General features: G+C 39.7%; 17 protein-coding genes and 2 long non-coding RNA genes across 38 annotated transcripts in view; 9 read left to right on the top strand and 10 right to left on the bottom strand.

Annotated features, from left to right (window-relative positions):
* slit2 (slit homolog 2 (Drosophila)) overlaps positions 1 to 14,677 on the top strand; it is a 105,404-nt gene extending 90,727 nt beyond the window's left edge. For 6 of the 11 annotated variants that reach the window (XM_081608592.1, XM_008412970.3, XM_017306450.2 and 3 more), the window contains 12 exons: positions 800 to 924; positions 1,130 to 1,227; positions 3,993 to 4,132; positions 5,257 to 5,280; positions 7,398 to 7,491; positions 7,678 to 7,815; positions 8,532 to 8,772; positions 9,739 to 9,869; positions 9,952 to 10,106; positions 10,600 to 10,951; positions 11,037 to 11,251; positions 12,666 to 14,677. In XM_081608592.1, coding sequence (XP_081464718.1) covers positions 800 to 924; positions 1,130 to 1,227; positions 3,993 to 4,132; positions 5,257 to 5,280; positions 7,398 to 7,491; positions 7,678 to 7,815; positions 8,532 to 8,772; positions 9,739 to 9,869; positions 9,952 to 10,106; positions 10,600 to 10,951; positions 11,037 to 11,251; positions 12,666 to 12,922 — 1,970 coding nt within the window. In that variant the 3' untranslated portion in view covers positions 12,923 to 14,677. Of the gene's footprint in view, positions 1 to 799; positions 925 to 1,129; positions 1,228 to 3,992; positions 4,133 to 5,256; positions 5,281 to 7,397; positions 7,492 to 7,677; positions 7,816 to 8,531; positions 8,773 to 9,738; positions 9,870 to 9,951; positions 10,107 to 10,599; positions 10,952 to 11,036; positions 11,252 to 11,475; positions 11,520 to 12,665 lie in introns of all 11 variants that reach the window. The other 5 variants (XM_008413002.3, XM_008413029.3, XM_008413020.3 and 2 more) reach the window with 2 other exon arrangements.
* A 496-nt stretch (positions 14,678 to 15,173) lies between these two features.
* Positions 15,174 to 19,929, bottom strand: LOC103466931 (intelectin-like). Its single transcript, XM_008412858.3, has 7 exons — positions 17,669 to 19,929; positions 17,437 to 17,589; positions 17,023 to 17,270; positions 16,396 to 16,554; positions 16,198 to 16,315; positions 16,006 to 16,109; positions 15,174 to 15,922 (listed from the first exon to the last, which is right to left on the bottom strand). The coding sequence occupies exons 1-7, from the start codon at positions 17,748 to 17,750 to the stop codon at positions 15,779 to 15,781; spliced, it is 1,008 nt and encodes a 335-aa protein (XP_008411080.1). The 5' UTR covers positions 17,751 to 19,929; the 3' UTR covers positions 15,174 to 15,778.
* Positions 19,930 to 26,088: 6,159 nt separating this feature from the next.
* Positions 26,089 to 30,776, bottom strand: LOC103466923 (D(1) dopamine receptor-like). The gene has a single exon (XM_008412846.3). The coding sequence runs from the start codon at positions 30,774 to 30,776 to the stop codon at positions 29,412 to 29,414; it is 1,365 nt and encodes a 454-aa protein (XP_008411068.1). The 3' UTR covers positions 26,089 to 29,411.
* Positions 30,777 to 32,165: 1,389 nt separating this feature from the next.
* On the bottom strand, positions 32,166 to 35,297 carry LOC103466918 (uncharacterized). The gene is made up of 2 exons (XM_008412836.2): positions 34,706 to 35,297; positions 32,166 to 34,632 (listed from the first exon to the last, which is right to left on the bottom strand). The coding sequence occupies exons 1-2, from the start codon at positions 34,800 to 34,802 to the stop codon at positions 33,056 to 33,058; spliced, it is 1,674 nt and encodes a 557-aa protein (XP_008411058.2). The 5' UTR covers positions 34,803 to 35,297; the 3' UTR covers positions 32,166 to 33,055.
* Positions 35,298 to 38,499: 3,202 nt separating this feature from the next.
* Positions 38,500 to 48,235, bottom strand: chrna9a (cholinergic receptor, nicotinic, alpha 9a). Of its 2 annotated transcripts, XM_008412778.2 has the most exons (8): positions 48,145 to 48,235; positions 43,394 to 43,803; positions 43,135 to 43,280; positions 41,752 to 41,906; positions 41,466 to 41,646; positions 40,975 to 41,326; positions 39,221 to 39,822; positions 38,500 to 39,138 (listed from the first exon to the last, which is right to left on the bottom strand). In XM_008412778.2, exons 2-8 carry the CDS (start codon positions 43,437 to 43,439, stop codon positions 38,968 to 38,970), a joined length of 1,653 nt encoding a protein of 550 aa, XP_008411000.1. In that variant the 5' UTR covers positions 43,440 to 43,803; positions 48,145 to 48,235; the 3' UTR covers positions 38,500 to 38,967. The 2 variants fall into 2 exon arrangements, with proteins under 2 accessions (XP_008411000.1, XP_081464743.1); XM_081608617.1 differs by lacking the exon at positions 43,394 to 43,803 and having other exon boundaries at positions 48,145 to 48,229.
* LOC103466903 (uncharacterized) lies at positions 47,914 to 62,887 on the top strand. The gene is made up of 4 exons (XR_014088116.1): positions 47,914 to 48,055; positions 48,767 to 48,923; positions 55,752 to 55,829; positions 62,798 to 62,887. It is a non-coding gene; the product is annotated as an uncharacterized LOC103466903 (long non-coding RNA).
* rhoh (ras homolog family member H) lies at positions 48,873 to 53,908 on the bottom strand. Its single transcript, XM_008412799.3, has 2 exons — positions 53,165 to 53,908; positions 48,873 to 52,275 (listed from the first exon to the last, which is right to left on the bottom strand). Exon 2 carries the CDS (start codon positions 51,861 to 51,863, stop codon positions 51,276 to 51,278), a length of 588 nt encoding a protein of 195 aa, XP_008411021.1. The 5' UTR covers positions 51,864 to 52,275; positions 53,165 to 53,908; the 3' UTR covers positions 48,873 to 51,275.
* Positions 57,696 to 72,223, bottom strand: n4bp2 (NEDD4 binding protein 2). Its single transcript, XM_008412822.2, has 16 exons — positions 71,790 to 72,223; positions 69,133 to 70,156; positions 67,964 to 68,088; positions 67,728 to 67,816; positions 67,473 to 67,549; positions 66,947 to 67,087; positions 62,653 to 65,045; positions 61,170 to 61,255; positions 61,025 to 61,070; positions 60,704 to 60,879; positions 60,487 to 60,611; positions 60,066 to 60,195; positions 59,654 to 59,830; positions 59,366 to 59,534; positions 58,851 to 58,974; positions 57,696 to 58,731 (listed from the first exon to the last, which is right to left on the bottom strand). The coding sequence occupies exons 1-16, from the start codon at positions 72,001 to 72,003 to the stop codon at positions 58,686 to 58,688; spliced, it is 5,142 nt and encodes a 1,713-aa protein (XP_008411044.1). The 5' UTR covers positions 72,004 to 72,223; the 3' UTR covers positions 57,696 to 58,685.
* Positions 72,224 to 73,226: 1,003 nt separating this feature from the next.
* Positions 73,227 to 98,022, top strand: pds5a (PDS5 cohesin associated factor A). 3 transcript variants are annotated; one of them, XM_008412732.2, is made up of 33 exons: positions 73,227 to 73,359; positions 74,208 to 74,360; positions 81,226 to 81,429; positions 81,712 to 81,798; positions 81,940 to 82,037; positions 82,665 to 82,791; positions 83,202 to 83,282; positions 83,422 to 83,562; positions 84,363 to 84,478; positions 84,703 to 84,797; positions 84,913 to 85,058; positions 85,355 to 85,506; positions 86,513 to 86,626; positions 86,796 to 86,877; positions 86,967 to 87,015; positions 87,559 to 87,698; positions 87,931 to 88,046; positions 88,534 to 88,639; positions 88,747 to 88,907; positions 89,639 to 89,762; positions 89,866 to 90,024; positions 90,494 to 90,562; positions 90,715 to 90,851; positions 91,035 to 91,158; positions 91,270 to 91,474; positions 91,674 to 91,788; positions 91,870 to 92,002; positions 92,182 to 92,301; positions 92,760 to 92,825; positions 92,984 to 93,132; positions 93,230 to 93,305; positions 93,386 to 93,645; positions 95,389 to 98,022. In XM_008412732.2, exons 2-33 carry the CDS (start codon positions 74,247 to 74,249, stop codon positions 95,390 to 95,392), a joined length of 3,870 nt encoding a protein of 1,289 aa, XP_008410954.1. In that variant the 5' UTR covers positions 73,227 to 73,359; positions 74,208 to 74,246; the 3' UTR covers positions 95,393 to 98,022. The 3 variants fall into 3 exon arrangements, with proteins under 3 accessions (XP_008410954.1, XP_008410969.1, XP_008410962.1); XM_008412747.2 differs by having other exon boundaries at positions 92,763 to 92,825; XM_008412740.3 differs by lacking the exon at positions 73,227 to 73,359 and adding an exon at positions 73,437 to 73,583.
* On the bottom strand, positions 95,680 to 103,389 carry ube2kb (ubiquitin-conjugating enzyme E2Kb (UBC1 homolog, yeast)). Of its 2 annotated transcripts, XM_008412766.3 has the most exons (8): positions 103,006 to 103,389; positions 102,147 to 102,240; positions 101,977 to 102,035; positions 100,302 to 100,384; positions 100,121 to 100,220; positions 99,837 to 99,965; positions 98,874 to 98,959; positions 95,680 to 96,884 (listed from the first exon to the last, which is right to left on the bottom strand). In XM_008412766.3, exons 1-7 carry the CDS (start codon positions 103,066 to 103,068, stop codon positions 98,885 to 98,887), a joined length of 603 nt encoding a protein of 200 aa, XP_008410988.1. In that variant the 5' UTR covers positions 103,069 to 103,389; the 3' UTR covers positions 95,680 to 96,884; positions 98,874 to 98,884. The 2 variants fall into 2 exon arrangements, with proteins under 2 accessions (XP_008410988.1, XP_008410982.1); XM_008412760.3 differs by lacking the exon at positions 95,680 to 96,884 and having other exon boundaries at positions 97,647 to 98,959; positions 103,006 to 103,388.
* Positions 103,390 to 105,841: 2,452 nt separating this feature from the next.
* smim14 (small integral membrane protein 14) lies at positions 105,842 to 113,117 on the top strand. The gene is made up of 5 exons (XM_008412721.3): positions 105,842 to 105,996; positions 109,309 to 109,404; positions 110,056 to 110,104; positions 110,201 to 110,355; positions 111,425 to 113,117. The coding sequence occupies exons 2-5, from the start codon at positions 109,330 to 109,332 to the stop codon at positions 111,461 to 111,463; spliced, it is 318 nt and encodes a 105-aa protein (XP_008410943.1). The 5' UTR covers positions 105,842 to 105,996; positions 109,309 to 109,329; the 3' UTR covers positions 111,464 to 113,117.
* A 658-nt stretch (positions 113,118 to 113,775) lies between these two features.
* On the top strand, positions 113,776 to 118,279 carry map9 (microtubule-associated protein 9). 2 transcript variants are annotated; one of them, XM_008412707.3, is made up of 13 exons: positions 113,777 to 114,127; positions 114,210 to 114,300; positions 115,132 to 115,650; positions 115,726 to 115,898; positions 116,146 to 116,254; positions 116,337 to 116,401; positions 116,490 to 116,551; positions 116,639 to 116,801; positions 117,023 to 117,109; positions 117,203 to 117,364; positions 117,446 to 117,591; positions 117,884 to 118,019; positions 118,094 to 118,279. In XM_008412707.3, exons 1-13 carry the CDS (start codon positions 114,053 to 114,055, stop codon positions 118,211 to 118,213), a joined length of 1,908 nt encoding a protein of 635 aa, XP_008410929.1. In that variant the 5' UTR covers positions 113,777 to 114,052; the 3' UTR covers positions 118,214 to 118,279. The 2 variants fall into 2 exon arrangements, with proteins under 2 accessions (XP_081464775.1, XP_008410929.1); XM_081608649.1 differs by having other exon boundaries at positions 113,776 to 114,127; positions 115,132 to 115,898.
* Positions 118,280 to 120,124: 1,845 nt separating this feature from the next.
* On the top strand, positions 120,125 to 128,086 carry ugdh (UDP-glucose 6-dehydrogenase). Its single transcript, XM_008412683.3, has 12 exons — positions 120,125 to 120,383; positions 122,012 to 122,173; positions 122,626 to 122,727; positions 122,806 to 123,006; positions 123,079 to 123,276; positions 124,237 to 124,384; positions 124,545 to 124,639; positions 124,723 to 124,853; positions 125,095 to 125,234; positions 126,304 to 126,395; positions 126,484 to 126,594; positions 127,454 to 128,086. Exons 2-12 carry the CDS (start codon positions 122,012 to 122,014, stop codon positions 127,562 to 127,564), a joined length of 1,491 nt encoding a protein of 496 aa, XP_008410905.1. The 5' UTR covers positions 120,125 to 120,383; the 3' UTR covers positions 127,565 to 128,086.
* On the bottom strand, positions 127,802 to 133,364 carry lias (lipoic acid synthetase). Its single transcript, XM_008412694.3, has 11 exons — positions 133,207 to 133,364; positions 132,783 to 132,958; positions 132,165 to 132,258; positions 131,837 to 131,917; positions 131,517 to 131,673; positions 131,087 to 131,144; positions 130,840 to 130,968; positions 130,082 to 130,227; positions 129,935 to 130,005; positions 129,735 to 129,846; positions 127,802 to 128,539 (listed from the first exon to the last, which is right to left on the bottom strand). Exons 1-11 carry the CDS (start codon positions 133,288 to 133,290, stop codon positions 128,469 to 128,471), a joined length of 1,179 nt encoding a protein of 392 aa, XP_008410916.2. The 5' UTR covers positions 133,291 to 133,364; the 3' UTR covers positions 127,802 to 128,468.
* A 1,021-nt stretch (positions 133,365 to 134,385) lies between these two features.
* Positions 134,386 to 137,794, top strand: rpl9 (ribosomal protein L9). 2 transcript variants are annotated; one of them, XM_008412673.3, is made up of 7 exons: positions 134,386 to 134,541; positions 134,622 to 134,737; positions 135,001 to 135,096; positions 135,203 to 135,335; positions 136,545 to 136,625; positions 136,875 to 137,004; positions 137,597 to 137,794. In XM_008412673.3, exons 1-6 carry the CDS (start codon positions 134,496 to 134,498, stop codon positions 136,979 to 136,981), a joined length of 579 nt encoding a protein of 192 aa, XP_008410895.1. In that variant the 5' UTR covers positions 134,386 to 134,495; the 3' UTR covers positions 136,982 to 137,004; positions 137,597 to 137,794. The 2 variants fall into 2 exon arrangements, with proteins under 2 accessions (XP_008410895.1, XP_008410892.1); XM_008412670.3 differs by having other exon boundaries at positions 137,641 to 137,794.
* A 757-nt stretch (positions 137,795 to 138,551) lies between these two features.
* On the top strand, positions 138,552 to 149,864 carry rfc1 (replication factor C (activator 1) 1). Of its 2 annotated transcripts, none has more exons than XM_008412650.3 (23): positions 138,552 to 138,707; positions 139,140 to 139,271; positions 139,366 to 139,441; positions 140,337 to 140,453; positions 140,543 to 140,844; positions 140,948 to 141,022; positions 141,673 to 141,750; positions 141,832 to 142,173; positions 142,261 to 142,374; positions 142,465 to 142,644; positions 143,312 to 143,416; positions 143,883 to 144,303; positions 144,384 to 144,499; positions 144,587 to 144,701; positions 145,212 to 145,300; positions 145,454 to 145,591; positions 145,726 to 145,821; positions 145,897 to 146,150; positions 146,231 to 146,348; positions 147,221 to 147,366; positions 147,438 to 147,651; positions 149,159 to 149,341; positions 149,417 to 149,864. In XM_008412650.3, exons 1-23 carry the CDS (start codon positions 138,567 to 138,569, stop codon positions 149,510 to 149,512), a joined length of 3,648 nt encoding a protein of 1,215 aa, XP_008410872.2. In that variant the 5' UTR covers positions 138,552 to 138,566; the 3' UTR covers positions 149,513 to 149,864. The 2 variants fall into 2 exon arrangements, with proteins under 2 accessions (XP_008410872.2, XP_008410881.2); XM_008412659.3 differs by having other exon boundaries at positions 149,420 to 149,864.
* Positions 149,865 to 150,056: 192 nt separating this feature from the next.
* On the bottom strand, positions 150,057 to 165,323 carry wdr19 (WD repeat domain 19). 3 transcript variants are annotated; one of them, XM_081608692.1, is made up of 36 exons: positions 165,193 to 165,323; positions 161,814 to 161,905; positions 161,672 to 161,737; positions 161,462 to 161,587; positions 161,257 to 161,375; positions 161,044 to 161,159; positions 160,801 to 160,881; positions 160,011 to 160,123; positions 159,759 to 159,932; positions 159,614 to 159,684; positions 159,356 to 159,528; positions 158,566 to 158,665; positions 158,376 to 158,482; positions 158,182 to 158,298; positions 157,921 to 158,076; positions 157,005 to 157,152; positions 156,708 to 156,921; positions 156,213 to 156,372; positions 156,026 to 156,136; positions 155,795 to 155,904; positions 155,596 to 155,653; positions 154,742 to 154,888; positions 153,811 to 153,893; positions 153,646 to 153,729; positions 153,412 to 153,558; positions 152,954 to 153,078; positions 152,727 to 152,836; positions 152,578 to 152,646; positions 152,399 to 152,476; positions 152,107 to 152,203; positions 151,897 to 152,021; positions 151,707 to 151,788; positions 151,057 to 151,207; positions 150,832 to 150,955; positions 150,680 to 150,756; positions 150,057 to 150,535 (listed from the first exon to the last, which is right to left on the bottom strand). In XM_081608692.1, the coding sequence occupies exons 4-36, from the start codon at positions 161,572 to 161,574 to the stop codon at positions 150,421 to 150,423; spliced, it is 3,855 nt and encodes a 1,284-aa protein (XP_081464818.1). In that variant the 5' UTR covers positions 161,575 to 161,587; positions 161,672 to 161,737; positions 161,814 to 161,905; positions 165,193 to 165,323; the 3' UTR covers positions 150,057 to 150,420. The 3 variants fall into 3 exon arrangements, with proteins under 3 accessions (XP_081464818.1, XP_008410859.1, XP_081464823.1); XM_008412637.3 differs by lacking the exon at positions 165,193 to 165,323 and adding an exon at positions 162,994 to 163,135; XM_081608697.1 differs by lacking the exons at positions 150,057 to 150,535; positions 150,680 to 150,756; positions 150,832 to 150,955; ... (3 more) ...; positions 152,107 to 152,203; positions 165,193 to 165,323 and adding exons at positions 152,204 to 152,293; positions 162,994 to 163,135.
* A 20-nt stretch (positions 165,324 to 165,343) lies between these two features.
* On the top strand, positions 165,344 to 175,329 carry LOC145552174 (uncharacterized). Its single transcript, XR_014088126.1, has 2 exons — positions 165,344 to 165,529; positions 167,342 to 175,329. It is a non-coding gene; the product is annotated as an uncharacterized LOC145552174 (long non-coding RNA).
* Positions 175,330 to 178,595: 3,266 nt separating this feature from the next.
* On the bottom strand, positions 178,596 to 205,448 carry klhl5 (kelch-like family member 5). Its single transcript, XM_008412623.3, has 13 exons — positions 204,654 to 205,448; positions 200,110 to 200,298; positions 196,034 to 196,170; positions 195,054 to 195,250; positions 194,310 to 194,522; positions 188,995 to 189,181; positions 187,921 to 188,145; positions 186,870 to 186,945; positions 186,668 to 186,754; positions 185,512 to 185,586; positions 185,159 to 185,296; positions 183,403 to 183,574; positions 178,596 to 180,856 (listed from the first exon to the last, which is right to left on the bottom strand). Exons 1-13 carry the CDS (start codon positions 205,250 to 205,252, stop codon positions 180,800 to 180,802), a joined length of 2,352 nt encoding a protein of 783 aa, XP_008410845.2. The 5' UTR covers positions 205,253 to 205,448; the 3' UTR covers positions 178,596 to 180,799.
* Between the last annotated feature and the right edge of the window lie 11,436 nt (positions 205,449 to 216,884).

The raw sequence follows: 216,884 nt of genomic DNA on the forward strand, positions 1-216,884 counted from the left end.
ACTGTAGAAGTCCCTGGGCCTTGTGGTTTTCTAGTGCCAGGTAAAGTAGCCAATCCCCAGTATTTTCCCTCCAAACCCCGGTTCCTGATTTGAGATTGTCCAAGCCCCATTTTCCTCAATCTTACAACCCGACCCAAACTGAACCACTTTGTTTTCCCTCTTAACCCTGATGTTGTTCCGACCCCTGTGACCTCTAGCTGTTAAATGTTGATATTCTGTCATTAGAGTTAGGGATACATGTCACCCGTTTCAGAAATGGTCCTGCACAGAAAATACCAGCTTTTTTTTGTTTTTCTCTTTATTGCGAAAAGGATTCGCTCGCCTCTTCAAATCATTAAATTCAGAAGTGCATTAAACCCAACAAGCACACATGCAGACTGCTGTAGCAAGCATCCATGAAGGAACGGTTTGCTTGTAGGAGTTCAGGTTGACATCTTATCAGGAAATCTGCTTCTAGCAGCTGAATCTTTTTTTCTTTTTCTCTTTTACAATGTTGGGTTTAAAGGCATTTTTTATTTCACTTTAATTGATTAACATATGCTTTATTTGCAAAACTATTCTTTAAGCAGCATCTGTTGCACCAAGTTTATTACTGAAATCATAACAGCATTAAAAATCCTTTGAAGGAAGAATGACAAACCTTCATTTTGTCTGTGCAAGGCCATAAAAATGTCCAGCGACGAAAGTGTGTGTAAATTTCTGTATTCCCACCAACTCCACATGCCTAAGACCGAAATGTTTTTTTTAATAATGTTTGTTGTGTGTGTGTGTTGTGTTTGTGGGTTGGTGCCTCACGCAGGCCCGGTGGATTTGAGTATCCAGGCCAAGTGTGACCCCTGTCTGTCCAACCCTTGTAAAAATGACGGCACATGCTCCGGTGACCCTGTGCACTACTACCGCTGCACTTGCCCCTATGGATTTAAGGTACTCACATTTTTGAAGTTATAATGTATGTTACACAGAACCAGAACCATTTGTCTTTAATTAAGTAAACAATACATGCACAAATAGTTTTTGGAAGAGAGAAGATAATAAAATTGTATTCTTAACACTTCACATTCAAAACTTGTTTACTCGAAGGTCTGATGTTCGTTGAAGCCACAGATTTAATCACTGTGCATGTCTGTAGGGACAAAACTGTGAGGAGCCTATTCATGCCTGCATCAGTAATCCCTGCCAGAACAGTGGGACCTGCAATCTGAAGGAAGGAGATGGAAGCCACTTTTGGTGAGATACTTTCAAAATTCTCTTCTTTTTTCCATATTTAGTTTTTTTTTTTTTTGCTGGAGCCACTTAATTTTAAAGTTGAGCTGAGTTGGTAGCACTGCTGCCTTGAGGCAAGAAGGCCCTGGACTTTAATCCCGACAGGAGCCTATCTGCATAGCTCGCATGTTCTCTCCATGCTAACATCGGTCTTCCAGTTTCTTCCCTCCAATCGCCCAAAGACATTTATGTTAGTTTAATTATTCTCTCTAAATTGGCCTTAGGTCTGACTGTATGTGTGCATGGTTGTGTGTCCCTGTGATTGCCTGGTGACCGATCCAGGTGTATCTGCCTCTCGCCCACCGAGTGCCAGAAACAGGCATCAGCGTGACCCTGTAAGGATTAAGATGGGACATAACATGGAGGATTACGGAGCAACTGCTCATGCAACAAACATGAAATCACCATTTCTCAAAGACCATTAATTCAGTGCTTGCAGCAGTAGAGCATTAGGTGGCTTCATATGAATATTAATTGCAAGATGCATTTTTAAAACATTACAAGTAATGAAAGAAAAGTGTAAATCCTTCACCAAATAAATGCAAAGGCTACATATGATTGATTTCCTGTAAGAAGTCTTGGAGCTAAACCTCTGTAGAAATATTGGAAATCAAAATCTGACACTCTTTTTTTATCAGGTGGAATTACAGAGAAATCAAATCAAAAATCTGTCTCATCATTTTATTCATATGTCTATGAACTAGCTGATCCTCACAACTGCCTGATAACGCTCTGGTGTCTCACAAAGTGTGGTGTGACATAAAACTACTTCCCCTTTCCACAAAGCTAAGTGAACCAGTCAGTCAGACCCAGAGCAGGCATTTAGCAGGGTAAGTTAGGGTCAGAAAAGCTACATGTATTTTTACGAATTGGTACAACGTCAGTATAACTTGTGGAATATTACTTTTGTAGTAAAGTTAAAATGACTTTGACGATGTTTCCCATCCCCATGCATAGCACTAAACAATGTTAAAGTTCGCTTTACTGACAGGTTGTGGGATCCTCCATCCATCCATCCATTTTCTTGACACCCTTGTCCCTCAGTGGGGTCGGGAGGGTTGCTGGTGCCCATCTCCAGCTAATGTTCCGGGCAAGAGACGGGGTTCACCCTGGACAGGTCACCAGTCTGTCGCAGGGCAACACAGAGACACAGAGGACAAACAACCATGCTCACACACACTCACACCTAGGGGCAATTTATACAGACCAATTAACCGGACAGTCATGTTTTTTTTTGGACTGTGGGAGGAAACCAGAGTACCCGGAGAAAACCCACGCATGCACAGGGAGAACATGCAAACTCCATGCAGAAAGACTGGGGCCGGGAATCGAACCCAGAACCCTCTTGCTGCAAGGCAACAGCTCTACCAACTGCTCCACTGTGCAGCCCCTGTGGGATCCTAGAAGCACAAATTTTTGTCCATATTTCCATATTTCCGTATCAACTTTAGTTTTCTATTTATTTTTACATTCTTTGATATTAATATGATTGTTTGTTTGTGATGACCAAAATGACAGCAGCTCAAGACAATTTTACACATCATAAAACATTAAATGTCCGCTAAATTTAAGCGAAACTAAAACAAGTCCAACGGTTTTCGTCAGTACATTCAGATGTTCAACTGTTTAAAATGCTTAACTTTATAGTTAAAACTCATTAAATTTAACAAATGAACTCAAATGTAGCTGATTTTGGAGAGGATTTCAGCCATGATATGAAGAAAATTTTAATGCTTTCTAATAGAATAGAATAGAATAGAAATGGACTGTACTGTCCCTTAGTGGGGACATCCAGGTGTACCAGCTGTAAACTGACAGGCAATTCAAAGCATGTACATTAACACAGAAAGACAAAAGCTGCTATAATAGTTTTGTGTCTGAACACAAATGTGGACATTCATTGGATATAAAACACAGTGAGATCCTCAGTCATTGTCTCTCCACTAGAAACAGGAGCTACTAACTCATTCTGCTATTTCTTAGTACCTTTAAAATTAAAGCTCACTAAGACCCAATGAAGAAATCTGATTATCAAGTGATAAAGTGCCATCAGGAGGCATGCTAACAAAATAGATATTAACAATTAGACAAACCATAAAATCGCTTCTCTTCTTGTCTCCTCTTTGTCTCTTCCTCTTAAACATTTCTCTTTGTTTGATTTATTTATTTTTTTTAAATAGTAATTTGAATATATTCGTTCTGAAGTGCTATCGCTGGCTATAATAAGATATCATCCAACAGAGCATGTAATGCATAAAGAGCTCTTGATTAAGCCCATAATATAGCACTCTCTGTGTGTGCATGTGTGTGTGTGTGTGCGTGTTCGTGTGTGTGCCTAAACTGAGACGTAGTTACTTAGCGGAGAGACATTACCATTTGTGACACAGATCTCTGGAGGAAAGGTGGCTGTCTTACTTTAATATAAGTAAGCTAGGTGCTCTTGTCACATGACACCAAAATGAAAGTTTCTGACGTGTCCACATACCCTGTTGTACAGTTGAACTCATCTCAATGGAGAAACAATACATCAGATCTTATGGTAATAATGTGACAAAATGAGTTGTATGAATAAATTACAGGTACGCAGCCGTCAGTCACTTTGGACTTTCATAGAAAATAACTCAACTGTTATGAATCACAAATGTATTTTCATCTGTACGTTGTTGTGTGTGTAATTTACTTTTTTTACTCATGATTGATTGATTGTCTGACTTGATGTGTAACTTCAGGTGTGTGTGTCCGGAGGGCTTCGAAGGCGACACGTGTGAGATCAACATTGACGACTGTGAGGACAACGACTGTGAGAACAACTCCACCTGCGTGGACGGAATCAACAACTACACCTGCATGTGCTCACCAGAATACACAGGTAACACGTTGCTTTCAGAGACCTTCCTCCCTCAATGGATCTCCATTTATGTTTTTATTTTTTAGCTGCATTTAATTAGTTAAATGATCTCAAACACAAAAACACTGGAGATATTTTCAGATTATGCAACAGTCTCGCAAATTCTTCTAGATTCTACTTTCTAAATTATAAAAGTTTTTTTTTATATAGATTATCTGCTTCAAGGTAATATTATATATTGCACGTGCCTCTTATGTAAATCACCCATAGAAGTTAAATATTAAAACCAACAAACCTTATTCATACACTTCTATTTAGAAGTTCCTACATAACCATCAATGTCTTAGAATTCTGAGCTTTTAATGATGCATTTTCAGAAGTGAAATGATTTTAAAACATACAGTTTTGAATAAAAAAAATATATATATAAGAAGCATCTTGTAGTTTTTGACTCAAAATATGTACTCAACTACAAGAAAACTGTTTCAAGGTGAAAACATCATATGAAATCACTGCATCGTATTACCTCAGCATAGTATTATGCTGAGGTATTGTTTTTCCAGAGCATGACTAAGTGGATGGGATAATTAAGAAGGAGAACTAGACTGACTTTCTTCATGTTCACCTCCAAACAGCAGCTAGTTGATTGAAACTTGTGGAAAAGCTCAGATTAAGCTTTTAGTCGAGTCAGGTCGTGCTTTTTGCACAGGAGCATTCAGACAAATATTTGTGAGGAAATCTGTGCAGGTTTTATCCTACGTGTTTTATCTGAAGGGATTAGACAAAGTTTACAGCAATCCAAACTTCTTTGCCCAGTTATTGCTTTTTTAAAGATCTGTGAAATTGTATTTTCTGCTCACCTCAATAAAGAATATTTTTAAAAGATCGATAAAAGTCCCCAAATATTCTGAAACCTGTACAAATGATGAGACAATAAAAACCTCTGGTGAGAGCTTATGTAACTGTCTTTATTTTATTTCTGGTCTGTTGCAACATGTCTGTCTGCTTTTGCAATGTGCTGATCATCTCTGACTGCTAACCTTTGTGGCGCTGTTCTCTCTCTGTCTTTGGATGTTTGTTTGCCGTCTTCTCTCTCCTGTCTTGCTTTTCTTTTTTTCATCTGTCATCTTTCTTTGTGGTTGCAGCTGCTACCAATGAGGTGGAGAGAGGTTAGTCTGTTCTTCTCTGTGTCCTTCTTGTCCCTCTCTTCTTCTTTACTTCCTACCATCCCTAACTTCAACCGTCCCCTGTGCTTTATGTCCACAACCCACAGAAATGTCATCCACAGCAGAACAGATTGCTCAATGTGTGCAAAGCTGCCTGTTGGCAGCAGTAAAGCAGTGCATTTGTGTGCTTTTCAGATCCTTTTTTTTTTTTTAGGGTGGAACAATAGAGACGTGTGTCACAATTGGTTGGTTGCTAGCTTTGGTTTGTTTTATCTTTTTTTATTTAAGTATTTGGTATTTAGCACTGAAAGAAAGACAAGTTTCATAAAAGCTCTGAATTTTCTCTCTTCTATTCAGACTTACAGGCTGATTGATTGTACGACTTGATGTCGTACAATCAAGTCGTACAACAGAAATAAATAAGAGAAATAAACCTGAAATGATTTCAAGATGTATTTCCTCACTTTGCCCTGTTACAGCCTCTGAGCATAATTGTGAATTAGGAAAACAACGAATATTCGGTTTTCCAATTATTTTTAAATAAAAATCTGAAAAGTGGGGACCTCCACCCCGGTCTCCAGATTCTCCAACCTGTAGAAAATCGTCCCTACGGTAAGATGCTGCCACCACATTTTATAATGTTATTGGTTGTGTTTGTGGTGATTTGCAGTATTACTTTTCTAACAGAAATAGTGTTGTTTATTTTTTTCGTAGCCCAATTTGTACATTAAATAAATTTTGTTCTTCATGTTTACTGTGTCTCCTTCTTGCCTTGTTGGCTTTTTCTGGATTTTTCATTACCTTTTGTAGCAATGGCTTTTCTATTTTTTAGTCCATAAACGGCAGAAATGTGAAGGGCATAGTTAACATTTGTTCCGTCGACAAATTTCCCCACCTGAGGTTTTAATTTCTGCAACTCCCTCAAAGTTATTATGGGAAGAGTAATGCTCTTCTTGACCCACCAGTCAGCTTAGATTGACGGTCATTTCTTCAAGGGTCCACAATACTAATTATATTTTAAGTGATATAAAACTCTAGGCTGTTGTTTTATAACTTCTCCTAAACTTTAGTCCCGACATTCTTTCTGCTTTGCGATTATCTGCCTCTTTGTGTTTGTCTTTCACATAAAGTTTTAATAAAACACATCAAAGTTTGTGGTTGTAACATGACAAAATGTGGAAAAACTTCTCGGGGTATTTTTGGGAGACGCTGTACTCTGATTGTCTTCTACAACAAATCAAACTGATGACAACTGAACCGAAGAGCTCTGATTATTACCGTGCACGTATTGAGTCCTGGGACTTGAGAGGCTGCTACTCTGACGGAGACGTGTAGGAAAATATCCAAGTTGTTGATGTAACATCCTGACATTCAGATCAAAGTCTGATCAAGCATCTTCAGAAAAGACCCGTTTCGCATTTCCGTACTGTCTCAGCGGACCCGAGGGGATCTTGTCAATGCCTCTCCCAAATTAAAGCATGTTCTGGAAGAGCCGTGCATATACAAACGGAAAGAAAACACAGTCGGAGTTCATGCAGTGTACCAAGCATTTACCTCACAGTTGTGTGGTCATTTTTACTTAGAAATAGTATTAACTTACCAAATATTGCTTTTTCTAAATACTCTCCAGTATTTTCTGAACACTTGAGAAGCTTAAATACACATATACATGCATAGGCTCTCACAGTTCCCCACAGAGCTGGGTAATTATTCCCTCAGTGGACCCTCTGCTGCCAGGAGTATTGGATTATTCCCCGGTGCCTCATCAGGGATTCACTTGACATCTAATGATCAGGACACACTCTGGAATACCATCTGTAATATGACATTTTACACAATGAGATCATTTATCAGACCACTGTGTTGGTCCTGTCCATCATTAAAGCAAACACCCATACGACACACACACACACACACACACACACACACACACACACACACACACACACACACACACACACACACAAGACATGCCTTAATGTATGTAACGCTGATGCAAAGAATGTAATAAACACCGTAGATCAAATTGTGGGATAAGGATGTCCATCATATTATAGTTTGATTTTACCCTGGAAAATTAAGCTTGCTGATGTCATTTGTGTACATGTGTATGTTTCTAGGGGAGTTGTGTGAGGAGAAACTGAACTTCTGCACCCCAGAGCTTAACCCGTGTCAGCACGACTCAAAGTGCATTTTGACCCCTCGGGGATACAAGTGAGTGGATCGTGCAGCCGTTGATGCACATACGCAGAGTTGGTGTTTTGTTCTGCAGCTTTGGAAATGCACAGACATAAGGGGACTGAATGATGCTTTCATGCAGAAAGCTAAAACGTAGCTTGAACATTGTTTGTGGTATTGGCCATGAAATAATTGAACAGAAATCTTTCCGCTCGTTTTTAGGTGCGAGTGCACTCCCGGATATGTAGGTGAGCAGTGTGAGCTGGACTATGATGACTGTGAAGAGAACAAGTGTCAGAACGGAGGTCATTGCATTGATGCCGTGAACGGATACACCTGCATCTGCCCAGAGGGATACAGGTAAAGAATACATCTCAACAAGGACTAACACTACAAATTATCTTCACTGCCATTAACCGTATTACACTCTGTGGCTATGTTCACACTGCAAGCCTTCATGCTCAAATTTGAGTTTTTGTGAAATGTGATTTTTTTTTTTTTTTCATGGTCGTTCACATTTCTGTGGTTGCATTTGAACAGATCAGATGCATTTCTGACTTATAGCCGCATATCTGAGTGTCCTGGGTTGTATTTGTAAAAATCTGATCTGTGTTGTTTACACTGTCATGAAAAGATCAGATACAGGCTGAATCTGGTTTAGGTGACTTCAGGCTGCAGTGTGAACGTAGCTTATGATGCATATTGATTTTTGTCAACTCTTTACTGGGGTGTTTCTAAAGTTTTTCCCTACAGTGTTATCAATTTTTGTTCCGTTTTTGCAGTTTTTTACCTGCTAAATCTAAGTCTCTTGCATTATTGGTACTCTGGGCATGTTCTTTGCTCCCACTTATACCCAATTCCACTTTTTATACTTTTTAAAAGGATCCGATATTCCCTAGCCTTGTGAGTCGATACAGGCCTATGATCACCTTGCTTGGTGACTCAGGAGTGTAACAGAGGCAGGATAAGTTCATGTTTTGTGTTTTGTGAAAAGAAGCTACTTTTTACACAAAATCTGAGAGCATTTTCAAGCCGTGGTCCTACGTGTAATGTACGTGTCAACATGCATGTTTCAGTGGGCTGTTCTGCGAGTTCACTCCCCCAATGGTCCTCCCTCGAACCAGTCCCTGTGACAACCACGATTGCCTAAACGGAGCTCAGTGCGTTGTTGTGGGAACGGACCCACGCTGCCAGTGTCTCCATGGATACGAGGGCGAGCGTTGTGAAACACTCGTGAGCGTGAACTTTGTCAACCGGGAGTCCTATCTGCAACTTCCCTCCAACCTCCTCTCACCACAGACCAACATCAGCTTACAGGTAGACGCCGCTCTTTTCATTTTATTACTAATTTTTGTTCCATTTACGGATCTTTACTGTTGCTCCAAATATCCATGGGCATTTTGTCTTGGGGAGAGAGATGCATCTAAAATGTATTAAAAGATACTGAATGGAAAATGAACCAAATTATTAGTTTAACCTAAAAACTATTTCTTAACACTGCCTGGGTTTAAACAGCCTTGCAGACGTATTAATACTCCTTAGCCTGTTTAGATTTTGTCACATTACAACTGCAAACTTTCAAATATTTTATAAAACAAAGTAGTTTGTGTTTTTTAAGTTTAAAAAGATTACGTAGATTTTAAGTTTTTGACAACAAAAAAAATTAAATGCAGCTAATTTATTTACTGTAGGGAAAAACTTATAGACACATTTTAACCAGGGTGAGGTTATGAGACAATATCCCAAGCTTTGAACATTTAGAGGTACACAGTTTAACCCACGAAGAGGGTTTGGCGCAGCTGCAAATCTTCCAAAAAATGGTTAGCAAACTGGGTGACAAGAGCCTTAATTGGGATAAAATACTTTTGAGTGGTAAAAAAAACAACCTTACAAGGCACTTACTTCAATTACATACTAACTATGAAGAAGCTGCAGAAATCCAAGTCACTATGGTCTTTATGCTAAGCTAACATTGAACATGATCCTGAACAAAACAGTACACACAATGAGAAATGGCGGTGTTAGCATCATGCTAGGTGGATTGTTTTCTTCAGCAGCAGCTGGGAATTTGGTCAAAGATGACCTACAGAAACGTTCAATAAAATAAATCCAATTTGTAGTTGTGACATGATTTAACATGGAAAACTTTAAGAACTATGAATATCTTTGCAATGTGCTGTAATTAATAATAATCGTGAAATTTCCAAAGTAATATAAACACAGGCTTTATGTTTTACTGCTGCAAGAAATGTCATTGACACCTACATCCACCTGTGCTTACAGATTGCTACTGATGAGGACAGCGGCGTCTTGTTGTACAAGGGTGACAATGACCACATCGCAATGGAGCTGTACAGGGGACGTCTCAGGGTCAGCTACGACACTGGGTCCTACCCGCCTTCTGCAATATACAGGTTTTTGCTCAAAAACATGTCTAACATCCAGAGACTGTAATGTGAGAGATGTTGCCTCAGTTTCTCTCTCTTTCCTTCTCAGCGTGGAGACGGTGAATGATGGTAGTTTCCATTCTGTGGAGTTAGTAGCAGCTGACCAGACGTTGTCGCTGTCCATTGATGGCGGACCCCCCAAATCCATCAGCTCCATCAGCAAACAGTCCACACTCAACCTAGATTCCCCACTTTACCTGGGAGGTAGGAACTCACACCGTCTGTCTGTGGATGTGTCAGGAAGAGTCACTGATCTACTAACAACTTACTGCAGGAATAACATCACAAGATAAGTAACAATAACTGCTGATAATAACAAGACAGTTTATTAAAACCAAGGTACAGTTGATTTTAGAATTAAAACCAACAAAAGATGTCTCTAAACTAAAAGTTTGGTTGAATTATCAATGGGCCACTGAGAGGCTTCGCTCTCCTAAACAGAGGACTAACGCCCAAACAAAGAACTTCATATCATTTTATTTACATACGCTGTTTTGCTATTCTGCATCCCCAGCTCTGTAACCTGGATTGTCCCATATTTATAACATTGGGTCACACATGGCTCGATACTTGGATGTGTGATATTGCTTTTGTATTTAGTGCCCCTTAATTTAACTCTTATTTAGCAAAAATTGCTTTCCGTTTAATGCAGATTGTAGTCAGATTTTAGATCCACCTGTGGCGATTCTCTGTACAGGAATGCCAGAGCAGGCATCGGTTTCTGGCGGCTTTTCTGCACTCCAGCTCAGCTCCGGAGGCCGTAATGGCACCAGCTTCCACGGATGCCTCCGTAACCTCTACATCAACGGAAAGCTCCAGAACTTGGGAGCCGGGCATGACCAAAGCTCTCCAGGTCCAGGGACTTTGCGGAGCTACAGACAGTGGCTGGGAAACGGGGTGGAACCAGGCTGCCAGCCGTGCCAGAGGGGTGCCTGCGTCCAAGGCGACTGCCACCCAACGGGTCACCAAGGTTTCACCTGTACCTGCCATCCCGGGTGGACAGGGGCTCTGTGTGACCAGCAAGTTAGCAATCCCTGCGATGGAAACAAGTGAGTGTGATTCAAGGTCCTGCAGCATATTGAAAATAAACTAGCAAAGTCTTATTTATACTCAATGTTATTCCCATCATTACAGGTGTATCCATGGTACCTGCCTTCCCATCAACTCCTACTCCTACTCCTGCGTCTGCCAGCCTGGTTTTGCTGGTGTTCTCTGTGATGCGCAGGACCTGGATTCAGCTAACCCCTGCAGCCTGTCTCGCTGCAAACACGGCAAATGTCGAGTGTCAGGCCTGGGTAAAGCCTACTGCGAGTGCAACAGCGGATACACAGGGGAGGCATGCGACAGAGGTCAGTAAAATAATAATAACCATTATAAAGCATATAAGTATGCATGTGATTGCTAACCAGAGATTGTTTGTCCAATAACACCCTAATGAACCCTTTTTTATTGAAGGCATTTCTTTTAACTAAACTTCTTCTAATCCAATCTTACTCAAATGTCTTAAATTGTCTCTAACATTGTTTCTTGTTTCTGTACTAACTCTGCTAACATTTGCACTTTTTAAACTTAGTGTCTTCTGAGCTTCCTCTTAATCCCACGCGGGGGGCGACTCAGGTGAGATGACGTGTAACTATATTGTCATCTTGAACTTGTTTGTTCTCAATTCACCGAGCATATAAAGTATAATATTTAGTTGCAGTAGGACAGTCAAAAACTAAAGATTAAACGTAATGTTTGAAGAACATTCATGATACAAAATGTTTTTAATTCACCAGTATTATAAACGGTGTATAAAGATTCTAAAGCATCGCTTATACACCTGAAACTTTGCAGACATAAGGATTAATTTTCTTTTCTGTTTTTGTTACAATTTTTCAGTTCTTTGTATCAAACCTTTTTCACAGCAAACACAATATTGCCAAAAACATTTAGTTACTCCTTCAAATCCTTGAGTTCAAGTGTTCCCGTTGTGTAAATCCAGTATCTACGATGACATTTGTGAAAGAATGGATAGCTTTGTGGAGCTCTGTATAGTTCAGGAACGTAATGAATGGATGGCACCCGTGCAAATCGCATATTTTTCTTGCTACCAAACATTCAGTGTTTGCGTCATTCACTCCATTTAACAAATGTCATCGTTAATTCACAAACACGTTCTGTTATTTACAACACTTACTAGACGGGTGAAAATGGAGCAGGAAGAAGAACAAATCTTGTATCAACCTGCCCTTTTCTCAGTTGTTGCAGAATCATTTTTTATGGCCATCTTTTACTTTTTTTAAGACTTAATGATTTGTTTTCTTGTAATGGGTTTTGAACTTATTTACAGTAGAGCATTTTCTCAATTTCCCATCCAAACTGTTCCTTAGTTTTACTCCGTGCACTGAAACACACATCTGTTTTAAAGTAATACACACTGTTTTACTTTTGAAATTGAAATTATACTTCCTTTTCGTTATTTATAGCACTTCATCTTAAGACAAAGAACTTTTAGAAATTAATTGGCAACAATACCTTTCTGGCTTTAAACATAACTAATAGCATTTTAAAATGATCCAACTCCCTTAGTTTCAAGATATTTGATTGAATAGACAATTTATTACTATGTTCTCTAGAATTCACTGAATATAAAATTCTCACAGCTTTCTTTTGTGTCGCATACAGAATAGTGTCGATTTAACTCTGATCCTGCAGGCGTACAATAGATAAGTGTGCTTCCTTAGAAAACTCTGGGTGACTTAATGACGTATTTTGTTGCAGAGGTGGCCTGCCGAGGGGAACGGGTCAGAGATGTCTACCAGAGACAGCAGGGCTACGCGGCGTGCCAAACCCAGGAGAAGGTCTCCCGTCTAGAGTGTCGAGGCAGCTGCCCGGGGGGAGCAGAGGGACAGGGCACCTGCTGCACCCCCCTCCGTAGCAAACGCAGGAAATACACCTTCCAGTGCACTGATGGGTCTTCTTTTGTCCAGGAAGTGGAAAAGGTTGTCAAGTGCGGCTGTACAAAGTGTTCTTCGTAAAACAAAAGAGAAGTTCTTTTTTTTTTTTTTTTTTTTTTTTTTTTGTTGACAGAGCTCCTGCCATCCTTACCTGATTGCTCATCTGTTCATGTTCCCTGTGAGGAAACTCTCCACACCCCAGGAGTATTATTCCCCAGCATCCTGATTTTTTTTTTAAAAGCCCCCAAAATAAAGTAAAAGAAAAAAAAAAGCAAAAGAAAAACACAAGAGAAACAAATAATAAAAAAATCAGCTACCTTTCCTGTCAGTGCTGGACTGATGACTGATGCTTCCTCTGGGGGGATTTTGAATTGTATTGTAAAGTACAAAAGCAGACTTATTTTTATTATGAAGTGGGGAAAAAGACAAAAAATGAAAGACATTGTTCTTCATCTACTTCTTTTTGTTGGTTGTGATAGCTCCAGTGGTGCCACAATGTTTTTATTCCCTGGAGAAGCGGCGGCTCACCACTTTACAGTAGACGTCTTGCGTCCCGTCTGTGAGTTGTGCATCTTTTGGAGTAACTGTAAATGGTAGTACTACAGACTCACCACTAGGAGGAGCTGCCTTAAAGCATGGCACGATGTGGGCAGCGCTTACCCCCCACATACACGCAAACACAACTCAGAAACCACCACAGGCTCCATCAGCAGACCTGCTGAATCCTCTCTGACTGTGTGCAAGATCGTACACACAGCTGCGTCCAATCTCCTGGCTCTTTTTGCGGCTACTGAACAACAACAACACCACACACACACACACACACAGACACACACACATGCACCTGCAGAAAAAAAACTGGTCAACCACACAGCTCTGTTTGTGTACCCCCACCCCCGAGTCATGAATGACAAGTATTTATTGTATCATAAATACCTGTACTTATTCACTAGATTCCCCATGTATCAGCCTGAGTCTTTTAATATATATTAATTTATATTTGTCCTTATTTTTGTATTAAAAAGACATACTCTGTCAAGATAGTTGACTAACAAAAATGGTGTCCTTTATTTTTGGTGTAAGAAAAGTTTTGTTTTGTTTTTGATCACTGAAACTTTTTTGTGCTTGCCAGAGACCTTAGTTACATTTTAATCTGCAAATGTGACGTGAAGACATTGTATATTTTTGTCGCGTTTCCTGAGAGTTTGTACTGTGCCATTGCCAGAAGGTTCTTTATATTAGAGTATAAATGTATAGATTTCCCTACCTATGTACTCCACACAGACTTTGTGAGTAGCATTGACCCTAGCCGATGCATAGAGAACTCTTTTTACCTTTTTAACAAATTTAAAACATACTGTGACTTTTTTCTAAATGAAACTACTTTGTTAGCCCCTTTGGTCTCAGATGTTAACATGTTGCTGCTAAGTTTTTTGTACCGTAGACTTGGATCCTGATCTGTATGTTATATAGAGCTTCCTGCTCCTTCCTGTTTGGGGCTGCCTTGTGTAACAGATGAATATGACCCCCTCACTCCTCCATCAACTCCTCTCCACATGTACATTGTGCTTTATATTCTCCCTCTCTCTTCATCCCCAGACTAATGTCAGTTTCCTGGCTGATGTTTGTTTATTAAACACAATATTTACCTCACACTTCTCATCTTTTCCCTTCTTGTTGCCAAGCTCTGCGTGAGAGATTGTCCCCGCAACTCATCGAAGACAATTATTGCAAATTGGAACCCATGGTAGGATTTTGTTATGTTTGGTTTTATTCTCACTGTACTTTTTTTCATCACCTGTTAAATATTTTGTAACATTAAAACATTTTACCCTGTTTGCCTGTTTTTAATCCCTTACAAGAGTATTGAAAAAAAAAACTGTCCGACAAAACTCTGATTTTACATTTTATAAAATTACAACCACAACCATATTAAACTGTGTTTAATATATTTTTATTATTATTATTATATGTGGTGGATAAACACAAGTAGTGCATAGCTGGGAAATCATTTGGAAAGTCTTTTGTCTGTCAAGTTGTGTCCATTATTCTGTGCAAATTAGCTCAATGTACTGGAAGCACAGTATTTGTGAAAAGCAATTTTCTGCATTTGTTAAAGTTCCTCAGTTGAATTTAGATATTTGATATTTTAATACTTGAATATGCTTTGACTCTCACACCGTAAAAATGCCACTAAGATTTGCGCAAGAGTTTGCATGTTCAAGATGATGGGGAGTAAGTTTTTCACCACAGGTAGAGTTTTTGAGTTATGTTATTTGTAATGTAACATTAGATACTTGGCAGCAATAACCTGGAATATCACTAGTAAAGATGTGTAAAGAAAAAAAAGAAAAACTTCAATTTGTTCAGCTATTTGTTGCAGTAGCATAATCTGACACAGAAGCTTTGTAAAAAAATAATCCAGCCATTGTTTTTTTTTTAAATCCTGTTTGACTTTCTTTACATTTGCATGTTTATTCCCAAAAAGGTTTCTTTTTGTTGTAGCACAAAATTGAGCAACTTCTGAGGAACTTGTTTTGCTGCTCAAGACTCATCAAAAATCTCTTTAAATACACTCAGACATCTGAAAAAAACACATGGTAACATTTTCTATTGAAAATATAGCAAGTTTTTCTACAATACATAGTTTGAAGGTACTTTACATCTCTTCCAATGAATCTGTTTAATTCTTATCAGCACAAGCTTTGTGCATGTACTTAATTATGACTTTAAGTTCTCAGGGGCCAGTCTTTACTTGGAGCATTATATATTTATTTTCATCTATAAGTCTCTAATCCTTTGTTTTCTCTTTAATTTCCTCCCTGCCACCTGTTTAAATCGGCCCAAACCTTCGTCAATATATTTTTAAATGTGCTGTGCTGTAGTGCCATCTACTGGTGAGCTGTTTAAATACAGCTCACCAATCAATGGATCCCCTCAGCGGTAAAACAGAAGGACAGCAGACTCGGTCATCTCCTTGGAGGCGCTCCAGCCTTGATCTCTTCCCAGCCTGTCCCAGTCAAAAGATGGAAAATCTCCACACTGGTCCGGGTGGAAATATCCTCCTCCTCCTATGCAGTACTGGACATACAAAAACACAGGATTGTTACATCGTGCATCATCTGAATAGCAGCAGACTCGGACAGAAAGCCGTTGAGACTCACATGTTCAGAGTTGCACCCTCTGGGTTTGACCCCAGAGCAGATAGCCATGGCTGCTTGCTCATTGTTTATAGCTCTGAATGTGATGAAGCCTGGATCAAACTCGTCTTTTTTGTGGAACAGAAATGAGAACACAATGTAAAGCTTAAGTCTTCAGTTACATGGAATCAAAAAAGTTGTTTTTATTCTATTTACTTCTTGACTTTGGTCCATATAAATTTCTGGTGGACTCCCTGTTTGCATGGTCATACACAATGGGAATCGCCGGTCCTCTGTTGGAGCATGAGCCAATGTTGTACCTTACTGGAAATTGCTGCAAGAATGTAACGAATTAATGCACATAGACTAGTAGAAACATCAGAAACAATTTCAGTTTCAGCTGTGGTGCCTTACCTTAAACAGGTGGAAGAGGTTTCCCCCATAAAGACGGAGGAAGTTGTTTTCAGTGTGGTAGCGGAGGATGGCTGCCAGGTTCCAGTGCTCCATCGGGAAGTTGTTGGGAACGTGCCACACAGACACATCTTTAGCAGCAATGTCATAGTAACCTGGATTCTGGAAACACAAGCTGCATCTGTCATTATGGCATGGGAGGATTTTATGGGATATGCAAACACAAATACTGCATAATTGTCAAGCAATAATTAAGGACTTTGTTTTTTTTTTCAAATAAGACTTAAACGTGTGGCATGTGTTGATCCACCTTTACTTTAACTAATAAAAACTGCTTTGTGTTTATATATATCACATAAAATACAAATAAAATACATATAATTCCATAATTTAAATATGACTATAGAGCACAACACTATAAATTCTGACTAAATCAACCCCATTCAGGGCTTTCAAAGCCAGTTGAATAGTGTTAATGGTTAAAAGTTTCCAATCGGTGCAGAGGAGTCCAAGTCACATGTAAGTGGGAAAAAAATCCTACTTATTGCTGCACTCTTACATAAGCAACAGGGCTGAAGGGAAATATAATGTTGGGATTGTACTGTTCTTCCTCAAGAACAACCTGTGTACCTTGTAATCATCAGATGTGGCACTCTCTACTAAACCGAAGGTGTTTCTGTTGGACCAGTTTCCATCTCCATCTGGCAGATTTGGATTGTTACCCTGCTGACTGGACCAGCGATCCCCCACAGTGCATCTCCCATAAATGCTGTTTTCATGGACACTGGCCACCAGAGTCCAGCCGCCTCCAGCAGTGTTCATGTCACAGAAAGTCTGATACTTCATCCCATTAGCTGTGGTCAGGTAGTATAGCCCATCTAGAGACATGACACCAACTTAGATCAAATGACTCATAATTTGATTTTCTTATTGCTGGCTGTTTATTCTAAACATGCTCTGGAAGTTATTACATTTTAAATTAAATAAATTTAAAAATGTTTAGGCTTGAACAGCAATATACCTCAACAGGTCAAGCATTCCTACCTTCTCGTTCACTGTGATTATCCAGAATTTCTTTACAGCTCCGTGCAGTGTATTTGAATCTGCCGCTCAATGTCCTCAACAGTTCAAAGTTTGTCCTGGTGAGGTTCTCTGTATCTTCCACAATACCTCCAGGGAAGTCAGTTGCTTCAGTTGCTGAAAATAAAGTCAGATTTTAAAATATGTAAAGGAAATAAATGTTTGAGCAAATGTTTAATCTCATGAACCACTTTACCTTCTTGAGTAAAGACATCTATAGGCGATCCACACTCCAAGATCAGAAAAATCCCCAAAAATAGCAGTGCGTGACTAAGCATGTCTGCAAAATAGAATGATTTCAAGTTGTGAAACAAACATTAATTTTAACCATTAAAATTAAAGCAATGCATAACTTTTTCTCCAAGAGGACAACAAGGCTTACATAGAGTAAAAAAATGTAAAAGTCATACCTGTTTCCTTATGCACTTTATCAGGAAAACAACTGAAACGTATTCCCCAGATTGTTGTCAGTCGTACCTCTCAGCTGTATACTGGTAACCATATATAGCTGATTAATGGTCACACATATATGACTATATATATATGTGTGTGTAAGCTAAGCTTTGTACTTTGAGTAATGAGCTTTTGGCAGTGACCTTATTAATTCCTCTGACTTCCTGGAGACAACAGTGTCCTAATTCTGTCAGAGGTCTTATCTTGCTTTGACCCAGTGTCAAACTAGTTTCAAGATACAGTGTTTCTACTGCACAGTAGTATCACTGTCTACTGCTGAACGATGGTGTTACCAGTGGCTTATCATGTTGGAACATGCTAAACTGTATCTCCACCTTGAAATGTGATCTGTTCAAACTAATGATAGAGGTCAGTATAAAATTCAGGAAAAAATAAACCCAAACAGTAAACCTCAATCCCATTGGAAACATGACATAGTATATCAAAATCCCATAGACTGGAAACAAGCATGGAGAAACATAAAAATATCTAAATCCATCATGCATATGTAGCTCCACTCAAACTCAAACAAATTGGCCCTCGGTCCTCAAAGATTTGCTGGAATGGATGTGGGCAAAAGGGGACATTACTCCATATGTTGTGGTATTGCCCAGACTTGAAACCTTTCTGGAATCAAATTGTTAAAGCTGCTTCAATAATGCTTAGTATAAACCTTATTTAGCCATATGTTTGTTAGGCAATAGAGCTGCTAAATTTCATACCTAAAATGATTATAAATTAGCCAATCTTGCATTTCTTGCAGCAAAAAGGACTATATTGTTAAAATGCAAAATCACTAAGGTAAATTGTTTTGCAATTGGAAAATTGGTATATGAATTGTATGACATCCTGTGTGTGGAAGAAGCTATACATGGCCAAACGGGTATACATAAACAAATTTGGAGGTCAGTGTCAATTAACACTGATCAATCAGATTATGGATGTATTACAAATGTTCTGTGTGTAAATTGGTCATGTGTCAGGGGACCATGGTTGTGTAGTGGTGGGTGCAGATACAATACTTGTGTTGTAGGCATAGATATACATAAAGGCATGCCCCTATTGTCTCTGGGACATGTCCTATTAATTAATAGGTCATGCATGCATAATGTCTGCAGAATGTGTTATGTATGGTATGTTAATATGTATTTAGGTTCAATGGAGCTTTTTTGCTATGTTGCAACAGTGTGGATAATGTTTCCCCATTCCTCTTATTACCATCTCATAATAATTAAAAACTCTTGACCACAAGTTGCACCTAAAGGTGAATGGGAAAGAAAATGATAATTGGATTTTAATTTAACAAAGACATCAAAATATAATATTTAGCCCCCTTTTCTCTGATATTCCTGAAACAAACTGAATGCCACCAACTTCCTTTAGAATTCACCAACTTGAAGTGCCCCACTTTTTAAAAGCAATACAACGCAGCTCTCCTATGAACGTCTGAGGTCTGTTAGACAACACAAGCTAATAAACACCATCATTAAGGTCAAGGAACAAAAAAAATATGTCACTGATAAAGTTGTGGAGAAGTTTATTAGATTATAAATTATAATTTATAATCTCACCATATAAAGCAATCTTAGTTTCATGGTTTAAAGTTTGTGTGCTGGGTGTGACGTTGCTTACCTCTGCTTCCAGTGACAGGGTGTGCCTGAGGCAGCTGTTTTCTTTAATGCTGAGAAGCAATCTGCAATGCAATGTCATAAAAATCTGAGTTCTGATCCCTGATGATACCATCAATTACACCTAACACCAATCTAATGGGATTCCCCCTTTCTGTGCCACCACCTCTCCTCAAATTGGTAAACCAGCTCCACTCATTCTCAGAACATCACCTCCATCTTCCCTTAGATGAACTCACCTTGCCCAAGTCGCACCTCCATTATTTACTTAATAAATGTCAAAACCTTAATTTGGTCTCTGTGAAGTTTCTTTAAATGGGTCCAGAAACTAACCCCAAACTTGACAATGACATGCTTTGCTAATCTCAAAACACTGTTCAATCCATTATGCAATGAAAGTTAAATCCATGGCAGAGCTGCAAGAACTCCAAGACATGGCTTTTCTCACAGGCAGGCCAAGAAGAGTATTACTTAGAGCAGCAATCAAAAGTTTCCGTAGCTGGGGAGGTATGGAGAAAATGCATCTTCATAACTAGTAGAGGCAAACCCCAAAAAAGACTTGCAGGAGTAATCTCAGTGAAAGGTGGTTTAACAAAATATCCACTCTGAAAACATACAATCCTGGGGAGGAGGTACATTAACTTAGTTATAAAATGGAAGTATGCATTTTTCTTAGCACTTCATAAAACCTGACATTTCAATTTTCCAATGTTCGTAACAATGTTAATGTTTTAGAAACCAATAAAAAAAACAGAAAACCAAAATCATACCTTGTTTCTAGAACATTCACCTTTCTAAGGATCGTCATTTCTAAACTTGTGTTCTGGATGCAGAGATGGTTTTAGAAAGGCATCCATTCCTGGTTTTAATTCAACACAAAGCTTATAAAAATATTAAATCTTTCAAGCTGTGTTCATGTTCATCAGAGCAGACAAAGTTTTGAGCCACCAGAGGTCAACAAACACCAGGAGGTTCAACTAAATAAAGACAGACAAATTAAATTTGTAAGAAGATATTTTAGAAACTAAACTCCCAAATGCTCTAAAAATGTGTTTGAAACAAGTTTTTCTTTGTGTATTTATCTTTTGAAAAACTTTCTGAGTATTGCATAAGATAATTATTTTAATTAGTGGAGCAATTACCAAGAATTCACATCTTCAAAGTTAGCCAAATAATGTTGCTAAATAAATAACAAAAAAGACAAAAATGAGACAGAAACAGCCTCAAAAGAATGTCAACTTAACCAGTTTAAAAGAAATCGCTGAAAATATGAGAATATTTAAAATAAATAACTAATATATGGCAAACAAAGACAAGACACAACATAAACACACACTCAGAACAAAAAAGATGCAGAATTATCAAAATGTTGACTAAATTAACCATCATGGTGAAAGAAGAAAATGGATGAAAAATGACTAAAACCAGCTGCTAAATCAGAATTAAAAAAAAAGAATAGAAAAGAAAAGAAAACGACACAAAAAGCCAGTTTGTCCTCATGTCAGATGAAATAATCATAAGCTTGTGTTTCTTGCATCTAAATGGCTAACAGTGGCATTGCTTCCCTAATCCCTTGTTACAACGTGTGGTGTGGTCCTCACTTGTCTGTAAGCTTTCAGTATAATCCCCCAATAAATCCAAGTTGGGAACTCACCACCCAGGCCTTCTTGTGACTTGTCTTTGAAGTAAGCAGAAGTAGGACACCCTGCTGCTCCAGAGGGGTTTCTGTGGGACCGGCGGCCATTTCCACGCAGCTGCACAGCAGTACTGGCATCCTGCTGACCTGAACCCAACCGCCTTTATCACTGATCATCTTAAAGTGTTGTTGTCTGTTAGTAAAGTTTATTGATGAGAGAATACACAGGTTGACTCAAGTGATGAGTAAAATAATATCAGTATTATGATATGACATGACATGACATGACATGACATGACATGACATGACATGACATGACATGACATGACATGACATGATATGACATGATATGATATGATATGATATGATATGATATGATATGAGATGAGATGATATGATATGATATGATATGATATGATATGATATGATATGATATGATATGATATGATATGATATGATATGATATGATATGATATATGATCATATTCTTATGATCATACTGTAAGAAAGCCATAATAGTTTGGAGCTTTTCATAATGCCTTCCTCTAAATATGAAGGATTATACAACAGCTGCAACCAATTTTTTAAATCATACATATCCATCCATCCATCCATCCATCCATCCATCCATATATATATATATATATATATATATATATATATATATATATATATATATATATATATGGATGTATACAACCTTTACAATATGTGGTTAAATGACCCTTAAAAACTTGATCATTTTATTCGGCGTAATTCTGGTTGAATATTTCTGAAGTCTACTCAGCAGGAATTGTAGAGTTCATTTAAATTAGTTGTTTTTCTGGTACCAACCTGTCCTTTAGGAACGGTTCACTTATTCTACTAGTAGGTTTGAGCTCAGGGTAATTTCAGAAATGTAATACAAGCCTGCTAGCATTAAGTTTTAGTTTGTTATATGATGATTCCACCAAAAAATAATTGTCATGTTTTAACAGTTAATTAAAAGCCCAATAATAATGACTTTTATGATCATGTCAAGTTGATGTAAAGTTGATTTGACATCAAAAACAGTCCGAACCAAAATATTTGGTGTGACTTGTCTCAGCGGAAAAAGTAGGAATCATTAGGCCACCTGTTCAGATGGCAGACCTGCCACTGGTCAATCAAGAAGCAGGAATCAGTTTTCTCTAACTGAGAGAACATTATTGTCTAAACACCAGCATCAGTGACTGTGATGGTAAAATTTTGGGTTTGCACATTTATTCATGTTGTGTGTTCTGTATTGTTTCATTAATCTTATACCCTGTACTTTTTCCGAAGTGTTTTTGCTCATAATTCTGGTACTTCTTTATCAGCCAGAACTGTTTTGTTCAACTTGAATGAATGAAAGTCTGACAGCCGCTGCCACTTCCCACTTGAATGTACTATCCATGGTTCACAAACTCTGCTCTTTCCCTCCGAGTGTGTTCCTGTGTCGGCTATTTTTAGTAAGGTAGAAGGACACTGTTAGAGTGGGATGGCAGGCTCTCTGATGCCTCGCACTAATAATTCAGCTTCCTCAGGCAGTAGTAGAAATGAGAGCCGACAGCCAGCGGCACCCAGCTGGACCACGTAGAAACCCTAATCTTAAAACCAATAAAGTGTTGTAAGCTCCTCCTGATCCTTTTATATTTTTTCCAGCTCTCTGTAGATAGAAAAAAAACCCTATGAAAGTATTTTTGACTGTATCCTTTATTTAGAGAATCACAAAACTTAACAGAGGTTTTCTCCCACACTGATGCTACTTGTATCATGTACAGAATGAGGGACTGGTGCAAAGTCAACGTCATACAATCAATAGAAATTGTAATGTAATTGACTTTGAATTTGTTTGTATGGTTGGAATGAATGGACTAAATATGTATTAACTTAAATACACAAATAAGTTTACCATTTCCTACCTCTGTGCTGTGTCTGAAACACATGAGAGCTTTAAGACCTTAAGACAGTCTTAGTAAGATTTCTCTATGAAGAAATGAAATGACGCAAGTGTTGTCTTTAACTAGGTTGTAACAATAGAAATATGTTTTTGTTTTAAGCCATTCCTCATCATTATTTCCATCTTCATTTGCACAGTACTATTTTGATAGTAGTTGCTTCCTTTCTGTAAGGATGTTGCCTCTAGGTAACCTACATGCAACATCTGCACACTTTTAAATTGCATTTGACCCTTTTTTAAAAAACTAATCCTCTTTGGTATGGTGACCATTCTTACACACAATGCAGGCCTGCAGCTGAAGGATGTAGGTTACAGGCCCATTACACAGTGAAAGCCACGTGAATAGATGTGCTCAACATTAGCGCACAGTTTTTTCTCACTCCTCTATTACACAGAACAAAAAAAATCATAATCCCTAGTGCCTGGCAGAAATAACTCTCTTTATAAAAAAATTGACTTCAGATCTCCCAACTAATTGTTGCTGCAACAGTTGAAATAGGAAGAAAGTTAAACAGAAATCCTAATAAAATTGCAGTGGTGGTTGCCACATGGTGCCAACAATCATTTCCATTGCTCTGTTTAGTCTTTGTCTTCTCAATGCTAACACCAGAGTTTCCCTCAGTGTATTATAAGCCTGGCGGACCATCAGGCTTTACTTGTGCCCCCACCAGGCTTAGCATTGTTAATTTATTTTAGTTTTTTGTTTTTATTAATGAGTGTCTTCTTTAAAGACTTTATAGTTGGTGTTTAGGCATTAATCTTTCAGTCTTCCAATAACACGTAACTATCAAAGAATGTTTTCAAATTTTGTGTCAACTGTGAACATGTTTTACCTAAAAAACATGGCAGGCAGCTGGGTGACGGCCCTAGCGACCCGAGCACCGAGCTTATCAAGTTTTCTGGGGGAAACCATGAACACATTTCAGAAAAATAAAACCTGCCCAACCGTGACCCAAAATACATCAACAGAGGTCATTTTAAACCAACTTTTATGATTTCAATCATGAAATAGTCACATTTTATTTTGAAGGATCATAGCATTGATTTGTGTCCATGAGAAATTTAGAATCTATTCTCTTAACAATTAAACCTGTAAAAATCAATCTCTGTGAACTTTGTTTTGAAAAAATCAGAGGAATTGCTTTTTCTCAATGCGTAAGCAGACGCAAATCTTTTTGCTTGGTCAGGATATTCACTTTTTTGACTGCATTTGCAGATAAAATATTGTCATGTTTGGGTAACATCCCTACAATCTTCGGGAAAGCCATAAAGTAGATTTTGTCTTTATGTAAATATAGCTTTTATTCTTTAGCTTGTGTAGTAAATTTATGAGTTTAATAAATTATTTTTGTCTATTTTGAGTTGAAACAAAAGCATTTAGTAAAAGGTAAAGTAATTTTTTTTGTCTGTCCTCGTAACATAAGAAGAAATAATAAGAAGAAGAAATACCAGAAAATCAAGAAACATTCATTTTTAAAGTCTCCGTTAATATTTCTGTCATATTTCAACTATAGCACCATCTTTCATATTTAACCAGAACAAAGAGGTCTAACAAAGAAAAATGAACCTCTGCTAATTGGTAGAGAGTTGATCTGTGGGCAGCATGAGAGAGCTGCGCTCCTTCGCTCCACTTTCTAGCAGAAGCCTCTCAGTGGCGTCACTGCTTGTGTTTATGAGTGTTGTCAGCGTAAAAGCTTCTATGTTCTCAGTGGTCAGGACAGCTTCCACAGGAACAACCTTAAGGTACAAATTATTCATGCCAGTTTCTTTCAGGGTATAGAAGGAGGGTAAACAGAGTGCACAGTGCAGGACCATAAAACGGCTCAACAGATGGGTGCCCATGTGAGTCACTTATATAATCCCATTTCTACAGATTCAGAAAAAAGAAATGACCTGTTATGCGTCCTGCTGCAGGAGTGGGACGGAAATGCAAAGGTAAGCTTTAATTCAGCGGTGAACACAAGCTGCTAAAAAGCTCATGAGTAGATGGCATCAAAAGGTTTCAGTTTTTTGCTGGGAAAGCTAAACGGACTGAATATTTTTAGCTCTTTTCTGGACACACTGACCACTCAAACTGTTTACAATGACACTCCATTCAGTCATTCCCACTCACAAACATTCATGCACCAATATGCAGATCGGTAGAGGTTGAGTTGCTTGGTACCAGGTAACAGCATGGACTCAAACCCACATTTGTCCATTTTCAAAACAACTATTCCACCCACTGAGCCACAGTCATCTCTGAGGTCTGAGCATAAAAGTGTTTTAGAGTTAAAAACATAAATTAACAATAACATTCGAGTACATCCAAATAACAGAACTTGCACGGAACTGCAATACAGAACTCATTTTTAAATCAATATCTTTCCAAATTCTTACAAACTTTGATGCTTAATCATTATAGTGAGTGGTTTATGCTTCTCTTTCAACCTTATTTTATTTTGAAAGCACTTAACAATGTTTTCTCACTTATTTAATCATATATTCAGCAACTTTTACAACACACGTCACACTCCACAGGAATTGACTTATTCTTCTCTGGATATTGTGCCTTGCAAATTCAAAAATGTTCATACAACTTGAAAATTTTTGCATTTAGTGACCAAACATCTTTGTAGTTTATTGAAATGCTACACAACAGAGCAACAAAAAGTAATGCAGGACCATAAAGTGGACATAAATTTAATAGCTCTGAAACAATTAATTCAACAATTAATCTTGTTTAACTGATTACTGAAAAGATTTTTAACTAATTTAGAGATCAAATACTCGTTAACTGGAGTATTCAGATTCAAAAGAGGCCATTTACTTACAAAAAACTAGATATTTGTAGCAGTAATTAGGCCAAACTGTACAAAAAATATATATATATATATATATATATATATATATATATATATATATATATATATATATATATATATATATTTGCATTTAAGGCAAAATCACCTTTGTCTGTAAATATGTTTTAGCTAAAACTCCCCAACTGTTTTAGCTTCACAAAGTTCAGATTTACTAAAGAAATTTTACGTTGTTGCATTTTAGGCAATCAAATGTTTATTTTCTTATTTTTAAAAAAACTATTGGGTTTTTTGTTTATTTGCATTTTGATGTATTTCTTAAATTGCATAAAAAGGCGTAAGTGGTTAAATGAAAAATCTGCAGAATGGATCATTTTTTATCAGACTAATCAATTGACAATCAGAATAATCAATAGAATTATTGTGGTGTGCATTGTGCTAGACCTAAACAAAATACAGAACCTTGAGAAATCAGACAAATATTGAAATAGATTCCTCTGAGCAGAGACAGGGGAAGTGGTCAGAGCTGATTGGTGCAATCCTGGAGGAAAACCTACTAAAGGCTGCAAAAGACTTGAGACTGGCACAGAGCACTACGTCTTGTTCACATAAAGTCACAACAAAATACATTTAACCTCCCAAATTTGATGTTCAAGATATATCATTAGTTTTTTACAGAACTGTGTCAGGGACAGTGTGGGTTTTAAGAGATGGGGAACAAACAGCCAGATAATCACTTCACTCACTAATCCACCTACACCAATGTGATGAGAGAGGATGTAGACAAAGTTAGTATTCACACTACTATCAGATTGTTTTAGGACCTGCTGGAAAAACTGGGGGGATTTCAGTTCTCGTTATGTTTTAGACGTGTCCCCTGCTCCACCTGAATCAAACACCTCAAGTATTTCTATGGCATTACAGCAGGAGCTGACAAAAGCTCTTTTCATTTGTGTGTTCGAGCAATCAAATACCTTAACACATGAATGATATTGACCCAAAAGGACCAGAATTACCAACCCCCATCTTAACGGGAAACAACTTAAATATTAATGTAGCTTAGAAAACTGCTAATTCATACATTGTACTGTTCATCCATAAAATGTCTGAAGAAAAAAAATATACACACATTACCTACAAATGAAAGTCCAAAATATATGAAATGTCAAGATTCTATATACAGTTTAAAGTTGTTGTTTTTTTTTGAAGGTTTTATTCTTAGATTTAATCAAATAAATGTGACACCCGATGGATTAAACTGGTGGATATATAGCAAGTCCTTAATTGTTGTCTATATGTGAGTTAAGCTTATTATCTCTGTCTTTCCGTATCATTACTCTTCACGGCAGAACAAAAGATTTAAGTGGTCGGTATTTCCAGTTTCTGGAAAAAGTCATGGACAAGAAGGACATAAACTTTAAGACAATGATCCAGTGTGAGCATCTGGTCCTGCTTGGTCACCAAATGTCACCTAAATAAATGCTTTTGAAAACTCCAGTCCAAATATGAAGATCACAGAACAGAAATACCACAGCCTATTTATGAAATTACATCGTGGTCAAAAGTGTGACGATGTAATAAACGATTAGCTGATTAGGTGAGTATTTATGTTATAAGGTAGATAAAAATGAAAATGAATGCAATTTGGGGAAAAAATAATTTGTAATGTTCAATGTAAGTAATAAGTTTTATGTATTGAATGGCTAATAAAATAATGTGAAATCCATTATTCATAATCTGAAGTAATTATCTATTAAAATAACATTTATTCATTACTCCTTTAATTGCTTCATGGTTACTGTGTCTGAATGCTCAGAGAAACCCTTAGAATATCCATAGTGGCCCAACTATCTGACTGGTTTAACCTGCACAGCAAGCCAATCTAAAATAAACAATGTTATCCCCTTCTCATATTGTTGTTTCATTATAAACGACAAGCCACAAACACCCCACAGGTCACTTCGTCCTTTCACATCATAACGCTCAGATCACAGGCCGTGTGAGCTTTCAGGTCATGCAGCTGGGACTGTGGAATCAAGAGGGGGTGGCTTATGACGAACAGTCTTCATCAGCAAAGGTTTTCTTTTACCAATGTGATGCATGCTGTCAAAATGCGTTTACTGCTTTGAATAAAACCAAATTTGTTGCGTACCATCCTCAGCCTGTTAGCTGCTTGAGATCCTGTTGATCAACATATTTCTCAGATTAAAAGGGCCTTGGAGGATGATGTGAGGTGGATTAGAGGAAAAATGATGGTGAGTCAACTTCAATCCTCCATTTTGTAGATCTGTTCACAGAACAATAGGAGAATTATACAATAGGTATTTGATGGTCACAGCTGATGTACAAAATGAATGAATAAACTGCGGGACATGACGATAAAATAATAAACGGAACCATCATAAAACTAATCTTAATAGCTTTTTTTAAACAGCTTTTTGTAAATATATTTTATTGCTGACATTTAATAACTTATCGTTTTGTGAATGTAGGTCACAGTTATTCAAGTCTTTTTTTTTTTTTTTTTTACTTGTTGGTTGATGATATTCTTTTTGTTTTATTCTGGTGTCTCTGTAAACTCTGCCTCCTGCTGGCCAAAAGAGATAAGTTCGGAAAAACCCGGTTGGCATTCTGAAGCTTTTGAGGTCATATATGTCCTTTAATTTGGACATAATGCATCCCTTATTATATTTAACCTACAGGTTTGACAATTACTATGGCTATTTTGTTATTTGGAAAAAGTCAAACCAGTCACTAATTCAGCAATCATAAAAATAATATTTTAAAACAAAAACACATTTTCTGATGCTGAGGATTTTCATCCTGAAAGTTAAAAAATAAGTTATACCAATGTAGGGGCTTTGTTTTAGTATTCCTTTTTCATATCCACATATTTTTGCTTGGGTTTGCATTTTACTAAAATAAATAAATAGATGTCTCTCATTTGCTTCATGTTTAGTTTCACTGTGTATTTTCACAAGATTTTTTTTCTGAAGAAGTCATCAGCAAAGAGCTGAATGTGGGATATACGGGAAACACGTAAGGTTAGTTTCTTTTTTCATAAAAGTGAACAATGTCAGAAAATGTAAAGTGTGTTGCCACACTGGTTTAGCCGCCATATTTCTTAAACTAAAAGCGTCAAAAATTGATTGAAAACAAACAAACAAAGCTTTTTGAAAGCTTCTTTTCTGCATGGTTATAACAACTCGTGCATAAAAGGTTTAGGACAGTTATTCACGTGTTTGTTTCCAGTTTTGATTAGTTAAGGAAAAGCCATTAAATTACAACTACTTATTTTTGGCTATTTGAATTGTAACACCTTTAGTCCCCCTTTCTTCTAGGCAATCAAGTGAAAAAAAAGTGATTTTCCTTTCCTTAAAGAACTTGTTTGATGGTCAAAATGACTTAATATCGACTAAAAACAAACTAAAAGAAGATCAGCGTGGCTGCAGATTCTAAAATTATCTGGGTATCTGTGTCAGTCGGTCTTTATCATATCTTTCCTCAGTGTCCGTCCCTTGCTCCATCGTGGCCCCCCCGTGATAAAACACGGCCACCGTGGTGTTTCCGCTGTCCTGACTCCCCCGCGTGTTCGTGGACACGCTCAGCTTCGCCTTCAGGGTGCTGTCCCGCCTCTGCTGCCCGGCCTCGTTGCTCGCCAGCATGGTCTCCACCGCTGTACTCACCGCGGACAGAAAGCCTCCTCCGCGGCAGCGCAACAGGCGAAGGAAAGCGTCTCTGAAGTCCGCGTTGAACGCATAAATAACTGGGTTTAGGGAGGAGTTACTCCACCCGATCCACACGAACACATCGAAGGTTTTCTCGCTGACACAGCAGGGGCCGCGGTGGGCTAAAGGGGCCCCTGGTCCGGGGCAGAAGGGCAGAGCGCAGTTCAGGATGAAGAAGGGCAGCCAGCAGCAAACGAAAACTCCCATTATGATGCTCAGAGTCTTCAGCACTTTGGTCTCTTTCCTGATGGAGACTCTGAGCTCCCGGTGTGACTGATTGGGGCACTGGGAATCAGGGTGGATGCTGATGCGGGACTGGTAGGAGCTGGCACCGATGTCTGTGCACATGTGCGGGAACAGCTCGGGCACGTGCGACCGGCAGCTCTGGGCGTGCTCCGCCGCGCGCTCCAAGGAAGATATCACCCGGATCTGCGTCTGGGCAATCCGGTAGATCCGGGTGTAGGTGACGATCATGATCACAACGGGGATGTAGAAGCTGATAAGGGAGGAAGAGATTGCGTAAGTGCGGCTCAGACTCGAGTCGCAGCTCTCCTCGGTGCTCTCCAGGCGCGGGATCACGCGCCCGCCGGGGTCACTGATTTCCGCCCGGTGCCAGTCCAGCTGCACGGGAACAAAGGAGATCACAACGGACACTGTCCACGTCACCCCGATCATCACGAAGGCCACCCTCTTGTTCATGCTCCGCTCGTAGCAAAACGGGCTGGAGATTGCCCAGTATCGGTCCACGCTGATCACGCACAGGTTGAGGATGGAGGCGGTGGAGCACATGATGTCGCAGGCCAGCCATGTCTTACAGAAGCCGCCGAACGGCCAGAAGCCGGCCACTTCAGCCGCGGCTTTCCACGGCATCACCAGCACCGCGACCAGGAGATCCGACAGAGCCAGGGACACGATGAAGATGTTGGTCACCTTGGCGCGCAGGTGACGGTAGCGATACACGGCCGCGCACACGGTCATGTTGCCCACAAGCGTCCATATGATGAGCAGCACCAGGACGCATCCAGTGAGAGCTCTGTGCGCCGGAGGGTCTTCCCGGCTGCCCGCTCCAACCAGCGCCAAGCCGGTGGTGTTATTCATTGTCCAGATCCAACCAAGACCGCATGGCAAATTGCAAGACCTATTAATAGGTTAAAAGCCGCACGCAGTTACAGAGGGAATGGCGCCGCATGCTGAGACCAGACTAATCTGTGCTGCTGCTGCTGCTGCTGCTGCTGTGAGCGCACGGCAGATCGACAGGGGGACAGCCAGGCACAACCAGCTGACCGCCCAAACAGCTCTGAGAAGGTGGTCACATGAGACAGGAAATCAGTGAGCTATTTTAGCAATGAAAGAAATAACTGCTATGTCTATTTTCCCACTCATTTGCAAATCAGAACTTCTCCCTTTGCTGCTGATTTGTGAAAAAAGATGGCAAAGAATAGAAAACATTTCTCAACTCTTACTCCTCGGATAGTTCAGGATGTCATTCGCTGCCAATCAGAATTTTGGAGGAAACTAAATATTAGAGATGTCAACCATTTGTTTTGGATTATTTGGCTATTTACCTGAAGTGGATTGTTCAAGACAGAACAATTAGTGACAAACGCATTTATTTGAGCGATTTATATAATCACAGTGTCATCTTAAAACGATATTGTTTGTAAATGGCAATTCAAACTGTTATTTATAAATAAGCAGGTCATCTTTAGGAACACATTCTTGTATGAAAGATTATATTGTATTGGTCTGATAAAATATTCTAATATGTTGTTTTTTCATTAGCTATGAGGGAAATTCATTATTATTAAAAACACCATTATGTGTGTAAATAATCTACAGTGTTTCACTGAGATTTTGAAATAAATGAACTTTTCAATGATATTCTAATTTACTGAAAAAGACTGCATGTTTTCTATAAAGTTGCTGTTTTATTAGTCTGTAATCATTCATGTAAAAAGTTTCAGGCTAAAAAATCTTTAAGCCTGTAATATCAAATTATTGATAAACAGTTTATTTTAGCGATAAACATTGAAGATGACAAAATCAAAATAATAAAGTACATTTGATTTGGCAGAGTTGACGGTGTGTTCATCTTTTCTCCAAAGCACAATGATGGAGTAAATTACAAAATTGGAAAAATATTGTTTAAAAAATGAGGTAAGAATTTAAATTTGAGGTTTTGTGGAACAACTGCTGCAAGGAAAACCATCAAAATGTGTAACATTGTCTTCATTTTCTTGTTTGTCTGATGCACTGCACAGAGAAAAAACCAAACACACTCTGCGTGTTTTATTACTTTATTGAATATGACACACTGTCTGAGTATCACACTTCCAGTCTGTACCCACAGGATCAGCAAATCAAGTGTACTTAAACACAAACACATTTTCAGACATCAAAACATATCTTGGGATGCAGTGCAGATTAAAGCTGACTTTATTTTTCCTAGAATAAACAGGCAGAAATGCCCACAGTTTGTGTAAAAAAAAAAAAAAAAAAAAAGGAGAAAAAAAAAGCATTATCAACCCAGGAGAGATGTGTGTTTTTTGAATAACAGCAACAGGGTTTGGTTTGAGTACAGATTTAAATGATGGACACGGAGAGTACAGCACACAGCCGAGGGTGGGGAGTTCATAATCAGATTATCTCCATCATTTCTGAGAGTTTGTGCATTTGCTGATTTAGGACGCACACAGGAATCACATCCATTTGTTGGAATGAAATTACTCTCACGTGGGTAGTCGTCTTCCTGACTCTGGGGTAAATGGTTCTGCCAAATACAGGAAGTTAGCTGAGTCTTGAAAAGTATTCATTAAGCTTTCTGTGCTTCATCTTTTTTCTCGTTTACACTTTGAATGTTTGTGGGAGACCAAGAAAAGTTGGGCCTGCATTTGTACAGGCCCAACTCAAAATAAAATTAAACTTAAACAAAACTCACTACATGTGGTGGAACAGTGCAGATCACACTTGGGTCACCGTCCCTATGGTGAAGCGTGGTGGTGGAACCATAATGCTGAGGGGACTCTTTTCTCTTGTAGAGACAAGGAAGCCGGTCAGAGTGTATGCGAAGAAAAATATGGGACAATCTTAACATGTTTAAGGTCACAGTGGATTGGTTTAGATCACAGTGTAAGCATGTTAGAAGAGCCTAGTCAAAGTCAAGAACCAAATCTGAGAATATTTTGCAACAAAGACTGATGATCACAGACACCTCCCATCCAGTCTGACTGAGTTTGAGCCATTATCTTTAATTAGTATCTTGATCTGCAAAAAGTCTGGCAGCAGATTTTTCACAGGCCGTACATCTTACCATCACAGCAAACAGCTACATTGAGGATGTTAAAACTCACTACATGAGTTTTAACCTCATCCTCATGTTATTGAATGCAGCACGGAGTTCCGACCTTCTCCAGAGCTGCGTTCAGACCCAGCAGTCCCATCTCCTGCACGTATCCGACCACACCGGACGCTCTGCGAGGGCTCTTTGCAGAAATCTTCTCCAGCATCTCGCTGCACTTTTGGCCACACAGCCTCTTCAGCGAGGAGATTTCCTTGTCGCACTTTTCCCTCTCCTTCAACAGGTTCTCATCCAGGAGTTTCTTCAAGCGTTCTTCGCACTCTTTCTGCTGCTCGATCTTGATCTTCAGGAACTTCAGCTCCCGTTTGAAGGCCTCGGTTCGCCGCTTCTCCACCCTCAGCTGCTCCATCTGCAGGTCCAGTTCCCTCTGACTCTCCTGCCGCTCCTGTCTGAGCAGATCCTGCATCTGCCTCTTCCTCTCCTCCTCCTTCCTGGTCAGCTCCTCCAGCCTCTGGCAGAGGTTGTCCAGCTCTCCCTCCAGGGCGTCTCTTGTCATCTCCTCTCGCTGTCTGAGCGCCTGCTCCATCTGGATGTACTGGAGCTCTCTCTCCCTCTCTTTCCTTTCATGTTCTGCTCTGTCCTTCTGAATCTTCTCCTCCATGGATCGTCTCATCTTCCTCTCCCTCTCAACTTGCTCCTCCAACATTTTGGTTACTTGATCGAGCCTCCCCTGAATATCTTCCCTCCTCTTCTTCTCCATGTCTGTCAGTCTTACGACCTCTTGCAGCTTCTTCTTCTCAATCTCCTCCCTGAGGGCCTTCTCCCGTTCTTTTGCCTGCTTCTCCTCCTTCTCTTTCTCCAGCTCCAGTTTTGTCCTCAGTTCTTCCAGCTCCTTCTTGGTTTTCTGTTGAACCATCTCCAGCTCTTTCTCGTACCACTCCTTCAGGGTGTTCTCCTGTTTCTGATTCGGCAGCTCATTCTTTTCAGTGAGCAGTTTCCTCTCCTCTTCCAGCTGATAAGACAGATCTTCTTCTGTTTTCTGAAGCATTCTGCTGTTGTAGAAACTCTCTCCGTTATTCAGCATCATGTTGTCCACCAACATCATCAGCTCGCTGACCTGCTCCTTGTTGCTAAGGTTCTGGTTATTGAAGACACAGTACCTGCCCCCGCATGCAGCCACCAGCTCAGCCAGGTCCCTAGACTGGTCTATCAGGTAATGCTTCACCGACGTGCCCTCCTCCAGACGGTCTCCGTGGGTGAAAACCACCACAGAGAAGCTCAAAGCGTGGGAGCCCATTGCCTCCTTGATGTGTCGCACTGCCTCTTTCTCCTCCTGAGTGAATCTTCCGATCTGAACAACAATCAGGAAAGCATGAGGTCCGGGGAAGAGGAGGCTGACGCTCCTCCTCAGCTCCCGCTGGACTTCCTGCTGAGTCTGATGAGTGTCCAGCACACCAGGAGTGTCTAGAATAAGCAGCTGTCGCCCACGAAACTCTCCATTGGCCCTGTGGCAGCGCTGGCCAATCAAGGGACTGCTGAGCTTTAAATCCAAGACCTTCCGACCAACGATGGAGTTAGCGGTGGAGCTTTTGCCACTTCCTGTCCTCCCCAGTAAAACCATTCTGATTGTCGTGGAGGAAGGAGTTGACTTCTTGCCTTGTGAGACAAAAAGAACAGAGTTCAACGGAGTCAACAGATTAAGAAAAAAAGAAATAAAAATATATCTTACCAGCAACGCTGACGGAAAACTGCTTAGTGAGAGACGTCATGTTGTTCCTGATCATGTCCATCCTCAAACTGAGGACAGAAAAATTCTCCACAACCATTTAGGTCCCAGCACTGTGGGTGTGTCTTAACCTTATGTCATGTGAAAGTCAGTATGAACTATGCCCGTCGTCATCATCAGCGTTTTTTGGAATCAATCTGGAGAACACGTGGCTCAATAGTCTGTCTCCGAAACACCCAACGCAGCAAGTTTCTGAGAACTCCCAAAACAGCAAGAGGTCACAGTCCAGCAAACGTCTGGTCAATACAGACAGGGTTTGGTTTGGTTATGCTTTGTTTTTTGTATGTGTCTGTATGTTGGGCTGAGTGTGAACAAAGTCCTATTGATTCTAGAGGGTGGGATCAATAGATTGCTTTATCAAAAACGTAAGGTGATTGGTGGTCTGAGAAGGAAACACTTAAATCAATGCACAGGAGGACCAGACGCCCAGAATCAGCACACATACCACTGTTGTGCAATGACTGGACATACATTAAACTGGTTGTTTTATATATTAGAAAGATAAACAACGTTAATGCAACTTCATACCACAAAATAGCAATGGCAAAAGAAAGAACAAGCAATTTTTAATCATAAAATGTTTTAAAGGACTAAAAAAAATTACTAAAATGGCTGAAAGCCAAAAAAACAAGAAAAAATGCAGCAACAGGAAGTGCAGGATGGGGGTTCAAATGATTAATTAATGTCCTGGATCATAACTTTAAACTCATGATATTAGGTAGTGACTGCTGACAAGAAGATGTTTTTCACAATGAGAGTTTTGTAAAAGAGAAGAAAGCAGTGAAACCAGGTGGCGCTTCTTACCAATTAGATGACTTCAGGAGTAAATTTTTGGCCAATTCAAAGTAAAAGTGCTCTGAATATCCACGAACGCCTCATTTTTAAATCTTTTTGAACTTGTAAAGTAACAATGAATACTGTTTAGAATGTTCTTTCCACTGCACTATTTTGTGCTACTTTATGTATGTCTGTCACAGAAAAAGTTAATAAAATACGCTAACGTCTGTAGATGCATTGTGACAATAAGACATTTAAAAAGCATGGCTGCCAAAGGCAGATTTGTCTCCACTAGATGGAGACAAAGTTTCTAAGATAGTGATTACTCACACTTTTTGTTATGATGCTTGGCTGTTAGACAGGCGGTTGTTAAAGAAGTCATTCATTTATTAACCAGATAAGAGAATTTTGTGGTTTTCATCTTTAATAATTCATATTCTCAGACATTCTCAGACTTATAGGAGAGAAATTGATATTTTAAAACATGACATAGAGAGAGATTGCAGGAAGATGCATGTTCATTCAGTCTGAAACGAGGACGCCTATTTATAGGCCTAATAATGAGCTCCAGCTTGGGCCTAAAATATTAAGTTTGTATTCCTCCGACATTAGAGATGATTGCGCTTTCTGGCTGCAATTTGCTTTTCATTACGTAAGATGAGTCTGTCTGATGTTGGATTATTATTCTCCTTTATTATGTTCTGATTTTGTTCCTCTCATTTATTGTTGGAGTTAATTTTAAAACATACAAATGACAAGTTTCTTGTGAGGCAGGACCATAATTATTTTTGTAGCAGAAACTTAAACAATTAGGTAAAGAGCCACTGGGGATGTGGAAAAAAAGTGTTTGCAAATATATTAATTCATTTACTTGACAATAAAATCTACATTAAACTATTTTAATTCTGCTGGGATTTTGGGATTTTATTGCTGTCCAAGAAGTCTCCCTTCCTCAACAGATCAGTAAATTCATGTTTGACCTTTGACATTGTTTGGTTTCTTGTAAAATTCTGTTTAAATAAATGTGCCTCCATGAATATTCTGTGAAATTGTAACTGAATCCTTTATTATAATTGTAGCATGCCTGCCCTTTACAAGCTCTCGAGGGAATTAGACAACTCAACTCCATAAAATACAGCAAACAGGCTTATTTTTTTATTTCACTGAGTTTGTAAAGTTTTATTGTTTCCCAATTTTAGGCCTCTTTATAGGCTTCCGAGAGAATACTCCTTACACGCTGCTAATATCCTTTTCAGATGGAAATTATGCCCTTGAGGTTTTCAGCCTATAGATTCTTCATAGTGACGACATCCTGGCTATGGATTCAGACTATTTCATTCTACTTCTTCTACATTCAGCAGCTGCATCCAGAACTGGATTATAATACCCTGATCTCCTGTTTATCCTTGTGGTGGTTTGGGCATTGCACTGGAGTGAGAGCTCTTTTGCATTTGTAGGTCATGCAGTGTACCTGCAGTGGACATTGCATGTCTACCTTTGAAAACCACTGCAGTTGGTCCTCAGATATTACTGTGAGGGATTTACCCCCCCCCTAACAGGTGCTGTTTTTTGCGTACTTTATATATTCTAATTTATTTGGGTAAATGTATTGTTTGGGGAAGTAACTTGATTTATTTACTTGTTTTAATCATCTTCTCATCTCTTTGAGGTCACTTGGTCATGTGTTGCCATGGAAGCGCGCCCATGAGCAGAGCTGACAAGGACCTGGTGTTTCCAATCAGCCTCATTGGGAAAATCCATATTCTGAGAGGGAGGAGAGATGTATTTTTATTTTTGATTGGATCCAGATTGTTTTTGTTTCTAGTTTTGTTTGAGGTAATTGTAACTGTGTAGACATTTTTTAGGAATAGTTTAGTACAAATGTTTGTTCTTTCTTTCTAGAAATATGAATGTCTCCACCCCTCTAATTAGTCCTGGTGGAAGCCAATCCCTTAAAAGTCAGGTGGTTCATATGAGAAGGAGATTTTCCCTCTTCTTGTTTTGACTAACATGCTATGCTGTGAACTGAACTGAACTGAACTGAACTGAACTGAACTGAACTGAACTGAACTGAACTGAACTGAACTGAACTGAACTGAACTGAACTGAACTGAACTGGAGCGTGTGAAACTGAAGATAAAAGAAAAAATATTGAGAGCTCTAAAAACTGCTGGTTCCAGTCTGGTTTCGTTTTGATCGCAAACTAACAATTACCTTCACATCTGCTGCTTGATTTCCAAGAAGAAGAAAAAAAGCGAGATCGCCATACATCTCTGTGCAGGTGGTACTCAGCTACATGTACCCCTAAACTTGAAAGATGAATGTCTCATAGAAGTGTTTCAGTCTTGAAAATATCACAGTTTTGGAAGCTGTTACATTTTAAGGAAATGACGACAGAGGGGATTGTTTTAATGTCACCAGTATTTTTTGTATCCTTTGTGCATGCGCCTGAATCCCAAGACAACCAGTAAAGCAGCATTTTATACAACAATATCAGACTTTTCTTTTTGATTGAACCCTTTAAAAGAGTTTATCCAAACATAAGTGTGTGCACTGGGAGGTAGATGTGAATTTAAAGTGACATAGTGAAAATGTTATTCCTGAGTATTGCATTTAAATATCAAAAGCTAGACTGAATTTTAAAATTCAAAAACGATAACTACGCTTCTGCTTTGTTCGGTGATTCACTAAAAAAACAAATTGCCTCAGTGACCTTGTCACCATTATTGATCATGCACACAGCTAATCCAGTGTTTGTTGAGTTGACAATACAGTCATATTCAATCAAATAAATATTCGAACGTGCTCAGAAGGGGCTTGTTTTACCTCTTGAAAATATCAACTTTAAACATACTTTCCATTAAGCCCACATTTCTGTATTAAAAATGTGTTTTTATTGGTCTGATGTAATACTTTAATCTTAAATGTGTTTTCATTGGATGTAAGCAGAAAATAAAGGCTTGAAAAATATACATTTTTATTTAGCCAATATAAGTGAATACAATTAACTGAAATAAATGGACCTTTCAGTAATCTTCTAATTTATTGGATATGACTATACACAGATCAAAGTTGGAAACAGCGTCTGATTGCTTAACGTCAGAAACACAATGCCTACAGCTGGATGTCTGACTGTTACCTCGTCAATAATGCAGAGTCCACGCATGTTCGAGGGAAGAGCTAGGATTGTCTTACCGCTCCAGTGCGTCGGGACACAAGCGAGCACACCTGACTTTAACTACCCAAGAGGGCTGGAGGAGGCTTTAGGTGAAGTAAGCTGTTAAATCTGTGTGCAGCAACGTGACGAGAGGGGAAAATTCATCTTTACAACCACACTCATTGTCTTTTTGAGAACAATACAGTTTTATAAGATGCAGACGTCGCTGAAAGTAGTAACACTGAGGACCCAGTAGCGCCGGAGGACTTTGTCAGGACGCCTTGGCAATGATGAGGATGCTCATGAGAAAGACCATGACGAAGAAGATCCACATAAAAAATCTATCCATCACCTTGGCAACTTTCTTCCACTCTGCTACCTTTGCACAGGTGGCTCTCTGCTCTCGGAAGCAGTTGGCAATGTACTGGATGTTTTTTACCACCTTGAAGAAAAACACAGAAGAGTTAAAACAAACCCTCAATAAAAAAAAAAAAAGTTGATATCCTTTAAAAAGAAATCATCACCTGTTTATGTTGGAGGCAGGGACAGCAGCAGGGGCACGATGGGAGCTGAATTTTCTCTGAAGAGTAGAGATTTTGCTCCTTAACCCCCCCGTTTAGGTGCTCAAGGTTTCGGAGGTGCAGAGGAGCCTGGATGTCCAGTTGGTCCCGTCTGATGTGGTGGAAGTGTTGAGTGGGCTCTCGTTTCATTTCGCCTCGCTCCAACATGGAAGCACGGTTGTTGTGGTTGTTGTAATAGTGATATCTACTGTTGGCGTTGCCGTTGGCGTGGCTTTTGTAATGCTTGTTGTGATGATGGCCATTGCTGTACCTGTATGGCTCGCCGTCGTGATGGTAGAGGCCGTTATGACAGCTGTCGTCATAGTAACAGCCCTTATCGCCCATAGGCTCCTCCGGGTACAGCGGGGTCCTCTCGCTCTCCGGTGTCATGCAGTTCTCCCCCACTTCGTAGACGAAAAAGATTTTCGACATGTAGTCGATGATTAGCACTTTCGCCCACTGAGGAACCGGTTTGGCTTCTGCGCCACAGAAATGGATGTTCATGATGAAGATGGTGAGGGACGTGGAAGCTGTGATCATAGTCATGGTGGCAATGTAGTACTTCCCTTCAGGACAGGACAGAGAAAACGACACATTTAGGAAGCGTAATACTCCACAATATCCAGAAGTTAAAGACTAGCTGTAAATCTCATTTATATCAATATTTCTGTCAAACACAGAGGATTTTTAAAAAAACTTTCTAAGCCACCTAGTATAAAAATGTTACATTAGTTTCAACAGTTTCAACTAAATTTTAGCATTACTGTCGATACTAGAGAGAATAACTTAACAGAAAGCTCCAAAGTGCACATTAGAGAACTTCAGCAAAGATGTCAAAAGTCTCTATAACAATCAAAACAATCTATATGTCAATGGGGTCTTTGTGAGGCCTGCTGGGAAAAACTATTTCCTGCCATAACAAACACTGTGGAGTTTGGTAAAAAGATAACTTCAGCTGGGACTGTGTGAGATGATGAAAAGGTTTTGGCAACAGTTCAGTAAGTACAGCGAAGGATTTGTCCTCCTGTTCCTTCTCAAAAAGCCTTGGGAATCTCATCAGAGTGCAAGAATTTACATATACATATCTACAGTCATACTCAAAAAATCTGAATATATTTTTAAAAATTAGCGGTGTTGAGTATTGTCAGTCAGATTAAAATTACCCTTTGAAAATAACCTTTAAGCAGATAATAAACACATTTGTGTTTGTAAATATGGTGCTTTTTATTGATCTAAAGTGATATTCTAATTTTAAATGTCATGTTCTGCAAGTGGAAAATCATCAAAATCAACATAAATAGAGGTTTTCAAATATTTGTGTGTAACTAATGTGTTTCATTTTGTGATAAGTTTCCCAATATGAATATGTATAAATACACGTGTGTCAGATTTTTCTTTTTTCTAATATTTCCTTAGTTTGAGCAGTGCTAAAATAATTTAATAACCCATATCTAAAATTTGCCAGTTAAACCCAATGGTGTTGGGTTTCACTGGCACAGAATCTATAAAGAGATTCTGCTTCATCAAAAATGAATCACAAAGAACTGAAAAAGTCTTAGGGAACTTTTTTCTTTGCTTTTCACCTAATTACCTTTTTACCTTATTTAAAATTTTCATTTGACTACGTACACATGGCAGTTCTACATTTGTAGCTAACTCTCAAATGAACAACATGTCGACCTAAAGACAGGCAAAGATGGATAAGAACTGGTTCAGACCTATGTAGGGCATGCTCTCAGCAGGAGGCATGCTCTCAGCCACCAGCAGCTGAAACACGGTGAGCGCCAGCAGCACTGTGACCCCCAGGGACACCTTCTCTCCCGAGTCGGCTGGCAAGTAGAACCCCAGCGGAGCCAGGAACGAGATGAGGAAGCAGGGCAGGAGCAGGTTGAAGATGTAGAAGGAGGAGCGGCGCTTAAGGAGCAAAGTGTAGGTGATTTCTGTGTACGGGTCCGAGCAGCAGCCGTACATCATGACATTCCTGACCGCAGGCATGCCGTGACACTCCCACTCCACGTTCTCCACAAAGTCGGACAGGTCGCCGCTGTCCATGCCCAAACTGATGTCCACCTGCGTGGAAAATTATTTCATGTGTTAGTGTGTTTCCGGAATGGACAGGGATCGTTTTAATATGTTGCTATTGCCCGATCTACAAGAACTTTGTTTTTTTTAATGTCCTCCCCTTTTTGAGTTCCCTGCTTCCACACACCTGGTTGCCATTGTAGGTCCAGGAGCCAAAGGTGAGATTGCACGACTGCCAGTCAAAGGGGAAGTAGGAGACGTCCACCACGCATGTGCTCTTCGTGATGGCCGGGGAGTCCCACACGATCTCTCCGTTATAACGAAGCTTCACATTAGTGCTGGACGACTCTGAGGACTCCTCATCTGCTCTACATTGATAGAACGAAGACAAGGGACACATTTATGGATGAGCGTTTTCTTACTTTAGTCGCTATTTAACGTCTGTTTCATCTTTTTTGCTTCAGATTACGGACTTGTTGTAGAGAACAATGTCAGGTTTCCAAACCAAATCACTGGGGATGTTGATCATTTCTAAGTCGTCGTAGTCCTCTTTGTCCCACTTCAGGTAGGCATCGTGCCAGACCTGCCTTATCCACAGGTAGGTGGTGAGCACCTGGTTCCTTTCGTCCTATAATACATGCAATTCCATTAAAAATCATCTCAATCTAGAAAGTAAACGCAACTCAGACAATAAAACCATTTACTAAATGCTTCCCAACAGACAAAGAACAGTATAATAAATATAAATGTTGCAGCTACAATCTACCATGCTGCAGACGCAACAAGTTTTATATTTAGTACATTCCAGTCTCTGCATTATTCAAAAAAGTAAATGTTCGAAGAAACTTCTGATGCACCCACATCATCAAAGAAACATATTTACGTTTCCTTTGAGAGATGTTACCAACTTTAAAGTTTTGAGGGGGTTTGAATTATGTCCTGAAGAGAAACATAAACCTTTTATCCTTTTTGATTTTGTCTGATTTTTAATTGCTATTTTATAGCAGCCACAGCCGTATGTTTTTATGTTTAACATTTATTTATTCTGCTCAGTAGTTATTATTTCATTTAAAAAAAAATTTTATTAGATTTTGACAACTCTAATTGTCAAAATTAGAGTTGCCAACTCCATCCATCCATCCATCCATCCATCCATCCATCCATCCATCCATCCATCCATCCATCCATCCATCCATCCATCCATCCATCCATCCATCCATCCATCCATCCATCCATCCATCCATCCATCCATCCCAGTTTATCCCTGGACGGTCGATGGTGCCTCTCTCCAGCAGTACACCTTGTATCTTCCAAAATAAAAATTAAAAACAAAAAATAAAGAAATCTTTCTTCTAAACACTCTTATGTTTCTCAGTAAAACAACAGACAGATGTGAAACGTTATCAATAGAGTTTACTTGCACAAGAAATGAAATATTTTGCCCAGCTGAAACAAAAACCTACAGGAAGAATTGATCCATGATACCCAGGTTAATTATTTGTATCATTAGATGTAGCTATTTCTGATCACGTAAAGTGAAAATTGCATATCACAGGGCAATGCCACTTTTCCCTCTCTTTTTTGTTATGTTTATATGAACATTTGCACATTTATAATCAAACTGAGGTTCAGTGACTTGCCTGAGGACATGCAGCAGACGGAAACTGTAATCAAACTTGAGATCTTCCAGTTACTAGAGTCTGCAACAACTCATTTAACAAGTCACAGTTTTGTCTCAAAAAATGAAGAAAATCCTGAGATGCTGTATAATCCAGCTCAAATTCTTACACTTTTGGGCTCATAGCTGTGGTTTTCTGTTTGTGGATGACGTCCTTTGGAGTGTTGTCTGTACTCACCATGTCTTTGATCTGTGACAGCGTGATCTGAAGGGAGACATTGAGGGCCTTGTCTGTGTCCTCCACAGGCCTCAGAGCGTTGGAATAGTCCTCCATCAGGTCATTCAGAAGCTTGCGGGCATAATGACCCTGAGCACCGTGGGACACTGAAACATAGAAATAAATATGTTAGAGAGGCCTTTTCATTTCTGAATCTAGAACAACAACAAAGGAGGAAAAACAAGGCAATCAATAAGACAAACCCTCCTGCAAAACTAACCTTGCACCAAAAGACTTATCCAAACCATCACTGCTGTCCTCCTCATTATTTTCTTTTGCTCCTCTCTCGCAATGTGATCAATTATTTAGCACAGCGGTCACCAAGACCTGCCGGGTCCAGACCCAGAGCGTCACTCAGTTTGGATCTCGGTTCTGCACCGGTGAGACAGAACCCTACGAGACCACAGAACGTTCCTGAAGTCTGACATCCTGTCAGAGGCTCTGAATGCTTGGCTGGCTGTTAGTCGCAGATCGCATCTGTCTCTCTCTATGTGTAATTGCTGCTGCAGAACAGGACCTGGGACATCACACACACTCACACACACACATACTTTGATATCACATTGCACAATGTCTCCAGGTGAAATGTGATGCCCGACGTCTTCTTCCACTTGTGTACATGACCACAAGCTGTACGACACAGACACACACACATGCACACACACAGAGCCGGACTGCGTTACACAGTTAGCGACATTATGTCCTGTCATTCAAAATAAACACACACACATACACACAGATATCTCTGAGGATATTTTCTTAATTAATGATCAGTTGGTCCAGTGTAATAAGACTGTTTGCAATTTGTTGAGCAATTACAAGAAGATTTTTAATTTCCTCCTGTCAGTAGATTATATAAAAAGGAAAAACTCACTGATCCTATTAGACAACTTGCAAAAACAGAATATCTAAGAATCATTCAAAATATTACTTTTGCTTATATTCTTTGTCTTCAGATTAAGATTTTATTCATTTGCTTGTTTTTGAAAAAAATAAAAAGGTTTAAGTAATATTTGCTAGATTAATTTTACAATGTGATAAAATTTTAATTTATTTCAAGAATAAATTATCTACAATTTCTAAATGTGGCCTTTTAGAATTTAACCAAATTTGAGCAGCAATAAAAACATGTAAGCTGAACAAAGAGTAAAAACCAAGAGAGGAAACGGATGAGGCTTTGTACATTCTTAGGAGGGCCAACTAGTGGTCCTCCTACAATCCGTTCTGCCAGTTTAGTTTTAAGCTAATTTTGCTTGTATAAACCTGTTTGCACTGCTGCTGTTTTAAGTTATATTTAGATAACTTAAAATGTTATCTTCAGACAATATACAATAAAATGAGTGTGGTTTGAGGGAGACTTTGAGCTTCTAACGTGCTTCATTGTTTCTTTAACTGAATGAAATTCTGCTGATTTGAAACTTTTGTTTGAAATTTCAGAAACTAAAGTAAAAACAACATTTTCTATATGAAGTCTGTCATCTTATTTATTTATTTATTTTGCTTTTTCTTCCAAATTTAAAAGTAAAAAAAAACAGTTAACTATTTGTTCTAGTTTTGTTTTTCTCCAATTTGATGTACAAGTGGTAGAAAATACACATTTTCTACCAGCTTTGAGACACAACTGTCCCAGAGCTGACTTTACATGTCCTCTATAATTAATATGTTACCACTGTAGCCTCAGCACTTTTATTTAACCTCAAATCAGTTTATTTACAAGAATAAAAGCAGAAAAATCTGCAACATTACAAAATACTGGCAAATGTTACTGACATTGTGCTCCGATTCCACAGAGAAACTGCACATTGTGATGTTACTGTGTCACTCAGTTTCTGTGGTACTGAGCTCACACAGGACAGGTGTTTCCTGTGTGCATTGAAGAGACTGTGTGCATGCGTGTGTGTGTGTGTTTGTAAGGGAAAATAAGCCATAGCGTAAGTCAGTGGCAAAAATGTATTTCTGCAAACCATAACCATTTTTTTCTTGTTTCTTTTATGATCAGAGAAGGCTTTTTGCAGATTTTTTGCATGTTTTTCTGTCTGAAACAAGATGATCTATCAAGAAAAAAAGTGTTAGGAGATGATTGGAATATAAGCTCGTGTGCTGATCGATGAGAAGCGTGATACAACAAACAGCAGAAGAAGAAGCGCTTCGAGTTTTCGCACAGCAGAAAAGGAACAAGGACTTGACTGGGTGTTGGTAGCCTTGTGAGTGTGCACACACAAGCACTGTGAAAAGAAGAATATATTAGGTAAACGTCACTTTTAGCTAGTTGGATTTGCTAATGAAAAGAAAGATTCATTAAAGATATGTTGCCAATTTGTTCAGTTAATCAAAAATCTTGTTTTTTAATGTGTTGTAATAAATTCAGCCCTGTTAAGAGGCAGGCTACAAGTTGCTTCAACAGAGTGATTCATAAAAACTTCACTCTATTCAATCTCCATGTAAACAGAAATTTAGTCTTGACAAAAAAAATGGGAGCAAATTGAACTTTAAATCTCACTAATGCTATTAGCATTTACTAATAATATGATGCATTAAAGTTTAAATGAAAGTGGCTGTGAAGCTTTTATAAACTCTCATTAATGCTGTGTCTCTGAATGTTGTCCCATTTGAATAATGAAGGTCTCACATTTTCATCTCCGATGTTTTTAGAAGAGAGCAGATATGGTTGTGACAAACTAATCCAACAGCAACATGAATATAACCAGTTGGTTTTTATTTTATTTTGTGTTTCCAGTAATAAATGCTAACAAAGCAGCAAAGTGAGAACTAAATATTAAGATTCAATTAGGCCTTACCAGCTGATAACATCAGTGGTTAAATACAATATATGATGGATATTAAGGATATCCCCTGTGTTCTAAACAACTTTGTTTAATCTGCTAAGATTGTTTCTTTTTCAGTCTGTAACAGCAGGCCATGCATCTGAGTAATGATATCCATCTTCTTCCTTAAAGCAAAGCTCTATAGACACTGGTCTTCTTACTGGTCAGAGTTTGACAGGGTTGTTTTACATTGCATATATCTGCGAGAAACCAAAAGTTTTGTCTGCTACGGAAACAGTTGCAAACATGTGACGTAAATGTCTTCATCTGAGGATGTGCAAAGCACTTCTCCACAGATGACTGTGTGCTCAGCAATTTCTTGTGATAACCAGAGCTTCTGTTTTATTTCAGGCTGTCCTCTCCCTAAATGAAGGTTGCATGATTCTGTGAGGGTTGATGTCGCCTACTCAGTAAAAACTGCTGAGTTATTTCTTGATTCCCAATAGGGAGTGTTTTAATAAAACATTAGATCACAAAATGTGAAAGAGGCTAGAAGAGGCTTTGCATAGAAACCCAGACTGTGCTGAACCTCTTCCACAGGAGGAAATAAGAAACGGATGGTAAAATTGTGATGTATAATAAAGTTAATATCGGTGGGTTAGGTTTAGTTTGCACCAGAGAACAATTGTGGTCACTCAAGCTCAAGCTAGCATTAGCTTTTTACCTAAGTAGCTAACACAAGCTACTGCTAGTCATTTTTAACATTTATCTTTTGATCAAAGCCAATAAAGACATCAAATATTTTATACAATGCATTATTTTTAGTCTGAACTTTGTTATCCCTTTTCAGATGTTTGGCACCAAGTCTTATTTGACATAATCAAGATATTTTCATTATTCAATCTGAGTATAGAATAGAAAAATCCTTTATTTTCCCACAGTGGGGAAAATTCATGTGTCAGTCCACTTGTTGTTTTGGTCACTTTCACAACTAACCAAGACATCCGTTTGTTGAATAGTCAGTTTGCACTCACTCAGTAAACAAACTGCACCAAGGTTTTCCTCTGGACAGGACTTCACTTGGTTGGCTTGAGCATCGTTCAGCTGAGCTTTCACACCTGCCCAACGAAGTGGGGACTATCTGATTAAAACCATCTTTTTAAAGCGATCCGAACAGATTTGGTGTGAAAACAACATCAGGGTAATCAGGTTGATTGGAAACTGTAAAAACAACATGTAAGTCAGCTGCTTAAAAGTCCAGTAAAATTCTGAGGTAAGTCCATTGACAGCTGGAAGCTGTGGGTCAGTCATTGGACAATTGAGACACTTGTGAGTTCAGTTCCAGCTATATTCAATAAATTAAAATATGCATTCCAATGAGGCTAATTTGTCTGATTGAAAGTACATTTTGAGAATTGACAATCTTTACGCAGGTATTAAACATACTTTTCATTAAAGCTACATTTCTGTATTAAAAATGTTTTTGAATTGAGTAGATTAAGTAAATATTCTAATTTTAAATGCCAGGTTTTCATTAATTGTAAGTGAAAAATCACCATAATTAAGTATTTTAAAAAGCCATTTGTGTGTAAATAATCTATGTGTTTCATTTAGTGACAAGGTTCCCAAAATTAATTGGCTTTTCAATATTTTCATTTATTCAATCAGTCGGTAGTGTTGCATATATTTCAGAAAATCTTGGTTAGGTGTTCAATAAAATGCTAGTTTTGTGATTTTTTTTTATGACGTTCATATGTCATAAACATATGAAATGTTTATGTACACAAATGATAAATGAAAAATTATAAAGCTTAGAAACTGTAATTTATGCTATTTAGCATGCCCAGTCACCACATGTAGATATGAAACAAGAAAATTTGTTTAAAAAAAAAAAAAGCTCAAACTTTTTACTTTACAGTTTGTTAAAGGTTTGTTTAGTTGTTAAACCACTGAAAACATATTGGCTGTGGGGGTAAAGTACCAATCAAGACAACCCACAGAGCTAAACTGATTGAGCCTCGTCACCATGGCAACGTGAGGTCTCTAGCACGACTGGCTAGCTTTCTCTAAACCAACGGCTCGGTGAGGTCTTATAGTCCTGCAGCAGCAAATGAAAGGCAAGTATTATCAAAGTTATTTGCTGCATCTGTGTTGTGGCCGCTGTTCTGTCAAAATGTCGGATCTGATGAAGAAAAGACCGACTCACCGGCCCCTCGCACAGATCCCCCCGAGGCTCCTTCAGATGTCAGCACAGGAACTACCGCTAACCGTAAAGTGGCTCGACACCCACAGTTCAGTACAATGCCTATGAGAGTGTGTACATGTGTGTATGTGTGTGAGAAAAAGACACTCAGACAGAGAGATAAAGGGATGAGGCATTGTGGTAGCTGTGGCAGAGAGAATAATGAGACATAAAAGATGTGACCACAGCAGTGAGCCAAACACACTGAACTTTAAAGTCGAGCGCTTCTCTTTTCTTTATTCAGAACGAGTTGAGGCAGAAATAATTGTGGAGCCATAATTAAAAATACTGTGGATTGAAAATAAAAATGTAAAGCTATCATTACAGTATTGAAATAGTTAGTTAGTTTTAAACGTCTCTGTTCAGATGGTCCAGGTTTTGTGCGACGGTTTTGAAGCACTTGTAAGCGGGCCTGCAGAAACAACTAAGAGAAGAAATTTGTGAGAAATGACAAAAATGAAGCTGAGGGTTGCTATATGTGTTTTTGTGTAATGTTTGTACATGAGAGTTCATGTGTAGACTGGGATGTGGTTAGGTGTTTTTAAGCATATCCTTGAAAAGTCTTGATGGTGCCTCTCATCCTCAGCGGCTCTGAACACCACATGAAGACGAAGAGGCACGCAGAGAAAGAGCGGGAGAAAACATGAGGGGGAAGGATTGGTTTCTCTGAGCCCTTTTCCTGGTCGGCTCCGTTGTTTTTTTTTTTTTGAGTGTGTTTTGTTCTGAAAACGTCACTTTTAGTAGTAAGTAACTTTCTCAAATTTTACATAAGAACATAGCAACATTTGCACGCATTTTTACACATGAAACAACCTGAATATACATTATGCCTTATTGGCAGAACCCCAGTATTTGATTTGAGCTGCATAGCTAAACCTAAAAAGATCAAACTTATCTCTAATCTAAACCTCCCTGCTTTACTTCTCCTGACTATATGTGGGTTTAAGCAAATGAAAATGTCTTTCACTGTTAATGCTGAGATGCAGTTTAATCATGTTTATGATTGCATGAATATTTTAAGATATGGAGAAAAAAGAGCTATAGTTTCATTTCTTTACCGCTGAGCTGCTGACTATCTAGACATATCAGAAAACATAATGTTAGCAACATGTTTCAATCCCCCTTTTTTTTTATAACGTTTCACTGAACTGTCATTACTTTCCTTGGGATTGGGAGAGGATTTTTTTTTTAAAGCAAGTAAATACACGAGCGCTTCTCTTTTCTTATTCAGAACGAGTTGAGGCAGAAATAATTGTGGTCACAATTGTTTCTGCCTATTTAATAGCCTGACAGGCCGCAGACATAAAAATGCCAAATTTGTAACTCTAATTCAGAACAACACAAGTTTTATTTAAAGATGATAAAACAGTTTAAAATCCCACAATGCATGTTATATTTTAATGTTAAAGACTTGCACCACAAATAAATTCATATCACAAAAAATGTTGGTGCAAGAAAAAATACTGAACCAAGTGTTTACAATAAGGATTTAAATGTAACATTTTACAGTGTCTGGTTCCTACATGTTGAAATTCAATCCAAGAACATCCAACAAAACCAAGAAAGACAGAGAGACTTCACAGAAAACCCACAAATTATTTTCTTTTCATTCTTGTACACTGGAATTATTGAAATTTATAGCAGGAACATCATTTCAGGCATTTACTCAAACCTTAGACAGTCTGCAAGCAAAAACTAAAAATTATGTTCACTGAAGCTAAGCTTTAGCTTGTCGCTTGTTTCGTCAAGACATGAAGAAATTTGAACATTAGAAAGAAAAGAAAATATATCACACACATTATGCTTCTGATTTTTAATGTCATTTTCAAAAATGACTGAATAGATAAATGTTTCTAAAAAGAAACACCTTTTTTCCCACTTTATTCTTTAGCTGGTTCAGAACTTATATAAAATTATTTTTTTTTAAAACATAATATTTTTGATTTACAGCTCAAAAATATTAGCACCTCCGACATGTTTAGATTTAAAATTATTTTCCTACAATCTGAGAAGTTTGTCAATGATCGGAAATGAGACGGACGTCTCTCGAAAGGTAACAAAACAATGGAAAGGGAGTATCGATACAAAAAATTATTCACCTGTTTAAAAATTTTTATTTAAAAATGGTGTAATGTAAATTATATATATTATTTTCAATTTTAAAAAAACTACTACATAATTGCTAACCAGCACTTTGCATCTCTAGTTTTAAGCTCCAGATCTCTGTGGCCGGAGGGCCTCTTTGCCATCACCCTAATCTTTAGCTCCCCTTCAGATTCTGAGGACAAGTCAGAACTCTGACTAGGCCGCTCCAAAACGATGTAATTGCTTCGATTCAGATGAAACATGTTCGAAATAACAAAACATTACTTTAAACCTGAGTCTGCCAGGGATATAAATAATTTTGGGCTTTGCGATGTATTTATGAAAAACATTTTATTTTTAGGCCACCTGACAAAACATTTCTCTAGAAACAAAATTATAGAATGTACTCCACAAAAGGGTTCATTTTGTTTTTTTAGGTGAAATGTATTTCCAACATAATTTAAATGATTTCTGACTGAATAAAGCACACTCTGTTGCTCACGCAATCACAAAGTAATGGTAAGGGACCTGGAATTTCATTAAACCTGATTTAGAAACATCTGGAATGACATTGTTCCGGCTTCATGAAGCCACATCCAACAAAATACTGCATTAATGTATTTGTGTTAGTAGAGAAGCATATTTCTTTAAAATTTCAATAAAAAAGTTCACTTGCTAAAGTAAATCCTAATCTGAGACGAAAACAACCTTTTCTCTTTAAATACAAAAAACAATATTCTGTTTTACATTTATAAGAACAAACATTTATGACTTGATCCCTGAAGAAAAGTGTCCACCCCATATGCTGGTTTCTCGGTCAGTGACGTCAATTTTTTTTCAGTGTTCTCAGTTGAAATATGTTTGAGTTTTTTGGGGGGTATTAGTGAAGTACAGCCTAGTATGTCAGGAAGTCATGTTTGGGTCCTTACATCTTGTCATGGCTGACTGAGTTTGAACAGCATATCTGAAAAAAAAAAAAAAAAAAACGGCAGCAAGATCAAAGTCAAAGGTCAAAACACTTTGCACTGGTTCATGCTGAACATGCGCCTCCTTTCCCGTTTCTTGTGCTTGTTAAAAACTGTCCTCACAGCGTACTCAAACACCTGCTGCACACCGCGGTTGCTCAAGGAAGAGCACTCCAGGTAGCCCTTAGCGTGCACCTCCTGGGCCACACGTTTCCCCTCCGCCGGCGAGATGCAGCTGCCCCGATGAACTCCCACCTCCCTCAGGTCCGTCTGAGTGGCCACCACCAGCACTGGCACCCTGGGCAGGTTCTCCCGGACCTCTGCAATCCACTTGCGCTGGATGCTGGCTAGGGAGTTGGGGTTGGCCACTGAGTAGCACATAAGGACGACGTCTGCCTGCTGGTACGACCTCGGCCGGATCTGCTTGAAGTTGTCGTTGCCCGCCGTGTCCCACAGCCCGAGACTGATCTGGACCCCATCCATGTACACCTCAACGCCCGTGTTTTCAAACACGGTGGGCTTGTACGAATCTGGGAACGTCTCGGAGGTGAAGCGGACCAGCAGAGCCGTCTTGCCGACCGCACAGTCCCCGACCAGAACACACTTCACAGACAGTTCGGTCAGGCCGTTCATGGTTGCCGTCGATTAACAAGCCTCTCAGGTTGTCTTGGGTTCTTCAAAGAAAAAGTCAAGGTTTTTCTGCCAGGCTAGCAGGATGTAAGGTCCTCAAGTGTGGGCTGTGCTTTCGTACACTGCTGGCGGTTTTCATCACAGGCTATGCTCAGACATTCACTGATGAAACAAGCAGAGTTGCTCTCAGTGAACTGAACTGATCAATGTTGTCTCAAAGGTCTCGTATGCAGCCCGCTCCTCTGAAGCGGATGATATACGCAACCTCTTGGTTCTTTAGGCCATCTCGGCTCATCTCACTTCCTTCCTCTTGCTCTCAGCAGCAGCATGGTCAGCTCAGGGGATTTCTCTTCGGTCCTCTCACTGACCATCAATCTGCCGGTACCGATGTTAATCGGTGAATTGGGACGGTCTCCTGGGAACAGGAGAGACATGTTAGAAACATGGAGAATTGCAACACATTCACAATAGCCTGAATGTTTTAGTGACCACTTGATGGTTTTTTGAGTTTCTCGTAACGTTAAAAACATTTGCAAACGCCCAATCTACCATGAATGTGTGATCAGCACCTCTTCCAAATTAGATTATCTGTGACAACATAAGGGATTTTTATACGGAAGTAAAGACATGTTTGCTTGGGTGTGACCCAGAATCCACCGTTTGAACCCGAAAACATACACAGGTGCCTATCTTCTGAACCTCATCGTCAAGCTCACGTGTTTCATTGTCTGCACCTATTTTGTTGCATCTCTTTTACACAAAAACCTCCCGTTGTTCATTCTGCTGTCTACGCCACATATCAGGTTGTTGCAATCTGACGTAGGGACAGAAACCATTGGCCTACGGGTTGATCACTTATGGTATTACAGGAATGTAAATTTCTTCTGATTGCTGATGATTTTTCTGAGCTGATTTTAGCATATTGGTGCACTTTTGTGAAGCAGAAAAAACAACAACCTCAAAACCACCGTCCATGTCATCGAGATGGAAAGATTTGCCATCGCGCAGATGGGACACATTAATCAGTGGATTTTCCACATTTCAGCTCAATGATTTCATGTTTGAGAACCTTTGTTTGACAAGTTTAGGATTAGAACAAACAATTTACCGTTTTAGTATAAAATCCTTTTCTTTTTTCAGTTAAATCAACAAACTAAAACAAGTTTCATTGTCAGATTTTTTTTTAAAAACACATCAAACCTGTTGCCATAAAGTTATCAAGAACATATTGTTCCATTGAGATCAAATATAAAAGACGGTAATCAAAAAAAGGCAACAAAAGAAAAGTGGATGTTTGGGCCTACCTTGTCAGCCACCCCAATCTTTAACGGGCGGATGTCGGCTGCTGCCTGTGAGACGTCACCGTGTTGAAAAGACCGACTTTAAACGCTGACAAAATTATCTGTTACAACTGAGCTACAACAAGTTGAAGCCCACAGCAACGCAGGAAAGAAAAGTGGCAGATAATTAGGCCATCACAGATGTAAAAAATACAGAAGCAGCCGCTGAAAGACAGTCGGTCATAGGTAGAGGAGGGAAGACAGAAAGTGCGAGAAAAGGCTAAGTAAAACACATCCGCTTGTTGGAGTGTGGAGGTGTGACAGATCTGCTGCTCGCCTCCCCCACAGCAGCTGTGTTTCATACAATACGGCTGCTTTTTTAATCTCTCTTCACAATTTGGATCTTTTTGGGTGTGCTTCTGACAGCTGGTGCTCACTAAAATGTTTAGACACAATAACACCAGTGCAACTGAAGCAAACATCACACCACTGACTAGCTGAGCTAATATTTTTTTACAAATATCTCATATGAAATTATCTTTTTGTCCGCATGTTTGTCAAAGACATAAGTAAAACGGATTTCTTATCATTTAATTTCAGGAGTTTACTTTTTGTTCAACATTCTGCATTTTTGGAGCGGAGAGATCGCCACTGATTGTTTCTCTGAACAGAGATCACTGTAGAAATACATTAAAGTCTCAAATTTATGGCTGCATTATTATATTTGCAAGAGCTGTAAAAAGGGCATTTTTAGAGCTTTCTTAGCATGAGTTAAGTTTGAAAAGAACTACATACGGATAAGAAATTATTCATACACCAAATTTTTGTTTTTTAAAGCAATCTTTTAATACCAACATGTTTGTTCTGACTTATTACCAAAGATAAACAATAGAAATATCAATAAAAACATGCAAAATATTTCCTAGTGATAATAAGGTTTGAATTGCTGTAATGCCAATAATGATTTTTGTATTGATTATTGAGAAAAGTTTAAGTAACCTTTGACATGTTTATTTCATTAAAATGTAAATAAAACACATATCTAGTTTCAAACTTGATTTAAAATTGATTTTATCATATTCTGAGAGACATCTATTTACTTTGCTATCAGATAAAAGCTTCTTGGTTTAAAGTATTGAAATCTAAAAGACAAGGGTATGAATAATTTTCCGTATCATCAGGTCAAACCAGGACTAAGTTACTCTCCAGCAAATTTGAACGTTTATTTTAGAAATTTCTCTACACCTAAGGGTTTTCCAAGTCTTCTAAGAGAAAAAAACAGGCCCTTTATCCATCCATTAGTTGAGATCAATGGTTCTTAAACTGTGGTACAAGTGCTGCTGTTGGTACATCAGTAGCCTTTAGTTGTACTCAAAATAAATTTTGGTAGTATTTACAAGATAAATGTGCTGTATTGCAAAACTACTAATCCCTTCCAGTATGAAGTGAAGCAGATTACAGTGAACCCAAAACAGCCAACTGTGCTACATTTATCTCCATGATTGGCACCTTAAACTGCAACTGACCTTTAACCCAGACCAGAAAGATTTGTTAATTGATGTTCTCAGTGACCAGATGAACTACTATTAGCAATTCAATGTGTCTGTGTCTGATATGCTTCACTTTGAGACACAGTAGCAACATGTTTCCTAAAGATGGTTGCATAATTTTGTGTCTGAAAAAGACTGAACACAAATCATCACAACTTCAAGGAAATATCCTGTTTTTACTGCAGCTGCCACTAAGCTGGCAGCCATATTGAATTTTGAGCCTGTGTTGGTTTGAAACCTTTAACTTTCCCAGCAAGAAGTGTCCTGTTAATGTTTTGAAATAAAAACTGACAAATAAAATTTTCTGAGACTAACTAGTTAATCGAGCTGCATCTTTCAGTGCAGTTAGACTGATTTTGTTTAACTTTTTTTTGATACAACAAAACAAACTGGAAAAACTCAAGTCAAGCTACAGAGCTGTTTGCAAATACAAAATCCGTCGTAATGGTGAAATACTTGAAAAACGTGAAAGGTACTAAAGCAATACACGTTTTAAAAAGTTTAAGAGCAGATGATTAGACATTAGATTACATTTTCACAGCTCAATAGTTTTAGTTTTTAGTGTTCCCACCAAGTCACACAATGGAAAAGGTTTTTTGCAGAATGAGTTTTGTTGGGGGCTGGCTGTGTCTTTGGTTGTGTGTGGGGCGGTGAAAGGATCAGCTCAAACTCATAGCAATAACCGCTTGAGCAGTAACTCAAACACAAACATGTATTCGTACCTGTGTTCTCATCTCATTGATCCACCTCTCTATGAAACTTAAAAAAAAAAAATCCTAACTTTGCTCTTTTTTGTCATGTAGACTAAAACATCAAACTTTCTGTGCATATCTGAAGGATAAACAAAGACGAGAGCTGACAAACTAAGCAGAAAAAAAAACTTTTCATGAACGCCTATAGTTTTGAAAGGAACAGCATTCCTTCTCTTTCTCTGGGATTTAATGTGTTGTGGTTAAAACTCCAATAAAATGTCTACATTATTCCAGCATGCAAGCATATAATAAATAAGAGAAACTTGAGGTCTTGAGTCTACAATAAAACCACCTTATTTTCCATTTCAGATGGGGATCTTCAATGAGTCACACTTTACAGGTGTTAGGAAGCCTACTTTAAGAAGATCTGATTTACCAGAGGAAAAAGCGAGTGATGAAAAGTAAAAAGAACAAATGTTTGAGTTATTGATTTCAGGCCACTTGTGTGTTTCCATGTGAGTGTTAACGGTCAAACTGTGTCTGTTAATGCCAGCGGTAAATTTTGACAGTGGAAGAAGCTGTAAACTATTGGGGGGAGGGAAGCCCTGTCATGTCAAATTATATTCTATAAATGGCATCCAACCTTTTAATGCTACATAATAAATAGTTTGTTGTTTCAGTAATATAGACTTGGTGCATCTAAGTAGCTGCGCTATGTGTAAATGGTCCAGAAAACAATCAAAACAGGAGTGAAAATGCATTTCTGGATGCCGTTTTTCCTCTCTTTGATATTGTTCGTCTCAGTTATATGTTTCAAAGAGGGAGACAAGTTGTAGTACAATTAGATTGTGAAACTGTCATTGAAGTAAAATAAAACTGATTTAAATTTGTTACTTTACTGTTTTATGTAAAGGTGAATTACTGCCATCTATTGGATTATTGAGGTATTTCACAGAGTATTGTATTTATATTAAAGCTGAATATCAAGTCCTAAAGTTAATTAACGCTTTCACTTAAAGTGTGTATGAACAGTAACAGTGAAAATTACATGTACAAGTTAAAATCACAAGGAAGTGTCATTATAGCAGTAGTCGCTATAATGCTCTTGCAGCACACAATGAGATGTCTTTGCTATCCTCAGTTTTGCCGACATCTGTCACATTTTAAATTATGTACCTCAATGTAGAACTTTAATAATGTACTTTGCAAATTGAAAGGTTTGTATTAAGCCAAGTCAAAAAATACAAAAGGATTTAAAGTGACCTGGTGACTCCATAATGTCACTCTTTTTGCTGAAGATCTCTAACTGTGACCTTGTGGAGGTATATTCGTTTTGTGCTTAACATCTTGCATGGTGCCGAGAAGATCCTCAATCAACTTTGCTTGTCACAACCTTTACAAATTTTAACTTTTGCTGTAACTTTGTAACAAGTGACTGTTTAATTGTAGCCTTTTTCAGTCCAACTTCATTGACATCTTCTCTTATCTTTTCCCATCTTAAAAAGTAGTTAAGGGAAATGGGCCTCCATTTCACCTAATATTTTTCACCCAGGGAAACTGGAAAGTATGTATTACATGTATAATAATTAGGGGTGCTAATAGTAGTGGCATGGGTTTTGTTTTGTAAACTTTTAACGTGTGATCTTCATGCCATTGGAAGTAAAACTAAGATAATATTTTTTTTAAAATCTACTTTTAGTGTGAGACTACTGTGCTGCATGTTCTCTTGCCTTTTGCATTTAAAAAAGTAGACAAATTGGCTTCGTGTTATATTTATACCAAGGGGAAACAGAAATTCAATGATTAAAATAATATATACATTATAAATGCTTCAGTGATATTTTTTGTTTGGAGTGCCAATAACAAAATGTACCCAAGCCAATAAGTCTGGCATGGGTAAATATATATATACATATATCTTACCTTGATTTTTTAAGCCTAAGTGAATTTTTATTTTATATTTTTAGTGGAATTTCACCATTGCATGTTTCCTTGTCTTTCCTGTTTTAAAGAGCAGCTTGTAGAGAGGGTCTGTGTCACATTGTACTTATAAATAATAAGTAATTTACTACATGTAGTTTAAGTGATTTGGTACCACCACCAACATCTATGGGACTAATGATTTTGCTGAAAAAAAAGGAGATATTTTTAAAGGCTATATTTTTCATCAACTTCTTTGTGTAACAAACTGCAGTAAAAGATTTCGCATCTTTACAAGGGGTACCGATAATTGTGGAAGCCCCTGTTGTTTAACAGAAACCCTCTGAAAGAAGAATACAATCGAACACATCCAGAAATGAAAACACATACAAGTACATGTAAACAAATAGATTTATTTCACAAACATCATGCTCTGTAAAATTGTATAGACACACTGGCTAAAAATACATTCTTTAGATTTAGTGTGCTCACAGTAATATATACAAACACCAAAGTGAACTGCTTTTAGAAAAATAAGAAGGCAATTTAACTTTTTAAAACTAAAAATAGCATCCTCTGGAAGACAGCTGGTATGACATTTGGCAAAAGACATTTTAAAAACTACAAGGAATGAGCTGAAAACAGCCGACACACCGGGTCACCTGAGATTGAGTGTTAGCAGCTAACCTTTCTCACAAATATAAAAACATTCTGTTAAGGAGGCAGCTGCCTTCAGAAGCAACAGCAGAGATTGCTCAATCGGTTTCGTAGAGCCGGATCTGTGAAGCGTAAAACACAGCATGTGGCGTCTGTAAGACTGTAATCAAGAGGAAAAGCTCCGTCTTCTTTAAAGCCGTCGACTTTGTAAAAACCATGTAAAAGGACATAAAGTTTAAGGCATTAACTGTGTCTCAAAAACGTGTTACATCAACACTGCAAGGGAAGCCTCCATTATGCACAAAGCATCATTGCCGATTTAAAGACGGGCAAAACATGAACAGTAGAGTTCAAACACGACTCCCCGGAGTCTCAAAACTTCAAAATCTGATTATCTAAAACATATAAGGAGGTAAAAAATACACCATAGAAAAATGTTAGAATAAAATGTAAATGGTTGCAACCATTTTACTGACAAATAATAACTTATTTCTGTTTAACAACAATGGAGTCCCTTCATGTAAGGTGACAAGGATTAAAATTATTTTCAGTAAATATATGACGTTCTGTCTTTTTAGTAGGTGCAGGACTGATGAAGAGGGGTATTTGTATCAAAGGAATACAAATATTTACTGAGCTTTTACCCACTATATAAACTGCAGCACTGAAAAAAGAGAGCGAGAGATGAAGAGAGTTCTGGTTCGCAGCAGCAGAAACCGGGTCTTTTCACTTCAAAGAGACCAACACAAGGCCTGGCTTTGGCTCGCTGAACCTGACAGAAACACACACGGGAGAAGCTATGGGTGAAGACTAACGTCTCTCTTCTTTTTGCGTGTGTGTGTGTGTGTGTGTGTGTGTGTGTGTGTGTGTGTCGTTTGAGTGTATCCGTACCTGTAGTGCTTGTTGGTGAGGTAGTCTATGACAGCGGGCCGGATGCGGGCCACTCCCCCCTGACTGTGGTTCCCTCTTCCTGTGATGACAGAGAGCTGAGGTTGACACAGACCCTGCTCGCACTCTGTTCACAAAGAGGCCAAAGAGAAACAAAACACACAAAATACAGTTAACAGGAGCACGCTCACACCACAGCGTAGTCGAAACTGTAGAGCAGGGACTTAATTTTAAGATTTAATGATTCAAAATATTTTTTTTAAAACCGTATTTTATGCAAATCCAATAAATTATTTGAATTCTCTACGTACCTTTTTGTACAGGTTGCTACTCTTGAATTCTTTGTGCTATTTTAAAGCTAAAACTTACGTGATACTTTTTCAAAAAATACACTTTTCTAAAATTGTTTTTCTTAAAGGAAAAAAAAAAGAGCAATATTTCAGATCATTCACACGCTTTCTACTCCTTCCTACTGTCAGCTGGAAACCCCGTCCAAGTTTTCAAAACACTGGTCTAACCTGCAGTTTTTTCCTGCAGGACCTGAGCCAGGTGCTCTAAGGCCTCGTTCACATGCAGCCCATGAAGGTCCAGGATGTTTCTGGGCAGCAGTGACGAGTTGACTCTTTCAAATATCTGCACCGCTGCTCTGTGATTGGCCTCACGCATCCGCTGGCCGTGCAAGTGTCCCTAAGGCAAGAGCAGATAAAAAACAGGAAGTAGATAAAAATGTTACTCTTAGGTGGATAGTTCAATGATTACCAACATTTTCATTTGTGAAATATACATATATATATATATTCGTTTACCTGCTGTGCGTAAAACGAAGCCACTTCTTTGCGGCCCTGCCTGAAAGCTTCTGCAGCCTTCGCAAAGTTCTCAAGCTGGCGCCTCCTCTGAAGGTTGGCCTCAGCCCTGAAGTCTTCGTACTCTGGATCGTCTGTATCCTGATAGTTGGAAACAGCGGACTCCAACAGCTTCTGCTTCTGTGTGGATGAAGCAAAAACAGAAGGGAAGCTTTCTATGGGATAATTTAAGGAATGAATAGATGTAAAGTAGCTTATAATGAAATTCAATAAATTAAAACAAGACAAAACTATAAATGTATATTTTGGCTTCAGGGGGTTTGTTTGTTTTCTAACAAGCCTCTAAAGAGCCAAATCAAAATAAAAAAAAGGGAAAGATGCTCATAAAAAGCTTTTGAACAGAAGGAATTTGCACCTTTTCCCTTTCCTTGCTGGCTGCTCTGTGCTGGTCCGACCGAGGAGCTTCCACTGCAACAACCGTCTTCACAGGTTCCTCCTCGTTGAGAAGAGAGCGTAGAAACAACTCAGTCTGGGTCAGGCTGTAACTGTGCAAATAAAAAAACAATAAAAAATAAACATTTTTTTAAAAAAGCACATGACTTGACAGCAGTTACAGAGCAGTCGCTTGGTGGAATACCGGAAATGCTGTTTGTCCTCTATGATTGTAAAAGTTGATTACTAAAATAATTGTCAGTTGCAGACCTACATAAGAATAAATGGCAAAGAACATAAAGAGTAAAAGCAGCTGAACAATGACTATGTCTTTTAAAGAGAAAGAGCCAACAGTTTACATGATGTTACCATTGCACAAGAGGATGATCATAGTCTTTTCATACTTGTGATCTCTGAAGATGTCCTCCAGAAAATGCTTGTCGATTGTGGGGAAAAGTTCATAAAGTTGCTTCTCTTTCAACAACGAAGCTCCATCCCGGCGGTGGAGGTCAACGCGACTCTGTCTGGTCTGAAAGAAAGGCGGCCAGAGAGAGTTAATGGAAACTAGAAGGAACAACCGTAGGGTCACATGCTGCAAACGCCTTTGTGGTGTTGTGATACCTTCTGCATGTTCGCCTGCAGAGCTTGCTCCTCTTTGATGATGTCTCTAAGAGAGACGTGTGGACGGGACACGTTCCAGTGATCCATAAACGGGATCCGAGCGCTGGCGTCTGGCTGGCCGGCCAGTGGCATGTCGCCATTTTTGCTCGTCAGGGAACTACCCGGATGTGTCCGCTCTTGTGGAACACGTAAACAATTTTAAAAATCCACATTTAAGATCCATGAAAAACTATACTAAGCCTGCAAAAGGCTAACAGGTACATTTCTTGTGTTTAGACTTTGTTTGTTGCTTTAAAATAATTACATTTTCCTGCTACTTACTTTCCTCGAGCAGCTGGAAAGACAGAGCTGCTTGTCTTTGTCTTTCCTGAAAAATAAAAGTATATTTATTAAAAAGGAAACAGATGCACAATGGTAGATCTCGACAGAAGTGCTAGTGTTTTTTTTCTGTGAGATTTAATCTAACCTGGATAGTTTCTTTCCACTTTTGGTAGAGAAGTTTAGCCAGATTGAGATCCATCAGCACAGCAAAGTCATCCGCTGAACACGTGCCTAACGGACAACCAATAAGATGCAACAGGGTTTAATGTGGCAGATACACAGAACGCTGCACATAGTTGTAGTGTACATGGTTTTCATAATTATGCAATTAAAACAAAAGTGTGCATTTGCATTCATCTTCCCTTGAGTTAAAACTTTGACAACAGTAAACTTTTACTGATTTACTGATATTCTTGACATTCATCTTTGCAAAATAGATCATGCTCAGTCAGACTGGATGAGTGTCTCTGAAAATTTCAAAGATTCTCAACAGTATTTAGATCTAGGTGTTGACTGGACTATCCCAACATGAATATGGTTTCCTCTAAACCAGGGGTGTCAAACTCCAGTCCTGAAGGGCCACTGTCCTGCAGTTTTTAGATGTGCCACAGGTACAAAACACCTGAATCAAATGGCTTAATTACCTCCTCAGTTCTCCAGAGCCTTGCTAATGACCTAATTATTCTATTCAGGTGTGGTGCAGCAGAGTCACTTCTAAAAGTTGCAGGACACCGGCCCTCGAGGACTGGAGTTTGACACCCCTGCTCTAAACCATTTAATTGCAACTCTTTTTGTTATGGTTGCTGAACCCGATAGGAAGCTAACTTCCAGTATTTTGCAGCAACTAGGTTTTATTGTCTGCAACTCCATCTGTATCCATGTTTCACTTTAGGGATGCTGTGTTCAAGGTCGACCGGTGATGAGTTCGTACAGCAACACAAGGAAAGGAGATAGACGATGATGAAAAATCAAAGATCGTAACATCAGGCCCGGATATAATCAGGAACGCATTTGTGATTATATCAGCTAGAAACAACACATATTACCCTTTTCTGTTGTTCAATCCATTTTTTGAGGTTTATCTCAGCAATGATAATTACACATCTAGTTGCTCAGTCATAAGCCACCCAAATGGAAAACTTTAGTTTTGGCGTGCAGAGTGTGAACGGATAGTACTCCACGTACAATAAGGGATTACATTTCCTTTGATACTACAGTGACAACTGCAATTTGAAATATTGTGCAGCTCTAGTTGCAGGTGCTGCACTGTGTCAGTTTCACATGTAGGTCTAAAGTTCAGTCTTGGTCTCACCTGACCAGAGAAACTTCTTCCACATGTTTAAGTAATTGCTTTCTTCTTGCCACTCTTCAATCGGGGACAAATTTGTTGAGTGTATTGATATTAGTTGTCCTGCCACCAGATTCTATTACCCGAGCTGTGGATCTCTGCACAGCTCCTACAGAGTTAATATGTTTACCAGAGTACAAATGCACACCACATTTTTTATATTTTTATTATCAACATATTTTATGGGATATGAGTGCTTTTGCATGTCACTCTTATCCTGTACTTTAGATGGTTATTTCAGCTGAGAGTAAGCTCATCGAGCTCCCTGTATGTAAATTACCTGGGTCTACTCCGACAGGACCGAACAGCTCTGTTAGCTGCAGTGCCAGCTCCGTTGAGAGTTTCAGCTCCACGGTTTGGATGTTCAGATGTTGGCTTTGCCTCTCTGCTTTCCTCTGACTTTGTTCTCTTTCCATCTCTTCCAGCTCAGCCTGCAGAAGTCGGTTGATCTCATCCATGCTCGCAATATCGTCGGTGGTTTCAGTTTCAAAGTTTAAGATGTCTTCGCTCCCGCCCCAAGCTCCGTCTTCGAAATCAGCTTCTGCGACCAGGAGGTCGGCGTCGGAGCCGCGCTCCAGTTCGACTGCTTCGGGAGGGGGCGGTTCCATCTGAGGAACTGGTTCTTGGTCAGAAGCTGGCTCTGACTGCTCATCGACTATAACTGAAACCGATTCCCCTCCAAATGGTATGTCGGTTTTTTTGTGTCCTTCGTTTGACCCCCTTTCTGTCTCATGAGTCAACTCCTGTGCTGTTTCTTTAGCCCCAGTTTGTTCTCCTTTAGACTCACCCTCCCTCACCGGTTCCAGACATTCACCAGTATCTGAAACCTCACTCAAAGCTCGGCTGGACGGTTGGATGTCATCACAATCTTCATCCCGGAAGAACCTCTCTCCAGAGTCCAGCAGGAGGTTGGTGGTCCATTCCAAGTCCTGGCTGCACTTGTCATACAGATCCTCTAACGTATCGAAACTGACGAGTTTAAAATGGCGGCTGAGGATACGCAAGCTCTCCAGCCGGTTCTGAGTCACCCCAAGCTCCTTCTCCTCCAGCTGGGTGCCCTTCTCGTGCACCACCCGGTACGGCACCTCCATGAGGCTGGATGAGTTCGCAGCAGCTGCCGTGGAGGACAGCCACGGCACAAAACGAGAAGAGTTTCCTTCCAACACCCGGATGTCGCCGGAGTGTCCGCTGGCAACCACGACGGCGCCGTCAGAGCCATGGCGACGGTTGAGACGCCAGAGAAGAGCGAAGTCCTGCGGTTCTGTCTGAGAGAAGCTGCTCATTTCTACTGAAGCGAAGGCGGTTGGTAGCTCAGGGCGGGATGGGGAGAGCAGGTCCAGATCCGGTTTCAGGTCAAAATTGATCACTTTGGCATCAGAGTTTGTGCTTTTTTTGTTGTCCGTATTTTCAGCTGCAGAGTTTGAACAGTCTGAATCATTCATGGAAGAGTTGTGAGAGAAGGTGAGGGCCAACTTGCACTGCTTCCCGGATCTCCGACCCTGTCGCTGCTTTTTCTCCTGACTGCTGCCACAACTTTCTGCTTCTGCAGATAACTCAGGCGCCGGACTTTCAGGACCCTCACCGACGTGTTTCATAATCGACTCGGCTCCCTGTGATCTGCGATTTTCTTTCAGATCTGCGTCTTTGTTTCCAACTTGATCGCTGCATACATCTGTTGACTCCAGTAGTTCCTTCCCAGTTTCTGAAGAATCAGAGATCCTTTCTGTGTTAGTATTCACTTTGTTTTCACTCTCGACTCCTTCGAAACAGCCAGTGCTGTTATGTGAGTCATTTGTCTTCCAGTCCTGGACGCAGTCAGGTAAGCCAGCTTTACTCCGATTTTGCTGCCTCTCTTCGGTTTTGTTAACTTCTTCCACCTTGCCACCTTCATCCTGTTTCTCAATCTCTTCCCCGGAGCTAGGAGAGAGTGAGCAGGATGAACACATCTGATCTGTGACCACACCGGTCTGAATAAGGTCAAGAAGCTTTTGCAACTCGGTTATATCCGGGCCTGATGTTACGATCTTTGATTTTTCATCATCTCCTATCTCCTTTCCTTGTGTTGCTGTACGCCTCTCTCCTCTCTTCACCGGTCGCTGCTGAAGAGACTCTTCAGAAGGCCAGTCTCCAACGAAATGAAGCATCTCAGAGTTCCTCTTCTCTTCTCCTTTCCCCACCACCGTCTCCTCCTCTGCTTGCTCATCTGCTGAAGTGTCCTTGTCTGATGAGTTGGTATCTTTAACGAGGTCCACAGCCTCTGCCTGGTCAAAACCAGACCTTTTTGATCTCTCCCTCTTCACTCTTTGTGCAATAGATTCAGAAAACGCCACAGGAACTTCATCAGAGTGGTCTTCATTCATCACAGATTCCACGATGCAATCTGGGATTCTCCCTTCTCTTTTACTGGGGTTCAGTTCAGAATCCACTTGACCCGAATAAATATCCTCCGCATCAAAAGCATCTGGCCTGCTGGATTGTTTTCCTAGCAGCTGGAGGTCGAGCGACTCGGTGGATTCACAGGAAGCTTCGTCAGGCATTCCAGCGTCATCGGAGCCGCTGATGGACGACACGTCAGGGAGAGAGGAATAAAGCTGAGGGTGGGAACTTTTACATTCCTCATTCAGTCTGGACCGATCTACCAGGTCTGGACAGGGCGTGTCCGCAGAGACAGGCCTACAGAAAAACAGACAAAAAATATAGGAAGGGAGGTTGTTGATGTATGAACACAAACGTACATTAATATGCTGCAAGTTTTAAAAAGATTAAATGAGATTCACAATTTATCTGCTTAAAAGAAACTGTTAGTCTTCTTACTCCTTAAAGCTGCGGTGTGTAGCTTTTATAAACTAGATATTGTTTTTTACATATTTATTAAAATCATGTCATAGTGTGAGAAAAATAATCGGTGGGAAAAAAATAAATAAATAAATCAAGCTCCTCCACCTTCTCCCAGTGCTACTATCATCGGTGCTGTCTACAGAAAGCAACCAATCAGAGTCAAGAGGAGGGTTAAGACCCTCCTCTTGCTCATCTATCTGCTGCTCAATGTGCTAAATATGGTGCGGAAACAACTTAACGTTCCAGTAAAGCTGTTTATCTGCCGTCATCGATGGCCATGCTAATAATCCTGAGCATTTGTGGCAGGCTCTGCTATCAGAAAGAAGTTGTAATGTAGCAAAGAGCAAGAGGGAGGATGTGAGCAGCATGCATGAGCATTATTGACAGCACTAAGGTCCTCCTCCTGGCTCTGAATGGTTATTTCTGACCGAGTTGTGCATTTCTGCAAATGGCAATAGGACCACAGGGGGAAGGCAGAGGAGCTCGTTTTTTTTTTTTTTTAAAGTGTCTTATGTTGTACTTTTATGACATAATGGCAAATATGTGAAAAAACATATTGTTCATAATATACATAGTGCAGCTTTAAGCTTTTTCACATTTGTTTTCAATCAATTTTATTGGGACTTTATGTAATAAACTATTTCACAGTGATTTGTGAAAAAAACTTGTGCATTTGTATTGCATCGTTTTTACTCTGGTCATCCTGGATAAATGTGTGACCAATTATCCTTATAAATCTTAGTCATTAAATAAAGTCCATATGTCTGTAATTAAATCTCAGTATAAATCCAGCGAGGGCCTGGATTTATACTGATCCATGAGGGCCTCAGGATATTTTAGAGAACACAAGTGAACAAACAGCATCATAAAGGCTGAGGAACATAGCACACAGGTCAGAGAACAGATGTGGGGAAGTTCAAAGCAGGATTTGATTCTGAAAATTACCAAAAGCTTGAACTTTCTCATAGAGCTCAGTTCCTATCTGAAAATGAAGAGGGGATGGCCCAACTATACACCTGGCAAGACATGATTGTCCTAAACTGACAGTGTGGACAAGAAGAGTCATAGTCAGAAAAGCAGCCAAGGGGTCCATGGTGACTCTGAAGATCCACAGCTCCGGTGGGAGAATTTGCCAACAGGGAAAATATTTGCCATGCATTTGAGTTTGGACTTAATGGAAGAGCTTAAAGAAAGCCATAAGAAACCCTGCCTGCAGTTTGGCTACAAGCCATTTATTGGAACAATAAATGGCTTGGAAGAATAAATGGCTTGTAGCAAACACATGGGAAACTGAAATGTTGCATCAGGCCTACATGTAAAGCGTTTGACAGAAAACTAATTCTACACTTCATTTTGAACACACCATCTCCACTCCAATGCTGGAAGACTGGAGTCGGGGCTCATCTTCCAAAAAGACATAAAACCAGAACTAAAGAGGAAGGTCTGAGCTGAATGAAATTATTTTTAAAACTATCAATTCCTTTTAACTTTGCAATGCTACATTGAATGGGCTTGTCACATAAAATGTCTTGAAATGTGTGGCTATAATGTGACATAAGTGCAAAGTGATTTTTTTCTACAGTAGATCTTAAGTCAAAATATTTGTTCCTTATTATTCTGAGGAAACAACAACTAACAAGCTATTAACTCATGTTCCGATCCACAATGAAAGAATATAACTTCAACGTCACATTTCTTTCAAGCCAAACAGTGAAGTATTTTGAATAATTACTCACAGCGAGTGGCAGTTCTCCTGCAGAAGAGCCGGTTTAAACTCAGGCATGTGTGAGCTCATAATGGACTGAACCGTGACAAAGCGCTCGTATCCATTCAGCATCCGGCGAATTGTTTCAGCAGGTACGTTATGGGTGGTACGCCTGCAAATTAACACACACAGATAGCAAAATTACAGAACATTCAGTGTTTACCCCAGAAAACTTGCTAAGCCTGGAGCTCAGGGCGTTAGGTCAGTCATCCAGCCTCCCGCCATGTTTTTGAGTTAAAAAAAATGTTTAAAGTTGACAGGAACTTTGAAAATATCATTTGATGGTTATGCATTTTAGGAAGACTTGAGGATTAATACCTAAACACCAACTAAAAAGTTTAAAAAAGGCAATCATTGAAAAAAAAAAAAAGACTTAATAAATTAACAATGCCAAGCCTGGTGGGGGCACAAGTAAAGCCTGGTGGTTATAATACACTGAAGGAAACCCTGACATTGTTCATAATAAACTAAATGACAGACGTCCTACTGTCTCTTACCTCTCCAGCTCTCTGGGCTTGGATTTCCACCAAGTGTCCGGCTCTTTGAACAACACCTTATAGCCGTGTTTCAGCGCCTAAAGTACACAGCACACTGTCGATTATCTGATGTTTATGACACAGTTGTAAGTAATCCATTATTTACAAGCTTTTTTATAATCAACTCTCCCGCCTTATGTAACCTCTTTGTCACAATGCAGTGACTGTTTGTGATTAAAAGAACAGTTTTACTAGCTTCTTTGCAAGCTAACTGACCTGAACCACGTAGGGTTTCATCTCCCATCCCTGCATGTTGGTGTTATCAATGATGATGGGGTTGATGCCACGCTCAAAACTCTCCCTGGCTGTAAAACACAATTTCCATTTGCAAAACAGAAAAAACAGAAACTTGGGTTAAAAAAAAACAAACAAAAAAATCCCAAAACTCTCACATTCAATCAAAAGACGTACAAAGTGTTGTACTTTATATTAATGTGCATGTGAATGTTGACCTCGTTTATGGTTCCACTCGTGGGCCTCCCCCAGGACCATGGGGTCAAATCGGTACCTTCCACCACGGCTGAAATAGTCATCAGTGCTAAGCACGAATCCGCCCGGGTTACGCTCCAACAAGGCCCTGCAAAGACGCACGTAGCCATGGCTGATGCAACATTCAAGTGACTCCTGCAGCAGAAATTCGCCAATTCACCAGTCCAAGTGTTTTGCTGAAAATATCAATCTTAGTCACGTCTGGGTTCAGTAAAAGTTAAAACTGTACAAAAGATATATACATTTTAAGCTTAAGATATTTGTCTGCAAATATGTTCTACCCAGAACTTCAAAGTTTCAGCTTCAGGCTTAAATTGTCTGAAAAAATCTCTTGTTAAGCAATTTTTACTGCCCAATTATTAAATCAGTTAATCCAAAAATTAAACAGATTAGCCCTATGCTGCATTGATGTTAAACCAAGCAGAAAGGACTGGGCTTTCCATATGTTGATGTGAGAAGTATTTTTTTTAGCTTAGATACAATCCTTTGCTACAGTTGAATCTGTCTTATTGCATTTTATGCAATAAAATTGTTTTTCTGTAATTATGTGCTTATTTCTGGGTCAGCAAAAAGAATGGTTAAGGTAAACACCTTCTTCTATTCCAGCTAACGTAGCCTTACATACTCAAGAAGGTATATGAGGTGAGGCCATCGAACGCTTGAGTCAGTAAATTCCTGGATTGTCTCACTTGCATTGCTCTGTCTGTAGGTTATGTCTGGCTGAATAATTGTCCCTGCTTGAACCCTGATGGTTCTAGAAGATAGTTTTCTTCTTGTCACCCGTTTTTCCACTGAGTTTTCTGAAGAACAGGTTTTGTTCCAGAAAGCCAGAAGAACAGAGGTGAAGAAAATCAGCTTTATGTCCGCTGATAGCAAGGGAACTTGTAAGTTAAAATAAATAAATCTGTCATTTTTTAAAAATTCTCATCTGAGGTGCCAAAAAAAGCAAGAAATCTACGTTTAACTGTAGTTATAATGTGAGAATCTGATTTATTGGTACAGAGCACAAGAGGCAAGACAATAAACTGTCATAGTTTTAGTTAATAGATCTGAGTCAAGAGCAGTAATAAAAAAAAATACACACACATATACAACTACGGTGACTACAGTCAGTGTATCACAGCATGTTTACCTTGCCAGGGTCGACTTGCCAGAGCCTGGGGCACCACGAAGCAGCACAAGCACCTTTCCTTGCAACTGCAGTCTGCTATGGAGAGTAGGGGACTGTGGGGCCACTGGAAGGGCCCAAGACTTGGGGACAGCAGAAGGTTTGAGAGGCGACTGACTGATGGGGCCCGTGTTCAGCCAGGGGGAGGCAAGTCTAGAAGGGTTGAGCCAACAGGAGGGTCCCTGAGCCACGGGGGTGATAAAGGCTGGCCTCTGGCTTCCTTGGACCTGACTGCAGAACGCTGGTGCACCCAAGTTCCAGGATGATGACCCAAAGCCATGTGGGTTGCTATTTAGTAAACTCGCTTTGGATCTGGCTCCGGTGGCTAATGAATCCGAGTATGTGGGTGCGGTCCATTCTGGAGCAGTCTTAGGCGTTTCCTGCTTTTTATACACCTGGAAAGCAGAGGGACGTCCCGACGCTGCTAGGTCCAACGGAGGCTTAGACTTGTCTGTAGAGCTTTCTGCTGTCAGGTGTGTAAAATCCAGCACATCCTGCTGTGTCTCCAGGACTTCATCTCCCCAGGTGCTGAGCTGGTTCAGGGGAGAGGAAACTCCAGACCGACCCTCCACCTGTCCGCCCGACAGGGACGGCTGGGTGGGAAAGCGCTCCTTGGATGCAGCTTTCATGCTGCTCTGAAGCAGCTCCGGGAGTGCCTGCTGAGGAACAGGAGAAGGAGGGAATAAAGGGAGAGACGATGACACGCTGCCAGGCGCCTCGTCCTTGACATCTCGCTGCTCGGTTAGCGTCTCCAGCTCTTGATCGATGAGCAGGTCCAGGTCCTCCGTCAGCAGGTTTGCAGACGGAGGGGAGGAGGAGTGATGTGCCGTCCCGCCGAAGGGATGTCCATCGGGATTCGGTTGGGAAAAATGATGCGGGCTGAGCAACGCTGCAGCAGTGCGCTCGAAGCCAGAGACAGGAGGAAGTTGTGGGGTCAGGCCTTCAGCTGCACCAGACAGCTCCAGCAGAGAGTCCATTGCATTTTCAACTAAGGCAGACGCGGATACAAATATTAGTGAAGGAGTAAATGTTGACTCCAGTTGCTAAATAATACAAACAATAAAACTAGTGCTCTTATTCCCAAATCTACCAAATTTATTTTGAAACACTGTACACCAAACGCAAATGCTACCAAATGAGTATGTTAGAGAATAACCTTATTGCTGCACTTTATTTCAACCAATTGCCTTCCTAAATCTTTCATCCTGAGTGCTACCGATTAAATAAAACTGCAAAGTGCAGTCACTTTGCAGTGACAAAAAAAATTACATTTGATTCTACATTGGATATAAGGATTTCCTGTTGCTTTTAATTAAAAACAAGTTGTCTTAAATGCAGGTGAACTTTGCCCTGATCGTTGCTCTTCCAATCTGTTAATTAACCTCCACCATATCAGCTCTTATTGCTCTACAGGTTTTTACTACGGTATGTTAAGCAGAATTTACTTGTAAATATTATGTCCAGGGTTTTATGGGGCCTTGGGCATCATTCTGTTTGGGATCTTCAGACCATTGACTATTCAAGTATAACAACAACACAGAACTCTGTTTTACATTGTCTATTCTTGATCGTTGTGGACTGTACATTTAAGTAGAGACAAACATCAGAATTTTGTGACAAATTTCTGTTTTCTATAAAATTTAAACACTTTGATACTGATCTGAGCCATTTAAATTTTATTTTTCTTTCTTAGGCATAGGTATTCCAGGTAAAGACAATATGGACTTGAAAATTTTTACACAATATTTTGTGACATAGCAGTCATAAGACATTATTAATACTGTAAACAGGACACTGACTCTTAATAAAGACTAAATATTGCTTTTGGCGGACTGTCAAGATGAGTTATTCATACTAGTGACGCGGTAGTATTTATGTAGCTTCTAGTGCAGTGGTTCTTAACCTGGGTTCGGTCGAACCCCAGGGATTCGGTGAGTCGGTCTCAGGGGTTCGGCGGAGCCTCTGCCGCGGAGGTAAATACGCACTTGTGTAAAGTCGTGATGACGCCCCGCTTTGCCATCACTTGCTGCAGAGGATCACGTTACATTGCTTAGCTAATCAGTGCTGCGGAGGAGCCCTAATTGAAGGAGCTCCACTCTCAGCATGGATTTGAACTTTTGTCTTTAATTACTTCACCAAAACTCACCGTTTTTACCAAATTCTGTAGTCTAAATCTGCTCCTTAGTCGCATCTTTTAGGGGTTGCTACTGCCTCTAGTGGTGTGGGGGTGGTTACACAGCTAATATAATTACATTACAAAATCAGAATACCACAAAGTATTTTTGTGTGTCGGGGGTTGGAATAAGAAGGGTTCGGTGAATGCGCATATGCAACTGGGGGGTTCGGTACCTCAAAAAAGGTTAAGAACCACTGTTTTAGTGACAACAGGTGGAAGAGAGAGATTGGGTTTATTGAACTTACTTCAGCTGGAGTTTAGGCTGCAATTTATTACATTACTGACCTTGTACTATCATGAGAAAGGTCCAGTTAATAATGCTGTGTTTGTTCGCTTCAACCTACCACTACTACTACTTAAGTCTTAGTCAGCAAGCTAACTGGTTAGCCCAGTTACAACCTCAACCAGCAGGTCGGACAGCGAAGGTTCCGTGTGTTTTAGGTACCTTTAAAGTCGCACTCAGAGAGCACGATGTGTATAACCTCTGGGTCCAGATGTGAAAACATCTCCTGCATTCTTTTAAGGATGTTCTCCTTTTCGGCGCTGCTCTGATGGAAGTCATATCTCTGAGGTGGTGGGTAGCCCGCGGGTCGTCCTCCCTCGGGTGGCCCGTTGGGCTGCCTGGCTGGGCTCTGGCCGTTTTTCTTTTTCCGAGGCATACCTTAGCCGAGCTACTGCCACCGACTGCTCTCATTAGCTGCTAAGAACAGCTAACGAGAGATCGGGGAGTCACAGGAGAGAGTCTCGAAGGTGAAAACATGCTACAGCCATATCCACTGGAGTGCAGAAATTGAAGGTTTTGGTCCCCAACAGCACTCCAAGTGGTGGAAGTAGCTACGTCGGAAATGACAACTTCTTGGCTGCATGTCTGGAATGGCTGTAAATAGTGACTTCAAAATAAAAGCTGGTCTCGCCTTTCTTTTCTTTCCTCTCGTCGCTCAGTGTGTAAGGGACCAAGAAGCCACTAAAACATTCAATAAAAACTACAGTGACAAATATGTCCGTCACTGGAAGTGGAAAAACATCGTCAGTGAACAATTGAGAACCCCTCCTAAATGGGTTCTTCTAAAACAAAGAGCATATTATCTAAAAAAGGTTATCACCACAAATGCAAAATGTGCATTCCATAAACAGCAGTACACAGCAGTTGCAAGTACATGACAAAGCACGTCACTGGATGCATTCAATAACAGTCAGCCGGGGAATAACCCGGGGGCGTTTCATTCCTTTTACCCGGAAAACAAGATTCAAGTGTCTCATTCTTCTTTAAAATAATTTAACCAAACAAAATTTCTTACAGATTACTCGTTATAAGGAATACAGAAATAAATACATAGGTTTTTATGAGTTGTGTTTTATTTTGGTTTGCAGATTTAGTTGACTTGTGTGTCATTCTATTATTGTTAAAGTTAGGCAAATATAAACTATTAAAACAATTAATCAAAATTATTTGTATACTTGAATGACGCCAACTTACCACTTAAAACATGGTTTCAACATATTTTTAATCTGAGACAGTATTTCCTTTTTCTTTTAGTTTATGGACAACTTTGTTTACGCTTCACAAGGCCGATCTTGAGGGTGGATATAAACGAGGTATGAAAATGATGCGCACCCCATAGTATTAAAAATGGCTGTCACCAGTAGATGCCGCTGTTTTCACAAAACATAATTTTAATGCCTCTTGATTCAATAGTTTTAGTAGTAGCAACACTGGTGAGAAAAAAATACCTGGAACTTGTGGTTACCCTTAGTAGTGACTGACATACGTTCATTTAGACTTTATAATTTTATATAAACAGAAAGACACATATCAAAAAAGATTCCAGACAAGCGATTATGGCGCCTGTTATTTGTTTCCGACTCCCGCCATCGGAGTTGCAGTACTGCTTTGAGACCGTGCGGGGGCGCTCTGCACCCAGTCTTCGCACATTGACTGAACACGGACGGAGAGCTTTGTGCCGAAAACTAAACCTCTGAGTCAGACTAATGAATTAAAACGGCCCGATTGGAAGGTAAATGCTAAAGAGAGGCGCTAGAGGCGTATTCCGGGTTTGGGGTCTTAGCTTTTTATCTAAAAATAGATTAATTCTGCAATAGTTGGGCTTTTCAGATCCATTCGTTGGGGCAAGTTGTTGGTGATTGAGGAGGCTCAGGGGCGACGGTAGCAGCAGCAGCCCTGTCTGTAAACTAGCGGCTGTAAGGACCGATGCTTGGAAGTTGAAAAAGATTGTAACAAGTAAAATTGCTGTATTTTTAAACTTCTCAAAGTAGTTGGATTAGTTGTAAATCCCAGAACCAATCACGAATGTTGGTATTTTGAAGAAAGATAAAGGGATACTTGACTTCCTCTGTGATTGTCTGTGGACGTAGATGTGATGGGTACCTGGATAGTTTGAGGCCTAGGCTAGTAGAGTAGGCTAACCAGTTAGCGCGGCTAACATCACTTCCTTCCCGCAAAATGCTAACTACTGTTGTATGGCAGTGGCTATACAACGACTGTCTTTTTCGTAAACGACTTTTGCACATTGGCTCTTCAGATACATACAATGTTCTTGAAATAGCAGTCAAGACTAGTTCCTATGTCTCTGTGGTGCTGTTATAAAACATTAAGGTAAAATATTCAGCTGATGTTTAGCTGTGGTATCTTAGCATTCAAGCTAATAATATGCCCAATGCCGGTTCAGTGATGGCTTTTAATTAAATAAATGTGCTAGATTGAAAAGCTCTGTGGTATACAAGCGTGGATGTATCCGGTGTAGCGAGGAAAAGTGACGATTATCGCCGGGGAATTATGCGAAAAGCGAGGTTTTGTTGGGTGCACTAGCACGGTTGTGCTGAACTTAAGTTTTCTGACCCATAGAGGCCAGTAGAAGACCGTGTGGACCGTACATCAACAAGCATGGAGTTCCCGCAACAGCAGAAGCCTGCGGGGGACGGAAAGATCGTCTATCCTCCTGGAGTGAAGGAGATTACGGACAAAATAAGCAACGATGAGGTGGTCAAACGGTTGAAGGTATGTTGATAAGGTTTCATACTGTTCAGAAACTACTTCAAACTCCAGTCAAAAGCATCTAGCCTCTGACACAGTACCAATACTTCCCTAACTTTGTAAACCTTAGTTGTTCGTCTATTACTCACTCTTCTTTTGAGATTTTCAATTGTTTGTTTTTGTTGGTGATGAGTATGCAGACCGATCAATAATCAAGTTGAATGCTAGTCAATAATACTTGACCTGATGCAAAGTTGTGATGTTTTGCATCATGAGGAGGAACTTCCAGTTCTTTATTTTACCATTGGCATTTTTAATGCAGTTGAAACCAGAAATTTACATACACAGAACAACAAAACACTTTTCCCCCCCCTCACCGTCTGAAGTTAAATCAGACCAAACTTCTCGTTTTAGATCAGTTAAAACTACCAAGAATATTTCTATTTGCTGAATGCCACAATAATGATGTCAGAGATTTATTTATAAATTTCGTTTAAATCAGAAGTTTACATACAGAATGATTACTAGCTATGAAACAATAAGGGAAAACCCACATCATGATGTCATGGTAGGTTAATAGACACTTTGAGTTTGTTGGAGTCACCCGTTTGCATGTATTTTAAGCCCACGCCTTGAACAAACTGCTTTCTTGTTTGACATGATGGGAAGGCCTAAACAAATCAAACAAGATATAGTTATTTAGCTGCACAAGTCTGGTTCATTCTTGGGAAGAATTTACCACAGCTTGAAGGTGCCAGGTTCATCTGTTCAAACAACAATTACACGCAAGTATAGACATGATGGAAATGTCCAACTATCATACCACTCTGTGTCCCGGTGATGAATGTATTTTGGTCCAAATTGTGCAGATTGGCCCCAGAACATGAAGCCATTCTGAAGATGCTGCTGAAACTGATAGTACAGTGTTATCATCCGCAGTGGAATGTGTTCTGTGTCAACATGACCTGGAAGTTCAGTCAGTGAGGAGGAAGCCATTACTCCAAAAGAAAAAACATGCGGAGGAACTAGAAACATGTCTGATAAAATGATAGTTTGGTCATAATCGTAGTCGTTATATTTGGATGAAAAAGGCTTTCTCTTGGGAACATCATCCCAACTGTAACATATGGGTGTGACAGCATCATGTTGAGGGGCTTCAGGACAATAAAGTCAATGTTTTGGCGTGGCCATCGCATAGCCACAACTTGTCTGATAGACAAGTTGTGGGCGGATCAGAAAAGGTGTGTGGAAGTGAGGCGGCCTGCAAACCTGATTCAGTTGCAGCCGTTCTGTCAGGAGGAACGGACATGAACTCCAGCAAACTATTGTGAGAAGCCTGTGGAAGTGTATGTAAATGTCTGATTTTGAGGACATGAACATACAAAACTGGTATTCTTTCTCTCATTGTTAAGGAATTTAGCTAATAAAAATAATTTGGACAATTTAACTGACCAAACAGGAGACGTTTGACTCATTCAGGACATATGCATGAAGATCATTGATTAAGCTAATCCTACATTAGTTCACATTATAAATCACTTTTAGCCTGGCTAAGCAGGAAATGTTCTGTATTGGTAGAAATTATTTACATGGGGATACTTTAGTCACTCATCAGGACATGCTAGTTTTCCACTAAAATATATATGTATATACATCCGTATTTTACTGTATTTTTTTATTTCCAATATTCCTTTAGAAAATAAATGCTGTTCTGAAGTAGGCAACAAAAGATGTTAGCATGAAAAATGCAAGTTGATTACACTTGGAATATGTTAGCCAACAATTATTGCAGTTCAAACAGTCCTGCAGTATGAGTATTGTGCACACTGATAATGCGATGTTGTGCAGGCTTAGTGTATAGATTAACATTGTGCCTGTAAATGTTTTAGCATAAAGCTCCTTCTTTATTTTAATTATTTACCTGACATTACATTTTATGGCTGGAAAGCTCATAATAAAACAAAACTACTTTGCTGTAGTACGATTAGCCTTCCTGTTATCTGCTTCAAGTCTTGCTCTCTCTCACCTGGCAACTATGAATTTGCTAGGGGACATGCAATTACAGCACTTGTTAACATAGAAGTGCTGTACATCCATGTTCTACATTCGGTCAGGTTGTTGGTTATATATCAGAATATGTTTTATATTAGGGTTTAGATGATTTGCTGAAGTTGTCAAGGAACTATATTGCTTTATAGTCAAGTTGTTTTATTGCAAAGCGGCAGCTGTGGAGAAAGGTGCAAATAGCTGAAATGGAAAGAGTTTGTTTTAATTTCTTTCTGGCATATCTAGAGACGGCTTCATAGCCGAGGTCAAGGTTTGTAGGAAGCCAAATGCAAACATCCATCACCACTGTCCGCTAAAGTACATTCCACAGCATTGTCACATTTCTTTCCCGATTGAGTTCAATACAAGCATTTAGAAAACTAAAATGTTTTTTTTTTTGTTGTTGTTGTTTTTGTTTTTTGTTGCTGTTGCTTAGAATAGCAGAAAATGTTCTGTGGGGCGTTTAGGTGTTTAAGTTGTTGATTTGTCAATTTGTGAGCTAAAGCACAGTTAATTACAAGAAGACTGTTTTTTGTTGTTGTTGTTTTTAACAGGAGTAGGTGCCTGAAAGATTTTAAGCGAATATTTTTGTACATGTTGTTTGCCAGTAGCTGGAGGTTCATACTCTGAGATCTTCAATATGCTTTAGTTTCTCACAGGAGAATAAGTCTAGTGCAACTCTTCACTAGCTGATGCAATTGAGGCTTTCATAATCCAAATAAGATATAGATTTGAAACTGCCATGTATCTGGTTCTTTTATTTTTATGTTTTATAAGGCTTTGTATCAATTTTTTTTTCCTCTTTGGGAAGCTGTGTTTCTGCAAGTTGCTGTTTTTCGATGCGGGTGAAACGGGTGAAAGTCTTTTGCTTTCGCCAAGTTCACTACTTCTTGCTGTTGTGGCAGCTGGTTGCTAAAGCATGCAGTTGTTCTACTGGGGACTGTAAGGTTACCAGCTGATGATGGTTGCTCTATTTCACTTGTAAATAAAATCTGCATATTGTCATCACATAGATTCATTTGTTCAGATCTGCATTTATACACGGTTAAAAAAGATAAAAATGGTGTCCCATATCAGCAACCTGTGCTCCAGAGAGCAGGGAACCTCTCTGGACTTAAAGTTTAAGTTGTGGTTCAGTAACAGGTATAACATTAAAACAAACCACTGGTCTGGCTAGATTAACAGCTAATATCGTTCAAAATACTAAAGTGGATGATTGTCTAGCAAATTGGGAGGATTGTTATTCTGTAAAATAAATTACTGATGTTATAATTAACAAAGTTCAACTTGGTGTAAATAATTTTTTCAGAAATTTTCCACTTAGTCCATATTTTGACAGTTTTATTTTTTTTCCTCCTTGTTAGTTATTCTTACGTCTCAGCATGTGTGTTTTTAGCCAATCAGCATTCAGTCTACGCAAAGCATCATTCCACAGTTAACTTCAAATTTGCAAACAGCTGGATGGGAAGTTAGCTGTAGAGGAAATATGCAAAGTGAGAATGTTGATACTCTGGGGTTGTGACTGACTGAGCCTCGTCAAAGGAAAGGTTCATCGGTTCGGATGGGCCATTACTGCAATTTTTTAAAACGAAACTTGATCAGATTCTTTTGTTTTAATAAATGGCCCTGACCATTGACCGTTTTTGTTCCCAGTGGGAAACAAAAAAGCTCAGACCCTTTTCCTGTCAGTGAAGTGATTATAGATGATGAAATCAGTGTAGACGTTGTGACTGAATGAAGGAAACGCATAGATGAATTTTCCAAGTTCCCAGTCAGAAATGCAGCATGTAGCATAAAGTTGGAAATTCAACCTGGAAAGGCAGAGATTGCCAAGCAGTTTGGATTTTCAAATCCAGTACTGCTGCAGTGTGTGTTGAATACAGTTAATGTTCCAAACTTTCCTTTCTTTTTTGGCTGCTTACTCCTCATTAAACCAGTGGCACAGATTGTGCTGTGAAATATCCACTTGTGAATATGTTAATATTGTGTTTAAATGCATTAAGTACAAAGAAAAACTTCATTTTGAATTCCTAATAGTAGTGGTAGTTGGAACCAAAATAAATGAGTCACCCTCTACTTGGGTGTTACGACATTCTCAGTCCAGAGCTCCAACTGCTGAGACTAATTCAAGGTAACATAACAAGAAAGCTGACCAGAGTAAAGCTGGACAGTCTGTCGTTGAACATGGTCGATTTGAAAATATTGGGAGGTTTTTCTTTTTAACCTTGCACTTTTCAAATTGTTGATTGGAGCACCTTGCCTTCAGAAGAGCCTTAACGGATGCATGAAAGTGTCAGAATTATTCCACAGAAACTTTGGACCGAATTGAGACATTTGGATCAAAGACTTGCTGCACATCTAGAGTATAAGTCAGACTCTCCACCTCCGGGAGATCTCTGTTGGATTGAGATCTAGCAACTGTGAAAGTCTGTGTCGATGAAGTCTAGCAAACTTATCGTCATGTTCAAGAAACACATTTGAGATAGTTTGAGATTTGTGCTATGGTTCATTGCCGTCAGAAGAGATGAAAATTCTCACGCTGGTTGCAGCTGAACAACTGACACGGTGCAGAACGGATCCATGCTTTTGTGTCGTTTTACAACAAATCCTGACCCTAAAATTTGAATGTTCAGTCGACTTTAAGACTAATCATTTCTGTCCAATTTTGGTGAGCTTGTGTTGAGTTTTAAGCTCAGTTTTCTGACATATGCAACACCTCAAGGTTAGACGTGTTGTCTTCTAAGCATCAGTTGTGTCAACCACACCACCTTCAAACTCATTCAGTTTGCCCTTTAGCAAGTCATGTTCACCATGACTAGATGTCTAAATCCACTCAGTGTACCTAATAAAGTGGCTAGCGAGGGTACAGTTTCAGAGGAATACACACAAGCTGTTGTTTTAGTAATTCTGCTAGCTCTAATCGCAAATTTCAGATGGTTAAAAACTCCATTATCATTTTGTCTGCTTGTTATGAACACCCAACTCTGCCCCACGCACAATAGGAACCATTATGGACGCTGTGTTTTCTTCTATTGTAGTTCTTAAAGAGAAATGCTGGCAGGTTAAAGATTGACAAGACGCAGAGATTGAAAAGTTCTTGGAAGTAACGCATCTCTTAAAGAAATTATCAGGAAAACTGTGTGCATACTTGTAGCCTAATGGTCATTAGTTGCGCAACAATGAGTAATCAGTGAGCACTAAGGGTTTACGCATTGCTTTTTTAAATTTTCTATAAGCTGACTGACGGACACCTCTGTTGTTGAGGTTGTCAAAAAAGTCCTCAAAACAAAAGTCTGATCCTGCTCACATGGAGGGGAAAGTCTTTGCGCTGGACACCTAAGGAGAAACATGAAAGTCTCGTAATTTCATGGGAAAACTGCATCGATTCTGTTTGTAAGGTTCAAATGGACCAAGCGGCACCTGCTGAGATATAAATGGGATGCCGTGTTACACTTTAACCTCATTCTTGCACTGGAAAGTGTGTTTCGTTACAGTTCCTCAGATGCTATCAGAGCTGCTTGCATGAAGTGGCTTTGTGGTTTGAATAAGGACAAACGTTTAGCTGATCTGCTCACTGAAACGTTGGTTTTCTCCTAGAACAGAGCCATGGCGTTAGGCTCCAGATGTATAAACTCTCCAGCTCAAAAGGCCCACAGGAGAGTTTCTGTTCTGAGAGCTTTACTCCCTTACGAGGACAGGAGTGTGTGTGTGGATATAATGACTGTGTAGGAGTGAGTGTGCCGCTCTGCAGTCTGTTGGAGCTGCTGGCCCATCCCCCACCAACAGGCAGTCGGGAGCTTCACAGCCATGTTTCAGCTCACACACAGAGGAAGTTGCAGCTCAAAGCATTTCTTTCTAACGATTGTATTTCAGTGGACTGGTGTGAATGAAACCTTGGTGGGCAGCGATGGGACAAACCCAAACTTAGTTTGTCTGTTTCTGTCATATCACTCAAGGTTTTTGTTTTGTTTTGTTTTTTTATGAAAAAGTCAGTTTGAAAAAGTTGCTAAATAACTCTTTCTTACAAACACAATGTGTTTGGTTTTTCCCTCCTTTGCTTTTCACTTTTGAATGTACTACAATGCACTTAAAAACTTATTATATGAATGAAGTACCAGCTACAGCCTGATGACAAGAAATAAAATTAAACCCTATATGAATATGTTTGTATAATCACAAATTAAAAAAGCAAACATTTTATTCAGAAAATCAAATATGAGATTAAACAGACATTAATTGTCTGTTTAATCAGTGCAGCACCAAAGAGGGAAATAATAATAAATAATGAGAATAACGTTGACTCCAATTATTCATGTAGAGATCACTGAAGTTGATGATCCACAGCAGCCAGACAAAAAAAAAAGAAAAGTTTTTTGTGTCAAATCATTTTGTTCAGCTTTGGTCTCTTAGTATTTATGATTTTGAACCAGCGAAGATCAAATGTAACCAAATACGGTTCAGTACTGTAAAAATGGACCTCAACCAAAGCACCAACAGGAAGCTCTGAATGAGCTGCTAACTAACAACGAGCCGGCCACAGGATTCTCTAAGTGCTTGTAAATCTGAAATATCTCGCCTGCCGCTCTGGGTTTTTGTTGTGGGTTTTTTTATATGTAAAGTACTCAATAAATCAGCTAACAAATACCTTTAAAAAATGTCATTAATAATTTGCCAGTAACAGATTGAGCTTCTACTTTACAGTTAAAAAGATGCTCATCAGTGTCATTTTCCCCCGTCTGGGTTTCGGTGGTTTTTGGCACAAATCGAATATTTCATAAATATTTTTAAAGAGTCTTGGCTAGACGGACTCTCGTGTGACCGCCCTTGTCGATGTGCTCAACAGATGGTGGTAAAGACCTACATGGACATGGATCAAGACTCTGAAGAGGAGAAGCAGCAGTATCTGGGTCTGGCGCTCCATCTTGCCTCCGAGTTCTTCCTAAGGAACCCTAATAAAGACGTCCGGCTGCTGGTGGCCTGCTGTCTGGCTGACATCTTCAGGATATACGCTCCTGAAGCTCCTTACACCTCCCACGACAAGCTGAAGGTCCTGATTATCTTCTAGGATCTTTCATTCGTCTAAATCAATCCAAGTCTGCTTGTTGCAATGACTGCTTTTTACGTGTGGTGGGGTATAATTAAAACCTGCATGCATTGTTTACTAGATAATTGAGAACATTTGCCAGATGGCCCAAGGAAAGTTCAGGTTTTACTGTGCTACAGCACATCTGTGCACCTTCTTTTAACCACGTTGTAAAGCCTTCCTGCTCCCTATAAAACCACAGGACTTAATGAGAAGCTAAAAACGCTTTTTTTTTTCCCCCTCCAGGACATTTTTCTGTTCATCACCAGACAGCTAAAAGGACTAGAAGACACCAAGAGCCCTCAGTTCAACCGATACTTTTACCTGCTGGAGGTAAATCTCTCACCTTGGCTGCACTTATGCGTTTCAGCATTCCAGTGTTTTCTTTGCGACAGATTGTGTTGAAGTGAATCTGTTTCATTTGGATTGTGAAAGTTACTATTTATCAATGCATTTGCTTGTGTTGTGCAACAGAATCTTGCGTGGGTAAAATCGTACAATATCTGCTTTGAACTGGAGGACTGCAACGAGATTTTCATCCAGCTCTTCAAAACGCTCTTCTCTGTTATAAAGTAAGTTGGTTGAATCTGTCAACTTGAAGACAAGACAGTGTATACTACTGGGTACCACAGTGTGAGATGAGGTTTATTTATTTATTTTTGAACAAAACCAAGAATCTCCCCTTTTTATGTTTTCACAAATCACTTTTTTTACCCTCTGGAATCTGCAATCGATGTAGAACAATGGTGTTAAATCTTTTTTTTGTTGTTTGTTTTTATGTAACCCAAAATCATCAAACTAGAAATACACACTGCATAATAATCTTTTTTTTTTTTTTTTTACTGAAAGAGCTAAAGATTAGGACGGTTTTTTTTTTAAATACATATTAAACTGCACATCCCGTTTCCCTTGTTAATAAAATTGCAAATTTTTCCCTGGATGATTTCAAAGCTTTAACAGCAGCTGGTTTGCACCAATTTGACCAAAAGCAGCTGCTTTGCCAGCACACACGCACAAAAGAAAAACGTTAATATTTGATGAAAGAGGTTGTCTGGAACATTTTGGCTCATCGGTGTTTGTTCTACACTTTATACTATAACATTATTAACTGATAAACTGGCCAGCTGTGATGTAGCAGGCCTTGTTGTGAGATTGATGGCATTAACGCGTCAGAGTCGGTGTCTTCCTCCGCTCATCAGCAACAGCCACAACCAGAAGGTGCAGATGCACATGATGGATCTGATGAGTTCTATCATCATGGAGGGAGACGGAGTCACACAGGAGCTGCTGGACACAATCCTGATAAACCTCATACCTGCACACAAGGCGAGTCTGCGGTCGCACCACTGCACGCTGTGACATATTGCATGATTACCTTTCTGCATTAAATTAGAAAGAATTACTTATGCAAGTCAGAATTCAAATAACATTAAAATACCCAGATATTGCCTAGAACATGAACTAATGTTAAATAGGTAAATGAGAGGCACTGATTTATTTTTAGTTTTATTTCTTTTGTAATGGTTTTAATTGTTTTCTGTTCTAACCATGAAAAATGTTTTTACCAGCTCTCTGTGCTTCTTCTCTAAAACTTCTCTTATTATACATCTTGTAATGAAAACAAAATGCAGTGCTGACATGCAGACAGAAAGCTAGAAAATCCGGTTTCAAAGTTAAAGCAAACACACTTCTTGCTATAGTCATGCCAATTATTTATCCTCTTTCTGCTGATTCAGAATCTGAACAAGCAAGCGTACGACCTCGCCAAGACACTCCTGAAGAGAACGGTCCAAACCATTGAGACGTGCATCGCAAACGTGAGGCGCTGCTTGTTTTTTTTTAGTTTTTTTCCCCTTGGTTTTCTTCTGTAATTCTCTTTTTCAAATGACGTTGAACAGTACGTTATCAAGGTATTCATCCGGTTCTCTCGCTCTGTGCCTTCATGTTCTCCCACAGTTCTTCAATCAGGTTTTAGTGATGGGAAAGTCCTCGGTCAGTGACCTATCAGAGCACGTCTTCGACCTCATCCAGGAGCTGTTTGCCATCGACCCCATGCTGCTGACCTCCGTCATGCCTCAGCTGGAGTTCAAGCTAAAGGTGAACACTGTCCAAAAAACAACAACAATCCCTCAGCTCCAACCAACATCATTTTCCCTTCTGATTTTATTTTAGTTTCTTTGAGTAATATTGATTTTTGAGTAACTGTGTTTTATATTATTACCATTTGATCCAGAACTCATTTCCTTCATTATAAGTTTTTTTTATTTTTTTATCCATCTGTGGTGGTGAAACACTCTGTTCTTATTTTATTGTTCCAGAGTAAATACTGGTCAAGTTTATTTGTGTGGAACATTTAATCAACAACTCAAAGTGATAAAAACATAATAAATAAATAACTTTATGACAAAATAAAGAGAAGTAATGAAAAGTTGCATTGCAATTGATTTATTAAAGTTGAACTTATTAATCAAAGGCAAACCAAAATAAGAATTTGAGCCGGGATTTAAAAGAACTCAGCTTTTCAGCAGATATGCAGTTTTCTGGAAGTTTGTTCCTCATTAGAAAAGCATAAAAAATACAGATATTTAAAAAAAAGAAATAAAAAAATCAGTTCATCACCCAGCTTTTTTCTGTATCATTTTGTGCCAATTGTCCCCCGAGCATAACACTGCCATCACCATACTTCACTATTGGGATTCGTTTTTTAGCCCAGCTTGTTCAGACAATTTTGATCTCATCTCACCTACTTACTAGAACTGCACAATATATAGTAAATGTATTATTTTGCAATAGCTTTTTATGCCGTTTGCAGTGGGGAACTGAAATCAAGTTTTAAAAATATGACCAAAAAAATTTTTTAAGCCCCGCTAAAGGACGGCATGTGATTTTTGTTACAGAGCAACGACGGCGAGGAGCGTCTGGCTGTCGTTCGTTTGCTAGCAAAGTTATTTGGGGCCAAAGACTCAGAGCTAGCATCACAGAACAGACCGCTTTGGCAGTGCTTCTTAGGACGGTAAGTAAACTCAGCTTTCACCATTTGTTAAAGTGATTTATGTATATGAAGTTAGATTCACAGTTAGATTCCTTGTAAGAAAGTTTTTAGAGGAATTGAGGAACTTATCTGGCATGGCACAACTTCCTGTTATTTTCCTTCCTAACAGAATAAATAAGTAATTTTTCTTTTAACTAGATCTTTTTTAGTTAGTTGAATTATATGAGCTTTAATTTCTTCTGTAGGTTCAACGACATCCACGTACCGGTCAGATTAGAGTGTGTAAAATTCGCAAGCCACTGCCTTATGAACCACCCTGACCTGGCCAAAGACCTCACAGGTGGGCGTTACTTCTGATTCATCCGGGTGGTTGTTGACGGCGCCGTCGTCTTCCTGCTGGCTGGTTCAGCTGAAAATAATGTCCTTTCTCACTCGTTTATTTATTTTTTGTCCAGAATATTTGAAAGTGCGTTCTCACGACCCAGAGGAAGCCATCAGACACGATGTCATCGTCACCATCATCAATGCTGGAAAGAAAGACCTGAACTTGGTCAATGACCAGCTGTTGGGCTTTGTGCGGGAAAGGACGCTGGACAAGAGGGTAGGACATTTAAATCACTTAATGATTCACTCATTGTAGTAGCAACACAGCTGTGACTCTTTTGGAATTTATTCGTTTAGCTCAACAATAATAATCTACATAAAATGCAGCAGTTGTTTATCCTGGAGATCTGTACAAATCATTCGCATTCTGAAATCACAACGTATTCGCGTTAATGTGCAATGTGCTAATATTTCATTGATTACCAACACAAGATTGTCTCCCTCCCTGTGATTTTCATATCCTGGTTTGATCGTTTCCCTTGTTGGTGTGTTAACGTTTCCCTCCTCCTGCAGTGGCGTGTGCGTAAAGAGGCCATGATGGGCCTGGCTCAGCTTTATAAGAAATACTGTCTGCATCACGAGGCTGGAAAGGAGTCGGCCCAGAAGATCAGCTGGATCAAAGACAAACTGTTGCACATCTACTATCAGAACAGCATCGATGACAAGTGAGAACAAACACACAGTGTACATGAATTTATTTAATACTGAACAAATGGACTAGGATTAATGTATTTATAACCAGTTTGGCACATATATGTGTTAATATGTATAAATAAAAGACACATTCGTCAATCACAAACGTTGTAATTTGATAACTTACTAAAATATCAGTAACCTGACATCTCTATAGCCCCTCTCTGTTAAAAGCTTTAAAACAAGTTCCTCTTATTTTACAGTATCATGGCTTAATTAATTGAATTTAAATGCATATATAAATTTAAATATAATGCAAATATTTCAAATGCATGACAATGAAGCCCATTACTCTTAGTTCCTCTTTGCAATGGGAAAGACTAGAGAATTTAAATAAGTCTGTGTGTGGATCTCAATTAATTTAAGACAAGGCTACTAGAACATTTGTTCTTAAATTTACAGTCAGAGGAATAATTTGAAAATGTAATCCAAATATAAATATGACAAACAAGAACACATATTTATCACTCCACTAGAAGCAGCGACTGAGAGGCTGAGGGAGGGAAAGCAATCTCACTGAGAGGCATCTTGACCTGAAGTCTACTTGACAACTAGATGCCAAAAATGTACGGCAGCACAGAGATAGTTCGTCAGATACGTCAGCGGTTCTTTGGCTAGCTCGCTCCCCAAAGTTGAATTTTATGGATAAACCTGTTTGAGCTGAAGAGAAGACAGAACTAGAGATATCGGTCGGCGGTCGAAGATCATTTTGTATCCGTGTTTCAGCCTTGTGAAATGCTACAGTAATGTTGTCCCATTGGCTGTACGAAGTAAAACAGGCGATTCATTAAAGTGGGATTTCCCCCTATAAATAGATTTGTCTCTGTGAGAAAATGCTACAGCAATAAAATATCACTGCAACTCACAGTTTTTAATGCGTCGGTGTTGCACATTTACAGATTAAATCCCTTCTCCCAAATTATTTCCTGTTTTTTATTTTCAGTGTTTAAAGAATGAATTGAAACTTTCCTCTTCCAGGTTGTTAGTGGAGAAGATTTTTGCCCAGTACATGGTGCCTCACAGCCTCGACACAGAGGAGAAGATGAAATGCCTCTACTACCTTTATTCCTGTCTGGACACTAACGCTGTCAAGTGAGTAAAGGCGCTGCATTTCCTCCTTCCATCTGGAAACTACACAAACATTGCCGCATTCAGACGTGCAAAGTATTGATATAAAATTACAAGTAAACCGTCTGGAAAATACCTATGATGAGAACTTTCTACTGATTCTCTGCTCTTTCTCGCTGGCCTTTTCTTTCAGGGCTCTAAACGAAATGTGGAAGTGTCAGAATATGCTCAGAAGTCTCGTGAAAGAGTTGCTCGACCTTCACAAGCTGCCAGTGGTGGGTAGATGCTTACTTTGTCTCTCAGTTTGTTTTTTCAGGAGGTATAAAATTAAGTGGGATAACGTTTTCTTCTTCCCTCTCACTAGTCGGAGGCCAATAACACCGCGATGCTCGGGAAGCTTATGAGTATCGCAAGTAAGTTGGAAATAAACGTACACTTGTACACCGTGCATTTACAAAACCTCCTTTTGACATTACAACCACACACTTCAGAGTATTTTATACAATTGACCAATATACAGTAATGCATAATGTGAAGTGTAATAAAAATATTTAGGGTTTTCTGAACTTTTGCAAATACAGTTTCCGAAAAGTTGGGTGTTTCTTTGTTTTCAGCCCGTTTCTAGGTGAGGAATACTTTTGCAAAGCACTGGATGTTATTATGTCACAGTTGTTGTTCACCATCGTTCTAAATAAGACATAATCCACACCAAACTTATTAGAAAAGGAAAATAAATTTTAAAAAGTATATAAAACCAGGTCTGACATTTTGAACATAATTCAACCATTTTGACCAGTGGTTTTCAAAAAGTACTCCTTGTGACCTCAGTCAAAAAGTTTTTCTTTCAATTCAAAATACTATATATAAAATCAGTCCACTCGTTTTTCGTAGGTGTTCTGTTATTAAGGTCATGACCTTTTGTAACCATAATTTTAATGTGATGCTGCTGTTTGCAGAGAACCTGCCAGATGCTGGGAAGGCCCAGGACTTCATGAAGAAATTCAACCAGGTTCTGAGTGAGGATGAGAAGCTCAGAATCCAGCTGGAGATGCTCATCAGTCCAACATGCTCCTGCAAGCAGGCGGAGATCTGTGTGGTGAGGCAGCACGAGGCTCACTTAAACCTACACACAAATTACATTTTTAACACGACTTGTAGTCGTTTACGTCAACAGGTGTGATGCAAATCGAGTGTTAGGGCTATGAATTTGTGTTTGGGGTCCAATTTAGTAATCAAAAGGCTAGCTTGTTTCATCACTGACGAACTTTTTAACTAACTAATATCTGAAAACGATAGTTTGAAGCTCACACACAAGATGCTTTGCGCAGAGGGAGATCACTCGGAAGCTGACGTTCCCCAAACAGCCGACCAATCCGTTCCTAGAGATGGTCAAGTTCCTGCTGGAGCGGATTGCCCCGGTTCACATCGACTCTGAAGCCATCAGGTCAGAAACATTCCTGAGAATGAGATTTTTTTTTCTTTTTTTGACACGTATAATGAATTTGAGCTTTCAAACATCAATAAAACGGGTGATTATAAGTAGTTTCTAATTGAAGATGTTGCATAATTGAAATGAGTTGGTAAATTGTGCCTGAAAACGTTAAAATGTGTTAATGTTTTTATAGAGAGAACGAAAATAGATGGCGTCTGTTTACCTAGTAACCAAGTGCTTCATAATGCTGTCTGTATTTGGTATTGTGTAACGCTGGTCCATTAACAGATCCGTCTCATTTACTGAGCCACCTAGTGGTGGTGATGGAAAACTGCAGGTTCCACTCTGTTTCCCCCCTCCCATTTATTTTATGGAAAAATACTATGAGACCACACACTGACTAAACAAACTATTCTGTTTTAGTCTTAACTTGATTCCCATAAAATTATGAGGCATGTTAACATAATTTAACAGTTTTATTTTGTTAATTTTCCTTCAGTGCTTTGGTAAAGCTGCTAAATAAGTCCATCGAGGGGACAGCTGATGATGAGGAGGAAGGTGTCACCCCTGATACAGCGATCCGCTCTGGTCTTGAGCTGCTAAAGGTATAAATACTAAAATCAAATTTTAAAGTTTCCCTAACTACAAAAAAAAAAACCTAAAGCAAAGTTTTATTAGTCAAAAAATGTCCAAATGTTTTTTGTCCTCGTAGGTCCTGTCATTCACACACCCCACAGCATTCCATTCAGCCGAGACCTACGAGTCTCTGCTCCAGTGTTTAAAGATGGAGGACGACAAAGTGGCAGAAGCAGCCATTCAGATCTTCCGTAACACTGGCCAGAAGATCGAGACGGAGTTGCAGCAGATAAGATCGTAAGAGATGTGCAAGAGGCACAGACTGTGATGTTTGGATGTTCATCTGGTAAAAGATAAAAGAAGTACAGAACACGTCAACGTTTTTCTTTGTGAATATATTTCTAATATTTGCCGACATGAAATTCACCCCACATGTTGGTAATGAACAGAAAGTAAAGCTGTTCCTTTTAAATCAGTAAATAAAACAAAATGACACAGGGAGTAGCTTTTAAACACAATTATATAACTTCATGATATACTTTTTTTTTTCTAGGTGGCTTTCCTTCTCTTCTTTTCATCTTCGTCTTTTCTTTTTTTCCTAACCTCCAATACTTGTGTTGGACCTTCATTCATTTTCCTTCTTTCCTGACTGTTTCTGTCTCTGTGTCCTACCCTTCTTTTTTCTATCCTTTCTTCTAGCTTCATTCTTTACTTTGCTATACATGCTGTCTCTCCTTCCTTGTGTCCTCATTTTCTATCCTTGTCTTATATCCTATCCTCCCGTCCTTCTGAATTTCTTTCTCTTCTTCTTTTTTCTCAATGTTTTCCCACGTTTTCTTTCACACTTTTCTCCCACCGTTTAAGCTTACCCACTGTAGAAATATCCTGGTCTTGGAAGTCGAGTCTGAAATCTTTGCATAGCAAACACAGCAGGCAGAAGGAAGGTTTTTGTGTTGCTTATAAAGGACTGAGTATTTTTTCAATGCTTTTGCCACTTATAATGTATTTTTTTGCGATGTTTCCTTCAGAACTCTGATTCCCATCCTGCATCAGAAAGCCAAGCGGGGCACGCCTCACCAGGCCAAGCAGGCCGTCCACTGCATTCATGCCATCTTCAACAACAAGGAAGTGCAACTGGCCCAGATTTTTGAGGCAGGCTAACACTTCTTGACGATTAATTACCATCTCCAGTGTATTATTTACTCCTCTCCTCTCTACCTGAACCTGTACTAACAGTTTCCTTTTTGACCCACAGCCTTTGTCTCGCAGTCTCAACGCAGACGTTCCCGAGCAGCTCATCACTCCGCTTGTGTCTCTGGGTCATATATCCATGCTGGCTCCAGATCAGTTCGCCTCACCAATGAAATCCATCGTGGCTAACTTCATCGTCAAGGATTTGCTGATGAACGACAGGGTTTGTGGAGCTGACATTTGAACTTTAGCATCCAGGAATTACACATGGACTTTGTTTGAGAACTGCTGCTGTATGCACTGTGTGTGTTTATCCACAGTAAGGAGGAAATGTAAACACAAGAACCTGAAGCGGTTGTTGAACTGCAGTGGATCTCAAAAGTCTATTTTTACTCTGTACAATTCAACTGAAAACAAACATATGTGTTAAACTTGGTTAACTTTTAACTCGTATGTTAAAATTTGTTTCTGACTTATACATTTATTTTAGTTTTCTCTCTAATGTGTTTTTCAGTTAAATTTCTAGCATATATCACTTTGTGTGTAAAAACATATGAAATTACTTATAGTCTAATCGATGATATTTTCTTTAAAACTCAAATTCTTTCCACCACAAAAAAATTCCTAAGAGCCACAGTTTGAACAAAGAAAACTTTAAATCAGATTTTTGTGACCATCTTTCGTGTGTTCAGTCGGTAGGGAACAAGAACGGGAAGCTGTGGTCCGCAGATGAGGAAGTCTCACCTGAAGTCTTAGCAAAGGTAAGATGAGCAAACGTGTTTTTTTCTTGATATTAATTATCGTAGAAACGGTGTGAAAGAACATTTTAGTGGTTTTGAAGTTATAGCTCGTTTTTTTTCTGGAGCATGTTGGTGGCCCGAAATGACAAACGATGTTCTTCCTGTTCCTGAAGGTTCAGGCCATCAAGCTCCTGGTACGCTGGTTACTGGGAATGAAGAACAACCAATCCAAATCGGCCAACTCCACCCTCCGCCTGCTGTCGGCCATGTTGGTTAGCGAGGGCGACCTCACAGAGCAGAAGAAGATCAGGTACCCCTGAATTATCTGTTACAGATTCGCTTTTACTCGTGTGTGTGTGTGTGTGTGTGTGTGTGTGTGTGTGTGTGTGTGTGTGTGTGTGTGTGTGTGTGTGTGTGTGTGTGTGTGTGTGTGTGTGTGTGTGTGAGAGAGAGAGAGAGACTGTTTATCCCCTCATCACTTCCTGTGTTGCAGTAAATCGGACATGTCCCGCCTGAGGCTGGCCGCCGGCTCAGCCATCATGAAGTTGGCTCAAGAGCCCTGTTACCACGAAATCATCACACCTGAGCAGTTTCAGCTCTGTGGCCTTGTCATCAATGTCAGTTTCACCTGCAGGACTTTTATTTATTTCAAATATTCTCCAATTTTAGAGAAAAAACTTTAAAGTTGCTAAGTTCACGCCTGGTGTTCGTCTGGTTTGTTCCGCCAGGACGAGTGCTACCAGGTCCGCCAGATCTTTGCGCAGAAGTTGCACTTAGCTCTCGTCAAACTGCTGCTGCCCTTGGAGTATCTGGCCGTTTTCGCTCTGTGTGCCAAGGACCCGGTGAAGGAGCGCCGCGCCCACGCCCGACAGTGCCTGCTCAAAAACATCTCCGTCCGCAGGGAATACATCAAACAGAACCCTCTCGCTCAGGGTGAGTGTTCACGCGGAAACATGGCGGCTTCCTGTAGCAGTGTCACGCGAACTGAAGATCAAAGAATTAAATCCTTTTTTAAATCAGATTGCTTTCAGCAGATGTGATTATACCACCTCATGTCTAGAAATCACAGTAGAGCTTTCTAATAAATTCCAAATTTATTCACTCCAATATAAATGCTTCTTTCTCTTGACAGAAAAACTGGTCTCTCTTCTTCCTGAGTACGTGGTTCCATTTATGATCCACTTGTTGGCCCACGACCCTGATTTCACAAAACCACATGAATATGAACAACTCAAAGACATCAAAGAGTGAGGCTGCCCTTCTAATTAAGTACATCTAAAAGTTAGTTGTTTTTAGTTCTCACCGTCTAACTTTTTTCCCTTTGCTAGGTGTCTGTGGTTCATGTTGGAAGTCCTGATGACCAAGAATGAGAACAACAGTCACGCGTTTCTTAGGAAAATGGTTGAGAACATCAAACAAACAAAAGACGCTCAGTGTCCCGAAGACGCAAAGGCCAATGAGGTACGCAGCGCTTTGCAGGAGGATTCGCTTCACTTTGTGTCGCTCTATTACATAAAAATCCTAATGAAATGCATTTACAACTGTGTCTACATGACACAGTGTAGAAAACGGCAAACCGAGAAAGGATGTGGTCGTGTTTTTGAAGCGAATCGGTGACTGTCGTGTCGTTCTGGTTGCAGAAGCTTTACATCGTGTGCGATGTGGCTCTCTTCGTCATCGCCAACAAGAGCACCGCTTGTCACCTGGACTGTCAGAAAGACCCTGTCCTTCCCTCAAAGTTCTTCCTCGTACAAGACAAGGCAATAATCCACGCATTCTCACACACATTCAGCAAATGTGGTCGGCTACATTTTTCATTTCACAATTTCCTCACTCAAACTTTCCCAGGCCTTTGTTCCGTTTTTTTCAAGTAAAAATAAAAAAGTTGTCTCGGAATTTATCTCCGATTTTTCGACAGTAGAAAAGTTTTACATATGAAACTTGAAAAATTGACTGGGTTGATAGACGGATGGTTAATCAGATGGATAATACCCAAACCTTTAAAGTACTTAAAATCAAATTCCTCACTCTACCAGGTTCCTTAACCTGTGTAGGAACCCTATATGCAGAAAAATATATATATATTTTAAACAGTTTATTTTCTTTAGTTTCATTAGACTTTTAATTCTTCTTCTGATGTTAAAATCTCTCATTTCAAAAGCAGAAACAAAATGTCCTCCTCTGGGGTCTTATTAACCTGTTGTTCTTTTTCTAACAGCAGGAGTTTAAAAACGACAAGGAGTATCTGACAGGAGAGATGAGACAAATGCTGCTAACTGGAAAGGTAAACTCACAACATGAGTGTTATTACTGCTGCAGTACAATTAAAAACATAGAGACTGGTCTGTTTGCAGTAAGAATGAAAATAACCACATGAATTGAAGCCTGATCCAGTTTTATATATATATATATATATATATATATATATATTTACTTATTTAGCCCAAACCGGCTCCAGTTTTGGCGACTGTCAACAAAACTCTGACCGTTCCGGGTCGGAGGATCATCCAGAAGACCACTATGGCTCCAGACACGACCAGTAACACCAGCACCAACTCGTCTCCACTGATCACAGCTAACAACAAAAACAGGTACACACACACACACACACACACACAGCAGGTGTTTGCTCACACTCCAAAGACAAGAGTAACACAGTGTTTCATCTGCTTGGTTTTACCACAACAGCAGCACCGACTCGACAGAAAGTCGAGCGCAGGAGAACAATGAGAACCCGGTCATCAAGAAAGAAGAGACGAAGAAGGTAAACTCACACAGGAACCTCCTCTCACCTCTCCACCCGCAGCCATGCTCCCTTTCAACTTCATCCTCGGTGCGTTTCAGGACGAGCCGAGTCAGAAGCTGGCGGCCGACGCTGGGATAGAGGCGTCGCCCGTGAGACGGCGCGGCCGTCCTACCAAAGCCGCAGCAGCCGCTGCCGCAGCAGCGCTGAAGGAAGCCGGAGCGCTACCAGCAGGAGGCGGAGGAGGCAAAGGCAGGAAGAGAGCGTCCGACACCACCACAGACTCCATCAACGTCAAAATGTCAAAGCAGTCGCAGCAGCAGAGTGACGAGGGGACAAAGAGACAGATCGACTTGCAGAGGTAAGAGAAGAACTCTCCTTCTTTTCCTGCGACTAAAGGAAAACAAAAACACACCCCATTTATTTTCTGATAGAATAACGCCTCCTGTAGTTGGTCTTTTCTGATCGATTCTTTGTAGTTTTTCAAAATGGACGAAGAAGTTTTCATGTTTGAGTATGAAAAATGAAATGCATCCAGAGAAATATAACCCACCATGTCGTCACTGGATGAGAAGCCAGTTATGATACTGGCTACTCTGGTTAGAGAGTTAGTTTTAGCAAATGTATGAAGCTGGAATGCTAAGCTAATGTCTTGAAGTTAACAGATTTACATTGGGAAAATATCAAAGTATAATAAATTTTAGTGTAGTTTGCTGTTCATATACAGCATGTTTTCCATGATAGACTATGCCACCTGCTGGCATGAATTTAAATCTGCATTTGGAGAAAATTCAGACAATAGTATGTTAAACACGCCAAAGATCCACCATGCTTGTTTTTATTTCCTTTTTTGCAAAATGGAGAAAGTTGACTAAACAATTTAAAGACTGTAGAATGACCACAAACGTCAGACTGAAATGGTGAGCTGTGTGAAACCACGTCCAGCTTCATTTATGCCGTTAAGGAGGTTTGTTTTAGGAACTTCAGTTGCTGTAAACAGATCCATAAAGATTAGCTTCCTTTTGGTACAGAGGTTGAATTGTAGTTTTCACTTTGTTACAGTTACGTAAACTTTTACTCTGTTTAGATTCTGTTTTGATATTTAGGAATAATACATTTATCTTGCTTTCCAAAATAGAACTTTGATGTTGTGGCCTTTAGGAGAATCAAACATCTAGTTTTCCTCAAAGTTTATAAGTCAGTAACTGGGGAAAAAGAGATGAACAACAAGTGGGATAATAAGGACTTAATGCAGCATCAGCTCATCTGTTTTTATATTTTAGATCCAAATAAATCGGCTCTATCCTAGCAGTCTCACAAATTTACAAAGTCTCTTATTTCTCATTGTGCACCAAAACATTTATTAAAAATAAGTGCTACATTTTCCACCAGAATTAAATAAAAGGCTTTTTAATTCTGTAATTACACAATTTTCAGTTAATATCAGGTTTTTTCTCCCACCAATAACTTAATGGAGCATTTAAGATATTTATGTTAATAAAGACTAAAGTCAGGTGACTGCAAAACTATAGCTAGGCCTGTCACAATAATCAATATATCATTTAATCGCACGATAAATTAAAACGGACTCAATAATTTTCATTTGCATGATTTGTTTTTTTCTCATTCTACCAAAACCTGGCGATAAGTTTTCTATCTGGTGTTTTGGTTTCAACTAGCCCTTTTTTTCTGTTTTTAAATTTAAGAACAATTTTGTTTACAGACTTCATAATTCATTTTGTTGTTTCTATTTTATTTATTTTGGTTATTTAAAATGTCGTCCAGTTTCAGTGTTAAATGTTTAAGTTTAACACTAAGTTTAAAGTTTATTGATCTTTGAGAATGTTTTCTGCTATTACAATATTACTGGAAAATGGTCTCAAAATACCAATAGTTCATTGCAATAATTTCTGGGGTATTTTATTGTGTAGCAAAATTTGTTAATGTGACAGGCCTAACTAACTATAACTGTAAAAATCTAATTATTGTTCTGCAGTTATTGCTGGATCCCCATTTTATTGCTTTAAATGCACAAGCCAGCATTAAAAAAAACAAAACAAAAAAAAACACTTAAATATAAAACATGATCTGCTGTTTTTTTCAGGTAAAGAGGCGAAGAAATCCAGACTGTAGAGGACGGGCCTGAATCGTCACACCTTCAACTCTACACACAAGCTCCTTTGACTCTTACAGTTTTCTTGGAGATATTATGGACCTTCGACATAAACACAATATACAAGCACGCGCGCCCACACACACACACCATCATACTAGGAGATTTTAAACACCCTGTAGTCATTGATTTGAAGCTCTGTATGTAGGTCTTACTCAGAAACATTTTTTTCCCCTTTTGTTTGTTGCTCTTTGGTTCTTTTTTGGAGCCATTTTTAAGAAGAAAAAAAAATATAAAAACCAACCGGGATGGACATTTTACAAGCGTTTTAATCTGGTAATGATTCTTGCTTATTAAATTCCCTGGGAAAACAACAAAAAAAAAATCTTCTGCTGTTTGAGTCTTGATGTCTTCCTCCTTCGTGTCTGGACTGCAGGGTTTCTTTCCAGCTCATCAGTTGAGTTTGTAAATACACACAAGTAAAAAAAAAAAAAAAACTTTGTAAATGTCAGTTACTTTGCAGGAATTTAAGGTGACATTGAATGCGTTGGACAGATTTTATAAACTGTTTAGGTGATTGGCATCAGAAGGGCGGATTAAAAAGTTGTAGTTGCTTTTTGACGGCCTTCCTGTGGGGCAAGTTCGGTTTGCTGCCACAACACTTCAGTTCATCAGGGATTTTGGTCTTTTTTTAAAAACAAAAGAAAAATCCACTTTTTGAATGCATAAATCGATATTATTTGGAGTTTTTTCTTTAGTGTTTTCCTAACAAATTAAATTTTTTTTGAACTCTTACGTTGGGCAAGTCCTACTTTTAAACATCAAGTGAACAGGAACCTTTTGTGTTGACTTATTTTGGATGTAGTTAAAAAAAATGCATTTCATTATATTTAACCTTTTTTTCCACAAAAAATAAATGCTTTTAGATGTTTGGGTGCAGTAGAGTTTGTCTTGGATCCCTGTTTTCAAGGTGCAATTTCAAAAACACAGGCAAACATTTATTTTTTTTCCCCACTTTTCTTTTTTTAATCAATAAAAACATGACACTGTCACAATAAATAACCATGCTTTTTTTATACTGCTGATGCTCGCTTCCAATATAAAAAAAAAAAAGTATTTAAATGGAGAAACTGAGATGCAACAGCCCCCCTTCTTAACGCTTTGTCGTCGTGCAACATTGTACATGGTGAGAACAGCAGGAAGACGGGGTGGATGGAGGAGGCGGCCGCTCGTCTCGTCTGTCCCTTTCTGACAAAAAATGTAGATCCAGCAGACTCTGGTGCGCTTCACAAGTCCGTCTATTTACAGGTAAAGCAGACTGTACCTTCTGCCTGCCTCTGAACTCGTCTCACCGTCAGCAGCAGAGAGCTCTGCACAACAACTCAAATTTTAATTCGTTGCTCCTCTGGAGGTCAATTGAAAAGAAACCTTTAAATAAGTGGCCCTGGTAAAACGCAAACACTTTTCTGCCAAGCTTGTCGGTGTCCCTAAAAAGAACAAAGAGTTCCACATTTATAAAACAAAAGGAATTGTTTTGTTGTTGTATAGCAAAGCACGTTGGGACATAACATTTAGCTCTGCTACAGCGTTCATATCATTTTTAATATTTTTCAGATTTCAAACACTTCTGAAATGGAAGGGAAACAATCGTTTTTAATCTTTGTGCAGACAAAAATCTTTCAAGCTATTCCATACTTTTAAGCATCTGCCTAGAGGCACATCTCTGGAGGAGCAGCAGCTCAGGTGGAAGAATTTATTCATAGGACAACTATTAAGTTAAACCACACAGAGAAAACAGCAGATATGCGAACACTGCGCCTCACACAGAGGAAAACGGTAAAATATGGGGCTGATTAAATTAAAATCTGTGGAAAAATTTCAAATTATGTTCAGACTATACAAACAAGACTTCTGCAAAGCGTAAAGGAGGGACTAAATGCTACAGCGGGGTTGCTCAAGTATTTGAGAGCTACTACTGTGCAATGCTCCTGTCTCCTTCCTTCTCGCTGCTGTAGCTTTAAGTAGTGGTTCTCCAAAGTACTGACTGCGACTGAACAGAAATGCAAAAGCCAAACTTATCTGATTAAAACAAGTTTTTCTTCCACTTCAGTCGTGCTCTACTTGTTGGAGTTTGTCGTTTTAAATGACAAATTGGATATTAATACTTTGTTTTTTTGTTGCAAGGCAGTGTACATGTGACCAACATTAAGGTTGAGTGGCTCAGAAATAAAATAACATCCCCTCAAAAATCAACTATACAATGCATTTTTAATCTGGTTGCAACAGGCGATCACTGCAGCTTTACAAACCTAAATCAACCTCAACATTCATACCCAACGGTCGCTCGCCTGCTCTAGAAAAAACAAAAAAACTGTTCAAAGAGCAGGAAGAACAAAGCTCAAATTGGCTTTACTTTGTGGTTTTTGTGATTTTTTTTTTGTTTTTGTTTTTTAAAGGAAATGTTCAAATGAACAAACTCCCACTAAACAATTTGGCCAACTGTAGTTAAAGGCAAAAACAACATGCAAGAATAAAAGACACTAGAAAATATTTGATTGTGGCATAGCAGAGGAGCTGGCGTGTTATGACTTGTACAGATTGGGATTTTGGAGGGTACGACCTCTTTTAAGAAAAAAAAAAACATTTTGTGGGACTTCTCATGGATTATAAATGCATGAAAAGTCCAACCGGAAAGTAGGCATAGTTCGTATTTAGAATAACTAGTTTTACAATGTAAGAAAAAATAATAAAAAAAAAAAAGAATATCCCCAATATAGATTTAAATTTACACACATTATTTACAGCTAACTCTTGTTTCTTGTGCATGTGTGCAAATGGTGGAGGATATGGATGTGCTGGGCTTTTCCTGGTTGAATGTACAAAATGCGTCGACCAAACTCCTGCAGCGGGTCGGAACATCAAACAGGTCAGGAAAAACCCGGCACACTGCCCAATGCTCAGCACTATCCAAGTCAAGTATTTTATATCCAGCTTTTACAGCATTGAGAGTGTAGGAGAGAATATGATGTAAAGTCCAACTCCCTACTAAATGAACATGTAGTTAGGTAGAAAACAGCATGTGTGGCTCCCCTCGTGTTTTACCCTGCAGAAATTCAACAGACAACTGTTTGAGCAAAATAACAGTGCAAATGGTGAAAACGGGCAAAGTAAATGTTTCTTTTGGGGGAGAAAGGGAAACAAAATGAGGGGCTGAGTTTGTTGGGTTTTATAAACACATTTAAGAGTAAATAAAAGGGAAATCCTTGGTGTGATGGACAGGCAACAGAGCGGTGAACATATTGGCAACTGTGGTGCTACTGGTGTTTGTAGCAAACCTCTAATGTGCTGTGCTGAATGTTTGTGTCTGCTTAGCAAAATGTGAGGTTGGCATGGTGCCCAGAGGAGCTGAGGTGCTCTGATGACGGGAGTTTTTATTTCTGTTATTTTTTTATTTTTTATTTTCTGGATCTTCACACCTGGATGGGTCCTAGTTGCTGAGGAGAAGTTCTGTCGCCGTTTCCACGTCCCAGGATTTTGAAGACAAAGCAGCTATTACTGCATTCTGAAAACGAGAGAGAGAGAGAAGGGAGGGTTGCGGGGGGGACAACAGTGAATATGCAAGTCTGTGTGCTCCAGATATAAAATTTAACTACTGTAATACTTTTATGCATATTGTTTTCAATTCACAAAAGTTTCTTGCTCCTTGTTTCAGCACTAGTTAATTCATTGTAGCTAATACACCAATCTTTTAAAACCCAACAAAACAAGGTATGCCTGTAAACTGCATGTACTAAGATCAGGATTTTTCATGATTTCTGCTGCATTAAAGTTAATTTATTTTAAGGACTATTACTAGACCTGTTCATGTCAATCTAAATATTGTTACCATTAATACCAAGGTGAGCATTGGTATTGAATTGATCCTGGTGTGATGTGATTGATTCTTTTGTTTATAGTTTCTCTTCACTATGTCCAACAAATCATTCAAATTTCCTCAGAGTTCCTGACAGCACACAAGCAGGAATTAAAATGTCAAATATCAAGAGCTTACATTTTTAATTTGAGAGCGGCATTTCATACCTTGGTAATATTTGCACTCAAAACATCTACTTTCTTTCAAATATAGTAATTGCTTAATTCTCCCTTAAGCACAGTTTAATTACCATCTGTTCAGGCAGCTGAAAAAAAATCTTACTGGAATTCAAAAATATACATCTGTAAAGATATATAGATTAAGCCTGGAAGGAAAATGGCTGAACATTAGAAAAACTATTAAACAATTGTGTGTAGTAGAATGTAATGAGGGAATTAGGTCGTTATCTCTATATTGTTTTCTACTGTAGGTAGTTGATGATAAAACAAATTTGCTTTCGCCTAAAATCGTGTCATGTGAGGATATGTTCAAACGTGGTGCTCAGAACCAGAGAGGCGTCTCTAACCTTATCGAAGCCCATGGCACAGAGTTTGTCTATTTTTCGCGTGTAGTCCGGACTGGAGACCGGAGCGCTGGCGTAGACGTGTGACCACAGCCTCGCTGTCTGTTTGAACATTTCTGGGTTCTGCTTGTACTGAGGATTCAAGACAGAAAATTCAGAAATCAATTTTTTTTAAAAAGATCCAGCTTTTCAGTTTTGTAAAAAGTTGCTCTCAAAGTAAATAAAGTTAAACTAAAGAGCAGCTTGATTTTTGCCAAAAGACAAAGAAAATAGGAAGTAATTCTCACCTGGTTTGCAACTACTGCATCTTGTGGGTCATCTGGTTCTGCTGCAGCAAGAAGAGCCTGTAGGGACAGCAGCACGGTCCGCAGGGTCATAGCAGCTGCCCTGAGTGAGACAGATTCAACACGTGAGCGCGAGTCGATCTCTGAACGCCACAGATCACAGCGTTTAGCTCTACGCACTCACCACTGGTCTTTTAAAATGTCCAGACATATTGCTCCGGTCACTGAGCTGATGTTAGGATGCCAGATCTTTGTGATGAAGCGCACCTGAAGAACGGCAGGTCAAGGAAGATGGATGAGTCATTATAAATGGTGACAGTGTATCTAGTTTCATTCCTATGAATTTTTTTTTTTTTAGAATAAGTTGTAAAATAAGACATTATTTTTGATTCATATAGCTTTCTTATATATATATATATATATATATATATATATATATATAAAATTGAGATAAGCTATGTCTTCTTCAAATTTTCTCTATTAAGCAAAGAAACATGGAAATCTACAAACATCCGACGAGGCACGTATCAACACAACCCGTCTCTCACGGCAACGGGTCGTGCAGAAGACATCTGCGTCCTACGAATTACTTTGTCCAGCCCCAGATCACAACAGCAGAGTAATTAAAAGCTTTTTACAATTAAAATTGTTGCTTTTACTTCCTATGCTTTCTCTCAATTTCAAAGTAATCAGAGCCACACATCCAACAACTTCATCTCAAAAGCAGATTAGGCCAGACCCAGTCACTAAACTAGGCTACAAAAGTAAGGACATATTCCATTCTTGCTGATGAGAACAAACACACGAAAAAAGAAACAAAACCCTAAAATTTAGGAAACTGCATGCCTTTCTATCAATAAGGCAGACCTGCAAGGCCCTTTTTATGTTTTATTTTAACAACATCAACACCCAGTCACCCCTAATTCTTAATAGAGGCTGTTCAAAGGGCGAGGTCCATAACAATAAATATTTAGGACCGTTTTTCTCATTTTTAACTGTTAAAAATGAGAATCATTTGTCATAGCCTTAGCCATCCTGAAGGACTTTTTGACACAAAATAAGAAAAAGTTGTCAATAACTGATTAAACTTTGTCATAAACAAAGATTGATAATAATACCAACGTATGCCAGTTACAGTTTCAACACTACAAATTTCTTCCATCGTGACCTTCCTGTAGTTTTAGGCCGTTTAAATGAGACGACAGAGAAAGTTCCGGAGTGACCAGAAATCTCTCCTGCTGTGTGACACAGAAAGGATGGCAACACTGACCCCATCTGTACCTGAGCACCAGCTAACCCTGAAACAGGACCACTACTCTATTTAACTTAACGTTTTTTTTAAGTTTTAATTCATCATCAAACAGGATAGCAGCACCAACCACCCCTACGAAGGTAACACAATTTTAATACTGCAGCTGACAAGTTGCAGGCAGCATTAATGTTAAACCAAGCAGGCAGTCTGACTAATGAACCGGCTAGATTTTAAAGAGCAGAGCAACTGAGAGGAATAATATTCTGCTCTACATGATTTTACAGATTTTGTTTTGAAATGCTGAGTTTATGATATTATATAATTCAAGATACTCAGACTATCAGAATCTCGTGACAGTCCATACCTTGCTAGAATAGCTATGAAAGGTATTTACATGCTTGCTGGCGATACCTAGCGACTCCAGCACGTAAAAATCAAAAACTTGTTGAACAGGATAGCCACCATGAAGCAAGAAAAAAAAAAACTCTTGGATCTTAAATCCCTAAAAGACAAATTGTTCAGCTTTTCCCTTACGATATTTAAAAATCAACTCAACAGGCAGTAAAGGCCTTACAGTTTGTTCAAATCAGAACATTCGGCTACTCACCTTTGGGGGGTTAAATGGGTAGGTTTCTGGGATTTTTATTTCAAGCTGATATCTGCCACCTTAAAAGCGAAAATAAACAAGAGAAACACCATTTTTAATCAGGACATATTGAGCCAAGTGTGTTTTCTTTACAGAAAAACAGAAAAAAAAACAGTTTTTTAAGTGTGTACCTTCATAAGGTGTATCTGGTGGTCCTGCTATTTCACCTCTCAGTTCTGTGAAGTTCTCGTCTACCAGATCAACTTTGATCTGGTTTTTACTTGTCTAGATATTGGGAGAGATAACAGAAAGAGAATGTTTTACGGGAAATAACAGATATTTTGACACAAACACTACGTCCAAAAAGTGAGGCCTCTGACAAACCTGACTCAGGTGATTCTTAGAAAAATTTAAAGTAAGCTTCCTACTTCTAAAGGATGTCTTGGTTAAACCTACTGTTTGCTAGTGGAACAAAGCAACTTAAAGTTAAAAAAAGAGGAAACAAAAACTTTACTGGAAGGGAAATACACAACATTCACCCCATAAGCCTCCCACAGTGACCACAACCAGCTGATTACAAAAATGGTAAGGGGCTGAAAGCACAACATGAAATGCTAATGCTAACTGTAGATGGGGCATCAAACCATCGCTGCCTTCAAGTAGCTCAAAGTAGCTAAAGTGAGATGACACCGGTTTATTTGTTGAGTCGTGGTAATCCATTGGACACAGGTTACAGTTGGTGTAAAACAGCTTTAATTAATTTTGAGCAATGTTTACGGGCACAGCTGATAACAGCAGGCCTGTCGTTCTGCGAATCCCCGGTGTTTCCTGAACACACCCACCTGACACGCGCCTCGCATTTTTTGAAGCTAACGCTAGCTTAAGTTCGGATGTTCGGGCCTGACTTGATGCAACACAGAACCAACACCTCGTCGGGTGATTCCCGTCCTCCACAAGCACCGTACAGTCACTTCACATGTCAACAGAGTCGAAATAAAAAGCAAAGAAGGAGCCGTGAGGAAGTGAAAGCAGTCGGCGACGTAAACAAACCTCCTCGCTTTTGAGAACTTCTTTGAACTCTCTCTTGATCCTTTGGACCGCGATGTTAGCCATGGCTGTGTGTCTGCTGAGCCGCCTCAGAGCTGCACCCGGGGCTTCTCCCGGTGTTGTCTGTGTGGGGGTCGCCTTGCCTTCTGCTAGTCACGCTTAAGGAACTCCTTCACGTGTACCATTTAGCACTTCATTTCAGCTCAGACAGAGAGAGCTCACCGTTGCCGTCGCCTGCCAACGCAGAGTCAGCGTCAGTCAGTCATTGAGTCCAGAACATGCTCACACAGAGCAGCTGCAGCGTGGAGCACAAGCTAGAAGTTTCATTAATGAGCCTCGGTGACACACAGACAGCACGGTCTCCTTTCAAACTGACTATCAGGACATTTCTCTCTCCAGTGCTGGGAGAAGGCAGCACTTTATATCTGACTGATTTTGCTTTATATGGCTGGACATTTATTGTTTTCGTTTTTTTTAACTAACGTTCAGAGTTATTATTTCTGATTACACCTATTAATTTTAAGATAATAAGAAGGCCTAACTGATTACATAAAAAAACGATGTATTTCCCAGTTGTTCTAAACAGGCCACATATATCAAACATAACCTAAAAGAAATTTTAATTTATAATTTAAGGCTTTAAAATTGGGGCTCTGTCTCTTTAAGAAACTCCTGCTCTTTCTGACACTCTGCATTTACAGGGTTTCACTGAGAAGTAGTTTGTATGATGAGCTCAGCAAATGCAGTTTCACCATGTGTTTGCTAATTGCTGATGGCTAGTCTGGAGGAGCTCTGTGAGGCAGAAGCTGCAGCTTCAAGGAGGAGCTGTGTTTAAAAGGAGGCTCTCTGTGAGACCAACCTTAAATAGTTGCCACGGGTGATTAAAAGATTTCTCAAAAATGCATGAAAGAATTGAAGCAACACTCCAGGTATATTTTTGATGAGGGAATAACATTATAGCATGACAAAAAGCTAAAATAATATACATTTTATATAATACCGCCCCTTGAACAGTGCTCATTTGGTACTTCTATTTGGAGTTTTAGCGAAAAAAAAGAAAAAAGAGGCCACTCAGAGAAGAAATAATTTCTCCAAAAGCAACATGAAACACCAGACAGTTTGCAAATGCATAAAGACCTTAAATTTTGGTGATGTGTAATTTTCTCAAATTAAATAAAAACTCAATGAAATTAAAGAGAAAATGGGAATGTTAGAAAGTCTAAGAACATCATCAACACTGTGAAATTCAGTGGTGGCAGCATCATGTTCTATTATTTTGCAACAAGAGAGAACAGCCTGTATAGTTTGGGGACAAATTGCAATTTAATTTGGAGCTTGACTAAACTGCCACATGTATCACTCCCACATGTGGAGTGTCCAAACTTGAGTTATTGCGGGGTTTACATCTCTGCCGCTATTTGCACTTTTTCTCTTTTTAAATAGCATTCCTGCTGTTATTTGCACATTTACTATTGTTTGCTGTTTTATTTTTTCTTGTAGATCGTTTGTTATTTTTTAAATGCAGAATATACATGCGTATTTTTAAAAATTATTCAGTTGCACATGTCTTTGGGTCAGACAATGCTATTTTTAATAAAGGCACAGTACTTTATATTTTAAATTTGCCTTTAGTGCACTGTATGGTATTCTTAATTATGTGCAAAATCTCCATGCTTCAATTGCCTGACACTTTGCTGTCAGATAATAGTAGATATTTCTATTCTATTCTGTCCGTTGCACGTCATTTACACTCCGCTGCACACAAAATTTGAGGAGGATTTTAACAATTGTCTCATGTGTTCCCAAAATAGTACTTTTCTCACAGACAGCAGAGGTTTAAATGGAGTGGTTCCTTTCTGTTGTTTCCTCGTGCTTGCTCTCAATGACACACTGTCAGTATTTTTAACTGGAATTTTCCAAACTGAAGACACCTAATGTCCTTAACAGGCATTAGAAAACCTGTGAATAATATTCAAAGCCAGGGATACTTCAGAGGAATCCTTTAAAAAATATTGTTGCATCACCAGCCAGCTGACTAATAAGAATGTCGGCAGCCTGTATACCTTTTATTTGACTATTTTTTAGATGAGCAGCTAAGTTTAACTCTGATAGTTCTGATATGATCACTTCTAAAACTTCATTTTGACATTAGTGCAACCTTTCATAAGTCATTTCGGCCAGTTTACTTGATACCTGTACTACGGATGGATCCATGTAGGGATCGCCAGACTGTAGATTAAGACAGAAGGGAAACTAAGGTCAGATTTTTACATACAAATTTGTCAATAACCTCTTTGCAGTCGATAAAAGGAATATGGTGTTGTAAGGAGTGCTAGGTTGGCGACTTAAGATTGAGGTGTCACTCACTGTACCAACATTTTAAATGTAACTTTTTTTCTAAGGAGTGCTCTGGAACACCTGGAGATGATGGAAATGTGTTTATGAAATAAGCATTCTTCATAAACACAAGAAAATTATAGACAACCCTGAGCATCCTCCTCATAGGACTGTTTTAAAACAACTGACTTCAGTCAGAGGCTTCTTTAAATAGATAGTAAGACAGCAACAGGAGGTTCATCAGCATCTACAACACGTAGATAGATAGATAGATAGATAGATAGATAGATAGATAGATAGATAGATAGATAGATAGATAGATAGATAGATAGATAGATAGATAGATAGATAGATAGATAGATAGATAGATAGATAGATAGATAGATAGATAGATAGATAGACTGTTTGTTTACGGTTGAGGCTGGATGATTTCGATTGGCTTAGAGACCTGGCCGTAAAATATTTGGACCAATGGCTGAGGCGCGTTTCACCACGTGCATGTATGGTCGAAAGGTTCTGAGCGTTAAAGTAAACACGGAGAAATGGTTGACATGTCGGCGGTGGTTTGACGGTGAATATCGGCATCAGCGGCGCTGCAGCAGAGCAGCACAGGCCCGACAAACGCATTCAGTCGCTCCTGAGAACCTCCAAGCTCAAGTAAGACGTTTTTCCTTCTTTGGTTTTGTTCACTTGTGTCTCTAATCGAGAGTATTCACTGGTAAAAAGAAAGGAAAAAAGAACAAGACAGGGTGTTTTCTCCTCCTCATCTGGCTAGACTCGGAAGAAGCTAGTTTGCTAAATGTTTTCCGAGAGCACATACGGTGAAACAGATTTTGAGTAGAAAGTCGAAGCTGTGGTTTGAAAAGCTCTGGTTTTAGTTGTGCTTAGATGAAGTGATTACGTTACTCTAAGCGGAGTTAGCCACCTGCGGAACTGCGCTGTTTAAATGGTAGGAGCTAAAACTTACAAGGAAATACAGGTTTCAGAGCAACTGTCTTACTTATTCCAAGACGGGTTGTGAATTTCCAGACAGAGTTTGGCCAACTCTCCATACAGTTTTAACAGCTGTGTCCAAAGATTACATTGGAAAAGCAAGCGCGGGTTTATTTAACTTCCATGCTAATCATGTTTCTTTTTAAATCCCGCTGAAGGTCTATGTCACTACATGCATTCGAGACATGGAAATCTCTGCTTTAGCACAGAGCTTTACAATAGTTTTCATACCTCTTAAACTTACATCTGAAAAGTGCGGCCTGCACTTTATTTAGTGGTGTTTGCCTCCAACACCACTAAATAAAACTGCTTTCAGTGGTAGTTTAGTTTGTAAACTGAGTGCACCTGTGATTTAATCTCGGTAAAACCACGGCTGTTCTGAACAGTCATCAGAGGTTTTTGTTAGGGAACATTAGTGAACAAATGCAGCAAGAAAGCTGTAAGATGTCACATTTTCATTTGTACTTTACACAGAAAACGTGTGGAAGAAAGCACTGGAAGATTTTGGTCTACAAGTCACTTGCTACATGTGACAACTCTCATTGCACATCACCCAAAACAGATCATAACTAGGTTGGAACATGGTGGTGGCAGCATTATGCTGTGGGGATGCTTTTCTTTAGCAGGATCAGGGAAGTAGGTAAGAGTTGTTGAGAATGAAACTAAATGCAAGTAATCCTGAAAGAGAACAAGTTAAAGGTTGTAAAAGACTTCAGATGGGGTTCAACTTCTATCAGGACGACGACTCTAAACATGCAGCCAGATAAAAGCGTGTTCAGAATGACGGAGTCAAAGTGTAGACCTGAAAGCTTTTGAGAATCTGTGGTAAAACTCCATAAAAACTGACTGAGGTTGAAATTTCAGTTTGCAGATGTGCAGAGCTAACAGAGCCATTTCCCAAAAGATTTCAGGCTATAATAGCATCGTGGGGGGATTAATATGGACTCTGCATGAACGAATGCAAATTCACACCACACTGTTCAGATTTCTTGTTTTGTTTTGTTTTTTAAGACATGTACGTTATTCATTGAGTAATGAGATATTTGCTACCTGTTGCTTGTTGTTATCTCGTCTCCCCAGGTCCGTTAATCTCATGTGTAAAAGTGAAACCACAAAGACAACAGTCACTGTTCAACTTCACAATCATCCAGATTTTATTCAAACAATCAAATGTATAGAATCACATCAACAGCTCGTCATAATCATCATAAACCAAAGCCACAAAGAATAAGAAATGAATTACCTTAGGAAAAATGCAAAGATGCGCCTTCGGAGACCACTGCGTGTGGCAGTTACGACAGTATCCCAGTGATCTGATTAACTGTTTTAGATCAATTACTTTTATATCAAGGCGTGTTTTTACTCTCTGATGCTTTCTAACGTACTGTTTAAAGGTTGTCTCTGCCTACCTACAAATGCAGGTGTTTACCAGGGCCAAGGGATGAATTCATTGTTGTCTAAGCTATCCTCCCTGCGTACTTTCCCAGGGCATGAGCAAAGATGTGTTCATTTTCATACAGAAACATTTTACTCAAGAAAGTGGGACCAAAGTTTGTCAGCTATCCTTGTTTTTCATTTCAAAGTGCCTCAAACTGGTTCCTGAACCACACAGAGCTCTCCTGACCTCTCTCTCCTCTGACCCAGTGGATCAAACAGCAGATTTGGATTGTAAAAATTGGCACACGTTTTATATAATATCTTCAAACTCTTATAAAACAGACATGAGCAGCTTCAATACCAAAACATCTGTTACACTCAATATTTTCTGATTAGTTTTCAACTTCTTTGGTTATAATATATAATTTTCAGATGAATATATGATTTATAGACTCTTAAGAATGTGATCTACTGTGAAAAAAAAACCTACTGATTAGACTAATTTTAATCAAATCGGGATCATTATATCTAAGAAAAATGTTCTACTGATTAAGTTGTATATTCATTAAACTATGAGTCTAAATCTAACCTAAACTGAGGCCTACTCAAAACAATCATGATCTGTCTAATATTTCAACATGCGCTAAAGTTAAAGCTAGCATTAAAACTAGCATAATTAAACTAATATTTCCTACAGACATCAGGGATCATTTTCCTTCCACTGTACTTTTTGTTGGTTTTCACATAAAATCTCAATAAGAAAAGTTTCAGTTTATGTTTATCCATCCATTTTCTTGCACCCTTGTCCCTCGGTGGGGTCGGGTCGGGAGGGTTGCTGGTGCCTATCTCCAGCTAACGTTCCGGGCGAGAGGCGGGGTACACCCTGGGCAGGTCGCCAGTCTGTCGCAGGGCAACAGAGAGACACACAGGACACACAACCATGCACACACACACTCACACCTAGGGGCAATTTAGACAGGCCAATTAACCTGACAGTCATGTTTTTGGACTGTGGGAGGAAACCGGAGTACCCGGAGAAAACCCACGCATGCACAAGGAGAACATGCAAACTCCATGCAGAAAGACCGGGAATCAAACCCAGAACCTTCTTGCTGCAAGGCAACAGCTCTACCAACTGTGCCACTGTGCAGCCCTAGTTTATGTTTATAATTACATAAAATGTGAAAGATTTAAACATGGATGCTGTAGTAAGGTATAATGCAACTGAAACTAAATTACTCAGTTGGTAATTTCAGCGCTGGATTATAAAAACACTTCCATCTGGTCTTACTCTTCAGAACATCTCCTAAAATTTCACAAACGATTGTCCAAAGACATTTTACATCCCTTAAATACCACTAGCATTTAAGATAAAAGATCATAGGCAACAGAAAAGTGCAGATAAAATCTCCCATCTGGCTTGAGTATAAAACAAAATAACACACACCACTGCTGACTCTCCTTAGCAGAAGAGTCTCCTCCCCCTTCTGGGTCTGTGTGTGTCCATCGAGCAACAAAACGGCACTGACAAGAGGCAGCATTGGATTTCTACCACTTGTTCATGTATGCCCTACTTACCTGAAGTGCCTCTGCTTCAAGGTGGATTCTTGCTGGTGAGAAATGGCTGAAGGAGGCTTCGACCCGTGTGAGTGCATCTGTACTCAGGAGTACGCTATGAGGCGCCTCATCAACCTGGTAAGCAGGACAACCGACAGGATTTCTCTTTGATTTATACATTGTGGCAGGTTGATCTGTAGGGCCAAGGCAGATTGACAGTCAAACCTGCTGTTAGTACGAGTTATCCGGTGAAAATGTCATAAAGTGTGTGAGTTTCTACAGCTGGTTCGTAAGTGAAAGTATTCTCAGAGGGAGTAATCGGCATACAAGGCGTCGCTGAGTGACCGGGATTACACATCCTGGTTCCTGTTGTGTGTTTGTCTTTTGCTGTCCAGTGACGTCTGTAAAGTCAAATTGATTTCATGTTTGTTAATTTAATACATTAGTGAAGGACGCATTGTCAAAGATGAGATTGGCATTTGTAATAAAAAGCTATGCCTCTAGTCATGGTTTCAGTTTCCATGTGACCTTATTTTGTTTTTTTGTTCTCAGCTGTAACTTGCATGGCAGGTTGCAGTTGGCTGAGAACTGAAAGCCACTCTCAGCTTTCTGATTTGCTTACCACAATAAGGGGTGTTACCTTAATGACGAAAATATCTCAACTAGCGTTTACTAGTCAGGCCTTGGAGGAATCATGAGTCGCTATTTTGTATAACAGAAACTTTTGTAACACTGTGTAGCACAAAAGTTATATTTAGAGTTTATAAAATGTTTCCTCTGTATTTTCAGCTCAGGCAATCCCAATCGTACTGTACTGACATCGAGTGTCCTCAGGAGTGTACGTATCCCCTCCGCCCACAGCGCTCCGTGTCAGAGTGTAAGGCACTACAGCGGAGACATGGCCGTTGACGCTTGCTGTTCTGTTTCTGCACAGTGCCTGGACCCAGCGGGTCAGTGGGTGGAGGAGGCGACCTGACCCTGCCCATGGTCCTGATGGGGTGGGTGGTGGTGGCTCTGGTCCTGTTTTTGCTGCGCCCATCCAGCCTCAGAGGAGCCCGTCCTTCTGGCAAGCCCTCTGGACCTCACAATGTTAGTATTGATCAGTTTCAACGTTTTGAGTTTTCACATTACCACAGTATGAGATGCATAAGTGTCTTTTCCACATTTTGTCACTTTACAGCTTTACAAGTACAATGTGTTTTATTAGGATTGTATGCAATAGACCAACACAAATTACTGCATAAAGTGGAAGGAAAATGATACATGGTCTTCAAGTTATTGATTTCTGTTCATGAACTCTGAATCAATATTTTATTTAAAAATAAAAAATATTATAGCTTTGAGTCTTAATTTTCAAAATAGTTACACTCCATCCAATCTGACTGAGCTTTATCTGTGAGCACATACTCAACTGAGTTTGGTTTTGAACTTTGACTGGACCGTTCTAGCACTGTCATACGGCCAATCAATGGGGATGTGGCGCCTCCTGCTGGCTGCTATGTATAAAACTTTTAAAACTGCACTACAATTTATTTATTGTAGCTTTCAGTTTCTATTGCTGATGGTAGCCTGATTACTGAGCCTAATAACAGCCAGACTTTTAAATGTATGGAATCGATTAAAGCACAATAGTAAACTTTTGACACGATTAAATGTTTCATTTAAGGTCAAAATTGAAACAAAAGCTTCTAGTTTGGTTTCATATAGTTGCATATCTGACTCCAGAGAAGTCAGTGACTTTTGAGAACCATGACTAAACCTTTCCATTCTAGTTCTGGATTTTTGTCTGGGGTTGTTGTCGTGCTGGAAGATGAAGCGTCGCCTCAGTCTCAAATCTTTTGCTGCTCTTAACAGGTTTTCTTTCAGGATTGCCTTTTATTTGGCTCTGTACATTTTAAAGGAGGCTGAATAGTTGCATTCCACATTATTAATACCTTATTTGTAAAACATATGTATTATTTTCTTTCCTTTTTGCAATTGACTGCTTTGGTGTTGGTCTGTCACGTGAAATCTTATGAAAATATATAGCGTTTGAGGTTGTGAAATGGCGAGAAATGTAAAAACAAATGTTGAAGGGGTATAAAGACTAATTTCAAATGGTTCTGCATGCCCCCTTATCATCTCCAGAAGGTTAATTGGTAACTGTCTTGGTTTGCAGAGTGAAAGAAGGGAGCCGCCTGCACCACCAGTGGACTAACACTGAGTCAGACCACCAGGAAATCATCCATCTTCTCAGACTGAACATGCTCAGTTGGCTACTACTGTGAGCAGGAAAACAGCATCTTCCTGTCGGCCTGAAATCACAGATCTTCTTCTTTTCATTACCTGGTTACAGGTTTTGTTCTTGGACCAATGTTACTAAAACTGGCCTGAATCAGTAAATTGTTGACGTGATCATGTTCTATAGAGGCTAAAACTAATTTTTGCACACATATATTAGAAAAATATAAACAGTATAATTGGTTATTCTAATCTTTCTTTGGCTTTTCTCTTTATATATATATATATATATATATATATATATATATAATTATTTTTTTTTTTTTGTTATGATTGAAATCTACATTCACCATTGCATTATGATTTATAATAATCAGCAGCCTGTCACTAACTGTAAGTAATCCAGAAAACGGACCCTTTAAGGATATTCCAGCATAAGTACCACTTATGTTCTTTTACAACTCAGGATCCTAATTACAGGATTATCAATACATTGCTTATTCACAAAGTCTTAAATCAGGATGTGTGTTTGAGGTTGAAGTTGGTCCCAGGTCTCAGTCGTGGTGTTAACACACCATTAGAGCTGGGACATTAACTCTGAATGAAGGAATGTGCTGCCTGATTAGGGTGGAGATACTGGAAATTCCCCATTAGGTAGTTTTGATTACCGTTTCCAGTCTTGCTCAGTCAGGAGTAGTGCAGATTTTCTTGATTGCTCTAAGACATTCCTCTCAGTAGGGTTTAAAATTGTTACTTTAAGCTGTGCCAGTAAAGGCATATCAGGAGTTTGTCTTTATGCAATGAAAGACTTCCCTGAAATAAATTGAATAGCTCAAATCTTAAATCGGGATTTTCTTTTTGGAGTGTTTTCTAAGTTGTGAATTAATCTTGCTTTTGTTTACAGCAAACCACTTTAGATCAGGTTCTTAAACTGTACCAACAAATTAGTCGGGGTATACTTCTTTTTCAGAAGTGTAATAATCCAAAGGCTGACTAAATATGTATGGTTAAGTGGTGCCAATGGAAATTTATTGTTCTGAAATTCATTTTAAGCACTTTTTACAAACTATTTTCCAATACAAAGCAATTTGATTAAATGGATGCAGTGAAAGGTCTGCATGCTCAAATGTTTACCATTTGAGTTATTGGGAATAATATTTAGTGAAGAAGTAGTCTATTTTTCTGTTTTACATAACAACACATTCAAACGCAATCAGCCCACAGCCACTAAACCAAGACATCCTGCTGCTTTTTTCTTGAGCTTTATCAGAGTTTGTGAACATCTTTCTTATCTGGGCTTTGGGATTCTGACACTCTTGGATTAGCTGTTGTCGGATTGAAGGGTGTTCAGCTGGAATGCCTTTGGACACGTGGCTACCTTATTTCAATACCAGCAGCAGATTTCTTTTTGTTCTGTAGCTTTCCAAAGTAGCTGTCAGGATGGCCAGGAAGAACTTTATGAATCATATTGACATTAGGTTGTGATATACAGGAAAGGATAGAAGATGGATTGCATCTCTGACTATTGTTTATCATACGACACCTCAAATGATAATGTTTAGTAAATAGACTTTAAGGGCTTGAACTATGCACTTTTCTTACAATAAAAAAAATCAATACTAAAATCTGAACTACTTGTCTTGTTTTTTTTTTTAAATAAGATCATAAATTTCTATGTAATTCAGTTAAAGGCTGACATTTCCTTGTATGACTCATTTAAATGTGACAAGTTAGTATAAATGGAAAGAAATCTGTAAGGGAGCAAATACATTTTCCTATGGTAAAATGTATGGTACCATCAAGCCTAAAATTATTCATGAAGTACAATTCACAGGATTACAAAGAGAAAAAAATCTAACTTTTTTTTTCAATGTCCCTGATTCTCTTCTGTAATTTGATTGCTCCAATGCAAACATATTTTTAAATTACTCACTCAAATCTGTATAAACCATAAGTCACTTTCTCCAAAACTATATCGTTTTATTTTTGTTTTGTTTTGTTTTTTTCTCTCCAAAGATCTTAGTCTCTGAATGTTAGACAAAAAAATTTCAATAACACTACCAGCAAACAATCCTCTGTTCGAATCCTGACATGTTTTCTCCGGGTAGTTTGGATTTCTCATGCAGTCTAAAAGCATACATGCTTGGATATTTTTTCACCCTTAATTGCGATATATTCATGTCAAAACGTTATTTAAAGTACCAAACACAGAATAAGCTACGACTATAGTCATACAGCTATAAGTTAATTAAAAAAGTTAAAATGAACTAGTTAAATCTTTCGAGCATGCGCAGTGTTGACCTGTACCTCTCGTCTCCCTTGGTTACCGTCAACAACTCCGTTAGCTCAAGCAGCAATGCTAGTTCGGCTTTACTTGGAGCCTTTTTATATAGTTCTGTGTTATTTGTAACAACATACGGTAATTTTCCACACAGAGTTACTTCATCGTCAAATGTTGAGTACTGCCGAACAGGAAGTAGCCTAGAGGCTAACTAGCGCCAGCAAAAACCGTTGATGATAGCATGCTAATGCGGATGAGAGCGCGTTGTTCTCCAGTTTGGTTTACATGATGACAGATCAGGAGGTAAGGACACTGGCGTATGCAAAAAGTCCGAAAACATCGAAAAGAACTACATTCCAGGTAAGAGCTTTAATTTATATTTGGGTTATAAACCAGTAAACCATCAGCCCTGTAAACTCCTATTCCAACAATTCTGTTGTAGGATGAACTTCAGGCTGCTGTGTCTTCCAGGGCAAGCAAAGAAAATGCACAGCAACACTTTTATTTTGATGACATTAACGACGATGAAGATGGTAAGCATACAACTGTATGTGGGGGAAAAACAGATTGGGACAGGTTGGATTTGCTAAAGTTTACCATTAAAAATCTCCAGCAATCACACCAGTAGAAACAATACACTGATGTCTGTCGCATAGAAAATTCAAACGGGAAAATACCGTTTTACATCAGTTGAACTCTGAAGATAAACAATATATGAAGACATTTGCTTTATCTTCACCATCCACAGCAACATCTGTCAGAAATTGGTCTACCATGTTGTGTACCAATGGTAACTTAACTGAGCTTAATATGGCATTCAAAACACTTTTATGCTATCAGCACATTAAGACATAAGATTTTTTATTTAATAATAATAATACATTTTATTTCAAAGGCGCCTTTCTGGCACTCAAGGACACCGTACAATAGTAAAAAAAAAACTGTGACAGAAACAAATAAAATGTAACAATTAAAAATAGATAAAAATAAATAAAACAAAACAATGTATCTATATAAAAACTATGTAAAATCAGGCAAACCAATTTTGTCATTATGTTCCTAGAATATAATACAATTGCAGTGCAAACCTCAGTGATAAATATGACAAAGCATATAAATATCTGTAAATATATTTCATGCAAACCTCACTCACACTCTAAGATCAGTTTTCAACATGGGTTTAAGTATCTTCTCATCAACATGTCTAACGACATGTCTAAAACGTTGTGAAATCCTACTGTGGGAGCACATTCTTAACTTTTAATTGTGCTTTCTTTGAAAATAAATAAGCTGCTGAGTAGTATATGTAAGATAAAACTAATTAGTCCAATGACTGACTTTGCCTTTTACTTGTTGTTTTTCAGACTTTTTGGATAAACTTCTAAAATCAAGAAAAAAGAGGATTGATGCCTTCAAAGCAGGAAGGAGTAAAGCGACATTTAATACCTTTGAGCTTTCAGACGAAGAAGACAAACCCACCAAGCCAAAGAAAGTATCATTCCTGAAATCCCACAGAAGTAGCTCCAACTCAAAAGACACATCAGGGTCGGATCCACATGAGTCCTCTAATGACGGAAATGCCCATAATGACGGAAACGTCCAGAATGAAGCCTCTCTGTACCCTCAGAATTCCACAAATGTTAGTGCTGAAAACTCTCAAATTAATCCATCTAGTGAAAAATTGACAAATGGTCCGCTCACAAAACAGACCTCAAGTCTGTCGTGTCAAACATCAGACGATGCTCTTTCTTTGCCGTTACCGTCTGACGGCAGTGTGGTGGAGTCGCCTGGTCCAGAAGAAGATAAGACGAATCCTGGCGTGAAAGAAACCTCTGAGACGCCACCAGTGTCTGCACCTCACCTCTGCAACACTGTTTCAACTGGTCTGTTGCCATTAGCTCTTTTATTCAAGGCTGTAAAAAGTTATTCTGATATTTACACTTTGTTTGACTACTCAGGCAGTGTTCCAGAGATGCCACCGAAACCCAAACCTCGGCAAAGGACGCTTGGGCTAAAGCCACTCATTTCACAGAAGAAAAGGGAGGAGGAAAGTGAATTTCAGGATTTCAGCAGACCCCAAACGTCTTCTATGTCCATTCCCTTCTCGACTGATGCATCCAGCAACATAACAGTAAGAACCAAAATTACATAATATAGATTTCCCTCTTTTTTTTTCCCACTTAATGCTAATTCTCCTAATTCATAAATATTTGTAGGATGATAATCGTTTGATAATTTTCTTCCATCAAGGGTTGAAAAAACAGAATTATATATTTGGAAAGTACATGTAAAACAGTCATTGTTGACCAACGTGCTTTTTTGTGATACAGAAGTAATTTCTAGGAAACAGCAGTTAAGTCTTGTGTTGTTAATTGCAGTGGACAGATGGAGATCAGACAGCTTCACGTAGCCCCAGCAAGTCATTTTCAAATAAGAGTGAACAGTCACAACTCGTCACCAGGTCTACGTTTGATTCTGGTTCCAGAGGTAAGTACTGACACACTCTGCGGTGTCAAATCAGTGATACAACTCACTCTTCCAACTGACATTTGATTTACTGTTTTATAAGGCTTTATATCCGACGACAGCAAGGAGCAAGGGAGACCCTATTCTTCATCATTTGAAGAATTTAATGTAAGTCAATCTGTTCTTTATCTAACATGGCTGTGATGGATCATTTTTTGTTACACATGTATTTGATTTGATTGAATTTTCTTCTTAGGGACAAGCAGGAGATCCCTCAGATCAAAGCTCTCATGCCCCTGAAAAGTCCTTTGACACCAAGTGAGTGAAGAATTCTTTACCAGTGTTGCTGCATAAAGGAAGCTGAAAAAGTAATTGACCATCATTTCTTTTTTTTTCTGGCGTTAGGACTTCCTGTTCTCACTCTAAAACCCCTGAGAGGTCTCAGAGTGCGTGCTCCAGAAAGGTGGAGTCAAAATATTTGGGAACACTCAAAGTTCTGGACCGGAAACTGTCCTTACAGGAGTCTTCTCCTCAAGCACCAGAATCTATCAGAGCTGCAGTTTACCAGGTCAGAGTGAGTCGCTGCAGCATATTAAGTCACCACACAGTTTGGTGTGTTTTTTGTTTTTGTTTTTTTTTAATCATATGGTGAACGTCAAGTCAGGGGTTCCCCCGACACTGCAATGTGGTAAATCATTTTCAAAATGATTAGGTCATAATGGACTCAGGGTTGGAAGGAGTGTTGGAAATACATATTTGATTGTTTAAAGCCCTCTGTGCTCACAACAGGAATGGCTCAAAAAGAAAAAAGAAAAGTCAAGAGACAACATGCGGCTAAAGAAGAAAGAAGAGCTTATGAAGAAGCAACAGAAAAAGGTGAATCTCAGTTTATTTCTACCATCTCTAAAGTAAATATGAACTCATAGTTATTAACGTTACATGAGTGGCCGTCTGTCTGCCCATAAACAGGACAGGGAGTCTAAAAAGGAACACGCCAACGCCTCTTTTGAAGCCTGGAAAGAAAAGAAAGCAGAGAGCCTCAAAGCCGAAGCAAAAGAAAGACAAAATATGATTAGGAAACAGCAAAAGGAGAATGAAGAAAAGGAAGAAAGAAGACAATCTGCCATACAGGTGCAGATACAAATTATTTTGAAACTACAAGAGACATGAAAGTGTGTAAGCTTCATACTGATCAGTGTTTCGATCATAAAGGTGTTTGAGAAGTGGAAGTGTGAGTATGATCAGCTGCTCATAGAGAGAAACAGAAAGCAAAAAGTGGCTGAAAGTAAACAGAAGCTGAAGAAGCAGGAGAAAGAAGAAGAAAGGCAGCGAGAAAGCAAATCTGCCTTTTCTGACTGGTGGGTATAAATTACATTATGTCTGTCTCTGTTTTTCAAATAATTTTACTGAAATGATTGCTGGAGGTCTATTGCCACTCCATCCCAGCAGATTCAGTTCATCCTCACATCTGCTGAAAATATTTTTCTGTCCTGCCTGGGTCTCATCTATGTGGCTGTGAAAAATCACTAACCACAAGGTGGCGCACTCAGCTAGATGTTCCTGTTTTAACCCCTTCTAAAACAAACGCCTTCTGCAGTGAGGTCAATGTTAACCCAATCTGTTTTGCCTGTTTTTCTTCACCTCAATAAGGTGTGACAAAAAGAAAGACCTTCTTCACGAAAAGCTCAAGAGGGAGCGTGAAGAAATCAAAACACAGACGGAAGAAGAGCTGTACCTGAAGGAAGAAAAAGACAAGATGGCCATAGAGACCTATGAAAACTGGCTGGTAAGTGCAACGCTGAAGAAAATCTAACTGGATCAGAGCTTAGAAATATTCACTATTGTTTGCTTTTCAAACAGATAAAAAAGGATCGAGAGCAGAGGAGAAGAAAAGACGAAAGAGTGATACAAGAAATACTTCAGGACAGTCCTCCACCACCGTGGAACCCTCCAAATAAAACCATCCCATTTAGAAAGTGACAATCTACAGGGCTGTTATCTTTTAGATTCATGTTCTAATAAAAGACACTTGGATATGGGCATAAACATCCATCCATCCATTTTCTTTACACCCTTGTCCCTTGGTGGGGTCAGGAGGTGCTGGTGCCTATCTCCAGCTAACATTCCGGGCGAGAGGCGCAGTCACCCTGGACAGGTCGCCATTCTGTCACAGGGCAACATAGAGACACACACTCACACCTAGGGACAATTTAGACAGACCAATTAACCTAATAGTCATGTTTTGGACTGTGGGAGGAAACCAGAGTACCCGGAGAAAACCCATGCAGAAAGACTGGGGCCGGGAATCGAACCCAGAACCTTCTTGCTGCAAGGCAACAGCTCTACCAACTGCGCCATTGTGCAGCCCAGGCATAAACATTTTGACTTTTTCTTTGCATTAACTACATTAAATAATTTGAATAGATTTGTTCTTTGTGTTACTTTTGACACATTCTACCACGTTACAACATTTAGTACTAAAATCTGTCTTGTTTCTTTTGAGCTTTAAGTAATCATTCCTTTAAGAGCTCATTGCTCCTGTACAGACTTATGCAACAAGGTTGTAGTTTCAGACATGGTCATCCAAATATACAGCTGTCTCCACTGGTAAAGACATGTACCAGTCTTTCCTAGGTACATTAATTATCTTTTACTGCTGTGGTAAAATCCTGCCCAGGAACATTTTCTGTCATTCTATTATAGTGATTTATGGAGATTTATTTATCTCCCTCATTTGCCTTGTTTATTGCTTTCAGCTTTTTAACTCTTTGGTACTCTGATTTGAGATAACCCTGCTGTAAGTTTCTCTACAATCTTTTCCCTTAAAATATTGGTGTGTGTGTGTTGCTGTCTTTTTCTTTAAAGTTGATTTACAGACCTCAGAGACCTTGCTAAAACAGCTTTATGCTGAGAATAAACTACCATGGACACTTAAGGACAATTTAGAAACCAATTAGCCTCACTGGTTTAGGACTGTGGGAGGAAGCTGGAGTACCCTGGGGGAACAATCATACCCAGGACGTCTTGCTTCAAGGCAACAGTGCTACAAAGTACAGCATAAATCACGTACATGTACAGCCAATTGGTTACTTTGGATTCTTTTAAAGCCATGCTAGAATAAGGGGGTGACCACTGACTCCAAGGTACATGCTTGACTTTAGAGTTTAATTGTGGAAAAAAGTCATGAATCCCTTTTTTCAACACGACAATTATGCTGTAATACATGTTGGCAGTAGATAAAATATGAGTTAAACTACAGTACACTGTCGTTGTAAGCTAACAACGACTGATGGTTGATATTTTGTCGAACTATTGTGATTCTGATAAAAGTGGTGAGAAGAACTATTTAGAGGTAAGTACACCTGTGACTGTCTGATTACAATCCCAGCTCCACAAATACTGCTCTTTAGGACACCAGTCACATAAAAGTGGGATTTGTATCACTCAGTAACTGCATTTCATCAAATTTTCAAATTTATTGATATTCATTAATACGTGCATTGAACAAACAGTGGAGAAAATAGTAAAAAATGAAAATACAGACAGTTTTGGGGGATTTCAAACGTCATTAATTGGAATTTATAGTGACAACAATAAGTCAAAGTTCTTAAAATAAATTTAGCACGATAAATTATAAACCATACGATACAATAAATGTTCACCCCTAGTAAAAAAACAACAAAAACAAGATGCGTCCATAAGGCTGTTATGTCCAAATAGGTGGGAAATGAGCATCCTTCAATATAATTGTTAAATAATTTGTATGCATTCTATCGGACTGTTATCATTTAGAAAATGTTCAATAAATACAATGGTTTCTTTCAATGTGAAAAATTCGTGCTTTTACTTTGAAAATCCCCCTCCGGAAGGCTTTTCCAGGAGCGTAGGGGAGTGTTGAGTGAGGGAGCTGAGGAACCTCCCTCCGCTCACTTCAACTTCAGGCTGTAAGCTCAGAAAGTTACCACAGGAACTCCGCTCCACTGATATCTCCCGCATCCCCCCGCTTCAGTCCAGCTTTACGAACCTTTGTCGAATCAAACAGAACCGGAGAACCGGAATTCGCGGCTGTTTGGACCCGGAGACTCATCTGCCAGAGAACCGAGCTGAACCTCCGCAGTGCTGAAGTTAACAGATTACCGAACTGGCAGAGGTAAGGATCCGTTAGCTGGGTTCCACTAGCTAGCCCCACTGGTTCGTTTATTCACGGCTGCTGGGGGGGTTAAATCGCACACCCTGCGTATTTAGAGAAGAAGTGAACTAGTTTATTCCTGTAATGTGCGACTGTCCTCCGCAGACTGTGAGCTTTTCACAAAAAGGCAGATGCCGAAATAAATCTCTAAGGTGTGTCTGATGAAAGGAGTCTCTTTTTCTCCTCCAGTGGCAGACGTGGCTTCGCTCTGATGATAAAAGCGTCTTTATTTCTTCCTAGGCTGTGATGGTCCGGCTGGTAACTCACTGCAGGGCTGCTCAACAACTTGTTTTTCAGGGGGATTTAAATCATCTTTAATTTTCAGTTGTTTCTGTTTATTTAAAAATGCAGTTTCATGTGGCACATAGCTGGAACAAATAATTTTTAAATTGATCCCGAAAAACAGGTTCCTCCCATTTAAAACATCCACCATTTGCGGGAAAATTAGAAATGATCCACTCTTAAATGTACTTACACTGTTATGACTAGTAGAGATGCACCAATCAGGCTTTTCCTGACTGTTTTACCAATTCCACTTTTTCGACAATATACACCAAAAAGATGAAATGGGATTCAAGATGTTTAACAGATCATTTTAAGTTTAAAAGAAAATGCAATTATCAGATTTTACAAATGAATAAATCACGGCATGTGTTAACTTTTTACAAGTTTTGTCTGTTTTTTTTCTAGTAAATTCAACATGTACATCATAATACAACCTTTTTTAGTTGATGCATTTATTTATTGAAATGTGCTATTTTAGTTTTGATGCATTTAGCAACTAAGAAGACGAAATATATATATATATATATATATATATATATATATATATATATATCTAGCTATCACCAGAAAACATGAAGAGAACATTAGTATCTCTCTATATTTGATCATTACTAATTAAATTTATAAAGATACCTCAAAACATAAAACGTTTCCCAACAAACACAAGATCTAAAATGAGAATTTATCCACATTGGCTTTGAAATATATGAAACACTATTAATTGAAGATGCTCCAATCAGGCTTTTCAGTTTGTGTTTTATTTCTTAAAAGGGTGGAAATTCTCAGTTTTGATTAATTTAATGAATGGAAATTTGTTTTATGTCGAAGGATTATATCACATTAAAGGCAAAACATATTCAGCAGCTTCTTTGATAGACGGTTTCTAATTTAACAGAAAATAAAAACAAAAAACCAATTTGTTGGCAGTTATGAATCTAACCTCTATTTATTACTAATAATAATGGAGGGAAGATTGTTCTATTTCAATCTTAGACCAATTGATCGGTGAATCTCAGTTATTACAGTTTTTTTTGCACTTGATACTGATTTACTGTATTCTGCTTCATTGTATAAAAGTGTTTAATCCCACATTTAAAGTGGAGTCTGGTTCCAGCTTATCAGAAACCTCTCTGATGTTAACATCACTCTGCTGTTGTCTGTAATCACACTGGTTGTTCTTCTTTCCTGCAGAACAAAACATTTCTTTAAATAGTCACAGCTATTTAAAGCATATATGCTGTGAGGAAAGCATATATTTCTCATGCACTTTCCAAACAGTTCCTTTGTGGGTGCGTCTTTGACAGATGTTTAAGATCAAACGGATCTGTTGCATCGGAGCCGGGTACGTAGGAGGCCCAACATGCAGCGTAATCGCTCAGATGTGCCCGGAGATCACGGTGACCGTCGTGGACGTCAACGAGACGCGCATTAAAGCCTGGAACTCAGACACTCTGCCCATTTACGAGGTAGGAGGATATCTGTGTTTTTCAGACGAGGATTAATTGAGTTTTGTGGTTGAAGTTGGACAGAAAGCAGCAGCTCACAGTTTAACACTTTCTCACCTTTGACATGCTTTGCAATAAGGTGTGGCTGATACAGGGTTGAAATGAAAGTTCAGCTTCATTTTTTATTTATTTTTTTATTCTTTGAAGCCACACCTCGTCTCTGAAGAGGGTTGACTCAGAAAGATTTGGTCGCTGCTGCAGTCCGTGTTTCTGTAAAACCGTGGCTCCGTCTCTTTGTATGCCGTTAATTAGTTCCAGACTGTTTCGCAATTTCCCTGCGTCAACCCCGACAGCACACTATTACATCACCATGACTAGTAGTGGTCAGCATGAACTTCTCGTGTGTTTTGTGAAACACTTTCCCCCTCCTTTGCACTTTCTCTAACTGAACCCTCCGCTTCCTCTTGTTTCAGCCGGGACTGAAAGAAGTGGTTGAATCATGCAGAGGGAAAAACTTGTTCTTCTCCACAGACATTCCCTCTGCCATCAAGGACGCCGACCTCGTCTTCATCTCAGTGAGTCACGCAGTCTCGGCGCGCGTAAGATTTCCTTCCGTTTAATCGACTCGCATCATAACCGCGTCGCCTCGGCAGGTCAACACCCCAACCAAAACCTATGGAATGGGGAAGGGTCGCGCCGCCGACCTGAAGTTCATCGAGTCGTGCGCTCGGCAGATCGTAGAGGTCTCCGACGGCTACAAGATCGTCACGGAGAAGAGCACCGTCCCCGTGCGAGCCGCCGAGAGCATCAGGCGGATATTTGACGCCAACACCAAACCCAGCCTGAACCTGCAGGTGTGTACTTTCACACACACAACTCTGTGGCGTCCGGGTTTCTTGCTTCTGAGAGTAAGCGCGTCGTTTTAGGTGCTGTCCAACCCGGAGTTCCTCGCAGAGGGAACGGCGGTGCGGGATCTCAAGGAGCCTGACCGCGTCCTGATTGGTGGGGACGAGACGCCGGAGGGTCAGAGGGCGATCAAAGCACTTTGTGCTGTGTACGAACACTGGGTGCCCAAATCCAGAATCATCACTACGAACACCTGGTCGTCTGAGCTCTCCAAACTGGTGAGAGGACCATGTAGAGAATGCATGGATACTGGTGGTTTATCCCAAAACCATTTACTCAGAAATTGTGTTCAATGCAGTTCATGTTTACTTTAATTACCACGAATGTAATCTCAATGCACTTTAGAACAGAAGCTGGTCTAATTCAGTTCAAATCAAACCAATTCCAGTCCTAAGTCAGACTTTAGTACAGATGTGCTACAAATGTAAACCTATTTGTAGTGCAACAAAAAATACTTTCTCCTTATGATTTACAGTACATTAATGACTTTTTGTAATCAGAAAAGCTATAGTAATTTCTTCAATGTTATTTTATTAAACCTTCAGTCTAAGCCCCAAAAAATAAAATAATATTCATGAATTTGGTCGTATTTATTTCAAACTCCTTCATATTTGACAGCAATAAACAAATAAAAACATTTTTCACAGTAACTTAAAATGTTTTCAAATTCTGTTTTTAGCCTAAATCAACACTTCAATGTCAGAGGAGAAAAAAATCTCATTTTATTATGTGAAGCTCAACAAACCCCTCAATTACTTAAGTCTGTTCGGAAAATACTGAATTGCGACATTATCGTTAAATATTGCGAGATTACTATGAGTTGCAATAAACTTACTTTTCCCTCAGTCTAAGATCCACATCAGTGAAAAATCATTCATGAGGTCCAACATATCGGCATGCAGAACGTGAATCCACGGCCCTTCAGATACTGAAAACTCTCCGTTGCAATTGTGACCTTGCACACATACCGACATACCGACTAGAATTTGATGTACTGTGCCGCTCTATCAAAAGTCAAATAACTTTGATAAATGAAAAATAAAGTACATCCAAAGTTTCAATCCCAACTTTTATTTTATTTTATTTTTTTTGTGATGAAAAGGAATAAAAATATTTTAGTTTTTATGTTTTTTGGCAGAATGTTGAAAGAAACATCTGGTTATGTTTTGGATTTGCAGGCAGCCAATGCTTTCCTGGCCCAGAGAATCAGCAGCATCAACAGCATCAGCGCTCTGTGTGAGGCCACAGGAGCTGATGTGGAGGAAGTGGCCAAGGCCATCGGGATGGACCAGAGGATTGGCAGCAAGTTCCTCAAAGCCAGCGTTGGTAAGAATCGCAGCGAAACCTTTAAAGATGCAAAGTGTGTCTGTGAAGCAGGACAATCCTAAATTATATTTACTGCCATTATCCCAAACAATAAACAGGGCAGCTTTAGAAGTTGGTGTTTATTTTTTAATCCACTAGCTTTTGTTGATGCCCTGTTCAGGTTTCGGTGGGAGCTGCTTCCAGAAAGATGTGCTCAACCTGGTGTATCTGTGCGAGGCCCTCAATCTGCCAGAGGTGGCGTCCTACTGGCAGCAGGTGGGAACTGCACCTCTGTAAACGGAGGGTTTAGTTCTTTAGGTCTGTTTCGTCTTTATTATTCTGAACACGGTTCCTCTCAGGTGATAGACATGAACGAGTACCAAAGACGACGGTTTGCGTGTCGGATCATTGACTGCCTCTTCAACACAGTCACCGGCAAAAAGATTGCTCTGCTGGGGTTCTCTTTCAAAAAAGACACAGGCGACACCAGGTCAGTCTCTCCTCGTCTTCTTGAGTTTATAAACTGGTTTGACTTGTTTTGCAAGTGTGAACTTGATCCAGGCACAGCAGAGAAAGCCTAAAGCTTTCATTCATTGCCATTAGCATGACCAGTCAGTGCTGATCCTTTTCCTCCACTTGGAAGCTTGCCAAAGCTTGCCAAAGCTCACTGCAGCGAACTTCACCCCTAACCACTGTTGACGTGTGTGTGTGTGTGTGTGTTACAACTCCAGGGAGTCATCCAGCATCTACATATCAAAGTATCTGATGGATGAGGGGGCCAAGCTGTTTATATATGACCCCAAGGTTCTAAAACAGCAAATCATTTATGACCTGTCCCAGCCCAGCATATCGGAGGACAACCCAGAAAGAGGTGAGAGAGCAAGAGAGTTCATTACTTTGTTGGACCTGCAGCACTGTGCGATTTACTGTTAACGATTAATAAACACTCAACTCGAGTAGCCTTGTTGGGAACTCGTGCTTTGAGGTACTTGGAGCTTTAGCTTTGTTTAGTGAATTTTAAATCATGATCGATGTTTGGGCCTTTTAAACCGACACACAGGTTGAATGAATATGAATGTTTTCTCTAGAATCACCTTTCAGGTTACTTTTGTTGTTTCTGCTTCCCATTGAAAGCTTTATAAAACATCTCAAATTAATTGTAGTTTTAAACTTTTCTTTATGTGCTCAGGGTTCGTATGGGTGCTTGAAATAATAGAAAATGCTTGAATTTCGAAAAAGGTTCTTTCAAGGTTTGGAAAGTGCTTGATTTCCGCATAAAGTCCTTGAAAGGGCTTGGTATTCAAAATAATGTTTTGTAACAAAGTTGTAATAAACCTTCAGGAGAAAAAAACTCCTTATAGGAAGTGATTATTTATATTGTGTTTGAGCAAGTAGGTCATTTGCCTTAAGACAGTTTAATGTAATGAATATTTATTATTCCTAATGAGGTATTGATCTGTTTGATTGAAATAAAGGTGATTTAAATGTTAAATGTTATTGAAACTTAAGAGGATGTTTTTAGTTGACTTTGTTTTGTTCTCTGACCAATCAGATCTTTAGAGTGTGTGAGAAAATTTTCAAAACATCAAATTTTGTCACTTTAATCTATTTTGTCCCTACTATGTAGAATATTATTACAATAAATGAACAGAAATAGGTGATGTTTATTTGTGTAGTTTTTATTGTGAAAGTCTGGTGCTGGAAATGTTTGAAAACTTACCTTTGAAATCCAAAAGTGCTTGAATTTATTGTGGGAAAAGTGTGTTGAACCCTGTGTGATGTAATGATGAATCATGTTATTTAGGACATTTACAGTGAAAACTGAAACCTTGTAGCTGGACTGTTTAATGATTTAATAAGGATAAATATTTCTGATTCTGAAGTTGTGATTTAGTTTGGTGAAGCGTAATAAATCCCTCTCTTTTTGTTTCTCTTCTCAGTGTCTGAGCTGGTGACTATAACGTCAGACCCTTATGAGGCCTGCCAGAGCGCTCATGCGTTGGTCATCTGCACAGAGTGGGACATGTTTAGGGTCATGATCATACTTTCCCTTCATACACATTTCCTCTCCCTTAGCAACTGTGCACTTGGGATCTCATGTCGTTTTGACGCCTCTACAGGAACTGGATTACGAGAAGATTTACAAGAAGATGCTGAAGCCGGCGTTCATATTCGACGGCCGCAGAGTGCTTGACCACCTCCACGCCGAGCTGCAGAACATCGGTTTTCAGGTGAGCGGACGTACAGCTACGTATTTTGTCACATTATTTTCATTGGATTCTACTTGGCAAACCTTAGAAATGTTGAACCTATTTTTGAAGTAGATTGAAAACTGATCAGCGGTTTTATTCCTTTTTTTAAATTTTTAAATAAAATTCAGAAGTGTGTGGTTTTCAGTCTTGGACTGAGCAATACGGCTATGTCGATAATTATTGATTAGTTTTTGTTTTAAATATCTGAAATACTGCCGAACTTGTTTCCTGTTTTATCCAGTTTCCTTTGAGCTGTTGTGCATACTTTGTCTTTTTGTGCTAGTTTTTTTTATTTTTAAGCAGTTACATAACTTGTGCTGCTTAGGTTACTCAACAGGCTGTTGCTAGGTAACCAAAAGCATGAGTGAGTTGCTTGGTAACCAAAGAATGAGTCAGTTGATCCCACCTTGCTTAGCTGGCTCTGAGAGGTTTAGCGGCTAAAGTCTTTCCTCTGCCTACATCCCCAAGAATGCTGTGTGGTTCCGGATCGGAGTTGGTTGAAATTATAGAACATTCTATAATGTTCTATAACATTATAGAATGTTATAGAACATTCTATAACATGAATAGAATGTTATATTCTATTCATGTTATAGAATATCAATACAAATATTGATCTTGATTATGTGTCTATGACAATATTGGAGACATACTCTAAAATACTTGCCACTTGTAACTGGAGGTTATACATAATGCTAACTCAGGGGAGTTGATTACAAACGAATACAGATTTTTACTTATAAACAAACTAGAAACCTCTATTGGTTTCCTTCCATCTTTTCCAATACGGTGTAATAGTTCTGCAGATAAACGGCTAACTTCACCTCTCTGGTTGCAGATCGAGACCATTGGAAAGAAAGTGACTTCTGCTCGAATCCCTTACACCCCTGCAATCGTTGGTTCTCGCACCGCTTCTACTGAGCCTCCAACCAAGAAGGCAAAAGCCTAAAGCCGGATTCTCCCCCCCAGCAGCAGGCAACTTTCCTCCTGCTTTCTTTTCATTTCAACAGCAGAGGGGCCCCGAGTAGCGTCCTGCCCCCCTGCTGGCCATACAGCAGGCCTGCAGCTTCTCTGCTACGATGGATGACTGAAAGTGGCTACAGATCAAATATTTTTTTATATTAAATCATTCCATATGCAACGATAACTTTACATCACACCCAGAACAGTATTTCACACACACATATCAGATGACCTGTTTTTTTTAATAGAAATACTATAAACACAAGTCATTTCTTATATAATGTACTATATAATTAAGTACTGTTCTTAAATACAAAGTTTTATATAATTAAAAAAAAACTATTTTTTATAAATCATGTTGCTGTATGTTAATCTTCCGTGTCAGGATGTTCACGTGAAGGGCCAATGCAATAAAATGTGAGTCTATAATTTGTACTGAAGACTTGTAATGTAAATCTTTACATACAGATATACTTTTCTCCATTAAATCTGTCTTTTTAAGCTTAAATCTCGTGTGTGAGCTTCCTCAAAGTAGACATGCAGACAGAACATTTTAGACGTTTGTTTCACACATTACTATGCCGTTTATGGAGGCTAGAGAAGGTGATTGAAAAGTGCAGCTTCTGCTCCCAGCTGGCCACGAGTCTCATCTGATTCCCCTTTGATCGTTTTAACAAAAGGCAGTCCTTCAGGGCAGCTACAGGTGGAGACGGAAAACTAGCATCCCGACAAAAATAAACGCTCTTTGATGCAAGTCGGCTAAAGTTGAACGCCTCCTGGTCTCTGTTTTTCTTGGTTCTAATGATCTTCCTGCTGCAAACAATGGATCATTGTGATGCGTTACAGACTGTTAGTGCGATTAGGAAAAAAAAAAGAAAAAAAGAGCCGCTTCAAGAAGCTTCTTGTTCTGTTGTGATTTCTGCTTTTCTCTTCTTCAGCAGATTCTTCAAGAAGAATTCCCCTGTTAGGAGGGAAAATAGTCTTTAATTTTCTGCTTTATTACTTGAACTGTTCAGATATGGAGGCTCATTTCTCCCAAACCTCCTCTGAGCTTCAAATGACTAAAGATTAGCCAAGGAGATTAATCTTTGCTCTATGGCAGGGGTCTGTAACCTGCAGCTCTTATGAAACCACACACTCCAAGAAGTATTGCGTAATTATAAAGGGAATAACAAGTGGTGGTTTTTGCAGTTGTTCTGTAGGGGTTTTATGCAATAAAGGGTAGAGAATATCTACATTAGGAACACACCAATGCAACAAGGCTTTTAAAATACAATCTAATGCAATCATTTTTAGTTTGCTACCTATATATTTTTCATATTTATGGAAGGGACTTACCCTGCTCTACAAAATACTTATTCCCTTCTGTAAACATTTGATTTGTTTTGTTATAAAATCTGAAAGTGGAAATACATTTTGTCTTTTCAAAATAAAAGTATTTCAGTTCATGTTTGTAGGATATTTTGAAGCTCTAGACAAACTTTAGTTTTATAGCAGTGAAGCAGAAGTGGCTCCGTTAAATCAAAAGGCTGATGTGCCGTGTTCGTTTCTCTACCGCTGAATATAATTTAGATGTGTCAGAGTAAAAGTAGCTAAATATAAATGATGGCCAACATTTTCTAAATGTTCTTTAACTTTCACGTTGAAACTACTTTGTGTTTTTCAAATAAAATCTCAATACAGCTATACTTTAAAGTTTGGTACTTTAGTGAGACAAGCTGTAAAACAGTCCAAGTGGTGTGAACATTTTACAAGGCAAAGCATATTGTATTATTAGTCGTAAAAACAACTGTTGATAAGATGTTTTGTTGCGCAACTAAACCTAATCTCCATTTGTAGGGTCACTCCAGGTCAAATGAAGATACCCTGAATGCTGCTCATACTGCAGCTCTCTGGGAACGAAAAAAAAGCTGGTCTGATCTAAGATCTCAGCCAAACTGAACCTCCAGACAATTAAATCTCAAATTACAGCACACAAAGGAAAACATGCACACAAAAAACAGACCTCACTTGTTTTTTTGTTTTTTTGATGGCAATACAAGCAGGCAGAGAGATCTACCACTTCCAAATTTAATCTCAAATAAATCTAATCTGAACAGTTCTGCACTTAAATTCATTTTCCTTCATATTTTTGCAGCATTTACAATTCAGCTCACCTGCTTTGTAGGAGGATCGAACCAGGGGTCCGCTGGCTGTGTACACAAATCCCATCTCGTTCCCAACTTTCTCCCAGTGAGCAAACTTTTCAGGGGGGATGTATTCCTCCACCTAAACCCGATCGCACGTCCTCATAATTATGCATCCATCTGCAAACAATAAATCTGACCGGACTGCTGCTGCAGTGCGGAGGACTCACCTTTAGGTGGCGCTTTGTGGGCTGCATGTACTGACCGAGGGTTAGACAGTCCACTCCCGCCTCTCTCAGCTCTGCAACGTCACCACAGCAGCAGTCAGACAAGCGCTTACACAGACCTGTGTGTGTTTATCTGCAGCTGCCACAGACCGGTCAGGGTGTTGACTATCTGCTGGTCGCTCTCGCCCAGTCCCAGCATGATGGAGGTCTTAGTGAGGACGCCGGGTTTGACCTGCTTGGCGTGTTTCAGGACAGTCAGGGATTGGTCGAAGTTCGCTCGGGGGTCCCGAACATACCTGGAGCGAATGGTGGAGAAATGTTTCAGGCTGAGGAAAGCCTCTGGCGCCACCTGGTGGCAATCAAGATGTTTCTGCAGTCTTCAATTTCACTGTAATATTACCGACTCATACAAAAGGCAAAAGGACAGCAAGGCTCTCATATTGCATAAAACGAGCTTGATAATTTCCATTCTGATGGTAACATTTTTTTTGAAGAAAAAATTTGTTTACAGAGACATTTTAGTCTGTTTTATTTACGCCTTTGGTTTTTATTTCTGTTTTATTTATTGTTTTTGGTTGTGTTTTATTTCAGATATTGAAATTGAACTATTATGCCATTTATCAATATTACTTGAAAATGATATCAAAACAACAATATTACCAGTTATCGCAATAATTAGAGGCCCAATTTATCATCCAGTAAAATTTGTTGTTTTGACTTGCCTAGCGGGCAGGATGGTTTATTGTAATATTTCAGATTGATATAAAAATAATATATATAAATTCATGTAGCTCATATTAAACCTCAACAAACTATTTGGTTATCCTCTAATCAGCTATTTCTTTCTGTGATAATACATGTTTTATTAACATGAAATAGTAAACTACAGAGGTGTCCAGTGTGCATACCGTTGAAGCTCCCGCACCGTCTCCACATTGTGAGCGTAAACGTCTAATCCTGACAGGGCGATCTTCTCCACCGCTGACAGGTCACCACGGAAATCAGGGGTCAGGCATTCGACCAGGATGTGAGGGTTTCTGGACGAAAAAGACAAAAGCGCTTGCTTGTCAACTTTGCACTCATGAAATTAAATACATTTTAAAAGACCTAATGGCAGATCCATCTGCTACAAATCTAAAGAAAAAAAAAATCTACCTCTCCTTCAGGCTAGTAACTGTTTTAGCAAAATGTTCCGCTCCTCCATCAGCGATATCTGTAAATAAACAGTGGAAATAAAACTGATTGATTATTCAAAAGCACATTGTAAGTATGTTTAGCAAATTTGTAGACATTTAAATTGCATTGTATATGTAATTTATGTATTTTTATCTTCTGTAAAAGTATAGGGAAAAAATATTACTAATTAAAGTCTAAAATTCAAGTTCTGTACTCAAAGCCCAATTACTGCAAAAGATTCTGCTGTAACTTTCTAGAAACCTTTTCCAAATATACTCTACAAACAGACTTAAAAGAATTGAGAATAGAGGATGTTTAAGTCAGAAAACGTAAGGAGTTAATAGGTGTGATGACCAGTAAAGGTTCAGCACCAGGTGTGGTGCAGACACACTGAGGGAAGAAACTCTACCATCTCTGTCAACAGATGTCAGAACCACGTAGTCCAGCCCCCAGGCTGCGATGGCCTTGGCCGTGTTGTAAGGCTCATCTGGGTCCAGAGGAGGCGGCTGACGGGCCGTCTTCACCGAGCAGAACCTGCACCCCCGGGTGCATGTGTCTCCCATCAGCTACCAGCAGAAAGACAGAAAGGAGTGTGTGTCAGTGAAAAAAAAATAGATACCTAAACTGGACTAATAATAAATGGACTAATATATTCATGATAAGAAGTATCTTCAGACATTAAAAAGAAAAGTCAACGGCCTTCATTATAACATGACGGCGGAGGCTCACCATGATGGTGGCGGTAGCGGTGGCATACTCTCCTCCACCCCAACATTCTCCAATGTTTGGACACCTGGCCTCCTCACACACCTGAGAAAACACACAGAGACACTGTTATAAAAGAAGAACGCACACAGGATTATTTAAACCTGTCTTTGCTGTGTAAATCTATTAGTTTCAGTAAAATGTTGAATATCAGTTTCCTATCTTGGCAGAATTTGAACTGTGACGTTAATCAGATGCACCCTTGTGAAGACATTTTCAACAAGTTTCCCTGCTACGTTTCATGCTTTGGTTTTATTCTAGAGTCGAAGCATGTGGGTAGTCTGCTGCTGACCGTGTGCAGGTTGAGGTCTCTCAGCGTGTTCTTCAGCTTGTTGTAGTTCTTTCCAATCGGGATCTCCGTCTTCAGCCATGGAGGAAGCCTCAGCCTAACCACAGCAGAGCACAGACATAAAGGTCCTTTCACATACATGTGTCTGATAAACTTTAACTTGTTAAAATTATCAATTTCATGCATATCTATTTAAGTAAGTCTCCTTTGAAGTCATATGTTGATGGAAGTATGATGAACATACGTTCTCTGTAAATTACAAAAGTATTCGCCGTCTTTCCACATTGTGCCATGCAACAAATTTTAACTAAAGAGAAAAGTTTTATTTTGTGACAACAAAACAATAATTAAAAAAAAGGATACATGCTTTAAATACTTTTAAAGTGTTAGGAATCTGAGGATTGTGATTTATATTTATATCTGATCTGTTTCAATAAAATCCAGTTCAAACCACTACATTTACAAGTCTTTGATTGAAAAACAGTATGTCATTTTCCTTCTGCTTTTCATTAATGAGTCAGTTGCTTTTGTCTATGGCATAAAATCTCAATAAAATACCAGTATGTTGTTGTAAAACCACCGAGTGTGGAAAAAGTTCAAGGTTGTTTTGAGACACTGTACCTCTCCCCCTTCTGTCTCTTCAAGTTGCCTCTGTATTCTGCCCACTTGCTTTTCTCAGAGAGTTCCCCAGATATAAAGTCCTGCAGCCCGGGGCCGTCCTGGCTCTGAACCTCCTTCTTCCTGCCCTCCCTGTCTGCAGAGGACTTGGGTGAAGTATTCAGACAGCTTGTGTACACCTGTAACCAGAAGTCACTCCGGTCAGCTCTCAATTAGTCAAACAGAAATTATTCTCCAGATAAGAAGTTTAAGGATCCACGGACAGTCTGTTTTGATAAGCTGTCAGCAGCACAGCAGAGCAGCGGAGTTACAAAATAAAGACTGCTAGCTAATGTTAGCTCCAGTCCCACTGACCCCGATTCTGTCTTAGAGGACAGAAAGCAGTTTAAATAATTTTTTACATATTCAGGTTTCCTCAGACACTTACATGTAAGATCGATCTGGGGCTCAACCTTAAGTGGTTTGTGGAAAAGCGACCCGTCACACAGCAACTCTGTTTTAACAACGCCATGAGAGCAAAATCCCGAGAAACGATACAACCTCGACAAGCAGCTGCTTCTGTCTAATGCTGCATTCATGAAACGAAAGCTGACTGGGAAATATGAGATATCTCTGGTTTCAAAGTTTTTCCTAAAACAGTACCATAAATTATAAAAGGTTATGCATTTAATAATGAAATGTAAGTGATTTTGCTTGCTATACCAGTACGTATTTAGTTTTAGTACGTCTGCGTTCCAGTTTACAGCTCAAGTATTGTGCCGTAAGAAAGCTTAAATTTTACTCAATTTAAGCTTTCTTATATTTTTCCAAATTTAAAATCTGTTACAATTTTCTTTGCTAATTTTTAAAATCTAAGTAATCCAAATAAAACACTGCTATTGTGAAAATTTTGTAACTTTGGTTTAATCTGCATGTAGGTAAATAGGGCTTTCATTATTTTAAAGTTTGTAAATAAAGCCAGTAGATTTTCATAAAAAACACTCGCAAATTTATATTCCAAAAAATACACTCTGTTGTTTCTACTCCATTCCAAAATATACTTTTCTGTCACAGTTTGAGTGACGCCAAATTATAGAGTTCGATAATCGATTATAACGGCTGCTGATGGGCTCCTACAATTGCGTCATGACGCTCTTCCGTCCTCCTTTCCTCTGCTACCGGCGAGGTGAGAATAGCTGTGAAATTGTTTCGGAGTTTTCATCTAACTCCATCTGAGTCTATTAACACACGTTTCTATTTATTTTTTAACATCAAGACACCGAGGATGTTAAATTTCACAATATGAGCTATATTTTTATTCTGTTTTTAGTTTCTGTGGAGAAATGATAATAAGTTTGTCCACAATTTAAGCGTCTGCGGCCTGACGGGTCTGTTTGTGTTAATGGCGACGGCTGATTAAACTGTTTCAGTTACAAGAGTGGGGTTTGAACAACTCCTGGTAGTTTGTGTGACTGTTCTGGAGTGGAAAATGTTGTCTTTTTTATTAAACTACGAGATGTGGAACAGCGTAGCTCTGTGTTAGCATTAGCTCGGTCAGTGTGGCTACATCCAGGCTGGCTTGATTCAAGCTCAAATCACACATGCTAATGTTGCATCTATCAGAACGTTTACATTAACATACATTCCGTGCTTTAGAGTTATCCAACTTACTGAGTGTTAAGTTAAAGTGCTGAAACGAGATTCAAATATAACACTCGTTTTGTGCGTGTGTCTAGAATGAAGACCATTCTCAGCAGCCAGACCGTCGACCTCCCTGACAATGGTAAGAAGCTGCTGCTGCTGCACAGATTAACATGAATAAATATGTTATGTTTTTAAATTGACTTTTGTTTTGTTTGCCAGTGGAGGTCAGGTTAAAGGGGCGAACAGTGATTGTCAAAGGGCCCCGTGGTAAACTCACCCGGGAGTTCAACCACATCAACCTGGAGCTCAGCCTGCTGGGCAAGAAACAGAAGAAGGTTAGCTATGAATGACAATCTGTTACTGAAATGGTGCTGCATGAGTTTATACAAAGAAAGTTGAACCATTAGCAATGGAGCTGGTGCTGGGGTGCATCCCTGCTTGAATTACAGGATAAAAAGTAACGCTGAGCACGATGTCAATTTGACATTTTTGTTTGGTTGTACCGCCTTATTGCCAAGCTATCAACCGTCTGAGCGATTTTAACCGTAATTTGACATGTGAGGCTGTATAAAACTGATCACTGTGTTGTGTTGTTTAGCTTCGTGTGGAGAAATGGTGGGGAAACAGGAAGGAGCTAGCCACGGTGCGCACCATCTGCAGCCACGTCCAGAACATGATCAAGGGCGTCACTCTGGTGAGGTTCACCTTCTGGGACAAAACTGCAGCCACTTGGGCTGCCTCTGTTCTGAATTAACAACGTGAATCTGTTCGTTGACGTTAACTCCTGTTGTCTGCTGCAGGGTTTCCGGTATAAGATGCGCTCTGTGTACGCCCATTTCCCCATCAACGTGGTCATTCAGGAGAGTGGGAGTCTGGTGGAAATCAGGAACTTTCTGGGAGAGAAGTACATCCGCCGTGTCAGGATGAGGCCTGGTGAGTCGGCTTCACACTGTGGAGACTCTGGAGTACGTGAAAATCTGATGTATTCACTTCCTGTCGGCTTGGAAAAGTCGCAGTTTGACTTGGTGGGAAGGATGGAAATGGTGGTTGGCCAGATTTTTTTTGTAAGGCAGGAATGTTTAAAGGCAAAATGATCACATTCAGGGATCGTTTTGTTAGTTTAAATGTAAACTAGAACCGTGTTGGGCAGATTTGGTTGTATTTCTCTTTTTGGGGGAGGAGAAATTCCAAACATGAGTGGTTATTTTACCTAGAGCTGGGCAATAAATTGACTGATTTTGATCAGATTTTCTGTTTTTGAAGCTTTAGTTTTTTGGAAAATTGGGATTTTTTTCCCCCCTACAAATCCACTGCTTGGGTTTCCATAGTGATGTTGGCTCACCCACAATCTACCAAGCATATTTTAAAGCTTCCATTTGTTTTGTTATTGAAATAAATGCCAAACCTTATATATTTTATGTCTTTTTTTTTTTGTTGTTTAGGAAAAATGTGAGTGGGAAGTGTTGGTTTAAAATTGGAAATCGAATTTGGCATAAAAAACTGAGATTTTATTCTTAATCCATGTCGCCCAGCCATATATGACCAAATGTTTGGTAATATAAACATTTGATCTTTTATTTGCAGAAAATGCTAAAAGATTGTTTGAACTTTCTTGTCAATCTCAGATCAGCAAATTGTTAAATCTTTACAGCACTAAGACTCCTGTACTTTCATAAGTCGGTTGACTTTCATTTATAATTTTTATAAAATACAGTAATGTAATAATGACAGCAAATAATTTCTAAATGTCCACAAATGTCTAGCTTTCCTTGTTTAAATCTACATGAAGTGATTAAAACTCTCAAAGAAGCTCTTTGACATCTTGGCGCTCTCTAAATTGTGATTTTTTTAAATTGCATCATTAAAATGTTTTGTCTAAAACCCTCATTCTGATAGAATAACTGTATATAAATATTAATAGAAGTCATAAATGTTTTGATATTTGTTTTTTGAACCATAATATTCACAGAGCCAATAGTTTGATCAAAACTAATATAAAATGCGAGAAAATATTATTGATTCAGTACTGATTTTCTCACCTACAAATAAACTTTTTGAGTTTTTATTGGATTATAATCCAGTAAGAAAACAAATGGGGTCTCATGGTATCGTATTAAAAATGATCTTCCCTTTTGCTTCCAGGAGTTAACTGCGCGTTGTCAGCAGCCCAGAAGGACGAGCTGGTCCTGGAGGGAAACGACATCGAGCTGGTGTCAAACTCAGGTGAGTCTCATCAACGTGATCAGAGCCGTTCTGTCCGTCAAGATGAAATAAACTCTGCAGTAAGAAGTTCTGTTGACCGCTGTGACGCGTCTGGTCGCTCTCTCCTTCCACCAAATGGTCGGATGAAGTTGAGCTCGTTTATGTAAAGTTGTTGGTTTAGTTTCTTTTTGCAGATGTTTAAAATGCATCAGAAACGTTTGGGCCGAAGTGATGGTGTTGTGACCTGCTGCTCGTCCTCCTCTGTTCCAGCCGCTCTGATCCAGCAGGCCACCACAGTCAAAAACAAGGATATCAGAAAGTTCTTGGACGGCATTTACGTGTCTGAGAAGGGAACAGTAGTGGACGCAGACCAGTAGAGAAAACATCTGCTGGTGTAGAGGTTAGATGATGCCGTCTACCTGTCCTGCATGGGAACGTCTCGCTTTTGCTGCCCGTCTTGTTTGTTTTCCTGGAACTTTTCTTTCTGTCGCAGATTTATCTGTTGCATGCTTCCCACCTTAAACTCGTCAAGCGTCAGAAATCATAAAATCAAGGAGTCTGTCCGGCTAAATCGTCTGTTCATTCTCCTGATATGTGACATGATGACAAAACTCAGCATTAAACTCCAGGTGAACTTAAGGCTGAGTTTTTTTTCATAAAGTAAACATTTTAACAAAATGCTCCTGCAACAAAAGAATTTAATGGATAAATTTGGCATTATTTCAATTCTAAGCTTGCACTTAAAAGAAATCTTTATTTTTCAATTTTAAAACTACTTTTCTCTTTTCAAACTATTTAACAGGATGTTTACTTGTATTTACACCTTGTTCTTTATTACTCACCTGCGCATGCTTTGCATCATTTTATGCTTGACTCTAAATCTTCCCAGCTTTGTGCGTCACTTTTCCTTTTCATGATTAAATCTTTGCTTTCATTCTTCAGACCTGAGAAATAAACATGCACTGGTATTTTTCCCCCCCATCATGTTTCAGAGTAAGTTTCTGCTCTGATTTGCGGCTCTCCTGTTTCTCTGCAGCGGCGTTGATCCAACAGGCCACTACGGTCAGAAAGAAGGACATCAGAAAGTTCCTGGACGGCATTTACATCAGCGAGAGAACCACCGTGGTGGAGCAAGATGTTGAATAAAATATTGACTTTTCCTGTCATGACCAATAAAGCAAACATCTTTATATATTTTTCTGGGTTATTTTATTGAGCTACAATAAGGATTAACATGAACAAAAGGGTTTGGAGTCAAGAAATGTTCTATTTATAATACATGTTGGCTCTAATATGAATTGCAGATCTGTTTTTACAATGATATATTTTATAAAAGGACAAACATGAAACATTTTTTAAAAATCAAGTTTTGGGGCCTAATGGAGCTTTCCAGGTTTTCTGCAAAAATATATGTATGGGCACAACTACTGGTAGAGGTGCAACGAAGGTGAAATGCTAAGTGGATCAAGTAATGGTAATTAAAATTTTCTAAATCTAAGCTGATCTAGTAAATCAGCAGATGCAGTTCAACATCTATTTGTAGCCCAATGTTTCAAATATGTTAATATAGTACATATTTGAGGGCAGGCTAATATTTAGCTTTCGATCTGTTTTAAACCTGATGGTTTCACCAACACCGATCAGCTTCCTCAGATTTTAAGCCCCGCATAATGTGCTGCCATGGCCAATTAAAAAAATATTTTATTGATCTCAAAGGGAAATTAAATGTAACTTAAATTATTCAAGATTCTTCATGTAAAGAACCGGTCAGAAACACATGGAAGAATTTTGATCAGTACGGATATTAAAAATCTTAGGGTACAAAGGTTTTTAGAAAAAGTGGCAAAGAGCAATTAGTGCGATATCAATATCTGTGATTTAAATTTAAACCATAGCGGGTTTATTATCATTATTGCACGTTTTGATTTGTTTTTGAATTCCTAAATAAACTCGGCACGTCTGATGACGTACGGACGCACGCCAATCCTGTATTGGTGCGTCACCTCCTGGCGACCACAGTGCTTCGCGCCAACAGCTGAAAGATTTTCCGTCTTTTCTGCACCAAACCAGCATCCAGGGTGCGAGAGCAGCGTGTTCATCATGGTAGGTAACAGTTTAAATCTGTCCGCTCAGGCCTGGAGCCGCACAAACTCCCAAAGTTACTCAACAAGGCGAAAGATACCTGCGAAGTCCTGTGGATAAAGCTGCTCTCGGGTTTAGCTGCAGCTAAACCGCTTCAATTTATTTTACACTAGAAATAAGCATAAAGCTGTTTAAATGTTGACATGTTTGTGCTGGGGTTTTTTTTTTGTTGTTGTTTAGGAAAAATGGTGCGTTTACGTGCAGGATCTTAGTCAGAAAGTGAACGCTACTGAAAATGAGCGCCTGAACTCACCAATTAATCCTCCGACCTCTTTTCACTGAAGTCTCTGCATCAGTCTTGTGTTTACAATCACAGCGATCTAGTGAAGATATAAAAGTTTACAACTCCGCTGTGTTTCAATCTGCATCACTACATACTGTGTTTGTGTGCAGGACATCAGGCGGTTCTTTGGACCGGTATCAGGCAAGCCTGCCCCAAATGTAGACCGAAAACCAGACGAGAAGAAGAAAAAGAAGAGTTCTTCAGAAGATGATGTGAAAAAGAGGAAGAAGGAGAGCGCTAAGGCAAGAAGATATTGTCCTCCACCATGTAAAAAGAAAGAAAATCCTGTTTTCCCCCCCCATTTCATTACACAATATTTGTATTCTTGTTATTCAGGTCAAAAGCTCCAAAAATGAAGAGCAACACAAAAGCAGCGAGAAGAAAAGAAAGAAACGCCAAGTTATAGAATCGGGTATGCGAAATATTTTAATATTTATATCATAAAAGAACATATAGACTAATAGTCTAGAGATGCACCAATTAGATTATTTCCTGCCAGTACCAATTTCAGGTTTTTCTTTACGTCTGACCAGATTTTGACCAATTCCACTTTTAACTCTTCAAAGAAATAAAATGAGCTAAAGCTTCTTTGATAGAAAAAGTAGGTTTGAATCACTAGAACTGCACAAAAACATGAAATTGCAGATGTTGATGCTTATTTTCCTCACAGTTTTTTTTTTTTTTTTTTTTGCCCCTCATGAGCGTTGGCATGTTTATGTTTAAACTCTGCAGCACCTCTGGTCGTAAAATCCAGCACAAGTCTGTCCAAATGGCAAAATATATATAATCGGCTATTTGGATGTCAATTAAATCAAAGTTTGCATCCAAAAACATTTTTTGCTATTTCAATATTAAACATGCTAAAGCTGCAATAATTCTGATTTGATATATTGTGAAGCTCTAGTTGGAAACCAGCAAAATAGGAATTAATCAAATAAGTCCCCGAACTTTATCATTATTAAAGATGCATGAAAGAAAATGTTAGTTGATTTATCTACATCTTTATAACTCTTTGTAAAGCAGCGACTTCTTCCTGGTATTCCATTTCTGCCTGTATAATTACACTTTACAGTTTGTGCAATAGAGTAACACATTGTTTTTTTTTTTATATATTTAGATCTTTGTTAGAAAAATGCTAATCTTAATCCTTGTTTATCTTCAGTGAGAAAATGGCAGAAAACGTTTTGGAGTTCCAGTTTTCATAAAGCTGGAGGGGATCAGTTCTAGGAGTTGCATCTTTAAGAGAGGGACATTTTCTAAAAAATTAGATGAGAAATGAAAAACATGTCATCCTTGTTTCTAATCAGATTCAGACGAGGAAGAGCCGGTGATGAAGGCTAAGAAATCCTCCAAAGAGAAAGCTGCGACCAGCAAAGCAAAGCCGCCTCCTAGGAAGGATCCTGTGCAGTACGTCTCTGAAACAGGTCAGACACCATCGAAGGAAAATATTCTCAGTTCCTCCTAAAGCATTTGGCCTTTAAAGAAAATCTCTGCTCATCTCTCGAACCTGCAGACTCGGACAATGACAACTTCCAGAGTCTGAAGAAGGCCTCCAAGTCCAAACAGAACGGCGCTAACAAAAAGTCAGAAGAAGACAGCTGCAGTCCTAAAGCCAAAGAGCGAGTCAAGTCTCCTGCTAAGCCTCCTTTGAGTCGGGGGAAAACCGAGAGAAAGAGTCCCAAAGTTCCTACAACCCCTAAACTAGCCCCTCCCCCTCAGCCTAAGCAAACTCCCACCTCTGTTCTCGACTACTTCGGCAGCGGAGAGATTCACCGCTCGGACAAGAAGCTGGTGGCCAGCACCAAGCGAAAGGCTGTAAGCTAACTTAACTTTCCTCCAATCCTCCATGACGTCTTTTCTCTAATCATTTTCTTACTCTGCAGGAAACTAAATTTGTAAAACTCCTGTCTTCCTTCAGCCGACTCAAGAGTTAGACGACCTGATAAGCGACGAGGAATTGGCCCGGCAGCTGCAGATGGAGGAGGACACGGAGGTAAGAGGTTAAATCAACTACGGGGTGTTTTCACACGAAGCAGAAACTGAATCAGGGTCTTGAATTCTCCGTTTGGAGATCATTGGAAAATGTTTTCATTCAGTGGAGTAGTGTGGGGTGGGGGGAGAAAAGGAGGAGAAAACACATTCAGGATTTAAACAAGTCGTTTTAACTTTTGTCAATTTATTGTCATCAGATGCAGCTTGTTGATGTCAGAAAAGCCGTTTCCTCTCCTGACATAGTTTTAATTAAAGAGCAGCTTTTTGCAGCTGCACATGTGGGTTACATGAACCAGAGTGTGCCGGTTCCTGTTTAGGATGCGACTTCTTTCAGCACCTCCCTAACCAGCTACGAGCCCATCTACCTCCATCGGTAGTTAGATGTAGGGATTTTTCTGGCAATAGAAATATATTCCAACAAATGTACAATTTCTAGCTTGATATGTTTTGTTGATCTGTGGCGATTTCCAAACCCTCGTCAATTTTTCCCCGCTTTACCTTCACTAATTTCATATTGAAGATCAAAACTCATTAGTACATAACTGATGCAGAATCGGTCCTCTTCAATCCTAAAAACTGTTCTTCAGGTGATGGAAGGCCGACTTTGTAATTGTCTTTATGCAATGATTTTGCTATGTTTCTTTCGAGCAGGTGGAGAAACAAGTCCATGAGGACGAGGAGTTTGCCAGAACGTTGGCCCTGCTGGACACCGAGCCACAGCCCAAAAAAGTAATGCACTGCAACGGTCACTAACAGGCATGTTGGCTTCTTGTACAGGAGATGTAAAAATGTTTTTTGTGCCTTTTCAAGGCGCGCAAAAACTCTGAGGAAAGGCCAAGTCCAACCACGACCCCCAAGAAGAGCAGCGCGAGCGTCCCGTCGAAGACCAGTCGGACCGCTCCGGAGGACGTCATCAGTCCGTCGCCCAAGAAGAGCCCCGCTGCCGGCAGAGCCAGCTCCAAGCTGGCCATGATGAAGAAACGGGACGAGGCGAAGGACGAAGGCGCGAAAAGCAAAGCGCCCGCTTCACCGAGGAAAAACAAAACTTCTCCGAAAAAAGAGCCGCGTGCTTCTTCCATTTCGGACATGAAGTTCACGCCCAAAGCAGGAACGACACCGACGGCGCTGAAGACGTCTCCCAAGAAGCCCGAGGTAATGCTGCTTCCTGCGACGCAAGAGGCTGAACTCTGACCCGTTCGTCTGAGCCGCTTTCAGGTTTTTATTCTGCTTCCCAACCAGAGCACAAGTACAAGTCCTGACGATGCGGAGAAGAAGAAGATGCACACGCTAGCTTTCAGGAATTACCTCAACAGAGACGGACCGCGGGCGCTGGGATCCAAGGACATCCCCGAGGTAAGGTGGAGCGTCACGACGGGGAACCGGCGGCTCCGCAGTCGTTCTTTATTTCAAAACCAAGTTACTCAGTTTAAAATCCATTTCTAGGGAGCAGAGAACTGTTTGGAGGGGTGTGTGTTTGTGCTGACCGGAGTCCTGGAGTCGATGGAGAGAGACGACGCCAAAGCTCTCATTGAGCGTCACGGAGGCAAAGTGACGGGAAACGTCAGCAAGAAGACCAACTACCTGGTGCAGGGCAGAGACAGCGGAGCGTCCAAACTGGACAAGGTCAGCCAGCCTGCGTCAGATTATCAGGGTTTATTTGGATTATTTAATTTAAATAAAGATGAAACATAAAACAAACAAAAAGGGTTTCTACTACTGCTAAATTGAAGAAAATAACTGCTACTGCTAGCAGTAATAATGATGATAATCTTAATAATAAATTGTAATCGATTAATAAATTTGGTAAATAATAAATTAATCAAGAAAATGTTAATTAAGATTAAAAATTAATAATTAAATTCATAATAAATAAATGAATTCAAAATAGGGATTATATGGCCTTATTACTATTAATTAATCATTGATAATAGAATACACAAATATTAGTAAATAACACTTTTATTAAGGAGTAAGAAGAAGTGTAAGCTTTTTCACCCTGCATCACCTAAATCTGCTAAGACATGTAACATTCTTACAAATAAAAATCTCACACTAAAATGTTTATTAAACTCGAGCCCTTAATTTTTCCTTACATTTATTAAGCAGGGGGAAATAAACTGGTGAAATAATTTCAAGTTGCTCTGTTTTTGTACTCGAACGCAACAGGATGTTGTGGTTTATTTTTTTTTTTATATCTTCTGATTTATAAAAGAACAGGAAGCATAAATTACAGACATATTCCAGTTTCATTGATGTTAAGGAGTTTTGCTCTCTGCGTTTTGCTCTCTAGGCTGAGAGTTTAGGCACCACCATCCTGGATGAGGACGGCTTGTTGGAGCTGATCAGGACCAAACCAGGAAAGAAGTCAAAGTATGAGATCGCTGCAGAAACCGAGGTCAGGACTCCTGCAGTTGTAACATTACAAATGTTTTTACTTTGGCACATTAGCAGTAATAAACATCAGTGTGGCTTTTATTACAGTATGGCTTAAAGAGGCACGTCGTCCCATTTTTTAGCTCAATCAAGTAACCAAAGGAATAACATTATAACATGATGTAAAGCTAAAGAAAAAAACAATTTTACATGAAACTGCCCTTTAAAGAGTAGCAGCTTAACTGATGTGAAAACCACCTGATGGAAATTTACCAAAATATTACCTAAAGAAAAAAATATTACCTGGTGTTTTCCTCCAAAAAAATAAATTTTTGAAATGATTAGTACTGAGAATAAAACATAATAAAATGTTATTCACCCTCTGTGACCTCCTGCTGTGTTTGAGCCAGTCTATAGATATCAGCTTTAACCTTTCAATGGTTCTAATGAAATCGATCTCTCTTTATTTCTTTGGATGTTTCTTTTAGTGCAAAGCCTCAAACACCAGAACTCCTCCGAGTCGGACCTCAAAGGTCACCCCCAAGGCTCAGAAGATCTCCCCCTCCAAGGGGAACTCCAGGTCCCCCCAGACCCCGAGCCCCTCAAAGACGGGCCAGGCACACAGAGCCAGAGCCAGCGGCGGCAGCACCCCAACTGGGAGGGGCTCCAGACAGACGGCCCGGAGGGAGCTGGGCCTTCCCTCCGCATCCTCCTCTTCCTCAGCTCCTGGACCCTCCCCTCCTTCCCCTCAGGGGGACGCTGCCGGTCTCCTGTGGGTGGACAAGTACCGTCCACGTTCCCTGAAGGCTGTGATCGGCCAGCAGGGGGAGCAGAGCTGTGCCAACAAGCTGCTCCGCTGGCTGCAGAACTGGCACAGGCACCACAGCAGAGGAGCGGACAAACCCGCAGGTAGCAGAAGAACCGGCCGACCTCACGCCGGCTCACCTGGCAGAAACGTGTCGGTTCTAGATGTGCTTTCTGTTCGACAGCGTCGAGGTTTGGTAAATTTGGAGGAGGGAAGGACGACGGATCGGGATACAAAGCCGCTCTGCTGTCTGGGCCTCCAGGGGTGGGGAAGACGACCACAGCTGCCCTGGTCTGTGAGGTCAGTCGGAGGGCACACACTGGCGCCTAACCAGCAGACTCTGGCCGCACTTCCTGTTTGAATCTGTGGGTTTGCTTGTCGTTGAAGGAGCTGGGCTTCAGCTACGTGGAGATGAACGCCAGCTGCACTCGCAGCAAAAACAGCCTGAAGGAAGTCGTGGCGGAGTCGCTCAACAACACCAGCATCGAGAACTTCTACAAAGGTCAATGTTTGCTTATAAAGCAGCTGCCGATTCGTAAACGATTGAAAATTGGTTCCAAATATTTCCTAATAATTCGCTAATACCGATACCAGAAAGTGGCATCGTTGCCCTTTCACTGGAGCGGCTTCACAACCTGGAAAAGTCTGGAATATTTTCCAGGTTTGGGGGAGTTTGGAAATAGAGCTGGAAAAATATGAAGACTTTATTTCCTGCCCCCATGTTTAAATAGAGCAGGGTGATGTGACTTAAAAATAAAAACTAAATATATTTTTATACCAAATTCTGTAGATCCATTCATTCCTTCCTTTTATCCATCCCTCCTCCATTTTTAAAATATAAATAAATGGAGGTTAAAATGACTGAAAACTCTTTAAATCTGTAGAGAAGTTGCAGCGCTGCAACATGAAAACTGAACTCTGCCACACAGCTACCGCTGGCTGTGCTCTTCATGTTTATCCTCTTCTTCAGCAAATCTCAAACCGTTTTGAGCCTCTTCTCTCTGCCCTGCAGGGACGTCTCAGACGGTGAGCAGCAGGCACGTCCTCATCATGGACGAGGTGGACGGCATGGCGGGAAATGAGGACCGAGGAGGAATCCAGGTACTGGAGCTCGTTTCTCACGATCCGCTCGGCTTTTGGAGTTTATGGAAAGGTTCAAAATAATTGTTTGGGAAATGACTGTGTGCCTGATGGAAATCTAACCAGTTGGGATATTTACTTGTAGTAAGAGTGTTTTTCTCTGACCTCTTGTAGGAGATGATCGGCCTGATCAAAAACTCAAAGATTCCCATCATCTGCATGTGCAACGACCGCAACCACCAGAAGATCAGATCGTTGGCCAATTACTGCTTCGACCTGCGCTTCCAGAGGCCGCGGGTGGAGCAGATCAAGGTTCCCTCCGTCGTCGCGCTGCAACGTGTCCATTAACCTTAAAATGACCTGAACTATAGAAATGAGTGTTTTCATAATTGGATTTTCTTTCCTGTTCTATCATTTTATTGATTTGGTTTACACTTTTCCCCCAGGGAGCCATGATGTCTCTTGCTTATAAAGAGGGAATCAAGATCCCTCCTCCGGCTCTCAATGAAATCATCTTGGCCTCCAACCAGGACGTGCGACAGGTAAGGAGCGCAAAGCGCCTCGCTCTGTGAGGGCTGGGATATTTCCGTCTCGTCACTTTGGCCCCGTGCCTCCAGGTGATTCACAACCTGAGCATGTGGTCGGCCAAAGACAAGGTGATGACGTACGACCGGTGCAAGTCCGACGCGGCCAGCGCCCGCAAGGACACGAAGCTGGGGCCGTTCGACGTCTGCAGGAAGGTGTTCGCCTCGGGCGAGGAGACGGCCCACATGAGCCTCATCGACAAGTCCGACCTCTTCTTCCACGACTACTCTCTGGCGCCGCTCTTCGTCCAGGAGAACTACCCGCACGTCCGTCCGGCTGCGGCTCGGTGAGCGGGGCGCGCCACGCTGCGTAGGTCTGCAGAGACTCGCGTCCGGCTGACGTTCCTGCTTTCGTCTTTGCTCACAGTGGAGACATGAAGTCCCACCTGGTGCTGCTCAGTAAGACCGCCGACTCCATCGCCAACGGCGACCTGGTGGACAGAAGGATCCGATCGAGTCAGAACTGGTCCCTGCTTCCCACTCAGGTAAGTGTTGTGTTGTCAACTATAAGGACTGAATTATTAAATAATATTCTGATAGCAACTGATAAGCTAATTAATTGTATTTATGTGTCAAACTTATCAGTCTGATCTCTGGAGGAGTTTATTGACAGATGCTGAAATGTTCTTTAGAAGCTAATTTTAAAGTAGCAACTTATTTGACATGTAATGACATTCATCTATATATGATCAAATAATAACTAAGTTTTCCATAAACAGCGTGTGAAATGAAAGATTATTCCAGCTCAGTGTGAAGCCGAGATGAAGGCCTGTTGCAGAGTCAGAGTGTGACGTGTTTTTGTCTCTACATGCATATTTATCTACAATGTTGCTATTTTGAGTAGGACAATAAATCAATAACAATATGTATTTTGATAAATATGTGATCAATATCAATAGATGAAATGTCCGATAGAACATGTAATAATTTCACTGAGCTCCAATCCCGAACTGCACAGCATTCTGGGGGATGTAGGCAGAGGAAAGGCTAAAGCTAGGTGCGTGGCATCGGCTAACTGACTCGCTCTTTGGTTACCTAGCAATAACTTGCTGAGAAACTTGTGCAGCCGCAGTTTCAGGTTTTGCCACTGTGCCTCAGAACTGCTGGAAAAAAAACAAAACATGGAAAAGAGAAAATAACAACTGGAGAGGAAACTGGATAAAACATGAGAAATCACGCCACCAGTTTCAGTATTTCAGATATTTAAAACTTAAAAACTAATCCGTTATATCGACTGATATGAAACGCTTGAATCGTGATGCATTTTTCAGCCATGTCGTCCAGCCGTAGCTTGGAGCCACTTCTGCCACTTTAGTGCAACCAGTGTGAATGCTTCTGAGCCTGGTTGTGTTTTCAGGCCATCTTTGCCAGCGTGTTGCCGGGCGAGCTCATGAGAGGATACATGTCTCAGTTCCCCGCCTTCCCCAGCTGGCTGGGCAAGAACTCCTCCACCAACAAACATTCCCGCATCGTGCAGGAGCTGACCTCACACATGAGCTTAAAGTACCGTAAGCTCCTTTTGTTCGTCCGTCGCGCTCCCGGGGCGGGGTGTTTCATGCTCTTTGCTCCTGCAGGACCCTGAGCAGCAGACAGGCGGTCAACCTGGACTACATGCATTACCTGCGCCATGCGCTGCTGCATCCGCTGCAGAGGCACGGGACAGAGGGAGCGGCGCAGGCCGTGCAGCTGCTGGACGACTACCAGCTCCTCAAGGAGGACGTGGACAGCATCATGGAGATCAGTGTGTGGGGCGGGCAGCCTGACCCCTACTCCAAACTGGACCCCAAGGTGAGCTGAGGACCACTGAAGAGGCTCACTCTAATTTTTTAAAAACAGTTTCTGAATGCTTTCCCATCCTGATCGTTATTTTTATGCTTTTAGGTAGGGATACAAACAATTAATCCACTTCTATTATTACCTGCTTAGACCATTTTTTTAGTCTTGTAGTTTGGCCGCCATCCAGCAGAGGGCGCCGCCGGTCATCCTTAAAATAAAGATTTTGGAGCCGTACCATAAGGGGAAAGAGAAACGGTCCAAACGGAGTCCGGCGTGGGGCACAAAATGCTCTTTATGCGGATCAATCAATCAATCAAATTTTATTTGTATAGCACATTTCAGCAGCAAGGCATTTCAAAGTGCTTTACATAATTAAAATAAAAACAGAAATAATCAGCGAGAAAGAGAGAGATTTAAAAAAAAAACCATTACATCATTAAAACGTCGAAAAGAAAGAAGAAGAAATTAAAAACATAAAAACATGGAAGACATCAAAACCCGCACTCTAACCCTAATTTAGCCATAAGCAACTCTAAACAGGTGGGTTTTAAGTTGAGATTTAAAAGCACCCAGTGTTTCAGCTGTTTTACAGTTTTCTGGAAGTTTGTTCGAAATCTGTGGTGCATAGAAGCTGAATGCTGCTTCTCCTCGTCTGGTTCTGGTTCTGGGAATGCAGAGCAGACCAGAACCAGAAGATCTGAGGGGTCTAGACGGTTGGTACAGTAATAACAGATCTTTAAGGTATTGTGGTGCTAAACCATTCAGTGATTTATAAACTAACATCAGTATTTTAAAGTCTATTCTCTGAGCTACAGGGAGCCAGTGTAGGGACTTTAAAACTGGTGTTATGTGCTCTATCTTCCTGGTTTTAGTGAGAACCCGAGCAGCAGCATTCTGGATCAGCTGCAGCGGATCTGTTTTGAAATATAAACACTCAATAAGCTCCTTATGTTTCACCTTAGTAGCGCTCATTCAGCGCTGCGCTACGAAGTCGAGGATGTGATGAGAGAAAATCAGAGGAGAAAAAATGTTTTAAAGATACGATGCCAATGAGAGGTTGATTTTTGAGGGCCGTCGTCGTGAGTCTTTTTGGAGTAAAGTTTTAAAATTTGCTCCAGTTCAACCACAGACAGTAATTCTGCATTAATATCTTTCTATTGATGGGGAATTAATAAGTGTTTAACGGATTTTATTCTTTTCAGCTTTTATTTTTATACTCGGCAGTCTAAGAGGTTCATGTTTTGTTATATTTTATAAATATGTCTAAATTTAATCATGTGAGAAAAGCACAGTTATCGTTTATGTAATCAGTATTTAATACAAAAATAATATTCGATTTTAATGTTTTTCTTTTAATGCAGCATATTATGAAAATTTAGACCTTTACGTTATAGAAAGACGGTTGGCCTGCTTGACTGGAGTTTTTAAGAAAACGGGCGCTTGTCAACTAATCGTTAGTTGATCGATAAGATTAATCAACTTCAGATTAGCTCATTAGGTAATAACTCTGTACTCCCAGGTGAAGGCAGCTTTCACGCGGGCGTACAACAAGGAGGTCCACCTGACGCCATATTCCCTCCAAGCTGTAAAGAAGGGCCGCAGAGGAGGAGGAGGAGCGGATCTGGACGAAGGAGACGAAGGTCCGGACGACCAGGAGTCTGGGGACGAAGCCGAGGGCCTCAAAGCAGACGCCATGATCAAAGTAAGTGTGTTCAGACCTGAAGAGGTTTTTCTGTTCTGCTTTCTGGTTATTCACCTGTTGGGTTTCTCTCTGCAGCAGAAGAAGACCAAAACAACTAAAGAGTCGACGAAGGAGAAGAAGCAAGAATCCGGGAAGGGCAAAGGCAAGGGGAAAGGCAAAGCAAAGAAATGAACAACGAACTGTGCTGGACTGACTCTGCACTTAAATCAACACGTTAACAAGCATCGGGAGGAACTCTGCTGGGATTCTGTCGTTTTGCTCCAACAAAGTGACTGCTCCTTTTTTTTTTTTTTTAACTTCCAGTGTCTCCACATTGAACGGATGTTTCACGTGATGAGCCTGTCTGTCTGCAGGTGTGTCTCATCAGGAGTAGTGTCCATTCCCTCTGCCTTTAGGCTCAGCTTCAGCCGCTGCAGATGTAAATAATGTGACTGGTATCGTTTGCTACGCAGAAATGTCTTTGTTACTCCTGGATATTATTTTGTAAATTCCAATTTTCTAATAGAGGAATATGTTGCTCAGACATGCTGGGAGTTTTATTTCTAGATACAAAGAAGGCAGCTGAGGTCCAGGCGAAATGCTGGACCTGCAGAAACATTTAATAGCTTTAAAATCAGACGGAAAGATGAGACTCTTGCACTCAAACTGTCAACATCCACAGCTTACAGGGAAATGAGCCTTAATGCTTTAAATCTGAACATTAACAGTCAACTACTCAATATTTAGAAACAACTTTATTCATATTTAAATTGTAAGCAAATAGTTTATTTTTTTTTTACAAATATGTTCCATTGGGTCACACTGAGGTATTATATCTTTTTTTAGATTAACTGTTCGGTCGTTTCAGTATCATCCATATTTCCACTCAGAAAATCAGGAACATGTTTTACACACCTGCTGCAAAATGGCAAAAAAATAACTACAAAAATAAAACAAAAATATCTCAAAAGCAACAGGATACATTTCTTTGAAATCTCACTGTGACCCTTTGGTAGTAACATTAATTCATCTAATTTTAGCTAAAACAGACAGATATATTTAAATTGCTTTTCTGGCTTGGAGGTCAGCTACATGTGTGGTCATTGATCCAGGTCGTTGTCGTGCAGATATTTGGAGCAATCTGAGATCTTCTTCACCTGCTTGGCGCTCAGATTCCCAGAGCACATGGGACACACAGACTCTGTTTCCAGCAGCCTGAAACAGATACACATGGTCAGAGCTACCTTAGAGACAGAAAAGTGGAACAAAATACTTTATCTGATCTACAGTGAGGCTAAGAAATCATAATTTGTATAAACTTCAGATTTATCTTTGTGCTTTTAAGGATCAGTTACTCACAGAATGAACTGAGAGTAGAGTGCAGGGAACTCGCAGAGAGGACAGATGGACCAGTCTTCTTTCAGCATGTGACGGCCCTGATACAGAGATAATTTGGAGTAAATGGATGGATTTGTCTAAAGAAATGCAGATGAAGATGAGGTCTCGGTTACCGTGGCGATGCAGTAGGGGATGTTGTTCTTGCAGGAGATGCACATCAGGTCGTTCTGCGGCAGCTGGAAGCCACAGAAAGGACAGGGAGTCGTTTCCTCCTCTAACTCTGAAGTGTCAGGATGACTGAGCATAAAAAAACAAGGATAAAACATTTAAAAACGAGTAAAAGATTTTTAAAAATCTATTGCAGGAATACACAATTTTAACAATAAATGACGACTCACCGAACCAAAGCCTCGATCTTCTTCCTGTACTTGAGGTCGATCTGGTTTCGGTACTCCGGTCTCATCAACATGGCTGCAAAGCTAAAGGCCGAGTTCTTCAGCCCGGCACGCTGGCATTCAATAACTGCTGATGTGAGAATGGGGACGACGTCTGCATGCACACACACACACACACACACACGCGCACACAGACACAAAGACACACAAAGACACACAAAGACCATTGTTTTAAAATCCAGAGAAAAGAGACGATGGATGGATGGAGAAACAAAATTCAAGGACAAAGACAGAGGCTTGATTATTGAACTACACCATTCAAAGAAGAATATGAGTAAATATGTTCCGTCACATGAAAAAGTTTTAAAATTTCTACAGAATAATAGTGACGATGTCTGGATCAAGTATAAAGCTGCATCATTATTCTTTTATGTTAATTTTAATGACAAACACTAATCTTTCTCTCTTTTTTAAAATTCCATCTAAAACTGCATTTCTGGAATATTTGTCAGGATTTGATGCAGTGGATCAAGCTGTCATAATAAAAATAATCAGTGCTAAACTTGTAATCAGAATATGAAAATGGAAAGACTTCAAAATATCCTGGCTGAAGTAGGACTGATTACGACGTTCAGGGGAGAACATGAACTCACGAGCAGGAAACTTGCTGATGTTGTTGCTGACGCGAATGAGCATCCGCGCCCCTTTGAGATGATCTCCTTTCTTCACGTGGATCTGCAGAAAAACAGATGCTGACTGAACAATGCCACAGCAAAAAAAATAAAAAATATTTGAGCTGCTCTTCCTTAACACCACCAGCAGCCGGAGGACGACGATCGTCACCTTGACCAGTAGATACGAGTGGAGGATCATCAGGTTGGTCGCCATCTCTGCCGGGATCTTGATCTTCTGAGCCTGCAGCTCTGTGTACATGCTGAACAGAACGTCATGGGCGTTTCTGTAGTTCCCTGCGGTTTTAACACACAGAAAGCAATCACACAAAAAAACAACGCTCTGCTGCTACCGGAAGGTCAGCATTAGTGAGGTCTGTACCGGCCGACTGCTCCTCTCTGGCGATGATGGTGGCGGTGTGAGCGGCCTCGCCGTATCGCTGCAGGGCCATGTAGAGGCGGAACAGGTACTTCGCCTCCTGGGAACGAGTGAGACATTTCAGACGACCACGCCCCCCCCCTTAACAGTCACTAAAACTACGCCTTCTGTGTGATTAATTCAGGAACATCTACAACAAAAACACATAATCGCTTGAGAGTTTATGAAGACAAGGTGGTACAACGCTGCAGATCGACATGAACAAAAGACATATTGTTATAAAATGCTTTATTACCATGGGCATCCCGTCACTTTCTCCCAGCAGATATTCAATCAGCTGATTGGTCAAAAAGTTGTCTTTGGCTTGTCCCACCTGATTTGGGAACAAACACCCAGAAGCACCCAGTCAGCTGAACGGATAAATATTATAATTTTTTTTACTTTAAAACTCAGTTAAATATGAGCAGCTCTCACCGTCTCAATGGCCAGCTCAATCGCCTGGTTGTCTTCGGTTTTTGGACACTTAAGGAAATGATTTAGAGCCTAGAAGGAGAACATAACCGTTACCTTTATGAAAGTAATGTGAACAAGTAAGAGTGAACAAATAAGCCACGGCCTCTTACTTTGTTGTACTGCCCACACTTGTGGAAAAACTTGCCAGCCAGAAGGTGTTTCTTCTCTCCCTCAAAATACAGAGCGACGCTCTGATAGTCCTCCTGCGTGGCTGCAGAGCCTGCCCACCACAAACACAACTCAGCAAATCTAACAATGACCGAGGCTCAAGTTAGAAGAACGACTGCAAACAGCAGAAAGCTGTAAGATCTGGACGCAGGTTTACGGCGTAGCTGACCGATGATGTCTGCGTAGACCTCCATCTGTCCGTGCTGCTGAGCCAGCTGGAAAGCTTCGTCGTTGCACTGAGACAGAACCAGGAAGTGGATGGCTGAGCCGTAGTCGTTCAGCCGCAGGAAGAACCTGGGGCACAAACAAAGAAACAAAATGACTGTGAGCTGAAATGATCAACTGTGATTTAGAATATCGCAAATTACTTTTGGAGACCACCGATAAAAAAACAAAAAAACAAGCACTAATATCAAAGGTATCAAAGGTCCAGTGCAGTTTGTCAGAGAGAGTTAATGCTGCTATAATGAATGCTTTACGAAGGAATTGTGCCTTAAGGAACTAAACTGACTAATACTGAAGCTCTGTATAAATATGTTGATGCAGATGAAGTACAGAATCATTGAATCAATAAAAAAACGTAGCAGCTTTTGGTTGTGCGTCCATCTTTGGTCTCGTTTATCCCACCTGGCAACCATTTTTGCTCCGTCGATGCTCTGAGTCTCCCTGACAATCCGAACTGCAGCCTCCGGATTGTTCAGGTGGTCCAGCAGCACACGGATCATGTTATCCCAGTCCTTTGCGCTCTCGTAGGCCTGAGCTGCCTCTTTATATCTGATGTACACAGAACGCTTTGCGTCAGATTTGTTTGAACCTTTTCGGCTTTATCAGAGGAATAAGACAGAGAAGCCGAGAACCCACTTGCCATCCGCCTCCTTGGCCTTTGCGTACTGGAGATGAATCTTTAGAGAGGAAACATTCGGGAGCAGCTCTCCCACCTTCGCCCTGAAGAAACAAGAAGGAAAGAGTTGCAGGACACTTAAGTGAAAACACAAAGCGATACCGAGTGCTGAAGGTGTAACTCACCAGTTCTTGCAGCGAATGTAAACCAGGGCAGCTTTATCGTAATATAACCCCTTTTCATACAACTGAGCAGCTTCAGAGAATTGCTGCAAGGAGAAAGAAAAACAAAGACGACAGAAATCAAGACATTCAAAATGACATTTAATGACTAAGGTGTTGAAATGATAATCAGAGGAAACAGATTCACACAGTCCGGACTAGAGAATCTGACCTCTAAGCAAAATCAATGCTTTTAGAAACACACGAGATAAAGAGAACTGACCAAAGAGGGAGAAAATTACATTTTTATTAAAGATAACTCGAAGTTCTATCCTGACGGGGATCGCCTTACAACCTTGAGAACAAAATCTGCCTCACATAATGTGATTTAGAAACTCCATTATTATCTGATTCGTTCAGCAATAAAAAGCATTGATTTATCTTAATGTTTCAGGGTCTAAAATTATTAAGGTGTGTGCACATTTATTACACAAACCTGTGATAATTCCAGAAGTTTAAAAACTTATTTTAGACTTATATCTGCAAAAATATTAGTTTCAGGTGAGAATTTGTGTTTTGTAACTTGTTTGTTGTAAAAGCCCTGCAGCAAGTTACGTTCCCCCCTTCTTTTCTTCTGCCGTACAAAATGACCGTCAGCTTTCAGTAAACGGTCATTTTTCCTCGCAATCTGTTACACAAACAGCTCTAGTCTTAAGAGAAAATGAAGCTGTTAGACCTGTTTGTATTTTACAAAAAAAAAAAAAAAAAAAGAACCTTCTTCCCTAAACATATTCTCAATATCTCATTTAAATGCTCATGCAGGGAGCTGCATGAGCTCAGGGAGCCTGAGCTCATGCAGATCTGCTTCTGCTGACCCCAGAGACTCACCAGAGAGGAAATTAGCAACAAGTGGAGTCTCCCCTCTAGCGTTTCAGATAAATATCTCCGTTTCTACCTTCATGCTCTCCAGTATGGCTCCACATTCCTTCTTGAGGACTCTGCTCGGGTGCTGGATGGCCTGAGCTGCTCCTCTCCGGATGTCGCCCATTCTGATGGACATCCTGGCTATTCCCGCCTGGCACGCCTCGTCGTGCTCCTGGAACTGCACAGAAAGAGGAGGAGGAGAATGTGGACAGAGCAGAAAGCATTTGCTTTTATTATGCACGGAATGTCTTGCACCTTGTCATTTACAAACAGCAAGTCTCACACTTTGTAGATTTGAACCCTGACATCAAATGTAGGGAAGGAGATTTGCTTTATGATTCGTTCTGCTTCAAAAAGATAAAATCCTCTGAACTTTACTAATTAATTGATGCAGTGTATTTCTGTGTTGCTGTGCTTATGGCTTTCTATAAAAATAATAATTCTGAAAACTAAGAAAGATTTGGGAAGAAAACTGGAATAGGAACGAAGCAGATTATTTCACTTACAACAATTTCCTCTTCTAAGTGAAATAATTTGCCAGTGAAACTAGTAACTTTTTGTCAAGAATTAAAACTTGCTCTTATATCTCGTTGAAAAGTTACTTGTAAGTTAGTTATGTTTTAGATATTTTCACTAGAAACTAGACTAAAAGTACTTGGTAAGATTGCGTGTTTTTGCAGTGAACGTTTTCAAATACTTCATCATTTTAAGTTTTAAATAAAGTTTCTGAAAACGATAACTAGCTGTTACATAACTCCATAATCCTCTGCGCTCCTTTCAGCTTCAATGTGCCAAAACATTGTTAAAAAGAAACTAATTAAAGTGATGTGAGCTCTTCATTATTCAAATCGTAGCCTTAAAATCTGAGATTGCGATTGAACTTACTTTATTCTGGTGCGTCAAACCTTTCTCATAGTGTGCCAAAGCGTTCACATAATCGCCACTGGAAAGAGAGGGATTTAAAATCAGTTCGGAGTCAGTCTCTTAAATGGTGCGTACAGTGTGTGTGTGTGTGTGTGTGTGTGTGTGTGTGTGTGTGTGTGTGTGTGTGTGTGTGTGTGTGTGTGCGTGTGTCTGCACCTACATGAACTCCAGATGGACGGCGTACTCTTTGGAAATGAAGGGAATCTGTTCTTCTGCGAGCCTCTTGGCCAACATCAGAGCGCTGTCCCAGTGCAGCAGGTCTCTTCTCATCTTAAATACAAACAACACATCATCATGTGATCCTTACTGTTTATGACACATTTATTACATAGAGGTTTCGCCACATACCAAAACCAAAACCTATTGATCATAAAACTGAATGTGAACAAACCTCCAGAGCAGCTGCTGGGCAGCTGGAGGACAGATAAAGGTCCTGGGCCAGGTTGTATTCATCCAAGGACATGGCCAAATGTCCTGCCAGTAGGTTTTTATCCTCTATACCCTGAAAAGATTTCAGTTCAAAATAAGGGAGACGTGCATTGTTGACGGAGATATCTGATAGGAGGAGAGCGTTGAACCTTGATCGACTGTAAGGATATGACCATGCCCACGTTGCCACTCATCCGGTAGATCTGGATGGCCAGCTCCACCTCCATGTGGACCAGACAGGCTCTGCCTATTTCAGCCCAGTCAGCTTCACTGCCTCCAGACTTGCACAGAGTCCAAGCCTCCTTGTACCTGCAAACACACATCAAACCATTCTGCTGGGCGTTTATTGATTTAAGACACATAAGGTTAAAGTGCACAGGGTCGCTTCCATCTTCTAACTTTCTGCTGGGCCGGTCAGTTCACCTCTATTGGGCTTGAATGATGACTCAAAAACAACCGTTTTACATTCGTTACTTAAAAAGCAAGTATAGACAAGTTCACCCTCCCAATCTTCTGGCTGTTAAATGATCTCGCTTCACAAAGGAAGATCTTCCATCCGTGCAGCATTTAGTCAAATGAAACATTCTCACATCTAAACATTCTCGAAACAGGAAAGTGGTTCCAGGGACGACTGACCGACTGACCTTTTGAGCTGGAGCGCCTGACTGATCTGCTTGCTGAGCTCTGAAGGGGAGTCTTTCAGCTTGTCAGGCGAGGTTTTGAGAAACGAGTGTGTGTGCAGAACTACTTCGCTTGTCTTCCCGCTGGTCGTCTGACAGGTCAGCTCGCCGTTGTAGAAGAGCAGCGGCCTCTGGGAGTAGAGCAGAGCAGTGCTCCCCACCAGCACCACCCGCGGACCTGAGCGTGACGACAGCAACTGTGAACGAGCGTCTCGCCATAACTGACCGTGTGTCTGATCGCAAGACGTGGCATCGCCCTACCGTATATTGTCCTTTTATGCAAAGCGTAGGTGTAGGCCTTGTCATCGTCGAAAGCCACAAATACACCTTTGTCTGCGTGCCAGTTGTCCCACAGCACTCCTGTTATGGTGGGGAAAAAGTTGGGAAGCTCGAAACAGGACAATGTTGCCTGGAAACCAAGAAACACACAAAAACTGTCTTTAAAAGTCCTCCAAATATCAGCGTTCCTGAACATCTCCATTTCAGAATGTCGCACTTTTTAGACTTTAATTTATTTGCATACATGAATACATATGGCAGACAGAAAATCAGCTAGCTAGTGGTGGAGATGATTCGCTCTCCAGCTTGGTTCAAGAAGAGTCAGAGAGTTGAAATCATGAATCCCGTTTATTAAAACCAAATTGGTCCATCACCATGTTTCCTTAGGGGAAAACACAGCAAAACAACAGATTCCTTTTCTAGGCATCTATCTCAGCTACGCCCTTAAAAGGGCGTTCCCTAATGTGTCATTTCCTTTATCCTTATGTATTTATACGTGCATGCATGTGCACGTATGTGTGTGCGTGTGTATGTACCAGCATGCAAGCAGCTAAGAGATAGAGGAAAACAAAAAATTATTTATTCCTAACACTAGCTAGCTTGAGGAAAAATAAAAAATTTTACTTTTATTTTTCAGACTTTTCTAGAACTATAAATCCTGAAGTCATTTTAGCTAATTTTGGATCAACTGTTTTTTTTTTTTGTTTGTTTGTCAAATAATGTGAAACTATAAACAATGCCCATTAAAACAGAAGCAGAAAAAAAAAGTTATTGTTCCAACAATTGTTCAAACATTTGACGTCGACATGTTCAAACATAAGGAAATAAATACTAAACAAGTGGCACATGGTTGAAATTATTCGTGTACATTTAGCTTAAGACGTGAACATATACTGACATTTGCAGGAGAGAACAAGAAGCCTCCATTCTTGTCATCGATAAACACCACCCAGGTGCCGTTTGGGTCAGGGAACACCTTCCTCACGCTGACCGAATGGCTGTAGTTGTTCACGGTTTCCCAGTCCTCCAGCAGTACACACACCACATTACCCAGCTGAGGGAAAACAGCGCAGCGTGACTAACTGGAGGAGAGGCTCATGCTCTTCCTTTGATAGCTTTAATGAGAACTTTAATGAGATAAGAACCATGTGATCCTTACGTCGGTGCCATAATAAAGAAATTCGGCAGTGAGAGCGTGGCAAAGGATCCGGCCTTTACTGTCATCATCTGGGAAAAGTTTCATCTGCTTCCTGTCCTCTGCGTCTCTGCCTTCGATCTGGAACAGACATGTGAATGTTTGTGTTGGAGCTTGTTTCATAGGAGAGGCTCAGCCCAAACCTGCAGATGTCTCACCATGTGCAGCTGTACTTTTCCTTCAAACAGAGCTGCTGCGTAGTCAGCGTTGAGGCGCATGCTGACTATGGTCCCCAAATACTCAACGTCCTTTATCTTTGACAAGCCTAAGTCACGCACAAAAGATTTGAAGGAAAGCTAAAAGAAAACGCAAAGCCAACACAGACCCACTCTTATAATGTGATTTTACCGTAGAACCAGGCTTTGTTGTTCATCCCCACGGCCACGTGGTACGGTCCCACGGCAACGAACGTGGGCTCCACCTCAACCTGGATGGACATGGGACTCTCCTGCAAACAGAGTTGGGTAGCAACTAGTTACATTTACTTGAGCAACTTTTTTTGAAAAAAAAAATGCTTTTTGGAGTATTTTTACTAAACTGTACGTTTGAGTAATTTTATTATGAAGCACTTTACTCTTACTTGAGTGATAGTATCTCTGGATGCTTGACTCACTGTGAGTAACTTCACTGAATGAAGAGCAAACTTGTTTTAACCAAAACCTCACCGGATGCAGATACACCATCTGTTCAAAGTTTCATAAGTTTTATACTGAAAGAAAATAATTTTGAAAATTTTTTTTTTTTTTTTGCCTGATTTTATTACAGTATTTTGTAATTATGCTATTTATATGAACTATTTCATTTTGGTGTTTAAAATACCAACATTTCAACGTAAATTTACATTTTGTTCTGTCTGATGATGCAATTATTAAACATAAAATGATTGATGTTTCGATCAGTTACTCAGTACTTGACCAGGCATTTTACCAAATCATTTTTTAGTCTTACTTGAGTAATTTCCTGGATGGATATTTGTTACTGTTACTTGAGTAAAAATATGTAATTTGAGTAAAATGTTTGGTAGTCTACCCACTTCTGCCTGTAACCCAGTTGTAGATCAGTTCTGGTCAATTATTCCTATTGTAGATTGATGTCTTTTCAGTGATCACTGTATGAGTGTGCATGAGTGTGTTCTCACCCTCTCCACCTGGTTGGAGACAGTGACCTCCAGCAGGGAGGTGAGGAAGGCCAGCCGGGTGCCAAAACTGTCTCCCAGCATTGGTAGCTTGGTCAAAAAGACGTGAATCGTTCCTCTCTGAGTGGACAGGGCCAGCAGCTGGCCGTCATCTGTCCAGTTCAGCTGATCCAGACCTGCAGGAGGACAGACAGAGGATTGGGGGACACGCTCAGCACAGTCCTACAAAATCTCACTGGATGAACAGAAGGACTGGGTAACCTTTGGTCTCATCTTCCAACTGAATGACACTGCTGATGTCTTTGAGATCAGACAGCTCATGGATCTTTATGCTGCAAAAGAGGCACAAAATGTTCTGTTTTTCCTTCAATAAAGTAAAGAAAGCTTCAGTAAGATAAATGTGTACCAGTTGTCTCCACAGGAAGCGGCTTTGTTTAGCGAAGTTGAGACGGCCACGCTGTACAGACTGTCTTTATGGTTGCGAGCCTGGTAGAGCTCAGACTTGATCTCTCTGATGTGGGTGGAAATAACCAGGAAGTATCCATGGGAAAAGCCAATCAGTATGTACCCATCACCAAACCTGCGCAATTGGAAACCAAGCAATCAATTTTGGCACAAAAACCTTCACCTTGATGTTAAGCAGAATGGCGAACGGTACCAGCGATGGGACACCAGGTTGCCGTACTGGCGCTCGAAGGCCAGCTCGATTGGGTTGTTGGGGTCATTTATGTTGAACAGCGTCAGTATCTTCTTGTCCACACACATACTCACCTGAGAGCAGAGCGTTTGAAAGATTAAACATCATTCAGGGCCTCGTGTGGAAGTAGAAAATCAAGCACTGGTTTATCGGATAACACTAACATTACAGAAACTTACACGTGGGTTTGAATCAAGAACATCTAACATGACAACATTAAGATGTATACTTTATGAATAAAAGTGAAAATTGCAAAAAATGACAAAAATTAAATTAAAAAAAGATAAGGAAATAAATATAACATTTCAGTAATAAAATGAAACTGGGAAGGGTAAATTGAACATTAGTGCAAGTAAAATAGAAGTAAATGAGGTTTAAAAAGATAAAATATAATTTTATTTGCACAGTTTTACAGATCATTAATACGAAATTATAAAGTTTCAGGAAGTGTAGTCTGCATGATTTTCTTATGTTGTTCTTATGTTGCATGTTTTCCTTTGACCTGATTGTGAATTTCTTTGTATATGAATTTCATATTAATCAAATCGGCATCCTGAAAAACCCAACTGAGGTCAGTTCTCCTTAGAGAACAAAAGAAACAGCCACAAACCAGGTTCAGCTGCAGGAAACAAAAATATACCACAAGATAAAGAAGTGATGAATTTGTTCTTTATACTGTAATTGACGAGAGTTAAGGACAATTAGTGTGAATTACTGTATAAAAATGTCAAAGATGCATAAAATAACTTACAGTATTTTCCCCTTGAGGGGACCTTTCATCAGTTTTCATCACCGAGAAAAATATTTCAGCCGGCTCACCTCGAAGCGGCATCTGACAAAAGATCAGGAAAATCAGCAGGATGTTTTTATTCCAACTTTCAAATCCTTCCTATTGCTTCCATAATCTTTAAAAATGACAAAACTGTGATCATATAATCCTTGTGCTGTCAGGACGGACAGGACGGAGCAGCACTCAGGTCGTCAGCGTGACTACCTGTCTGACTGTGTCTCCTTCATGATTGCTGATAGTGAGATTGTTGTCTTCACCTCCCAGAGCCAGGAGATTCTGGGAGCTCCAGCACCCACATGTGATTTTCTTGGTGTGTTTGCCTTCAGCAACAAGCAGGGAAAAAAGAGACACAATCAATACAACAGACAAAAAGGTGAACAAAATCTTGAAAACCTGGTTGTGGTGTGTCAGCATTACCCAGTATGGGTATCTTGCGTGACGTCTGTTGATTATAGATGAGCAGGTTTCCTTTTGCCGTCCCTACAGCCAGCAGGGGGGCAGTTTTTGACCACAGGAGGAAACTCATCTGATCTTTGCTGAAACCAACAAGAAAACAAACTCAGAGGATTAGACTATTTGTAACAGATCATAGTCACATGCCCAGAGTTAACTCTCTACATACCTCATGCCACTGTCTATGTGAAATGTTTTATTGACACTGGCATCCCAGAGGAAGATGGAGCTGGACTTTGCGGAAATCACTGCCAGGATGTCTCCGTCCTTGTCCCAGTCCATCCCCACACAGCGCCTACCAGGTAACATCAGAAACAGAGGAAGTTAACATTCTGCTTGAGGAGATCAAACTGGGATCCTACAGACTTCTCTAACTTACCCCGGAAGGTTGAGTTCAGTCCACTTCTGTCCATGTCGATCAAATATTTTCACTGTGCTATCTTGTCTATGTGATGGGAGAAAAATGTCAGACTTTCGCTTGTTCGGATGTTAACAGCTTTCTTAAAGATGCCGTTACTCACCCAGCAACAGCAATGTAATTCCCAAGACTTTTCTGCCACTTGTACAGAACATAAGATCCTGCCCAGGCTTTGTCAGCAAGAACGAAAAAACTCTGGCGACACAAAGAGAACTTTTTCATTTTTAAATAATTTCTCATACCTCTGAATAACTATCTTCTTCAGATTTATCTTAAATCCAGGAAGGGAAAAATATATATTTTTTTCAAATTACTTTTTTTTTTGGAGTGATTTGTTGTTTAAATGTAAATTATACTTAGATGCAACAACAAGACATGAAATAGGCCATTCATGCTGTAAAACCTCCAGATGTGAGTGAATCAGAACAGTCCCCCCACAAGCCTATAGAAAGATTGCTCTACACAGCAATATAAACAACATATTGCATGTTAATACAGATGCTTGATGGCTGCTGTAGTGGGCAATTACATAAACACAAGGTCAGGTTGGCTTTTAATAAGTGGGATAATCATTTGAAAACTTTGTTTCTGTTGTTTTTCAAGCTATTTTTATCATGTACATGCATTATTGTGACATTTTAAATATGTACACACAACCAAAAAAAAAACAAAAAACAGATCAAATGTGTAATCTGGGAAAGGGGGGAAATTATGTTTAAAGTACTGTGGTCCTTTACTGAAGTGCTGAATTGAAAATTGCAAATCGGTTCCTTATTTCAGATATGATAATGAAGGGAAAGCTTTATTTACAACGACTAAAGGAGGGCCCACGGAGAATGATGAGATGTGTATATTTTTTCTATTATTGTCTTTATTGTATTAAAAATACAATTAAATAACAACAATATGTAACATTCCTTGTTGCTTTTCTTTAACTGAGGGTTACATAAACAATATAAGGCTTAACATATACCAACATTGTTATCTCTTCATGTATAAAACCTTATTTTCTACCAGAGTAAGGCAGCTGCTACACGTCAGAGTACATTAGCAGTCCCAGGACATGAAGCAATTGCTTTAACGCTGCATGATTTGCCTCTGACGTTACAGGAGAAATAGAAAAGTACGACAAAATACAGAAGCAAAAGGCAACATTTACCTGAGCTAACGCGATAGCTTGAAACTACATGAGTAGCTAGCTCGTTGACGACCGCTTAAGTGAAACAAACTCCTCCTAAAAGCACGAGAAAAAGTTTCGTTGCTGTTCTTTTGTAAGTACTAACCTTCATATTGATGAAATATATTCACGCGAATCTTCTTAAAACATCATCCCCAGAAAAAGCGCCGTTCGTTTCCCATAATGCTTCGCTCTGAAGCGTCTATCACAGCGATGTCATAGCAACAGAGAGTAGCCAATCAAGTACGAAGAAAGAGGCCAAGCTTCAAAACAATAAACAGTTCTGCAAAAATGTTGAGTCTTATCGTTTTACTATAATAATAATAATAATAATAATAATAATAATAATAATAATAATAATGTGTCTTCCTGAAGGCTATTGTTTTTTGTCATTGGTATCCACAAATGTTAAAACATTTACATCCCATAAAGGACAGTAAGTACATGTTTTTAGGGAAGGTTTTGTTAAATACAGTGGGATCTTCTCAAAGACAAAACTACCTGGTACTGTTCCCACTGACCCACGAGGTGGCAGGGTTGTACAGCCGCTGACAAGCTAGTGTGCCAGACGTCCTGATGTTTGTTCTGCCCCATGTTTTCTTTCTGTCATCCAGTAAGTGTGGAAAGTCTTTGAAAGCAAGTGAGTAACAGCTCTTGACAAGCTGAGAGGACAATCAGTTTGTTTATGTGAAGCAAAATGAGGTCATCAGATACCCTATATTTGTAGTTTCATCCCTGACCTCAACCAGGGAAAATACTACAAAGATGTTTTTTGCTCTTTCTCACAGCTTGATGGATGGTTGGTATTTCTTTTTTTTCTCCTCTGTACAACCTGGGGAGCTGGACTGATGAAAAACCAGCTGGATGAAAAACAGATGTGTGACACAAATATTCCTCTGTGTGTGCTGGCAAGCCAGAGCAGAATACGCCCTGCAGACTCAGATCCCATTAAGATGCACAGAGGGGAGCAGCGGAACAATTTTCAGGCAAAAAGATAAAAATAGACCGAAGAAATGATAATGAAAAAAAACTCCTTTTCAAGTACAGGAGTCCATGCAAGGCAATCAGTTCAAATTGAGAGAAGCTTCTGGACTGTAACACATTAAGATTCTTGAAACAAGATGTGAACTTGGTTCAGTGCAGTTGTCCTTCATGATGCAGGATTAATTCATCTGCCACCAAGGGCGTAGGAACAAGTTTATCATTGGGGGGGACACAAATCGGAAACTTGAAAGATCTGTAAATTGCTTGAGCAAAAAATGTCAAACAATGGTGTCATCAACGTGTTACTCTAATCTGACCCCTTGTAACGAGTAATCTAACGTGTTACTATTTACAATCCAATAATCAGATTAAAATTACGTATCCAAGTTACGTATTTGTGATTATTTTTAAAAAACACATATTGTTGCTTTCTTCTTTTTCCTTGGGGAGATACGTTTCATATGTAACACCAGCGACACAAACATAAACGATGGCGGGAAAAGAGATGCACATTTTCTAGCTGATGGATGAATTTTTTATTGAGTGATCAAATTACTCTTTCAAAGTAACTATGCCATCCATGGCAATAAACTAACTACACTATATGCCATATGTGTGTAGACCTGTCACAATAACAAATTTTGATTTTTGATAAACAATATTATTGTTTTTAGACCATTTTTAAGTAATAAATGTTAATGGGAAAATTATAATGCAAGAACACAATCTGAAAGATCAGTAAACTTTAAATTATAATGAACATTTAACACTGCAACTGGAAGGCATTTCAAATATCCAAAATAAATAAACAAAACGACAAATAAAATGAATTTTGAAGTCTTTGTAAATTAAATTTTCCTTCAAAAAAGGTTTAGCTGAGACCAAAGCACCAACCTGAAAGCTTTTATCATACGGTTTTTTGTAGAAAGAAAGAGAAATAAAAAGAGACGTGATAAATCATGCCAATGGAAATTATTGAATTTGTTTTAATTTATCATGAGCACGGAGCTCGGTTCATTGTGCGCGTTGAAGCGGACACGCAGCTGACGCCGCCGCATGCGCAGCGTGTCGCAGCGTCTCGTGCATCTCTGGATCTTTGCAACTCGGTGCGGATCACGCGCGCCACTCTCCCAGGCGGCTCCAATGTAAACCTTAACTATAAAAGCCATACCGCTGTCTTGGCTCCAAAGCGCGAACGGTTACAACCGCGACTATAACTCAGCCTTCCGGAGAGTCAAAAGGAGATGAAAGCTCGGCGGGTGGGCTGGTACAGTTTATAATCACTTAACTCACACATTGTGATTAACATTAGAGTTGCTACCTGTAACTATCCTGGCTCCCTGGCTGGGCTGGCAGTTTTGGCGGGTCTGAATCGCTGCCAACAAAAAACTCCGCTTCATCTCCAAGACGACGAACAAAATATGTGTCCAGTTTTTGGCTTTTCCTTGCTCTCTTTTTTCCATCCTTCTCACTTTGCCGCTCCACTCCATTTCAAAAGAGCAGAACAAATTTTTATGTTTTTTGAACAATAACAATTTTTGTTGCTAATCTGTTGCTAAGAGATGAGTGTGTTTACTGGTAACCAAGTGCCACGAAATGAACTTCAGATGTTTACTTTTGCGAAATTTGTCAACGGTAAATGTCTTGTATCTAATCAGGTAAGCGTTATTTCGAAAGAGCTTTTGTTTTATAAACTACTTGTTATTAATTTGGTTTTAAGAGATAAGCGGGGGTTTTTTCTGTTAACGAACTGCCACGAAGTATAAATCGAAATGTTTACTTTTGTGTTGAATGTGTGTTTAAAATATTTGCCGCTAATGCAAAAAAAAACAAACAACTTTTCTGCAAAATTCACCAACTGCACAATTCTTGTTAGTGTAAAATAAGTGGTATTTCAAAAGAGCGGAAGAAATATTTTTTATCAATAAGAATATTTGTTGCTAGCTGTTAATCTGTTGCTAAGAGATAATCGCGTTAACCAAGTTCCACAAAGTTCCATAAAGTAAACATCTGAGAGAGAGAGAGAGCAGAAGAAATCCTATGTTTTTTGAACAATAACAATTTTTGTTGCTAATCTGTTGCTAAGAGATGAGTGGTTTACTGGTGACCAAGTGCCACGAAGTGAACTTCAGATTTTTACTTTTGCGAAATTTGCCATATAATATATATATATATATATATATATATATATATATATATATATATATATATATATATATATATATATATATATATATATAAACATATATATATAATATATCTACCACTAATGACAAAAAGAACTAAATTTTCTGAAAAATTCACCAACTACACAATTGTTAAGTATAAAATAAGTGGTATTTCAAAAGAGCAGAAGAAATGTTTTTTGAACAAAAACAATATTTGTTATTAATCTGTTAAGAGATGAGTGTGTATACTGGTAACCTAGTGTCATGAACTGTTGCTAAAAAGCAGAGCACAAACATTTCTAATGTAACTATTGCCCACATTAAAAGTAGGCTTTTTCCTAAAATAAGCTTTTTAGCTATTTTGTTTATTCATTAACCATGTTTAGCACACTGAATGGAGGAAGTCAATGTAAGACAACATGCTAGTTATAGCCCACATGCCACTGGCTGCATTTAGGCTAATATTACTATTATTCGATCTTGATATTGTTTTGTGTTTTGTGATACCAAGTATAGGCTACAGAACAAAGACAGAAATATTTACAGAAAGAGATGTTTAAGCAGAATCATTGCAAAGGCAGAAATGAGGGGGAAAAAAACACCATTTATCTTTTATTTATCTAACTTTTATTTATCACCATTTATCCAACTCCTAGAACTGGCTTTAATTCTTGAGTTAAAGGAATTCTATTAAAAAACAGAAACACCTGCTTTAAAAGCAGACTTAAATGTTCCTTTCTGTGAGCACCCTATGTATCATCTGATATTGTTCGGACAGGTTCAGATCTGATATCACTTGCCTTGTTAAATTTCCTGTTCCCAAGTTCTCTGACGAGGCCCAGAAATTTGATAACGAGTCAGATTTCTAAGTTTTAAAATGTTATCAGAAAGGTAGAAAGTTTGCAAATTATTTTCCTTACACTTTACAGTTATGCAGTACTTTGTGTTGATCAGAAGTAATCATCTTTGTTGTAAAATATCCTGGAATTTGTGGCTGCAGCATTGCAAATGCTAGAAATAGTTATGGGATGTGAGCACTTCTGCACATCATGGTGCTTGTTAGAGAGCCCTAAATATTGTATGTTTATGTTATTTCCCTCAGTTACTCAACATATACTGTTACAGAAACTCAGTTTCAGTGTTGGGGTCACATTGTATTTGGGAAATGTTTGATAGAAAAAAATAATGTAGTTTACTGCTAGGTGAAACGCTAGTTAAAATCAAATCTACTTAGAAATACTCAGACAATATGTATATATATTTATTCATATTTATATAAATTCCCTTCTCACCCTTCCGCAGGTGGACTCTTTCATCGTCTGACCTCTACCAGAGGCCTGGGAGTTTGAGGGTTCTGCGCAGTATCTTGGCTGTGCCTAGAACCTGACATTTCTGGACTGAGATGTCTGACACTGTTCCTGGGATCTGTTTTAGCCACTGCTCCAGTTTGGGGGTGACTGCCCCGAGGGCCCCGATGACCACAGGCACTACCACAGGTCCCTGTGCTCCTCGGCCCCAGGGTGAATCCTAGCAACCTGCGGTCTCTTTGCCGGGAGCACCGGACGCCACCTGATGGTGTAGACCCGCCGATTTCTGCCAGGATAGGTTTGGTAAATGCCAGGTCGCTGACAAATAAAACTTTCGTCATTAGGGATTTCTTTTCCTCTTATTGATTGGATGTTTTATTAACAGAATCATGGTCAAGTGGTTTGGTGGCTCCAGCATTTTTAATAAACTTGTACTGCGGAACTGCGGCTATTTTAATGCTCCAAGGATGTCGGGGTCCGGTGGAGGAATAGTGACTGTTTTTAAAAGCAGTTTTACTTGTAAACAGTTGCCTCTGGCCTCGTTTAGTAGCTTTGAGATCAGCCTATTTGAACTCGGCAGCTCTCACACTGTGCTGTGTGCGGCGGTCTATCGGCCACCGAAGTACAACAAAAACTTTATAAATGACTTTTCTGATTTCCTGGCTGATATCATGCCAAGGTATGACCGAGTTCTCATTGTTGGTGATTTCAATATTCTTGTCTGTCGTCCTACTTCACCTATGGCTCAGTCATTTCTTAAGGTTACCAATTCTTTTAATTTTGTGCAGTCTGTGACTGGTGCTACCCATGAGCATGGTCACAGTCTTGATCTGGTTTTATCTTATGGTCTACCAGTTTGTAATTTAGTGACTCATAATTTTCAGACCATATGCCTGTTTTGAGATAACGCTGTCCTGTGCTAAAGCATGCACTGCAGCTCGGTTCTATCGTGTTCTTAACCCTGCTGGTCAGTTTTCTTCTGTTTTTAATCAATTTATTGGTGTATAAAGCGCTTCATAAATAAAGTTGGTATGGGATGGTATGGTACTGTGGTCTTCACCTTCCAGGCCTTTTCCAGTTCCTCTCTGAGGCCCTGGTATTTCTCAATTTTCTCGTGCTCCTTTTTCCTGATGTAGTCACTTGGTACTGCTACATCCACCACAGCGGCTTTCCTCTGTTGTTTATCCACCACCACAATGTCCGGTTGGTTCGTCCTTACCATTTTGTCTGTCTGGATCTGGAAGTCCCACAGGATCTTAGCTCAGTTATTCTCCACCACCTTTGGGGGTGTTCCCCACTTTGATCTTCCAGTCCATATTCTGCAGATGTTTATGTACACTATGCCTGCTACTTGGTTATGTCGTTCATGTACGCTTTCCCTGCCAGCATCTTGCACCCTGCTGTTATGTGCTGGACTGTCTCAGGGGCCTCCTTGCACAACCTACACCTTGGATCTTGTCTGGTGTGATAGATCTGAGCCTCTATTGCTCTGGTGTTTAGGGCCTGTTCTTGTGCAGCCAGGATGAGTGCCTCTGTGCTGTCCTTGAGTCCAGCTTTTTCCAGCCATTGGTATGATTTCCTGATATCAACCACTTCAGTTATTTGTCGGTGGTTCATCCCATGTAGGGGCTTGTCCTCCCATGATGGTACCTCCAGTACCTCATCCTCTGTTCCCCATTGTCTGAGACATTTATTGAGCACATCGTCTGTTGAGACCTTGTCCTTGGTGTATTTATGGATCTTGGATGTTTCATCCTGGACAGGGCTCTCTAGTCCTCTGCCTCTTTCCTTGCGGCTAGTCTCAGGGTGCTGGATTTGGGGTGGGACCCTCCATGCATTGTTAGTAGCTTCTGAGTCTTAACATCCGTGGTGTTCATCTCCTCCTTTGGCCAGCTAATTATTTATTTATGTATTTATTTTTATTTCTAACAGACAGAAAAGACAATCAAGAAAGAAAAAAAATAGAATGTAACAGACTACAGAAATAAGAGGTAAAACAAATTATTATGCCTAAATGACATGCAAATTTTATATTTTCTGTTTGAAAAGGAGCAGGTAGAAGATGTAATATCTTATAATGTCCTGCCCCTTTCATACTTATCAAATTATAATCAATTAACTGTCAAAACATCAAAACGAGACAACTTGTTTCCATTTTACATGACATTTAAAGATGTCCCATTATTTAAACAGTATTTATATCATCAATAGTATTTACAGACTTTAAAACAGTCATCTTATAGAACATATTTTGCAATAAGCTCCTTTTTAATCAGTTTTTTAAGCTGGTTTATATTTCTACTTTTTTGAACTCATCATTCAATCCATTCTATACATCTACTCCACGCACCGATAAACAAAAACTCTGCATGGTTGTTCTAATAAATTGTTTTTTAAAATGTCCTTCACCTCTTAAATTATAACCGCCCTCTCTGTCACAAAACATTTTCTGTATATTGGGTGGAAGTTGCTGATTTCTGACCTTAAACATGAATTGTACAGTTTTAATATTTCAGTATTCTGGGACCTTGCTGCTCAGCTTGGGTTCCCCAAGGTTCAGTTTTGGGCCCACTCCTCTTTTTACTGTATATGCGCCCAATAGGTTTTATTTTAAATCGCCACAGTAAAAGATTCCAAAAAGGTTTGGTTCCCTCAATTTAGAAAACTCAAGAAATCACCTGCCTTATTTACCTTCTTTGCGGCTTGTGTTTAGTCAGAATGCTAGATTTGGGGTGGAGCCCTCCATGCATGGTTAGTAGTTTCAGAGTCTTAACATCCGTGGTGTTTATCTCCTCCTTCTGCCAGCTAGTTATTCCTACAGGGTCTCTGATTATTGGTAAGGCATAGCTGTTTATTGCACTGATCTTCTTCGTGCCATTGAGCTGGTTTCTCAGGACTTGCCTTACTCGTTGGAGGTATTTGGCTGTGACTCCTTTCCTTGTGACTTCATTCAGGTTGCCATTTGTTGTGGTATTCCCAGGTACTTGTAACTGTCCTCAATGTCTGCTATTGTTCCTTCTGGGAGAGACCCCTTCTGGAAATGACATCCCAATGTCAGTGCTGTAGATCCTGGTGGTGTGTATTAGTGAGTCGATGTCTCTCTCACTCTTGGCGTACAGTTTGATGTCATCCATGTAGAGGAGGGTTAGGGTAACATTAATGGTGGCCCCATTCTTGAGTCGGTATCCGTAGCCAGTCTTGTTGGTGATTTGGCTGAGGGGGTTCAGATTCAGAACAGCAGTGGACACTTGTGCAAGTGGTTTGCAGTTTGCATTATATATAAATTTAAAAAAAATTAAAACTGCAACTGCAACTGCAAACCAATTGTGCAAGTGGTTTGCAGTACATATTTTAAAAAATAAATAAATAAATAAAAAACTGCCCTGCAACAGACTGGCGACCTGTCCAGGGTGTACCCCGCCTCTCGCCCAGAACGTTAGCTGGAGATAGGCACCAGCACCCCTCCCAACCCCACTAAGGGACAAGGGTGTAAAGAAAATGGATGGATGGATAAAAAACTGCAACTGCAAACCAATTGTGCAAGTGGTTTGCAGTATACATTTAATAAATAAATAAAAAACTGCCCTGCGACAGACTGGCGACCTGTGCAGGGTGACCCCGCCTCTCGCCCGGAACGTTAGCTGGAGATAGGTACCAGCACCCCTTCCAACTCCACTAAGGGACAAGGGTGTAAGAAAATGAATGAATGAATGAATGAATGAATGAATGGATGGATGGATGGATGGATGGATGGATGGATGGATGGATGGATGGATGGATGGATGGATGGATGGATGGATGGATGGATGGATGGATGGATGGATGGATGGATGGATGGATGGATGGAACTGCAAACCTGCAACTGCAAACCAATTGTGCAGTTTGCAGTATATATATATATTAAAAAATAAATAAATAAAATAAAAAATGTTAAAAAAAAACCTGCAACTGCAAACCACTTGCACAAGTGTCAATCAAATGGGGTAGAAATCAAAAACTCTGGAAAGAATCATAATTCTTTCCAGGAGATGCTCTGTCCCACTGCTGTTCTGCATAGGTCTGAATCCCCTCAGCCAAATCATCAACGCGAGCCATCCCGTCCTTCCAAACAGACTCCAGGATGGTGGCTCATGGGATCCTCCCGGTCAGAGCCGTCATGCACTCCCGCAACATCTGCCCCCGACCCGGAGTCGGTTAGGCACCTTCTGTGGGAGTGCAGCGCTGCTGTGGACCTGTGGGCAAAGACCGGCTCCTTGCAATTCCCATACTTGCCAGCAAGGGAGGTCCTCGACACGCAGCTAGTGCTGCACGGGGTGAGTCACCGGAAAACAGCAAAAAAAGACTTCATGGAGATGTGGCTCACCCTAGCCACCATATGGACTTCCAGAAACTTGCTGGTAAGCAGGCGCAGGCAGATGACCCCCTCCCCCTCCGTGGCTATGATCCAAATGGTGGCAAAAAAAAGAAAAACATACAGAGCTGTAGCTCAAGGACACAGCCACAAAGAAGAATCGCCTGCACCTCTTTGGACGAAGGAGCCGGCGCTCCACGGACAGAGGTCCCAGCAGCGGCGGCCTGGCTCTCCGGGTGAGGCAGGTGGGAAGGAGCAATGGGGGCCCCTCTGAGCACCATCGCTGTTTGGAAGAACGGGATGGCTCCAAACTTCAACCAGACTGGCCACGGATACCAACTCAAGAATACAACCACCAAAAGTCTCCTCCTCTACATGGATGGCATCAAGCTGTACGCCAAGAGCGAGCGAGACATCGACTCACTGATCCGCACCACCAGGACCTACAGCACTGACATTGGGATGTCATTCAGACTAGAGAAGTGTGGCGGATGATTACAAAGAGAGGGAAGGTCATCCACACAGAAGGGGTCTCACTCCCAGAAGGAACAATAGCAGACATTGAGGACAGTTACAAATACCTGGGAATACCACAAGCAAATGGCAACCTGAATGAAGTCACAAGGAAAGGAGCCACAGCCAAATACCTCCAACGAATAAGGCAAGTCCTGAGAAGCCAGCTTAATGGCAAGAACAAGATCTGTGCGATAAACAGCTATGCCTTACCAGTAATCAGAGACCCTGCAGGAATAATCAGCTGGCCAAAGGAGGAGATGAAGATCACCGATGTTAAGACACTCAGAAACTACTGACCATGCATGGAGGGTTCCACCCCAAATCCATCATTCTGACTAAACACGAGTCATAGGGAAGGTAAATAAGGCAGGTGATTCCTTGAGTTTTCTAAATTGAGGGAACCAAACCTTTTTGGAATCCTAAAGACCTTTATTGGAAATAAATGCCCTTCTTAGAGGATTAAGAGGCAGAGCGACCACAAAGTTGATTTGTTGGATTCTGTGAAGATGTTTGCAGTCTAAAGAAGATATGCCACCCAATTCAAGAAGAATGGGTCTAAGTCAGTGGTTCTTAACCTGGGTTCGATCGAACCCCAGGGATTCGGTGAGTCGGTCTCAGGGGTTCGGCGGAGCCTCTGCCGCGGAGGTAAAGACGCACTTGTGTTAAGTCGTGATGACGCCCCGCTTTGCCATCACTTGCTGCAGAGGATCACGTTACATTGCTTAGCTAATCAGTGCTGCAGAGGAGCACTGATTGAAGGAGTTCCACTCTCAGCATGGATTTGAACTTGTGTCTTTAATTACTTCAGCAAAGCTCACAGTTTTTACCAAATACTGTAGCTTTCGGTGTACTTCTAAATCTGCTCCTTAGTCGCATCTTTTCGGGGTTGGTACTGCCTCTGGTGGTGTGTGGGTGGTTACACAGCTAATATAATTACATTACTAAATCAGAATACCACAAAGTATTTTGTGTGTCGGGGGGGTAAGAAGGGTTCGGTGAATGCGCATATGCAACTGGGGGGTTCGGTACCTTAAAAAAGGTTAAGAACCACTGGTCTAAGTGGTTCCAGCACGCAATCTCCTCCTCAGGGTGAATTGTTTGGAATTAAATGCTGAACATAAATCTTTTGTTGATAAATTACAGGCCTTAATATGTTTAATTTTTCTTTCGTGTGTTTGAATAAATACATTTTAAAAAAAATTCTTAAAAGGATCAATCAATTAATTAATTTTATTTATTAGGGACTCTTTCATACTAAAAGCAGCTCTAAGTATCATGAAGTTGAGGTGAGGCGGTGAGAGAAAACGCAGACGAAGCCCAGGGTGTAGATAGATGAATGATGATGAATATTTAATGATGAGAAGCTCACAACAGTCCAGGAACTGGCAGCATGGCAGAAACGGAGGCTAAGCTCATACCGGTAGCAACAGAGCAGCTGGAACTAGAGCTAACGTCGACTCAGGACAAACAGTTCAACTGACGACGACTAATTGTACAGACTCTCAGGACTTAACAGTCCAACTGAGTAGACTGACTAAAGGTCAACCACGAACGACATACGACAAGTGTCTGACAAAGAACAGGGACAACAGGTGGGCTTAAATACACAGAGGGTAATTAGGGAGACTAGACATATCTGGGAACAATCAAGACGGCACAGAGGCTCACAGGGGAAAACAGATCCAGACACAGAAAAACCTCAAAACTAAATACACAGAAAAACAGATCCTCACACTAAGAGCTGTACGAACAATTAGCCCTCAGGTTTCTCTGACAAACTGTTCCACAAAAAGGAGCCATAATACTGGATGGATAATAAATGACTAAAACTATATGATCACGTAAAAGGTTAAAATAAGATTCATAAATATATATGTATGTAACAAGGAAAATGACAAAACAAACCCTAATTGATTTCTATTTGCTTTTTCTCTTTCTCTCTGTCTGAGCCTCGCGCGGTGCATCTGACCTCTGACCTCAACTCCTCCCGTCTGCCCTCCCATGGACCAGATGATGTCCCTCCTACAAAACCAGCCGATGAAAATGATCAAGAAGATCTGGAGGATCAAGAAGACAGAAAAGACCTCCATCACCTCCAGGGGACAACTGTCAGTCTCCTGTTGGGTATTTGGACTGAAAACTGTGTGAGACTGAGCTTTAACAACCTCCGCTGGTCTGCTGTCCAGTATCAGCGTAGAGGAAGAAAAGCTAAACATGCTTCAGAGCTGTGAGAGAAGACGACTCTGAACTGTTGACGCTTGTTTCATCTGTGGACAACATGGACATTTCTTGAGGGACGATCTGGACAATCCAAAGATCCAACGCCAAAACCAGTTGGACTGACAGGAAGCCAGAGGAAAGAGACGGGGGAGGATTTGGCTAAAGCAACGCCGAGACCGAGTGGGGGAGAGGGGCGAGAAGGAAGGAACAACATGAATCCACATCAACCACTGTGAAGGACGACCTGTCTGTAACATCCATCTAGATCACGACTTTAAATCTGAAACAACAGAGCAACAGAGTGAGCAGCAAAACTTCATTCTACCAAGTATCAAATACTTCAACTTTTGACACCAAAGAGGACAACGTCCAGAGCAACAGCTAGTTTAGATGTTTCTGAAAGGCTCTCCACTCAAAGAACTATTGCTGGTCCACTGTCGAGTGACCGAAGCAGAGAGTGAAGATTTATACTTTTATGACAGGAGGTAACAAATCCTCCTGAGCAGGCGATCAGTGTTCCTGCTTCTACGCTTTACCTACTTTCCAGATGGAAAATCTGCGCTTTCTTGTTGGGTTTTGAACGGACACTTATCTATACCTTCACTGCACTAATGTATTTTTTTGTTTTGTTGGGTTTCCTAGAAAACACATGAAATTGGGTAGCTTAATTATGATCATTCTTAGTTGTTTGATTCCTACGTATGTTTAAGAGTTTAGAAATTCATTCTTCTAGACATAAGAGTAGTCGATTTAAAATTAACTTTAATGTGTGTAAAAGACTCATGTGTTGTCTCTGCCTGGCAGAGCTTTCCATCCAGAATTGCTTCATGATTGATTGTCCTGCAAGCTCTCTGTATTGTGCATAATTCATAAATAAACCTGATTGAGTGATTTTACCTGAACAGTGCTTGGTAAGTTTTTTTTCCACAACAATGGACAAAAACATTAAAGGCTCTCAAGTAAAAGGCGTGGCGGTTTTAGCTAATGTTGGACCCATGAGCCACATGCTAGCCTTAGCATATTAGCCTGCAAAAACTTTTATGCATCATCTTTTCAAAGAAAAATTAACCTGTAACCATATATGCGAGTAGTAAAGGCATACATGGCACATGAAAATATACTGAAGACTATAACTCACCTTTAAAGAAGCCCTGTTTCTTCCAATGGAAGCTTCCCGCACTTTACTGCGCATGCGCACCACTGAGCTGAAGCATTCACTCCAGTGACAAAAATAGTCAAATCCAGTTTACTCAAAATAATGTAGTCTTGTACTTTTCTCAGGCCAAACATGTACATTGCTCACATTACTTGAGTTGAATAAACAATTTAGTGAGACTTGAGTAAAGCATACAAACCTAATTTAAGTAAGAATAGGTATTGCCTTTTAGAGTGTTCTAGGCAAGGGCGTAGGAACGAGTCTGTCATTGGGGGGGACGCATATCGGAAACCTGACAGATCAGTAAATATTTTGAGCAGAAATGTCAAACAATTATGCCATCAACACATCAGTAATGCGTTACTCTAATCTGACCCTTGTTTCAGTAACAGGTATTCTAACACGTTACTATTTACAATCCAATAATCAGGATTCCAGGATGAACACTCACTTTAGCATTTTCCTCACAACTAGCAAGCTACATACTCTGGTAGCACAGACAGGTTAACAGATTCTGATATATCTTATTGGTCAAGACGTTTGATTATTGGTCAAAATGCACTGATATAAATTGACTTGCAGTTAAACTGGTTCTCCTTCTTTCTAAATCCAAAGTAAAAAGCAAATAATAAAATAGGACTCAGTTGTTTTAAACTCAATACAGCAGTTTGACCAACAAAAATAAAATCTAAAAAACAAGTTTTGTTCTTCTTGAACAACTCTAGATCAGTGCAACAGTTTGATCTATACAAAATAAATAAAAATGATACTTTTCACGTCTAACACCTTAGCTCCTCACTGTTAACTCAGTCTCACTTTCCAGCCCTGCATTCAGTAACTTACCAAACATGAGCCATAAAAAACACTGAAGCAAAAAGCCTAAATGTTTTTATTCTCCTGTCATTTTTAGCCTCAAACATTTAACTAAAAATATCTACGGATATGTGTTTCTGTCTCTGCCTCCCTCTGACTCTCTGCAGCCTGATGTTCCTGCATGGATTCATGGATTTACTACAGTAATTTACAGGATCAGAATGTGAACTAAATATAAAAAGTATGTTTTTATCATACAGAATGAGAATTTAAACGACTTCATTTTCAGATGTATACATTATTATACATCTCAACTCTTATTTACTTTGTAGCAAAAATTTTCACTAATTTATTTTTAAACCTCTCCTCAAGCACTTTTCTTATTGTCTCCAGTAATTAATATATTTTTTTATATAATTAATGAATATAATTTTTATATCTTCACACTCTGAAACTCCACCTGGCTCTCCTATGCCTGATCTTCTCATAATAAAATAATTTAACTTATTTAAAAATTAAAAACAGTTCATACATATTTCAATAAACTAAATGAAGACCTCACCAGAGCTTCTTCACCTTTCTTCAACATCATTCTAGCACTGCTGTTCTCTTAAATATCTAAATATAATATAATATATAAATACACGTTAAGTGGTCGAGTATGATCAGGTGTTGCTCACTTTAAATAATAAAAAGGCTCATTTCGCTGCTTTTTCAGTCTCATTCTAAATCATTGTGACTAGACTAGCTAACTTTTAAACAAAGTTAGCAGTAAAATTTTGGACATGTGACTATTCCAGAATTAAAACAGCTTAACCAAAAAGATTTAGTTCTATATATGAAAATAAACTGACAACAAGATGTTATAAACGAGCGATATTCATGGCAAAATTCCTGACAGATCGTTTACCTTATTCAAACTGAGTTTCTCTGACTCCTTCTGCTGCTGCCTTTACTGCACAGCTCTGCTAATGCGCTGTTGTGCGCCTTCAAAATAAAAGCATGCGAGTGGAAGATTTTAAAATTCTTCGCAACTGAGGTGAAATTATTGGGGGGGCGAATATGACTCTCTCCAATATTGGGGGGGGGACATGTCGCCCCCCCCCGCTTCCTACGCCTATGTCTGCCACCATTAAAAAGTGTGATGACCTTTAACTTGCCTTTTCAGCTGTTGGAGAAATCAATTAGTTTTCTGCTTTTAAATCTTTATTGACTTTCCAATCCTACCATACCTACTACATCCAAAATATTGAGCTATTTTAAATGTTTTGATCGACCTTTTTAATCAAACATTGGTTGGACAACATGATCACCGTTACAGGTTAGCTATAGATTTAATAAAAACAATTATTTTATCTGGATTAGGGATGCCTGTGTGGATTTGTTATATATTTAATCATATTGAACAAAAAAAAATCCTCAAATTTTATTCATAAATGCAAAACTTCAAATGTTTGGAGCTTTTGTTTTTGACTTTGTGGAAACTTGCGGGTTCCCAACAGCGTGCTTTGGGACACACAAAGAAACTGACATTTTTAACAAGTCCAGCAGCACGTCAAAACAGATGAGTAAACCTGTGGTAAAATATGTAGCTGAACATCTGAAGTGTCAGCAGAGATGTAGACTGGGAGTCCAGAACTTTTTTTTGTCTCCTTCTTGTTTCTGTCAGGTGTAATAAAATCAGGTGTTGTTAAGGCCATGAGACAAGGTCAGTGGCATCAATTCTCAGCGCCAGCAGCAGCCCTTTGTCAGAACCACTGATGATTTAAAGCTTCTCCTGCAATAAATAACGGAGCCACTCAGCTGGCTGCCGGTCGCTGCACTGGAGGTTAAAGCACCTATAAATTCTGAGCATTCCTCTTTCTCACGCAGTTAGGAAACACTTCAACCTGCAGCTGATTTGTCTGAAGCTTTTAAGCAAGGCGAGACACTTTTAAGAGTAACAAGGATCTATTAACCAGCAGGCAGAGGAAAATTAATGCCACACTCCAACAACCAGAAAATCAGCGAACTGCAAAGGCCATCAGTGGAGCAGAACCGTCTGCAATCTAGCTAGAGCTGCGAGTATCGTATAAACAAACAGGTTTTACAGCTCGGCGACATTTATAGTGATTGTGACAAATACAAACTGCCTGCAGAAACATCTGTGCTATAAAAAAGAGTGGTGCCGTGAGGAGTAAACTGACAAACAAGTTTTCAATCACAGGTCGACTTTATTGTATAAAAACATCGAATGGCAGCTCGTTTACTTTACATCCACAACGAGGCGCAGCACTCGAGACGAGCAGATGCAAACAGACGACATTCATTCTGATTTCATTTTACAATAAGAAACAACACATGGTATATTTAGTTTGATATACAGTTCCTTGCAAATGTATTCACATGCCTTAAATGTTTTGATATTGCCACATAATAGATTTTAGTGGACAAAAAAAAATGTTTGGAAAATGTTTTCCCCCTTTTTACTTCCCAGCTATACATTAATTTGTCCTCTGTGTTAAAATCTCAATAAAATACATGTAATTTGTGGCTTTAATGTGACAAAACGACATTCAGGGTTTATGAATATTTTTGCAAAGCACTGTAAAACACAACATAATGCAGTAACACCATTTTACATTCATTTATGTACACAGTATACATTTGTATTTACAGCTTGATTTGGAATGTATGCGTTTTCATGGCTAGCCTCGTTCTGAATTCACACGGCGGAGATGACAAACTTCTTCTGCTGAGAGGTGAAGAGAGCTACTCTGAATAGACAGCAGGCATGTTTTGAAGGGGGGAGACACATGGAATAATGCAGCAGTGTTTTATCAGCCTTGTATCAACATCATGGCAGTCTGCCCATGTCAGCCTTTTCAGATGTCATGCTGGCAAATTTGGGCGGCCTTCCAGTCTTCAGCGGCTCCTGGGGCGCTCTGCTTACAGCTGCAGGCGTGTGTTTGTTCATATTTAGATGTATGGGTGTGAAGTGCATCCTCCGTGGTGCATTAGCTCCAGGTCTGAGTTCAGACAGGATGTCTACGCTAACTCTCATTGTCAATTCCCCACCTTTATACCAGACATGAGACAAAACGAAACATCCAATTACATGTGTGCCATGAAGCAGTCGCGGCACATGTTTGTGCTGTACGGGTTTTGTGTTACGAATGATGTGCGATGCTTTATCTGGAGCAGAACTGCAGCTAATAATTCTTTGAACGCAGCATGAAATAGAAAAAAAAAAGAAAAGAAAGAAGAAGTCAACATTATTAAATTTTTGGCCTCATTACGAGGTCTGCTGTTTCCTCCTGCCTGGGTATCCGGGACTGGTGCGAAGCAAAATGGTGCAAGCATCTCTGTGTGTCTGTGCAGCAGCGAACTGCAGGGAATTGAAGATGTGGAACGAGAGAGGAGGAAAGGGAAGAAGATTCTCATTTAAGATAAGAAAAAAAGAAAAAAACACTCGCTGTAAACTGTACACATACAACACCAGCAGACACACACAGACTGCTGATGACAAAAAAACAAAACAAAACATCTTGGCTTGTAAAATGAAAAGCTCAGTGGACCTTGTTTAAGAACCGAGGTTGTAAATAGCTGGTCTTGTGCTACAGGGGAAGTTAAAAACCAATTTTCCCAGCAGGGATAAAGGCTGGGCCATTAACACTGCTCAATCAGCATAAAAGCTAAAACATGACAGTAAAAATAAAATGAAAAAGTAAGGACAGGGAAGCTTTCTCAGGCAACTTGCTAAAAGAAAACCCACCAAAAGCATGAAAATCAGAGCTGATGCAACGTGCCAAACATTAAGAAATATCCGATTTAACTCAGTGGATTCCAAATGAAACTAATGAAGTGGCTCACAGTCTCTAACAGAATAGCTGTTTATGAGGCTGTGCTGATTACGTCAAAACTCTCGCTTTCATCTGTCAGCGAGGCAAACCGGAGCAGCAGTATATTTGCCAACCGCAGCACAAAAAGAACAGGTTGCTTATTAAAAATAGCACCAGCGCATACGATCAGATTTTGTAGGGAAAGCCGAGAGGCAGTCCTGTCGGTCTCGCTCTCTTTGTAAGCAGAAACAAAAGCAGAAGAGCAGCTGTGCAGATTTATATCAAAACAAGTGAAGAGTTGGGGGGTGGGGGAAAATTAACCCACGAGACACTTGCTCTATATCATCCAGATAGTCATCATTTGTCCCAACGTGCCCTAATCTATCTCTAAAAATGGACCGATTGGTGAGCTTTACGATGAAACTGAGTAAAACCTGAAGAGAGATCAGAAACCACCGTCTCTTCTCACTGAAGGCAGCTGCTGCACTCAAAGTCTCTTCAGCGCCAGCAGATCCAGTGAGTTCAGCCTCTGAGCCGCATGGTGTGCAGACAGTCTGTCATTGTGTGTTTCTGTTGTCACAGTCGGACGGCCACCACACAGGCTCCTGCCCTGCCCAGGCACAGAGAGGCGACCTGCAAGAGACATGAACCACGACAGTCGTTAGACAGTCGAACGATTTTAAAACACTGATCAGGAGCATTAATAAAATTTCCTCAAAGCATTATTTTTGTCATCATGACATTTAATTGACTGCTAATTTATTTTAATATTTATTTATATATTATATATATAAATTATATATATATATATATATATTATATATATATATATATATAAATTATATATATTATATATATAAATATATATAAATATAAATATAAAAATATAAATATATATATTATATATATATAATTTATAATAATATTCTAACTATATTTCTATATTTAGATACATATTTACTGTCTTGAGCTGTATGCAACGAAATTTCGTTTTGTATTCACCTTGTGTATGCAATATGACAATAAAGTTTAACTAACTAACTAACTAACTAATGATGTGCACAGACCGGCTTTTACACAGTGATGACTAAAGCTTAGAAGCCAACACAACGTCTCTTTTAAATCTTCTTTATAGACAACTAAACAGGAGCAATAAATGCAGTGAATAAAATGTTCTTCTTCATGTCTGTTCAGGATGTCTTGAGATGTATTTTGGTCTCAACTTCTTTGGGTGATTAATTAAGTGATTCATTCATCAAGTGCTGCAGGCACACACACACTCTACAGTTCATCCATCCGGATGATGTTGGTCGGTTTTGAGGCGCGCTGCGTTCTGAAGCCGTTTCATGTTGTGGTTTAGTCTGTTGTCCAGAAACATTGCACCACATGGTGAGCAAAAACACAAAATGCACAGTGTCAGTTTATTTGTGTTTAATTGCTTACCATTGAGTGTGTAAAAAGGTAAAAAATCTAAATGAATTTTGTATTTCAAGTTCAGGTTCAAACAATCCAAAAAATAATAAATAGAAAATATTTTAAGTAAAGCAAATGCATCACCTTTCCACTCAGTGTGTAATAATGATGACTCCTGATTTCAGTATTGACTGAAATAATTATGACAAAACTTATGCAAAACTTTCCCTATTTTACCAGCTGTATTCTTGAAAACAAATCAGAGGTCCTGCAATTATTGTACATGATTACATCACAACGTTTAGACTCAAATTTCTAGATTTTATTTTTATACATATAAATAAATAAATATATATTTATTATGCTCCTAAGCGAATAAACACATTGGGTGTCATTTTTCACCTGTTTTTCTTACTGAATTTTTCAGAAAATTGATATTAAGCGAAATGAGAATCAACATAAATATTACATTTAGAATTTACTAAATAGTGCATTGTTACGTTTTCATTTTAAATATTAACTTCTCTGAGAAAATAAATTTTAGACAGCTCTGAGAAATTATTATTATTAAACCATAAAATGCTGAAATAAAGAGTCAAGGACAGCCGTTTCTATTTTCATGCCACATATTTGCATACAGTGAAGTATCATGATGGGATTGCCAACATTCTCTAGAAAAGTCCCAACAATGTTGAACACCTTCCTCCATCTGTGTTTGTCCCATTTCTTACTGCATCCATCGCTCCTACGTTGTGTTTGCTCCTCCATTTAAACATAAACCTACTGTCTGTTACCTGGAGCGACTTCTATTGGCAGATTTGTGCTGAAATAAGCAGCAGTGATGCTAATGGATCCAGACAGACAACACACCCACTGGTTTGCTCCTCTCCGTTTCTGACAACACATACGGGAAACGTTCACTGTTCTCAACATGTTCCCTCAAATCTCACATTATCCCCCTTACTGTCTGCGCGCTTGAACAGTTCTCTGTGTTTTGTTTCCGCCCACCCACACCTCTCATGTTCTCAGTGTGGTGCGTGTCTCGAAAATGTCAGGTTTCCTGAAACTTTCTGGTGGGAATCCTTGGAGGATTTGCGGGAGACGAGGTATAAATTGAAGTGTAATATGGAGCTGCCGGATGAGATCATCCCACTTTCTCTCCGCCTCCTACCGCTGCAGTGCTAAGGACAATAATAGCTAGGAGAAAACACACATTTATGCAAGAATGAAAACATGTCAAGATCCATCATAGAGGAGTTTGTAAACAACTTCACTGGTGGAAATCATGATGATGTGCAAGGTTAGGAATTTAAAGAGCTTTGCAAAAGTCTTCCTCCCCCTTGAATGTTTTTCTTATGTTACAACCTGAAATTTTAATGTTTTTTATTGGAATTTATAGACAATACAAAATACCGGATGTTTACAGCATTTTGTTAAAATGTCCCACAAGAGACAGATTTTTTCTGCACATTATTCTTTGAAAAAGCATTTTTATACTGCTTTGTGTCCACTGTTAATGTTCTGCCATAAATAGCATTTTATGAAGATTTCAAGGTTCATGTTTGATCTAATCTGATCATTACTGTCCAAATTAACAAAAGGGAGGAAAGAACGGAGGACACAAAGCAGAGATGTAGGACATATAGAAGTAAGAACAAAAGAAAGAGTTGCATAACTCCAGAACGTAATCACATGGTCTTCCTTTTATTTCTTGCTGCAGTTGTTTTTCTGGCAAAACAAAATAGCAGCATAAATCTGTGCAGTACCTGGGCCCACTCATTCGTCTGAGGGTCATAGGCTTCGACAGTATTGAGGTACACCTGGCCGTCGTAACCCCCCACAGCATAGAGACGGTCGCCGAGGAGACAAACACCAACAGCATCCCTGCTGATGCTCATGGGGGCCACCGTGGTCCAAACGTCAGTCTGAGGGTCGTATCTGTAAGCAAGCAAGATTTGAGTCTACTGCTGTCCCACAGATCCACAGATCCTGGTGAATCCCATCAGCTAGGAAGACTACAGACATGTTTTAACACATTCAAACGTTTCATTTTTTTTCTTTTAAGTGCAGATAAGATAGAAGCTTTAGTGGCCTATAAAGAAGAAACTGCTTAGTCAGTCATTTATTCTGGGCAGCTTTAATTGGCCTCCAATAAGAAAGGAGAAATTCTTGGCGTAATCTTTGATATGCCATTTAAATTCCGTATTAAACAGGATTTGAGTCATTTAAATACTCTGTATCCTCAAAAAATACAGTACAGAGGTTTTAAATCACTAGCAGAATATCTACAAACTTGACCAATAAAGTTTTCAGCTGCAGAGTCTAATTTCATCAATGATTTATTTTTGGTTTAGAGTTTGTTCCATTCTCAACAAAAACGTCTCCATTCCAATAAATCTAAAGATCGCAATAAATACTGAAATGTTTATGAATTTACTGTCAGCTATTTAATCATTTTTGATTAAATAACACTAGAGGAATGTATTAGCTCAAAAAGTGACATAGAAAATATAAGAATGCATCTTCTTGACAGAAGATACTTTTTAAATTATGACAATTTAGCTTAAAAACCATTTTTTTAAATCTACAAATGTTCTGCTTTTACTTGCTTTTTTCTTATGATTTCCATTTGTTTTTTTGTTTACAAACACTGTAGGTACATTTGTTCATGCTGGTTTTGACCCTGTGTTGTCAACATGATTTCTGCTGTTATGTTTAACACTATGCCAGTGGGATCGTTGTTTACATGCAGGAGCAGCTGACTGAGTCTTTTAACGTTAATTAAGGCCTGGGAAAAAAAACATGAAATACCCTTAACAAGGTGAACCGGGAAAATAATCTAATCTAGAGCAGGAGCAAAGTAAGTGTGAAGGAGAAGTTAAAATCCTTCCTCACTTAAAGGTGATTGAAAATGAGAGACTGGAGATGAAACATGGAAGCTGAAAGCAGGAATTCTGGGAAATACAGTCGATCAGAAAATCTCAGTATAAAACAAAGCATGTATGATGGATAGTAGGGTTGAAACAATCAGATTAATTATGATGAATATATTACTGAAATAATTATTAACTAATCTAATACATTATTAATTCTTAACTGGAGACTCAAAAAGGCCATTTGTTGAAAGAAAAACACAAAGCACTAATTAAACAAAAAAACCCAGATCCTTCTGTCTGTAAATATATTCTACCCACCTAATTCAAATTCTTGAAAATAACAAAAATATTAATAGGTTTATCTAAAAATAATAATAAACACATCAGTAATACACATTACTGCTTATTTTATTATTTAAAAAAAGAAATTACAATATAATTTTGTATAAAAATGAAAATTAATGAAAATTCTGCAGAATGTGCCAGTTTCTTTACCTGTTTAATCGCTAAATCATCAGATTGATTAATTACTGACATAATCACGAGCCCCAATGGACACTAAACCTTATATTCCCATGGCATTATTTGTCATGCTTTTATAGACAAACAATAAGACAAAACACACATAAGTTAAAGGCAGCCTCACCTCTCCACACAGTCACTTAATCGAGACGCCAGGGATGAGGCCGGAGCGTCGTGACCTCCGATGGCGTACAGGAAACCGTGCCACGTGGCCACTCCCACACCTCCACGCCTTTTAGCCATTGGAGCACAGCTAGTCCACCTGTAGGTAGATTATAAGAACACACCATTAATGAACCATTTAACCATGAACTCTTTGAGATTAAAGGCAGTACTTCCTAAACAGAGGCTATGTGATAACAGCCTGTTCTAGGATTTATGTTGCTGCACATTTGATATGTAGGTAGATAACCTTGGAGGAAAACCTTTATTCTTGTGTGGAATAAAGCAGGAGAGGGCAATTCAAGCCTCCCTGACCTGTTTGTGTGAGGGTCAAAGCACTCCACTGATCTCAGGCAGGATGAGCCGTCACGACCTCCAACAGCGTACAGCCTGAGGAAAACAGAGGGCAGAGTAAGCCGTTCTGGACATGCACACACAAAATAGTTCTCACTTCTCTCCCCTCCTTTTTAGCTTGTGACAGCAAGACAGATGGCAAAAGGTGTGAAGAGTTTTGGAAAAAGAAAAAGAAAAGAAAAAAAGAAAAAATTGAAGAGTTGAGCAAAAAACATTAAGCCAACGCTGTCGGAGCAACACATCCCTAAGCTGTCTGTCATCATAAACCAAAGAGTGTGTGAGAGTGTGCACACACATATACACACGTCCGCGGCTATCAGTGTTGACACTTTGGAGAAGAAGAAAGTGCGACAGAGCCGGTCAACCAAGTAATGAGCTCCATCAGGCAAAAAGCCCAGAGGAAACACAACACATGCATGGCACACTCACCAAAGCACACACAGACATCCACACTGGCTACTCCGGAGCACGGCTGGCAAAAACCTGTTGTTTCTGCATTAATTAGCATCTAAAAAGAAAAGCTTCAATGAGGCAGCCAATAATGAAAACAACAGGGGTCATCAGGCTCAGAGTGGGGACCGGTTTTATCGTGGAAGGCCTGATTTTAGTAAATCTTGCTATTAAAACCTGGATGTTCACTCAGCAGTTTCTGAACCTGTGTCAGCAAAACTCAGAAATCGGGAGCAGAAAGCAGAGGTGTTGGCAAATTTGTTCCAAACCAAAAGCAGCAGATGATGCTTCTTAATTAGTTTATTTCCCCCATGGTTGTAGCATAAACTACTGGCAAGTAACATATGGGGAGCTGCAGTGCTGGACAGAAACACTGAGGAGACGCTGAACTGTAAACAAGTTTGGCAAAACATCTGTTGATGAGAACGGCAAAGACATTGTTTCTCAAACCAAACAATTAATTCACATCTGGAATGTAACACCAATATAAGATGCTAAAGACAATTTAACATTTAAATATTATTTGTGAATGTTTTAAAACCGACTGCTCCATCACACATATGGTGTGATGTTACATGAGATCTCACGACTATAGTATTCCAACACTGATTTTTTTCATATGCAGCCAAGCAAAATAACATAATACATTCACAAAGACTTCACTTACTTTCCATTGAGAACAGCCACTCCCACTGTGCTTCTGGGTGTAGCCATGCTAGCAACAAAACTCCACTGGCGAGCTTGAGGGTCCCACCTTGAATGTGGAGTGAAAACAATAAATCAATAAGATATCATAAAAAACATTGTTACAGCACAATGATGTTATTCTGTAATTGTTAACACTTTTAGGAGTGAGAATAATAGAAGACCTTTCCACTGTACTGAGGTAGCTCCAGCCGTCATGGCCTCCCACTGCGTACATAGGTCCCTCTAGAACAGCCACACCTGCAGTAACAAGCAGGTGTGAGATCAGACATCTGGATAAACATCTCCAACAAGCTCTTTGACTTTACACCTTCAGAAAAAGGGCAGTGAATTCAGATTGTGTGGGGGCAACCAAAACTAGGCCATTAGCTGCAGAGGGGTAGCAGCGCGCCGACACGTTCAAGCTGGGATTAATCCACCTGAACATCTGTGCTACCAGATGTGTCTGGATCCCCACCTTCATTTAAACACGGGGACAAGTATAAAATAGGGCTGCAACTAATGATTATTTTAGTAATTGATTATTCTGACGATTAAATTGAATAAAAAAGTGCCACATTCTGCAGATGTTTTATTCATATGCTTACAATTTTTTTCAATATTATAAATACATTAAAAGATGTAAATAAACAAGTAATTTAATTACTTCTTCAAGTAAGAAAATAAACATTTGATTACCTAAAATGCAATGACATGGCTTTCCTTTAGTAAATCTGAACCAGGTGAAGCTAAAAATATGCCACTTGAGGAGTTTTGGCTGACATACGTATATTTACACACAGGTGTTTTTATCTTATATGCAAAATGTAAATTTTTTTGTAGAATTTTTTATTAATTACTGCTGTGAATATGCTGAAGAGATTTTTTTCAGCAAATGGCCATTTTTGAGTCTTTATATGTGAGTTAATGATTCATCGATTACTAAATTAGTTGACAATTAATTGTTTCAGCCCTGATGTAAAAGCTGCACAGCATTCCTTATGAAATGATTCCCCCACCTGAAGACTCAAATGCTGTTTGTATTCTTGCAACAGTGAATAGTTTAATAATTTTTACACAATGCAGATGTGAAGATCTGGTTGGACAACGACTTTTGACTTCAGTGTTTCACAAAGCAAGAGAGACACTTTTACTAACAACGCTCAGTGAAATAAAGGAAATAGATACGAATAAAGACGGACAGAAAGACCCTTTCGTCAGCTTCTGTGACCTCACCTAGGCCGTGTCTGTGTGTGGACATGGGAGGCATGACGCTCCAGGTTTTACTATGTGGATTGTAGCACTCCACGGTGTTGAGGGTCTTGAGTCCGTCTCGGCCTCCGACCACGTAGAGACGGCCGTCGAGGACAGCGACGCCAAACTGCAGCCTCCGTCCGCTCATGGTGGCGACCTGTCTCCACGTGTCCCGACGCAGACAGTACTGCTCGATACTTGTGGCACCTGAGAAAACAAACACAAACAAATCAGAGAAAGAAGTTCCCTTGAAATTAAGATTTCTACTGTTTTACATTATTTATTCACGTGACTAGTGAAATCTGTTTTTGGTATTTCTTTAAAGGTTGGGGTTTTTCTAGTAGCTTAATGTTGGCCAGCTTTATTCATGTCACAGCAACTTTTGATGTGTGCTGGGATCATTGCTTTCTTGGAAAACCCAACTGTGTCCAAATTTTACTGAGTGATTTAAAGTGAAAGTGAAACATTTTCATTTTTCTACTTTGTGCATTGCATTAGTACCGCTGGCAGCACCACTACGCTTTATAGTTGGCTGAGTGTTTTGCGGTTTGAAAGTATTAAGTTCACAACTCCAAACACATTTCAGGTCAATGTGGACATAAACATCATTATACAACTTCATAAAACTTTTCTCCAGAAAATATTTGGCTGAAAATATTTTGCAACTGTAAATTTCAATGATGCTTGATGGTGTAAAATTACATTTGAGCTTAAATGCAGAGATTTCTAGAGTAAAATTTAGATGCTACTTATGTTGATGACAACTAAATGTCAAGTTTCTACCAGAGTTGTCTATGGAGACCAATGCAATCTGTTAGCTGCACAATCATCCACTTCAGAAGAGCACATTTCTTTCTTAAATATACCACGTTCTAACCAGATTTAATTTACAACCAGCTGTGATGGATATAATTTTAGCTTTTTGTATTTTATGGTGGTTTTGATTTGGTCCAGAGTTGCTTGTTTTGTAGGTCGTAATGCTTCCTTCATGGAAACAGAGCAGAGATTCATCACCTCAGCATTGTGCAACTGGGTATTTGTGAGTGATTGCGTTACCTTTTGAGGCGTCCATCCCACCCACAGCAAACATGGCCCCCACCGTGGCCTTCCGGGGCCGCGTGCGAGGACTCTGCAGCAGGGGCCGGCGCTGCGGCAGCAGGTGATACTTCATCCCCTCCATCAGGAGACGCTGACACTCCACGCTGTCACGGAGGAGAGGGTTGGACTCCAGGTCAGCCAAGAACTGAACATGTGGGAGGAACAAATGCACACATCAACACACAGTATCATGTAACAGATACAGAGGAAACACGTGCAAAGGGGGGGATGTAAGGTCGTGTTGGTTTTCATGTTCTCACTGACTGAGGAGGTTTGGGAAGCTAAAGAAAGCTGTCCTCCCATTGATTGGGAGATTAGGAGAAACTATCAGCGGCTGCGGCTCTCTGACAAACACACAGATCATCTGACACACATGAGCACTAATCTGTTCTCAGCAACTCATCAGTTCTGCAGTCAATACCCTCATCACACACAAACAACTAGGGGCAGCAGCTCGAAGCCCTACAATTCACCAGGCGCTTTCACAAAATACATCCAGAGGAAATGACTTCCTGTAGAAGCAGGATGGAGAGATTCAGGTTCTCCCTGAAGGAAACTATTGAATGATTTACATTTAGATAGGTGTGTGTTTGCGTGTGCGTGTGTGTATAATACTAATTTATGTTTATGCATAGTTCTTTGCGAAAATACTTATATTCTTTGAGATTTTCCCTGATTATAATCATCAGCTGCTGCAATATATTTTATTTCAATTCATGTGACCTACTAAAATAAACTATTACAAAGATGTAACGTAAGATTTTCTTAAATCCTTCAGTGTGGCATGGATTTGTTGGAGAACACAACTTTCATAGCTGCAGGTAATGTCTCTACCAGCTCAGAAAATATAGACAGAAATGTTTCATTCTGTTGTGGAAAATCAATTTGTTACATGAAAAAAAGCTTCTAACACTTATTATTACATGCAAATTTAAAACACAAGTTGATTATTATTTTAAGCCAGAGAATGTCCAAAGAGCCACTAGAGGTCCTGGAGCCGCAGGTTGAAGACCCCTGATATAAACCATTCTGCCTCTTTTGTCACCCCCAACAAGTTTTTCCTCTAGTTAGCTCCATTCAATTTGTCATCAACAGTGACCAGTTTCTCTGTTCCTGGTAAAGACAAGCATCTCCTCAGCATGAGGCTGCCACCACCATGTATCACAGTAGGAATAATGTTTTCCCACTTTCTTCAAACTGTGTTTTATATGTATTTATATATCAGATCTTCCACATGTGTACTCTGCTCTAAACTTCTGGATTTTCTCCCTGATATTTCTGCGGTTTTCAAACCTTAATGATGCTGTTTGTTCACTAATGTTTTCTAACAAACCTTCACTGAACAGCTGGAGAATATATAGATTAAAATACACACAAAAGGACAAATAATTACTAATTATGTGATTTCTGATGTTAACTGATAGGTATGGATTTAATTTAGGGGTATCAAAGTTTAGCACACTATAAATATACACCACACTACCCACCATGAGTCATTTTCCTTTGTACTGATGGAATACATAGTCCATCAACAACTTTGTATCACATTACGAATGCAAATTTTGTATTCGTAATGTGACAAAATGTAGAAAAAGTCCACGGGGTATGAATAATATCCCCAAGAGGCACTGTATGTGATCAAGATTTTTCCTGCAGCGTGTGCTTTCCTCCTTCATATCTGTGCACACAGAAGAACAGACTCGCCCCACGTAAATAAACTTGGTCACTGAATAGGAAATTTAATTTCACAGCTAGAAGTGTAGAAGCGCAAAACAAGCATGGTAAATGGATAAGCAGCTTACACGGCAGGGTCAAACCATGCTTCAGCTGCACACAATCACAGAGCGACAAATTACAGTCAGCCCTATTTACTCATCCATCTGTGTGTGACTCCGTGTTTGTGTGTGTGTGTGTGTGTGTGTGTGTGTGTGTGTGTGTGTGTGTGTGTGCCTCAGAAGGACAGATATAGAAAAACATGTTTGTCCTTCTCTCTGGTCATTTATCCATCATACTGTGAAGGATTGAATGTGGAGGGCGAGATAAGACCGAATCCCGCCGGCGTCCCACCTTCTCCTCCGTGGTGTTTCTCTACCTCACACTGTGCAGAGGGAAAAGCTGTGTTGTCCTCCAAAGCGGCTTCCACATGTAGGAGGCAGAGTGGGCGCCATACACTCAAAACAAGCGCACTCGAGCACTAATGCGCAGAGAAACACACATCCTGCAGCTGTGTGCATTTTTCATGCTTTAGGAGTCTCCAATCTTTCACCCCAGTCTTGCTTTCCAGAAAAAAATAAGTCGAAATGAAATCAAAAGCTGAACATGTTGTTAGGAGGAAGGTGAAGGTGTATTTTTTAAATTAGGAATTCAACATTGAACTACAGGGATACATCAATGCTTCCCAGACTTAAGAGATCTGGTCTGAAGCTGCACAATATATTGCAAATATATTGACATCACAATATCAGAACATAAGTAAGTGAAATATTTATGTTGCCAAGGACTGTTTGGAGTGCAATAATTGTTAATTGATAAAACCCAAGTTATGTTAACTTGCATTTTACATGCTAATGTATTTTTTTAGTCTGTTGGACAGTCTCACACCAGTACTGGACGCAAAAGATTTTGCTCAAAATGCTGACGGTCACAGATTGATGGAAGCGCTGATGAGAACAAAAGGAAATAAGAAACAGCTATAATTTTCATGAGATTTTCTAATATACAGCCCAAGTCTCCATAGCAACGATGTGAACTGAATGTTTTCTGAGGCATGCATCCTACCATCACAAATGTAAACCAGTGAAGTTTGCTAAACTACTCTAATTTCATCTGAAACCATGTGCTTTGGTCAGATGAGACCAAAAATAAGATTTTTGCAACAACACTCCGGACGGGTCCAGAATGAAATGATAATAAAATGAAAACACATGATTACTGTTAAGCATTTATGATGCTGCCCAGAACATTTGCTGTTGAAGCATCTCTCTTGATAATCCAGCCACGTGAAATATATAAACTTGTGCAACTTGTACTGCTGTCCTACTGGCACGAGGAGGCTAGCATGAGCATTGACAGAAAGGAGGTGGTTTGTGATTTTCTTTTAAATCTACAGTAGGAAATGATATTTTGCTAATAAAAATCAACATATTTTAAGAGATTTTAAACATTCTTTCTAGGGCTAACTACAGTAGTGGTACATCTGTCCTGCTTTCCCCAAACGGCTTGTTTTTGTAGCATGTTTTGCAGCAACAGCTCTGCTTTTGCATTTTTTGTGAGCAGTCTCACACAAAAAAGAGAAAGACAAAAATCACACCAACTGTCACACAACAGTTTGGAGCACCAAGCCACAGATGGTTGCCTGAGAAGATTAGATCTAGAGTGTGTCTCTGCGTATGTGTGTGTGTGTGTGTGTGTGTGTGTGTGTGTGTGTGTGTGTGTGTGTGTGTGTGTGTGTGTGAGACAGAGGTAACGGGGAGCAGAGATCAGAGGTATTAATCCGAGGAATTGACACCGTCTAGATGAGTAATCAAGTGGTAGCCCAGATAGAAAGCTAAATAATTGGTTGATGAGTATCGATCAGGTAGCCTGCATGAGTTTATATGTCATTTTATTGGCATTTCACAGCTCATGGGGTTGCTGAATGTTAATGCGGTTATCGGTTTGAAATAGCGCTGGCAGAGGGAGGGGCTGTTCGACGTGACGAAGTGCAGAAGGCAGAATGAGCCTGGAGCTCTGTGTCCCTCTTTCCGTCGCTCTTCCTGCTCCAGGACCATTTTGCCACTTTACCCCTTTGCCATCAATCTTCTCCCCTGATAACATGTTACTGCTACTTGTGGGTTTAGCTGAGGGGGGCAAAGTCATCCATCTAATGGACTCGTTCATTATACTTCACAGGTGAAAAACAGCTGGATGTAAGTGAAGAGGCAGCTCTGATGAAAAAAAAAAACTATCCAGTATAAAATCTAAGCTTCATCTGCAGTCTTCATACCCACTGATCTTTTCCACATTTTGTCGCATTGCAACCACAAACTCTAATGTATTTCATTGTGATTTTATGAATTGATCAATACAAGGGTGTGCCTAATTGCAATGTTAAAGGAAAACAATATGTGGCAGAGCTACGACAGAACAGCTTAGATCAAAACATGGTATTGTGTTTGTTGGGTTCAGGTTTAAACTTTGACTGGGCCATAGTGAAAATCTTTTGAAAAACCTGGAAATGTTAGTTCAAAGACACCATTTTCCAAAGAATAATTGGCAAAATTTAAATCTCTAGATGTGGAAAGTTGTTAAAGAGAAATAACTCAAATGACCTGCAGCTATGATTACAGCCAGGTGTAAACTCTGAGAGGCTAAATAAAATGACATTTATGTACTCCTTGGTACCGGTTTGAAAAATCCCAATAACACTCATTAAAGTTTGCAGTTGTAGGTGAACATTTTTAAAGGGCATGAACACTTTTGCAAGTATTTCTTCACTATACAGTGACGAAAAGATGGTTAGAGGAGAGGAAGAGAAATGATTTTTTCGGCTGCATTTTGAGTGATATCAGGATTAATTAGGTTTAAAGCAGCTACAGCCTCAGGCAGTGAGTGAAGTTCTGCTGAGAATTTCAAGCATCAGTCTCTGCAACAAGAGAAAAACAGCAAGGACAGACTAAAAACTAAATGCATTCTCACCCACTGGACAAACAAATAGAATCAATCTATAGCAGACATAATTGTTATTGTCCCTCTAACTGCCTGAAGAGGTTAGTGAGATGGGTTGAGAGTGAGGCCATTTGTAAGCAAGAGGAGGTAATGAAAGGGGAGAAGGAAACAAATCTGGTCGCAGAAAACATCCTGCAGGTCAGAAGTAAAACTGATTAATTCCTGTTTAATGCATGCAAACATGCAGTGCAACCCAAAGAGAATAAAAATGGCCACAAAAAAAGCTCTAGTTTCACAGAATATTTCCTAATCATAGATTAGAATCTGATGTATTTCAGTGGAAACTGAAAATCTATTCAATTACAGACTAGAAACATGCTGCAAGAACATTTCCAAGATCATGTATGAATCAATCATCTCATAAAAGCCCCTGATTAAATGCTGACTGTAACCTTTTGAGACATTTCTTGATACATGTAGTCGATATGGATTTGAAAGCAGGAACTAAGACAAAATAATAATTTATAGAAAAGCTAAATTAGTGTGCATTTCACTGCAGCTGCTTCACACAGTTTTACCTTAGACTACTGTATAACATGTGAGGAGGAACTCTTTGCAGCTCTAACCTGTGGCTGCAGCAGCGGCAGTCTGACGTGAGCCAGAAGTGACGGTAGGTGGCGCTGCCGAGTGGCAGGATCATGACTGACCCAACTCAGCAAAGAGGTCACCACGGTTTCCTCGTCTGGCACGTTGATGTCGTCAGAGGTCAGTAGCCTTTCCATCTCTTCCACTGGAAGCACGAGAAACTCCTGGGCTCCAACTACCTCCAGAAAGTGCTCCTGATGGACGAAGACACAGTCAAGAAGGAAGTGAGTGATGACATACTGAAGGTTCCCACTGTTTATGCGAGTAAACCACAAAGACAATAAAGAAAAATAAAAAACATTTTTAGCTTTAGACTGAACCTTAACTTTACTCCTAACCAAAACATACACACAAAAAGTGTGTTTAAAGGCACAAAAGAACCAGAAGAAGAGAAAAAAAATAATCAGGACAGGGAAGGTGATTTTTCACAGTCACCATAGCAACTATGAGCTGAAAAACATCTTTTGTGGCAATAATGGCCTGATGCATTGTGAAGTAGAAGCTAATTTTGTTATCAGGAGCAAAATTTCACAGAGGACGGCTGCTCAAATGTAAGAGGAACAGCTGTGTGAAACCTAGTGAGCTTCATTATTTTCATTTAAGATCATCCTTTGTCATTCTGAGAGCAGAATCTTTCCCAGTCAGTCTGTTCATTCATGTCTTGCCATCAATTCACCGACTGTGGAGCTACACAGACCATATGCGCCAAGCGGCTCTGCACCCACCATGGTGTAGGCATGAGCGGCTCTCTGCAGGTCATGGCAGCCCTGGGCGTCGGCGTAGGAACGGATGCCGAGACAATTAGAGGGGTGGAGCTGCTTGACGAGGAAGGAGCAGCAAGCTTGGACCACCGACGACAACTGCAGCAGGCAGGAGGCCGACAGCAAAGACTCGATGGTGTCCTCCTTCAGCTCGAGACGGCCTACAAGACACTTTTACTGATTAAAGCCGGGAAGTTTCCTAAGAAATCCATTTTGTAATGACAGGTTAAAAATAGGGCAGATCAACCCTTTTGCACCAGATCAAATTTTTATCTTTTTTTTTTTTTGCTTTCTTTGAAAAAAAATAAAAAATACAAATGACAGAAATGTTTCCAAAGTTTGCCTTTTATTTCAATCACTTCGGTCTACGCCGGAATATTAGGGGCAGGCTATTTAAACTACGGGGAAAATTGTCATAATATTAACGGGGAAAATTGTCATAATATTAACAGAATTAAGATGCAATTTTACCAGAAAAAAAAATTACAAGACAAAAGTTGTTTTAACAAGAATAAATAAAATCAAGCCAGTTGTCAAGATCTAAAGTGTGCTTCTTCCTTCAAAATAGGCAGTTGTTTTTTTATGATGGTTTCAAAGCATTGTTAGTGACAAGTACCATCTGCAAAACGTTCATCAAAGTATAACTTCACCAGATGCTCAACAGTCCTCATTTAAATTTTTTGTTATTTTTTGTGCTGGAGTTCTTATAAAATTGCTTCCAATTTCTCCTAATATTCAGACTTTATTCTTGTAATTTAAAAGAAAATATCTTAGCCTAGCCCTCATTCTTGCTGTAGAGTTGATCTGAATTCAAAGTTCAAATAAATGGATGATGTGACTCACGCTTGTCAAACAAGATGGCAAATAAAATGTGAATAATCCGTAAAATCAATTTATCACCCAGTTCAAGTTGAACATTTTAAAAACAGCAGTCTGTTATGCACCTGTGTATGCGTATTGAACCAGGACCCACAATGCCTCAGGGTCCACCCCCTCCATCTTCACTTCGTCCTGCTTGGCCTCCCGCACATCGCTAGTGAACATGGCCGCAAAGTAGTCAGACACAGATGAGAGAACCAGTCTGAGGGAGGAGAAAAAGGGTATCAGTCAGAGGAGATGGGCAGCTGTAATTGAGGAACAGACAGATCTGACCTTGATGGCAGGATGAATCTGGCGTGAAAGAGAAAAGCTGCAGAACAGAGAGGGAAAGGTCAACCCAGAGACTGTAACGCGAGGAGACGAGACACAACATGACAAGCCCATAAGCAGAGCTTCTAAAGGCCTTTTCTTTCCAGTATTTTCTACTGGAGGGTAGGAATATGATGTTTTACCTAAGTACACATACACCTTGAACTTTTTCACTTTTTGTCTTGCTACAACATCAACCTATGTATCTGACAGATTAGCAAAAGTGCATTAATAGTTTTCAAGTCCAGATGTTAGTACCTCAATCTCAGTATTAATGCAGCTATTCAGTGAAGGCCTCAGAGGTTTGTTAAAGAACATTGATGAACAAACAGCAACATGAAAAACCGAGGAGCAGAGCACAGCAGACAGGTCAGGGATATAGTTAAGGCAGGGATAGGCTCTAAAACAAATCTCCAAAGCAATAAACATTTCAAAGAGCCCTGTTCAGTCCACCATCTGAAAATAGAGTACGTCATAAAAGCAAACCCACCAGAATACAGTCATACACCTAAATAACAGGTTCGACAAGAAGAAGAATCAAGGGAACTGTCAAGATGCCCATTGTAACTCTGCACAAATCTGGATCTCAGGCTCATGTCCATCAGTTATAAGCCCCACAAATCTTGTCTTTTATAAAGCCACTGAAAAATACAAGCCTCTCATGGGAGAGCAATAAGTGGGAAAAGTTGCTCTCTGGTCAGATGAGACTGTAGAGAAATTTTTGTCCCTCATGCAAATTGCTATGTATAATGGAAACCAAACCATGCCACCACACTAATCACAAAAACCCAGCGATGAAGCACAGTGATGGCAGCGTTAAGCTGTGGAGTCTTGGAACTGAAAATGCAGTGTGTATAATTACACTGTGTATAATTATCCATCTTCTTGACAATTACACAGTACTTAATGTTGGTTTTTCCACATAAAATTTCAATAAAATAACAATAACGTCTGTGGTGGTAATGAGAGAAAATGAAAAAGAGCAAGGGGTGTGAATACTTTTCAATGCACTAACTCAGCTTATCCAGTATGATTTCAATGCTTTAAAAAAATTTTAATAAAACATAAGCAAAGCCTGTGATTCCATAAAAGTCCAGGGGGACTAGTTAATGTCTGATTAAGAAATGATGCATTGTTGTGTATTTTACGTTTGACCTAAAAACGAGTCCAAAGAAACATGTTTTCTTCCACAACTTCAAAGTCGGAAAGTGTGCGCCACAAATAGGGGTGAAGGACAAGTTAAGTAGAACAGACCTCAGGGGGATAAGTGCTGTACGACTGAAGACGAGAGCTGTGCAAAAGAGCGGAAAAATCACACCTCCGCCCTCAGGAGGACTCTCAGGCTTTTCAATCCCTTTCTCCCCCTACATTTGAATATTGATCAGCGCACTCCTATGGATGTGAGTACTTATTAAAAAAAGATTATTTGATAATGAAAACAATCATAACTTGCAGAGTGGCTCCCACAAGGCAACTGTGCTCATATAAATGCAGCTTGCTGTGCTTTCACCGCTTATGCTCATGACCACACGCGTTTTAGACTTCATGGAGAGTTGAATATGTGTGCGTGCACTGTGTGTGTGTGTGCATACCCTTGCACATGAAAATAATCTCATTACTGAGAGTGACACTGAGACCTTGACAGATAGCCTGAAGCAAGGTGTGTGTGTGTGTGTGTGTGTGTGTGTGTGTGTGTGTGTGTGTGTGTGTGTGGTCCAGGTTTGCGCTGTGCAGACAAAGATGTCAAAATACACTATAGTCAGCAGGTAGTTGCTCAGCCAAAATTTCAGACAGGTGTTTCTGTTCTTCTCTTCCTGACTCACACACTCACAAATGCACATTTAATCTGTATGTGGGTCTCTGACTTGCTACGAGCGACACGAGCAGTGTACACACATCAGCTGGTTATTTGCACACAAACACAAATACGGGGCGCCGCTGACGGCACAGACAGGACGGTCGGACTTTGCGTCACAGTACAGTAAAAGAAAAACAGATGAAACAAAACGACAGAGAGAGGAGAGCAGGAAACAGGCGAGTTGACTCCAGGAAAGGAGGGCAAGAACTGAAACCTGACATTTCGTCTGTGTTTCCCCTCCTGCACCAAACTGCAAATTCACACTCAAACAGGGAAGGGAACAAAAAAACACAACAAGCAAGTCATGAGGGACTGACTTGAGTCTTGTGACTTTTCTCGCTGCATGTACTAAAATATGTACGTTTGCAGGAAGGCCAGCTGTTAGTCATGATGACTGGCATGACTCAAGGTATCGAAATATGTGAGCCTGTCTGGCAGACCGCTGAACTGCCAATTTGATCCAGATTAAGACTAATCTCCTGCAGAGCCACATTTGAGGGTAATCCTTCAACAGCTAACAGACAGATAATCGTAAATCTACAAAATGTACTTCTGCTAAATCAGTCAGCTGTCTTTGTGAAATTAAAGAGCAGCAGTGAACCAAAACGTTAATCTAAGTAAGCAAGGTTTCAAAGCCACACTCTTTATGTGTTAAATGATTGTTTATTTCTGTAAAGACAAAATACACAATAATCTTAAAAGAAATGGGGTGAAGGTATTCCTAAAGAAAGTGAGGCATGTCCCGTTCTGATCCCAGTTATCAACTTGGTGTCCGGATCAAAGCAAAAAAAAAAAAAAGATCGGTATTAGACTCCCTGATCGAGACTCCCTTGCCACAACCCCAGAAAGCAATGCAGACATCGTTTAAAAGTCTGACTAACTTTCATGTGCACAGCAGGGAAATCTTGTTTTAAAGCCCATGCATATTATTCTGCTAATATAACAAATCTACATTCTTCCTAAATACTCAAGTGTTTTTTGCAGTTTGTGATGATGCCGACAGTGACGGAGAGACTGCGTTGGCCGCTCTAGTCTCTGTTTTGTCTGTGTTTTATTGCATTCTTTGCATTTGCTCTGATATCCCCCGCTGTCTATGAGAGAGCAGGTAAAATAATATGTTTTAATGTGCACATGCATTGAATTAATGACTAAATAAACACCCTTTGGGAAATACGTCCAATTCTTGCATTCTTACTCAGAGACATAACAGAGTGTGCAAATCTCACCAACATCTTCAGAGACATAAACACACTCTTTCACAAACACTATTGGAGCATGGGTCTTTGTCACCATCTGTGCCTGGAGGACATAATTAAATGAGGCAGAGGCGGAGACAGAGAAAGGTGGTGTTCCTGCTGGTGAAGGAGTTCTTTTGGACCCTGCTGTTACATCAATGGCCAAAGGAGCTACAGAGACAGCCGAGGGATACAGACCAGGAGCATTTGTGTATATGGTGACTGTTGCATGACTCAGCTGACTTTTATAGACTCGGTGTGGAGCTAAAACAGGAGTTCTTAAGAGCATGATGCTCCTGCAGCCGGTCAAAAGCCTTCTTTAGTCTTTTCTGTCATTTCTGTATGTATGTTTGTCGATACACTGTTTCTAGACATTACATACAATACATTCATATCCTATGATAGTATACTTTTACATTTTGTCATGTTACAAACACAAACTTCAACATATTTTATTAGGGGTTTACCCTAAATAATATAGCGCATAAATATGAAGTGGAAGGAAAAGGACAAAAAAAAACCAGACTTATTTTTTCCATCAAATCTCAATAAAATGCACTGAATTTGTAGCTGCAAAGCACAAAAGTTCAAAGGTATAAAAAAATCTTGTTGTATGAACTACTTTTCATGTAAGAAAGGTTTTCTTGAAAATAGCTAATGTTTACTTTGTGTTTTATACCTTTCTGATAAAAAATAATCTCTACTGTGTAAACAAAACTCTTCGAACAAAAATAGATACCTGTGTGCAGGTATCCGTCGGTCTCCAGCCACCAGAATGACGTCACACAGCTGCCTCGTCCTCAGGTAGCCCTCCATCTTGCGGAAGGTGACATCAGCATGAGATAAAGCGGTAAACATGGACTCCTCCGGACAGGTGCACGGCTCCATGGACACGCACGAGGAGAGGGTTGCGCTGCTGTTAGACGTCCTGTGGGTACACATGCAAGCAAAGAAAAATTTTTAAAAGTAAAGCCAGTACAAAAAGCAACAAATAACATGGAACAAAATTGTATGAGCTCTTTGCTGATTCTACTTTGTTTGAGAACCAAACAGCAGAGTGGAGGGATCCACGCCAGCTGGTCTGTGGCTTTGAGGTCAACGCATTTTCTTTTGCACCATTTCCTCACATGTAGTCACTCTTCTGCAGGCTTACCATATGTTGCCAGGAGCATACAAAAGCTCTTTAATGGTCCAATTACTGGCTGTAAATGGCCAGATAAATTCAGCCCACTTAGAAGGAGAACGTGACAATTAATTCACTGCAGGAGCTGAGCCCATAGGATACGCTGTGATTTACTCTACCCGTTCCCTTGCATCTATTCCAACAAAAGGTTTTCTACCCAGAGACCTCATTTTCAAATTCTAGGAACGGTTTTATTTTCTGATCAGACGCTGAGCAGGCATGGATGTTTGACTGCACAACACTGCAGCAACCCTGTGAAATATCAGCTATGGTGGCTTTTAAGAGCGACATAAGCCAAGCTGTGCATCAGTTTGAAATTCAACAGGCGAAGAGAAACGACAGACCCTGAAGCATAAAAATACCCACCAAAAAACCCCGACATAAGGGACAAAACAATTTCAGCAACGTAGTTAGGGAAGTAATGACACTCTGGCACATCTGAAGAGTACAAGTGTGAATCTGACTACAGTAATGGATGTTGGAAATTACTGAGTCACACGCTGCAATTTTCTCCTTGGATGAAACAGAAAAAGGGGCTCCATGGAGAGATACAGTATAGAAATCAAGTCTTAAAAAAATCAGGACTGCACCAGATCCTTCAAACATTAAATTTTTTTGATGAACAACTTTACACATTTGCAATTCTATTAAAAAAATATCAAATATCTCTACTTACTTATTATTTATTGTTTTAAATGTAGTTTCCTTCGTAATGAATAACAGATTTATATGAGCCATTACTTCTCCGGATCAAATTACCTTCACTGTGAAAGACAACAAATTGTCTGACGAACCCTTAAATTACCCCCAGCCTCTATTGATGGTCTCAGCTCGGTAGAAGTGACATGTTTTGTTTCTGCCGCAGCATTTATGCGTTTTCCTTTGGAACTAGCTCGGTCTGTTTTTACACAAGTTCAAGAACTTACCAAATGGTATGCTGTTCATCATAGCAACTGCCACCTACTTCAAATCATATTAATGTATATAATTAGTCTCATGATAAAAAAAAGGTCTGCAAACCTGTATCAGTTACACCAGTTCTGTCAAAATTTGAACACAGTATTGTGTTTAAGCCGTTTTATGCGGTAAAAAGGTTGGCCAACAAATATTAAGAAGATCTATATAAACTTTCGACTTAGATTAAGAAAATAATCAAAAGCTAATCTTAAATAATTCTCTCTTATTTTGGTATTTAGCCACCAGAAATAATTTTGGTAATCCTAACCTAACTAACCCAAAACAGCAAAAAATAGCAAAACATAGACTGATTTCACATTCAGTTATACAAAAGAGTAAAATCAATAATGCTGCTTTTAAAATTAGCAGTGCCTCATATTAATGCAATATTTTACACCACCATTAATAAAAAACTGAGTGCATATGGTGAGCACAGGGGATATTTATTACTTGAGTAGGCTGATGTGTGTTTTGTTCCGACTCTGGCTCCGTCTGCTCTGTGTCCTGTCTCCACTTCTCCAGTTAATCTCATCATTCACTCACTTCATTCCACCTCATATCTCCATCCATCCATTTCCCCTCTTCCCACATCCACAACAAACCCTTTGAGGATGTATTCTGGCTCGCTCTCCTGCCCTCAAGTGTGCGAGTCTGTGTGTGCATGTGTTTTTAAAAGTGTGTATGTAGATGAATGGCGTGGCTAAATACTGCCAGAGGGGGTGGCTTTGAAGTGGGGGAACACTGCCTTCCAGTCCCCTTAGTGGAGTCTGGCAGCCACTCAAAATGGACAGAGAGGGATGGAGGGGGCGGGGGGAGAAAACAGAGACCGTCTCACCACGCAGCCAGATTTGTTTTAAACCTCTGCAGAAGGAAAGGTTACTCACCTCTGCAGTCATTCAGAGTCTCTGTGCAGTTCCTCTGTCCTTGTTATAAACGTGCATATGCATGTCCAACCACATTATAGGAGGGGAGAAAGGAGGGCAAATGAATAGCTAATGGTGGGCGGAGATGAGTGCAGGACAGAAGGAGGGAGATGATAAGTAAATGAGGCTCACGGACAATAAATGGGGGTGAATGCTTGGTGTGGTGTGAAACCCGGAGGAAGAAAGATGAGCTATCAAGATACTCTGGGATTCTGTGCGTGTCCCTTCCCATGATCCCATTTGGGATTCTGCCACCCGGGTTTCTGGGCTATCACGTCAAACACAGACGCCCCTCTGGGAAGTGATAAGTTGCATTCAGAGGGGCATAAGAATATAAACAACAACAACAAAAAAAACACTCTCATTGGATAAACATGTATGAACCAAAACCGAACGGCTTTGTTGGTATGGCAACCATAAATGTGCGGGCATGCAGCTGTATGCATGTGGATGGAACATGGATGCTCCACATCAGATGAAACTGTGTGTGTATAAATGTGTGTTTGTGATGGTTTGATGTATTTTTTTCCTCTAAGCTTTGCTCGACTCAGACGGTGATCCACCAAGATAAAACAATAAACCCTACCTAAAAAAAGCTGGAGATCTCTTAACTGACAGAAAGATAGATTAACGGTGACAAGACAGAGACTTAAAATAAAAAGCATCAGACGTTCACGTTTTTAAAAATGCATCAATGTTCGCTCTTTGAAACAGTGCATGTCACATCGTGTGCATGTACGTACGCGGATGGTGAACCATGAACCATTTATATTTTCTGATGTGTGGTAGGAGGTTTTTGAATGTATAGGATATTCAATACACCAGCAATGATTCATTTCTCTTTACCTTAGGATATTTGCGGCTTCATTTTGTCTAAATTCAAAGACACCATACTTTTAGGTGAAATGAATGGCTTTGTTTAAGTGTCCATGGTAACAGTTAATTAAACGTCATTCCACACTAGCACAGCTGGATCCACACACCAGTATTATGTAGAATCACAGTAATAATAAAAAAAAAAGAAAAAGAAGAAGTGTAAAAATGTTGGGAATTTTAAGTTATATTGTTTTTACTGAATTGGATAAGGAGAATAATAGATTTTTCATTATGTGACATATCAATCACTCATGAGCTGATCAAGGCAAAATTGGACCATTCCAATTTCTAAGGAAGCCTGCACAGATTCCACTAATATATCACTGCAGTGTTTGTGGATTATTTTCTTTGCAAAGAACTGGAATGCAATATATTTGTTGGTTATTATATTCCACATTTTACACCTTGCATGCCAACCTAACAGGTGCTTCAAAAGGCATTTTATTTTTAAATGTTTCTGTCCAAATGTTGCCGTACATCACAGGTGCTGCTAAATTGAAAGGCTGTTTCAGTGTGTGGACTACATTAGACATCTTTGGTTGAAAATAGTACACATTTAGACCAGTCACACCACTCTTCATTTTTTTAACACTTTCTTGGCATTAGGGTCACCGTAGATTGAAGGCATGTTTTGTTTGTAAGTCATATTTTATGCATCTTTGTACCAGGAGTCACCAACATGGTAACCTAGGAGATCATATGAGTACCCCAAAGAGCTGTTCCAAAATTAAATAAAATCGTTCATCTTTAAGTGACATAGTTAAAAGTAAACTATGTGCATCGATTTTGTAGCCCTTTGTAGCTCTCAGTTGCAAAAAGGTTGCCGACTGGGTATATCAGAGGTCTCTGAGCAGCCCTGAGTGAACCATCAAAGACAGTCAAACAAACATAATTAAAATCGCAAATATTAATTAGATGTTCTGAAACTTTGCATTTCACTCAGATAGAGATTTTTAAAAAGCTGAAATTGTGTCTGGCCATCTGTTTGCTTGTCAGATCTATTTTATTTAGTTCTTTATGTTTCTGAAGAAGAGTTACATAAAGTTTTCTTTTTTCAGAATAGACCGTCAGGGGAGTGGGTGTACGTTTGGTTTGTGCAGGAAGGGATGGACATGAAGGACCCTCTCCCATGTCCCAATTTATACAAGAAACGCCACTGGTCATTAGAGTAAGTACATTAGGGGGGATACAATTGTCTTCACTTGTCAAAACTTTTTGCCTAAGTTTTTGTTCTTAAGTCTAACAAAAATGGCTTAGCGTATAACAAAGTTTTTTACTTTAAAGTTTTTGATAACTTCTTTTTGGGGGTGAGAAATAAAAGAAACCCTCTCATCCCCATCCTACCTGCAGGAGCTGGAGTCAGTTTCCGGGTGGTTGTGCTCCTCGGTCCCCGCCGCTCCCGCCGCCGGCTCCACCTCATTCTCAACCCCAGCAGGAGCCGAAGCCTCAACTACCAGCTGGGGCACCGGGGCCTCGCCGGGGGGCTCCATGTTTGTCACCGGACGAGCGCGGCGACGAGGCGGTGGTGAAATCCAGGAGAGCGCCGCGGCGGAGCTTCTGCACTCTGGCTGGCTGAGGGAGCGGGTACAGGAGTTCCCCGTGGCTCCAGAAGCTCCAGCCGGACCTCCCCGACTCCCCGCTGGATCAGCAAACTTTCTACCGCTGCCGTTACACAGGTTAGACCCGGCGCTCCCACTGGCCACCAGCCCGCTGTGACAGCCCACGCTCGGGTTAACGCCAGATGAATTTAAGTTGCTGCAGCCGCTAATAGAGGGACCGTCCGCTGCGCTGCCTCCGGTTCTCCTCGCGCTGAAGTAGTCTCCGAGTGGCGGGGAGGGAGGCGGAGGAACCGCGGGGTGACCGAACCACCTCCATCGGATCCGGAGGATCTGTTTCACATCGAACTCCTTCCGCGAGGAAGAGCCCGAGCCACTGTTCGACATTCCAGGGCTCGGCTCGAGGAAATGGCGGGGACGATCCCGTGCCGCTTTACCGTAAAAGCTGCACGCTTCTCTTCACGCGCGTCTCTCTTGGCAACCGCACGCCCGTTAACCGCGACTGAAGGGAGCGAGCTGAGAGTGGATTGTAAAGAGCAGACAGAGGAGAGAGAGTGACGGAGCTTTACTCGGAGGTTCCTCCACATTTCCATCTCACAATTAAACATTTCCAAAGTTCTTAGTATGCATCTTATTTCCATATCTCAACCTTTTTCTGATAGTTTTAATGAATAACTGACAAAAGTTCACCTTGGATTAGTAGTAGTACTAATATTATATTTATCAAATGTTTGGTGTAAAATGTTGAACCAACATAAGGATGGATTGGATAAACACATTTAGAGAATTAGGTATTTTATACATTCTGTAAATACATTTGCCCCCACATTATATTCTCCTTTTCATTCATTTCCATACCTGAAGAGTTGGCAACTCGGATGAATGCACAATATTAATTTGCACCAGTTAATGTTCTGAAGATGATTGTCACCATCTGTGACAAAAGCCATCATGGATTTCTGGAGTCAAACTGTGGCTCAGATGTGCAAAGTTGAGCCCCTTCCACTTCAGTTGCAGATATTGAAATCTGTCAAAAGTCACTTATCTGCCATGGTGTTTGCTAACGACAGCTGAACTGCTCAGTTCTTGAAGCTTTCTTATGCTACCAAACCAAAATACACACTGTAAAAAACAGTAGGGGATGTTTCAGTTCTGTTCACTATTTTATTCACCTTGACAAAAAAAAGTCTATTTGGAGAAAACTAATATCAGAGCATGATGCTGAAACATGTTCACTGCACGTATATTCATCTGGTGATATTTATTCAGTGTTGTGTTTGTGCCAGAGTTACCTTTTTGTTTTGGAAGATTTTAGCCACATTTGATCAGGAAGTAAAAAAGGTTCTGTCTTGAACTCATGTCCTCTGATCAGTTATATGAAGAACACATGGAGACTATTGTCACATGTAGATCACATTCTTTACTAACCAGAAGTTTTTTTTAGCCCCTTCAGTATTACTGCCAGCGTTACTGCCAGCCGCTTGGCATCCTTCCTGGGGAGTTTCCATCTTGTCTTTTTATAAGTAACGGAGAAACATAATTCAAAATGTTTTCCAATCAAAGTTGAATGTCTGTGATATGACATACGTACAATGAGGTGGATTGTTTAGTACCCCTGTCCTTATTGATCCCTTTGTAGAAGGAGATCATTTTCATGTTTAGTAGCTTCTCTGGAAACTGTGGGTTTAGGATGAAATGGTAAAAAAAAAAAAATTCTACTCTAAAGGTTTTTATCCATTAGGGCTGACTGCATTTTAATCAAATGGTACTCCAACAATGCATTAGTATAAAGGGGTTAATTTTGCTACTCTTTTAGTTATCAAAAACAAGATATATTTCATGTGGAAAAAGTTCAGAAATGATTCATCTTTCTCAGTATAATAGCATTATTATGCTATGTCAATAATTTTATCAAAAACTCGTAAATGTAAAGAGCTGAAGGATGCGTCCGCTTTCATTCCCAACCCTTCAGGTCCTCTCCTCTTTACACGTCTTTGTTCCTCCTCTTGTTCCTAAGCAATCTGTTGCAAAAAAGCTGCAATTTCAAACTCTGCTTTCACCAGATACTGCAATCAGAGCACAGCCACTTTCATGTCACCGGAGTGTCCTTCAGGATAAAATTTCATTTGAGTTTCAGCCACCATCGAACATGTACTCTCAAAGCTTTTACACCAACTGCCTTTTCTCTGAGTCTTCACAAACCATTACTCTTCACCATCCATGGCTACTCTTCCTCATCATTTCTTCCCCTTCCCAGTCTTCATCTGCAATGCAGCAGCTATACATAGGAAATAAATGATCAGAGACCAGTGTTTCCTGTGGGAGTCGCTACATCCAGACACCTAAGGGCATCCAGACCAGAACACCGTCTCCCCTTTCCGCAGTAACCTCCGGACAACCAGAAAACGAGCTGCAGGCCCAGAGACGGAAGACATTGTGTTCTGGACTGAGTCCTACAAACGGGGCGGCAGAATGCTTCAGAAACCCCACTCTGGCAAAAATCAATAAGTCAAACAGCTGAGGTCAGATTGTGAATTACACAGATGGGAGCTGTGTTTCTCATAAATTGCCCTTGCAGACTCAGGTTTGGCAGACTGAAAGGAGTGGTAGAATAGGGTCAACTCAACCGGCCGCTTTTGTTTGCCAGAGTCTGAGGAACAGGGCTGTTGCTTGGTTTCAGTGTGTTCTTGTTATTTGGACCACCCTGCTATTTTAAGAAATCAATACCACAGACTCAATATTCAAACAACAGAATCACAGGCACCAACAAATAAAAAGCTCAGAGGAAGCAAGGAACCAATCCTTCTGAGGATTCTGGCATAGGATTTTAGTTTGACATTTCCAGATGTTGTGGACTTTTGAATTTTTTTTTGAAACTCCAAACTACAAAAAGATCTTAACACACAAACATCTCATCGGAAAAACAAAGTTTTCAGTCTAACAACCACTCCAGGTGAGTCCTTGTGTTATCATTTCATCTCTAACTACTTATATGGTTTGACAAACCCTTTCAAGCTTATGTATCTATTGTTCATTTGTATATTTCTCTTAATACTAGAAGTATATTATCATCTGAAGACACATAGAAATATATTTCCCTTGACAGAAAACATTTTAATTACCATAAAAATAGTTTGACAAACTATTTTTTTAGTCTAGAGCTGGTCTACACGTGAGTGATTGAATTCAAATCCGTCTCTGTGTTGTACCTACACAACATTTGTTGTTATTTCCATTGGATTGGGATTCTGATCTCTGTTTGTGTCATTTGGGTCTTGAATCACAACAGACTGACCACTAATCAGGTCGAAATAACTTAAGTCATTGGAGACTTTTTTTCACAGTAGATTAAGAGTAAGTACTACTACTTTAAATGACCAATTATCAGAGTGGATACGAAGAGTCCCAAAGTGGTACAAATTTATGCATGGTTGGTATAAAATGTTGCGCAGCTCATCTTTATACCCCAAAATGTCAGTGTATAAAATGCACACTGTGTGAGGATTGTATAAGTTCTTTGTATTTTGTTTGTTACATGCACTCTTGTGATAAAATTTAATGTGCTGGATAAGACCATCATTTTGGGCGGAGGGAAGGCAATTTTGTGTTACTGCGGAGCTCTAAGTAGTCGTTTACTGCAGAGTATTTTCCACACAGTCATGTAAAATACACTCCCACTGAAATAAACAAGCTACAAATACTGCTAGAAAATGTTATTAAATGAACTGAGTAGAAATTCGGCACATCCCCATATCCGTTTACAGGCATCAATCATTCGCTGCCATGTAGCAGCCGCTGTTCTTCACTGCAAATAATCTTCCTGCACATCCCTGCAGTGATTTGGTTCCTCTCCTCTTGTGAGAAGATTGGGAAAAGAGGTCTTTGATGTTGCCAAGCTTCCTCTGCATCACTTTGGTCTTTTTTAGCTCTCTCAGATTCTCAAAGGATTTGTCTGTTCTTTGGCTGGATGCCTCTCATCGCTAGTCCTGAAGAACTAAATTATTAATTTGTTTACTTGTCATGCACATTGATTTTAATGACTTTATTCTTGTCTGAGTATAAATTTTGCATTGGCCTCGATCCATTCTCATTCCCCAAGATGGGTTCTCGGAAATGAAAATAGATTCTACATTTCATTTGTGCGCTGCTGATTGTAAACACCCCTGTATTAAAGAGTTATCCTGAAAACTTGCTATTGAGCACTGCAGACTAACCAGCGCATTTTTTGCAACACTCATTACAAAAATGTCTTCCCACTGTGGGGAATTTGGGAACATTGATCCTGGGGGACGGATGAAGCTATGGGCTATTTACCTTCTGCCCACTTCTCTTTGAAACAATCATTGGTCACTTGGCAGGATCCCTCATACAGCTGCCTGTGTTATTAGTCTCCTGTCCAGGGTGGTCCAAGTCGATCGCTCAAAACATTTCTGTGCACTTTTATGACTCTTCAGCACAAACAGGCACAAAAACACTATAAGTTATCCTGCTAACTGAAGGCTCCATTTATTCCTCACGCATTTGCTCATTCAAGCATGAACACAATGGCACGCAAGCAAAACAGTTTGTCTCAAACTTTCCACATTTTGTCACATTACAACCACAGACTTCACTGTGTTTTATTGAACTCATATGGGAGAGTGGCAGGTTGAACATATGCATGTGCAGCAGCTCTAGAATAGCTGCACAGCACCGGTGTAGGACAGGACGGCCATTAGAGATGCACTCCAAAATCCTGACTTTCATAGAGAAGTGGGAAGAATACATCCACTGTTGATGATAAAAAAAAGTTATAAGAAATCCAATTTAAAGTTTGCCTAAGGCCTTGGTAGCGGCACAGCAAATGAAAGAAGGTGCTCTGGTCAGATGAGAGCAAAATTAAAGTTTTTTTTTCTTGCCCACGTGTGAAACATTATTGTAGTAGAGAACTTACTTTGCACATTACCCTGAACACGCCATCCCTACAGTGAAACATGGTGGTGGAAGGGATGATTTTCTTTAGCTGGGGCAGAGAAGCTGGTCTCAGTTGATGAGGATGAGGCCTGAAAAGACTTAAGACTGGGGTGAAAGTTTACCTTCCAGCAGGACAACATCCCTAAACATACAGCCAGAGATACAATGCATATCTATGTCTTTGAATGGCTTAGTCAAAGTTCAGATCTGAATTGAGATGCATATCTTTGGTAAGATTTAAAAACATCTGTTCTAGACTTGCTCCATCCAATCTGTCTGGGCATAAAATTCAGTCTCTAAGTGTATAAATCTAGTAGAGACATAACCCACCAGATCTATCAATACTTCAGAAGTATTGATAAAGAGGAGCTGGAGACTGTTTTCATGTTTTTATTTAGTACATTTTTGAAAACTTTCTATACTGTTTCTTCTCCTTCACAATAACACTCAGTTATGAGTTGGTCTATCCCATGAAATCCCAATAAAACAGAGATTGTGCTTGAAATGTGACAAAATTTGAATCAGTTCCAGTGGTAAGTACTTTTGCAAGGCACTGCTACTGTCTTCAGTCCTCTTCCTGCACGCTTTGCACTCTATAAACATTCACCTACACACTCTGAAACCCACATAATCACCAACACTGAGCCAAATAAAAACAAAATGCCCATCACCCAGGAAAAGCTGCCATAAAAAGATTTTATGGGGCCACAGCACATGGACTATTTTCTGTCTGGCCCTGCTGTGATGCTCAACCCATCTCTCGTGACCCATTGTCATCCTCTGCTGTCCTTCATCCAATGCCTCTCTATTTTACTTCTCTTTTCTCCCGTATTCTTTTCCATGGATTGTTTTCTCATTTTAAAGCCTCCCTTTTCTCACCACCTTTCTCTTTGCTTTTGTCCTCAGTCTCCTTCCTAATCTCAATTTCCTGCTCCCCATCCCTGCTATTATACTGTGACACACGGAGGAACAAGTGCATTTGTGCGAATGTATATGCGATTGTCAAACTTGCCGCTCATTTTCTGAAGGCTCAACCCCACAAAAACCGTAGTTGTATAACAATGAATCGATCTGACCAAATGGGTGAGCTGTGCCTTTAACATACCTTCACTGTGTGCATGCACAGAACAAAAAAAGCACTTTAACAGTCAGGTCACAGAGCCTGCAGCTCGTTCAGACCACATACGCACCCTCATTTTGTTTGTGTAACCGTCGGGTAGTCCATCCTTGAGATTTAAAGCAGGCTCAGACTGGCCAAGCAAATAATTACCTCTCAACATTGAGCCACACTATTATAGCCCCCACATGACACATGGAGGAGCAACAGACAAAACCCTCACAAGTAAGTGAGATTACAGATAAATCAATCAAAGATTATTATGTCTTTTTAATTTGAGTACTAAATACCCTAAATTAAATAAGAGTTTTTTCTCTGTCAGAATAATGGCAGAGAATACGTTATAGTATGTTTTTTAATTAGATTATATTGAAAGGATTGCCTTTTAAACAATTTTTTTTAATTGACAGATGTAGAAAAGCTAGCTGGTTAATTAACAGCTAAGCTAGATTCACTTGTTGACTGTGTGCTCTATGACTTTGTATTTTTGTGATTTTATGATGTGAAGCCCCTTGACTTGACTTGTCATACATGAGTCAAATATTTTCCGTATCCTTCCTCAACATTTTCACAATAGTTTGCCAAATTTCTTGGCAATTCTTGGCAATTTCTCCAAACAAAACTGGAATAACTCACTGCTACTCCAATAATTGACTTTGTTGTGTATCCTAAATTTCTGGCTAATATATTGAGGTATCTTCAGTGTCGTCATATAATTATTCCTGATCATGTAATTTAATTTGCTGAAGCGCACCAGTCCCTCCTGCAACAAAACAACTTTACAACATGATGCTGGCAGCTTGGAACTTCAGTCAGGATGGAGTTATCAGGCTTCTGAACTTCCCTCTTTCTTCTTTAAATGTAATAATGGTCATCATGTCCAAACACACAAATTTTATCTTAATCAGGCAACAAGATATTTCTTCAAAAAATTAAGGTTTTTGACCCCAAGTGCATCTGAAAACTGACTTTATGTTGTTGTCTTCCTCTCTGAATGACCTTTCAGCCCATTTTGGTACAGAACCTGCTTTTGGATAATGACATTCACTCTCTTAGCTCCAGTCGGCCATTTTACAAGTTTTTTTTTTTGCTTTTCTTCTGGGGTAAGTACACACGTTTGACATCAAAAAACCTTTATCTCTGGAACACAGAACCTGTCTGCTTCCTGAACTGACACATAGAGAACATTTCTAAAACAGGAAAACACTAGCTTGATTTAATGTCAGCTGACTGAGCAAAGATTACATCTCTTTTTATGCAGTGTATTCAATTTTTTTTTTCAACTGTGTGTTACTGGATTTTCTGCATCAACCAAACAGCCATCAAAACAAAACCCCACTGAAAACACAATTAATCAAAAACCGAGACACTTTTTTTCTTGCCATACCAATATACCAACCTTAGCATGTTTTTACTTTAGCATGGTGAACACTTATTTGATATGATTAATCTTTCTGCCTTTGTCTAGAACATCTTTCCCTCACAAAAATGAGCAGTTTTTTATCTTCAAATTGGCATCAATGTCAAAAACTGACTACTTTCAGCAAGAAACTTATGAGGACAGGAAAAATGGTCCTCGTGGGTATTTAAGCACAACATATGTTCATTTCCTCAGGGAATGCTGAGTCAGATTTGATTACAATCCAGACCACCTTCAGCTGCTAATTTCTTTCTCATCCCTCCATCACATCAGTCAATAGTAAAACCACACAGATCAAAGAATGCCTTCAATGATATCCGTGTGTGAGTGTGTATTTGTCTTCATCTGCATTCAGGCAGAGTGGGTTTAAACTCCTAACGGATTGTGAAGTCTCCTTTCCCCTAAGAGTAACTAATAGTAGAGATGAAGAAAAAATAAGAATGGGTTTTTTAATTGATTCTTCTCCACCTTTTGTCTCCCGTCTGTCATCAAACAGTGCAAACAGCAGCCAACCCATAAAGCAGGATTAATTAAACTCCTTCCTGTTGCTCACCCCTTTCTGTTCTGTTTATATCCCATTTTATTACATCATATCCAGTTTACTTTTCCCCCTTGTTTATCATTTGTCTCATTTTGTACAGTTTATGTCTAATAAACGTTAGTGAATGAAGATCATTATAAAAAAGTAAGTGGCAGCACAAGAAAAAGACTGAAGGTGTAGAGACATGGAGACTTTATATATTTCACTCTTATTGTGACTTTCTATTGACTTCCATTCATTTTAGTAAATTTTTTTATTCCTAGCACCAATCAGAACATTACCAGGATATCTCTAACCCTAATTTTAAGCAAAAATTAAGATGGGTGTTTGGGCCAGGGCCAGGCTTTGGTTCCTATAAGGACTATTTAGGAGGTTAGTGAATTTACCAGAAAAGGTCCTAAATGGCTGACATAAACGAGTACACGCAGGCACGCTCTCACAAACACACGCAGTCTTTATTTGATCTTGTATCAGAGCCGAGGTCTCCCTCTGCACCCAACCACAGCTTGATACACCTTTACTGCCATGTTTTATTAACACAAATGCAAAGCAGGAAAGTCTCAGGGCGCATGTGCTTAAATGGAGGCCAAAATCCACACACGCGCGCGTACACACACACACACGCACGCCCCCCCCCCCACACACACACACACGCACGCACGCACACACGCACACACGCACACACACCACACTCTTTGTGCTACCTGGGTGTGAACCAAACTGTCCAATTACATTGATCCATGCTTTCTTTTCTGTGTGCAGAGAAAATAGCTTCTTTCTTCTTCCTTTAAGCACATCACCTGGGTAGATACCCACACTCGTACACATGCATTCCCGCGTACACAGACACGCCATAATGACTCGGGTCTGGCTCGCCTGCTCTGGTTCCCGTCTAATTGCCTGAGAGGATGGAGAGAGCCGACAGCAGGCAGGGAAAATAAAAATGGCCAAATGTAACCACATTTGTTGAGGGGTGCATCCATAAGGCAACTCTAAAGCAAGAGAAGGTGAAGGATGATAATGATAATGAGGTGATGATGAGGATGAAGCTGGCAGCAGTGAAAAACAGACATTCAAATCCCTAATGTAGAAAAATAAAACTGCTCCATGTGACTTCTCTGTGAAGCTCTGGGCTTCTTAGATGTTGCTATTTTTAAATTGTTTAAAAGCGTTTTTCTTCCTCTTCAGGCACTTGTTAAGCTACAGTATTTATTGCAAAAGAAATTTGTCACAATTCAATCCCATGTATAACTGGTCATGCCTTTTGATTTTTCTTTTTAACATTTTGTCAAATTACAACAACCACATTTCCGCCTATTGTTTGGGGATTTTGTGTGACACACAAAATAGAGCCTGAATGTGACGTAGAAAGAAACTGATACTTTTTCTTAGGTTTCTTAAGAAAAATCGGAAATTGTGTGTATTTTTAGAACCAGGCTTTGTTGAATGTTGCATCTGCAAATGTTTTGTCTAGAAGTGTCTTGCACTTTTAGACACTGAACACCGCTCCAGCTGCGTGATGGAAATACAAAGATCAGTATGACAACACAACAGATTTATTTTCTAGAGGTTTCAAAATAAGGGGGTTGAATAGAAACACAACATGATTTTTGGATTTAAAAATTAAAAAACACAAAAATCATGTACCATTTGCCAAAAAAATGTGTCCAGTATAATGTGCATATTCAGATTGTCATCTATGAATACTTAATTCAGTTCAGCTCTGATTTCATAGGCTGCCAGTCAGTGTTGTGGATGAACAGATGCCCCTATTTTTGACAACTTTGGACTGATTTGAACTTTCTATTTTGCAGTGGAAAGAAGATTTACACTGCTTTACTCACGGGAAAACCTTGAATATTTCATGCACAATTTTTTCCTTTGAGATGGGGCCTAAGTGACTGCTTGTGTCGTCTTTATGAACTCCAAACATATAACTTCTGCCTCTAACCCTGCTTTAAGTTTTACTATAAAGCCTTTCACATCACTTAAATGTAAGAATAAGTATGTAAGTCCCATGCCCTAACCATACTAACTAATATATTAAATTAAATTTTTTGTACTCGGGAAATACTGCAGAGATGACTAGTGAAGCTGCATCCCGTCCTACCTTTATTTTAGACAATTGTACAGACAAGACTAGCTGAAACAACAGCACAGATTCTGCCTTAGCTTACACGACTGAACACGTTTTCAGCTAATGTGATTTAACAAAATCAAGATTTTACAAAAGAAAACTACAGCCTTTTCACTGCCAAGTGCATTTCTCCCTTATTTCTCCAATACAGTTACAGGACCATACTCAGTACTTGGTGTCTATTTAGTTTTACCCTGAAATTGTGACTGTGCAGTAACAGTCCAAAGGCAAAAAAGATCTTTGCTAAATCCTGCCAGTAAGGACTGGAACTGGAAAGATTGAAACTCAACGCAAGTACAAGCTTAGACTAAATGGGCCACTTTTCAGTCAGAGTTTCGCCTTCCTGTGTCATGATGAGAAAGGCATAATAATATGTCAATGAAAGCAGATACTATGGGAACCCAGCCATTATAAAATACACTTCATGTGAGCAAAGACTAAAGGAGAGCGTTGAGCTGTTTTAAAATAGATTATAAATGCTTTTGAATGACATAATCAATATGCTGACTGGAGAATCGCATCATGACCTGCATATTGTCATGATTTTGTGGTCATAATTGAACCCAAAATGTATTAAATTTAGACAGAGTGGAGAGTTGATTTAATGAAAAATAATTAAATAAGGACTTACAAAACACAAGAACACAGGAAGTCAGAACAGGAACAAAATGGGGAGTGAGTTGCATTAAGGTAACAGAGGAAACCAGCGAGTGAATAAGAGGTGGTTGAATACTGGGGTTGGTAGAAAATAGGCCGGTAATAATTACAAAACAGGGTGCAGCTGTGAGAGGAGCGTATAAGAGAGATTAACCAGTGGAACAAGGAATAGTAAATAAACTCTGGAACAGACAAGAAAATAAATCTAGAAGGAGTAGCTAAACACATTGAATAAAGAGTAGGCATGATCTAACTAAAATAACCAATAATCACAGTGATATAGTAAAAACAAGGAAAAAGAAAATAAAGAATACTATATGGTCAAACACATGCAATAAAAGATCAAAAACATAAAACCAGAAAAAACCAAAATAACCCACATTTATATTTTTATAAACTTAATTTAAGAAAAATAGTGGTAAATGAACGAGAACTAGTTCATGTTTTGAACAGAATGTTTAGTTGGCTAACTATGAATGAATGAATTCTTTTTAACACGACTGAACTGATTTTATAAATGATTTTATAGGTTAACTGGTGCAACTCTCCAGTGATTTGTCTTGACAAAAACAAAACACATCTGGATTTATGATTTTACACAAAGCCAAGGAATATTGTACCTATATTTTGAGGACTGTCAATAAGTCGAGACTCAGTGCCTAATGTATCTTCTTGCATTGATTTCTGCAGCCTTACTTGATGAACATCAACCATTTGTGACTGGGAGTGATTGACAGTTGAACAGGAAGAGGAAGCTTCTTCTGACACAAGAGGAGAACAACCGAGCCGTGGGAATTGGACATCTACTTAAAAAATAGTACACAACAATGTCTAAAATCTCTAACAAAATAGTCTTCCCAGCTTTGTTGTTAAATAAAAACAGTTGAACAAGATTATATCCTTCATTATAAGGATCATCATGTCAGGTTAACTTTGCATTTGTGTGGAAGATTGTTAACGGGAGAGTAGATTTTTGCTAACAATTTACCACAAAATAATAAAGCAGATGATGACATATTTTAAATAATAAAACAATCTAAAATGAGTCTGATTTAGTAGCTTTAAAATATGAAGCCATAAAACCAAAAATAACTACAGAGTTTCATGACAATAAAGGCAGAAGTTATGTCTTTAAACTATGTTGTGTAGTCCAATTCATTGGTAGTACTTTTCAGATCAATACAGTACAAAAGG

Source organism: Poecilia reticulata, chromosome 1, assembly GCF_904066995.2.
Source record: "Poecilia reticulata chromosome 1, P_reticulata-male-v2, whole genome shotgun sequence".
NCBI lineage: Eukaryota > Metazoa > Chordata > Actinopteri > Cyprinodontiformes > Poeciliidae > Poecilia > Poecilia reticulata.

Coding starts and splice junctions, on each gene's coding strand:
- rpl9 (XM_008412673.3), top strand. CDS start 134,496: ATGAAGACCATTCTCAGCAGCCAGACCGTCGACCTCCCTGACAATG. Junction 134,738..135,000: donor TGGGCAAGAAACAGAAGAAG/GTTAGCTATGAA, acceptor TGTGTTGTTTAG/CTTCGTGTGGAGAAATGGTG. Junction 135,097..135,202: donor TGATCAAGGGCGTCACTCTG/GTGAGGTTCACC, acceptor TGTCTGCTGCAG/GGTTTCCGGTATAAGATGCG.
- ube2kb (XM_008412766.3), bottom strand. CDS start 103,068: ATGGCTAACATCGCGGTCCAAAGGATCAAGAGAGAGTTCAAAGAAGTT. Junction 102,241..103,005: donor AAGTTCTCAAAAGCGAGGAG/GTTTGTTTACGT, acceptor CCCAATATCTAG/ACAAGTAAAAACCAGATCAA. Junction 102,036..102,146: donor ACCAGATACACCTTATGAAG/GTACACACTTAA, acceptor TTCGCTTTTAAG/GTGGCAGATATCAGCTTGAA.
- rhoh (XM_008412799.3), bottom strand. CDS start 51,863: ATGAACGGCCTGACCGAACTGTCTGTGAAGTGTGTTCTGGTCGGGGAC.
- klhl5 (XM_008412623.3), bottom strand. CDS start 205,252: ATGTCGAACAGTGGCTCGGGCTCTTCCTCGCGGAAGGAGTTCGATGTG. Junction 189,182..194,309: donor TGCCGCTGCTGCAGCCACAG/GTTAGAGCTGCA, acceptor CCACATGTTCAG/TTCTTGGCTGACCTGGAGTC. Junction 188,146..188,994: donor TGGGATGGACGCCTCAAAAG/GTAACGCAATCA, acceptor TTGTTTTCTCAG/GTGCCACAAGTATCGAGCAG.
- LOC103466918 (XM_008412836.2), bottom strand. CDS start 34,802: ATGGTTGTGGAGAATTTTTCTGTCCTCAGTTTGAGGATGGACATGATC. Junction 34,633..34,705: donor GTTTTCCGTCAGCGTTGCTG/GTAAGATATATT, acceptor TTGTCTCACAAG/GCAAGAAGTCAACTCCTTCC.
- n4bp2 (XM_008412822.2), bottom strand. CDS start 72,003: ATGCCTCGGAAAAAGAAAAACGGCCAGAGCCCAGCCAGGCAGCCCAAC. Junction 58,975..59,365: donor CCTGCAGGAAAAAACTGCAG/GTTAGACCAGTG, acceptor CTTTGTGAACAG/AGTGCGAGCAGGGTCTGTGT. Junction 58,732..58,850: donor CTCACCAACAAGCACTACAG/GTACGGATACAC, acceptor TGTTTCTGTCAG/GTTCAGCGAGCCAAAGCCAG.
- map9 (XM_081608649.1), top strand. CDS start 114,053: ATGATGACAGATCAGGAGGTAAGGACACTGGCGTATGCAAAAAGTCCG. Junction 116,402..116,489: donor CATCATTTGAAGAATTTAAT/GTAAGTCAATCT, acceptor TTTTCTTCTTAG/GGACAAGCAGGAGATCCCTC. Junction 117,592..117,883: donor AAATCTGCCTTTTCTGACTG/GTGGGTATAAAT, acceptor CACCTCAATAAG/GTGTGACAAAAAGAAAGACC.
- rfc1 (XM_008412650.3), top strand. CDS start 138,567: ATGACGTACGGACGCACGCCAATCCTGTATTGGTGCGTCACCTCCTGG. Junction 142,645..143,311: donor GAGCGTCCAAACTGGACAAG/GTCAGCCAGCCT, acceptor TTTGCTCTCTAG/GCTGAGAGTTTAGGCACCAC. Junction 144,304..144,383: donor AGGAGCGGACAAACCCGCAG/GTAGCAGAAGAA, acceptor TCTGTTCGACAG/CGTCGAGGTTTGGTAAATTT.
- chrna9a (XM_008412778.2), bottom strand. CDS start 43,439: ATGAGGAGGACAGCAGTGATGGTTTGGATAAGTCTTTTGGTGCAAG. Junction 43,281..43,393: donor GATAAGTCTTTTGGTGCAAG/GTTAGTTTTGCA, acceptor TCTATGTTTCAG/TGTCCCACGGTGCTCAGGGT. Junction 41,327..41,465: donor GGACCTACAATGGCAACCAG/GTGTGTGGAAGC, acceptor TTTTCCACGCAG/GTGGACATCAGTTTGGGCAT.
- lias (XM_008412694.3), bottom strand. CDS start 133,290: ATGGCGTTGTTAAAACAGAGTTGCTGTGTGACGGGTCGCTTTTCCACA. Junction 131,918..132,164: donor GAGACCTCAACCTGCACACG/GTCAGCAGCAGA, acceptor GTGTTTTCTCAG/GTGTGTGAGGAGGCCAGGTG. Junction 130,228..130,839: donor ACGGTGCGGGAGCTTCAACG/GTATGCACACTG, acceptor CATTCGCTCCAG/GTATGTTCGGGACCCCCGAG.
- LOC103466923 (XM_008412846.3), bottom strand. CDS start 30,776: ATGAATAACACCACCGGCTTGGCGCTGGTTGGAGCGGGCAGCCGGGAA.
- pds5a (XM_008412732.2), top strand. CDS start 74,247: ATGGAGTTCCCGCAACAGCAGAAGCCTGCGGGGGACGGAAAGATCGTC. Junction 81,430..81,711: donor CCTCCCACGACAAGCTGAAG/GTCCTGATTATC, acceptor TTCCCCCTCCAG/GACATTTTTCTGTTCATCAC. Junction 84,798..84,912: donor CCTGGCCAAAGACCTCACAG/GTGGGCGTTACT, acceptor TTTTTTGTCCAG/AATATTTGAAAGTGCGTTCT.
- wdr19 (XM_008412637.3), bottom strand. Junction 153,559..153,645: donor GCCAAGGAGGCGGATGGCAA/GTGGGTTCTCGG, acceptor TGTGTACATCAG/ATATAAAGAGGCAGCTCAGG. Junction 151,208..151,706: donor CATCAGCAAGTTTCCTGCTC/GTGAGTTCATGT, acceptor GTGTGCATGCAG/ACGTCGTCCCCATTCTCACA.
- LOC103466931 (XM_008412858.3), bottom strand. CDS start 17,750: ATGCTTAGTCACGCACTGCTATTTTTGGGGATTTTTCTGATCTTGGAG. Junction 16,555..17,022: donor CCACATCTGATGATTACAAG/GTACACAGGTTG, acceptor TTGTGTTTCCAG/AATCCAGGTTACTATGACAT. Junction 16,316..16,395: donor ACCTCTTCCACCTGTTTAAG/GTAAGGCACCAC, acceptor ACATTCTTGCAG/CAATTTCCAGTAAGGTACAA.
- smim14 (XM_008412721.3), top strand. CDS start 109,330: ATGGCTGAAGGAGGCTTCGACCCGTGTGAGTGCATCTGTACTCAGGAG. Junction 110,105..110,200: donor CATCGAGTGTCCTCAGGAGT/GTACGTATCCCC, acceptor GTTTCTGCACAG/TGCCTGGACCCAGCGGGTCA. Junction 110,356..111,424: donor AGCCCTCTGGACCTCACAAT/GTTAGTATTGAT, acceptor CTTGGTTTGCAG/AGTGAAAGAAGGGAGCCGCC.
- ugdh (XM_008412683.3), top strand. CDS start 122,012: ATGTTTAAGATCAAACGGATCTGTTGCATCGGAGCCGGGTACGTAGGA. Junction 122,728..122,805: donor CCGACCTCGTCTTCATCTCA/GTGAGTCACGCA, acceptor TCGCCTCGGCAG/GTCAACACCCCAACCAAAAC. Junction 126,396..126,483: donor CAGAGTGGGACATGTTTAGG/GTCATGATCATA, acceptor ACGCCTCTACAG/GAACTGGATTACGAGAAGAT.